Raw genomic sequence first — 243,793 nt, forward strand, 5'->3', positions numbered from 1 at the left:
TAGAGAGTCAAGCAAACTCAAAACTAAAATAGTGATGAAAACATTATGAAGCAAACCTTGTATGTTAAGTTCACTGCTATTTTCCCAATTAGCACTGTCCCCAGCACACAGTAGTCATTCACTGCTTAACTGTTGATTAAGTTGAATATCAATCTTTCCAGCAGAGAAGAGATGGTGTAATCAGCTCATTGTGGAGCAAGTCCAAAAGTCTTCCAGAAGCCTGGGTTTGGCTCTGATCCTGTCACTTCCTGGAGGGAGTCACTCAGCCTCTTTGGACCTCAATTTTCTCATCTGTGAATTGGGGAAAAAAGTTCAGCCAGATTTACAGAGTTATGGTGAAGCTCAAATGAGGTCATACTTTGTAAACTATAAACCGTTTGCAAATGAAAGGTATGATTATCTTTTCTAGCTGTGGGTTCCATTCTACCTCTCTCAGCTTTTCAGCCTGAGAAGCCTTCAGGGCAAAAGTGGATGATGAAGTCTCTCCTTCATCCTTTTTTTGTTTACGTGTTTCCATTCTAACCATTTCTTTTAGCTTCTACTTTGGAGATTAAACCACAAGAAGCCTGAGAACCAAACTGATTCTTTTTTCCAAAACCTATTGCTTCTGCATTCAGATCATCAGGTGCTCAAGATGACTAGGTGCACGATGGCTGGCATCCATCTCTGAGCATCAGTGGTATGCAGATGGCAGCCTCATTCATATATATTACCCCTTCTGAGGAGCCTCACTCACTCACCCCAGGGGAAAAGACAGGGAGGCAGAGCAGCAGGAAAAATAAGTAACGATCAGTTTCAATATGGTTTCCAGGCTCCTCCATCCTGCCTAAGAGGCCACCAGGTTGGCCAGAAGCAAGTGGGTGTCCTGGGAACCGAGGCATGAAACACCTTGAACTTTCCCATTACCCGAATGCGCTCAACACTCTTAGAACATTGCTGCATTGTTCTGCGCCCTTAGGTTTCCGGTTGGCAGGCCAACCCCAGGCGTTGCCAGCAAGCCCATAGCTATGATGATTCGTCTCACCTCCAGCCATTCATCTCCCTGAGTACACCAGGACATCATCTCACAGTGTTACTACCCAAGAGAACAGGGGCGGGGCGTGGGGGAAGGGGATTACATCATCACTATTATTGTTATTCACTTATCAGATGATTATTAATTACACTTCAATTAAAGGCTTGCAGTCTTTACAAGCATGAGCTCATCAGACGCACAATGCCCAAAGGAGGTCAAGAACCAGGAGACTGGCTGATGTGTTCAGGAATGAGCTGACTTAAGTTGCAGGAATCCTGGCATTTGGTTTTCTTCCTCTCTCTCTCCAGCCTAGCAGGTGAGGGTCTCTCAATCCCTCCACGGATGTCTCCTGGAGTTTGTCAAAGTGACAAGGATAGAATTAGCCCTTCTCAATACTTCCATGGAGTTAAAAGGAAAGAAAGCAGAAGAAGCCAGTTCATGACCAGGCGCTGAGCTGCAGCCAGCTCACCCCCAAGATAAATAAGCCCAGGGAGTTAACTTCTTGGGAATCCAAGGAGCAACAGCTGGTGTGGTGGATTTTAAATGTGCAGTGCTCTGTGGAAGGTTCCGGGAAGGTTCTGGCCGGGGAGGTGGTGGGGCAAGGCTTTAGATATCAGGAAGTCATTTTGTCACTGGAGGCCAAAGAACAGGGCCGTGGTGCACAGAAACAGAAAATGGTGAGCGGCAACCAAAGGGCTCAGAAAAGTGCTGCGGCCACAGACAGAAGCGAAGCCCAGGGCAGGAGCCACAGGTGAACCCCTTTGAGGGATGCAGGTCCCAACCCTGTGATAGCATCTCTGTGACCTCTCATCATACCAAAGCCCTAGAAGACTGTTAAAACCCAGCTCAACCCTGGCTCCCCCAGGAAAGGTGTCCCTTTAAAATAAGTAGCAAATAGAACAACTGCATATGGCTTTTTTATTTTTTCTTTTCTTTTCTTTCTTTCTTTCTTCCTTCCTTCCTTCCTTCCTTCCTTCCTTCCTTCCTTCCTCCCTCCCTCCCTCCCTCTCTCTCTCTCTTTCTTTCTTTCTTTCCTTGTTTCTTGGGGAGTGGTATGGAAATAGGATGGAATCTGCTAAGAGGCAGAGGGAGGCACCAGGTCCCTCACTGAGCCAGACACCCTATCCCACAGTAGCCACCTCCAACCTGGCTACAAAGTTAATAAAACCTGAAGGGGATGGAAAAAGAAGCAGAAACCTGAGGCCGTCAGTCCCTTATCTTGAAAGAAAATCAGTGCTTTAGTTAGCCAGAGAGGTTTGCCAATTAAAAGGCTCTTAAAAGAAGTGAATAAATAAAATCCCAGTTAGTTCTCCTGTGCTGGGTGGGGAGGGAGGGTCCTGGGGCTTTGTTCTATAAAGGGCTTGGGCTTTACAGGATAGGGAGTTTGGGCCTCTGTCCCCCACCCTCCTTCTACTATCTTTACCCAATGAGGCTTGTAGTGATCTAATCTGAAAGAGATAAAGCCCAATTTCCTAAGCTCTGGAGCTGATAAACACCAAGCCAAAGACAAGCTCTGTTCACAAGGCAATAATTAAAGCTCTCAGGAACCCAACCAGTACTGTGGTCAAAAGGACAAGGACAAACTCATATTTCTCAATGCCATTCTGGGCAGCTGGAAGCACCTCTTGTTGGAATTTAATCCAGAGGAATTAGCATTATCATCATCCACGTCTTTATGGATTCAACTAGACCGTAACAGCACATGACCAGCCTGGCTACCACCTAACTCTGCTGACCACAAGCACCAAGCATGCCATTAATGTAGCCTTCTGTCGAGATTCAGCAAAATAAGCTCTGTCGTATTTCTTACTGATCGAGGGTCTAAATTCTAGGGATTATATGATTGCCTGTGAAGTGGGGTGCCCTTTTATTTGTAAAACACGGAGAGCCAGATATTACCTGACAGTGCTGGAGTTTCTTAGTTCTGTGAGCAAGTTCTCTCCCTTGAAGCGTTTGGAAATAGTAATGTGCGTGTACCAGGAGATGTGGGGTCGAAGCAAAGGGAAAGAATATGTACGGCCATGCTTTCTATACCCAACAGGGTTTTTTTCCAGAGTTGTAACCTGGTGAAAGACAGGGAGAGGATGGGGTCAATCCTGCCCAGAGTGAATCATTCTTTAGGTCCCCTTGAGAACACCAAGAAATGTCAACAAGAAATGGACAGGTCTCCATTTGGATCAGAGATAATCCTGGCTGGAACAGGAAACAGGGTTGTGGATCTGCTGGTTCTCTTCTTCTCTGAAGGACAGACTGTGAACGTCTTACCAGGATCAAGAGGAAGACAGGGTCCTGGCTGAGGCATCAATGGTTCTCCTATTTAGGGAAGAAGAAGAAAAAAATCACTGGAAACTGTCTTTTGGAATGAAATTTAACTTAGGCTACGACTATAGAAATCAGAGAAATATGGTATTTTACAAGTTTATTTCAAATATTTTTATTTTAAATGTTTATCAAAAAGGACAATGAGACAACTTTGATGAGCCTAAGTATCTGGAATTAAATGTCATGCTTTGCTTCATATCAATCTCTGCGTCCAAGTTAGTTATTTTAGTTGTCATTGGTTATGTTTTGGTTTTAAGAAAGTTTATGTGTTTCAAAGTCACTAGAAAATTCTAATTCACATAAGTAGAAGCAAATGGAAAGTATTTTTTTAAAGTTCTCCTTTCAGTCATATTATGCATGCCCTCCAAAATAAACGAATCTGAAAACTTGGGCAAGAAATGGAAGATATTTTTAGTTTCAAAATTTAATCACAGTAGTTAAAAAAAAAAATGGCTTGCCTTCTTCACTACGACATGAAGGTCAGCAGCAAACATCCCAGCCTTACAGTAAGCACTAAAATATCTCTGATAACATATGATGCTACCTACAGCACAATAGTGATGCATGTGCCAAGACCACACATAAAATGTGAAAGAGTTGGAACTAGATTTGGAGGAGCAAAAAAGGTGACATAATCAGGTCTTCATTTTAGAGATATCACAGTGGCTTCCATGTGGTAATGGTGTTGAGAAGGGATGATGGAGAGAGTAAGAGGAAGACAGACTAACTCAGGAGATGCTGTGACAATCCAGGTGAGAGATGATGGTGGCCAAAATAAGCCACAGCACTGTGACAGGAACAATGGTGCAGACTGAAGAGTCGACAGGACTTGGTTATGAATTAGATGGGGGCTGAGGGATTAAGGGGCAGAGGAGAAAGAGTTATGTCAAATTCTGTGACACGGGCAGTGAAATGGATGGGGTTTCCATTACCAGGGCAGGAACTTCAGGAGGAAGAGGTTGGGATGGGAGTGGAGGAAACAGATGCTGAGTTCAGACAGGTTGAGTCTGAGGTTCATGTTAATAACTACCCACTGCATCCTTGCAAAGAAGTTCAAGTCAATCAAGTCCTTGCAAAAATTGTGCTAATCGGAGTCCGGCACACAAAAACAAATCTATCTTTCAAGAAGCTTGTAACATACATAAACAATCTGGTTATACAAGCAGAGGTGGCAATGCTTTCGGGAAGGTACGTATCTTTGGGAAAATAAGGGACGGTATCTTACAAGGGTTCATAGGACTTAAAAGATAAGTACAATGGGTTTGGGAAGGCTGGGAAGGGAGAGAGACAGTGAAGACAGGGTCAACGACATGAGCCAGACAGGGAGAAGGGGAATAGACTAATTCCACTTGTTTGGCTTGAGGTAAAAATTAGTGAGCGAGAGATAAGGCTGGAGGGGCACACTGTGGCAGTTGGGGACAACCGTGCCCATGGTGCTTTACTGCAGAACCTCGTCTCTGTGCATTGGAAGCCAATGAAAGGCCTTGACAGGGAAAAGCATGAGGTCCGGGGAACCAAACCCGAGGCACAGCCTGCCTCCTTCACTTCTGAGGACGAGAGCTCGGGCTGCAGGGGCTGCTGGGAAAGTCAGGTCATCTATCTCCCCAGGTAAATGTCACTGTTGGTACAGAGGGAAATACCAGTGGCAACCGAAAACCACTGGTAGTGAGGCCCCATGGGTGAAGTCATTCTCTCTGAGTCACTAATGCTGCTCTTTAACTTATTTTGGAATCTTTGCTTTGTGGTGTGGGGGTGGGTTAATTGGCAGAAATTACAGAAGTAGCTATTACTCCATCTTGACTTGGGGAGCCTGGGCAGAGATTTTGAAAACTCTCATTTTACTTTTGGGTTTGTGCCTCATTCATATACTTTTTTAAAGCACCATCCGATGTCATGAGGTGAAGTGCACATCTTATGTTAATTTTCCCAAGGAATGCCTGCGGAGTGGTTTTTATCACCAGGATATAAAAATTGAACTTTTCCCCCAGTATAAAGCAGGCTGTGGTTTGATAAATACCGTGAATGTAGAGCACAGAAAAAAGAAAAAACTTATTCTGTGCAGGCAACTATGAAAGTCATCTCGATTCTAACCACTGCCAATGGAAAAACCACGAGAAACAAGTCTGAAAAGGCCAAGATTTTCCAAATCAAGAAGTTTCTCCAGGCTTCTCGTTTTGTTTATTTTCTGTCTGACTACATCAGACTATGACCTACCTGGTATATATATCTATGATCCGTTTTATACACAAATACAGAAACACACACTGTATGTTGGGAAGTTAGTAAGAAAATTCACTTGTAAAGTCCTATTTTGAACTGTTGATTTAAATGTGTTTTGAATTTCTCAGATGATGAAAGGCCTTGTCCTATTCACAGTATCTCGTAATGTATTTGGAAGCTTGCATGGACTAGTAAACCCAAATTAGTAGTCATCCAAACATGAATACACTAGAGAAGCATCCTGAGAAGAAAACGGAGGAGGGTTATCATCAGACAAACCCAGTTAGAAATGACCACTGTTGGGACGGTTGGTGTGGAGAAGGAGACAGGCTGGCTGGACTCTTTCAAGTGAAGCCAAGTTGGATGGAGAAATAGGCAGGATTTTTTCCCTATAATAAATGGAAAGGCGGGGAGGTAAATATGAAGATCCCAAAATAATTAGGACTATTCAGAAGATCAATAAATGCATGTCTCCAATAAGTTACAAATCATGAACTGATGTTCTCATGGGACCTGGAGGAATCAAAAGCTTCATTTCTAAATGTTCTAAAGCTCCAAAGTGCTAGAAACAGAGATCAATGTTTATGCCCAGAGACTTTTGACTCAACTAAAAAATTTAGGTACGCTAACTAGCTTAGGTCTCATAGACAGCCAAGGTTAGATTAGGCAGTGGTAATTAGCTGGCATTGTTAAGGGCTAAAAGTAGCATGTTGTACCTAAGTTTTTTTTTTTTTTTTTTTAATTTATATCCTGCTGTAAGGTGCATTCTTCCTTTTATACAAGTTAGCAATGAATGGCTCCATGGTGACAGCTACCTGAACTGCAGGGGTAGTCCTTGGGAAATAAATAATATCTGAATGATTATTTTTAAAACCAAAATTCACAAAATTGGCCACAACTATCACCTAGCTATTTGGAACTTTCTGACTGGATTAAACCATTTGATCCCACATGTCAGGGCATGAAAACTTCCACTTTATTTATACATAATTATGAGAAATCGGTCATCAAAGGTCTCTTTTAGCCAATCTGTTTCTTTTGCAGTCTCACATTACCAAAAATTTTTGGAGTGTATCTCCAAATCTTCTTTCTTTAAAAAAATTTGCTAATTATATAAGCAGTAAATTCTCATTAAAAATTTGAATCATCAGTTAAATCAGAGATTATTTGATTTAATAATCTCCCAATGTCAACTTTAGGCCCCTTACACATTTTGATGTATATTGTTTTAAATCTTTTTCTAATGTATTTGAGTAATAAGTGTGTGTGTGTGTGTGTGTGTGTGTGTGTGTGTATCTTTCTTTTATGCTTTTTATATAGTTATACTGTATAAAAAGTATTTTTTCTATAATTTGATTCTTTTAACTTATTAAATGTCTTGGAAGGCCAGGTTGTGGCTCAGTGGCAGAGCACTTGCCTCCCAAGCATAAGGCCCTGGGTTCAATCCTCAACACCACATAAAAATAAATAAATAAATAATAAAGATATATTTTAAAAAAACAAACATGTTTGGAGTTTTTTCCTTATCTGTGTTTAGAGATTAACTTTTTTTTTTTTTCCGGTGGGGGGGAGATATTTTTCTTCAATTTTTGAGCCTTTTAATTAGAAATAATTGTAGATTCACAAGAAATAAGGACCACCAATCAATCAATCAATAAATTAATAAATAAATAAAATAGAGAAGATATGGTCCATGAACCCTTTGCCTATCCTTTCCTAGTGGTCACTTTGTATATAACTACAGTGCATCAGAAATGGAAAACTGACATTGGTACACCCTCGGAGAATACTGACATTTCAGCAGTTTTACACAGACTCATTTGCGTGTGTGTGTTTATGGTAGTTCTATGTAATTGTATTATGTGTATAGCTTTGTATAAGCTGACTTCATTTTTAAGACTTTGTATTCTTGTTCAAGCACACTCCTGGCAATGTCTCTTTTTGTGAATTCTTGAAAATTGTATTTTCAAAGTAGCTTTTTAAAGAAATGGTCTTAGAAATTTCTCTTATTGAAAAGTATTGGTTAAAGTGATTGTCAAGATTAAAAATGTAGAATTTTAATCGCATGTTGTTGTCCTTTTAGATACTCTCTTGCTCTATTTTTTATTAGGTACGTCTAGATACATATCTAATGGGTAGATGGTGAAACGGTTAGATAGATGTGATCGGTCTTCTAGACTAAAATGCCCTTGAGAGCAAGAACTACAGTCTTAAAGTCTTTGGAAACTTCAGAGTGTCTGTGTACGCCTGCTGCATACTTGCTGTGTGCCCCATAAGTGCCTTTTGGTTGGTGAGGATTTGTGTTGTCTGGCACCCGAGTGATCCCACCTTACTACAGGAGCTAATGGCAGTGGCTTCAGAGGAGCATCCGAGTGAGCTAAGTTGCACCGCTTTGCTGGGAAGTCTGCTCCTGGGAAACCTTGGAACAAACAAGATTTTCTTTATACTGCTCTCAGTGTCAAAATGTTCTTGAAAACCCCGTAAAAACACAGACACTACAGCGATAAGGGTCGTAGAAGCAGCTTAGAGAATGGGTATGTGGATATTTACACTCTTAGCTCCAAATTTTATCCAAGAGAGTGGCAATTTCCTTTGTGACTTTTGGCAACTGTGTCATGCATGTTAATGAATCCAAGGATCAGAAAATACCTGCTGCTTGGTAGTTGTCCTGAGGCTCCCTGGGGTGCCAGGACAAGGTTCAACTAGGGCTACATTTCTCTTAGTTTCATTTTTTAGGACATTATTATTGTATTACATGTTTTAATTTCACAGAAGTTCCATCATCTAGTAAATAAACCAGAATATTAGACATTCACTGGATTGTAATTTTAGGGAACATTGCAATGATTATCTTCACCAAGAAAGAGATAAGAACAAGTTAGCATAGAAAGGTTGTCTTTCTTTACCAGTTCTGTAACTTTGAACAAGCAATTCAGCCTCTCTGAGCCTCAGTTTCCTTATATGTAATAATGAATAACAATAGTCACTTGCTTGCTTTGGGAATGAAATATACTTAGAACAATATCTGACACAGGGTAAGAAATTCAATAAGTATTAGTCAGTCATTATTAGTAATAATTGATGACATTAATTTTCAGCCTGTGAATATATTATGACTTGGAAACTTCCTATACCAAGAATTGCAAACAACACAACAACAACAACAAATCTTTGACAAAAATTTGTCAAAAACAAATTGTGTTTGACCCACACAGTATTTTCAAACACATGTATTTGGCTCCTCTGTTTAGGCCTGGTATTTATTCTTTATTTAGCAACTAGTCTCTATGGTTACTTCCTGCTGTCAATCATTTGCTTTACTTGCCTGATCCATGAAGTCACTTGAGTTTGTGACTACTGATCTAAACTTCTGATTTTATGTCTTAAGAATTCAAAAGATGAGAAAGGAAGACAACAGAAGAAAAATGGCCAACTTTCTGTGGTTGACATTAAGAAACGGAACTGGAGAAAATGATAAAAATCTGCTTCACTGATCCATGCCCAGGACTTAGAGAATTTCTGTGTGTTCTTCTTATTAGGCACTTAACCATAGATTGACTTTTATTATCTACTCACTCATGTTGACTTGTTTTATCTTTGTAAGAAACCTGCAATCTTATTGAGGACAGAAACCTATAACATAGTTGCTGAAAAGAAAAAAAAAATCACAGAATGCCTAGCTCAGATCCTTCCTTTATAATATTTCCATAATAATATTTATATCTGTAATAAATATGCCACTCAGGAATGAGATGTGGGTCATGGGGCCTCCATATGTGTGGGGGAAGGGATTATATGGGGTAGTTTTGCTCCTTCCTCTCACTTTCACTATGAACCTAAACTGCTGTTTAGAATAAAAAGGCTAGAATTTGTTTTTTAAAACAAATTGCTGGGGCTGGGGATGTGGCTCAAGTGGTAGCATGCTCGCCTGGTGTGCGTGAGGCACTGGGTTCGATTCTCAGCACCACATAAAAATAAAATAAAGATATTGTGTCCACCTAAAACTAAAAAATAAATATTTAAAAAAAAATTGCTGCACAGCATATACTGAGCACTTGCTATATGCCAGCTGTTCTATCCTGAGTGCTTTGCTACATTTATTCCACTTAATCTTCACAATAATGAAGTGAGGCAAGTAATATTACTTGTCAAATGAGGAAATGGAAACTTACAGAGGTTATAAAACTTGCCCAAGGTCACATAGGTAGCAGAGAACAAAGCCAAGATTGAAACTCTGGTCCCCATAGACCATACTTCTCTCCACTTGTAGATACTTTATACCAAATAAATAAATCAAGAAAAAAAAATTTATTAACTAAATGCTGAATAGTTGGACATAGTGAAGTCTTGAAGCTCACTTACAATTAGTTACTTAACAATAACAACATGCTTACTATTGTGGATGTTGGAATTTGAGTTGTATCTAGTCTGCTGAAAAGATAGCATGTATCCCAAGGATAGATAAACAACACAATGTCATGGAAACAAACAATTACAGAACACTGTAGTAGGGTTTTAACTACCATTTGGAAAAAAAAATGCTATGGAAACACAAGATAAATTTGTTGTGAAATAATTCACCACATACAGTCAACATTTCTATAATTCCTGCCAAGTGCCAAGCATTGTGCTGAGCAAATAAGAGGTATTTATTCAACTCACAACCGCCTTATGAAGTAGTCTTCATTATCCATATTTACAAAAAATAAACTGAGCCATGAAATTTCCTTCTGTTCTTTTTCACTATCAGAAAACAAAGCTTCAGAACTGCCTCTATTTGTGTGTATGTGAGTGAGATGCTGGCGATTGAGCCCAGGACCTTCAGCAGGCTAGGCAAGCACTCTACCACTGAGCCACATCCCGACTGTAACACCTGCTTCTTTAAGGGACCTCCAGCCAATTGTAGGAACCAGCAGGGTTCTTGGTTGTCATTGTCTGACTTGGTTCTCACTTTTATTTTTTTCTCAGCTGGGGTTTATAATTCCTATTGTTCTTTATGCACACACCAGTTCTTAAACTTGCTGATCTTGTTTAACATTTTCCTTATGTTCACCTTATTGCCTTATATCTAATGTAAGTTTCTTGCAAGCATGGTCCTTAGAGTTTCTTTTTTTTTTTTTTTCCTAATCTCTATCACATCAAACAGGAGAGTTTTGTCAGTTAGTTGGTTATTTGATTTATCATTCCCATGACGAAGATTCTAGATCAAAATCAAACCATGATTGATAACATTACAGCATACATACCCCTCCCCAAGCCAATTATACATAACTATAGATAGCTATACATATAAAACTGGCAAAATGCAGGAGGGGTCTGTGACTATTATTTATCAAAGGGCTATTGCTGATGGAGGGTATTTTGGCAACATGGAACCAAAACCTTAATTATAAGCTTGCCTTTGGGCCCAACAGTTTCATTTTCAGGAATCTACTCTAAAGAAATAATTGCAGTTGTGTATAGAGATTTACATATCTTTAATAACAAAAAGGAAAAAAAAAAGTAAATCACTAAACAGTTGGACAATGCAAGATGCTGTCAACTAATTATGGTACATCCATGCAAAGGAAGGCTATGTTAGCAACTTAGAAAAATATGTAATGACATGGAAAAAATATTCTCCATCTATTTTAATCTTTTTATAACAATGTTTCAAACATATACAAAGTAGTGAGACTAATATAACCCATCCATGATTACCTACTCATGACCAATCTTACTTCATCTGTTATCAGATTTATTTCCCTACTCCTCCCTTCCTCATCCAACTGAAGAAAATCCCAGCACTCTCATCATAGCATTCATAAATATTTCAGCATATATCTCCAGGTAATAAAGATCTATTAAAATATAAAACCACAACACCATTAACACACCCCTAAAATTGGCAATAATGTCTGAAGACCTCTATCTAGACAGTATTTAAATGTCTTTGATGGTCTCATAATGTTTTGTCTTTTTTTTTTTTTTTTTTATTCTAGTTAAGATCTTAGTCCATTTTATGTTGCTGTTATGGTTTGGATATGAGGGGTCCCTGTAAATCTCCTGTGTTAATGCAGGAATGCTCAGAGGTGAACTGATTGGATTATGAGAGCTGTAGCCCAGTTGGTTCATCCTAGTGTGAATGGACTAACTGGATGGTTAAGCTCATTGTCTTAATCATCCAGTTAGTCCATTGTGATCCCCTGAAATCCAAACGTGGAAGTCCTAACCCTCCCAGGACCTCAGAATGTGACTGTATTTGGAGACTGGGCCTTTAAAGAGGTCATCAGTTAAAACAAGGCCATCCGCGTAGGCCTATCCAGCATGACCGGTGACAGGCCCAGACCAAAGGCCATGTGAAGACACAAAGACGGCCATCTGCTAGCCAATGAGAGGCCACAGAAGAAACCATCTCTGCCAACACCTTGCTCAAGGACCTCCAGCCTCCAAATTGAGAGAAAATAAACTGTTGTTTAGCCACCCAGCCTACGGTCCATTGTCATGGTCACCCTTACAAACTAATACATAGGTGGTATTGTGCTCTTTCATTGGAAGCCACATAATCCATTCTCGAGAATAATATTCTTGAGTGGGGTAAAACATTACAAATAGCAATTTATTTATATATAAAATATAAATGGCAACCATCTTGAACCACAGTATGTAGCTGGCACTGTTCTAAGCACACAACACACACTATATTACTTCGTCCCTGCGCCAGCCTCATAGGTAGGCAATATTGCCATTTGTAGGTAATAAGACTAATTCAGAGATTTAGGCAACAACCCCAGGACCCACAGCTAGTGAGGGGCAGAGCCGAGACTCAAAGGCAGCTAATTGGGCAGCAAGCCTAGGACATTTCCATATTGTGAATACAACAATCATGGAGTGCTTAGGAACCAGCCCAAAGTGGATAAGAAAGCAGATAAGGGAGGGAGAACTCTCCCAGGGAGGAAGCAAGGCACATTTCTCTACATCCTACGTGAGGTCCCAGTTCTGGTCCTCATGCTTTGCTCTTCAGTCACTGGCAGCTATCTGGTGGTGACAGGTTCCTCTCAGGTCCCCAGGGACGCACCATGGCATTATCTTTCACTGACCTGCCTCTTCCCTCCTCCCTTACACCCACTAATAAGCCTACACTTCGTGTTCACATTCATGGCTATTTCCTTCTATTTTCATTTACTTTGGATCAGGTTTCTTTTTAATTCAGGGTTAAGAAGCACTAAAAAGGTTAAAAGTACAGGCTTTGGAATAAACTGACCTGGACTGCAGTCCCTGTTCATGGGTGACTTTTGGGTGGGGACCGTATTTTCTCTGGGCCTTGGTTTCCTCATCTTTACAATGGAGTTAATTATAGCACCTGCCTCACAGGCTGGCTGTAAATGAACTAATGCATATAAAATACATCTCACGGGGTCTAGAATTTAATAAGGCAGCTTTGGAATGTTAGCCCCGAAAGATAAAAGGATGATAGAGAAAAGTGATGCGTGACAGCATGTCCCAGTATTCCCAGGGTATGCAGAGAATGAAATTCATCATGGAAAAAGCGGGTCAAATGACTGCAGCTGCCTTGGTCACTAGCAGTACTTGAACACCAAGTTCCAGGCACTCATGCTTTCCCCACACTGGCCCCAGATCACATTTACTGCTTTTTCCAGTGACTTTTTAAGCTATCTTATCACTCAATCAGCTCCGGACAAATGGCATTGACTTTGGAAATTAGTTAACTAAATAGCAGTGGATCTATGAAAGAAAGCCTAGGACGAGTTTCTTCCTGAAATTTCTGGCCACTAGCTCTGAGCAGCAATGGGAAATTTCAGCTCTGGTAAGCATGTTAAACTTGATCTTATTAAGTCAGTCTGTGTCGGGACTATCTCCCCCTCTTCCCCATTGAGAAAGATGCATTGAATTTGGGTCAAGCCAGCTGCGTTGTTGTGACCTTTGTTGCTGGCAACCACTGTGATGCAGCCAGAGATGATCTAACATCTTGTCTCTATTACTGTGGCCCAGACCACACCAGGGCTGCCAGCTTGGTCCTGCCCTGCTTGCTCTCCAGCTTGTTGGCCTGGTCATATTGGAGTAATGTCAACATGCTTTTGTCTTCTGTCTTCTTTATGGTGGGCTTCAGAACTGGAGAAGAAGTCACGACACTGACCAAGTGATTTACACTCTGACAAGGGACGCTGTGCCATGTGCACCTCGGCCCTGGAATGCCTGGGGTTTGGGACTCTGGGGCAGCCTCCAGATGGCCTTCCTGTGGGTGTGCACACTTTCAGTGTGACCTTCTGGGTTTTCAAGGCCTCCACTCTGCTGCGGTAGGGTGGGCAGTGGAGGCCAGTGCAGAGAGAGCTGTAGTTTCCTTTTTTATTTTCTCTGCCTTTTCTTTTGAGACGATTCTGAAATTAAATGTTAAAATAAGCAATTCCAGAAAAGAGAATTATGTCGTTTTATCTGATGCCCCTCAAATGCCATCACATCCAAGCATTACTGCTAATCTTTGCTGTTCATAGCTTGGGGTGTTCAAATAAGATTTAGGAGGGCACTAGGTGATTTTCCTCCATGGGTCTCCCCCGCCCCTGCCTTTATTTGTTCCTGTGCCATCAAAGAATAACTTCCAAAGTCAATGCCATTTGTCCAGAGCTGATTGAGAAAAGAGAGCAATTCATGTATATTTTTGGTTGGTAGCTTTGAAGGTTGCCTTCCAAGTGAAATGTTAACAAAAGAGTAGCTGACAGCCCCAACAAAACAGTATTTTATCCTATTAAAATAGTTTGCAAGAAATTTATGTTAGGTTATGTGTTATATTTCACCACAAATGTCCTACACAGCTTTTTTTTTTTTTTTTTTTTTTTTTTGGATGAAGTGATGAACAGAGCATTGAAGGTTGACATTTGATTTATTTCTGTCAACGGCAATATTTTCGATGTACAGTCTTCTATCCAAGAATCCCAAGCACATAGTGTTGGCTGCCCATCAAAATAAAATAAATCCCTAATCTCCCCCATTTGGAAGCTAAGCAAAGAAAGTAAAACAAATCAGTAAAGAAAGAGAGAAATAAAAGAAAATGTTCTTGTTAGTTCAGTGAAACCTAGAGTGAAGAAACTTAAAATAATAAAAATAAATAAAATAAAAATAAATGTAGCTCCCAACTGTTAGCCCTCAGTATGAAAAGTCAGGCTTTCTTTCTTTCTTTCTTTCTTTCTTTCTTTCTTTCTTTCTTTCTTTCTTTTTAAATAAACTTAAAAAGTGATGAACAGAGCATTGAAGGTTGACATTTTCTGGAAGTATGGACTGTAATCTAAGTTTTACCCTTTTTTATTCAATAATGCCAATGTTGCTGTGATTAGTCCTTTAATTAGGATTTCACTTTTTTCAATAAACAGATTCGTATATTGCACCTGCTATGGTTTGAATGCTTTTGCCTCTTCCAAAATTCATGTTGAAACTTCATCCCCCTGGATTGAGAAAATCCAGGCTTTTGGAAAATCTTGAATGGAATGAAGTGTCCTTACAAAAGGGCTTCCTGAAGCAGGGAGTGCACCCCTGTTTGCCCTTCCACCTTCTGCCCTATGAGGACCCACATTCCTCTTCTCCAGAGAGCACAGCAGTCAAGATGCCATTCTAGAAACAGGCAAAAGACCCTCACCAGACAAGCAACCTTGACTTTGAAAGCTTTTCAGACTCTTTAACCATGGGTAATAAATTTCTTTTTTTATACATTAACCAGTAATAGCACAAGGAGACTAAGACAGTACCTAATTGTACTCATAGGCCAAGAGTTCCTCTGTTGTCCTTGGTTAAATCTCTGGTGTTGTTTGAACACTCTTCATACAGGAAAGGAGAAGGGACGCAGTAGATATATATATAACTTATATAACTTATAAGTATAACTTATAACTATATATAGTCCACCTGGTACTTATAAGTATAACTTCAGGAAATCTTCACTACCATCTATAAGCAGAGTATTTTTATTTCTTATTAGATATGAAAAGATTCAGAAAAATAAAATAATACCTTACCCAAGATAATATAACCAGTAAGATGGTAGGAATTGGATTTTGACTCCAAGATTCTTTGGTTTCAAAGTTCATGCTTATCTTTAAAAAATTATATTGTAGCCCACACTCCTAACTTTCATATTCTCTCAGAGATGAGAACACTTGGACACAATAAACTCTTTTATCTGAAGTTCAAGTAAATATTTGGCCCCCTGATGAATTCATCTTTTCCATAGAGAATCCAAAAACAAGTTCAAACCCTTGCAGAAAATAAGTTTGAATTCTTTGCCACATGCTGGGTAGGGGCTAGGTCCTGATAACTATCTAGATTCTTACTTAGAATAAACTGGACTCAGGGCAAACAAACCATAGCAAATGGTAGTGTTTGGTTTAGAAATTTTTATTTCTCCATCAGTATTATAAGTGATACCTTTTCCAAATATTTTTAAAATTGACACATGAAAATTATACTTTTGGGGGGGTACCATTTGATGTTTCAGGACATGTATACACTGTACAGTGATCAAATCGGAGTAAATATATTTCCTCAAACATGTATCCTTTATGTCAAAAACATAAAGACAGAGCAAGATGGCAACTAAAATTCTTCAGTTATTGTGTGCCTCTAGACCCACCAATTTGAACAGCTATTCACACATACACACAGATCAAACTACTTTCATAGGAGCTAAGGAAGCCAGGTGTTGGCCACAGAGCTTGATTTTAGGATAATAGTGAGAAAAGTTACATTTAAGAAAACAAGAAAGGTATTAGGGACTGAATGTTGATGTTTTCCCAAAATTCATATGTTGAAACCCCAAGCCCCAGGGTGATGGTATTAGAAGGTGGGAATCAAGGTAGAGACCCCATAAATGAGGTCAGTGCCCCAATAAAAGAGATCCTAGAGAACTCTCTGGTTCTTCCTTCCACCATGTGAAGACATGACAAGTTGACAATCTGCAACCCAGAAAAGAGGTCCCTCACCAGAAGCCAACCATGCTCACACCCTAATCTTGGACTCTCAGCCTCCAGAACTATGAGAAATGAATTTCTACTTCTTGTAAGTTACCTCATCTATAGTGCTTTTCTAAGACAGAACTGATTAAGATGGAAGGCAATCTACTCAGTCCACAGACTTACATGTTATCCTCATCCAAAAATACCCTCACAGAAATACCCAAAAGAATATTTGATCAAATATGTGGGCACTCTGGGGCCCAGGCAAGTGAATATGTAAAAGTAACCATTACAGGAGACAATTCAAGGCCTGGGAGCTCCTTTTCTACCCATGCTCCATGAAGGTGGATTCAAAGGACCTGAGATACTATCTTGTTTTTCTTTTCCTATATTGATCAGAGTACCTAACTGAAAGCAACAGAAACCAAACCTGGTTAGTTCATGCATCTGTTGGAAGGACATCTGCTCACTAACAAGGATGTGAGGATGTCAAAACAGAACAAAAATAACAAAGAGTCTGGGCAGTAGAAGTAGCTTGCAGAACTCAATCACCAATGACTTAGGATCTCCACCATTGGACACTGAAGCCACACCACTGTCAATGTTAAACCAGTGCCACGGCTGTGAATCAAATCTCATAACTGTTCTCTCTTTGCACCATTCATTCAAGGGTCAAAGTCCCTGGTGAGTGTTATTTGCCTAAATAGGTCAGGAGCCTTCATCCTAACATCAGAAGAATGGGAGAGGAAATATAGTCTTTCTGTGATGGATTCTTTAGTGGGAGTTAGGACCCTGACTCCCACCTGGACCACCACAGTGGGAGATTCCTTACACCTGGAAAGTGGATTCAGATGCTGGAAGACCAAACAGTAACGACTGTGCACTGCAGTTCTACTAGAACTGATCTGCTGTTCAAATGACTGATCGCTACTTAGAATAAACTGGACTCAGGGCAAACAAGCCAATTGGTAAAGTTGGCGTAGGGAATTCTAATTGGAAGCAACATCTGAGAAAGGGTAGTTTGCTTGCTTTTAGGAGGACTTAGGGTTTGAATCCCAAGCAGAAATTTAGGAAAGAGTCCCTTAATCAATTAGCCTCCTGAAAAGTACTTACTGGGCATTGGTTATGCTTCTAGGGTGGTTGGTAGGTACTAAAGAACAATCCTTGCAAAATAAATAGACCTTCAGCTTTCACCCTTTCTGCCTGCAGACTGTTTGCATTTAACAGGAGAGAGAAAGGAGGGTCCTCTCAGAAGCTGGCCCTGTCTGGAGTGTGTTTCCCATTATTTGTTGGGTTTTCTGGGCTTGCTTTCTCCTTAGGTCCATAGGTCCCAGTCCCTGGAACAAACTTGCACACAGAGGCTTTTTGGATTGAGCCAATAACCATACTCAGTGACATTTCTCTGTGGGAAAGAGTCCTCGCCTGTAGAGAAACCAGATTCCCTCAAAAATCTAAAGAAAGCTATAGCCCCTGCCCCTGAAAATTCATGTCTTCTATCAAAAGATAAATTTTTAACAAATTTAGTTAAATGATCTAATTGACTTTTACTTGCAACTTATAGAACAGGCAGCCTCTCTTCTGAAAATAGAGAGGTGCTACTCCAGGCATGCAGGAAGAGCTAGCTGGGTTTTGTGAGGTAGCCTGAGCAGAAACCAGGAAACCACACAATGTGAAAGTGGCCTGGTTAGCATCAGGTCACTTCCATTATTTTCCTTGGAAGGGTTAAAGCCCAGAGAACTTCCTTATCGCATAAGCTAAAACTGACCAGCTTGGGAATTTAGCTGTTATCTCTCTCCTGATTCTGCAGATCACAGAAACAACTTAGTTTGGGTTTGGTGAAGTGGAACTTCAGCCTGAGTGACTCCGTTTCGGTTTAGTCTGTTGAGGCCTAGATTCTATTTAACACTCCCACAAGTACCAATATTTGTAAAAAAAAAAAAAAACAAAACACTTGAGAAACAGTATAAGCTCCTTGAAGCTCAAAGGAATAAGAAACTCTGGTTAAGAATCTGTTCTAAGAAAATAGAAAACATCCTCCATGAATATTTCTTTCTTTACATTTAAGATCAGAGCATAATATGCAAAAGAAAGGCCATCTTTCTCTAAGGGACCTCTGGGCTCAACTGCCTTGTATCAGACAACTTGAAAGTGAATTCAGATTCTGAGAAGCCAAAAAGTAGCAATTGTGCACTGCAGTTCTAGGAGAACTGATCTGCTGTTCAAATGGTTGGTCAGTGCTCAGAATGAAGTGGACTCAAGGCAAACAAGTCACCTGGTAAACTTCCAGTCATGAGGACGGGAAATGGGCCCCAAGGTTTTGGCTGAACCTGATACCAAGTCCCCCTGAGGACCAAAAGGATCAATATCTCCGCACTCATGATTCACATCTGGTTGGAAAGCCTGGCATAGATCTCTTTTCTGTAACATCAAGTGGAATTATCTGGCAATTAAAGAGGCAGTCTTTCAAGGTGACCGGGGATAGACTTTGGAGCAAATGAGTTCTGAATTCTACTTCAGTTATGAGGAGAATCCTGGGTGCAACTTACTTAGTCTTTTTAAGCCGATTTTGTAGCCATAAAAGAGAAGAGTGAGGGCTGGGATTGTTGCTCAGTGGTTAGAGCACTTGTTTACAGTGGTAGAGCACAGTGCTCTGCCACTGATCCACAACCGGGCCCATGTGTGAGGCACTGCGTTCAATTCTCAGCACCACATATAAATAAATTAATTAAATAAAAGTCTATCAACAACTAAAAATTTTTTTTAATTAAAAATAAAATTTTTTTAAAAATAGTGACTACTTCCCTGGAGTGATTTGGAGACTTAATTTGATAATATGGAGCAAGCAGATAACGTCTTACATCTAACATCACTAATAAAAGTTTTGCAAAATTATCATTATTATACATACTTATTAAGTATTCCAACATAAGAACCATTAATAAGCTATTTGCAAGAAAATAAATATGTAACATTGTTGAACATTATCTTGGGTTGGGCACTAGACTAAAAATTTTCCATAACTCACCTCATTTGAATTTTCCAACAACTCCATAAGGGGTTGTTAAAATATTTGATTTATGTTTAAGTACTGTTAAAATATTTAATTTAAAAATGAGGACACTTCCACCTAATTTACATATCTAGAGTAACATAACACCCGTTCTACCCACATGCACCCTGTTTGCCTAACATAACATTTGACCTAGCCACCACCCATCATCTTCCTGTTACAAGCTGTTGCCCAGAATGCAATTCAAGGCCAAGAGGACCCAGACCAGGGAAGTTGTTTAACATGGTCATATGAACTTCACCTTTACGTACATCTATAATGCACTAATTTTAAAAAACTGTAAATAAATAAATAAAGACTGGTAGAATGAAGGAAATGAACAGGAGGAGAGAGGAGGGGAGGGAAAAGGGAAGTACTTGGTAGTGAATTGGAGCAAATTCAATTCCAAGCTTGTCTATCATAATGAACCCCCAAATTATATATAACTCTAATGCACTAATAAAAAGGTTTTTTTTTTAAACTTGCATATAGAAGCCAAAGATGACATCATGTTTACAGTGTTTACCTTATAGAACTCATTTCTTAAAATTATTTAAAGAATGGAAATTGGATTGTACACATCTCTATTATTGCCTCATCTCTGAATTAAAGTCTCTGATTTAAAGTACTTTTATTTACTTTTTAAAAATTAATATTCATCTATAAATGTGATTTGAATTGTATAAAATATGTGCTTTGAATAAATGTTAAAGAAATTTGGGTTTTTTAAAAAAAAAAAAAGTCACATGAAGGTTCAGGAAGAAGCATATGGTTTCTGCATCTCTACTGGTAGGAAGGCTGCTGTCTCCTACTATACATAGGTCTAAGTGGATTTCCCCAAAAGATGTGGAAGCCCTAACCCCCTGTGAAAGTGACCTCATTTAGAATGGGGTCTTTGCAAATGAGCAAGTTATAATGAAGTTATTGGGGTGAACCCCTAAAGCAATATCACCAGTGTTCAAAAAAAAAAAAAAAGAAATCTTTTTATAGATTTATTTTATTCATTTATTTCATGTGGTGCTGAGGTTTGAACCCAGACTCACAGGTGCTAGGCAAGTGCTCTACCACTGAGCCACAACCCAGCCCTTAAAAAAACATGGGAGTTGGGTATGCATGGGAGAAGACCTTGTGAGGAAGACACGGGGAGAATGTCCTCTACCAACCAAGAACTCCTAGGGCTTCCAGAAGCTAGGAGAGAGTCACAGAACCGTCTCCCGCACAGCTTTCAAAAGGAACCAACCTGACCAACACCATAATTGCAGACTTCTAGCCTCCAGAACAGTGAGGCAATACATTTCTGTTTATAAGCCACCAAGTTTGTGATAGTTTGCTCCAGAGCCCTAGAAGACCTATACAACCCCTAGCCATCTTTCCAAACCAGGGGCTTCCCCATATTGCTACTGTTCTCACTTGGGAGGCCCTGTGCCCCTGGTTTGGGGGAAGGTGAAAGAATGGTTTTCAGGGCCCCAGATTGTCTTAGCTGTTGGACATTCCTCATCCCATTTAGTCCTCAGTCTATGTAAGGAGGCTGACATTCCTTTCCATTTCAGAGATAAGAAAATGGAGACAGAAATATTAAATAAATGTCCAGATATTAATAAATGCCCAAGTCAAGTGATGGAAGTGGGATTCAAAGCCATGTATATCTCCAAAGTCACTTTTCTTACCACTGTTTGATTTCAATCCCTTTCCCTTCCATAGCAGAGAACTCAGCCTTTCAAACAGCTCTCTCCCTTGACCTTTCTCACCTTCTTTATGCTTCCCAAGGAGACCCTTACAGCTGCAAAAAGAACCCCAGAAGCTGGAATTCTCTCGCTAATATCCCTGATTCCTAGATTTACAGGCTTCCCTATCTTACAGATATACTGAGGGAAATCTCAGCTAATTCCATTAATTTGTAGAGAGTGTCAGTAAGAAATTGAAAAAAAAGAAATATTTACAGGATGTCTTTCAAGTTGCAATTTTATTACTTGCAAGGGTACATGAAATATAAAGTAGGCCAACAAAGTGCTGTTTAGGGGTGATGCCTTGGGAAGGATCTGCTTTAATGAATAAGTAAGTAAGCTTTTGAAATTAGCTTCCCATTGTTTATGCTAAATCCCCATTGGAGCTTGAAAGTAGTGGCTTTCTTATTCCTGAAAAGAATTTCCCTCTATTGTCTCCCTGACCCTGCTGGGGGATGGTGGTTACTGAGAACTTCAGTTCAGGGAAAGTTGATGCAGGACCCACCAGTCAGAGTCAAGATCAAAGCCGAGGTAGAGGTTATCAGGCCCTTCCCCTGGGGGGTCCCAGGTGGAAGAGGGTCAGATGGACACAGTAGCTTTGGATCTCCAGAGTCTTAATCATAGGCCCTCTGTTATGGTTTAGATGGGAGGTGTCACCCCGAAGCCCACTGTGAGGCAATGCCAGAAGGTTTGGAAGAGAAATGATTGGGTTATAGCCTTAACCCAATCAGTGAATTAATCCCTGATGGAAATAACTGAGTGGTGGCTGGAGGCAGGTGGGGTGTGGCTGGAGGAAGTGGTTTATTGGGGGCGTGGCTATGGGGTTATATATTTTGTATCTGGAGAGTGGAGTCTCTTTCTGCTTCCTGATCATCAGGTGAGCTGGTTCCCTCTGCCACACTCTTCTGCCGTAATGTCCCGCCTCCCCTGGAGCCCTGAGGAATGGTGCCTGTTGTCTATGGTTTAAGACCTCTGAAACCGTGAGCCCCCAGATAAACTTTTCCCACACTGTAGTTGTTCTGGTCGGGTCTTTTAGTCAAGGCAGCAAAAAAGCTGACTAAAACACCCTCCTTACTTTAATGAGAACTTAGCTCCTGACCTAGGAGAGACTTTCAAGACCCAAATATATTATCCTTGAGTAACTGTAGGGCTTGGGCCTTGGTTCCCATGCTGAAGGCTCTGGAAAATAAGCCCAAGGACACGTCTCCTGTCTGCAACAGGTTCCCTATTTGCCTTGCCTGGTCATTTAAAGTCCAAGCCCTCCGCCAGAGTGAAGGAACACAAAAGGAACTCCACCTGATTGGCACCTAAACCACCTGCCGCCTGCCCAGGGTCACCTGAGGCCAATATAATAAGCCCCAGAAAATTCCCTATTGACATTCCTGTCCCATCCTAATACAATGGTCCCCAGGAATTGGCCTCCTGTCCCACCCTAAATGAAGCTATATAACCCAGACCCTTGGCCATTTTCTGTCCCCAAAATAAGCCACACCAGAGTTCCACCAATTGATTCTGCTACATACTGAATAAAGAAAATCAGTCATGGGTGCGTTGTTTGTCCTAACAACAAACTGTACATCTCTTGACCCTGGACAAACTCAGTCTTGTTGATTTGTGCTGCAGTTTTTCTCCTTGCCCACAGATCCTTCCCATTGTCCATTTTTCTCCACCCTGCTCCATGCCCCAGTTCTTAAAACTGTGTCTTTGGACTCTCTGACCTTCTAGCTTCCATTTGGGCTTATCAACATTTGGGGTATTTTTAAGGTCCTTACTTAGCATCCGGATGGCTTTCTGAGAAAGGCTCACCACTCCCTCATACCAACCCCACCCTTAGACACCCACATTAGGACCCGCCTCAGCTCTAATCCCTGCGCCTGCCCCATAAAAGTCCCAAACCCCAAGCCTGTATTGCCTCTCGGTCTATGGAGAGATGTGCCTTTATTTTGTCCGCTCTGACAAATAAACTCTCCTGTGTGTCTCTGCCTGGTCTCTGTCTTTCGTTTCTCACTCGTTCATCTCCTGTTCCTTGCTTTCCTTTCAGTATTTATTATCGCAGATTCTTCAAAGCTTGGCCAAGATTTGGAAATTCCTCCATCCAAGACTAGAGTTGCTAACTGAAAGGCCCATCCTGACGCCACATTCTTTCTTTCTTTTTTTTTTTTTTAAATTAGTGCAATATAATTATACATAAAAGTAAGATTCATTGTGATAGTCATATATGCACAGAACATAATTTGGTCAGTTTCATTCCTCAGTACCTCCAGGTTCCCACTCCTCTTTCTTCCTCCTGGTCCCCATCTTCTACTTTATGAGTCTCTCTTCTATTTTTATAATATTGCTTTGTTTTCCTTTCTTCTCTTTAGCTTTCACATATAAGAGAAAACATACAAGCCTTGACTTTCTAAGCCTCATTTATTTTACTATAATAAGTAAAATAAATTATTTAAGTAAATCAATTATTTACTAATAAGACATTCTCCAGTTTCATTCATTTTCCTGACATAGATTCATTCTTCTTTATAGCTGAGGAAAACACCATTAATGTATATATACATTTTCTTTATCCATTCATCTGTGCTGTGTTGGACACCTAGGCTGGTTCCATAGTTTGGCTATTGTGAATCGCATTGCTTTAAATATGGGTATGCATCTATCGCTATAGTGTGATAACTTTAATTCTTTTGGATAAATACCAAGGAGTGGTATAGCTGAGTCATATGGTCAATCCATACTGATTCCCATAGGGATTGTACTATTTACAACCCTACCAACAGTCTGACAGCTATGTCCTTTGCTATAGTCAGATTCCTATAGTCATTGCCTCCCTTTGCTACTCTAGGCTTGGTCCTGGTAAGCCCTTCCTGTTACTGAGATCCTGGTTTTTTCCCATTTCCTGCGATAGCTCTGCCTTCACTTTTGCAAATAGCTGCTCCATTAACTCTTGTGAGGTGGTCCATCTCTTTTCTGCTGAGATCCTGCCTGGACACACTGTTATATCTTTAATACTTAGCACTTTGGCCAATAGTAGGTGCTCAATAAATACTCATGGGAAACAAATGGGTTGACCCATGGAGAATAGAATTTGCTTTAGCGTTAAAATAATTCAGTTCTTCTCTCTCTCTCTCTCTCTCTCTCTCTCTCTCTCTCTCTCTTCCTATCTCCCTTCTTTTCTCAAAATCTTGACTCTTCAGTGTTTTGTTTATGATCTTGTGTTCTCAAATTGTTTGTCCCCAGAAAAAGAGGGGACAATGGCTTAACCATAGTTACCTATTCCCTACTCAAAAAAAAAAAAAAAAACCACCTAGAATTTGAAACTTGGGAGATCTGCAAACCAGATTTCTAAGCCATTGTTTTAATTCTGATTAAAACAGTAGAAAATACGACACAGGTGGTTGTTGAGATGGGGATGGCTGTGTACGGGAGTCAGGGACTGGTGAATCAGTAGTACACCCCAACCGGCATGAGTGGTCACAGCAGAGTACGTGATGGGCTTGTGGAGGGGCATTCTGGTGTGACACACACTGCATCAGAGAGTTCCTCATTCAGCAAGTATTTATGGCTGAATCTTAAGGGTCCCTCAAGGCCCATGGGCTCTAAGGCTTGATCCCCGGCCTGTGGCACTATTAGGAGGTTGGGGAGCCTTTCGCAAGTGGGGCCTAAAAGTTAGAAAGAAAGTGAGGTCACTGGCGGTGAGCCCTTGGAGAGGATATTGGGACGCCAGGCCCCTCCTGTCCCTCTTTGTTTCCTGGCCACCATGATGTGAAGAGCTCTTCTGCCCTGTGCTCCCATTTCGTCGTACTGTGCTGCTGCTGGCCCCAAGCAACAGGGTCAAGTGACCACAGGCTGAAACTGTGAACCACAGTGAAGCTTTCCTTCTTTTAAGTTGTCTATGTCAGGTATTTGTTACAGGGACAGAAATCTGACTGACACAGCAGGTTAACACGCTGACACATTGGGATGAAAGGCTGTCTCGTTTTCGGGGCCCATAGTGAAAGAATAGAGGAGAGAGAGTCAGCTGCCCTGGGCCCTTCTTTAGGGAGGGCCACACATGCCCGATTGGGGCACCTGGACAATGGAAGCTGATTGTACATTAGCACATATGAAGTTTGTTGTCAGGGATTGAACTAATCAGCAGGCAGGAGTACGCTCAGCTGGAGCTTCCGGCCCTTGTGGGATAGATATTTGAGAGATAGCAGACCACTGGCTCAATTGTTGATAGAAACTTTTATTTTTATTATTTTTTTAATCCTAACTTTTTTTTTTTTTAATACCAATGCTTATGTAGATATTCTTGTGTTACAACAGAGTCATTTTATGTGGCAGACAATCCCCTTGGGTATTTGGGGGTTTTGTTCCATTTGATATGTGCATCTGTTGAACATCAGGAACATTCCAGACCTTCCTGACCAACATTCCTGGAGATAGAGGAGGGGAGGAGAGGCATACTTTGGCCTGTGACATTTGTGACAGGGTCCATGTTGAGGACAGCAGTCAGCTGGGAGCTCTTCTGGCCCTGCGGCTGCTCACCAGCTGAGTGACCTTTGCCTCTTCCCGTCTCAGTTTCCACAGGACTCCAGCCGGGAACCTGTACACCACAGCTCTGCCGAGAGGATTAATCCCCAACAGCGTGTGCCCAGTACCTAGAATAGTCCCTGGCTCTCGGAAGGCCCTTGGTAAGCGGTGGCCATAAGGACTGCTGGCTGCAAGGCCTCCCTGCATTGAGTGACCACAAAGAATGTGGTGCTGTCCACCATGAAATGAATCACTTTTGTTTTCCCCATCCCGACAAAAGAAGTCCCCTGGCTCTTTCTGGGTGTGGAGCAGCCAAAGCAGAATGAGTACTAAGAGCCCCCTTTGTCTCCACAGAGGCCTCGTTTGTTGGACACAATGCTGCTCTGGCTGTCCTGGAAGCCAGTGCCGCTGTGACAAATCTGTTTGGGTTGGAGTAGCACCAGGTCACCCCTGTGATATGTCCAAGCTCCCCGGCTGCCCAAATGGGCGCGCGCAGCTGTGAATTCATTCAGACTGGCCCGGCGCGTGGGGCTCTTGTAACATCGGCCTTTGAATTCAGAGAGTCAGCAATTTCGTTTTGATGACCTTGCTCCTGTGTGGGTGGAGGCTTCCCTGGGGCCCTGGCCTGCCGGCGGGTAGGATAACCTCTGGTGACACTCCCTAAGTTCCAGGAGAAAGCGTTATTGGTGTCAGAAGGGAGAAGATCCAGCAGCGCTTTCTTCAGTCACTGCTTTTGTTTTGGAAGTGATTAAAAAAATAAGAGAAGATTTTTAACAGAATTTAATAGAGGAATTCATTGCAAATAGGTCCTGATTCTGCTAGATGAACCACGGATTGGAAAATCTGGGCAGAACCTCATACCCAGGAGCAGCCAGGTGCCCCAGGTACTGGGCTTGTCTGCAAGATCACTGGCTCAATTATTGTCACCCCAACATCCATTCTGCTTGGGCAGTGGCTTGTCCCCCTGACCTGAGTATATGACCCATAGAAATGGAATCTTGCAACTCCAGAACTTCACTGCAAAGTACACTTACAAGCTTTTTATTTGTGGTACAATACATACACATAAAACTCGTCATCTTAACCACTTTCAAATATGTAGTTTTATAGTGTTTACTGCATGCACGTTGTTGTGCAAATAATCTCCAGCACTCTTCCCATCTCCCTAAACGGAAACTCTGAATCCATTAAAGGTAACTTCCCATGCCCCTTTCCCCAAAATCCCTAGCCCCCCACTCCTGTTTTCTGTTTCTATGAATTTGACTACTCTAGGTATCTCATGTAGGTGGAATCATTTCATATGACTTTTTGTGACCAGCTTATTTCATTTAGCATAATATCTTCTAGGTTTATCCATGTGGTATGGATGAACTGTCACTAACTGCAGTTTCCTTAGGGATCCTTTGACTGTGAGAGAGTCTTTTAGGATTCAAGGCTTTCTAAAGACCAAAACTTTTATGAATTTCCATCACCCATATCCGATGTCCACCTTCACAGGCTGCCCGTCTGCCAATCAATGATTTTAATCACTGTATAGAGAGATCTGTGTCTTGCCTCGCCCTTTGTACTAAGGTCAGGGGAAGACCAGACTTTGCCTCCTGGAGTCAGGGAAGCCCGAAAACAACACAGCTCTTACTAGTAGTGGGATCCTGAGCAAGTTACTTCGCCATCATGAATATGTTACTCCCAGGGTGAAATGGAGATAAAATGAACTCTCCCTGGGTTGGGTAGAGATTGAATAAACAAAATCTAAAGCTGAGAATTGAACCCAGGGCCTTGTGCATGCAAAGCAAGCACTCTACCAGCTGAGTTATATCCCCAGTCCCTATGTGAACTTCTTTAACTTCATGTCTGATTATTCTTAGGACAACTTTCTAAAAGTTTACTTCCTGTTATTAACGGATGCACATACTTTCAAACTCATCAAACAGACTTATCAAACGTGGTAACTGGTAAGTTCCCAAGAAATGGATGTTAAATCTTAATACAAAACAAATTAAAGATAAAATCCCCCCCCCACTTTCCAGCATAGCACCCAGACACACCAGTGGCTCTTCCATTCTTTTTTGAGTCAGGGACCTCTTTGGGATCACACGCATGCATATACAATATATGCTTGGAATTTGGGGGAATTCACAAATCTTGTGATGTCCATTCTGAAAGCACAAGATCAGGGACCTGGGATCAAGATGACAGAAGAGAAACCACGCCTAGCAAATGCAGATCATGTTTTGCATAGCGTTCATGAGTAAGGGCAGAGTCAGCGCAGGGCTTAAAAGACACTGCCAGCCAGGCTGCAGGAGTTGAGTGGATCATGCACATTTGGAAATTTCCTAAGAACTCCATATTTGTAATTTGTTATCCTATGCATGGTCCTCCAGTCTCAAGACTTCTGCCTCACTCACCACCCTCGGAAAGCACTTGTCCTCACGGTAGCGACCCTAAGTAAGTCCTCACTCATGTTTGCCTCCTGATTTGGTGATTCAATTGCCAATACAAACTTCATGCATTCTCCCTCAGTTATGTTTTCTGGAAAGCCTGTCTGTTGCTGAGTGCCTCTCCCAGGACCCCACCCATCCACCCCTATTCCCACCACCAGCAATCTATCCAATGAAATCGTGAGTGAAAATTCCCCTGGGAGACATCAGAACTTCTAGATAACCCACTGTCCCATACAGTCGAGTCTGATTGGATACCACTCCATGATGTGTCTATGGAAACTTGGCATGGTGTGGACAAACGTGGCTTTGCATATTAAGGGAAAATCTTTTTTAAGGGCTTAGATGGCTTAGTCCTAAAATCCAACCACCACCATGTGCCTCATAGAGTTATCTGTTTAAAATGCAGGGCCAGGGAAAATGACACCATTTCCTGCCTCCACAGTATCCTGGACCGTTTAGTCCAGGGCCTGGACATCTTGTAAGCAACTGTGCAAGTGTTAGTTGTCATTTCAGGCCCTTTCCCTGGCTCCATGCCACCTACAGTTACAGATACATTGCTGCACTCTCCCCTCTCTGGCCTGGTAGGAGTATTTCACTATATTCCAGTATTCTTGACACTGATGCCTCAAGTGTAGCGTGGAAGGTTTATACGGTAACAAGAAGCCTCTTGTGTGAGTAGATGAGGGGAACATCCAGCAGTCTAATCTCCTAATCTCCTAGAAACTGGCAGGGAACCTCACTCCCCAATTACAGTGCCTTTGATTTAAGTCAAATAGCGAATCTTTTAAATCTGATACCCTAGAATGGTTTGCGTAACCATACTATTATAAACTACTTGAAAATGGTAGTAATCCGAAAAATCCAGAGGGTGATAAGAAGCAAGTCTACCCACACAGCCAGAACAAATAACATAACTGGCCCCAAATAGGTGAAGTCTTCCAAACCCCGGGCCATGGAAGCAATAGCATCAATCTAAACAATTTCTACTCCTTCCATCGATAATCTCAATTCCAGCAAAGCCCAAACTTCTTGGTAGCAGGGAAAATAAATCGGGGTGTATTTTTTTGTTTGTTTGTTTGATTTTGTTTTTTAAATAGCACTTTTCTCCTAATGACAAAAATGTATTTGTGCTTCCCCGAGAAAGCTTGGAAAATAAAAACAGACCTTAAGTAATCTAAAGGTTATAAATACTCTACTACAACTACTTCAAATAGTTCAATGTGTATCTTCCCTTTAAAAAATGTTTACATAGATGTGCATATACATAAGGGCTTGGGTTTACTGTTCTTATTTCACTTAGCAACATATTATAAATATTTTCCATACCAACATATATATGCTGCCTAATATGTTATCTGATGGCTACATAGAGTTCTGCCATTTGAATCTATTGTAATCTCTGGTCAGGCATTAAGGGTATCATAATGTTTTCCTCACATAAGTACGTCCTGGATGAACATCTTTTATGCGATTTTTTTTTTCTTGTTTGTGTGTGTGGTGGTACTGAGAACTGAACCCAGGGCCTTGTGCATGCAAGGCAAGCACTCCACCAACTGAGCTATATCCCCAGTCCCTGTGTGAACTTCTTTAACTTCATGTCTGATTATTCTTAGGACAACTTTCTAAAAGTTTACTTTCTGTTATTAACATATGCACATACTTTCAATCTTAGGCAGTAGATTAAGTGGAATCCAAGGCGCATCCTTTGATTCCACTTATTGAGAAGTAGTTTCACCACCAAAGAATAACATGAATATAAATGCCAAAACAAAACCATCAATAATCCCTCCTGCAGACCCAGAAACATCAAATGTGGAAGTTGTTCACTAATGGAAACTTTAAGGCCACCCTAAGATGAGCTATTTCTTGGAACATCAAATAGAATGGGCAGTCAATTGATGTCAATAGAGAAATACATGATATGTTACTAAAAACCAACTATACTACAGAGCTACAGTAACAGAAACAGCATGGGTGTTGGCACCAAAACAGACACGAAGACCAATGGGACAGAATAGAAGACAGAGACAAACCCACATAAACCCAGCTGTCTCCTACTAGGCAAAGGCGCCAAAAACATACATTGGAGAAAAGATAGCCTCTTCAACAAATACTGAAAACAGTGCTGGGGAAACTGGAAATCCATATGTGGCAAAATGAAATAAATTTCCTACACTTTCAAAAACAAATTCCACAGAGGAAAGTTATGAGATTAGAAAAGATACAGTATGTTATGCAAAAGCAATGTACTATTTACAGTAACATATACTACTCAAATATAGTAGCTATAGATTAACATGTCAAAGATAAAATTGTGGGTGATGTGAGTCACATCTGTTTTTTCTTTTTGTGTTATGCCTGAATACATTTAAAGAGTGAAATGGTTTTACAAGGCTTATTATGAAAAATAGCACAAGTCCTGCCCACCCTTTCTCATTTTCTTGCTGTAGGCCAACATTTTCAAACCTTTTTAAAAGTATATTTATTTATTTATTTATTTATTTATTTATTTATTTTAGTTATAGGTGGACACAATATTTTATGTGGTGCTGAGGATTGAACCCAGTGCCTCATGCTAGGTGAGCGCTCTGGCTCTGAGCCACAACCTCAGCCCACTTTCATATCTTTTTAACTTATTCTCATGGCATTTACCTCTATAATCCTCAATAGTTAATATACATACTTTTTAACCTAATATTTTCAGGTTTTTAATTAAAACACAACTTGGAATGGAACCACCATTTGACCCAGCTATTCCACTCCTTGGTCTATACCTAAAGTACTTAAAATTAGTGTACTCTAGTAATGAAGCCACATCAATGTTTATAGTAGCTCAATTCACAATAGCTAATATGTGGAACCAACCTAGATGCCCTTCAATAGATGAATGGATAAAGAAATGTGGCATACACAATGGAATATTACTCAGCACTAAAAGAGAATAAAATTATGGCATTTGCAGGTAAATGGATGGAGCTGGAGAATATCATGCTAAGTGAAGTAAGCCAATCCCAAAAAACCAAAGGCTGAATGTTCTCTTTGATAAGTGGATGCTGATCCATAATGGTGGGGGAAAATGGGAAAAATGGAGGAACTCTGAGTGGGCAAAGGGGAGAAAGGAGTGGGGAGGGGGCATAGGGGCAGGAAACATGGTGGAATGAGATGGACATCATTACCCTAATTACATGGTGCAACACTACATCATGTACAACCAGAGAAATGAAAAATTTGTGCTGCAGTTGTGTACAATGAATCAAAATGCATTCTGTTGTCATATATACCTAATTAAAATAAATAAATAAAAATTTTTAAAAAAACACATTACTGAGGTTACTTCTTCATGTTTTTTGATGAAATTACACTTGGACTTTCTACTATGGAAGATGAAATTTATCCCTCTATCCATTACCATTAACACACGTTTCCTTTGTGTATGTGTGTGTGTGTGTGTGTGTGTGCGTGTGTGTGTGTGTGTTGCTTGGGTTCAAACCCAGGGACTTGTGCGTGCAAGGCAAGCAATCTACCAACTGAGTGGTATCCCCAGCACCACACACATATCTTTTGGAATAGTTATCTGTCAGTCTAGCTGTGTGTGTATTTGTGTGCATAGTGCATAAACTTGGTTAGCTCAATAGCCAATGACTATTATAACAATATTCTCCAACTACCTTATGTACAATTTTGCTTTTCCTTGAGTCAGTAGTAATTCTTTGCTTAGTTTAGATGTACTTGACATTTAGTCAAGAATTATTCACAGCCATTCAATGGTCTAAATCAAGATACTCAGACACAACAATATTTGATCATTTTCATCTTGAAGCTCTCCCTTCTGGAAATGCTAACAGCTCCTATCTGACCTGGTTGCCCTCATACCTGGTACACAGTTGCTTCTTCTTCATCCTTCCTAAAATTCACATCTCCCTCTTTCTTGTCTAATCTCCAAACAGAAGATTTTTGTTCAGTGCTTGGCAACTAACATTTTGAGAATGTTTTATGCTGCCCTCTCATTTCTTTAATACATACCTGAATATAGAGTAGTCTAGAAATAATGAGACCTCAGAATTTTGATGGCATTGATCCATTACCATGTAGACTTAAGAACTGTTGTTGAGAAATGCAAAGCCATTCAGATTCAATCCTTTATATGTAGTTTGTTTTTCCTGTCTGGAAGTCTATAAGATCTTCTTTTGGTTTTAAGTGTCTGAAAACTCATGATAATGTAACTTAATGTGGAGTCATTTCCACCCATGGTTCTGGGTGCCTAAGTTGTGTGAAATTTTCTTGAATTAATGATGACTTCATTTTGCTTTTCTAATCTTAAATATTTTCTATTTCTCCTCTGCTCCTGCCTGTTTGTTTTACTTTCTGAAATAACTCCTCAACTTTATCTTCCAACCCTTCCGGTGAACACTATTTCAGCAATAGTGCTTTTAATTTCCAAGAGTTTTTTTTATTCCCTTGATTTTTTATAGCATCCTGTTCTTGTTCCATAGGTACTTTCTTTCTTTTTTTTATTATTTCCATTTTTTAATTTGTTTGTTTGTTTTTGTGTTCTTTCCTACATGGTCTCTGCTTCTACAAATTGTTTTTTTGCTGTGTTTTTATTTCCATCTTTAATTTTGAGGTTTAACTCAATTGGCTAGTGGTTTTTTGGTTGCCTACTCATATTTAAGAGTAAAAAATTAAAACCTGATTGTAACCGGATGTGGTAGCACAAAATGACTGTAATCCCAGCTGAGGCTGAGGCAGGAGGACCACAAGTTCAAAGAGAGCCTCGTCAAAAAGCGAAGTGCTAAGCAACTCAGTGAGACTCTGTCTCTAAATAAATACAAAAGGTAGAACTGGGGATGTGACTCAGTGGTCAAGTGCCCCTGAGTACAATCACTGGTACCCCCCCAAAAAAAACCCCACCTGATTGTAAGTTCAAAGCATGTTTGTGGGGCTCACTGGATGTGGGCTTCATTGAAAGCTGATCTGGCTGAGCCATCCCTTTAGGGAAACTCTGATTAGTATATTGTTACATTCTTCTGCCTGAACTGGTCAGATTCCACAAAGAGGGGTCTTCTGAAATCCTCTCTGAGGATTGTAGATCTAAAGCTTAGTGAGGGAAGAGAGCTGGGAGTCAATTCCCCATTTCTTGGTGTCCACAATGTCAACAGTGCCTCCTGCCCCAAGATCCCCTACATTTTTTTTATTCTCTAGAGAAAACTACTCTCTGCTGGTAAAAATAAGGAGTCCCTGGGCTACACAGAGCAGCAGAAGCTAGCTCAAGATCTACATACGTCTTCAGGAGACTTGGAATGAGTGTTCCTGTTTGTAGTCTTGCCTTCAACCCATTTCCAACACACTTGTGTCCTGGATGCCTGGGTCTTGGGTGTCTTCTGGGGTCTGTGGGCTGCTTGCCTGTTCTCCCTCTGGGGCCAAGGATTATGCCCCCTCTGCTCCATCAATTCAGTCAACACACATCCATCTGCTTACCGTTTCCCAAGATTGGTGGCTATCATCTTTTTTTTCCTGTTGGACCTAGTCATGTAAAAAGAACTGTCATATTATTGGGGAGGGAGAAACACCTCACAGCAGGAAACTGGACTGTGGGCAACTTGATGATGCAGAGTGATTGCATCTGCCCCAGCCAATAGTCATAGATTGCTTCTGTCTAGAGAGTGGTACACATAATTCCCCTACATCAACTCCTTTGATTTTTTACGGTGTTACCAACCTCATTTTTCAAATGAACAAAATCACCAGAAGACAAATTCACATATCTGATGACAAATGACACATGAAGATTTGAACTCTCCTCTTTCTGCCACTGAATGTATGTCCCTGGGCCATATTTGCAACCTGGCACTCAGGCCATATTCTAATATCATACTTAAAGCTGATCTGCCATGTTTTCCCACGGCTCTCCCCACCTTTCCCCTGCTCATGCTCAGAGCCAGGCCCTTCACTTTTCTTTTCCTTGTAGGACTGTTTGCTTTCTGTCTTTGGTATGTTTAACTTCTGATTCTCCAGTTGGTCAAGATCCATATCTCTGACAGGACAATCAAGGTGTGGTCTTTGCTGTCATATGCACATAATGTAACTCAATCCAGATAATATCTTATTAGCTTGCTCTGAGAAAATTTTAGCAGATTAGAGAGAGAGAACCTCGATTTTATCTGCCAAATACAATGGATTAAGAACTAAGGTCAAGAAATGTCTTTTGTAGATTGCTTCTAACATAGAAAATGAGTTTTGTCTCTGAGTAATTAATTTCTGCTCCATTCTGGGATGACCCAGAAATTGGTACTCTGGTTTTATCCATTTTTTTTCTTCAATTCTTTCTTGATGTTTTATATTTTGCTATTTGGGATTTCTCTTTGCTGTGAACATCTCTTCCAAAAATTAATGCTTTCATATTAATATTCTGAAGTGGGTATGGGAGATATGGTCTAGTGTAAGATCCGTGAACCAAGGCTCCATATAACCACTAAATCATCATGACGTCCCTGGACACCACTGGGTGCCATACTAAACTAGGGTGGCAAAAACAGAGAAGGTAAATGTGGGAAGAAAGATGAAGAGATATCAAAAAAGAGAGAAAAGGAAGGAAGGAAGGAAGGAAGGAAGGAAGGAAGGAAGGAAGGAAGGAAGGAAGAGGAGACAAATGGGTGTACCCAACTGTTGCACAGGGGAGCTGCTTCTGTTTATCTCGTGTCCAAGAGTTGCTTGGGGTTGGAGATTGTTTAAAGACAGGATGGGGGAGTCCCCAAGCAAGTATCTTTCTAAGCAAAGCAATAACTATACTGTGCGAAGGTTTGGGCCAAGTTCCTGGCTGTTTTCTAAGATATCTTTAAGCACTGCAGGAATGTAACACACCAGGTATAAGCTAGTTTCTTCAAGAGTCCAGAAATTTGCAATACAAAAGCAACTGGAATTGCTTTTTGAATGCCACGCATTTCAAGTCCCCAACATAATGACTTATTAATAAAGCGCTCTGCTGCGCCTAAGTGAACGTTATTAATAAATCTTATTTAATCAGTCAACATAATCTGATTAACAGAAATAAAAGAGGCATCTAAGATCCTCAATAATTTGCTGAACTTGCACTGCACTGAAAGATGTCTGTGTTGCAAACCAGAGTAAATAATTTTTTCGAATTTGTGTGAGAGGCACAACACGTACCCGACACTTTCCTGGGGCACCGCTGGCTTCCCGATTCATCTGTGCGCATCAGCAACCTTGCAGGGTCCCCGTGGGATCTGATCAACTCCTGCTGACAAGTAGCTGCAGTTTCTTTCCCTTCCACAAAGTCACAAAACAGCAGCCTCCTCTGGGCCTCCTGAGGCTGGTGGAGAGGAGGGAGCATCAGGGAAGCTGGAAGCAGCCTGTCTGAGCCAAAGGACAGCAACCCAGGGTCACCACCCTGGGCCACCACCGGGACCACGCCTAGTAGCCACTGAGTCAGAGCAGGTCAGGGTGCTTGTTCCTGCCTCCCCGTGTAACCGGGGTTCACTTGATGCTGTGACTCCATGTTTCTCTTTTTCCCAATCTTCTTTCCCTAAACTTCTCTCCTTCCTGATCTCTCCCCCTAATCTCATTTTCTCTTAATCACCTCTCTAAAAGTCCCCTGTCCCTGCGGATGTGTAGAATCACAGCCTTTGGGACAGGATTCCCTTGTGTTTTCTCCTTTTCTAGCAAAGAAATATACCTTCTTTTTCCTTTTTCTCAAAACCTTGTCTCTGTTATTGGATTGGCATTGAGGATGAGGAGTGAGCTTTCGGTTACACCCAGAGCTTTGGGTCTTCTCATCACCTCTCCGGCAGTTTTCTCAACACCAAATTTGGGCGATCATGGTGGGAAAATAAAAAGAATCAAGTAACAAGTCCCCACCAACATTTTTTTTGGGGGGGGGGGGGCGGCGGGCAGTACCAGGGATTGAACTCAAGGGCACTGGACCACTGAGCCACATCCCCAGCCCTATTTTGTATTTTATTTAGAGACAGGGTCTCACCAAGTTGCTCAGTGCCTCGCTTTTTTGCTGAGGCTGGTTTTCAACTCAGGATCCTCCTGTCTCAGCCTCCCCAGCCACTAGGATTCCAGGCGTGTGCAACTGCGCCTGACCTCACTAACATCATTTTTAAATTTCCCAAATTCATGACCTTGACCCTCCTTTCTGATTTGATTCTATTGTACTCCTTTGTTCTTCCCTGGGTAGCACCCTGAGGATCCCTTACAGTTCTCTGTGCCCCTTTGCTTCCAGTAGGTCCTCTTCCCCAGCTCAGGGTTGGAAGAGATCAGTAGGGAGGGGGCTATGTGCCACTTCCTTCTCCAGTTTCTCTCCTTTATTTTTTTCCTTCCGAAATGAGTCCAAATTTCACCTGTTGGGTTCATTCTCTGACAAACTGATCTATGAGAACATTTGTCACTTAACTCTCATAATATTTCCTTCAGCAAGTCAGTTATTGAGCATGCAATGAACCTGGGTTGTTCATGATCCAGCCTCAGGGTTGAGACAGATACAGAAAGCGTGGGTCCTGCCCTCAGGGGGCTTCCAATCCCACAGGGAAGTCTACTGATTCAGATGGAGATATTATAGCACAGTTGGTGCTAAACTAGTTACATGACAAAGTTGTAGAAATGTTACAAAAGTGGTAGCAGAAATAAGATGATCATCAGGAATGACCACGGGTACCCAGGGCAATGCAGTTTCATGGGGGACTCAGCTAGTTCCACTTTTATTTACTCAAGTGCCTTGAAGCATTCAGTTGCAATATTTTTATTTGGTTTAGAAGCTCTTGGTCCTACCCCTACCACCAGTCACTTCTGTGCATCGCTTGGCTTTACCCTGAGATCTAAGCAGCCCCTGGGAGATAGCAGTAACATTCCTAAACATCGCCACCCTGTGGCCACATGAGGATGTAACAGGAAGTAGCCACAGGTGCCGCCATCTAAAGAGGGAGGTCACGCCTTGCTACTGTCATGGCCACTCTCCAACTCCACATCCCACTCCCAGACAATTCCAGGAACCATAAGTGTGAGTAGCTGTGTCTCAAAAGCAAGTCCACAAGCAGAAAATATTAGGCACTAGGCCACCTATCAGTTGGAATACTCTGTATCTCCAGATGTGATATTTCTCAGGAGGACAGGATTGGGGTGGGCTAAAAAAAAAAAAAAAAAAAAACCCAGTCACCTCTTCAGAAAGCTCTGGTCTTGAGGAAGGTTGTGGAGAGTATGTTCTCAGAGATTCTGTGTCTTTTCAAAGTCAAAGTTGCTGTCTTGTGTGTAAGGCTGCTTGGAACAGTAACCCATGTATCCAGGTGACTTCATAAAGCCCCTTGGGCCTGGTGGCCCAACTATTAGGCATTGGCTGTCCTGGTCATATCTTCTTCAGGAATAGTGGCAAACACTTTCTGGCCAGTAGTGCTAGCAGGGGAAGAGGGGAAATGGGCCCGAATCAGCACACCTCTTAATGAAGTGGGTAGATATCCCTGGGAGTAAGTCCCTAGAATTGAGCTTGGGCAGCCGTGCATGAAGAGAAACATGGACTCCAAGCTCAACTGGAGTGCAGACACCTGATAGTTAAGGAGACTCACCTGTGCTCCCCATCAGCACTCTCCTGGCCTGGCTGAGGTGGCTTGGTCACTCCCAACCATCGTACGTCTGTGATGGTGTAGGGCTGCTCTGCTTTGGACCATCTCTCCCACTCACACAAATGGCAAAAGAAATTGGTCAGCCGTCCACGTGTTTGTGTTCATCACACAAAGGGAAGAGCACAGGGCTCGGTCATACTGCATATGTATTGGCTTAATTGCCAAGGAACAAGAAAAAAAAAAAAAGTCATGCCAACCTCTTCACTAGTGATAATAACAGAAATATATGTTTTCCTCATTCTTTTTACACTACGTATGTACTGTGAAACAAAGGTATTATTATTATTTTTTTTTTTTTTGTCTAAGAGATTGAGACTCAATTTAAATGAATAGAATAGAGAGACTGGAGAGAAGTTTTGAAATTTGAAAATATGATTTCTGTCTTTCAAGCCTTGGTTAAAAATAATTAGGAAAGGTAAAATAAAAATGGATTACCTTCTCTTATCTAACAGAGAATAGTGATATTACATGATTGGAACTTCAACATTCATTTGACTAAATAGAGCATTTGTTGAGTACCCATAGAATGCATGGTGCAGGCTAAAATGGTGGGAGCTCATGACCTAGTGTCTCCAGGACATAGCAGTTGTATGATCAATCAAGTCTTGTGTGCTTTGCAATCCTGCTTTGCTGTAGCACTTCAGCTGCAAAGGAAAAAAAAAATCTAGGCATGGTAATCAAGAGAGTAATGTGTCAGAAGGGAGGTTTTGGAAAGATTCTCCAAAGACCCAAAATATTTGTATAAGCAAAGACCACAGTGGGGGAGGGACACTCCCTACAGAAGGAGTGGCTTGAGCACACCTTTCCTGAAGCAGCAAAGTGTATTTGAGGAAAAGCATGTGGTGTGGATTAGCTATAAGGAAATCTGGGAGGTAAAGTTAAACAAAGGTTTGGAGTAATGTTCTAAAAACACTTGGTATCCAGTATACCAGTCAGGGTTCAGTTGGAACTTACAGGACCCAAGCTGGTGGGTCAGGAGAAAGAATTTGATAAGGGGATTAGTTAAAAGGTGCTAGAAGAGCTGAAAAGCTAATAAGGGAATGGTGAAGTCATCTGTGGATTACACCATCAGGAAGTTGCTGCCACTCTCAGGGCCCAGAGTCTGAGTCTGGGGCTCCCCCAGGGGTGTTGGGTCTCTTGTGGATGCTGCATAGTAAAAGCTAGTACCATAAGGAAGAGCACAGGCACTAAGTGCTGCGGCTTAGTGGGGCAGAGGGTAAACCCTTGCTTTCCCCTCCCGCCCGCCAGTTACTCACCAGGGCACTCGCCAAACCCAGCATGAGGTAGCTGGCAAGGAACCTTGGAAATGTACTTGGCAATGGAAAGGCAGGACAGATGTGGGGGTGACCAGGCTAGTACTGCACAGTCAGGTTGCAGCACTGTAAGCAATGAAGGGCTACGGAGGGATTTCGAAGGAGAATGTAATGAGCATTAGAAGATAATGCTAAGACTCCTTAATGGGCTACACCAGTCAGTTTTGTGAGCCTATAGGTTATAGGCTAAATAATGGCTGCTGAAAGATGTCCACAGCCTGATTCCTGGAACCTGTATATAATGAAAGGACCTCAGGAATGTGGTTAAAGATCTTGAGTTGCAGAGACTGCCCTGGGTTAACCAGGTGGGCCCAGTGAAATCAGAGGGCTCCTTATATGAGGGACAAAGGAGGAATTAGAGTCAGCGAGAAGGTGATGAGATGACAGAAGAGGCTGGAGTGCTGAGCTTTGCAGATGGAGGGTGGGGCCACAAGCCAGGGAACATAGGCAGCCTCTAGAAGCTGGAAAGGGTAAGAAAATAGATTCTTCTCTAGCACTGGAGAAGGAACCAGCCTTGACAGTAACTTGACCATAGTCTACTGAAACTAAGACTTCTCCAAAACTATAAAAGAATAAAACCGTGTTAAGTCACTAAGTTTGTGTCGATTTATTACAAGAGCAATAGGAACCTAACACACCACATTAGAGTTAAATGGACCAAATGCGTAAATTATAAGGGCTATTTCTATGTACCATGTCTAAGACCCACAAGCCAGAAGTAATATTTTTCCCCAGTTTAAATCCTCTGAAAACGCAGGTTATCCCACTAGCTCCCAGATACACAGTGTTGCAGGAGATGCACAGGCAAGGAACGTTTTACTTGATTCTCACCCCTGGGGCCCACCTGATCCGCAAGCTGCACACACAGCTCCTTGCAGTAGGCAGCCTCTGACATGGCTGTGGCATTCTCGCCCCCATGAGTGTGGGCTGCACCTAGGGACTTGCCTCCAGTGGATGGAACGGGACAGATGGACCATTGCTCTATGATTACGTCATAAAGACTAAGGCTCCTTCTTGCTTACTGTGTTACTCAGCTTACTTTAACCTGCAATAATCGCTAAACCTGCAATAATCAATTTATTAAAAAAAAAAAGGGTTATTTTGGGCCACAGTTTCAGAGGGTCCAGCCCATGGTTGGGTAGACCCTTTGCTTCTTGGCCTATGGTAAGTTAGCACATTATGGTGGGACGTGTGGCAGACCAGGAATCAAGAGAGAGAAAGAGGAACAGACCACAGTCAGTGACCTAAAGACCCCCCACGAGCGTCTCTGTAAGTTTCCACCCCCTCCCCCCCAGTAATGCCACCCTGGGAGCCCAACTTTTTCAGGAACATTCAAGATTCAACCTATAGCCTTCTATCCTTCCTTCTCCCTCCCCTTCCTCCCTCCACCCCTTCTCTCTCTCTCTCTCTCTCTCTCTCTCTCTCTCTCTCTCTCTCTCTCTCTCCCCCCCCCCTCCAGCTACCAGACGTGTCCAGGAGACCTCCCAGCCTGTGAGAACTCGTGCCCTGAATATTAGACCAGGAAGGGTCTGAGTTTGTTTGCCTTGGGCTGCTGTGTTTGTGCAGGCTGTTTTCCTGAGGTCACCCAAAGCGCCTCTGAAGGAGCGCCCCCACAGCCTCCCTGTCCCGGCTCCAGCTCCTGGTGAGAACACTTCAATCTGTGTGAAGGCCTGCACAGGCCCCGGCCACGACTGTTTACCTTCAGGAAATAAATACCGAAGACTGAAAATCAAAGCCAGCAGGAATTCAGACGGTGAAGTTCTGGGTGGTAGGGAGGGTTCTGTGGTGATTTCACAAGCAGGAGTCAGAGAGGAATCTCCCTAATACTAAACAGGTCTGAGGATGGAACATTCTTTTTTTTTTTTTTTAATAATTGATTTTATTTTTTAACAACATGACAGCAGAATGCTTTACAATTCTTATTTCACATATAGAGCACCATGTTTCATATCTGTATATAAAGTATGTTCACACCAATTTGTGTCTTCATACATGTACTTTGGTTAATGATCTCCATCACATTCCACCGTCTTTGCTAACCCCCTGCCCCCTCCCTTCCCGTCCCAACCCTCTGCCCTATCTGGAGGAACACTCTCTTTTCTTGCTGCTGGATTGATGCTCTCATTTCTTGGTTTCTAAGCTGCTATTCTTCCCTGATGTTGTTCTTTCTTGCTTCCATTTATTGAGTGCTTACTGAATGCTTTGGGCTGAATGCTTTATATGCTTCTCTCATTTAATTATCACAATTCAGTGAGGCCTGCACCATTACTGTACCTATTTTACAAATGAGAACACTGATACTTACAAGGTCAAATATTTTGCTCAAGATCACAGAGCAACTAAGTACAGACCCAGCTGTATGGAGTCCAGCTTACGTTCATTTGTCATGAAAGCCAACCCAGTAACCACTGCACTTCAATATCTCCCTTGGAAAGGACAGCTGATTTGATTTCATTTAGCAAGAGCATTTTGTATAAATCCGTATCCTTTTATTTTTAAAAGTAATTTCTATGACCCAGAGTTTCTCAGCCTCAGCACAGTTGGCTGGGACTGGATCATTTTTGTGGGGAACTGTTCTATGTATTATAGAATGGTTAGCAGGACTCCTGGCACACACACCCTAAACTGACACTCAAAAATGTCTCCAACATTGCATATAATCCCTGGGGAAGAGACAAAATCAGCCCCAGGTGAGAACCACTGGGCAAGTCACACGTTACCTCCCCGGCAATTTCCAAAGGGGCAGTGGATTTCCCATCAGGTCCTTCTAGAACATAATTCCAGCCTACCCTTATGTTAGGATATATAGGCAACGGAGTCCTTTCAAACCATCCCTGGTTTGGAGCTCAGCCTGGCGCAGTGGCACACGCCTATAATCCCAGCGGCTTGGGAGGCTGAGGCAGGAGGATCTTGAGTTCAAAGCCAGCCTCAGGAAAAAGTGAGGCACTAAGCAACTCAGTGAGACCCTGTCTCTAAATAAAATACAAAATAAGGTTGGGGATGTGGCTCAGTGGTCGAGTGCCCCTGAGTTCAATTCCTGGTTACTTGCCTCCCCAAGAAGAAAAAAAGAGAAAGGATCCCAAATATAACTTGAGGTGAAAACAGTCTCCAATTCTGGGAGGCATGACAGCCAAGGAACAATCCAAGAGCAGTGCTCAGCGGGTGGCCAGGTGGCCTGCAGAGGATGTGGCCACAGGGAGTAGAGCCCCCTACCATCCCTCTCCCTCCCTGGGGCCAGGTCCACAGGATCATGTGAGCTTGACTGATGAGTGTTGACTGCTCAGTGGTGTCCAGACTCTGCGCTCTGGGAAGTGTGTTGTGTTGTTTGTGGTTGTCATGATCACAAGTCCTAGGATTCTTTTCTTTTTTTTTTTTTTAAATTATGATAAGGACACATAACATGAGCTCTAACCTCTTAAATTTTAAGTGTGCACTACAGTATTGGTAATTATGATATAATATTGCAGATATCGGGAACTAACTCATTTCACACAACTGAAATTTTGTACATGTTGATCAGCAACTCTCCATTTTCCTCTCGCCCCCAGCCCCCCGCAGCCATCAATCTCTCCTTTGCTCCTGTAGGTTTGACCATTTTCGATAGTTCATGGTCTTTGCTTGAATATCACTCTGTCAATGAGCCCTTTCTTGAGAGTTCTATGGGAATTATGACACCTCACATTTCTAAACTTTTTCTTCTACATAGCATTAATCAACTTTCATGCATTATTTTTATTATTTTATTGAATGTCTCCCCTTTGAAAGGTAAGTCTCTTAAAGGTGGTGATTTTTGACTGGCTTTGTTTACTATTCTCTCTCAGTTTTTTCCTGGCACATAGTAGTTGCCCAGTAATTATTTGTTGAATGAATGAGGGCTCACCCTATTTCTCCGTGGCAGTGCCCACATTCTTCCTTGGAAAGAAGTCAGTTTTCTCAGAAGCCCCTCATTGTCACTCCAGCCAGGGAGGCCAGTGGTCCTTGGGTTAGCATCCTCTGGCCTTTGAGCCTTGTAATAGTGCCAGGCGTCCATCATTTGCTCCCACCCTCCACAAAAATGCCAGGCGAGGCTTGATCACTGACACCCTGCCCCCTCCCAAATATGGGCATAAACTCCACGTTAAGAGGTAGAATCAGAGAACATAGCCCACTGCAGACCACCTGCCTGTCTATGGGCCCCTGAGCTGTCAGTCTTCTCCATCCTCCCTGAACCTGTCCTCTGGCACTGCTAAGAAGGAGGGGGCCATCCATCAATACCCTGGGGCTGGCTCTCACCCTGGAGCCAGATCCTGTCTGCCTGCAGCAGAAGCGCAGGGCTACCTAGGCCAGCGACTGCAGGCAGAGCCTACGCGGTCAACCCCTATAACCCTTGTCACTGTGATATCAACGTCTTCCTGTTGACCAGCTCTGCCTCTCAATTTCCTGTGCATCCAGAATCCAGGAAGAAAGAGAAGAAACAGAGAAGAAGAAAGACGAAGGATGACAGTAAGGAAACTGGATCTTCCCTCTCTTTAGGGACTCAATCAATTGTGCCTCTAAGGAAAACTAAAGAAGAATACTTGAACTGATGAGTGGATCAAAAAAAAAAAAAAGTGTGACGTATTCATATAAAGGAATATTACTAGGCAATATGGAATGAGGTCCTGCTCCACCATACAACAGGGATAACTCTGAAAACACTCAGTGAAAGGCGCCAGTCACGGAAGACCATCTGTGTATGATTCCCTTGATTTGAAAGGTCCCAAAGACAGAAAGTAGGTTTGTGAAGCTGGAGAGGTGGCTGCTATGGATACAGGGTTCTTTCGGGGTAATGGAAACATCCTACAGTGGACTGTGGGAATGTCTGTGCAAGAAAGTCCAAGAGGGAAGTGGAGCCCGGGGCCCAGGGCAAGCCCTCTGTGAAGACACTGAAAAACAGATGTGAACTCTTCAAATGGGTGGCCTGTGTGGTATGTGAATTCTATCTCCATTAAGATATTCTACCTCTATCTAATTCTATCTCCATTAAGCCTTTTTTTAAAAAAAAAATTAATCCCGGGAATTGAACTGAGGGATGCTTAACCACTGAGCCACATCCCCAGCCCATTTTTGTATTTTATTTAGAGACAGGGTCTCACTGAGTTGCTTAGGGCCTTGCTTTTGCCAAGGTTGGCTTTGAACTCAAGATCCTCCTGCTTCAGCCTCCCAAGCTGCTGGGATCACAGGCGTGTGCCACCAGCAGGGCCTAAAGCCATTATTTTGTTAAAGGAGATGAGGCCCACTCTAGGGGGACGGCTAAGGGGCAGAGTCGATGTGAAGCTAATGCAGCTGGACTTTCAGGGAACCCTCACTTGCATGGGCTCCTTCCCAATAATCAAGCCATAGCTAATTTGGTATTCATAATTCTTTAGTTGTTTTTTTTTTTTTCCTTAAAATAGTAGTCCTTGGGGCTGGGGTTGTGGCTCAGTGGTAGAATGCTCGCCCTGGGTTCGTTCCTCAGCACCACATAAAAATAAATAAATAAAGGTATTGTGTCCAACTACAAGTAAAAAATTAATATTAAGAAAAGCAGTCCTAAATTGTATGATCTTTATAATCCTCAAAACCCCATCTGCCTAGATGGACATACATTACCTACATCCATGATTTAATTTTTTTTTTAATAATTAAATTCCTCCCTTTGTGCAGTGCTATGGACCCAGAGAAAACAGAGCCCTTGCATCTCTTGAGATCTCCTCTCGCGGTCACCGCTAGTGAGACCACCATGTGACTTCACAGGGAATCTGACCTCAGGCTCAGGCAGGAATAATTCATGAGTCCCTCTGAGCTTGAGAAGGAGAAACAAGGACACCCCCACCCCTCCATGTGGCAGGTGGCCTTAGGACATGGGTCCTCCAGGAGCTAGTCCAAGAGTAAACTGCTCAGGAGCATCTCAAGGAGTGAGAGCAAGACTCACTTATTTGTTTAATCTGTGACTTGACTTTAAGCCTTGTGCAATGACAGTTCCCTTTAATCCATATGTCCCACTGTCCAACGTAGAATTGAAAACTTGGGACTTTGAGAGAAAAAAAAAAAAAAAAGTTCCAAGTCTCCAGTTCACAGATGGTGGGAAATAATGGTGTCTCCTTCCCGGGCATCTGGGATGCTGGGACCTCAGGTTTTAAGGACCAAGACTCTGAGAACTGGGCCTGACAGAGTTCCAAGCAGAGGCCTTAGGGGAAATGAGCCTGGGCTTCCCTCCTGGCCCTCAGGGGCAGGTATGTGGCAGGAGGTGGGAGAGAGCACCAAGTCGGGTCTTCAGGGCTGGGGTACAGTTTGTTCCCAAACCTGGAGACACTCTGAGGAGGAAGCAGAGCACAGGACACCTGGGGTTTCCCTAGAGGGGGTGCCCCCAGGGCCAGTCAAGAGAGCTTATGAAGTTACTGGGACAGAATACTCTGGTCTTGCCTATATCCTTCAGCGACCCAGGTCAGACTCCCCCGTCTCACCGTTTCTGAAGCAGAAGCTCATCAATATTCAGCACTCAGCTCTTTAAGCAAATCCTTTAATGCCTTTGGGATTTCCCCCAGAAACTATATATGATCTTAAATATTTAAATGCAAAAGCCGGCTCTAGATTTAAATAGCCAAGTTTTAGGAAAGAAGTTCACTTTACACATGCAGCCTGGAGCCTGTGCTTGTGCTGCAAGTCCGCCCCTCCACGCACCCTCCTCACCCCAGCGTGCCTCTCCCTGCTCCCTGGGGAGAATCTAGTCATCGCTGGGGACACACTGCTATAAATACCATTTATGCAGTGTCCATCAGGAGAGACAAGAGCTAACACCACTCAGCCCTTTCCTTTTCTATATAAGTGGGAAGATTTTACCCACAGAGAGCCCTGGAGATGCACAGCTAATTGCCGGTTTTATAAAGGAGACACAAAGGCTCAGAGAGGTTGAGTAACTTGCTCAAGGCCACCCAGCTATTATCTGGTAGGGCAGGGATTCCAACAGGTCTGTAAACGGCTTTCGCATCCCCCACCCCTTTCCACCATACCATCCCGTTTTAGTTCAGTTCATTTTGTCAATGAGCAAAGGATAAGAAGGCTATTTCTGACATTTTTACTTGGGGTGGGGGGCTCATTTAACTTTGTAAACATTCTAGGAAGCCATTGATGGAAAATTCGACTCCCAGGTTTTTATCTAGGCTGGTTTTTCTCCCTGAATGTCACTTCTCCACCAGGATGTCTCAGAAAGCACCTAATTTCACACTTGCAAGTCAGTGTCCCAATCCTCCTCAATCTGCTGCTCCCCGCCTACCCGAGCTCACTTAATCCTGACTCCAGTTGGCAGCTGCCCAGCTGAATGTTGACTCCTCTTTCTCTCACTCCCTGTGTCCCACCCAGCTGCACTTCCAAAACACACCCGGAATCCAGCCACCTCCCAACATCCACTGCCACCTGAATTATTGCTCGGTGTCCTATCTGGGCTCCCTGTTACCGTCTGGCGGTGCTGCGTCCATCGTCTCCGTTCAGCAAAGAATTGAAGAACAGGACACAGAGATAACAAGCAAGAAGTGGGATTATTGCAAAAGCCTCAGAGACAGACTTCTCTGGAGAGAAGGAGCCCAGAGCTGGGAATCCGATGGAGGGTTTTGCTTGTTGTTTTTATGGTCTCTGAATTTCCTCCTCCCCGTTCTGAGCATCCTCACTATCATTGGTTGGGGCCCCCTCTGTCCGCACAGATGGATCCCCCATGTAGGAGCAGGAGTCCAGAAGCATCTGTGTGATTGGGTCCTCTGCTGGTGTCCATGAGCCCTCTCATCAACCAGGAAGTCGACCTCATCAGAAGACCCTGCCCATCTCCCTTGTCCGGGCCCTGCCCCGCCCTCCTCACTCGCTCTCCTGCCCTGGCTGCCCAGGCCCTTCGACCTCTCCCTCAGGCCCACACTTGTTCTCCTGCAGTCTTTCAGGCAGCCAGAGGGCCCTGTCAAGGTGTAAGTTTCACACAAGTAAGAGCCTTGCCAGCCACTGCCCCAAGGCCCCGTGCCGTGGCCCCTGGCTCCCACCTCGAGTCCTCTCCTTTCCATCTCTGCTCCCGTCACACTGGCCTCCTTGTTGTTCCTCCCTTGGGCCTTCACCTGGACTGCTCTGCCCCAGCTCTCCCCGGGCCAGCCGCCCTGACTCTTTAGCTCTTCACCCAAAAGTCACCTAAGAGAGGTCTCTCCTGGGTGCCCGATCAGTCCGTTCCAACTACAGTGGCACAATGCCATAAACTGGGTGGCTTTCAAACAACAGAAATGTGTTATTATAGTACCAGAGTCGGGGAAGACCAAGTTCAAGGCCCCCGCAGACCAGTTATCTGCTGAGAACTGCTTTCTGATTCTCTGATGGCGCCTTCTAGCCGTGTCCTCTTCGGTAGAAGCAGGAAGGCCCCTTTCTCTGGGGCCTCCTTAATAAGGGCACTGGCCCCTATTTGTGATGGCTCAGATATGGTTTGTCCCCCAAAGATTCATGTTGCTGGAGGCTTGCTCCCCAATGCAATGGCATTGGCAGGTGATAAGACCTTTAAGAGGTGGGGCCTAGTGGGAGGTGACTGGGTCTGGACCACCCTTGGAAGGGATCAGTGTTGGTCTTGAAGAATGGCTGGGGTCTGACAGGAGCAGGGCCCTCCCTTACTCTTGTTTCCTCTCATTCATTTTCTCTCTCTCTCTCTCTCCCTCTCTCTCTCATGCTCCAGCCACATGATGCTATCTGCCATGAGGCCTTCATCAGAAACAAATGTGGGTACCACACACTTTGACTTCTGGGACTATAAGCTAAATAATCCTCTTTTTTTGATAAAGCACCCAGACTCAGGGATTTTGTTATACAACCCGAATCAGGCTAAGACACCAGTTTCGAAGGCTCTGCCTCTTGATCTAATCACACCCGAGGTCCCACATCCTAATGTTGTCACACTAGTGATCAGGTTTTCAACACACGAGTTTGGTGGGGACAAACAGCTCATAGCACTGTGCTTTTAAATGTCATGTCCACACTTCCTTCTTCCCTTCCTGCATGGCTTCGTGTCCCCTTATTACCATGTTTATTTTATTGTCTGTCTGTCTCCTCCACTAGCATATACACTAAAAGAGGGCTCCTGCCCTTTTTCATCTGCTCAACAAAATATCCCTAGAGGTTGGAGGAGTACCTGGTGCACACTAGGCCCTCAATAAATATGCATTGCATGAATGAACAAATGAACTCTCTCCTCCTCCTTATCAAATTTTTTGGTTCATACGTGAAAGAAACACCCATGATCCACACAGAAAATAGTTCAGCCAATGTGCAGTGGCTCCAAATTCAGTGTCAACATAAATACACTTAAAAAATATTTTATGACATCCCTATAAAAATATTATTATTCAAGACAGCAAATTCTTCTTTAGAGTACTCAACAGACATGAATTTTTTTTTACTGGCAAACTGATGGATGAGCGCACAAGGAAATAGGCAAGTTGTCATTCAAACTTGAGCTCTGTTTTGCACCTGAGCCTGTCACAGTGAAGACACTTCATACAGCCACTAGAGTTGAATAACAGTGAAAAAGAATCAGCCTAAAACTGGGAATGGTACAATCTTTCTGGAAAAGCCTTCTGCAGGAAAATCATGTCAGAACTAGCTGCACAAATCCTATTTGTAAAGAGAAAAGTGTGATAGTGAATTGGTGAGGGGAGCCCCAGGAGGAAAACTGTTGGCTGTCAAACTCTGCTCTACGAAAAAGGGGGGTGCAGGAGAATAAAGGAAGTATGTATGTTGTAACAACAACCCAGCTTTTGCAAAGTCTTATCATGGAAGGAGGAAAAGAGGGCCCATGGTAAGCAAGAAGATGCTTGAATGAATGCTGTTCTTAACTGACTAGCAGTCTTTACAGAGCCACTAATAAGGACAATGAGACCTCATCAGCCAGAGGACCTGGAGAGCAAAACTGAGATCAAATGATGATTTCCTAACATCTCCAACCCATTTCGTTTTGAGCCAGTCACTGAGAACTCTGGGCAAATTTTGATTGTTGATTTTGAGTATCTGAATACCTTGGACTTCCCTGAAATACCCAATAGACATTATTTACTTGGGCTTCGGTGAGGCATGTTATTGAAAAGCACGTGACATTCTTATCGTAATGCCAATTTGAACGTCTTGGCCAAGAACATCTTTAAAAATGGGTTAAATCCTAATAAAAGCATCGTATAGCAAGGATAATGGTCAATGTGAAAAAAAAAAAGAAAAGGATTCCAAAGGTTATTTTGGAAATTAAACAACTTTGAAAGTCTTTGTTCCTGATAAGACAAAAGAATGAAATGAACTGATGGAAAACTTGGGGAGCCATCGTCGAAGGCTCTCAGAACAACAGGAAAGAGTAAGAGGAAAATACCCAAGATCTCAAAAAAGAAGGAGAAAGGGGATCTAACGACAACAGATTAAGTCTAAAAGGGTAAAGGAAGCTAAAACAAATATTCCCTGGGACAGAAAAACCCAGGGAGACCGAAGGCTAAGCAAGACCCAAGGGTAAGCAAGACCCAAGGCTGCCGTGGCCTGGATGTGTGGGGAGAGAGCAAAGCAACACAAGATTCTTAGAAGAGGACCCTGTGCAAGTCCACACCCTGGACCCCACTTGGCACTTCTGAGCAACACAGACTAACTCAGAAAGAACAAAATGTGGGGAAAGAATCAGTTGTTTATTTTCATTCTTCCTTATTACATCAAGGATTTTGAAGATGTTGAATAGTAGAATTGCAGTTCGCATGGTCTCTCCTGGCTCTGGGACTTTGCACACAGTGTGTGTGTGTGTGTGTGTGTGTGTGTGTGTGTGTGTTGGGGACAAAACTCAGGGCTTTATACATGCTGGGCAAGTGCTTTACCACTGAGCTACACACCCCAGCCCTGGTATTATAGTGTCTATGTTTAAAGACGTAAGGTTTCCCTGCCGGAAGACACTTAGGAGGCAGATGCCCTCTCTCATGGGGTCAGCTGTACCTCAACACATATACCAGTAACCTTTCCTTTTAAAATCTTTAATTCTTATATCCTAAAGTATCACCTCTATTACCTACAGGAGAATTCTTTCAGCACAAAAACTAGAAGCCACATCCCTTACTCTCTAGAACAATGAAGACTTTTCTTTTTTCAAAAGAGAGAGAGAGAGAGAGAAAATCTGACGGAAGAACCCAAAATATTCTTAGGTGAGAACTAAAATATCTTATGAAAGCAAGTTCTGGAAATGTGGACCCTGTAGTTAATCTGAAAATCTAAACATTTCAAAGAAAGAACAAGTTAGTAAACTAGTTAACGTAGCTTCTCAAGAAATGTGAACCATCAGTTACAAAATTTGTGCAAATGTTGACCCTTTATGGACCTATTTTCACCCCTACAGTTTGACCACTTACACAGGCAGTTATTTTAAGCAAGTTTTGGTGAATTTCTACTTTTCTTTGAAGGAGTTGAAGGAAAAGAAGTGACATGAAGCCTTAAAGAGTTTCGCACCTCCTGCCAATCGGGTTCCCCCCTGTGTGTTCTCCCCTGCACTGGGTGACTGTCCTAATACCATGGCATAAGTGACAAAGGAATTGCCCATGTAGAAGGGACCAGGAGAGAGTCCTGCCAGACACCGGTGGTCAGGATGCTGGGCTGAGGCAGGGCTCAGCAGTCACAGACAGACCTGTTAGACCTGACCTTAGAGGGCGCCCCTCTGGCCACCTCCTGTACCCCTCTCCCCATGAAGTGGGAAATCTGTAGGACACAGAAATGAGCCACCAGAGCCACCTGCTAGATTATGTTGCAAGTAGCCAGGACCCGGCTATTTTCTGCTTAAGCAACCCAGAGTCGGATTCCTAGGGCCTGTGGCTCCTCTCCCTAGAGTTTATCCTCCTGAAGATGCACCTGGCCACCCGCACGCAGACCCCTAGGCCCAAGTGGTGGCCAAGGTCAGCTGGAGGTACAGGATGGCATGTGCATAGCTGAGTGGCGCTCCACGGAGTAAGACACAGATCCAGGGTTTTTTGTAAGGAGCCAGGAGTGTGAGGGAGGTCCCTCCCCAGGCCACGTCCTGGCAGGAGTCCAACCCAGCTCCTTGTCACTCTGAAGGAAGCAAAGCACCATGGCACCTCAGCCAGGCCTGGAGTCGGCCCCCCTCACATCAAACAATCTCACAGAACCCCAGCCTCAGTCAAGGCCAGGATGGAACAAGAGGAAAGCAAGGCCACTCTGTCATCCCAAGCCACCATAATGACCCATCCCCCTTTCCTGGTAATGCGAGTGACCGCTGTGTCTTTCCCCATCACGATGTGAGACCTGCTTTGTCAAAACACCCAGTGCTTCTGAACAGCACCCATTCATTCCTGAGCACGGTCACGCTCCTTGAACCCTATCCAGACCACCCAGTTTCACCCAAACCCTCTGACAGCTCCTACCTAACTCCCTCTGACTGAGAGGGTCCACAGTCCCCACGGGTGTGGCCTCTCTCACCACAGTGAGTCAATCCACTCACCTTTGTCCCACCATAGGTGTGTTCCCGGTGGTCTTTGCCAGGTGGGCACCGACAGGTATATTTGTCAAGGTGGAGGATAGAACACAGAGTGCTTAATAGTGCCAAAGTTTGCTTTACGATGTTTAAACACTTAACCATATGACGTACTCCACTTGGACTCTCACCGGCCCCAGCCGATGCAACAGCAGGCCTGTCTCTGAGGTGGGGCTTCGCATGACCATGTGCCTCATTGTGACCGTGTGCCTGGAGAGCAGAGCCATATCCTGGGGGGAGCCCATGGACAACGGGGCATTTGGAGAGGTGGTCAGAACGGGACAAAACTGGAACAGGAGCCAAGGTTGAGAAGTTGGGAATAGTGCTCCAGTGTCCAGAAAAATCTTCCACAAGGTCAAATACAATAAGGCTATAACCATGATCCTTTGATAGGTGCCAGTTTGGAGATGACCAGAGAGGACAACGGATTCTACAGATGGCCATGGCCACTGATGCTAACGTGGGCCAGGTGTTCCAGGGGCTGCCAGAGAGGAAGCTCTTTGGCATCTGGATGGAGGAGCTGACAGCTGGGTTTCTAGATCAGATGATCACAGAGGCAAAGCCCGCTAAGCTAGTGGTTCTCAACCTGGAGAAATTCCCCCACCCACACCCTCACGCCCCAAGGGATGTGATTTGGAGATGTCTGGAGACATTTGTGCTGGTTACAACTTAAGTCGGAAGGTGCTATGGCCTCAAGTGGGTAGAAGCCAAGGTTTCTGTTCAGGATCCTACAGAGCCCAGGGCAGCTCCCTGTACCACAAAATGCTCAGCCCCCAAATGTTATTCACGCTGAGGTTGTGATGCCCTGGCCTAGGCAAGGGACAGCACAGCTTGGGCCCAAGCTGCACACAGTGAAACGTGGAACACATATGCTATCTTGAGGTTCTTCACCGGACGGTCATCAGAAGTAAAGGGAAGCTACCTCCACTCTGGAGAGGGGACACCTATTTTAAGTGATGTTGCAGTCATTTTCATTAAGGTTATTGTAGATGGACTTGAATAGATCCTTCAGCTGGCTGCCATGGAAACCACGACGGAGGGAAGGCAGTCGAGTAGCCTGGGTCACATGGATTTAAAGAAAAACTTTTGAAAGTACCTCGCTAAAGAATTTCTGGAATGAGAGGAAGGATAAATGATTCAAGGTGCGTGGGAATTCCATCTGAGAAGCACATTGCTAATCAGAAATCATGACTGAAGGCCAAGGGCGACCAAATGAACCCTTGTTCCTTCCTGTTTTGCTTGGGTAGCTCAAAGGCCTGCTTGGAACCAGCATCTCGCAGCTCAGGCCTCCAGTCCTCCTAAACTAAGTTACTGCACAGAGATAAGAGGACTTGTGTATTTATCTTAGCTAAACATGATCTCGTTACAGGCTCCTCTCCCTGTTCTTTCCTGTGCTATCCGGAGCTTCTGTTTATGCAAAAATATAATCAGCAAAGATTCACAAAGATTTCCTTGTCTACTGAAGTGGAACGAAGATCACAGTCTTCACCCCCAAACTCAACTGGGCCCCCATGTTCTTGCTCAGATAATTAACTCTCCAATTAAACTCTGATCTGGGAAACAGGGCCACAGAGCCCTGTGAAACACTGGAGCCAGAAACAAATGGACATGGTTTCACAGAGAACACCCTGTTCCAGGACAGTCAAATATAGAAGCTTTCAAAGCCAAAAAATTCACCGAACCTCCAGGGTGATTTATTTTACAATTTAGACAAGCTTTAGGATAAAGATTTTTAAACTCACTTATTTTTAGGTAACCCTCCCTCCTTTCAAAATTCTCCCTAGCTAGTGACCATAACAGGAAGCCCAAACTCTCTCCGCAGTACCAATAACGGTGAATAAAATGGAGAGAGTGTTTTTCAAACACAGTCTCCAAGACAGGTTCAGGTATGCAATCGATATTCTTTATTAAAAATAGCAACTAATCTTCATAGCAATAACCAGGACAGGCATCTTTGTTGAAAGTGAGAGTTCAGATTCCCAGACTTGAGAAATCAATGCAGGGCAAGACGGAGCCACATGGATGTAGAAGAAATTCTGGAACCAGTTCGCAACATCATTAAGTTTGGGCTCTTCAAGAATAACATCTCGGGGCTGGGGCTGGGGTTCAGAGGTAGCACACTTGCATGTGTGAGGTATTGGGTTTGATTCTCAGCACTGCATATAAATAAATAAAATAAAGGTCTATCAACAACTAAAAATATATTCTAAAAAATCACATCTCATCAGCAACTTTACCGAAAGCAAAAGGTGAAGTGAGATTATCTCTGGGAATAAATGTGATCAAGACAGCACAGTTTCTATGCTCACAGTGTAATGTTCCAGCAGGCATTACACATGCTTCTATAAGTGGGATCTGTATTTGAAAGAAGTTTGGAATCCATGGGTGGGTATAGCAAGAGTTGGTAACACTAACATCCACCAACGTGAGCTCTAATCCATTGACTGCATGAATGTTAATCTAAAGCTCAGCCCTTTCTACCCTACGCTTCAGGGTTCTTCTCAACAAATAGAAATAGGAAAACACAACCTGTCTACCATCATGAGGATGTTTCAAAAAACTCCAGAGTCATAAATGTTTGGTTCTGGAAACAGAGGTCATCAGGCCCCTCTCCTCACTTTACAGACGAGACAGTGAGACCCCCAAAGTGACTGACTGCCCAAGGGACAGCTAGATAGAAGGCAAAGCAATCATGCTGGAATAAATAGTTTTCTCCTGTACCCTGTCAGCATGGCAAGCTAGTCACGCCTAGCATAAAAGGTTGTTACATAAGTGGGTCAAAGATGCCCCCTGTGGATCAGTCTCACAAGTGGTTTGGCTTGGTTTTGCTTTTCTTTCCTTTGCATTCTGAGACCCACTAGCCAAAAGCCCACTGGCACCAAACTCAATTTTTACACATCCAGTTATTTTTAAAATGCCCCAACAAGTAGACTTGTAGTCACCCAGAGCCCCGGGTTTCACATACTGCTCGAAACCTCACCCTGCATCTGTTGGCCTTTGATAAGATACAGTCTTGAGGCAATGAGGCCCTAAGTTACTACCATCCCCGGGGTTCTCCAACCCAGAAGACTCCCAGCTGGGCAGCTCCACAACCTCACCAAGAACCTAAGCCCCATCTTGGATCCTCTCCCCCTCTGGGAGTTCCTTATCCTCCTGCCCTTCTGGATGCTGGCCTCCCTGCCAGCACCGGATATTCTCGTGTTGTGAAGGACTAACTTCTCTCTTCACACTCCTGCCCAAGTATTAAGCTTGTGTGTGTGTGTGTGTGTGTGTGTGTGTGTGTGTGTGTGCCTCTCCTAGTCATCTCGGTTCTTTATCAGCCCGGAACCTTCCAAACTCTTAAAAAAGATACAAATGTACCTCAAAGAAAGAAACTTGAACTACGATGGGGATCCCAGCATGGGCAGATGTGGGGAGCAAATGTCACAGAGATGTTTATTGCCATCATGAAAACAAAGCAGGAAGTCGAAAGGGACCCCAAATGTCAATTTCCTGACTCCCTCTGGTTCTTGTTAATAGCATGCAGCTTGGTGACATTAGTACATCACAGTCTTGGCCATGGTGGATAAATCCCTGATAACTTAACCTGATCAATTTTTACACTTCTTATTCACAGACATCAAAAAAGAGATTAAGGAGAAAGTCATACAACATAATGGCACGCGTGGCCACAAAACACAAGCTCCGTCCCCTTGACATACAGCTGGAACACCATAATGAAACCCTGAGACTCCAGGATGAATTGGATTCACGTTACACAAGGCTGTGTCCCAAAGGCAAAACTGCTTTAGAAAACAAGGCAAGGAATATCAGTTTAAAACTGAGTGCTTCTTATTTTTAAAACTCAAAAAAACAGAATTATAGCCCTCCAAGTCTAAATGTGTGCACTTTTACAAACAGTGAAATCACATAAAACTTTTCAGCTTCCTTAACTACCTTCGACAAGGAAGAATAAAAATTGCCAGGTGATTAATTAGAACTCTTCTTATTAGCATTTGCCATGAGAGTGGGAAAGAGGCCACTTTACATTTTTAAAATTCTGGTTTGATGAAATAAAAAATGAAGTATTTCAAGTATGTTTTCCTAGTTTGGGCTACTAAATGGTTTCCCTAAAAGAAAAAAAAAATCTAATCTCTAAACTTAATTTCACTTGATTCAGAGTTACCACATTTTGAGAAAAATTAACACTTTTATCCTATATCTTTTTGCACAAACTAATGACAACTGGCATGGATTGATTAAATCTATGCTGGGCACTACACACATGTATATGTGTGTGTGTTTGTGTGTGTGTGTATGTATGTTATATATATATGTGTGTGTGTGTATGTGTGTGTGTGTATTTTAGTTGTTGACGGACACAGTATCTTTATTTTTTTATGATGCAGAGGATCGAACCCAGTGCTTCACATGTGCGGGGCAAGAACTGTACCACTGAACTACAACCTCAGGCCTACACACATCTTCACAACAAACTCAGCAAGGTAGGTGCGATCATTATTCCCATTTTTCAGATGTGGAAACTGAGGCTTAGGATACTCAAGTAATTTGTTTAAGATCAGGCATTTCCAAAGTAATCCAACCTGACTGTAGACTGGACCTATACAGGAGATAATAGCTACTAGTACTTATAGCCCTTGTGGTTCCTCTGAAGTAAGAGGCTCGGGAGGCTGAGGCAGGAGGATCACAAGTTCAAAGCCAGCCTAAGCAACTTTGTGGGGCAAGCAAGTTAGTCAGATCTTGTCTCAAAATAAAAAAAAAATAAAATAAAATAAAATAAAAACGGCTGAGGATGTGGCTCAGTGGTTAAGCATCCCTGGATTGAATCCCCGGTATCAGAAAAAAAAAAAAAAAAAGAGGTATGGTGAATGTAAAATACACATTTTGTTTTGATGACTTGTAGGAAGAATGTAAAGTAACCCGCTGAGATTTTAAAAGCATTCATTACATGTTAAAATAATGACATAATCGGACAAAAATTGAAAATATGGTACTGAAATTCATTTCACGCGGTTTTTCTTTCTCCCCGCCTGGCGCCCTGGGCCACCTGCGCTTGTGGCTGGCCTTACACCTCGAGTGGACCATGCTCTAGAGCTTTCCTCTCCGAAGGGACGAGCCTGCTCCTGGTGTCTGGGAGAAAGCGGGGTCACCCGTCTGCCGGGAAATCGAGGCATGAAGCCAGCTGAGACCCGGAGTCCAACGTGAGCCCTGAGCCACGGAGTCCAGGGTGACCCGCCGCCCGAGGGTCAGTGTCTGATGAGAGGCCAGGCGGCCGGTGCCGGGGCTCACACGGGAGGGAGGGAGGGCCCGGCGGGGGGTGCCAGCTTGTCCGGCTTTTGTCCGGGGTCACCGGTTGGTCTTACAGGATCCACACTCCAGTGACTTACGGGTCATCACTGAGTGTCCCTGATCAAGGAAATGGCTGCAGTGCTTCCGAGGAGCAGGTTCCCTGAAGGCACGAGGTCCCCTTGGGAAACCGCAGGAGCCGCTCCCAGACCCTAATGGGGCCCAGGGCGGCTGGACCTTCCTATGGTCCTCTGAGAGCTCCCTCGGCAGGAACTGTGTCCTGAAACCCGAGCTGCTCCACAGGTGCCGCCGCCCAGCAGCACAGGACTCGGCCATGGAAACCACAGAGGTTCTAGCGCTTTCTACGGAGCCCGCGTCCACCCCAGCCCCGTCCACCCCAGCCCCGTCCAGCGCTGAGCGGCGGACGTTGGTGGCTTGTTTGCTTAGTTCCCGGAGCACAGGGCGGCTCCTCGCTGGCGCAGGGTTCACCTGTGAGATGGCTGTTTGAAGAGCCTTTATAATGTCCCGGACACTGGTGCCCAGCCCTTGGCTCAACCTTTCAACATTCTCCCGCTCTGATTTTTTTCTCTCTATGAATTTCTCCTCCTTCTGTTTCTCTCCCTCTCTCTCATCCTCCAATTCTTTCTCCCTCGCAGACCTCAGAAGGAAGCGGTTGTGGCCCTGAAGACCTCACTGAGGTGGTGGTAGGACAGGGTGGTAGCCCTCCACCCTACAGCCCCCCCTTAATGAGGATTAAGTGTTCCTCCCTCCTGTCCCAGCACTGGGCAGCTGGCCCAGCCATTTAAGATCAGCTAATGGCACTCAGGAGCGCTAGGTTGGGGAGAACAGAGGCCCCCTGCTTATTATTTACAGGACAGTGTGTGCTCTCAGGAACCTCTCTCTAAATATAAACACGACCATTACCTGGCACAGTTTCTCATCAATGAACCTTATCTTTTGTGATTCATGGTGTTTGATGTTCCTAGTGGACAGCATTCCACGTGGGCGGGTGGAGGGGGTGCTGGAGGCTCAGCTTCTAATCCCTGTTATACTGTGGACTTGCTGTGTGGCTTTGGACATGTCATCGAACCTCTCTGGGCTATTTCATCAATGAAGTGAAAGGTCAGGTCGGATGTTATCTAGAAGCCCTCAACTGTTCTACAATTCTAGGATCCCTGTACTTCCAGATCATTTCTAATAATTACTGGTCACTTCAAGAAACATTTATTTCTGGTGACTCTGACTCCATGGAGTTCACCTGCTGGCAATCTGGGGTTGACCCATGATAAGCAAACTGATTAGGTCCTGTTACAAGGTGACTAGCATAACTCCATCGCAGACTCCAGCACAATGCCCAAGTTGTATTATAGCTCCCCAGGAGTTAAACATTAAAAAAAAAAAAAACAACTTGAAGGTGATAAACCAATTCATCGATTGATGGTTTGTCAGAGGCAGTGTGAATAAGGAAGGCCTACATTAATTTGTATGAAAATCTCATGGATTTTTAAAAATTGTTTGTTTTCTGGATTCTTGGCTGGAGGGAAGCACTCCTTTCACCCCACAGGATACTTCTGAAATTCTGTGGTGTCTTCTAAATATGTCTCCCTGTTCCCATTTCTCTGTTCCATTGTACACAGGGCAGCCAGGTGACTATCACTACTGCCATTCTTAGCGTCTCTTCCTGCTCACCAGCCTCCCAGCTCCCTGAGGCCAACTGGATAAACACAACCCACTCAGACCAGCAGCTCAAGGCCACCCACATCATGGCTCTGTGGTCCTGGCAGTCCTTCCCGGGGCTGCTCTTTTAACACCTACGCACAGATCCAGCGCCCAGGCAGGTCCTCACCCCAGCCCCCCAGCACCACACAGTCACTTGTCTCCTAAAGGTATCCTTTACCCACTCCACCTAAGCAACCCAATCTGCTCTATAGAATTGACGTCAAGGCAATTTTACACCAATTCCATGATAAGCTTTCTCTCTGCTTCAAAACCCCATAGGCCAGTCCTGTCCAGTAGAAACAAACACAAGTCCCTTTTATAATTTAAATGTTTTAGTTGTCCTATTAACAAAGAGAAGGAAATAGATGAAGTCAAATTTGGTCATATATTTTATTGAACCAAGTATATCTAAATTATTATTATTATTTTAACATATAAAACCACTTTTAAATTATCAAATTATTTTCCTTTTTTTTTGGGGGGGGTTGCAAATCTTCAAATTCCATTGTGCATGTTACACCTACAGCACATCTCAAGATGCTAAATTCTCCTGGGGGAAAATCTGATCTGTATTTAGATCTCAAAGAATTTACCATTGAAAAAGCAGCTTCACATGCCCAACTGGGCCCAAACATACTCAAAAGCCTGGCAATCACTGAACCAAGGGTCAGCTTTTAAGTTGAAACTTACATCAGTTAAAATGAAATGATGTTGGAGTTCTGGGTTCATCAGAAGACACTGGTCATACAGCCAATGGTTGGTAGGTGCATGTGGCCAGGGAACCATACTGGTCAGTGCAGTCACAGCCCTGGGTACCTCCTGAGAGGCACCTACCCTACCCCACTTGGGTTTGTATGAGAAGGTTGCATGTGTGTGATTCAGCCAAAGCACAATTCCCAGGGCAGGATCTCTTCTTTCTCCCTCATTTCCCTATTCCCAGTGCCCAGCACAGGGTCTAACACACACTAGGCTCTAAGTAAACACTTTGTAGACAAATGGGAGAAAAAGACAATGGATATGTGATCTCATTCTTCCTGTCAAATTATTAATCATTTGTGCATATCTGCTTGGACCTCCTCATCTCGGGTTCCTGATACCTGGATTTAACTAACTACAGATGACAAATACGTGTATACACATTTTTCTTGTCTTTATTTCCTAAGTAATACAGTGTAAGAACTATTTACATATCATTTACATTGCATTAGGAATTCTTTTTATTTATTGTTCTTTTTAATTATACATGACAGTAAAACACATTTTGATATAATTATACAGCATGGAATATATAATTTTTTATTTTTTTAATTTGGTCTAGTTATTATACTTGACAGTAGAATGCATTTTGACACATCATCCATAAATGGAGTATAACTTCTCATTCACCTGGTTGTACATGATGTAGAGTTACACAGGTCACATAATCATATATGCACATAGGGTAAAAATGTCTGATTCATTCTACTATCATTCTTACCCCCTTGCCCCCTCCCCTCCCTTCACTTTCCTTTGTCTAGTCCAAAATACCTCTATTCTCCCCGCTACTTATTGTGAACTGCCACCCTCATATCAGAGAAAATACTTGGCCTTTGTTTCTTTGGGATTGGCTTATTTCGCTCAGCATTATATTCTCCAATTCCATCCATTTACTGGCAAATGCCATAATTTCATTCTTCTGTAAGGCTGAGTAATATGGGATATATCTTATTCTAGTTAGGACCTCATTCTTGTGGATATACATGATGATGGGATTCATTGTGATGTTTTCATATATGTACCATAGGAAAATTACATCAGATTCATTCCACTGTCTTTCCTTAGGTTTTGCATTAGATATTATAAGTAATTTAGAGATGATTAAAAGCATGAAGATACTACACCCTCTTATATAAAAGACTTGAGCATCAAGGATTTTGGTATTTAACCAAGGTTTCTGGAACCAATCCCTTATAGATACTGGGAGATAACTAATCTATTCTTCTTAGCATTTTCTATTATGCCAACACACAGCCTTGCCCAACACAAGGTCAACAAGCATTTCTTCCTCATTTAGATGACTTAAGGGTGATATGACCACGTAGGTTTCACTCATGTTAGCTTATGCTCAAGTATGCAAGGAACACATGCATATCATACATAAAAATAACTTCTAGGGTCTTACTTTTTAAAATTCTCCTCGGTGTGACAGTCAACTGATTTAACCATGGAATGTGTGAGATCACACTAAAGTGACCATGGGGATGGCTGTCCTTTTTAAACAGAGATCTCAGTAGGAGATTCTAATAGGTTCACTCTTTTCTTCCCTCCCTCATTTCCTCATACATTCTTTATTTGCTGTGTTGAACACTGGACTTCTAAAGAAATATGGGTACTCTCTATAAAACCTTAAACAGATGGAAAGAGAGAGATAAGGGTGAAAAGAGACTGAGAAGGAAGAGGACAATGGTACAGCTGGTACAAGGACCAGCTGCTAGCAAAACCCACCCAAGGTACATGTCCACACAGCCAGGGTGGGGCCAGCTGTCCCAGGGAACATACCAATTTCCAGGGTGTCTAGATCCTTGTCTGGGGATCAGTACCTTGAGAGATCAGTCTTGTTTTTATGACAGCGATATTACTATAAAAAATAAGCCTGATTCTCATCAAATGCAGATTAAGCATTCCTAATCTGAAAATCCAAAATGCTCCAAAATCCAAAACTTTTTGAGCATTCACTTGATACCATAAATGGAAATTCCACCCTGGAACTGTACTTCATGCACAGAATTATTTTAAAACATTGCATAAAATTACCTTCGGTTTATATGTATATGGTGAATGTAAAATGTAAATAAACTTCACATTTAGACTTGGGCCCTATCCTAAAAATATTTTTATTATGTATATGCAAATATTCCAAAGTCCAAAATTTGAAGCACTTCTTGTCCGTCCCAAGCATCCTGGATAATGGACACTCAGCCTGCACTTCCATGAAAATGGGATTAGAGACCTAAAGTTTATAATCCTTACTATAGTTTTCACTGTCAGAGTCAGTCCAAGAAAAGGATACCAGAGCTCTCCCTCAGCCCCCTCCAAGATGAAGTTTTTAGGTTTTGACTCCACAAGTCTTTGCTATGGTCCCAGTGGGTAGGTTTGCTTTGCACTGAGTGTGTTCCTTGCCACTTATCCTAATGAGGTCTTTGCAACAGATCCAGGGATGCCAACTGAAATCTTCCTACAGCACATCCTACAGCACATCCCATCCAACTGTGCCCCAACTTTATGATGCTACCTTCCCAATAGCACCTGGTATCTGAATAGAAGAGAGAAGGAGGCTTGGAGGCACCAGCAACCTCTTGACTTGGATCTGTCTGGGCATAGTAGTACACGCCTCTCATCCCAGTGACTTGGGAAGCTGAGGCGGGAGGATCACAAGTTCAAAGCTAGCCTCAACCTTTTAGCATGGCCCAGAGCAACTTAATGAGACCTGTCTCTAAATAAAGTATTTTTTTAAAAAAAGGACTGGGGATGTGACTCAGTTGTTAAGCACCCCTGAGTTCAATCTCCGGTACCAAAAAAAAAAAGAAAGAAAGAAAGAAAAAAGAAAAAAAAGTCTGTCTCTTTATTTCTTGCCTTTTTGTTATTGCTAAATGCATTGGGGGACTATTTTAAAACTTGCATTGAAGTTGGGCATGGTGGATGCCTGTGATCCCAACTCCTCATGGGGCTGAGGCAGGAGGATTGCAAGTTCGAGGCCAGCCTGGACAACTTAGTAAGACCCTGTCTCAAAATAATAAAATAAAAAAGGGGTGAGATGTAGCTAAGTGGTAGAATGCTCCTGTGTTCAATTCCCAGTACAGAAAAAAAAAACTATGACATATTTGTTTTTAAAAATTAAAAATATAAGAATAAACAAGGTAGCAATTATAAATGGAACCTCACTTTTAAGTCTAAAATGTTCCACCAGAGTTGGAATTTCCTGTCAAGTTTCCTGATTGAATATTTTTCCTTATAGTTGCATGATTTTCAATTGATTTTATATTTAGTAGTGGTTCCCAGCAATCCTCAGACAATAGACAATTTACCGGGAAGTTGCATGGCTACATGAATCCTCACAGCCAGGGACTGTAGCAGTGGAACAGCTCTGATCCAGAAGGTAACGCGATCACCAGACGAAGGCAGACAAGACGGACTTTTCAGGGGGCAAGGTCAATGACTGGGTTGGTCAGGGCTCCTGAGAGCGCAAGTGACAGACCCCTGCTCCAACACATAGGTAAAATGCTGTGTGTTGCCTTGTGTGTCCAGGGTGGCTAAAGGGGGGATGGGTCAGCAGTGGGTCCACACACAGAAACAAGGTGGTCAGGAATCACACGACCTCCTTTCCAACTTGGTTTTTCTCTGGAGGAAAGAAAAAACTTTTTTTTTTTTTTTTTTTTTTTAATTTTAGTTTTTACCCCACCCCAGCCCCTCAGGTTTTTTAGTAGGTTTCCTTTAACAGTTGGCGGGGAAATAGCTGTTGGCTGTTCCAGACCACATGCTCTGGCACAGAAATCCTAGTGGGAAAAGAGTCTCTCCTAGCATGTACACAAATCAACCCCCAGAAGGATCCTCATTGACCTGATCTTGTCACATACCCTCCTCTGCCATAATAATTTTTTTATGGGAACAGGGTACTATGATTGGCTAGAATAGATCACCTATGCAGACTTGTGAGGGCGTGTGGTTGTTCAACAGAAAGAGAGCCGCTGCAGCCAAGGACTGGCTGAGAGCAGTGGCAAGGGCGTCCCAAGGACTTACTAAGAAAATGTACTTACTAGACCTCTGTTCTGTGCGAGGCAGCAAACAATCATCCAAATGCCTGCTCTGCAGTGTACATTCTATTAACACAATCTTCATCAAGATTAAAAAGCATAGCAAGATGTGGTGCTGCACGCAGTAATCCCAGCAATTTGGGAGGTTGAGGCAGAAGGATGCAAGTTCAAGGCTAACCTCAGAAACTTAGTGAGGCCCTAAGCAATTTAGTGAGATCCTGTGTCAAAATAAAAAGGGCAAGGGATGACATGGGGGCTTGATGGCACGTGCCCATAATCCCAGCAACTCCCGAGGCTGAGGCAGGAGGATCTCCAGTTCAAGGCCAGCCTCAGTAACTTAGTGAGGCTCTAAGCAACTTAGGGAGACCCTGTCTCAAAATAAAAAATAAGAAGGGCTGGGGATATAGCTCAGTGGTACAGCATCCCTGGGTTCAATCCCTGGTACTTCAAAAAGAAAAAAAGAAGTACTTCCACATCTGGTTTTATGTCAACACCAGATTAGGAACAGGGTACTCTCAGGAGAGCCTCTTCATCCCTAGACAATGGATTTTAAAACTTTACTAATTTTCAAAACAAGGCACACTCCACCAGCAACAGCTGCATTCTTACCAAATCCCCAAAGGCTGCAACACCTCTGTATTTGTTCCCTATTGCTGCTGTAACAAATTACCAGCCCAGATGGTTCTCCTATGGTTCTAGGGACCAGAAGTCTAAAGTCAATGTGTTGCGGGGCTGCCCTCCTTCTGAGGCTCTAAGGGAGAATCCATTACCTTGCTTCCCCTATTAGAGTATGCAAATAAACACATACTACATCTGCTTCTTCTTCTTCTAAAGAAAAACATAAATCCAAGCAACAAGCATCAGTTCAGTCAGAACCAGTACATAACAACATATTAGTAGGGGATTCTATAAGGATGAGATGGAGGGTCAGGGTAAGAGTGATCTTGATGCCACAAGGAGCAGGGAACTTCCATAGCGAAATGAGCAATAGGAAATCCATGTCTCCACCCGTGAAGTATTTTAGGAAAAAAAAAAAAAAAGCCCACCTGAATCTGATCACTTTTCTAAATCTACTTACCAGGTTACAAGACATCCAAAGACTCTTTAAATAAAACCTCAAGGATATCACCAACCAAATCCAGGATTTGGGAAATTGTATAGGACAGATGACTCACTTTTATTAACTAGTGTCATGAAAAAAAAAATAGAGAGAGAGGAGGAACAAGTGACTTAGAGGAAAAGAGACTTAAAAGACATATCCCCAGCTGGGTACAGTGGCACACACCTGTAATCCCAGCAGCTCAAAAGTCTGAGGCAGGAGGAACGAGAGTTCAAAGCCAGCCTCAACAAAAGTGAGATGCTGAGCAACTCAGTGAGACCCTGTATCTAAATAAATACAAAAAAGGGCTGAGAATATAGCTCTGTGGTCAAGTGCCCCTGAGTTTAATCCCTGGTACAAAAAAAAAAAAAAAAAAAAAAAAACGACATATCCCCAAGGCTACATGTGGTCCTTGTTTGGATCCTCATTTGGACAAAAGATATTTTTTTGAGACAATCAGAAAAAGGCAAATGCAAACTGTTACTAAGATATTAAGGAATGTTTTGTTAATTTTGTTGGTATTTTGGTTATTTTTGAAGTCTTTGTATTTTAGAGAAATACACAAATGAAATACACAAATGATATCTGAGATTTACTTTTAAATAGCCTAGGATAAAAAGTGGAAATGCATGAAACAAGAATCACAGGAGGTTGATGACTATTAAACACAATGCTGGGTACACAGCAGCTCAGTGTATGATTTTCTTTACTTTTGTGTACATTTACAATTTTCCATAACAAAAACATTTAATGCATTCTTTTTGTATGGAAATGTGCTGTGGCAGAGTTTGCTACCAATTCCACATTTTCCCTTTCCTCCTCACTAAAATTACTCACTACTATCCCCTGTAGTATAGAGTCCAACCAAAGATTATCTGTCCCAGTTTCCTTTGCATTTATGTGAGGCCATAAAACAAAGATCTGGCCAAAGAGATGCAGATGTATGCGGGACAAAAGTGAGGAATTTCAGAGAAAACTCCCTAAAGGGACCTGACCTAAAGGTATGCTTTTAGCTCTTCCCCACACCCACCACCACTTTCTTCTTTAATTCTTCAGTGTGTATGTGAAGGCTGGCGCCTTAGCAGCTACCTTAGACCATATAGTGATATTGAAGATGAAAGACATTCTAAGACAGTGGAACACACAAAAATGAAAGGATTCCGGTCCCTGATCTCTGGGGACCTCCAATACCAGCCCTGGAGAGTGTACTTAATGACCTTATTTTATTAAAAAAAAAAAAAAAAAAAAAGTCATCCTGTATGCTTAGGCCACTGTAGGGCAAACATCCCCAAAGGCAAAACCCCATGATCCAGCTGTGCTGTGAAGAAAAATAGAGAGAGAGAGAGAGAGAGAGAGAGACTATTACAAAAGAATAGGGAAAAGGGTCAAAATTTTGATTGGGACATGGGATGAAGGTGACCTGTGAAAACTTCTCTGAGATCCTGACATTTAGCTGAGATCTTAAAGATGAATAAGTGTTTGCCAATGGTACTCGTTCAACAAATACCAAAAAAGGGGTGTTACCGTGAAAATCAATGCCTGAGTAACCCTGACATCTAACAGGGGTCAGAGGAGGTTGTGCTCTTCCCAAGCTTCAGAACATGTTGGTGGGATGAATAAGGTCCCTGGGTGATTAGTGGTTGCATGGGCTGTGAGTGGCAGAAGCCAGGAGTGGGTGGGGCCTGCAAGGTGGCAGTTGGTAGTGTTAATGAACTGCCTCTAACATCCCTTTTTCTCGAGGTCTGGGATCCAGGAGTTCAGAAGAAATCTAACTCAATGGGAGCTCAAAGCTTGCCACTGAAATCCACTCCGACCCCTTTGCCTCCAGCACTGTCACCTGGAGACTGCTCAGGTCACCTCTCACCTGACCCCAGATTAAACCTAAGAATCTGGAGGGACAGAAAACTGAAAACAAGAGTGGGGCCCATCCTCAGAGAGCGAGGACTGAGCCCAGCCAAAGTGCAGGGTCTGGGATCTGGGGACAGAGGTCACCTGTTCTGAATGTGGGAATGCTTACCTAGTCCCCAAGATTGGAGATTGAGTCCCAGCTGGCCTGTTGCTTGAACATGAACTTGCATCGTTCATTGTACCTCCCTGACACACATATTTTTTTCTTTTTTCATTTGTATAGTAATGTTGAAAATCATGAAGTGGAGAAAATTGTATTCCATGAATGTAATGATCACGTTAAAATGAAACCCCATGTTATGTATAACCATATGAATGCACTAATGAAAACATTAAAAAGAGAGAGAAAGAAAATCATGGCAACATCCCTTTAACCTTTTGGGATTAAGCCATGAGTTTTCAGTGGTGCTGATAACTTCTGGAAGACACATAGGTTCAGTTTATAATCAGAAAGAAGTCTTTTGAAGAGCTGATTCTGAACACCGGTCCAGGAGGTGGTGCAAAATTATTATTATTTTCCCCACCTCTTGTCATGCCAGGAAAGGAAAATTTGATTTTTTTTCTCTCTGTGGCCTCCTAACTTTCCTCCCCTCTTCTCCCCTCCCCACCACAATCTCACTTTAAGTTCCAGCTCCTCTTTCCCCAGGACCACAGCAAAATCCAGAAGAGGTAGGGTTGGATTCTGCCTCTATGGGCGAAGGGCAGTGCAGGGGGCTTGCCCAGAATCTCTCTTGAGCTCCAGATGAGAGACATGAATATATTTCAGATTCTGTAACACAGGGTGTCAATAAGAAAAAAGAAAAGAAAATCTCTTGCTCACCTTGACAGTTTTGGGAACATGAATTTGGTATATTATAGTAACCAGCTATTATCTCTTTTCTGTTTACTATCAATTCTGTTTACTATCAAAACCAGCTATTATCTCTTTTCTGTTTATTATCAAAGCAAAGGGGCAAGGGAGTAAGATAGACCATAAGGAGGAAAGAAAATTCTATCCAACAGTAAACGTAAAGTACCATAAAGCGCAGTGAACAACATGAAGGCAAACCTCAGCCAGTTCCATTCTGGGCCCACTTTTAAGGACTTTTGTCTACCTTGGCATCACTCCCCATAATCCAGGATAATCACTCTCTTTTAAGGTCAGCTAATTAACATCCTGAATTCCAATCTCAGTTTCAGACTAGAATTTAGAAGTGGAGATGGAGTTGATGGGAATAAGTCACTGCATCAACTAATTCTCAAATTACTTAATAGCCAACTCCCTACCCATTTTGATACTTAAAATTCTTTTTCTCTTTTCTTAACCATTTTTTGACACTATTATACCTAACTCCAACAGAAAAGCAGAGCCTTCTATTTACTTAACTGACTTATTTAATCAACATGATTGGTTAGCTAAAAATAAACCTCTCAAACTATATTCATATAGCTCTTGCATCCTAAGTTAACAAACACACACACACACACACACACACACACACACACACACAGAGAGAGAGAGAGAGAGAGAGAGAGAGAGAGAGAGAGAGAGAGATGGGGGGAGCCTGAAATTCTGCATGCTGGTCGCTCAGGACCCCAAAAGCCTCAGGATTCTAGGAGAGGTACCTAAAAGCCTTGGGATTCTAGGAGAGGTACCTATAGAGACACCTCTGGCTAGAGCCATAATGGTATCTCCATATTTACTCATATCACCCTTGAATCTGCAGTGAAATGAAACTTCTTTATTTCTTTATAAATCATCAGCTGGTCCTCACAACTTAGTTGATTCCAGAAACTTAATTTAATGTAATAATTGAAATTAATTCCCCTAGATAAATACTTGTTCTCTTTAAGCAAGATTTTTTTTTTCATTCAACATCTACCTCTCAGCTCCTCTCCAAGACCCTGTCTACAGGACTTTGTCTGCAAAGGTGGGTGGGGTTACCACGACCTCACAGAGATGGGGAAGTGAGAAGTGGGAGGAGCCCTGGGTTGCATCCTCCACTTCTTTGTTGGTCTGCTCTGTGCTGTGGTTGAGAGCAGCCTGGGGGGCCTTGGTCAGTGCCTGTGATCAGGGCTCTCAGAAGCCTCTGCTGCTCATGCCTGATCCAAGGTTCTGCCCATTCACCTTGGTATTAGTTTCCTGTGGTCGCTATAATTTTTTTTTTTTTTTGCAACAAAGGCAGTTTGGTCTTAAAACAATACAACTTTATTCTTTTACAGTTCTGGAAATCAGAAGTCCAAAATGAGTCGGGGGTGGGGGGTGGGAAATCAAAGTGTCAGTACATCTTTATTCCTTCTTGAGGTTCCAGGATAAAAAGCATTTCCTTGTGGTTTTTGGCTTCTGGAGGCAATATCATTCCTTCCCTTCCAACAACTTCATGGTGGGCTGAGGGCTGAGGCTTATCACGAGGCCACCCCTCTGGCTCCCTCTCTTCTGCCTCCGTCTTCCTGACTAGTAACATTTAAGGCCTCTTGTGATCACACCAGGCCCACCCAGATAACTCAGGATAGTCTCCCATTTGAAGTCAGCTGAGTAGAAACCTTAATTCTCCTTTACTGTGCAATAAAACGTCCACAGGCTCCAGGGATTAGGCTGTGGACATCTTGGGGAGGCCTTAATCTTGCCTACCACAGCCTCTAAATCTCCTCTACATGTCTGGTGGGACAAGGTCCAGACGCAGCAGACCATGTGGAGGCATGGAGGTCAGGCCCTGGGCCTCCACCAGCACGTGCCACCACCACCACCAACCTACACTCTGGCCACCAGGCTGGGTCCGGCGCCCTGCAGCTCCTACTTTGTTTCATTCAGAGAGTGGGGCTCCCTAACTGGTGTTTTTAAAGCTTCTTCCACCCCAAACCCCAGACTTAGTCTGAAGCGAACAGGAAAGAAGAGCCCAGCTGAAGAAACTCTATTGACTCCAGTTCCCCAGGCATGGTTCTTGATTTGCTAATTTAGGAATTTCTTCCCCTCACCTCCCTCTTTTCCCCATCTCCCAACCTGTGGTCTGGTAAAAGAATAAATCAAGAATATATTTTTAACAACCAGAATTCATCAATTTTTGTTGTTGTTGTTGTTGTAATGACTCTGGGTCTGTCACCTGACGCTCTCCAAGCCACCAGGGTTACAAGATTTAATTTATAGACTGTGGAAACACACCTCAAACAATTCTACAGAGTTCTCCAATCTAACACAGAAACACAGGTGAATGAGAGGAAGGAGAACAAGGGCTGAGCTACAGTCGAATCTTAAATGTGGTTAAAGCCATTTCCAGCAGCATACTGAGCAGAAAAGAGAGACTTCTCTACTCTTGGCACACTACGTGGCTTTCACAGTGGGCGGCAGCCATCGGTGGGTAGGGAGGTGGTGCCCTTAGTCACGGACTAAGAACCTTTCATGATACAGAATTAGAAGCTGGTAGGCCCCTTGTCACCACTCTAGTTGACAATTACAAATCATCTAAAGCCCCCAGCATAACCCATGGCCAAATCATTCCATTTCTGAATGCCTTTGACTAAATGTATTGTGTACTTGAATTTACTTTTTTTTCCCTCTTATTTTTTATTGGTGCATAATAATTATACAGAATAGTGAGTTTCACTGTGGCAATATACGTACATGCACATAACTTAATGTGATCAATTTCACTCCCATAACCTCCCCACCCCCGCCCCACCTCCCTTCCTCCCACCCAAATCCCCTTCCTCTACCCCAAAGGACTTGAATTTAAAAGCAAGGGAGCTTTTCTTTGAGACATCCTAAGGACATAAGACTTGGTCTATTATTCAAAATCCAATTCAAAATCCCATCTTCCAGGAGCCAAGTAATCTTATGTAAAAGAGCTTTGCACAGAGCTGGGCACATTTAATTACGGGAAGATGAGGCTTTCTACTTAAATTCACAATAAAGAAGAGACCCCAGAGTGCTGAGAGCCAGAAGTAGTAGACAGAAGGGGAAGAATGTAAGGATGGGTACCCAGGCTTCCTTGAGAGGAACCTTTTGTGGCAGGTTACCCTCAAACTATAGGAGAATCTGGGTAGTCGCTACTCAATTTTTTTTTAATTAATTAATTAATTAATTTATTTATTTATTTATTTATGGGTACTGGGAATTGAACTCAGAGATAATCAACCACTGAGCCACATCCCCAGCCCTATTTTGCATTTTATTTAGAGACAGGGTCTCACTGAGTTGCTTAGTGCCTCACAATTGCTAAGGCTGGCTTTGAACTCTCAATCCTCCTGCCTCCGCCTCCCAATCCACTGGGATAACAGGTGTGCACCACTGCGCCCAGCTTCAATTTTGTTTTTAGGGAAGAAAACAAATAAGATTTCTGTGGGGGCTCAGTTGGCAGAGTTCTTGTCTCACATGCACAAGGCCCTGTGTTCAGTCCTTAGCACCACACACACACAAAAACAAAAACAAAAAAAAAAAAAAAGAAAGAAAGAAAAAAGAAAAAGAAAGGATCTCTAAGCTTCAACAGCACTGCAGGGTCATTTCTTCAGCCTGGGTTTCCTGGGTTCTTCTTGTCCAGGTAGGTCTCAGGGCAAGGGATGAAGGAACCCTACAATTTGACCCCTTATAAGATTGTTCTGTTTCCTTTCTAGTACAATAGAATGTGTTACAATGGATATATTTCCTTAACCTTCCTTCTTCTTCCTCTCAGCTCCATGTGCTTCTGTGTTAGACAGGTTGGCGTACTCTACAGACTTGCTCCTGGGGTGTACAATGTGGAATACTGTTGAAAGCTTGCCAAGCTTCATGCTGGGAGGATACGCCCATGACAAAATGGCAAGTGAAAAAAAAAAAAGCATAGACATAGACTTATCATTTTAATTTTGTTTCAAGCATGAAGATAGATACAATAGATATAAACTATATGTACATATATAATGTTAGAAGGAAATACACAAAAATATTAAGCTGTTAAGTAGCTCATACATGAGTTTTTAAACTTTTTTCCACATTCCACACACGTTTTTGCATTTTTTAATTTTTCTACATCAATATATGTTCTTTTTATTATCTTATAAATAAGGTATAATTGAAGCAACATGTCATGTAAGCCTCTTGCTAGCGAGACCAACAGATAAACCCTATCTCCTGCTCCTTTGGCATATGATCCTATCTTCTAATGAATTAAAGCCAAATGATGCAGAAAAGAGGAGGGGGAGGGATAAGAATTTGTGGGTGGACTTCAGGACACTGGTAACCAAGGGTGAGTGTGGCTGTGGATGAGCAGATACTGCGAGGCTGCGTGGGGGTGGGCCGCCATTTTACTGCACTACCCTCCCTCTTCCCTCTCAGGGAGATAGAGAGTGCTCCTCCAAGGCTATTTGCTGGACAGAGCAGGTATCTTTACCAAGGCTGGATGACACTGGAGATTTGACCCCAGGACCAGGAGGCTGAGGCCCGGGCAGGACTAGTCGGGTCTCTAAGTGTCAGGTGTGAAGCGTGGGGCATGCAGTCACAGTCTGTTTGCCAACACAGGCAGTTCTGTTTGGCAGGTGGGTGTGGAGAACAGAATGTCCACTGCCACTGAGGACACACCAAGCTGGGCTGGCCAGGTACTCCCACAGCACAGCACCCTGTCTCATGTCAGGCTTTCTAGAAGGTTCCCCACCCTGACTCCAAGCATTACGGTCTAAGGAAAAGAGCACACTCAAGTTAGATTACTAAACTTGAACCAGTCACCTTCCACCTGCGTGACCTTGGCTACCACCTGCCTTCCCAAACCTGTGTTCCTATCTGTAACAGTGGGAATCAGACAATCACAACCTCATTGAGTTCCATGAATTTTAAATGAGAACTTGTGTACTACAGATGCTTTGCCGTTGTACAGTAGTAAACAAAGGCTGGTGATTGTCATGAAGAGATGGGGACCTATCCTTTTTCTCCCCTTTTCCCATCCGAGGCAGGGCCTGATTAGACAAGAGTCACAGTGGTAAGCCCCCCGGACAAGGAAGCCCCTGCCTGCCTTTGCCATCTCACCTGTCCCCGCCCCCCTCCAACGTGTGCTGTGTGGAAGAGGCCAACAGGGAAGTCTCAGCTCAAAGAGACATGACAGGTGACAGACACCAAGTTGACTGTGGTGTGAAACAAACCAGCCTGGAGCCCAGAACTGGGGGGGGGGGGGGCTCAAATGCCTATCCCACCTGGAGGGTAGGAGAGGGCAGCAGGGAGGGGGGCCCAGGAAGAGGACTTTTGAAGAATCTCTTCCCTCTTGAGTCCCAGTCTCCCTAAAGAGGACCAACAGAGGGTGTGTCTGCCTTTATGCCAATTCAGGAGGACAGAGCTTCAGGGAGACCACTTGGATTAGTGTGGATCCATTGCAGCTTGGAGACATGGACCGGGCAGGCTGGTGGATGTCTCCAGATGAGAAATCTAAAGGGTGAGGAGGTCCTGGCTGGAAGCTGACAGGCCCCAGGAGAAGGCTCATGTGAGGAAAGGCCTGCCCTCCCAGAGCAGGCAGGGGCAAAACCTGAGTGGACGTGCTCAGGGGCGGGGAGATGGCAAGAGAAGACTGGGTGTGGGCTTGAGCTGCTGTGCTCCTGGGGAGGGTGGAGAGAGCTGCTTGCTCCACTCCAGGAAGCAGAGGAAAGAGTCTCTAGGCATGCACAGATGGTGGAAGGGAGATTAAAACAAAAAGAAGAAGAAAAAGAAAAAGAAAAAAAACAAGAGCACCAAGAGAACAAGTCAGCTCTGGCACCGGCCATCCCAGAGAGAATAAAACTGGTTTATGACAATGAGAGATGCACGAGAACTTTCCCGCTTCCTCTTCCTCTTCCTCTTCCTCACCACAATTCCAGTGAGGGTTTTCTGATTTCTTTTGTTTTCTTTTTTTTTTTTTTTTTTGAAGTGCTGGGGATCAAACCCAGGGCCTCCTGCGGGCTAGGCAAGCATTCCAGCCCTGAGCTACACTCCCAGCCCCTTTCATTTACTATTTTGACACAGGGCCTTGCTAAGTTGCCCAGGCTGGCCTTCAACTGGCTGTCCTCCTGCCTCAGTCTCCCAACTAATGGGATGACCGCGTGCTGCCGCCACACCCAGCTGCACAGTCTGATTTCTAAATGTGAAAATGACAACATAACTTTACATTTCCTCGGTGGCGAATTCTTAGAATTTCATGTTGCTTTGATGCCCGTGTTGAATACAGGTCGAACTTCCTCATACCAGAAGCAGGGTTCAGTTTCCCTTCCCAGCTTCACTTCTCCTCCTCCGTTACTCAGTATGGTCGATCCAGATAATCTGCCTTATGCAACTGCCTCCTGGTGACCCTGGGACAGCTAGATACAACCTCCTTGACTTGCCCCCTGCTCCCACACCCCACATGAACTGTGCAGATAGGCCACAGTGAGCCCCCTCTTCAGTGCCTGCTGGCTCTAAACCTGCCCCCTAGAACTCTCCAGGGGAAACTTGCTTGGCTATTGCCCTGGTTCCAATAAAGGCTTCAGCCCACAGGTGCTCTCTCTTTCGCTCTCTTATTCCCATTTGCTGGGTGAGTGTGTTTGTCCTAGATGGCGCCCTCTCTTCCTGATGGCCCTGCAGGGCATGCTGCCCTATTCTCTCTGGAATCTGTAAGAAATAGCCTGTTATTTCATGGGTCTTGTTGTGGAGCCTCCTCTGGGTCTCGCCTGACTAGCACACTCCACTCTAACTTCCCGGTCAGAGCTCTCCCAGAGAGTGGCCATCTTGGTAGGAATCAACTGGGCAAGATCAGATAAGTGCCACAAGGGTGTCTGTCAGTATAAACTCATTCTCTGGGAGAGGGACATCTAATCATGAGCCAGTCTCTTGGACATCCTGCTGTCCTCCAGGATATAGAAGGTGCCCATGAAAAGCACACTGTGAACTTGCATGATCACCTCCCGGGAGATCTCGTCAGGGTAGGGGGAGAGCTCCGAGCTGCCTTCCTGAGGGACACCTCAAACCAGAGGAGGGGAAAATCCAGCATCCAGAGTGACTAGAAAAATCCTGGGACTCTTCATCCAGATGCAAGGGCAGTGAGAGAAAAGAGCAAGCAATGAAACCTTGGGAATTCGCTGATCCACTGCATTGAAGTCCTCCTGGCACAAGTGCCATGCACCGCGGCAAGCTCTTCTCCCCAAACTTGACTTTCATCAGATCATTGAAACTCTACACTTACAATGTGATATTCCCATGAGACTGATGAGGAAACCACGGCAAGTGAGAAAAATTAAATAATTTGTCCAGAAGTCACATAGGTAGAAAGCAGCCACAGTTAAGTTCAAAGCCAGATCTATCCTTTGAGCCTGGGCTGGAGCTTTCCAATCTGGGCTGGCTTCGATCCCCCCCGGGGTCCCAAAGAAGCTCTCCTCTTACATAAGTTTCCTGGGGAATCATAATGGGTGCTGAAATCCCTGGTCAGATGGTGGTCTTCTCTGGGGCAAGGGCTAGATCTCATTCATTTCTGGGGGACAAGATGGAACTTCAGAACATTCAGCTGCTCTAGCTCTGCGTGTCTGCTCTTCCCTGAAGAGAGCCCTGGCTCTGCATGCTCTCACTTGTTCCTGACCCCGCTGGTCCTCTGGGTCTTCGTGATGGACAACTGGGAGCACAAGAGGCCTAAAGGCTGGCCCTGAGGAGCAGCCCGTGGGGAAGCTTGAGATCAGGCTGGGACAACTGAGAAGAGAGAAGAGGATGTTTTAAGAGGTGGGCCAGAATCCTACTTAGGGGTGTTTGAGCATCACACGTGAGAATTGGCTTGAAATGATGTTAGTGGCAGCTGGTCGGTGCCTTTTGTTGTCATTTGTTCTCTTTCCTTCCAGCTGTGCTCTGAAGCTGAGCCATGTCTTGGCTTCCCAATCCCACTACATCTATATTCCCAGAACGTAGTGTCTGACACATCATAGGTGCTTGATAAATGTTTGATGAAATGAATTTGAAGTAAATTGCAAGATACCTTGTAACCCCCAGGCCCACTGCCTGCTTGGTACTGGCGGAGAGGCTTGAGAAACGGTCCCAGAAATAAAGCAGGACCCCAATTGAGGACCTAAGACTTAGGTGGTGTGTGGCTCAAGGTTGGGGTGGGGCTCACTGACAAGAACCTGGGTCAGTGCTTAAAGTCTCAGAGCTTGGGCCAAGTGTGTGTGAGGTACCCGTGCCCCCGGCCCAGGGTTCACTTCACTCCTGGGGCGTCAGTCAGAGGCCAGGGTGGGAGGTTTGACCTCCCATAATGCTGGCTTTGTCTGTCACATCTGTGTGTTGGAGTGTGTCCCTTCCAGGTCTTTTTGATTAACTTCTGTTTACTTTTGTCCTACTTGGAGTTGACCTTTGACAATACCCACTCTTTGAAATGGTCTGTCCAAGGAATGTCAAGAAGTCCGCATATTGTTTCAGGTATTTTATAAAAGGGGTCTTCTTTTCTCCATGTGCAGCCCAGCTGGGTGGAGGCATTTTACTAGAGAAGCCAACCTTGAACTATCCAGATGACACATAATCAATTCAAGACCAGTGCTCATTTCTCTCCCTACTTCCTCGGGGGAATTTTTCAAACACTGTGGCACAGAAGCAGGTCTTCAAAGGGGTTAATGCTTCTTCTGCCAGAACTTCAGTTCAAAGTTTTATCACAGCCAGCCTTGAAAAGAAGGCCCAGAAGAGATAACCCCTCAATTTACGTTGGCCAGTTGTACCGTCAAGAACACATGTGTGTGTTAGCGGGAGTCTCCAAACAGGGACCAGAACTTGTGCCCTCGGGTACCTTCAGTGCTACAGGTCTGCAGCATAACCTTGAAGGTAACTCCTAAAAGTCCTCAGTCTACACAGATGTCACAAACTGCAAAACAGACTCACCTTTCACATTGCCAGCACCAAGGAGTAAATGCCTTAAAGTAGAAAAGCCAAGCAAGACCAACGGGAGGAGAATGAGCCCTCAGGTTCTCCCAGCCACTTGGAACATTTTCTTCTCTCTTGCCTATTTTCAAGAATTCCCGGACTGTGACCTTTTAATTACACAGGCAATGGGGTTCTTTGCAAACACAAATAGCAGAGAAAGATTATTGCAAACAGACTCTTTGCTGACTTTTGTCAAAATCGTTTTAAATGTTTGATGCAGATGATGAGAAATAGAACTTTGCTTTTCTGCTTGCTGTAATTTCAGTAGGAAGTGTGTGGGTCTATTTTCCCATTTAACATGATTCTTCATAGCACAACATGGTTCCTCTTGAGGCAGAAATCAATCAGTTCCTCAATACCATCTGAGGAAGATATTGACAAATTATGGCAGCCATCCCATTCCTGGGAGAGCTACAGGTCAACTTAAGAGGAATCATTACGGGGTGGGGATGTGGCTCAAGCGGTAGTGCGCTCGCCTGGCATGCGTGCAGCCCAGGTTCGATCCTCAGCACCACATACAAACAAAGATGTTGTGTCTGCCAAAAACTAAAATGTAAATAAAATATTGAAAAAAGAGGAATCATTATTCCCTGAGAATCATATCCAGGGTTTTTTCTTTGTTATATAAGTCAGACACAAGTTATTTAGAGCCAGAAAGCATCAAGGGCCCAAGACACAGGTCCCTGAACAATAAATAGCTCTTGTGTATTAGTTTTTCGTCAGTGTGACAAAATACCTGAGATAATCAACTTAAAAGGAGGAAAAGTTCATTTTGGCTCCAGGTTGCAGTTCCATGGTCACTTGGCCCTACTGACTTTGGGCCTGTGACAGCACAGTCACTTCATGCCAGGAGTACATAGTGAAGGAAGCTACTTACGTCATAGCAGCCAGGAATCAAAGAAAAGAAAGAGGAAGAGGCCATGGTCCCAACACCCCTTTCAAGAGCACATTCCCAGTGACCTAACGTCATCCAGCTAGGCCCATCCAACAACTCCCAATTGTGCTATTCGCTGGTGTCCAAGCCTTTATACGTGGGCCTTTGCAGGAGACTTCCAAACCATAGCATCTTGGGTTGACCAATAGTTCTCTAGGGACAAATAGACCGATTTAGGCATGCAATCGGGCAATGTGACACATTCTTCAAGATGACACTCAGCAGGAAAGCCAGGGAAGTCTGGGGGAGGACTTGGGCTCTGCTCAATGACAGAAACGTGCACAGGCTCAGGCTAGTAACGGCACAGCATGCATCCGGGGACCATGAATGTGCGTTAGAGAACCTAGCAGCTCTTGGCCATGTTTGATGCTGAACAAGGAATGTGCCTGTCCTCTTTCACATGCCCACGGAAGCTTGGACAGGACCTGGAGCAGGGAGGATGAACCACACAAGACTCATCTCCAACAGCAACATGGTGTGGCAGAGGTGAGCGACTGCAGGAATAGTCTCTGGCCGGGCTCCTTCCTGCTCAGCTGGCAGAAGCAGGACCGTCCCTCGGGATTTGTAAGGCATTTGTATAGAAGCTCATCCCGGGTCCATTCATTTCCGCCCCTCTCAGCAGCTAGACCTTTAAAGACATCATACGTAAGCATACGGATGGCTTTTAGCAGTATTGATTGACGGGTTACTTGTGCCTTTGACTTTTCAGCCTCTCATGTCAGCCCCACTGTTTTGAGAGAGGCTGATGGAAGTCTCTCTGGGGCAGCCATAGACACAGTGCGCACTGCTGCAAAAGTGGAGCTACTCCCCTGACTGGGTGACAAAGGACCCAATATCCCTGGGAACCGACTCGTTAGAATAATATCTGAACCCCTGCTCAACCTCATGACCACCGACTCTGCCTGAGATGGTAAGACACTGGGATTGCCTAACTCTGGACTCTGCCGGGGGGGTCCTCCCTATCCACTCCCTGGTTCTTAGGAGGACCATGAGTGCCACAGCTGCTCAGATGATCTGAGCCCTGTGCTCCAGATGCTTTAGCTTGGTTAGGCAATGTTCCCCCAAAAAATAGGAGAAAGGGAAGGAAGCAGGGAAGAGAGGAGGTGAGTTACTAAGCTGCCTTTACTACTAAGTACAAATGCACCTCTTTGGGTTTTCATTCCAAACACATGTATTTAGGATTCGTTAACCACCAAGTATTGTGCAAAAGGCTGCAGAGTTGGTTCCTGTCCTCACAGAGAAACCTCATGAATAATTGTAAAGTTGGCCCATGGGAGTGTGGAAAAGGGAAGCATTTATCATCGACTCTTGCATCCCAGGTCACAGGTCCTCCCAGAGAGCATTAACCACACACCACCACACACATTCCCAGCTTGTGCCTGCCTGAGTCTCCAGCAGTCAACAATAGGGGTTTCCCGAGGGGCAGCTGGGAGGTGACCAGTGTGCACATGGACAAGGCACGGTCCTACCTGTGTGGAGTCAGCTGGAGCCCCTGTGCCACTGCAGCAGGGGATAGGAGACAGGTGAGGCCAGGAGGATGTGAAACATGCCCACAGGAAGAGTTGGGAGGCCAGGGTGGCAGCAGCTGCCTGCCACTCCTCATGGGAACATTGAGACCTATATGTCTTGTGGCAGCCTGCACAATGTGAAAGATCCAGACTCTTCCAGAGAGACCTAAATGACAACAAGCACATACTAATCTGTGGGATCGCACTGTCCTCCATGGTCTTCTAAGAACATTCTGTGCTCTGATGCATAAGGTACATCCTCCACCACTTTGGAAGCTAGTCAGAATCCCAACCCCCCTCCTCCTGGGGAGGCAGTCAACGCCAAGGAGGACATGATGTCAGGCAGCCAGCATTCAAGTCCCAGGTCTGCCACCTACTGGCGTTGTGACATACTGCATGATCCCTGACTTCTTGGGCCTCAGTGTCTTCACCTGTAAAATGGGCAAGTGTGATGAACCATGACAGCAGGGATTTAATGTTCAGCCTGTTGTCTGGCACCCAATAAACTCATAATAAAGAAAAGCTATTGTGAGGACCAGGGTGCCAAGCTCTGCCTGCCTCCAGGAGCATCGATGTCTCCCAGTGGGAGGGAGGGAATCAGAATGGTCTGCTACTCAGAGACCGTTCTAAACCTTTAAAGTCCTCATCGACTGCTTCCATGTAACATCCGCTCGTGAGCTAATAGAAAGCTTGGCAACAGCAAAATGGCCTGGAACACTAGTAAAATATGGTAGTAAAATCGGCATCACTTTTTTCCTTCCCTGCCGCAGGCCTAAGTGCCCCGATGGGAGTGAACTCTGGCAGAAGGGGAATGACTCCATTCTAAAGAGGGTGGGAATTCTTTGCCCCACTGATCCCATTTATTGAGACTGTCTCACCCCAAGAAGGATGCTTGTCCACTACTTCATCAGCTTATGAAATGGCCCCAAGGGCGTGCCTTTCATCAGCAGATACACCCTACCCCCACACGGGAAAGGGTCCCCCGTTACTTTGCCTTAAAAAAAAAATAGACACAATACTTTTTATTTATTTGTTTATTTCTATGCAGTGCTGAGGATTGAACCCAGTGCCTCACAGGTGCTAGGCAAGGGCTCAACCACTGAGCCATACCCCAGCCCTGCTCTGCTTTTTGAGTACTTAAGATTCATAACTTTTTTTCTTTGCTTTCAGTTACTTAACCCATTCTGTGCCATCATCCCAGATGTAGAACATCAACAAAAACTTAAATATACTAAATACTACATAATTATAATAAGAAAACAATTGTATATATATATTAAATATATATATATATATATATATATATATATATATATAGAGAGAGAGAGAGAGAGAGAGAGAGAGAGAGAGACACATTAGATAGTGATTTCCAACCTATTTTAATGCCCCTGTGTCAATTTCATGGAAATATTTGCAAAATGGAAAACTTGGGTCTTATATCATTACTTTGTCAGTCCGCAAATATTTATGGAGCCTTGAGATTGTACCAGGCCTTGGCCTTAAGGATGCAGAGCTGAGGCTCTAGGGGAAAGTTGCTTTGAAGGGACAGGCATCCCAAAGCAGTACACAGAGGTTCAGGCATTTGCTCAGCAAACACTTTCTGAATACTTCTTAAGCTCAAGTACTGGGTCAACGTCAAAGCCTTAGCACCTGCTTCCCCAGGCTTGCTGTCTATGGGGGATACTGACAGATAGATAATCACCACTCAAGGCTGAGAGTGGGAGCATAAGGAAGGCCAATGTGTCCTTTCTAGCAATGCCTTCCAGAGATTGACTCCAAGTTTCACTGCAGCCTAGCTGTCCGCTCCCCATCCCCCTGCACACCTCAGTCTCTGGGTATCAGATTACTCCTCTCGCATAAATGAGGTGATGGTTTATGCTTAATGCTTACATTGTGTATGTTTATATTTTGTGTTTTTTATAGAAAAAAATCAATATTTTTATTCATATTTAGCAAATAAACATAGGGTTTGGGATGGGGATTATTTTTTATTTTATTTTTTTACACTACTGGAGATAGAACCCAGGGCCTTGCATATGCTAGGCAAGCACTCTACCACTGAGCTATATCTCTAGCCCTAAATGTAGGTTTTTGAAAAGCAATGAGAAGCATTCCTCTTTCATGCCCAGGTAAAAGCCACAAATCTGGATTATGGAAAGAGAATTTCTTCTCACTCTCTGAGAGGCTGTTTAGAAAGTTCCTGTGTCTGGCCCCAGAGATGCCCCTCTCAGATGTTGACCATGAGAGAGTCCAGCCCCTTGGATGGAGACTCTCTACCCTATCCCCCAACGGCTAAGTCAGGTAAGTAATCCTCACACAGCAGAAAACAGGGAGAGGGAGATAAGGTTCACCCTCCCAAATTACCAAAAAATGGATAGCTCCTTTCCTTTGCAATTGAAAAATGTTATTAATACATCACATACATACAGGAAATTGCATATATCATAAGGTAGAGCTAGAATAATTCTCTCAAAGGAATACCTCTACCCCTTAATAACTACCCAGATCAGCAGCTGTGTCCTCCTAATGTGTCTTAAAGTCTAAATTATTTCATTTTAAAGTGTCAAGATTTGCCAATCCTAGTCCAAGCTTTACCCAGTCAGATCTTTACTAGGGCCCCTTCTCCAACACAAGGCCAAGGTGAGGCCAGCATGCTCCTTCTGTGGTCTTGGAGTCTCAGCTACTTGTGCCCAGCAAGCACAAAGTCAGACCTAATACACGCAGCTCCACAGATATAGTAGGAATCCTCAGACGGAAAAGAAGCCATTTCCCCCAAGGAATCATGGGCTGTAGAGATACACCTTCGCTTGCCACAAAGACAGTCTTTGAATCATTATACAGAGCAGCAGTTACTGCTTATAGCTACAGCTTCTCTGCTCAACAGCTCATTCCAGGAGATTCCCCTTAAAAAGGAACAGTTACCATCAAAAGCATATTCAAGCTCTACCCCTTGCATGGCTGAAAACTCTTGAGAGTGAGCGCACTGAATCTGTCTTTTCCCCAACTTTTACCCCTCCCCAAAAGGTTTTGTAGGACTATAATTAGATTCCCCTTATCCTCAGAGGCCACTGAAAGAAGAATGCTTCTCCCTATCACATGGCCTAGGAGGGGGATATTGCCACCAGACGGGACAACAGAAAAGTCACTTCACTGGGACACTGGACAACCTATGATATTCATATCTTCTCCCTTTCAAGATCAACTAAAGGGGCTGGGGTGGTGGCTCAGTGGTCCAGCACCTGCCCAGCATGTGCAAGGCACTGGGTTTGATTCTCAGCACTTCATATAAATAAATAAAATAAAGGTCCATTGACAACTAAAAACCATTTTTAAAAAAAGATCAACTACAGTCCATTCTTGCTTGGCCTTTTGCAGTGCCCCCCCCCCCCCGCCTCAGGAGACCTCATTTGGCATTTGGCATCTACTTTCTCATAGGCCTTATTTTTGCACTCTCCCTGACACCTCACGATCATCGAAGGCTCAGACAAAATCATTTACCCGCAGATGTCCTCAGCATCAACTTGTTACCAAACCATGGGTAAGGAGATGAATGCATTATAGACCACCAGACTTTTGTCTCCCCATTTCACAAAGTTGTCACCAGGAACTAGGTCTCCTAGTCCCCCTACCTAAGAAGGGGTCACGTGACCATTTCTTTTTTTTTTTTTAAAGAGAGAAGAGAGAGAGAGAGAGAGAGAGAGAGAGAGAGAGAATTTTTTAATATTTATTTTTCAGTTTTCGGCAGACACAACATCTTCATTGCACTTTATGTGGTACTGAGGACCAAACCCAGCGCCCTGCTTGAGCCACATCCCCAACTCACGTGACCATTTCTTAACTCTGGAAGAGAAAGAAAAAGCTGAGTGTCATATCTGAGCCTAAAAGTTACAAAGGGTGGCTTCAGGGCTGGGAGTGAGCTCAGTGGTAGAGCTCTTGCCCAGTTTGTCTGAGGCCCTGATTTCAAACCCCAGCACCACAAAAATTAAAATAAAGTAAAATGCTAAGGCTTCCTTACCCTTTCTTCCCTCCTCCGATGACTGGACACAGAGAACTCCATGGCCTTCAGGCCTGGAAAAGACACAAAACCGAAAGAGTTAGAATCTCTGAATCACCATGTGGAGGGGAAAAAAAAAAAATCGCCCATGAACCAGGAATGTTTGCATTGGCCTATTTTGCGAATAAGAAATGGAATTTCTGGGCTGGGGTTGTGGCTCAGCGGAAGCGCGCGTGCCTAGCATGAATAAGGCATTGGGTTTGATTCTCAGCACCACAAACAAATAAATGAAAATAAAAGTTCATCAACAACTAAAAAATTAAAAAAAAATTTAAAAGATATGGAATTTCACTGTGCTAAGCTAGTAAAACACAGAGGTTATTTGCAATAGCCAACCAGCATTTCTCTAGCTTATATCATGAACAAGACGTGGACTCTATTATTGAGATGTTGATTTACAGAAATATTCAGACTTTCTTTTTAGAAATCTCTTTTTTAGCAACAGGATGGAAAATAGACTGGATGGACACCGCTTCAGAAGGACACACACACACACACACACACACACTTTTCAGGTGCAGCATTTATTCCTCCTTTTTCTTAGAACACTAAATTGCCTCGATTCATTCATTTGGTTTAAATGTGACCAATCCACCTGTAGTTCTACGGATGCGCCGGGACAATCAGAACCAATAAGTGCTAGACTGGAACTTTTTCTAGAAGATTGAGAAAAAAGGGCCACTGTCTTTCCCGGTTGGGTTCCTGATGGGATGGACTAGGACTAGAGCTCATGGCAGCCATCTTGCTTTATCTGGAAAGAAATTGCTCAAAGTCAAATGAATAGGAGATGAAGAGGAAAGAGAGTCCAGACAGAGCCTGGAATCCATTTCTTTCCCCCTTTCTAGAGAGTTCCCTCCAGGGGAAAGAAGGCAAATGATCTAGGCTAATACCTTTTTATATATGCCAATAACTGACCTCCTGATAAATAGTTTAGAAAGTTTCAAGAAGTCCTCATCCATAGAATGCTTTTTTCAAGATGTCCCTGGTTTGGGATTGCTTAGGGTAAACAAATCTGAAATCTGTGGATATAGGAGGCATGGCTCCCTTGAGAATGTCACACAAATCAAGTAAGAAAGTATTTTATAATACAAACACGTCTTGCTGCATATGATAAGCACAAGTTTTAGAGATTTGCTCTTATGATTTTTTCTTTTTTTTAAAGAGAGGAGAGAGAGAGAGAGAGAGAGAGAGAGAGAGAATTTTTTAATATTTATGGCTAAGGCCCAATAGCTTGTCTTATGCAGAAGGAACCCCAGGAGATGTCTCACACTTTTCTCTGTATTTAGTTTCTATTGCTCTGTAATAAATTCCCTTAAAATTTACTAGTTTAAACAACAGATTTTTTTCAGTCTCATTTTCTCTGTGGGTCAGGAATTTGGACAGGGCTCAGCAGGTCAGGCGGCCTTTGCTCCATAGTGTCTGAGGCCTCCCCTGACAGAACTCAAAAACTAGAAATGACTTGGTGGCTGGGAATAGAAGTCCTGGTCACTCACGTGACTGGAGACTGATGTTTCCTGGGAGCTCACTCCATGCTAAGGATGGGGTTACTTTGCACAGGGACTCTCTACAACTTTCCCCATGGCCAGGTCCCAGCGGTGAACATCCCAAGAAGAACAGACAGAAGCCAAATCACCTTTTAGGACCTAAACTCAGGGCGTTACTACTATGATGCTCCCATGACAACCCAGATGCAATGAAAGGGAACACGCACTCCACCTCTCAGGAGTTGGAGTAACAAAGTCACATAAGAGCATAGGTTGTATTCGCTTCCTGCTCTTTGTGGGAGATCTTGTGACCATCTTAGGACATGCAACCTGCCTCATGCTGTTTGCCTACGCCAATGAACTGCTTATCTTTTGAAGCTACTAGTTAAGATCATTGATAAAAGTAACATCTCTGATTTGACAGAGTATATCAGAGCCAAAAGATAACGAACAAGAAAACACCATGATAAAAATGTTTGTGCTCTATATTTGGCTGCGTATGAAGTCAAAATTGTACTTAAACTTCAACTGCAGGAGCCAATCTTCTTTTAATAGAAATCTGTTTGCCCTGTTTTATAATAAAAAATGTAGGAATAATATAGTGTACATATTATTTACCAATTGATTAGGTGGTATTTTTGGATGTTTATCAAAATATACACAGACTACATGACAAGATTTTTTTAAATGTCTTTAAAAAAAATTGAGGAAATCAGAACAAAGAGAAAACAGTCACATAAAAATGAAACCAAGGGTGGGGTTATCACCATAGTTCATGTGGGGATATAGCCAACCTGTAAGGGAAATGGGATTATTTCAACAACTAACAACTGTTGAAATAATTCAAGTGAGGAAGAAAAGATAAATAAGTAGGTCAATTCCATCTGATTTGTTGACTGACTAAATGCGAAAAATAAGGGACAGAATGAGGTACAATAGAAGTGCCGTAGAACTTCCAAGCTTCTGGCCTTGGTGATTGTGGCAGACAGATGTATGATCCATTGAGATAGGGATAACTTAACAAAGAGGAAGTCTGGGGGTGTTATGGATGTGAGGTGTCCCCCAAAGCTCACATGTAAGACAATGCAAGAAGGTTCAGAGGAGAAATGATTGGGTTATGAGAGCCTTAGCCCAATCAGTGAATCAATCCCCTGATGGGATTAACTGTGTTGGGAACGGTGGGGTGTGGCTGGAGGAGGTGGGCATTGGGGACGTGGTTTGTGGGTATATATTTTGTATCTGGCAAATAGAGTCTCTCTCTGCTTCCTGTTCATCATGTGAACTGCTTCCCTCTGCCACTCTCTTCCGCCATGTTGTTCATCCTCACCTTGAGTCCTGAGGAATGGAACCAGCTGCCTATGGACTGAAACCTCTGAAACCATGATTCCCCCAAATAAACTTCCTCCTCTAAAATTGTCCTTAGTGGGTCTTTTAGTCACAGCAGTGGAAAAGCTAACTAAGACAGGGGGGCCAGTTGGGGCCACTGAGTTCTTCCTAGACTTTTTGAGTATGAGACGCCCAGAGAGCATGGTGTAGAGATGAAAAGTGTCAACTGGTTTTCTAAGACAGGAAATGAGGAGAAGCCCTGAACTAAAAATATGTATTCAGCCAGCAGCAAGCATTTTTTAATCATCTAATAAGGAAAAAACATTGTGCTAAGTGATGGTCACACAACAGGACTTCTACCTCATGGAGTCACAGGCAGAGAAGTGACTGTTGAAGCCATGGATGTGCATGAGGTCACCCAGGAATGTTGTCTTGGGCAAGTTAGACGCCCCTCTACTTACAGGGCAAGCTGTGGCAAGGGTCCCAGAGGAGACTGAGAAGGAGTGACCAGAGAGGTAAGGTAAGCCAGGAGGGATGTCCACTCAGGAGAGAGTAGGTGGACTGTTGGCAAAAGTTCTCAGTAAAGTATTTTGTAAATATAAGTGCTAATTATCATCTCTGTCCCTCATCTCTCAAATCCTTTCTAAAATCACTTTAAGAATCTTTGCCTTCCTTTCCTAAGTTTCTTGAAGACATTTTTCACCTTTATACCACCTAGTAGTTTGTACCATGTTAAGTCAGTGTTTATGAAAGTATCATGTCTGATTATAAATGTGTGTGGACGTGTGTGTGTGTGTGTCTGTCTGTCTGTTTGTCTGTCTCCATGTCTAGTTTCCCTAACCAGATCAACTACTCAAGGATAAAGACTGGACCACAGCTTGAGTTCTTTGCCATCAGACCCCCTTGTATATTAAAGTCACTCAATCAATATTGGTTAAACTGAATTTTCTCCCCTGTTCCAGCAGCTAAGCACTTACGAATTCTCTGTGAGCCTGAAGGGAAATGATCCATTTTCCTCCTTCTAATCCCTGTTGTTCCTTTGCACTATGTAGTCTTGTGGTGTTTTTAGGACAATGATAGAATCGAGGTTTCCAAGGTTAATAAACAGGGAGCACTAAACCTCCCCAAGCCCAGAATAAACCAGCTCTGGTGAGAGCTGAAAGAGAGCTACAGCACACAAACTCAGGACCATCACCTGGTGATGACTTAAGTCTACTCTGGCCCCATCATCATACAAGTGAGGAACAGAGATCTAGAGAAATTTCTGAAAATCGCCCAAGTACACAGCTAGTTAATGGCAGAGCTGGAAATCAAATCCAAAACTCAGACTCCCAGACCTTGGATCCTTGCACACCCCAAAGTTTCCTCAGTTTGATAATCTATAAGCCTAGAATACTATGAGCCTAGAATACGTCACCCTAAGCTATTCTGCCTTCCACATGATACTTCAGAGGGTCTGCAAATAGCCCAGCTGGCAGGTGTGCACAAATGGATGAATAAATCATTGCTGAGCTCCAGTGCACCACATTCTGTCTACTATCTCCATAATGATTCCATAATGTGCCGATGTTTCTAATCAACATTCATTTATGGCATAATATTTGGGAAAATACTCCAGACTCAGGTCATACACTTGTTTTTTACAGGACCTATAAACTGCCATTTTCCTTCAAGGACTCTCCCTTTAGAAGGGCCGGATCAGAGGCAATGTCATTAACAAATGCAAACAAACAAAAACAACTTTCACGTGATCATTTGTTTCTGTTTCCATCCCATCTGAAGTCCTAATGCTTCTGTGACATTATAATCTTCTCCAGTAGCAACTAAACGTGATGTCACAAACAAAGGATTATCACTCTAGCCAAGGAATAAACAGTAGGAGGAAAGAGAAGATCCTGTTTCCATGTCAGCGTTTCTGGAAATTTTGTTTGTAGGGAAGAAACAAAATAGAAAATCCATTCTATTCTCACATTTAATAAGAATAAGAAACAGGATGCTTAACATCTCTTAAGTTTCATTCTAAGAGCCAGACGCTTTCCTGAGTACATTTTCACATCTGTGATCCCAATTAATATTTGTAGTAATCCCTCAAAGGAGGAATTATTCACAATTCACCAAAATGGAAAAGTCAATTTAGAAAGGTTAAAGAAATGGTCCACAGGTTTTTTATAGATAGTGAGTATTAGAACCAAAATTTAGTAAAAGTGAGTTATGGGATAAAATAAGATATTTAAATAAGAAAGAAGATAAGGGAAAATTCCTTAGACTCTTAAAGAAAGCCTTATATTCTTAAAGAAATCACAAATGGCAGATAATAAAAGTCATCATCCCTCCTACAAATGAAGATACTGAGACTTTGAGAAATTAAGTGACTTCCTCAAATTCCCAGAACCAGTAAGTAGCAGAAGAATTAACCATTCCTGTGCATCCTCCAGCAGTGTCCTGTAAGGTAACATCAGTTATTATTAAGCATATAAGATGTACAAGGGACTGTTCTAATCACATAATTTATCATATTGAATCCTTGCAATGAAAATTCTGATAATCTTATCAGGTAGTTATCATAACCCATATCTTACAGATGAAGAAATTAGAGTAAAGAGAAATGAAAAATTAGAATACACCAGAGTCTAAATGCAAACCCAGTGTGCCTACTACTGTTTATACACTTTGGCTATATCATATTATGTACTAAAAATAGAATAAATTTCCTTCATTGTCAAAAAAATTTTTTTCTACCCACTTACCATTGAGTTTCAAATTTCTACCATTTGAAAATTTCAATTTTCAAATTACCATTTCAAAATTATAGAAGAAAATGCCCATTTCCCACTACCAACCATTTTCCCTTCCTGTGTCTTAGTCCCCTTTTTTCCTCTCCCGATTTCTGGACATGGGGATTGCCAAGCTTCAGCTGTGTTGGTATAAGATCTACACCCTACCAAACAGATTGGAGGAGTGAAGTAGAAGATTCTTACCTAAATCCCTAAATGTCTGTATGGAATAAGACACACGTACCAGCTTGGAACACTTACTTCATGGTAATATCTGAGAAAAAAAGAAAAGAAAAGAAAACTATATCCTCTTCAAACCACCAAATTATTGAGCAATAATAAATACCTATTATTGTAAGTCATGGGTTATATTGCTATGCAGTGATAGGGGCATCCCTCACCAGACTTTTCATGGTTCTTAAAACAGGAAGTGATCTGCTAATTCAAGCAGAAAATTATTTCTTCAGAGGATATTTGTGTTAGTCAGCTTTGTGTCACTCTGACCTATATAACCTGACAAGAACAATTTAGAGGAGGAAAAGTTTATTTTGTCTTACAGTTTAAGATTTAACCCAAGGTCAGCCAACCCCATTGCCCTGGGCTCAAGGTAAGGCAGAACAACATGGCAGAAGGGTGTGGTGAAGGAAGCTGCTCAGAACATGGCGGCCAGGAAGTAGGGAGAGGGAAGGGGCTCAAGGAAAATTTATCCTTCCAGAGCACTCCTCCAGGTGACCCACATCCTCCAGTCAAGCTCCACCTGCCTACAGTTACCACCCTATCCATTCAAACCAGGATGGCTGGATTAGGTTACAGCTCTCACAGTTCAATCACTTCCTCTCCAAACATTCCTGCATTAACACAGGAGATTTGGGGGATGCCTTCTATCTAAACCATAAAATTCCACCTCTGAACCCCAAAACCCACGTCTATCTCACACTGCAAAATATACTTAGTCCATCTCTGAGAGGCCCCATAATCTTAACAGTTCCAGCACTGCTCAAAAGTTCAAGTACAAAGTCTCCTCTAAGAATCAAGGCAAACTCTTGGCTGTGAGCCCCTTTAAAAATCAAAGCAAATTATACATATCCAATATACAGTGGTACAGAATAAACATTTCCATTCCAAAAGGGAGGAATAGGTGCATAGAAAGAAGAGATGAGGTCAAAGCAAGACCAAAACCCAGGTAGGCAAACAGGTCCTGTAACTCCACACACTCCACACGGCATCTAGGACACATGGTGGTGAGATGTGCTCTCTAAAGGGTTTGGGCTGACCTGCCCCTTTGCTCTTGCAATTTGCAGCACACCTGGGCTCTCTTTTAGCCTAGCTCTCCCTTCAGCCAGAAGGTTTTTTTTTTTTATTTTGTTGTTGTTTTGTTTGGGTTTTGGTTTGGGCAGACAGTCAATGTCACTGACGTTTCTTAATTTCTGAGGTCTCCATTCCAACTTTAGCTTCACCTGCACAGCTTCCCTCATCACTCTTGGGACAGCCCACATAAATGCCAGCCCTGCTACACTTTGGTCTCCCAGGCCTTCCTTTGAAATCTTGGTGGAAGCTTCCATGACCCTTAATTCCAGCATTTTGTGCTGGTGTCAACCAGCACCATGTGGTTGACATCAAAGTCTGCTGCCAGCTCACGCAGTAGCTGAGTTCCCTGGGAGTATAGCTGTGCAGCCTCTTCTACATCCTGGAGCCTAAAATGGATGTGGTCTTAGAAATTTCTGAGATTCTCTTGAACCATCTCTCCTATTGTCTCTCTGCAAAGTACTTAGCATCTCTTTTTGTGGCCATAATCTCTAACTACAATACCTTCCTTGGCTCCAATTTTACATGCACATTTCTGGCCAAACTGCAAGTTTTTAAAATAATTTAGCTCTGCTTTCTGCTCCCTATTCTCACAGTAAGCCTGATTAAGACCTGCCAGCAAAATCCACACCACTGACTGAATGTGTGCTAATTTGAAATTTCCTCCACCCGATGAATGAATCCATCACTTTTAAATTCAGTGTCACACAAAGTCATAGGACATGGGAAAAACACAGCCAGTTCTTTGCCAGGTTGTAACATGAATAGCTTCTAGTCCAATTCCCAATAAAGTCCTCATTTCCATCTCAAATTCTCACAAACACAGTCTTTATTGTCTGCATTCTGGCCTTCTGAGTTCTTACGAGAATTGCCATTAAGGTCCACTTACAACATTCTAAAGCTTTTCCAGACTACATCTCCAAACTTTCCCAAACTCCTTCCACAAACCAGTTCCAAAGTCCTCTGAACCACATGGTCAGTTTCGTCACAGCAAAGACCCCACTTTTGGTATCCATTTCTATGTTAGTCAGCTTTGTCTTGTTGTGACCAAAATTCCCAACAAGAACAGTTTGGGGGAAAGAAAGCTTATTTTGGTTCATGGCTTCAGATATTTAGTTCATGGTTGGCCAACTCCATTGTTCTGGTTCAAGGTGACACAGAACATCATGGCGGAAGGGTATAGCAGGAAGAGGTGGGTCACCAGGGGTGTGTTCTGGAAGGGCTCTCTTCCCTGTGGCTCCTTCCCCTTCATCTCTCTTTGTTTCTTGGCCACCCACAAATGAAGCAGCTCTTCTCCCCATTGCCCTTCTGCCATGATGTTCTGCCTCACCTTAGGCTCAGAGCAATGGAGCTGGCCTGCCATGGCCTGAGTCTCTGAAACAATGAGCCAAAATAAACTTAGCCTCTTCTAAGTTGTTCCTGTTGGGTATTTTGGTTACAGTCACGGAAAGCTGACTAGCACAATATTGCAAGCACTTAGAATTAAGGGGAAGCCTAGAAAATCAGCCCAGGAAAACAGGGAGGGGGAAAGGAAGCTAGGCTGTTGGACTCATAGCTCAAAATGACACCACAGGAACCACTTGGAGAGATCATCCCTCTGGGCACCACAGGACAGAAGACACTGACCGGACACCAGAGCCAGTGCTGGGAACTAAACACCACTGGGGTCACCATGGCCACCATGACCCCTGGGATCCATTGTTGCTGATGCCAGAACAAATTCCCCACCTTCTGGCTTCTTTGCATCTCCTATTCCAGATTCACAGCCCAGGCGGAGGATCTGATTGACCATAACCGGATTATATACCCCAGACTTGCATTCTCAGGAAGGAGGCATATCTCTGGCTTTTTAAAAGCAATTCCAGCCCCACTGTGACTCGGAAAGAGCTTTGGATGTTGGGTAGCCAAAATAAAAACTGAAAAACTGCAAGTTGTCCTCCCAGAACAAAAAAATGCTTCTAGATCAATCTGGTTCTATGAAAACGCTCAGGTTCCCAAAGTGCTCTAAGATGGACATCACTCTCACCAAGCTCATTATAATCAAACTCCTGGTTTGTCTTTGTTGGGATTCTTTAAGTTACAAGTGACAGAAACTTAATTAAAAGTATTATGGCATAAAACAAGGAGTGGGGCCTTAGCTTAAACAAGCCCCAGCTCACTGGGCTCATCCTCTCTCATTCCTCCCCCGCCCTCCCCCCCATATCACCATGGCTCTCCCTGTCATGGTGACAAAATCCCTGCTTACATCTTCAGGCATGGGTTCTCTCCTCTCAGTGCATGCAGAGAAAGAGACCCTCCCTCTCTCTCCAACTGTGCACACAAGTCCTGGGATGGCATCTCACCTGGCTTTTATGCGTCGCTTGCTAAATTAATCACCAAGGACGGTCGGTTTCCACACCTGAAGTCAACTCCACACAAACCGAATGACAGTGAATGCAAGATGGCAATGTCCTCAAGGAAAATTAGGATGCTACTGTCAGAGGGAGAAGGGAAAGGAAGTTGGGTAGGTTAAAACAAGAGCTGTCGGGCTGGGCACGATGGTGCACGCCTGTAATCCCAGCAGCTCAGGAGGCTGAGACAAGAGGATTGTGAGTTCAAAGTCAGCCTCAGCAAAAGTGAGGTGCTAAACAACTCAGTGAGACCCTGTCTCTAAATAAAACAAAAAATAGGGCTGAGCATGTGACTCTGTGGTTGAGTGCCCCTGAGTTCAATCCCTAAGACCCACCCCCCCCAATCCCCCCATAAAAAAATGAACAAGAGCTGTCAATTCCAAGAGTCAAATCATAGGCTGCAACAGAGGCTTTTAAAAAGGTTATCATACAAAACAAATCAAGTATAGAAACCCCAAGATATCAGATTTTTCTCCCACTTCCTGGAAGCTTAGTGTTATATCCAGAATATAAAACTGAATGTTTGTCTAAAAAGATAAAAACACAGATATAGTAAAATAGGGTATCTTGTCTTTGAACGCCATTGACATTTAGGGCTACATATTCTTCATTTGGGAGGAGCTAGCTATCTTGTGTGCTGTGGGATCTTGTGTGCTGTAGTAGCCTTGGTCTCTACCCACTGGATGCCAGTACCACTCATACCTCCAACCCCCGCTGTGAAACCAAAAAGTCTTCAGACATTGCCAAACATTTCTTGGGGGAACAGTCACCTACCAGTTGAAAATCGCCACAGAAGAAGGCATGAGAACAGAGGTGGGGGAGAAGCTTCCAAACACTAACTAGGAAGGGAAACCCAACCCAGCTGGTCCAGCACGGTCCTCTGCAGCGCTGGACCCTGCACAGTTGGAGTCGTGGGCAGAAGAATCTGGTTTCTGGACAGTAGGTGGCAGAGCCAGAGATCTTCTGGTCCTGCTCAAAACCTAGCAGGGACCTGGCCTCCGTGGCACCAGAGTCTCTGCTGCAATTCAAGTTTAACAGAAGCAGGAGCCCTACTGCTTACCGAGTGCCCTCTGCACATGAGGCACCCGATGCTGACATTCAGGTTCACCATCATCACACCAATGCTCCAATTCAGGGGTTACCTTCATTTTACAACAGCGGAAACCGGAGCTCTCAGGAATGGAGTAACTGCCCCCCGGAATCACCGTACAACGGCCAGAGCTGGGACTGAAATCAGTGACAACCAGCCGCCAGGGCCCTCACCTTTTCCAGCACCCACAGAGGCCTCCCTGCATTTCTGCTTCTGATGAAATCCCCACCCAGGCTCCCATGACCTGCGATTTTTTTGTTCTGGGTTCTCTTTTCTGTGAGATCTTATTTAATATTTTCTTTCATTCCTCCTCCTGTATCTGTGGATGTCTGATGTGAGAGATTAATCCCTTTATCTCAACAGGCCAAAAACAACAAAGGAAACTAAAAACAGTAATTGCAAGAATTGCTCACCCTCAGATGAATGAGTGTCCTGTACTATTTCTCTTGGAGATCTGGTCGTATCAGAGTTTTGTTTCATGCACTGATTTACAATTGAGGGATTTAAATTTATCATTTTAGAGGAATCAGAGTACAACAAAGGATCACATATGCCTGAGACTCAGAGGACCTGGGTTTTCATTTTGGCCCTGCTACAGGTTTGCTGTGTGTCCTTGGGGAAATAATGTAACCAGTCTGAGTCTCATGTTTTCAACTATAAAATTGGGAGCCCCGTCTTATTAACCTACAAGGACTCTTCTAGCAATATGATGAAAGTATCAAGTCTAAGAATTAATTCCATGACCATTTAAAAAGACTCTGAAATATGTAGACTGGGTCTCAAATAAGTGGCAAGTGCTCCTTGCAGGGAGGTGACTGGAATAACAGCTGCACCTGACTTTAGCTGTGTTCCATGAGGACAGGGAAGCGGGCGGGGCTGCGTCACCCGAGTCTTGATAGAAATGGTAATTAAAAATGCATGCCCAGGCTGAAGGAGGACACCTAGTGAATTAGTGATCGCCCTCGATGTCATCTACCTTGCAGGGCTGACAGGGATCTAGACGGGAGGCAGAAGGTGGGGCACAAGCAGGGCCCGGCCAGGAAACAATGAGAACAGGGAGCCCAGCTCAGGAGCCCCTCCCCAGCTGACTTCAGGACATAACCACGCCACAGCAGCTCCCAGTGTACAAGTAGGGGCAGGTGCTGTGGCCTTCTGTCCCAGAGCCTGCTGGGTCCTGCAGAAGACAGCGACATCACCAAGGCCTGCCGGGAGGCCTGCAGCAGGAGGGGCACCCTGCAGAGATGACAGCATGGCCTGTCACTCCCACCAGAACCAGTGACCTCTGAAGGCAGACGTGGGTGGAGTGCGTGGATGGCTGCTGTCCAGTTGTGTTTTCGTCAAAGTGAGTCTCTAATGGCTCCTCACACCTTAGGAACTAGAAACCCAGCCAGGCACACGCCTGTAATCCCCGCGGCTCGGGAGGCTGAGGCAGGAGGATCGCAAGTTCAAAGCCAGCCTCAGCAAAAAGCGAGGCGCTGAGCAACGCAGTGAGACCCTGTCTCTAAATAAAACACAAAAGAGGGCTGGGGATGTGGCTCCGTGGTTGAGTGCCCCTGAGTTCAATCCCTGCCACACACACACACACACACACACACACACACACCCTGCACCATCTCCCCCACATACACATAAAAAAGAGAGAGAGAAGTGGAAACCCAACTGAGTTGCGAGTCACTTGCCTGAGCTTCGTGGTGAAGGTGGCTGGAGGGCTACCCGCCTGGGGGTATTCAGGGCAACTAGTCTCTTGCTCTTCCTGCCCCTACCATGTGCCATGTTGCCCCGGCCCCCGCCCGGCATCCCGCCACCCCTGTCCGCATGCTGCATGTGGAAATATGGCTCAGGGAACTCTGGAAACCACCAAGATCCCCCCCTCTGCTCCTCAAGTCCTGGACAAATAGAAAAGTCAAGCTGGGTAAGGACAGACTTCCACCCTGGTCAGATTGACAAGAGTCACCGTGGAGAGAGGAGGGAGTGGAGGGGACCATTTGGCATGAGGAGAGCCATGTCAGATGGCTCCCGCGGGCAAGATGTTAGAGGGGGATCCTGCCAGCTGGTGGGCCGAGGGCTTCATGGAGTGTGGGGTCATCCGTAAGAGGAGGGAGTAGAAACTTCGGGGGTGGAGGAGTTTGTGCAGTCGGAGTGTGTTGACTGGGAAGGAGGACGACAGCATTCCAAGATGCTGAGAAGGTGTTCCCCGTGCCTGGTCACTTTCAGGTTATTGGGAAATGCAACAGCACTATGGGCTGTCACTGGGAAAGTTCGCAAAAACTTTAAGGTCAGTCGCCGTCACTCCTCAGCATCTTCTAAGGTTTTATGTGCTTGGAAAGTTTCTCTGACCCTTCCAGGCAGAATAGGCATCCCTCACACACTCCACTCATCTTTTCTTTATTACATCCAGAGGGTCTTCATCTGATTTGCTTTACTATGTACCCCAAGTGCCAGGAACAGTCCCTGGCACATGGAGGAGATTGGCAATGTTCCACTCCCCCCTCCCTCACCCCTTCTCCCTCCTATTTCCACACCCATTATCCATCGACTTCCAATATTTTTATTTGGGATTTAAGCAAAAGTCTTCATGAGCGAATGAAAGAATGAATAAATGAATGATTTGATCACCCGTCTTCCTATTAAACAGTAGCCCTTTCTAAAAATTATTTCCATATCCTATACCAATGCCTGACACACGGTAGGTGCTAAATAAGCGTTTTGGGTTTTTGTTTTTTTAAATGAGGCAAAAGTATCCAACACCAAAGATCAAAAAAAAAAAAAAAGGTTCCAACATCGACTGCAGGCAGTGTTTGCTCTCTGGCTGCCCCAGAAATCCTTTGCTCCCACCCAACACCCCCACCCGACCCCCTCATCCCTCGCCTAAAATCTAGATGAATTTCTGAGTTGTTCTCTCAACAAGCAATACATTCACATCTTTCCCCTCCAAAAACATGTGTGCAAATCATTTGCTTTGGCTAAAGATCAAGCCAGGCAAATGTCTAGCCCCCTCCAAGGGCAGAAAAATAAACACAGGATGGAGTAAGGACAGGGCCTAAAGCAGGAGAAAATGTCTACCTCCTTGAGTTCATTTGAGGAGCTTATTTTGTAAGAAATGTGTATTTGTAGAATCATAAATGAGAACTTGCAGACCTCCCAGGCTCCCTACTAATCCCCTCCAGAGGACATGGCTCGCAGGACAGCACCTCCACCACCAAATCTGCATAATAGACATAATTACTATTATTAGGGTGAGTGACAGCAACACTGTCATTAAAAATGTTGCATAATCTTACTTTCTTGTTTTTGCCTATGGTAAATTAAGATCATTTCCATGTCCTCTTGAAAGGATTCAGCTGTCCGGCTTCTCTTTCTCTTCCCATCTCCCTCCCTCCCCTCTGTCCCACTCCCCCCTCCCTCACCCCTTCTCCCTCCTATTTCCACACCCATTATCCATCGACTTCCAATATTTTTATTTGGGATTTAAGCAAAAGTCTCCCCCTTGCCCTTTTAATTTTGGGTTGTGACATCTAAGACATGGTCACTACCCTTTATTTAGGAGATCTGGGAGCCATTATTCATCACCATCCACCCCGGAGGGCTTGCCCAACTCTCTAGCCTTGTCTTGGAATGACTGCCTTCTGTGGGCTTCCGGTAGGAAACCCACTGGTCACTTTGCACAGAACTCTTGATGTGGCTCCTTGACACTTGGGAACTGAGGTTTTTTTTTTTTTTTTTCCTACAGAAAATGTGGTATTTATCTATTTTATTTTATTGACTTTATTTTTTTAAATACACGACAGTGGAATTCATTACAATTCTTATTACAGAACTGAGCTTTAAGAGACCACGTTTCAAGTCCATCCAGTGGAGAAGCCTGGGGCAAAGGCTAACGGTTTTGCTCTGAAAAGCCGGGAATCTGAGTGGGAAAGAGCAAGCCCAAGTATTAATAAAAACTACAGGCAACTATAAAATCACCATTTGTGTTCACTGCTTAGTGCTACAATTTCTACAAACCACTACCTTAGTAGCTTAAAGTAACAGATTTATTCCACTATAGTTATGGAGGCTTAAAGTCTCAAATCAAGGTGCTGGTCCCCTCAGAAGCAGAGAGGGCAGGATCCTTCCCTGCCTCTCAGCTTCCAGAGGCCTTTTGGCAATCCCTGCTCTCCTTTGGCTTTTCAAAGTGTCTCTCCAATCTCCGCCTGCGTCCTCTCACGGCCTCCCTCCTGGTGTGTTTCCGCGTGTCCTTGCCTCTTTTTAGGGCTCATTCTAATCTATATGATCTCATCTTGACTCATCACACCTGCAAAGACCCTACCCCCGAATCTGAAGTTCCACCTGGACATGATTTTGGGAAGGTCACTATTCAACCCAGCCCAGGATTTAAGAAACATAGGAAGAGAAATAGATTTTGAAAATTTTTCCTCTGGATTTCTTCATGTTCCCTTGTATAGCTTTCAAACATCACCTGGGAGAGAAGCAATGAATGAATATAGTTGGGTTTGGGTGTACTTTTCTTGTTTAATCCAAAAGTTTCCAAAAAGCTAATTTAAATTTAGAGGCTTCAAAGTTTTTTTGTTTTTTGTTTTTTGTTGTTTTTTTTCCAAGCAATCCTCAATGTTATTTTCAGCCCAGTGTACACATCTCAACAGAAGAGGATCTTTTCCTTCTGGGTGTCCCACCTCCCATACCAGGGACTGCCTGAGAAAAGGAGGGTTTACCATGAGGACAGCAGAAAGTCCAGGGCTGGTTGGGTTGGTGGCCCACTCCTGTAATGCCAGGGACTTGAGAGGCTGAGTCAGGAGGACCCCAAGTTTGAGGCTAGCCTCAGCAACTTAGTGAAAGCCTGTCTCAAAATAAAAATAAAAACATGGGCAGAGGATATAACTCAGTGGTAGAGAGCCCCCAGGCTCAATGACCAGTACTGCATAACAAACAAACAAACAAACAAACAAACAACAAAATAAAACAGTCCAGGGGCTGAAGTGTGTAGGAAAATCCCTGAGGCCTTTCAAAGTCTCACTTTAAAGTGACATGAGGCTCCTCTGTATAAATTTCATATAGACTTGTCTTAAACGGGAGTCCAGTCATGGTAACGAAAACTAAGGTCTCTTTCCTTTCTTAACAGAAATTTGCTATTTCCTGTGTCCACACAACCATGGCAAGTCAGTTCTCCAGATGTTCCAGGTCCCGGGACCCATGTTTAAATGACAAAAACATAAAAATGAACCGAATGAATTTATTTTAAAAAGTAGCACACTGGTTCTCAGTCAGAAGAAGTTTTGCCCCGTGTTGGGCCAACGTCTGCAGACACTTTTCGTTGTCATGACTGGGCGTGTGCTGCAGGCACCTGGAGAGCAGGCATGCCACTCACCCTAAGTGCCCAGGACGGTCCTTCTCAGCTCAGACTACTCTGTCCAGCTCCAAACTCCGTCCAGTTCCAAGGCCAACGAGCACAGGTCCAGCGCTTAGAAAATCTCCCTAAAGCCACACGTTGATCATGTTTCTCTCCTGCTCAAATGGCTGCACATTATCTTTGAGAATTTGAGCTCTTTGGCCTTTCAGACCTTCTAGAACTTTCTCCAAGCTTCCCTTTCCAGCCTTCTCTTTTACCATTGCCCAACACCAGCCTGCCTACCCGCACCCTGGGCCTGCCCACACACCGCTCAAGGCCTTCACAGCAATCCCAACTTTAAAAGGTCCATTCCAGCCTCAGCTCTCCACCACAAACCTTCCCTGTCCTCCAAGGACTGGCCGAGCCCTGCCTCCTCAAAGCTCTCAGGACCCACCCTCTGGCTCCACCACACGTCCCTCTCCACCACAGAACACTCCAGGACGCTCTTCTCCTCCTGTCCCACCAAGGTACCAGCTCTTTTCCACCTCTGTCCCCCTGGTTCCTCGAGGGACCAGCTGCACCTTATTCTTAGGTTTCAGCTTAAATGTCATCACTTCAGAAAAGGCCCTCCTGATGTCCTGTTCACTCCCTAAGTTCTCTGTGACCACTGTTTGGTTCCTCAGTACTACTTGTCACCATAGAGTATCCTGTCTACTCGTACGCCTAGCTTACTTCTCTCCTGCATTTTTTCTCACACTAGACTATTCACACTGAGGACAGGAACTTTTCAGCTTGTTCTTCCATATGCCCCAGCCCCTTCACAATCCCGTGAGTCGGATTCAAGAAAAGGTTTCGATACTTATTTGTTAAATGAATGAATGAGCACTCTGACTCATACACGGGGGTTTTGTTCCTGAACTCCTGGGGTATCTCTCTCAATCTCAAGAGCAGAGCTGCTTTGCCCTGGAGGAACAGCATCATGCATTAGATAAATAAGTGTCTGCCACACTTCAGTATCTACAGTTTCCTTGTATTTTATTTATTTATTTATTTGGTGGGGGGTACTGGGGATAGAACATAGGTGCCGCAGACTGGCTGGGCACAATTCAGTTTGTTTGGGGCCCCTTTGGCTGTGGCTCTCAACACATAGGGGCACTCGATCACGGAGCCACATCCCCAGCCCTATTTTGTATTTTATTTAGAGACAGGGTCTCACTGAGTTGCTTAGCACCTCACTGTTGCTGAGATTGGCTTTGAACTCGCCATCCTCCTGCCTCAGTCTCCGGAGCCGCTGGGATTACGGGCCTGCACCACCACGCCTGGCTTTTCCTTGTATTTTAGATTTAGACTCCACAGTAAGCTTGTTTCACAGATAATTCTAAATAGTTGATGGAGGAAGCAGGAAGCAGTATTCTGATTGGTTAGTAAACTAAAATGTAGGTGCTATATGCTGATGGGGATTTCCCAATTGCTACACTTCTACTATTAGATAGCACTGCTGTACCTCATTTATTATCACTGGGCCTTTATGTTCTTTCTGGGGACAAGTTTCCATTGGTCTGTTTATCAAACTCTACCTAGTTCCTTGCTCTGCAAAGATCTGGCCAACAGCCTCTCCACTGCCGTTGGGCTTTGCTCTCTGGGGCAGATGTGAACGAGAATTGTGACTGCACTTGCACCACATTTTCCCATAATTTCCTCCAGTCACCTGTGGTAGAGAGGCTATCTGTCTCCTGCTATTCTCTTTTATTCTTTGGTTTTAGAATTTTCAGTTGGGAGAGACACTTACTTAAAGACCATTTCTCCCAGATGCCTTTGCCCTTAGTCATGGCTGCGAGACAGAGTTCTGGATGGTGGGAGGCCAACAGAAGCTATCTGTGCAGTTTCCTAACGGCACACTTAAAAGATGAGTGCCTTCCCTTTTCCTCTCCTGGCTCAATGTAGACATGGCAGTGCCCGACATGCAGATGAGGGCAATGTCCAGTGATGGCAGAACAGTGAGACTGAAGGTGACTAGATCCACAACATCACCGCTGCCACGCAGCTCTGATGAGGGGTCGAGACAGTTCCATGCTTTTCTATCTTTTCCACTAAGAAAATCAGCAGCACCATTTTGCCAAATTGAGGTAAGGGAGGAGTATGTGCATATTGCTCAATAAAACCAGGAGAAATTCTAGATGTTGAGCCCATGTGTCCACCATGTTCCTCAGCCAACTCTGCTATCCAGGCTTCTCTTCATTGACCTTCATTGGCCTTCCAACTTTTTTTTTTCAGTACCAAGGAGTGAACCCGGGGATGCTCAACTGCTGAGCCACATCCCCAGCCCTTTTGATGTTTTTTTGTTTTGTTTTGTTTTTTAATTTTGATACAGGATTTTGCTAAGTTGCTTAGGACCTATTAAGTTAATGAGGCTGGCTTCAAACTTGCAATCCTCCTGCCTCAGCCTCTCAAGCCTCTGGGATTACAGGTGTGCACCACCATGCCTGGCTGGCCTTCCAACTTTGATCTTGTCCATGGCACTGCTGAGTCTGCACAAAATCATCTGAATAACAGATACCTTGAGAGGCCCTGAACAGGCGTGTCTTCTTCCAGCAGTGCTTTCTACATTCCCACACGGAATTTGCCCCTTTCCCTTTTCTCAGTTTTCCCTCAGGTTTCGTTTACTGCACCAAGACAGAAGCAGTTCCCTTGGTCCAGCCTTAGAAATGCCCCAGAACATGTGCTCTGAACTTGCTACTGTAGATTGTTTTCAGGTTATTAGAGACCCCTCAAATATTAACACTCTTTATTGAAAGCAGGACTATAGATGATCAGGACTGGGAATGTCACTCAGTGTAGAGCGCTTACGTAGCATGCACTGGGTCCTGGGTTTGATCCCCAACAATGCAAAACAAAATAAAATAAAGTTGCATATGATTTCAATGAGGCTAGTGAGGACCAACTAGTCCAGCCTGATGCTGGAGAAGGAAAAGGAGGAGAGGAAGAGGAGGGAGAAAACATATGATTACAGTGTCCCTAAGCAATCTAAATGGAAGCAGCCAGGTAAGCAGGAAGTCAACTTATCCATGCCACAGGTGTTCGGCACCTGCTCAGGTACTATCCTAGACACTGAGAGTGTATCAGTGAATGGACAGATTAGGACCCAGAGATTCCACTTGACTTGGAGGGAGACAGACAAGGAAGAAGAAAAGAAGGAACAGAGGAAGGAAAGAGAGTAGAGGAAAAAAGAGAGAATAGGAAGAAGAAAAAATAAGCCACTTCAGATTTTGACAAGAGTACTCTAAAGAAAATACAGTGGGTCAGAGACTCTGACTGAGCTGATCAGAGGCTTAAAGATGCCAGGCCATTCGTGGGGATGATGGCCCGGGGAAGGAGGCAACAGAAGCCAGTGCTCTCAGGTAGGAAAACTAGGTGTACTCAGGCGCAAGTAGAAGACGCTTTGCTACAGCCACGTGAATGAGGGGGAAAAGCATAAGATGGTTCCGCTCATATTCCTTCCAGCCCCTCAAAAGTCCACTCCAAGTGTTGGAAAGATCAGGAAAACAGAAAATGGGAGGCCCACATTTAACCAGTGTTCTTTGCAATAAGAAGAGAGGAAATGAAGGCATCTCTGGAAATCTGGCTTCAGGTTCTGAATGCCCCTGACATGTCATTGTCCCTCAGAGAGTACCCTGCCTGCAGAGTTTCTGCGTATTAAGTGTGATCATGACAATAAGTGCTGACGATCAACAGCAGGACAAAGCCTCACTGTTGGATGTTCAGTGTCTAAAACGCATACCTTCTAGCCCATGTGGATTCTAAAGCTTCCTTTCACTAAACCCGAATGCTTGATGGAATGATCCATCCTAAAAGCAGGGCTGAGCCTCTTAAACCAGAAGATTCTTGCCTTGAACCCCCAGCCCCATTTTTTTCCCCTGCATTTGTGACCAAAAGCCCAGACAGCCTCAACTCAACTTTGAGTGATTCAAGACAAGGGATCCAGTCTGGCCTCTGGGATGGCTGAGATGGGCTCATGGGACTCTATGTGCTTGGACTTCAGATTGACCTTTGAAAGGAACATTACTATCTCAGAGACTGCTGTCAGGCAATTGGGATGTAGATTCTAAAATCTACCTTTCTTCTTCTCCTCCTCCTTCTTCTTCTTCTTCTTCTTCTTCTTCTTCTTCTTCTTCTTCTTCCTCCTCCTCCTCCTCCTCCTCCTCCTCCTTTTCCTGCCCCTTCTCCTCCTCCTCCTTCTTCTTCTTCAGTCATATGATACCTTATGCCTGTTTCTGTGGCATTCCTCCTGTTCTCCTTAATTTCTCAGAAGCTGTTGCTGGCACGTCCTCAGCCAATTACTTATTCATTCATCAATGGGGGTACCATCATGTACTGGCCATGGTCCCTCCCTTGAAGAAGCTCAAGTCTAGTGGGGAACACAGATACTGAGCAAGGAATTTCTGGTATAAGTGCTATGGAGGACAGAGTTAGGTCCCTTTGGAAACAGCTATCTAATGTCCAGCTTTGGCCCAGGAGCTCTTGAGAAATTAATAATTCTATCCTTTGAAGATTGTTATAGTGAGCCCTGAAGAAATCATAGAAGCAACTGGTTTTTTGCTGCCTGCCTGCATTACGCTGTCTCCCTGAGCCTGGCTTCACCTCATCTTTCTTACTCAGAATCAAAATGGACTTTTGAGCAATGTTAACCCAGAACATGGCAGGATGGTGGAGAGAGCCCAGCATTTGGCCTGAGATGATCTGGGCTCAAATCCCATCTTTGCTTCTGAGAACTCTCTACACACTCTTAGGATAATAACCCCCATCCCCTCTCACAGGGTTATTGTGAGGATCAATGGGATCATTTACATGAAAATGCTTCGCAAACTATAGTGCATTATTCTCATGTCAGCTGCGGTTCCACAAGTCTTAGCATATTCTGGACTTCAGCTTTTCCTGACACGAATATACAGATCCCCGCTATTCTTTTGTGACACCCTTCATTGCATGCCCCTCCTTCCATCTTTTGTTGGCGTTCATATGAAACCCCAGAGATGATGGCTTTCCCTCTCTGCCCCCCTTGAAGGCCTCTCCCTTTCTTCCTTGTGAAATTCTGAAATGGTACAAATAGGGCGTCATTTAAAGCTTCATCACCTTCCTGGTATCTTTCAGAGTCATCCTCAAACCCAAATCTCACATGCCTCTTTTCCACTTGAACAACCTAGAGAACCAGAAAGTACCTCTTAATCCAGATAAAGATTCTCTCTCTCTCTTTCAGACTAGGGTCAAGCCAAGATCATTCTGCCCCCTTTGGTGGTGGCTCTGGAGGCACTACATGGAAGCCATGGGTCAGAATTCCCTGCAGTGTCTGATACAGTATTTCAAGCCTTAGCAGCTATTGGTCCTCATACTCCCAAGTTTTCAGAGCACCCCGAGACCTACCTCAAAATAGGCCTAGTCAACCCAAGAAAGCCTTGGATGCTTGGCTTTGTTGGCTGCCATGTGCCCCTTCGCGGCTTCACCAGGGACCTTGACCTCAGCCTCCCAGGCAGTTTGCAGCAGAATGCCAGATGCAGCAAGCTCCAAGCCGATTTGCACCTGCCCAGAGAGGCAGGTCATTTCTCCCAGGACAGGAAGCAACACAAGCATAGCTCTTCTTGACCCAGGCAGGCCACCATTAACCCAGTGAAGTTACCTCCCACTCTATTCTGAACTACACAGAGGTCTTTGCATTGGGGTGCCTGGAGTTAGAGCCAGAGTGTCACGATCCTCCACATTCGCAAGTTCCAATGGTTGCCAGGTGACATCAAGGACCAGGGTTGAAGAGAAGCCTTGAGGCCAGCCAGCAAGCAGAGGCTGTGGGTTAATTGGGTGTTTAAGTACAAACAGGTGCAAAGTCGAGCATACCAAAGGGAAATGAGCATCACCTTTTCCCACATCATTTCGAGAAGGTTGCTGGGTCATTGCTTTCCAGATACAAATCCTTCATTGGAAGCACCTTGCTTCCGGTGACAGGAACAGGGAAGCAAGTAGGATGGATGACAAAACGCCAGGTTGTTGAGGTGAGGTGAGGGGCCAGCACAGCCCCTCCCACTCTGGGCAGATAAGCTGGGGACCCAGCAGGGTGCTCATCCCAGAGTTCACAGCTTTCTTTCCTGGCCAAGGCAGCATGATAAACACAGAGGAACATCCCCCAGAACATTAAAAAGGATGCCACCCTTGCGCAACAACCCAAAGTCCAGCAGGACAGGGGCAGCACCGCAGCTCTCAGCCTCCGACCTTTGCTTTACCAAGCTACAGTCTCTTCCTTTGGAGTGACGAATGAGGAATCCTGGAGGGTGTGCGTGCATTTTCACACAGAGATCCAGGAGCCATTTGGTTACTGCACAGGACCAAGTCTTTTCTTTCTTTCCTTTTCTTTAGCCTTCTAAATTCAATCTACCCGTCTTCCATAGTCATTTCCAAATGTCACCGAATCCCCCCCCCCCCTTGTCAGACAGAAAGTACTATTGTTTGCCTGGAACACGGGTTCGTTGATATGCTGGGATAGGACACATCTTACAGACAGCAAATCAAGAAGCATTCTGAAAAAACAAGCACTGGCAAAAGAAAAAAAAAAATGTAACTTTATATTGTCCAAAACACTCATGGGGGAAAATACCATCATTTTTCATGGCTGCAGTGGACTTTTTAATTCTGAGTACTTGTTTAAAATGTGTGTGTCCCTTTAGGTTCTGACAATGAAAGCCTAAGATTTTTGTTGTGCTTTTTGGTCATGATTTTAGAACTGATTAAGGGTTTTCTTGGAGTTATTTAAGACAGTGTGCTTTTCTCCTTTTTTTTTTTTTTTTTTTTTTGGTTTTGGTTTTATGGAAATGTTGACCCATCAGGATTTACTTAAATCCTCCTTGGTTATGGGCCTCCCAAGACAAAGCCATATCCATGGCAACCACAGGCTGCCAGCACAAGAGAGAGACACATCCAGACACAGAGTATAATAGCTCTGTTTACTGATGACTAAGATCTTGAAAGCTCTACTGTACATTCCCACTCGCGGCTCAGGCCTAGCTCCAAGCTGTCCTCGTCCTCCAGGCCCAGCATCCATAATCAGACCCCAGAAGGAGACAGAAGCCCTTTTTCCCAGCCCTGGGGGCAAAGGATGGGCCGCCTCTCCCAAGTTCTGGATGGTCCTGCGGGAAATAGTAGGCCAAAGTGAGAGGGAAGCTGGAAGAGGGCAAGTCATGGGGACACCTCTGGTGACTTCTTGGCCCTGGGGGTTTCCTTACCTAGCTGCAGCTGGGAGCAGCTGCCCTCTAAGGCCATCCCTGCTCCAGAGATAGGCCCTTGGGCCTTAGAGGCCCAGACAGCAAGAGCAGGCCCAGGAGGGTTCACGGGCAAGTGTTTGGCAATTTACTCGGATCCTCTTCTTACTCCAGTGCATCTCATTCATCAGCCTTTTCCATGTGGCAATAAAAACTTGGGAAACATACCAACTCCAGAAAAGCACTGTGCACACCCAACACCTCCCAACTTTCTGACACACAGCCACAAAACAAGCTCACACACATTTCTCACCTCAAATAGCTCACTGTGATATGTTAGACTTGTATTTGACCAAATTTATGGGCAGTGATTGATTTGGAAATAGTACTGTCGATTCCATTTTACTGCATATATCAGAACAATTTCCTACTAACTAATATGATTTTTTAAAAAATATTTTTAAAATATTTTTTTAGATGTTGATGGACCTTTATTTTATTTATTTGTATGTAGTGCTGAGAATCAAACCCAGTGCTTCACACATGCTAGACAGAACAATTTCCTACTAACTAATATGATTTTTTAAAAAATATTTTTAAAATATTTTTTTAGATGTTGATGGACCTTTATTTTATTTATTTGTATGTAGTGCTGAGAATCAAACCCAGTGCTTCACACATGCTAGACAGGCGCCCTTCTACGGAGCTACAACCCCAGCCTCTAATATGATGTTTTGACTTTTAGTTTTAGAAATATCCAGGGACAAACTCTTCAGTTGCATACATCTGAGACAATTGTTCAATTGATCCAAATTTATTTTTTTGAAATGAATCTGCACAGCTCAGGAGTCTAAATGGTGGGAAAGGCCCTAGTGTGCTCTCAGTCACCCGCAGGCATCAGGATGTTTCAGAGATGTCAGCCTCCTGTTGGGCTTCATTTGTTGCTTTCACCTTTATAGGTGGATGATTGGGTTGACTCTTGAGTGGCAGGGCTGGCTGTGAATGAAGGGACAAAGCTCCAGCCAGTTATCAAACCCCTTCCCCCAATCCAGGGGGAGGTGGACGGTCCATCTTCTCAATCTGAAACAAAACCTGGGTGTGCTGGGCCTTGCCATTTTAGCTGTAGGTGATATTATTTACTTAATCAACATTGTTAACCATTCACCAAATGCTCTTCTCTAGAATTTGAAGGTCTGCTAGTGCACAATCTAGATCCCATTAGATCTTTCTCAACTAAATCAACGTTCCCCTTATCAGAGTGCTACCTTCTCTTATTGTTCTTTTGCAAGCACAAATCAAGATGGTTTAAAGAAAAAAAATCTTGTAAGGTGGAGTTTTGGTCTGCTCCCCTTTAGCTGAGTATGGAAGACCCTGGAGAGATTTATGAAAAAGAAATTTCTATATTAAGAATCACAATCATTTGAGTTCTTATTTAAGGGTTAGCAGAAACAACTGGTACTTTCACATGGTAGAAAGAGACTAATTTCAGATAAGATAGATAAAATAATAAAAAGGGAAAATGAACTTTATCCATATTAGACTCAGCTAAAATTAAAAACATAATGAAAAACTTGGATATTTAGAGAGAGCTTTGTACCTTTTAAACATGATCTTTGCATTGGGGATGTAGCTCAATGTTAGAGTGCTTGCCTAGTGTGCATGAAGCCTTGGGTTCAATCCCTAGTACTAATAAATAAATAAATGCATGTGATTTTCTAGGGACAAGATATAAATACAGGTCTGGGGCTGTAGCTCAGTGGTAGACCGCTTGCCTAGCACATGTAAGGCCTTGGGTTCAATCCTCAGCACCACATAAAAATAAATAAATAAAATAAAAGTATTTTGTCCATCTACAGCTAAAAAATGTTTTTTAAAAAAGGTATAAATACAAATGCAGATAATTATTTTGCTCCCAAGTAAGTCAGATCCCAGGAGTTTGTAACTGTCTAGTCTCCAATTCAATTCTTCTTTTCTTTAGGTTATGTCCATCCTAAGGCAAACAAACCTACAGAAAAAGTCACATCTCTTCTTTCAGGAATATTATTAAAATTTAAGTCTTTTGTGAGCCTATAATTCATTCAAAATGGAAAAAGAAAAAGTGAAGGGAGAACAATAAACATGAGGAGACTAATGGGCTATGTAGACTCAGTCTACCAACTACAGTTTGTCAGCAAGCCTAGGAGCACATGACACATAGGTGAAGTTACATGAGGACATTTATTGACGAATGAGGACAACTGGCTCTGGAATAGGTGGATAGAGAGCACACGGAGGGAGGGCCCAGAAGAGGCACTAGGAATCTATGATTCCATCCGCAGTTAGTGGAAGCAGCAGCTTATTTCCGTGGTTGCTTCGTTTTAAGGGCCCAGGTATATAGACGCACATCTCTGGCACCACAGCTGGATTGCAGTGTAGCCACCTGGCCCTCTGATCCTCTCCTCCCCACAGATAGGCCTACTTGTTTCTCCCAAGGCTAAGTTGGGGGAATCAAATTCAACAAGCCTTGGGGATGTTCTGAGAGATCAATTGTGCTGCCAATACAAGATTCTTTTTTGAAGTTCATGTCTTGAACTCATTCTCCAGCTTCTGTATGGGCCATAAGCCACTGGCCAGTAAACCGAGCTCAATACCAAACAGAATGTGTGGCACTGAGGTGCGTCACTGTTCCTCCCCTGATTCGGCCCACCCTGGACACTCCAACTAAACCCATCCTTCTCCAGCAAGATGCCCGGCCAATGCCAAGTTGAAATGCTTTAAAAGCCAGCAGGTCTGATCTGAGATCCTCGGCTACCCCCACTCGTCTCTTTTGGAGCACAAAAGCCAGTCCCTCTTTGTAAGCGGTTGCCCAGCACACGGCTCTGAATGGAGGAGCCCTTCGCAAATCCTTTTCTCGCGGCCTTGTAACATGAGCTCACGCTCCTTTTCTGGCAAGGACACTGTGGAAAATTCCCTGAACATAGAGAGCTGGCTCCATTGCCTAGCAATTCTACGAAGTTACCTCTGTGCTGGTCAAAAATGAAACACCCAAACCATCCTCCAGCACTAGGATCTAAAACAAAGAGTTCTCCTGGCACTGACAACAAGAAATAGGTCCCAGGTTACAGCATGGGGCTTTGCTAAGGATTTAGAATAAACCTGGCTCTGAGCCTAAGTCACAGTGACTGCTGTAACTGGGAGCCTGCTGGGACCTTAGCAGGCCCCAGATATTGCCAACGTGTCACCATTATCATCATCTGTAATTATGAGCAAACAACGACTGATTTCATAAAGACATGAATTTGGGGAGGGTGCTGGGGGGGATCAGGTTGCCCTGGGAGCAGCTTCTGCTTTGGCACCTACCCAACTTGGGATGACTGTCGACATGTGACACCTTAGGAGAAGTTGTGTATTTTCTTCAAATCCCAGTTCCTTCACTTAAAAAAGAAATCATAAATTATTTTTGAAAATAGAAAACAAAATGCCTACCAGATGAGGTCAATATGAGAATGATTAAATAAGTAATTATATGGCTGCTTCACAGAAGACATGCTGATATTCTTTTTTTTTTTTTTTTTTTTTGAGGAGGGTAGTACTGGGGATTGAACCCAGGTTTACTTAACCACTGAGCCACATCCCCAACCCTTTTTTAAAAAAAATATTTATTTTTTAGGTGTAGATGGACACAACACAATGCCTTTACTTTTATGTTGTGCTGAGGATCGAACCTGGCTCCCGCTTGTGCTAGGCGAGTGCTCTACGGCTGAGCCACAATCTCAGCCCTTCTTGATGTTTTATTTAGAGACAGAGTCTCACTGAGTTGCTTAGTGCCTCATTGTTGCTGAGGCTGACTTTGAACCCACAATCCTCCTGCCTCAGCCTCCCGAGCTGCGGGATTACAGGTGGGCACCACTGTGCCCGGCTGGCATGCTGATATTCTTGCCTTCTCTGACGGTCCTCCTCTTCCAGTCCCCTTTTCTTTTCTCAAGCAGTAATTTTCAAACTCTTTTAACTGTGAGAGCTTTTAAAAAGTTCAAATGAATATGTATTCAGAAGACAGACACTGAAAGTAGATTACAAACCAAAGTGTCTACAAACGAAGCACCTAGTTTTGTCCCTTCTTCCTTGCCTTGATGGTGGCTTCCAGAACTTAAACACCATAGAGACAGACTTCCTCATTCACTGGGAGCCCCTGGGGGTGCAGGTATATATGCCTGCACCCACCTTCCACGGCCCGGCAACTCCCCACCTTCCTAGACCTGGGAAACTGAAATCTTCCCAGAGAGAGCTCTGGTGTGTTTAGGGTTTAAATAGAAGCCCCTTGGACCAGCATTCTCCCTATTCTGGTATTTTCTCTGATAAATTCACTTTCTAAAGGGATGGCTGGGCTAGCAGCCCAAGAGCTCTTCCCCATCCCGAGACTCGATTGTTCTTGTTGAACAGTTGGATCAATTGAGCAATTTGCCTCTCAGATATTCAATTGAAAAAATTGTTCCCAGATACTCGAACTAAAACACGATTATGATCATAATTACATACTTATTCTCAAAAGCTGGAAAATTAAATTAAGTATAAGAAGGAGAAATTATATTACTTGTTTTCAACCTTCTGTAAATAGCCATTGTTGATGTTTTGATCTATTTCTTCCCTGCTTTTATGTATATGGGCACTACTTATATAAGCATATCAATAGGTAATACAAAGTTGGACTCAAATATACATATAGTTGGGATTCTGCTTTCTCCATGTCATTAAATAATAGTGCCTATAAATAATACTAGCTATAAAACATTCTATCATACAGAAGTAAAGTTTATTCATCCTCCTATTGCAGTTTCTTTTAATCATTTTGAGCATTTTTTAACTAAAATGATGTTGTATAGAAAACATCTGTGTACATAAATCTATCTTTGTCCTGCTTTGATGCTTGATGTATCAAAGATATAGATTCTAGCTGGGTGTGGTGGCACACATCTGTAATCCCTGCAACTCAGGAGGCTAAGGCTGGAGGCTTGTAAGTTTGAGGCCAGCCTCAGAAAATTAACAGACCCTGTCTCAAAATTAAAAAATATCTGTGAATATAGTTTGGTGGTAAGAGTGCGCCTGGGTTCAATCCCCAGTATTGGTGGGAGAAAAAAAAAAAAAAAAGATATAGATTCTAGAATCAAGAAGCACATTTATGGCTCTTGTTATGTATTATATGCTAAATAGTTTTCCATGAAACTTGTATCAGTTCATCTTCCCAAAAGAGTAAACAAAAACCTATTACACAAGAATTTATCATTCACCAAGAGGGTGCAAGAATCGATATGCCAATATCAAACACTCACTTTACAAAATTATCACTGAGTCTTTAGTGAGTCAGAATCTTTGACAGATTCCTCACAGAAAATTGTAAGATCAAAAGGGACTGTAAAATTTGCAGGCTTTATTGACCAAGACGTATAAAAACAAAATAGCTGAACAAGCAGCCTAGAGCCCCTATTGGCTCATAGGGCACTTTTGCACAAATTAAAAAAGGTCACATCTTCATCATGACACTTTCTGCCATCCACCTAAAAACAATCGTAATAAAGATCAAATCTACCATAAGTGTGACAGGAATGGGGGCCTTTTGAGCCCTACAGTACTCCAAGATGTCTGCCACTGCAGGTCTAGAGGTCATGATACAAAAAGTTGCCTCTGTCCCTGCAGACCAGATGCAGACGGAACCTTTCAACACCTGCCAGGTGTCCCTCTCCACCACCCACTGCTCAGTTAGAAAACCCCTGAGCCTTCTATTTGCCTGGAAATCGTGACCACCCCTGTAGGTGTCTGCTTTCACAGGTGTTCCAGCCTGTATTTCCTGTCCTCTTAGTTGCTCCATTTAGATATCCCAGCCAGTGCCTCAGATTTGTCAGTGGAGACCAATCTCATTCTCTCTGCCCCACTTCTCTGCTCTCTGGGGATGCTTATCATCTTGGGGTTGTCGACAAATCAACCCTTCCCTTCACGCCCCACCACCGTGCTGTTGCCAAATTCTGATTATTCCTCCTTCACCTCCCTTAGCACGTCACTCTCTCCACCTCCCTTGAATGCATTAACCCCAGTCAGGACATTAACGAGCATGGGTGATGGAAAATTACTCCTGATAACTGTCAGGTTCTGGACTTAGTGAACACATTTGATGCTTACAAAATCTCCTGCTTTGCTCTACACTCCAAGCTCCCTTTATTAAAACTTAAAATGGAAAATAGCACTTGCCGCAGAGGTATCCAGAAGCAAGAAATGAATGCTGGGCTCACTGTCTTTGCCAAAGAGACTTGCTGAGCTTGTGCACAGTGAGAGTCAGCGTAGAAACTTAAGCACAATGAGCGTCAGGGTAGAAGGTGACGGAACTGGACTGGTTGCAGGAGACTAGCCAATGTAGGTAAAATCTATTGAGGGGGATCCTTGATGAAAAGATGAGTTCCCCAGGTCTGTTGTCAACTGCTGCCAGATCCAGACAAAACCCTGATGCGCTCCCAGGTGCTGCACACACCAACATTCCAGTTTGGCTACTTTGCTGTTGAACCATCTAGTGGAAATCCTATTGCAGGTGCCATCCCTCCAACTAATCCACGGTTCAGATGAAATAAAAAACCCCAAATCCCCAGCATCAGACACAGACACACCCCAAAGATCCACTATTCCCATTAGGATTAATTAATTAATTAATCTATTCATGTATTTGGTGAGGGTACTTCCCCTTAGGATGTCTGGAAAAAAGAGGCGAATGCCAGGATGTTTGAAATGACCCTTGAGCTACTGCCCTGAACACTTACCCACCTATTGGTTAACAGCTTGTGGCCATAACTGACCCTCTTTCCTCCATCTCCATGGAGAAGAAATGATGACTGGAAGTAAAGACTTTGGCTTTGCTCAGAGAATTTGGGTTTTTTGTTTGTTTGTTTGTTTTTTAGGGAAGTCATCTGTGTGCTTTCTGGAAGGAGATATGCATCTTTCTTTAGGTCAGGGCTGATGATAACAGAAGATGGGGTGGCCAAAATGATGTTGTTATACTGTGTGCATGTACGATTGGGTAACAACAGAATCCCATCATTAGGTGCAACTATTATACACCAATTAAAAAATATGGAGAGAGAAGAAAAAACAAAAAAAGATGTAGCTGGCCACACTCAATGGTCTTAGGGTAAGAGGCAGCCAGGCTAGAGAGACCAACATATAATTTAGGGGGGGTTTGGACCCCATGGAATCAGTCAACTTGGAGGTTGAGTTCAATCACTTGAATTATTAATTATGCCTACATAATGAAGCACCAATAAAAACTCTGGACAGCAAAGTTCAGGTGAGCTTTCCTGATTGGCAACACTTTGTGCATATTGTCACTCATCAATACCAGGAGGGTTGCATGCTGTGACTCCAGAAGGAGAGAGAACAGAAATTTTGCATTTGAAACCTTCTCGGCCTCTGCCCTAAGTGCTCCCTTTGACTGATTTCAGTATGTATCTTTTCCTGTAATAAACCATAACTATGAGTTCTACAGCTCTCAGGGAATTCTGTGAGTTCCTCAAGCACATCATTAACCCTGAGGGTGGTTTTGAGAAACCTCTTACAATTGTGGTTGGTGTCAGAAGTGAAGACAATTTGGGGACTGTGCCCTCAAACTTTGCAGTTTGACTAACTCTGGGCAAACGGGCTGAGAGCAGAGTGTAATGTGATCTAGGTTAGTCCACAAGGAAGGCTTTCTTTTACTACCCAGTTGCCAAATTCTGAAAATGAGGTTATGGAATCCTTCTCAAGAGACCTGCTAAAACAGTCTCTTCTTCCTTCAAAAGTGTGGTTTGTGTTGCCCACAGCAGAGGACCAGCCAGGAACTCTAAAGAGCAAGGAGTTCAGGGCTGGAATTGGGGCTGGAACCCTCCCCGCACTTAAATCTCCAGAGGTTTCCTATCACATTTATAAAGAAATTTAAACTTCATACTCTATTTATGTGTTTTGGGGTGTGCAGTTTCCCCACTATAATGTGAATTTAGATCAATGCCAGGATATAACAGATACCCTATTAATGTTTGCTAAATAAACCAATAGCCCAAACCTAAAGAATCTAAAAATGCATATTTGCCAGTATGATTTTACCTCTGGCTTCATTTTTCAAATTAATTTTATTGAGTTGCAATTCATATACCATATAATTCAGTCATTTACAATTAGAGATTTTTAGTGCCACATTGTAAATATATCAAATCACTACTATGCATAGGAAATCACCACTATTTAATTGTTCTGGCTTTCTTTTAACTCCAGCTCCTCTTTCTTCTCTAAAGGAGTTGCCAATCATAACACCCAGTAGGCATCAATTGTAGGGAGGGCCCAGGGCCCGGCAAGGACTCATTCCTTTCTAGCACCTCCCAACAGAAAGCTAAGAGGAAGATCTTCTTTCAGGTGGGGAAGCCACAAGGAATGAGTCCCAAGCCACCAGTGGCCAAATCCTTGCAGCACAGAAGCAGTTAGACTATAAAAACTGAGGATAAATCGGACCCCCAGGTGGAAGGAGACACTGGTTCTGTTTGTCCCCGAGACCTGCCACACCACTTCCCACAGTTCGGTTATATAAACCGATGATTCTCTCTCAGGTTTGAACTGAAGTCCTTGTCCTGCTTACACACTCCCTCAACACATGTTTATTAAATCTCCTGTGTGCAGGGCACTGACCTTGGAATGTACCATCTCACTGGGCTGTGGTAAGTGTGGCAAATGCCAGGAGAGGGAACGTGCAGACCTGAGCATCTCACTCACCATCCAGGCCAGGGGGAACTTTAGGGGAGAAATGACTTAGAAGACCTAACCTTAGAAAGCAATAAGTATCAGAAGAGATTCCCTGAAATGCTACGGTAAATCAAAAGAGATCACCATCAGAAGTGAGGGAAACTGCGTGAAGGACGTGGCATTTGAATCGTGTCTTAAAGGACAGATAAGATGCAGATATTTAGAGAAAGGATTTTGGGTAGAGGAAAAACTGAGCAAAGGCCAGATATAAGAAGCAGTGTGAAATTAACCAGAACTTAACGTGCGTGAGGGAAAGAGGCAGGAATTAAGCTGCAAAGGGACCTTGGGAGCACTCAGCAAGTCAAAAGCCTGAAGGTTTACAGCAGGGAGCAGCATGCTCAGCTCTGTGCTGTAACAGGCAGTGGAATGTGAGCTAGAAAAGATGGGTGAGATGGGGTCAGGAGAAGCCAGTGAGGTTTCTATTGGGAAAGCCCAGGGAACAATACAGCACAGCTGATTCAGAGGAAACAGATATGTCAGTGCCACTGAAGAGGTACCAATAAGATGTAATGCTAACGCTTGTAATACAAGCGGGCTCAGGAAGCTGAGACGGGATCATGAGTTCAAAACCAGCCTCAGCAACTTAGCAAGGGCCTAGGCAACTCAGTAAGACCCTGTCTCTAAATAAAATACCAAAAAGGGGTAAGGATGTGGTTCAGGGGTTAAGTGCCTCTGAGTTCAATCCCCAGTACCAAAAAAAATAATGCTATATGATTTGATGAGGTGACTATAGAATTTGATATAAAGAGGCTGATTCATAGTGGAATAGGGAGGGAGAGCATGGGAGGAATAGACAAACTCTAGATTGGGCAGAGGGATTGGAGGAGAAGGGAGGAGGCATGGGGTAATTAATGATGGTGGAATGTGATGATCATTATTATCCAAAGTACAGGTATGAAGACATGAATTGGTGCGAATAAACTATGTACACAACCAGAGACATGAAGAATTGTGCTCTATATATGTAATAAGAATTGTAATGCATTCTGCTATCATGTATAAATAAAAAAAAAATCAGTGGCGGGCTAGGGTTGTGGCTCAGTGGCTTGCCTCATGCATGTGAGGTACTGGGTTCGATCCTCAGCACCACATAAAAATAAACAAACAAAATAAAGGAAAAAAAAAAAAAAGAGGTGGAGGAGGAAGAGGATGGTGGTGGCAGCAACCAGCATTCCTTGACCTTAAACTGGACCGAGCACTTTATATGCATTGTCTCAATCTTCACAACCCTATAAGACAGATTCTATTATTATTATTATTTTATTTATTATTATTTTTATTCTATTATTATCATTTTATTATTATTATTTATTATTATTATTTTAGTTGTAGATGAACACAGTACCTTTATTTTATTTGTATTTTATTTTTATGTGGTGCCAGGGATCAAACCCAGTGCCTCACGGATGCTAGGCAAGCACTCTACCACTGAGCCACAGCCCTGGCCCCCAGGTTCTATTATTTGACCCATTTTAAAGCTGAAGAAACTGAGGAACAGAAATAAAATAATTTGTACCAAAAGAACCTTGATGACACTTTAGAAAATAAGGACTGGGGCAGAGGAAACTTGGGAAAGGAGGAAGAGGTCACTTCTGTACAAATTTAAGATGGCCACTTTCAAGGACCTGAGCCCCCACTGCAGTTTGAATGTGTCCCTGACAAACGGGAATGGTCTTACCTACATTTCTTAATGAGAATACAAGATTCAAGTTGCCAGGCTTTCTTAAATCAGGATAGATTATCTTGACCACCCCCTCCCACCATGCCTGTCATTCTGCGACAAAAGGAAATTAGATTCATCTGATAAGCTTTTGTTTTTCACAAAATAATGTGGGATGATTACCCTGTATCCTGTGGTCTTCTAGGTGTTTGCAAATTGATTTTTTGATTATTTGTTCCAGTGATTTTCCAGGTATTCAGTGTTTTTCCAAGTTAGATTTACAGTGTGGGTGAGCAAAAATTCAGACCTGCCTTCCTTTTTTGTGTGAATATGAATCTTTGATGTTATTTAGGATATTTTCATGCAGAATCAGACATACTCTAAGGGAATATACATCCAGACCTATGTGATGTAAGTCCACTTTTGAGGGACATAAAGCAATCTTCCTGCAGAATCCCTCAGAGTTTATAACATAGGCAAAACCAGAAATGTATTGAGAAATATGGTTAATTCAAAAACCCCAAATAAATTCAGTTCATTGCTCTCTAGAAATGTTTGTATGATGAATTTTTTAAAATCTTCAACAGAAAGATTACTATGTTCATATAGCTACTCTGTGAACACTGACCAAAAGCATTTATCTTGCTTTTCTATCATTTACTTTCTCTACACTCGGGGCATCCTTCCGGAAGCCAAGACTTGGAGGGAGTGGCGATTGACTAGCCCAGGAATTCCATTTTGTGAATACATTCTGCTATGCTTTAGATATAGTTATTTGAGTGTATTCCCCCAAGGTTCCTGGACTGAAATTTGATCCCCATTGTGAGGTATTGAGAGGGTAGAAATTTAATCCCACCACGGTGTTTAGAGGTAGGGCCTTCTGGGGGTGATGAGGGTTAGGTAAAGTCATCAGAGTGGAGACCCTAGGTCTGAAGACTGGTGGCTTTAGAAGAAGAGGGAAACCAGAGAGACATCTCTGTCCTCCCTATCCCCACGCCATGCCTTGCGTTGCCTTTGGACTCTGCCAACAAGGAGTCCATTAGGGCCTCACCTCCCAGATGTGGCTGCCCCATCTGGGACTTTCAGCCTCCAAAACTGTGAGTTAAATAAACCTATTTTCTTTATTTCATTCTAGTAACAACAATAAAAACAGACTAATACACGATCTAAAGTCCAATACTAGAGAATTGGAGCAAGAAAATCCCAGACTAGACCTCTGTGGCCCTAACCACAGAGTCCTTTCAGTTCAAATAGTCTTAATTTAAAGACTGGTTTTGAGGATGTTTAAAGAAAATTATGGCAAAAAGCCATACAAATGCTAACTATAACTTAAGTAACCATTTCCCTGCAAAGTTAAACACTGTTGCAAACACCTAAAAGACCACAGGGTACTGGGGAATCACCCAGTATGAAAAGTTAAGAACTTGTTCTTAGATGTATTAACTATGCTCTGAGTCCCTGAAATACCACAGACCTAGAGAGAGCATTTGTCAAATCTGTGAGACAAAAAAAAAAAAAAAAAAAAGCATTTTATGAAAATGGATGATTAATAAGATGAGGAGATCTGACAGCTTTCATATAAATGGAACTCACCTGCTATCTGAAAGCAAATTTTAAAACAAAAAGACAGGTAGCTCTTGCCCTTGGCTGCCCTGGCTGCCCTTGCCTCTTTATAGCCAGAAGCCCCCCAAGGACTGCATTATTTTTTGTTGTTTTCCTAACCCCTAAACCCTAAAAAAAAAAAAAAAAATCCTAAATATTTAGCCCCTTTATTAAAGCATTGTGTTTTAAGCATGTACCATCAGTCACCTACAGGACCCCTGCCTGATTCAGGGATAATAATATTATCTAACAATAAAATAAAGACCAAATTGAGAAAGTGTGTAAAGTACTTAACCTTGTTCATAATAAGTGCTCAATAAATATTACCTATTATGATTAATAGGATTTTTATTTTCTAATCAGTTCTGCTTCTTTCAATAAATGCAAATTTATCTGCTGACTGATCAGTTTCTCCTCTAAGCTCTTTAATAGGAATTTTAAGTTAGCATATATTTTACCTACTATTTTTCTCATGAAAGATGACATTTGTTTTGTGTTCCTTAAACTCCCAAAGGAGTTTAAAAAGAGAACACATTGCCTGGCATTTTCACAGTCATTTCTCTGTGTTAATGGCATCCTGGGAACAAATCAGGGAAGCTTCAGAGAATTCAACATGAGTGGAAGAGAAACGTGGCCTCTAAATGCCTTGGAGTTTTTCCTGTTGGCAGAGGTTTGGAAAGGCAAGATGAACTACCGCAGCAGAGGATGCACTTATTTAGGTAATGCTTGGAAACTGTCTTGTCACATGGTAATACTAAGATTTCTAATTGTAGTTGAGCGTATCATGAATGTTGAAAGATTCAAAAAACAAAAAACAACAACAAAAAAAACCAAAACCAGAAAGTGTCAAATATGTTAGGTAGTGAAAAGAAAGTGGTATTTTTTGCCATCATCTGGCTCCTCAATATTTCTAATAACCTAATTTTCTTTTTCCGCTTTTTTCTATCCTATACAACTGGCTCAGTGAGTTGTCTGAATCCCAGGCCCAATTGCACACTGAATTGCATTGCCCTTAATATCTTTTCTGGATATATTGCCTCCCACAAAGGAATGGCTTAGGCAACTTAGGAGCCCTATAAGTTCTAAAATTGCATATTTTCTTTTTCTTTCAAAGAAAGAGTCGTTTACTTCATATTCACAGTGCAAGGAGAAATTATGGCAGGAATATACATTTTACAACGCAACCTGCCTGATTTCCTGCACCTTGGCTCCAATCCCTTATTTCAAAAGTGAACTTTGCTTTAGTGAGCTCTTTGCTTTCAGCTGCCACCGGCTTATGAGCCCAGTTCTGGTGGTTTTGACCTGACCCTCTTAAGCCCCATTCTGCCCAGTAGGGGCTATAGCTTTTACTAAAAACACATTCTTCGTAATTACAGTACGTATAAATTAGCTTTTACTTTTTAAAAGGTTGGCGTTCCCACACCGGGAGTCGAACCCGGGCCGCCTGGGTGAAAACCAGGAATCCTAACCGCTAGACCATGTGGGAGACGACGAGAGTGCTCCTGAGCTCAGGCAAATTGAGTCTCTTCACTGGGCTTCCGGCAGCCCCGCCCTGCTCCGCCCCGCCCTCTTGTAAATGCCCTCTGCGCCTGCGCGCGCTCTGCAGCTTTTTAACCCTCTCTGGCCCACACTCAAGTTCCTTCCTAAGGATCCTTCGAATCTTTTTTATCTGTGTACCCTCGCGCCTTTTGTCATCTCATTCTGTCTCCTGGTCCTAGATACCATGTCGTCAGCGACGTGGACATTGGGTTGGATGAGCCGTGGTTCGTAATTCCTCTCTAGAACTCGTACAGAACACGCACTGAGCTGTGTTCCAAGGTTAGAGGCTCTTGAAGACGCGAGCACCGTGGGGGTCGTGAAACCGCCGCCCCGGGTCCACCCTGACCGGCTGGGCCCCCAGAGCGCTCCAAGCCTCCAGCCTCCAGGGCCCTGACCCTGTGTCTGGGCCTCTCCTCTTTCTCTGGTCCAGGCTGGCCACAGGCACCATCCTGTCCCCAGAAAGTTGATCTTTTCCCTTGAAGAAACAGAAACAGGAATGAGGACTGCCTGGAAGCCTGGAACATTCCAGGTCCTGTTGACTCAGTGGCTGAAGGCGAGATCTGTGTCACTGAGAGCAGGCTGTGGCGGTCTTACTGCGAGCCTTCAGGATGGGTGGAAATGCCTTGTGGTTTCCAAACCCCTGCTCGATTTGAAGCAGCATTTCATGGGGAGCAGTTTATACTTTAGCATAACTTTATGTTTGGATTAGGGCAGTACAGAGAGTCATTTATTCGGAATGGCCAGTGTGGGAGAGTATGCCTCTGGCGTCCTTGTGGCTTGAGCTACACACAGTTGTTTTTATTAGCAGCGGACTTTTTGGAGCCCATGTAAAAGCTAAGATCACGCTTGCTCCCCACCTGCTTCGGGGGCTGAGAGGTCCCTGAGCTCTGTATGGTTTCAACTGTGACACTTCTCATGAAGAGGGAAGGCTTGGGACAGGCCAGAAGAAGAAACTTCTGCTTTGCACTCATTTCCACCCAACAAGCTCCCCGGCCAGGAAGGAACACAGTCCAACATAATTTAAAGTTAAGGTAGCTGTGAAGAAAAACTAGAAGCATTGACTGCAAACCTACTATGCATATGAGACACCTCCAAAAGAGGTGGGTCTTAACCACAGGTGGCTTTTCCTGTTCTGTCTTTGAACATTTTCATTGTTTGTCTTTTAATCAATGAGATAGTTCCTTTTTTTTTTTTTTTTTTTTTTTTTGGTGGACATCTACTTTGGAACACCCAAGAATCCACTCCAAAACTAATTTCAAGTACAGAATACCTAGCATCCATACTTTTCTTTCGGATGCCCAGAGATTCACTGTACTGAAACTTTTCTGTTTTGTATTTCCATATGATGATAATTTTTACTAAAGTATCTTCCCAGTTTTAAAGATAAAATTTTTCAGTGTTTCCTGTACATTAGGAGAGCACCATTCATAGGCTATGACCAAAATGCAAGATTAACTTTTGTCTCAATATCCCTAAGCTGAAATATGTTCCATTTTTCTTTTAAACACTTAATGAATACAGTAATAGAAAGCCTTATGATCACTTGAAGTAATATAATACAGTCAAAGATAGTATGCTGTTGTGATGCTATCTTTGGCCTGGGGTTGTGGCTCAGTGGTAGAGCACTTGCCTAGCATGCATGAGGCACTGGGTTTAATCCTCAGCACCACATTAAAATTTTTAAAAATAAATAAAGATATTGTGCCCACCTAAAAGTGTAAAAAAAATTTAAAAAATATAATATGCTGTTCAATAACTCAGTCTTCATTCAAAATAGTTCTTCTCCCACCCGACCCTATCCCCAGCTTATGCAAGATTTCAGGTTAGAAGCAATGGTTTGCTGGGTCTGGGTTACATTGGCTCACAGGAGCCAACTGTGAGCTTCCTAACTCTGTTCAGTGACATTGACCTGATGGCCTGAGCTGAGAGTATTTACACCATGGAAATTGGCAAATGACAGGAGGCCAGGGCTTCTTTACTTGGCAAGCTGGAAAGATTGATAAAAAATAGTGGTGTGTCAGTTAAATTTTTATCACACAAGATATGATCCACTTATTACTTTGGCCTTCCTCCCTTGAAGGCCCCAGGGCTCTCCAAGATTGAAGTGTAGGGAGGGGAGGAGAAAGAAAGGACAGAAGTTCCTACTCAACTGCTGCTATCCAGAGTCACCTTCCTGCTCTCTGAGCACTTATTTTAGGCTCTTCTCAACCTACTCAAGGGGCCCACGCAGGGCTCATCATGTGGGCTTCCCTGCGTGGGACCTTGGTCAGTATCTCACAGTGAACCAGCCGTGTTTGATCTCAGACTAGAGGTACCAACATCACTAGTGAGTTTGTTAATTCAGATTCCCAACCCTGCTACCGGAAGACCTTCAGAAGGGAGGCTTGGGTATCTGAATCTTAACAAGTCCCTTCCCATAAATGATTCTGATACCACTAGATTTCCAGAAATACAGAACTACAAAGACTTCAATCTCTAAAAGCCCATTATCCCCAAACCCTCAGATCTCTGATTGGTTTCCATTATTCCCCTTCCTTGCTCAAAAGCCTGAAAAATATGGCTTCTGGCTGTCTGCTGTGTAGAATCTAAATCCCCTGGCCAGACCTTCCCAGCCTTAGCACAGCTTGCTGACATTATCCTCTGGTGCCCCTCTTCAGAAATGCCACATTTCAGCTTGTCTACCTGTTGTGCCTCACCTGTCCTTTGCTCTGCCTGGTTCTTTTCCCCTCATCTGACCCCAGTGCCAAGGCTAGCTCAGCCTCACGAAGCCACCTCACTTCCTTCCAGTCACAAGGCATTCTGTTTCTTCTGAATTCTAAATCACAAGCCTTTAAAAACTGGTAATGGGAGTTTATGCCTTGCCACCCTTATTAGTTATTTAATAGGAAGGCCTATGAATAAAAATTAGATTCCATAATCCCCCTGGGAACCTAGTCCTGCACTCAATCATTCTCGCCAAATAGTCCTTCCTTTTATCTAACTTAAATACTTCCTGTTGTACTTCTATGTGAAAGCTGCCACCTTTTCACCAGCAGCATGAACAAAATGTTCCTGGGAGGAGGGGAGAAAAAAACGGCGAATTTTTGAAGCTTAGCCAGACCAGTAAGTGAGCTGCATTTCTTTAGACACACACACACACACACACACACACACACACACACACAGCCTTCTTGTGTTGACACAAGGAACAGTTATTCCTGTTCCCATGCATCTAAGGCTGATTCTCTCTGGGCAGCTCTCCCATTTTTTCCACCATTCGATACTGGTGGTGGGGGGGAGCCTCAAACATATTGTACTTGCCAGACATCTACATTAGCCAGAGTCATGTGGGTGTGACTGAGGCCTGTGTTTGCCAGTTGTTTAGGATTAAGGGTGGTTTGCACTGCAGTGAGCCCAAGAGTCATCATTTGTCAGGACCTCCAAAATAAGGACCCATTAAAATGCCACTCTCCCCAGGAGAGCTCTGCTCAGCACAGAGGCTCAGTCTATGGCACCAAGTTAACCTCAAAACTCTTTTAAGTAGCAGCACCTGCTCTGCTGATCAGGCAGGGTGAGTTAATCTTCATGGCCTAACCCTAGGATCAGTTTCTAAAATTGGGTCTGATCTCAAGAAGTCCCTGGGATGATAGAGCTTCCTCAGGAACTTGTTTAGATCATGTAACTCTGCTCCTCACCTCTATCCCAAACCTATCAGCTCCTATTTGTCCTGCGACTGAGGGCAAACATCCTTGAACCCCTCACATTGGGTCAGGACCTCATTCTGTGCATCCTCGCTGTGCATCAGGCTGGACCTATTTCCCTGCTTCCTCCATGTGGAAGACTGTATGCTCCTTGATCATAGAGTCCCAATCTCAGTCTGTTATACCCCCAGCTTATGTATAGTACAGTGCTTTAACACACCTAACTACTTAATAAATCAATGTCAAAATGACTTCATTTCTTTGAAGACTTTCCTATAAAGTTCAATTTTTTTTTCCTCAAATCAGCACATAACAAGAGGAAACTATTCCTCAGCTAGGTAAATATCTTTCTTGACATATGGGCAAGAAAGTGTTTGAGTAATTGATCATTTGATTCATTCCCTTCTTTTTTTTAAACCAAGGATTGAACCCAGGGGCACTTAACCACTGAGCTACATCCCCATTGCTTTTTATTTTGAGACAGGATCTCACTAAATTGCTTAAGGTCGGCTAAGTTGCTGAGGTTGGCTTTGAACCTGTGATCCTCCTGCCTTGGGCTCCCAATTTGCGGGGATCACAGGCGTGGGCCACTGCCCCAGGCTCATTTACTTAGTCATTAATCAATCTCAGAGGAATAGTCTTGGTTTCTACCTAGCACCTATAAGACAGAGCAACTAACTGAGAGTCTCAGAGGGCCGTGATTTTAAGATTTGAGTAATACAACATAAAACAAGAAACCACAACTCTGTCTCCTAATGTCCCTCACACACACTTTGTCCCATACCTTCTCTTCACCAGTCTGATAGCACAAGACATTGCCAGACCATGAGGGTACACATCCCCATTGATTTGTTCCCACCAGGGCTCAGGCCTGGTATAGATGTGCTTTTCTTGTTTTTTTTTCTTGTTTTTTTTTTTTTTTTTTTTTCTGCAACCACATTCAGGAATGGTGAGTCTTTGCATTGGCATCTTGAAATTTGCCCACTGGGGTAGTTTCTTTTCCCAATTTGCTCAAGTATTAGAATCATGGTGCTCCAAGATCTTCAGTTAATTTGTTTTGTCCCTAGATGCTAGGAAGAAATTAATTTGGAAGAAATCAATTTATGAGAGGTTAAAACTATTTGTTTCCTTTCAGGACTTCCCACCAGTACTTCTAAGTCAAATAAGTTTTCTAAACTCATTTTCTTTTTTCCCTGTGAGAAAATCAATCTCAATTATCATCAATGAATCCATGGGTAGGGATTGTGTCAAGTTCAGTATTCATCATGGCATCCATATTATATTCACCCAGTATATGTCTGACAGTGCTTGACATAAAAATAATAGCTCTCACATACAGGGTTCACTGTGCCAGAAAATTCTGAATATTTTAATATAATAATTTAATTCTCACAGTGTTCCAGTAATATAGGTACAAATATTATTCTCATTTTACAGATAAAAATGTTGAAACACAGTATCCACCAAATTACATTGTGTGCATGTACAAATATGTAGCAATCAATCCCATCAATATGTACAACTCTAATGTACCAATAAAAAATGTGGGGAAAAAGGTGAAACACGGATGGTTATATAACTTGTTCAAAGTCTGACACTTAAAAGTCATCAATGCAGGATTCAAATGTAGGCATTTTGTTCTGGAAACTGAACTCTTAATATATCTTCATATATCTTAATAAATCTGTCTCTACTACTATGAATATATTGCATAAAATAGGGAACTGTCATTAATAATGCCTTCAGCAACAATGACAGCATATATTCTGAAGGCTGATGACATCTTCTAGAGAGAATGAGAACGATGTTATGGGATTTTCTTAATTCAGTGAAAATACACATTTTGTGATCTAAGACTTCCTAGATGCTAATTGGCTCAGAGAAGTCATCTGCTCTGTCCCTTTTATTCATTTACTCATTTTCAAAAATATTACCTTCTTTATGACTAGTTAAAAATAATATTATCCTCTATCAACCCAGCCTAGCAAAACAAATCTCATTCTTCCCACCCCTATCCCAGTCTGTACTCAGAGAGAACTTAGCTAATGTTCACTGATTGCTGGATTGATTGATTCATGCAGTCAACAAACCAGGTCCAAAAGATGTATGATGCCTTAAACATTCTGTCCTTCCAAAGCTACAATCTTCTTGACAACTGCACCAGTCCCTCAGGAAGCCTTCTTAGCTTTACCATGAAAATGTATCCAGAATTTGATCAGTTCTCCCCATGCTATGACCAAGCCACCATTATCTCTTATGTGGATTACCAAGAGTCTAACTCAGCATCTCCCCTATTCTCAGCACCATAAGCAGAGGGACCTTGTAAAACAAAGCAGAGTGTGTCTTCTCTCATCAAAACCCTCCAGTGGTTTCCCATCTTGCTCAGAATAAAAGTCCAAGTCTGCACTATGACAACCCCCACCTCCTGTTCACTATCCTCCCTGCTGCACATGCACTTTGCTCTAGCTGTACTACTCTCCTTGCAAGTGTGGGGAGGAAAGAGCTTTCTAGACTGAAGGACCATCTTTACCCTTTGCTTCCTCACCTTCCTCAGGTCCTTAAGAAATCATCTCAGTGAGATGTTTCCCATCCACTCTAGCTAGAATTTCAGTAAACTGCCTTTGCCGGCTTTCTGTTTTCTCTTTAAAACTGACATTTGACATACTATGTGTCTTACATATCTATCTTGCCTGCTGTCTTTTCTAGCAGTGTGCAAACAGTGTTTGCTGTTTTGCTCACTGCTCTATCCTGTCTTGAATGAAACTTGATATTCAATAAATATTGGTTGAACAAATGAGGGAACAAAGATGGCTACACAGGTGACTGCTTTCAAGATCTGCAAGTGGAATCAACAATAACCATTGAGAGGATGGAGAGGTGAAGGATCACTTCTGGTAAGGGTCATCATAGAAATATCAAAAAGGAGGTAGGATTTGAGCTGGTCTTTGGCAATGAGGAACTTTTGGGTAGGTGTAGCGATGGAGAGAGCGTAATACATGGAAGTGTAACATCAGCACACCCCAGGAAGAGGTCACTGTGAGACATGCTGGTGGGAGGTAGAGTGGAGGTTCCCAGAGAAGGTGATGTGGAAGCCTTAGGCTGGGGAAACTTTGCAGGAAACTCATGGAGCTTAGGTTTTGTGGATCAAGATTCCACACTGAGTCTTTCTTCCTCCTTTATCTGTACATCCCATAACCAGAGTATTCCAAAACCACAGAGTATCAAATATCTGATGTGTTGACAGGGCATAAGAAAAGTAAATACCAGCATTTCTCATCAGTTACACAGTAATATTGACTGACACTTGCTATTCACAGAACCTGTGTTATCAGCAAACTTATTGTTTCCCAAGAACATAAAGGCAACTTTGATCAAGTATTTGGAGGCCAGGACTTCAAGCAATGCACATAATGAAGTTGTAAAAAGAAAACTCAAGAATGCATTGGAATTCCTCCTACAGTCAGTATGACTTCCCGCATACTATATACTACTGTTAAGTTCATACCACTAAGACTTCTCAAACTAGGAAGCAAGCTAAGTAGATAAGACTCTGAACCTTTAAGCTAATGTGATTTGGGAGGAGAACCATTCATTAGAACATGCTATTAACTTCCAAGACGCTGATAGACAATTCCTTACCACTGGAAACTGTTGAACAATAATGTCTGTCTTTGGAGCCGTTCTCTGGATAATAGCATTGTAGAGGAGATATGGATGTACTAATAAGTACAGAGCAAGTCAACTACTGATTACTGGTCCCCAAAGAGTTGAATATCTTCTTAGCAATCCTTTAAAATCATAAGTTCCCATACCACATCAGAATAGTGTTCTCTCCCATTGCCTGTTCTTTTGGAGTCTGTGTTCTTTCCATTGTACTTAAGAAACAAAGAACAGCATTTTCTAGTGACCCTCAAAAAGCAGACACCCATCTGCATTGCTGTTCATCCATTTTTTTCCCACTCTTTCCCCGGGTAAAATGCTAAGCAAGGGATTCACAGCCCTTGTTAAAGCAGAGGCAGAAATGCAAGAGTGAAGCTGTGCAGCAGATGGATTGGAACCAGCAGCTGTAATATTCCTGTGGAGATCTATGAAGAACAGCCAAATAGGAAAGCAAAGCCTATTCTTTTTTTTACTCCCCTCTCCCCACCGGGGTACTAGGAATTGAACCCAGTGGTGCTTTATCATGAGCTACATCCACAGCACTTTGTATTGTTGTTGTTGTCTCCCTACATTTTTTATTGGTGCATTATAGTTGGATATACTGATGGGGTTTGTTGACTCATGGCACATAATATGCAAGATAACAGTGTGATTTGGCCAATATCACTCCCCAGTACTTTTCCCCTCTCCTCACCTTTCACCCCTTAGTCTCTTTCCTCTATTGATCTCCTTTTTCCTTCCTAGCCTCCACAGATGAGAGAAAACATAAAAATAGGAAACACTTCACGAATTTGCACGTCATCCTTGCATAGGAGCCATCTAATCGTCTCTGTGTCGTTTCAATTTTAGCGTGTGTGATGCTGATGTGAGAACCCAGAGCCCTTTTTTATTTTCTCAGTTTGAGACAAGTTCTGGCTAAATTGCCCCAACTGGCTTCAACCTTGCAATCCTCCCTCCTCACCCTCCAGTCACTGGGATTAGAGGTGTGTGCCACCACACCTGACAGCAAAACTATTCTTTCAGAGCTAGTTATGGAGGGAGTCAGCTGCCTTCACTTGCATTTGAGAAAGACTCAAAGGTAGCAGAGGAGTGAGAATGCCTTAGTGTAGGAAGCAGGGAAGGTTTCAGGTTTGTCCCATGGACAAGCTGTTGGACTAGGAAACTGGAGGTGGGCTACTTAGAAGGGGGCATCCTACAGCATTGGTTTGGGATGTATGCTTGGCTTTCTCTGGTTGGTCCTAAGTTGGAAGTTGGGGCAAACTTAGGGAAACTCAGTTATTAATCAACTGCTGGACATTTGGGGCTATTACAGACATTGCTGTTAGCTTCCTGGATTGTTACTAGAGCCAATATTCAGACTGCTGTGAGTAGGACTTTGAGCACGCTGGCTTCCCAGAATGTTGGTTAGAGGTAAAGGGCTTGGTTTCCTGGGCAGGTTGCTGCAGTGTGGGTCACAGTTCTATTTTGGTGCATGGTTTGGCCATTGTCCACATGAATACTCAGGTTTTCATTCCCAAGAGGTCAGCAGACTCCCTGTATTCAAAGCTCTTTGCCCATTCAAAGCTCTTCTTCAGGACGACACACACTTTTAGCTTCTCCTCATTCCTTGCTTCCACTCGCCAGGCAGGGCCTCACTTAAGGTCCAGCAACGCTGAAGCCTTCCTTCATTTTTCCCCTCATGGTTACAACCCTCCTACCTTGTTTATCTATTTGAGCAAGACCTCTCCTTTACATTTAAAGCCACTTCAAAATCACCTCCATACTGTTACAGATGGCAGGACACCCCAAATGTTCCAGTTCCCCTTCTCTTTCTACAGTGTTTACATACCATGTATTTATTTACAAGGGCATTCTGTATCATATGATATTAATATAAATGACAGTGACAATGCCCATTCCAAGACTGGCGAGGGTAGTGACATATATGGAGAGATGTTTGGTAAATGGTTCTGAATGACTGATGACGAAGAGATGCCCCCACAAAACAGAGCAATTCCAGCCGACCAGTCAGAAGAGTCACAGGTGACCTAGTGTCTGTTCATTTCTTTTGCTATAAAAATGGCAAAGTCTGGGTTCAATTCCCAGGAACACAAACACACACCAAAAAAGTGTCAAAGTCTCTCTCTCTCTCTCTATATATATATATATATACACACACACACACACACACACACACACATACATACACACACATATGTATTACATGTAATATATGTTACATATACACAGAAAATATAAATATGTAGAAAATTTGCATCTGCACAAAACAGGTAGACACTTTTGTCATTATTCTCTAAATAACACATTATATTCTATTACAATATATTTTCTAATATAACATATCACCTAATATGATATACATTATGTTATATAACATAATTATGTATGATATATAATTTTTATAATATATATAATGATTTTGTTATATATTAGGTGTTATAAGTAATTTAGAGATTAAACTTTACCAGAGGATGTACATAGTTTATATATAAATACTCTGCTGTTTCATATGAGGGACTTGAGCATCAGATTGGGGTATCCATGGAAGATACCCTCAGATACTAAGGGGTGTGTGTGTGTGTGTGTGTGTGTGTGTGTATAGAATATACATATAAATTTTATCCAGGTACTAATTTAATAAAATTATCACTTATGATAACTATTATCTAAAATCCCCATGGCAATTGCAAGAATGCAAAAAGCCTTTCACATTCACATTCAGAATTACAAAATAATCTGGGTAAGTATAATAAAGGCGAAAACAACAGAATCCCATAATGACATAATAAATGTATCATGAAACCTAGATCCAGATTATCTTCTGGAATACCCTAGATCTGACGATATATCATGAAAGCCTGATGTGGCCCAAGCCATTGGCAATACCCCAGGATCATCATTATAATCAAGATCCATTCAATTAAAATAAATGTGTTTTTTTAAAATTAAAAGCTGTCCATTATAAAACCTTCAAATACTTACATGGTTAAAGTCAGTTATTGCTATTTTAAAATGACAACAAGACACAGTAGGGTTCTGTTGAGATTTTTGTCCAGTTTATCTGGGCCTGAATTCTGGATGCAAAAAGAATGGTCAGTAGGGCCATTATTGACAAAATCTTAAGAGTGTAACACTACTCTGTTAATTTGACAAGTTCTGGGATTTGTTCTTTGTCCTCTTTCTCTCCTCTGAGATCCTTTCTTGAATACAGAAACCCATCACCACTCTGGAACTCAGCCAAGGGCCAGAGGAAATACAAATAATAAACACCACTGCTCATTTGCAACAGGATTTATAGCCTATAAATCAGCTCATATACTGAAGTCAGTGGGCCTCAAATTGCATGAGAGATATAATCAAACATCTGTCATATTTTCCCTTTAAAAATATATCAGTCACTATCAGGGTGGGGTATAGACTCAGGAATCTGTACACAGTCTACGAGAGCCCATAAAATTGCATGCAATCTAATAAAGCTGCCACTGGGTCTATATCTTCCTGGGGTTATAACAGCATGCTTCTTCCTGCCTCTTCCACGATACCTTGTAAAATAGGCCAGGTAATCACCTGTGGTGCCAAGTAATAATGCAGGATTTCCAAGTCAGCCGTTCATGGCTATTCCTTTCCCTGACCCAAGAAAGATATTAAGTTAATGCTGGAGACCTTTCAGGAACTGCTTACCTGCTTCCCAGGTCATGAATCATTCTTCCTCCTACCTTCCTAACCTCTAGTCAAACAGGCTTTTTAAAATCCTTGTTGGTTATTAATGTCTTCAGTGATGCTGGGGTGGGGACTCTAGTCCATGCTAATAGGAGGCACTAGAGGAAGAGTGGGAAGCTATGGGATTCCTGTTTTTGAGGGTGTGACTTATGACCACAGCATCTCATCCTAGCAGCAGATGAGAATCTGTACACAGTCTACTGAGGGCTCCACCACCAGCAGTTGCTTACAGTTATTCCAACAGTTCTAAAACCAGCCTCATCACTGCCTCCCCTCACTCTCCCTGCTCAGAGAGACCCACACTAACTAGCCAGAATGCCCTCCTGAGAGGTCTGAGTTCCAGTTCCACAGTCTCACCTTTATGATCCTAAAGAACCAGCACCAGCCAAGCAGGACCTTGCCTAACCCAGAGGTCTGGATCTCAGCCCTACAGGGCTATGCTCCCAGCTGCTAAGTGTCAAAACTCCTAGCTTCATGCTTTTTTAAAATTTTTTATCCCAGGCCTAGGGGTGATTAATGTTTCCTATCATTCTTACTTATGTGACATCTGAGTGTCCCCCTTTGTCTTTTCTTTTTCCTAATACCTGGTTAACAGTTCTTTATAAGTTCTCTGTTAAAATTCTTGTGATTTCTGTCTCATAACTGTGTTCAGTACAAGTCTAATTAATAAAGAAATTCTTTCTATCTGGTTTCATATCAACAATTCTTTAAGAACACAGGGGCTGGTTGATGTATTCCAGGAAGACTTTAATTGTGTCTATTAATTTATGCTACAAGAACTGGTCCTCAATTTACTAAGCTCAGAAATTGACCATGTCAGCAAATTGAAAGCAAATTTGTCCTTCAGATCATTGCCATAAGGAAGGAGACATATGTGAACCTGCATGACCGCAAGTTATAATAATACTAAAAGATAATATAGTTATAATAATACTAAAAGTTATATAATACTAAAAGATACAAGATCCCTGTGTCCGAGACAAAGGATTTATTCTAGCCAGCATATCAGCATTATTTATACTGGTTCCTTGAGCTCTGATTTGCACTCAACATGGTGAAGAGGGATAGGTGATATCTGTGAGCTGAGTTAGAGCAGAGTACCCCAGATCTTAGGGAACCTGGATCTTTTATAACGGGCAGTAAACATGCCAGCCCTAATCTCCACAACAGCCACTTACTCTCTTTTCCTAAGATATTTGCTATATGAACATCCTTGAAAAGAGTTCAGAACAAAGGAAACATAGGAGACCCTGTCTGCCAACATTCATTTGAGCTTACATGTGAACCTAGAGCAAGGATAATTCAATTGCTTGTGTTTATACACCAGGGATCTCTATAGAAACTACCTATAGTAGTTTTAGTGCCATTGCATCTCTCTGAATCTAGAGATTTCTAAATCACAGGAAATTAATCCATTTTCTCATTAATATTCTGAAAATGAACACACTTAATAGAGACAGAATAGTTTAGTTATTGGCCAGAGCAAGACTTGGCTAACAATATTTGTGTGTGTATGTATGTATGTGTGTGTGTATATATATATATCAGTTTTTATAATCTTAACAAAAGATATTGCCCTAGATATTTGGTAGACCAAGATGAATGACCTCCTAGAGCAATGTAAATGTGAGATCAGAGTTGATGCCTGAGATATATAGCAAGCACTCAAAAATCAGTAGTTACATTGTAAAGGACATGGCAAATAACAGAAATGAATTTGAGTATAATTGTATAAAACAAGGAATTTACAGGCTGGGGTTGTGGTTCAGTGGTAGAGTGTTCAGCTAGTGCGTTGAGGCCCTGGGTTCGATCCTCAGCACCACATAAAAATAAATAAAAACAAAGGTATTGTGTTCAACTACAACTAAAAAAATTAAGGAATTTACTATAAAAATGACGTACTATCTCCTAGAACACAAATAGAAATGTAAACAATTTTGGAATAGCTATCACTATGTTTGGATATGGTTAAGTGTGTCTCCCAGTGCTTCTTGTGTTGAAAGCTTGGTTCCTACTGTGGCAATGTTAAGAGGTAGTAGAACCTTTAGGAAACTGGGGCCTGGTGAGAAGTTATTAAAGTGTCTTGTTGGGGGCACAACCCACCAAAAAGATTAAGTCAGTTCTCAAGGAACCCTGAGTTGATTATTGTGAAAGAGCTGTTACAAAGAATCACACCTAGCCACTCCCCAGCAGCTCTGGCTTCCAGTCTCACCAGGTGATCTCATTCACGTTCTCACTATGATGGCATCTGCTACAATGTCCTCACCAGAGCTTAGCCAATGCTGATACCATGCTCTTGAACCCCCAAACTGAACCACATCCCCCTTAGGAAGTTTATTTATGTTGTTCAACTTCAGGTATTTCATTATAATAACACAAAACGAATACACCAACCCTGCCCTTGCTGCTCTGTTCGTAAAATATGGCATCATTTCCCACTGCTCTTTCTACAATATGACGGGCACAGTGCTTGAGACCTGGAAAACTACAGGAAACATACACAGATACAGTTATTTTTTTCTTTATTTTAAACATTATAAGGCACAGAGCCTGCAGTCTAATAGAGAGAGAGAAATCAAAATATCACAATTAAATGTAATCTGAAATGGTGGTAACTGATGAGAAGGGCAGGTGAGGGGCAGAGTAAGTATAAAGAGGGTCTGACCCATTTAGGAAGGTCAAGACAGACTTTCCCAAGGAAGTGATGATTGACCAGAGATGCAAGCTTAAACAATAAGACAATAGGGAAAAGGAAATAGCTTTCCAGGCATGAAAAAGAGCAAACACCTCCTGGCAGGGAAAGTATAGTGAGGAACCATAGCTGGAGCTCAGAAAGATTAGATGACCTGCCCAAGGTCACAATAAAACCAAGGTCAAAGAACAGGGATTTTAATCTAAGTCTGCCACAACTCCTGGGCTACTTTCATTATACTATCAGCAAACATGATCTTTCCACTCAAACCTTCCATCAGAGATCTATCAATTAACACTCACTCCAGAGGAAAATCAAATCACACAGTAGAACATGAGGAAAAAAAAAAAAAAAAAAGGCAAAGGCTTGAGCCATGGAAACTAAAGCCCTTACAATGGAATTCAGCTTGCTGTTTCTTTGTTGAGTGTGGCCAGGAATTTTGGGAATGGTCCATGCCAGTGGTTTTCAGTGTGGTCCCTGGACCACCATCATCAGCATCTCTTGGGAACTTCTCAGACAAGCAAATTCTCAGGCCCTGCTCAAAACCCATGAATCAGAAACTTGGGAAGTGGGACCCAGTAATCCAGTGGGGGCTATGGATTTTATTTAGAGACAGGGTCTCACTGAGTTGTTTAGTGCCTCGCCATTGCTGAGGCTGGATTTGAACTCGCCATCCTCCTGTCTCACCTCCCCAGCCACTGGGATTCCAGGCGTGCGCCCAGCACAACCTGTGTTTTAACAAGCAAGAGCCCTTCAAAGACTTCTGCCATACACAGTGGCCTACATCAGGGCTTCCCAAACCTATCTGATCATCCTAAGCACCTGGGGGAACTTGTTAAAAATTCCTGAGCTACACTCTCATATCTACAAAAACCAGATATAGTTTCCTGGGAACCTATATTCAGATTATCAGACTGGTTTTGTAACCACTGGTGTACATTGAAGTAATAGTATTTCTGACATAGTAAGCAAATAACTTTCAAAAGCCATTTGTCCTTGTTGGGTAATAAAAAGTAATAAGTATTTCAGGTTCTACAAGTCAGACTGAGCATATAATTTGATAGCTATCTTCTTAGCCCTCAGATTTTAAAACAATATCTTTCAGAAATTTCCTATTTCGACCCTTACTAATAAATGTCTCCTTGTCTAACAGGCTTATATTATCATGACTACCACGAACTGTATGATATCTAATAAGCACTGACCAAATATGTAAGTCTTGTTATTTTAGCTCCAACCTAAAAATCTGTTCTTGAAAACATCCCCAAGATTTAAAACATCAAAAAGAAAAGTGTTCAGTCTTGTAATACAAACACTCAGTTTAGAATTATTTTTTTCCTATTTCTAGAATAAAACAGATTTTCTGGAAAGAAATAGTTTTTCTATCATAGTAACTTAGCATTGATTTAAATAAACATACAAATAAGTAAGAGAGATATAATTTATTTTTATTTTTTGAGATTGAGTCTCACTGTGTTGCTAAGGCTGACCTCCAACTCTTGGAATCAAGTAATCCTCCTGCTTCTGTCTCCCAATTACAAGGTACATGCCAAACCCAACCAGCCAACATTATGTTTAAAAAACAAAACAAAAACTTCCAGAGCTAAAAGAAATGTTATTATCCTAGATTTATTTCCAAGCAACACATTTTCAAGAATTTTTCTGTATTAGAATTTTCCTGGATTTGTGCAGTTCATATGCAAATAGTATAGCCTGGAAATTTTACATTTCAGAATGTAAAATTATAGGAAATTTTACATTTCAGAAGTTCTTAAGAAAAATAACAATATAAGACTCACTTCCACCATGATATAAGAGGATCACAGACCCAAGGAAAAAAGAGAAAACATGAGTGGTCACTTAACATTTTTTTTTAAATAATTCTTTTTAAATATTTATTTTTTAGTTGTAGGTGGACATAATATCTTTATTTTATTTCTATGTGGTGCTGAGGATTGAACCCAATGCCTCACGCATGCTACGTGAGCACTCTACCTCTGAGCCACAACTCCATCCCTTAACTTTTTAAAAATAGGCCTAATTATTGGTTCAAATGTCTTCTGACAGTTTGGTGGTTAGGGCCAGCAATCATGATTATGTAAAATCTCAATTTGTGCTGATACCACTCCAATAAAACAAGCAAGCATTTTCTATAGTTTAAGAACATTGAAAAGAACATAGGAAAAAGAAAAGTTACCATTGATTAAGTTACTCTGCCCCTGATGATATAAAAAATTGCTTAACTGAAAAATTACACAGTAATGGTTTATTTCCTAGGTTAGGGATATAGCTTAGTTGGTAGAGGACTTGCCTCGCATGCACAAAGCCCTGGGTTCTAATCCCCAGATATCTCTCTCTCTCTCTCTCTCTCTCTCTCTCACACACACACACACACACACACACAAACATACACACACACAATCTAATAGTTTATTTCCTATGGTAGGGTATCAACATCTTCAAAGAAAAACAAAACAACAGAAATCCTTCTGTACAGCACAAAACCCAGAAGGCAGTACTAAGAAGATAACCCATTTGACCTGTAGAAATAAGAGGATTAGAGAAAAAAAATTGCTTTAGGCCCTCTTCTATAAATAGGGAATTTAAAAAATGGTAACAGATTCCTATCTCATGCCATATGCAAAACAGATTAAAGACTGAAATTCAATATTACAAAAGTGTTAGGAGGAAAGAATATAATGTATTTGGGGATGACACCAAGATTCAAAGCCATCAAAGAAGCAAACAGAACCAACCTTACCATTTGTTAAAATACTAGCAAGAGATTAAAATATTTCACAAAAGATTGAAATCTATAACCAAGCGAACAAATTAAAAAGACAAGCCACCCAAAGGAAAAAAAGGATTAAAACAGACAATTCACAGAATATAATGACTAATAATAGTGATAATGTGAAAAAAATATATGGCCTTACTCATACCAAGGAAATGAAGAAAGAAAAAAAAAAAACCCTCTTTCACCTGACAGAGTATCTCATATCATCCTGAAGCACAGAATGGCCAACCCCTAATAAACTGAGGAAATACTTAAATGCTACACATGACATACTTCATGCAGCAGCAAAGCTAGTCAGATCTGTAATGCATTGGTAAGAGCATGTGCAAAAAGAAATTCTCAGGCACTTGTCAAAGAATAAGTTTCAAAAAGTCAAAAGTATAAACTATGGACAGGTCAAAAGATTTATTTAACTTATTACCAAAGAACCCTCCCAGATAACAAAAAATGACACCATAAAAGGCCACTGGAATGAGATTATGAAGTGAGATGCTAAAGTGGTTAACACCCTACCAGGTTAAAACACTGTAATCTCTTTTCTACCTGAGAAGAATAATAGATAATTATTTGCAGATTATCAATATTGTATAAGCTAACAAGTAGCTTTAGAGTCTGGGCCTGGATTGACAGTAAATCATAGCCAAAAAGTGTCAGTTAATCATGGGATGGATTTTTTGGACACAGCTCTAATATATGGTTTCTCAACCATTTTGGTTTCAGGATCCCTTCATGCTCTTAAAGATTATTGAGGATATCTAATCCTAGACCTTTTGTTTATGTAGGATAATATCCTACCAGGGTAAAAAGCATTAGAAATTAAAATTTAAAAATTAAACATATAAATTCACTTAAAAACACAATAAATCCATTTACATATTAACATAACATTTAAAAGAAAATTCTGCTTTCCGATACAAGAAATACTTTTGGTATCATATCAGGGTTTTTCAAATCATTGGGATTTCTAAATAACAACTTTTTAATGACAACAAAATCACAGATGTGACAGACACTATAGCAAGGATCATCAATAGCTAATGTGTTAGTCAGCTTTTTGTTGCTGTAACCAAAATACCTAACAAAAACAACGTAAAGGAGGAAAAATTTTGGCTCCTGGTTTCAATGGTCAGCAGGCTCCTTTGCTCTAGGCCTGAAATGAGGCAGAACGTAATGGCAGAAAGGCATAGTGGAAAGCCGCTGTACTCATGGTAGCTAGGAAGGAGAGAGGAGAGGAGAGGAGGCAGGGGGGTCCCAAGGGCACACTCCCACTGACTTACTTCCTCCAGGTATGCCCCACCTGCCTGCTTTCCACCACCTCCCAGTAGGCCACACAAATTATTGATCCATCAAATGGATTAATCTACTGATAAGGTTGGAGCCCTCATGGTCCAATTATTTCCTAAAAGCCCCATGGTCCAATTATTTCCTAAAAATTATTTCCTAAAAGCTCATGGTCCAATTATTTCCTAAAAGCCCTAACATTGCTGCACTGGGGACCATGACTTGGGGGGGGGACATTACAGAGCTAAACCATGTTAAGGTCTGTAAACAAGTCAGATTGGCACCTGTTATTTTGCCAGAGAAATGTTAAAGTCTGTAAACAAGTCTGGATGGCGCCTGGCCAAATGCCAGAGGGAGTGGTTTGTAAAGTAACAAAAGCGAGCCATTAAGTGTGGAGAATCCTTATTGGTTGACTGCTGTATCTATTTTATGCTAATTAGATAAGCTGTGTAAAATGTATAAATATCGCTCAGATCCTACAATAAAGGGCTCCTATTCCTGCTGCATCAACGTACACAAGTTATTCGTCACCCCCCGGTTATTTTGCCCAGCCAGCCGAGCTGCGGCAGATGGTGGCCCGTTACGGGGAGCCCCGGGACACTTGGGGGTAAGTGACGAAAAAAGCTGCCCGTCCATAGATAGAACGGGAGCAATCTGCTCGTCCCTAGGCAGATAGGGCGAGAGGAAAAATGGCCATTTCAAGAAAATGGAGAAGATTGATGCAGTATGTTTGTGTCTTGTTTTGTCTTGAAATGTTGTATTGTCTTTGTGATGAAAATATGGAAGGGGTGAGAAGTAAATTGATAAGAGAAAAAGGCACCCCAGTGGAACCAAGAATAGTTAGGGCATGTGTTGATAAAAGCCCAGAAACTCTAGTCAGAAAGAAAAAGAAAGTTCAGAAGAAGAAGTATTATCAGGAAAAAAGTTGCATCAAAAGGCTATTACTGAATACTTTTCGATACCGGAGGGTGCGTGAATCCACAAGGCGGCTGCCACCTGCCCAAGCCGATCATGGCGCAGCAAGAATTTTCCAAGCGGCAGTTGCAAAAAAAAAAAAAAAAAAAAAAAAAAGGGCTCTTCCCTGCCCCCCCTACCCAGGGGAGCTGATCGCCACTGTGAGCCCAAATCTAGACCTGACCCGGAGGCACAGTCTTGCAAGCTTTTGCTCCCTGTGCCCAGTGGCAATTTGAATCCGGATGCTCCCCGTCTGGGGCTGCCCGTGATGCTACAGCTGGCAGAAGACGCTACTGGCGTCCCTGAAGTTTGATCATTTCCAAGGCCAGTAACTACAATGGGTCTCCCCCACCTGGAGGCTGATGAGTAATGAGTACTATTAAGGCTTATTTCAAATGTAAAAAACCTTGAGATAATATACTAAATTGTTCAGAAGGTTGTTTTCTTAGTGAAATGCTACAGGATTTTCTTTAGCCATCCGGAGTTCCTGCCTTCATCCCAGTGACAGTAAAAACAAAGGTGAAAGAATTTACAGTGTTGCTTGAGAACCGGAGGAAACTTCGGCTGAGAACTGAAAGAAACTTCGGCTGAGAAACGGACGAGACTTCAGAGCTGTTGCTGTTTCTGCTGCTACAACTTAAGCTAGCTGCCTGCAAAACTTACCTGGACTGTGATTTATCTGGACTGTGAGTTAATCTATTGAGACACTGCTTTACCTGGACTGAGACAACAAACTGTAATCTATAACAAATTGTAACTCAATATCTTTGCTAATGGTGTCATTGCTGGTATAATTTTTCCAAGGGCTTCTTGCATGGAGCCATCAATTAGCTTGGAATTGTAACATTTTGTATCCTCCCTTTCTGTTTCTAGCAGGTTATTTATGGTGTTTCTGTAAAAAACACTATGGTCCTTATTTAAATTAAACAAAAGGGGGAAATGTTAAGGTCTGTAAACAAGTCAGATTGGCACCTGTTATTTTGCCAGAGAAATGTTAAAGTCTGTAAACAAGTCTGGATGGCGCCTGGCCAAATGCCAGAGGGAGTGGTTTGTAAAGTAACAAAAGCGAGCCATTAAGTGTGGAGAATCCTTATTGGTTGACTGCTGTATCTATTTTATGCTAATTAGATAAGCTGTGTAAAATGTATAAATATCGCTCAGATCCTACAATAAAGGGCTTCCATTCCTGCTGCATCAATCTACACAAGTAGTTCGTCGCCCCCCAGCAAAACCATAGTGGCTAGTTAAAGCACTGAGTGTATCTGTCTGTCTCTCTCTCTCTCAAACTCACAAATCCTTAATCTACCACTTTAGAAAATTCTAGAAATAATGTAAAAATCAATGACACTTTCCATTAGCTAGTGTTCTGATGACATCATAGTTTACACAGCCTTTGGAAAACTGTTGTGCAGTAATAAAATAATGAGATTGAAAAAGGCAACTAATGCCTTAGAATTATGAAAAGTTTTAATTTCACAGAACCCATAAAGTCTTGGATATATACCCACAGGTCCCTAAATTACACTTGGACTACTATTATTCTGTGTGACACTGAAAGGACATGCAGTAACTCATTTTCTATATTTCAAGTTTTGGTGCGTTTTCAAAATATATCTTTAATGAGAGTATAATTTGATATAGCCTTTAAAAGCCACTTAACTTTCGATCCTAAGGCTCTCCTACAGAAATACACATACAGTGTTTCACTGTGCATTCAGCAGGGATCACTGTAGGATAATGAACACTGAAGAAAAACCAGAAACTGATTTCTCCATAGGGGAATGATTTAGAAGGTAAAGGCAGAGTTCAAAGACAGCTTCAGGAACAGTGAGGCGCTAAGCAACTTAGTGAGATTCTGTCTCCAAACAAAATACAATAGGGCTGGGGATGTGGCTCAGTGGTTGAGTGCCCATGAGTCCAATCCCTGGTACCCTCTTCCCCAAAAGTAAAAGCATATACATACAAGTAATGCATATATGCTGTTATGGTTTAGATACGAGGCATCCCCCAAACTTATGTGAGACAATGCAAGGAAGTTTAGAGGTGAAGTGATTGGGTTATGAGAGTTTTAGCTTCATCAGTGTGTTAATCTGCTGAAAAGGATTAACTGGATGGTAATTATAGGCAGATAGAGTGTGGCTGGAGGGGGTGGGTGCCTTTGGAATATTTATTTTGTCCTTGCTGAGCAGAGCTTTCTGATGCCATGTCCCCAGCTGCTTTCCTCTGCCACACTTTTCTGCCATGATGTCCTACCTCACCTTGGTCCCCAAAGAATAGAGTCAGCTATCTGTGGACTAAGATCTCTGAAACCATGAGTCCAAAATAAACTTTTCCTCCTCCAATTGTTCATGTCAGGACTCTTGGTCACAGAAGTGAAAAAGGTAACTAAAATATGCACACACATACACATTTATGTACACATGCATATTCATGAAATATTGTCAAGTGAAAAAAATGTAAAGCAGCATCTGATGATTTGTCTGGTTAAAAACAAGTTTATACACACATATTTAGACACTTATAAATAGAGTTTAAAAGTTACACTGTCAGTATCTCTGAGGAATATGATGGAAAGGGAATAAGAGGGGGCAAGACAATTTTCACTTTTTCTTATATACAAGTGGATTATTTGAGTTTTCAGAAAGAGCGTATTATTTTTGTCATAAAAAAACCACCTAAACTAAAAACAAATGTTATGGTTTGGATCGGAGGTGTTTCTTCAAAGTTTGTATGACAATGCAAGAATATCCACAGTGAAATGATTATGAGAGCTACAACATAATTAGTCCCTCCTAGTCGGATACACTAACTGGGGAGTAACTGTGGGCAGGCAGGGCATGGCTGGAGGAGGCTGGTTACTGGGGACATGCCCTGGAATGGTGGCTCTTCCCTGTAGCCCCTTCCCCTTTGTCTCTATCTGCCATGTCCTTCCACCATGATATTCTGCCTCACTTGGGTCCAAAGCAACGGAGTCTGCAACCACAGACTTCATCTCTGAAACCCTAAGCCAAAATAAACCTTCTCTTCTCTAAGTTGATCTTGTCAGGTATTTTGGTCACAGTGACACAAATTTACACAACAAAGAATTAAGAGACACAATAACTAGATGCAATATGTTATGTTACATTGAATCACCAAAAGGACATTCATAAAAAACTGATGAAATGCGAATATAGTCTGTTGAGTTTTAAAAACTGCACCGAGATTTCATCTCACTCTAGTCAGAATTGTAGTTCAATGGTAGAGTGCTTGCCTTACACATGTGAGGCACTGGGTTTGATCCTTAGCACCACATAAAAATAAATAAAATAAAGGTATTGTGTCCATGTCCAATAAAAAAATTATAAAAAAGAATACAAATAATACTAAATGTTAGCAAGAATGTGGGAAGAAAGGTTCATTCATACAATGCTGATGGGATTACAAATTGATGCAACCGTTCTGGAAAGCAGTATGGAGGTTCCTCAAAAAACTTGGAATGGAACTACCATTTGACCCAGTTATCCCACTCCTCAGCATATACCCAAAGGACTTAAAATCAGCATTCTATAGTGACATAGCCACATCAATGTTTATAGCAGCTCAATTCATAAAGCTAAGTTGTGGAACCAACCTAGATGTCCTTCAATAGATGAATGGACAAAGAAAATGTGATACATACACACTATGGAATATTACTCAGCCATTAAAAATGAATGAAATTACAAATGAAGAGATTCAGTCTGAATTAAAAGAATCCACTATCTTTCTCCTTTTGTTCCAAGTCCCTTGCATTGACATATTTTAAAAGAAATAAAGATCAGGGGTTGTAGTACATTCCCAGTACATTCGCCAGCCTGGGCGATTTAATGGAGGAACTACAAGCATGATTAGAATACCTACAGTTTTGAGAAACTTCTGTGAATTTCTCAAAATCATTCTCAAAATATTGTCCCCCAGAGAAGTCTATCAGGATCAACTGGAAACTTGTTAGAAATTCAAATTCTTGGGCCATATCCTAAAGACTCTCCTGAATTGCTGGCTCTGGGGCAGGAACTTGCAATCTAGGCTTGAGCAAGCCCTCTCAGAGATTCAGATGCACACGAAAGTTTACTGACCCCCATAAAACTGATTGGACTGACAAGAAATTGTTAAGGTCTGTAAACAAGTCAGATTGGCACCTGTTATTTTGCCAGAGAAATGTTAGAGTCTGTAAACAAGTCTGCATGGCGCCTGGCAAAATGCCAGAGGGAGTGGTTTGTGAAGTAACAAAAGCGAGCCATTAAGTGTGGAGATTCCTTATTGGTTGACTGCTGTATCTATTTTATGCTAATTAGATAAGCTGTGTAAAATGTATAAATATCGCTCAGATCCTACAATAAACGGCTTCCATTCCTGCTGCATCAATGTACACAAGTTATTTGTCACCCCCCGGATATTTTGCTGCAGCCGGACTGCGGCAAGAAATAAGAGGGGAGAGGTTCAACCCAAGCTGGCCCTGAAGACAACAATTAACAAAGTTAAAGCAGTCCAGGGACACTCAAAGCTTAGTAGATTAATTGATGAAAGCTGGAGATCTATAGTTGAGTCAAGCCCTAACCCACCCCACCGGATGGAAATGGGACATGGCTCTGCCAAGAAGAGCGCCATCTTCAGAATAAAGCCCTTTATATGTTGGCAAAGACGTAGGAATGAAGGTGAAACAAGAGCTCGATCTTCTGCCAACTCCCCATCTGATATCTTCAAAAAGTCTGCCAGTTAACAAGCCCCCTTTCTCAGTCAAGGTTAATATCTTCAGGAGAAATCCTGGGAAAACGCATGTCAACTACCAATGTTAATTAAGTGAATCTTTGCTAAGAGGGGACAACAGATAGCAGTAAAGTTAATTAATAAGTTGAGCAAACAACACTTGACAATCAACAGGGAAAATAAATAATTCAAGGAATAGAAAATAATTTGAAAATTCTGACTGATATCCTGAGATGTAAGGATTCTACATCCATGAAAAAAGAGGAACAAGAAAGCAATCTTGAATATTTAAAACATATTCCTAAACTTAAAACAGAATAGAAAAACTGAATAATAATGTAATAGCTATGTCTAAAAAGTTAATTAGTGAGCTAGAAGACAACATCTGAAGAAATATCCCAGAACAGAGCAAAAAGAGCAGACCAAAAAAAGAAACAAACAAACAAACAACTGGAGTGACAAAAGATCAAGAGGTCTCACGTATATATGCAGAAAAATAAAGTAGATAAAAACAAGAAAATGAAAAAGTCATTTTTCAAATGGCCCTGAGTTCAAGAATGATATAATTCTTGAGGTGAAATGACTGAGAGTGGGGTAAGCAGAATGAATGCCAAATGTCCCACTTACTAGACACATGTTGATGAAATAGGATTCTAGGCATGAAAAAGAACATACTAAAAGTTTTTCATGACAGAAAAATAAGTTAATTATCAATAAATAAAGAAGAAAGATAATCAGACTGGTATATGATCTTAATCAGCAATACTGGACACTAACAAACAATGGTGTTAGACCTTCAACATTCTGAAAGGAAATGATTATAAGCTTGAATCTCTAAACTAAAAAAATTTTCAAATTCAGGATTCAAAATCTAATTGCTTGAAGATATGTTGCAGAAAGCCAGAAAATTAATCCTGGGTTGTAAGAAAAAGCAAGTAGGAAACTGTAAAACTCAGTTGTCCAATAAATATTTAAACAGAATGTTAACACACACACCCAAACCCCTCAAGATAATAGATTGATCTGAAATTAAAATCCCTCATGATTTCACTAGAAGAAAATGTCTGGGAGATGGATAGAAGTCATAGCAACTGGTAAACTCTAAACATTAGCAAAAAGGATGATCACTAAAGGAATAGCAAAAGGTTATTTCCAAAGCACAAAAAGGAAACTGAGAAAAAACCAGCACCCAGTCAAGCCAATTATATGCTGAAATAAAAACAAGGAGCAGTTATTACAGCACAAGGCACCACAAGCACCAAAGTGCCTTTCCGCCTGTACAAAGCTGTGCAAGAACTCCTGCTTGGGACGAGCACAAGTACTAGAAGATTTTGGAAATGGTGGAGCTGCAGACCAATATGAAGAACTATGACCCCCCAGAAGGACAAATGCTCCTGAGTTACCAGATGGCTGACGTCCACTCCCTATCCCAAATTCTCCACCTGTGTTCTGGGGCCCAGAAGCAAGTGATGAAATCTAGGCTGCAGACACCCCGACATGGATGATAACAAGGCTGTGGTCAAGAAGTACCATGCCTTTCTGGCCTCAGAGACTCTGATCAAGCAGATCCCATGAATCCTGGACCCAGAAGGCTGGCCAAGTCCAAAACATTGAGGCCATGACAGTGCATGAGGTGAAGTCCACCATCAAGTTCCAGATGAAGAAGTGCTCTGTCTGGTCATGGCTGTTGGTCATGTAAAGATGACAGAGAGTGAACTTTTCACTTGTGTATGATATCCACGCAACTTCGTAGTGTCACTGCTCAAGAAGAGTTGGCAGAACATCCAGGCTTTGCACGTCTGGAGCACTCACAGGGAAAGCCCCAGAACCCGTACTGCGGTACATCCTAGTCAATCCTACTGCTACCAAATAAGCAAACGACCAAACAAAAAACAAATACAATCTATACAAAATAGAAAATAATAGGAATGATTTCTAAAATTATGGAAATAATCCAAGAATTTCAAGTATTTCAATTAATATAAATGGATTGAATTCCTCAGAGCTCTGACATTAAACTCTCCAAAAGCTGTTTTGATTACATTAAAAAACATACTAAGAACAAAGGAGAGTATTTCATAGTTATAAAGGCACAGCTCACCAACAGTCATGTAATACTTTTATATTTCAGAAATCAATTGGTTAAATGAGTGTTAAGATAGGAATATACAAAGTTTAAAAAACTAATAAACTAAATCCAAGATACCTTTCATCCAAAATCAGACGAAGTATCCTCTACTCTCTAAAACACAAGATATTTACAAATATTGATCATCTATTCCATAGAGTCATACAGACTATATTCTATCCACTTGGAAATTTTAAGCGTATTTTAAAATAATTCCTAGGTTACATATAAAGGAAACTGAATCTGAAATTACTCCTTAGAAACAAACAACAGTCTACACAGCCAGTGTCAGCTGTAGTCAAGGCAGTAAGACTCAGGAGCATTTTCAGTCTTAAATGTATTTATTAGAAAACATGAAATGTTGAGAATAAAATTGTCTATAGAATATACCTTAAAGCAGCGCTTGTCAATCTCTCTAGAGAGAGAGTGGTTTGTGTAAGTAGTCCAGGAGCCTGTGAATTCATTTGTCAACTCTAAGCCTATGGAATTTGCAAGCTAATCAGGAATAAAACTATAGACTGCATCACAATTTAGAATATCAACTTGGTTTGTAACATTAGTAGGTCATCCTGATGAGATGAATTGGGTTGGGAATCACATCACTTGAATATATAAAAATGAAACTTGAGCCAGAGGCAGTGGCATAGGTCTATAATCTCAGTGGCTTGGCAGGCTGAGTCAGGAGGATTGCAAGTTCAAAGCTAGCCTCAGCAACTTGGCAAGCCCCTAAACAACTTGGTGAGCTCCATCTCGATACAAAAAATAAAACTGCTGTGGTGGTAGCTCAGTGGTAAATTGACCCTGGGTTAAATCCCCAATCCCCCAAAGAAAGCAAAACTGAGTTCTTGAAGTCAGGCAAGGCCTTACTCACTTTTATACCTTTAATGCCGGCATGGTGGGAGCACATAAGTAAGTAGTAAACAGTTTAAGAACTGAATTAATATACCAGGCAGATAATTTTCCAAAATATATGGGTTTCATTCATTGGAGGAGCAGGAGGAGACAGATTAAAAAGTCTGCAGAGTGGTTACAAGACTGGGAAACAATGACTAAACATGAATCTTAATCTCAGGTCTGTAATGTCGCTAGTGTTACATGCCAGGCATTCCAGGATTCTGTGGAGAACCTCACGAATATAAAGGAGCCTGCCTAAGAGCTGGGGTCAGCATTCTTAGTTTTGTTTTGTTTTCCTGGCAGCAAGACTCATGAACTTCAATAAATTAATATTCAACTATAATAACAGACAAGTTTTCAAAATCTAGCCTCTTTTAGCTATATGTCAAAAGGGTAGAATCCAGCTATAGCTAGCTCAAAGCTAGAACATATGATCAAATTCCCTATTATGAAAGACAAAAAGATCTCAGCTTTCACTTAGTTAAAAAAACTTAAAGGCTTCAATTACTACCTTCATTGGAAAATTTTTAATTAAACCTTAAAACTGAGATGATTATCATATTACCTCATAAACCAATCTTTCTGCTACAAAAAAAAAACCAGTTTGAACCTCATCAATTATTATACTTTATATATTTTTGGGGGGAGGGAAAGGAAGAGTCTGAATTTGAACTACTTTTTAAAAAATACTTCAATTAAATCTAAATATACTAAGAAGACATAGCTATACTGATATTTCAAACATCTAATATCTGAGCTATATAATATCTGAAGCTAGTACAAATGAGGATACTTTAAATTTTAAGACCTTCTGATTATATTAATTGGATAGGGTTTATTTTTTTAAATCCCCCTTGTTACAGTTACAGAATAACTCTTCATCTTCTGCATTAAAAACAAAATGTATTTCTTTGCCTAATTTTGCTTAGCTGAATTAAGCATTTTAAAAATTTTCTTCTTTGCTCTTAAACCAGTATCTTCAGTTCTTAACTGGACTAATAATAGTCTTCCTTACAAGACATCAATACATAAAAATAAATACACATTAAAATTCTCCCAGCAAGTACTATATATAATCCAAACACACTCCTTCAAAAATTAACCACGTTATTTATTTGCACAGAATCAAAGGAAAGACTTGAAATTCCAACATAATATTCTATGAGGCTTACAGTTTACTAATACAGTTTTGGGGGAAAAAAAATGGTTTTGGGTTTTCCTCCATTAACTTGAGGATGGTATTATTTTACACATTTTATATGCTTCAGTTATATGTGCTGAAACATTACACACCTATACATCTTTAGTTTTCATTAAGTCCAAAAAAGTCTTTTTTGATGATATATCGAACACACTGAAGAATCACGTTTCTTTCATGTCGAATGTCCGGAGCTAGAAGCTAAAAAAACAATTAAAAAAAGAAGAAGATGAAGTGATAAAAAACATACTTGGGAAATACAATTTAAAATATTAAGGTGCCTTCCTCATATAAAAAATAAAGAATAACAGGTATGATTATATTTACTGATTATTTTACTAAAAACAATGCAAAAATATTGCTTTTCCTTTTAGCTTATAAATAGAATACCTGTTTGTTTTTTTAAATAGCACAGTTTCACATTTGGAATCCTTTCTAGGGATATCTACCAAAGGACAAGAAAACAGATACAAAAGTCTCCCAATTATTTTATCTAAAAATCAAGTCAAGAGGATTCCCTTAATAGGACACAGTGATCCCTGTCTTTGAGCCCAGCTACTTGGCAGAAGGATTGTGTGAGCCCAGGAGTTCAGAGTCAACTCAGACAACATAGTGAGGCCCTGACTCTTGATATCTGTAATGGTATAGAAACTGTTAAGTACAATAATACTGAAAGTAGTGGCAGAAAAAACAATAACTTTCTATTTTTGTGCTCATTATAAATAAAAAAACTTTCTATTTTTGTGCTCATTATAAATAAAAAAAAGTTAAGGGATTTATTTTCTATTTATTTTCTGATGGCATTAATATCTTCAGAAACATCACCCAGGGACCTTCAATGAAAAGATGATTTAACTTACCACTTATATGGCAAATATTTTAAAAGTGTGATTTATTATATAGAGAATAAAGAGTATATTGATGATTCATTTTAATAAGCAACTGTATCCACATCTAATACCTCATGTATAGTCAAAGAACACATGAGCTACACTTTTCACAGAACAACAATAGTTTCAAAACTACACTAGAAAAAAATGTGGAATACTTTTATTATTCGTCTTAGCCAGGAAGATAGCTGATCTTTGTACAGCTTCACATTCACTGCTTAGAATCAAGACACATCACATACTCTCTAAATCTGAAATAATTTTTGAGCCAATAATGCCAAAAGGAAAGCCAACAATGCACAAAATAAACGAAAGTATAGAAAAAAGAAAAAGTAAATACAGTTCCCAAAGACAGGAAATGGGGATTTTCAGAAAACCTTAGGTCTTTTCTTCCCATTACTTTGTGTTTTTCAAGAAGTATTCACATTAAATAAATAAAACCTTTTCTTCTCTTTCAGCCTGCCACTGTATATGGCTGTGCTTTCAATGAGAACTTTAGCCTTAATACATGTTTCTTCATCAACCAGTCAAATCTACATTCTTTGATTTTAAGCAGTTTTGAAAACTATAATTATTTCACATTTACTAACACCAGCTATATGCCAAATGCAGCTTTAGAATTAAGATACACAGGCAAGTCTTCAACAACCATATGCCTCTGGTATCCTGAAAACATACACACATGAGCAACAAAACCATAGTGGTCCTACCTTAATGACATGAGGACACAAATGTTACAGTGCAAAGAAAAATCACTTACCATTTCCAGGAGATATGGATGGTGTGTTCTTGGCTGAAATAATTTTTCATAGTTGGGACAACGTTTTTTCCTCTTAGGGTTTGTCTTTTTAAAACCTTTCTTTTGGTTCTCATACTTGGCTCCTGAGAAATTTCTAACAGTTGCTTTAACAACTTGTCTTGGACTCTTGGGAGGACTGCTATGAGCAACCTGGTTTTCTGCCACAGCTTCTGTTTCAGTCTTGACAGGAGTTGCTAAGTGTGAGGAAAAACAAATACAAAAATTATTTAAAAAAAAAAAAACAGGTAAAACTTTCAAAATTAATGAAAACAGCCATAATATTGTCTACTTAGTAACTTAAAATTATGAGAGGTTTTGCAAGGCATTTACAATGTATTCCAGAACTTTTTTGGGGGGAGCTATAATTGCCAAGAATTGAGGAGACTACTACAAACAGCCACAGAAAGTGATCCCTATGAAGGAAGTAAGCCAGATGGAAATTTGAATAAAATATCTATAGAAATAAAATCTATAACAACAGCACAAAGGAAAGGGAAGAAAATGCTAAGTATATTATTATATAATTCTTAAATTACATGTAAAGTGAATGATTAAAAAAGTACATGTGGTAAGTTAAAACTGCTAAAAAAATAAAACAAATAGGAATAGCTTTTAAACCAATAGTTTCACTGACCTAAAAATATAAAATTGATCCAAAACAAGACTGGGAAAAAATGGAACAAAAACCAGATGAGACAAATAGAAACAAACCATATCAGCAAATACATTATATGTATATAGTTTAAACACCTCACTTAGAAAGCAGAGATGGTCAGACTAGAACTGAATTGAAATGCAAGAATTTCTTTCCTTACACAGTTAAAACTGAAATTAAGCCTCAGTTTCCAAAGAACCACACAAAGCAAGGACTGCATATGACAATCACTAGAAAGCTGGAGTGGCTGTATCAACATCAGACAAAAAAGAGACTTTAGAACAAGGAATATCATCAGCAATGAAGAACAGTCTTCATACATAAAGAACATAAAACAAAAACGCCCAATAAGATTTTCAAAATACATGCAGCAAAACTCAGGGAACCAAAAGGAGAAATAGACAAATCAATTATTAAGGCCAGAGATGAGAGCACTCTGATCTATGTAATTGAAGAACAATTAGAAAATAAGTAGGAATACAGAAGACCTGAACACCCCTTTCCACTTTGTCAACTCAAATTGACAAAGAATACTCAACCTCAACACATATTCATGTGAAATCAAATGAGCATTCACCTTGTATTGGGCCATAAAGACAAGTCTCAGTAAATTTAAAAAAGTGAAAGCAGACAAGAGTTACATTTTCTGACCATAACAAAATTAAAATGAGATCATTAATGGGGAACTAGCTAGAAAACCTTAAATATTTAGCAACTAAACATACTTCTAAATAATTGTGACATTAAGTATACACTTGGTCTTTCTCTAGTTTTCTGTCATACAACTCTTAAAATTCTTGGAATCTCCAAAGTGATAACTGTAGTTTTGTATGCTAGTAAGTTCAGTGTTGGCTGGTAGTCTCTAGGTAGCTTCATGATGAGGTGCCACTCACTGGAAGGAACAATAAGGTTAGAATTTTGCCCATCTCCCAACTTCCAGGAAAGAAAAAGAGGCCGAAGGTTAAACTGATCACCAGTGGTCAATGATTTGATTAACCATGCCTGTACAGCTCAGACTCAATAAAAACCCAAAATGACAGAGTTTGGAGAGATTCTAGATAACCAAACACTTGGAAGTTCCTGAAGATTGTTAAGTATGGAGAGGGCATGGAAGCTCTGCAACTCTTCCCCTATATCTTATCCTATAGATATGTCCATTGATATTCTTTATAATATCTTTTATAATAAAATAAATCAGTAAATTTAAATATTTCCTTGAGTTCTGTGAGCTGCTTACCAACTTAATCAAATGCAAAAAATGGGTATGTGGGAATGCTGATTTATAGCCAGTCAGCCAGAAGCAGAGGTAAAATAACTCAGGACTTGCAACTTGCATCTGGTGGGGTTGAGGAGATGCCTCAAAGATTGAGCCCTGGACCTCTGAGATCTGACACCACTTCCAGAGAGTGTCAGAACTAAATTAGAGGAAACCCAATCCACTATTGGAGACATTCAAACAAATGAGAAACTAAGATAAATCAAAAACCAGAAATAAATCAAAATGATAGGGAATACAAATCATATCTCAATAACAACCTTGAATATTAACGGCCTAAACTCATCAATCAAAAGACATAGACCGGCAGATTGGATTAAAAAGCAAGACCCAACAATATGCTGTCTTCAAGAGACTCACCTCATGGGCAAAGACATCCACAGGCTGAAGGTGAAAGGATGGGAAAAAACTTATTACTCATATGTATTGCGTAAACAAGCAGGGGTTTCCATTCTCATTTCAGATAAAGTAGACTCCAAACCAAAGTTAGTCAGAAGACAGAAAAGACATTTCATACTTCTTAAGGGAAGTATATATAAGCAGTACTTAACAATTATAAATATTTATGCCACAAACAATGGAATATCTATGTACATCAAACAAACCCTTCTCAATTTCAAGAGTCAAATAGACCACAATACAATAAACTGGGTGACTTTAACATACCTCTCTCACTATTGGACAGATCTTCCAAACAAAAACTAAATAAAGAAACTATAGAACTAAATAATACAATCAATAATTTAGACACATATAGAATATTTCATCCATCAATGAGCTCCTTTTCTAAAATAGACCATATCTCATGCCACAAAACAACTCTTAGTAAATACAAAAAAGAGATAATACCCTCCATTCTATCAGACCACAATGGAATGAAATTAGAATAAATTAGAAATCAACAATAAAATAAAAATAGAAGCTACTCTAGCAAATAAAGACTAAATAATACACAATTGAATGATGAATGGATAGTAAAAGAAATCAAGGATGAAACAATAAAATTCTTTGAGGTAAATGAGAACACTGATAAAACATATCAAAATCTCTGGGACACTATGAAGGCAGTACTAAAAGGAAAGTTTACTGCACTTAGTGCATTCATTTAAAGAATAAAAAGTCAACAAATAAATAACTTAACACTATATCTCAAAGCCCTAGAAAAAGAAGAACAAATCAATCCCAAAAGCAGAAGAGAGGAAATAATTAAAATCAGAGATGAAACTGAAACAAAAGAAAAAATTGAAAAATTTGACAAAATGAAAAGTTGGTTCTTTAAAACAGATAAACCCCTGGCCATGCTAATGAAGAGAAAAAGAGAGAAAACTCAAATTACTAAAATACAAGAAGAAGAAGGAAATATCACAATAGATACATCTGAAATACAGAAGATAATTAGAAACTATTTTGAAAATTTATACTGTAATAAAATGGAAAACATCAAAGACATCGACAAATTTCTAGAGACGTATGACCTACCTAAACTGAATGAGGTCACACATGATTTAAACAGATCAATTTCAAGTAATGAAATAGAAAACAGCATCAAAACCTACCAACCAAAAAAAGCCCAGGACCAGATGGATTCTTAGCCAAGTTCTACAAGACTTTCAAAGAAGAATTAACATGAATACTCCTCAAAGTATTCCATGAAGTAGAAAAGAAGGAAACTCTTCCAAACATTCTATGAGGCTAATATCACCCTGCTACCAAAACCAGACAAAGACACATCAAGGAAAGAAAACTTCAGACCAATATCCCTAATGAACTCAAATGCAAAAATTCTCAATAAAATTCTGGCAAATCGCATACAAAAACATATTAAAAAGATAGCGCACCACAATCAAGTGGAATTCATCCCAGGGATACAAGGTTGGTTCAACATCCGGAAATCAATAAATGTAATTCATCATAATAATAGACTTAAAAACAAGAATCATATGATCATCTCAATACATGCAGAAAAAAGTACCTGACAAAATACAGCACACCTTCATGTTCAAAACACTAGAAAAACTAGGGATAGTAGGAACATTCCTGAACATTCTTTTTTTTTTTTTAATTGGTTATTCAAAACATTACAAATATTACAGAATTACATCGGTTACACATCCACATTTTTACATAATACCATAATAGTAACTGTTGTATTCTGCTACCTTTCCTATCCTCTACTATCCCCCTCCCCTCCCCTCCCATCTTCTCTCTCTACCCCATCTACTGTAATTCATTTCTCTCCTTATTTTTTTTCCCATTCCCCTCACAACCTCTTATATGTAATTTTGTATAACAATGAGGGTCTCCTTCCATTTCCATGGAATTTCCCTTTTCTCTCCCTTTCCCTCCCACCTCATGACACTGTTAAATGTTAATCTTTTCCTCCTGCTCTTCCTTCCTGTTCTGTTCTTAGTTGCTCTCATTATATCAAAGAAGACATTTGGCTTTTGTTTTTTTAGGGATTGGCTAGCTTCACTTAGCATAATCTGCTCTAATGCCATCCATTTCCCTGCAAATTCCATGATTTTGTCATTTCTTAGTGCTGCGTAGTACTCCATTGTGTATAAATGCCACATTTTTTTTATCCATTCATCTATTGAGGGGCATCGGGGTTGGTTCCACAGTCTAGCTATTGTGAATTGTGCTGCTATGAACATCGATGTGGCAGTATCCCTGTAGTACGCTCTTTATTCCTGAACATTCTAAAGGGCCATATATGTTAAACCCAAGGCCAGCATCATTCTAAATGGAGAAAAATTGAAAGCATTCCCACTAAAAACTGGAAGACAAGGATGTCCTCTTTCACCACTTCTATTCCACATCATCCTTGAAAATCTAGTCATAGCAATTAGACAAAAAAAGAAATTAAAGGGATACAAAGAGGTAAAGAAGAACTCAAAATATCACTATCTGCTGATGACATGATTCTATATCTAGAAGATCCATAAAATTCCACCAGAAAACTTCTAGAATAAATGAACTCAGCAATGTAGCAGCATATAAAATCAACACCCATAAATCAAACACATTCCTATATATCAGCGATGAATCCACTAAAAGAGAAGTTAGGAAAACAACTCCATTCACAGTGGCCTCAAAAAAAAAAAAAAAAAATCTAATAAAAGAGGTGAAAGACCTCTATAATGAAAACTACACAACACTAGAAAGAAATTGAAGAAAACCTCAGAAGATGAAAAGATCCCCCAAGCTCCTGGATAGGCAGAATTAATATTGTCAAAATGCCCATACTACCAAAAGCGTTATACAGATTTAATGAAATTCCTATTAAAATCCCAATGACATTCTTCATAGAAATAGAAAAAGCAATCAAGATACTTATTTGGAAAAATAAGATCCAGAATAGCTAAAGCAATCCTTAGCAAGAAAAGTGAAGCAGAAGGCATCACAATACCAGACCTTAAACTATACTACCAAGCTATAGTAATGGCATGGTATTGGCACCAAAATAGACTTTTAAACCAATGGTGCAGAATAGAGGACACACAGACAAACCCACAGAAATACAGCTATCTTACACTAGACAAGGGTGCCAAAAACATTCACTGGAGAAAAGATAGCCTATTCAACAAATGGTGCTGGCAAAACTGGAAATCCTTATGTAGTAAAATGAAATTAAACCTCTAACTCTCACCCTGCACAAAAATCAACTCAAAGTGGATCAAAGACTTAGGCACTAGAACAGAGACCCTGTGCCTAACAGAAGAAACAACAGGCCCAAATCCTCACTATGTTGGCTTAGGATCTGACTTCCTTAACAAAACTCCTAAAGTGCAAGAAGTAAAATCAAGAATCAATAAATGGGACGGATTCAAATTAAAAAGCTTCTTCTCAGCAAAGGAAACAAATAACATGAGGAGGCAGCCTACAGATTGGGAGAAAATCTTACCACATGCACCTCTGATAAAGCATTGATCTCTAGGATATATAAAACTCCAAAAACTTAACACCAAAAAAACAAAAACCCAATCAATAATGGGCTAAGGAAATGAACTGACACTTCACAGAATAAGAAATACAATTGATAAATGAATATATTAAAAAAGTGTTCAACATTTCTAGTGATTAGAGAAATGTAAATCAAAACTATTCTAAGATTTCATCTTACTCCTGTCAGAATGTCAATCATCAAGAATACAGCAACAATAAACGTGGGGAGGATGTAGTGAAAAAGATACACTCATACATTGCTGGTGAGACTGAAAATTGGTGCAACCAATCTGGAAAGCAGTATGGAGATTCCTTAGAAAACTGGGAATGGAACCACTATTTGACCCAGCTATCCCACTCCTTGGTTTATACCCAAAGGACTTAAAATCAGCACACTATAGTGACGCAGCCACAACAATGTTTATAGCAACTCAATTCACAATAGCTAGACTATGGAACCAACCTAGGTGTCCCTCAATAGATGAATGAAAAAGAATATATACTCAGTGGAATATTACTCAGATTGAAGGAAGAGTGAAATTATGGCATTTGTCAGTAAATGGTTGGAGGTGGAGAATATCATGCTAAGCGAAATAAACCAATCCCACAAAACCAAAGGCCAAATGTTTTCTCTAATATGTGGATGCTAGTTCACAATAAAGACAGGGGTGTGTGTGTGGCACTAGGGAAGAATAGCATTACCTTAGATTAGTTAGAAGGAAGTGATGGGGGGCATATGGGTATAGAAAAGACAGTAGAATGAAACAGACATTACTGTATGTATATTTGTGACTATATGACCAATATAATTCTGCAACATGTACACTCAGAAAAATGAAATTATATCCCATGTACGCATGATATATCAAAGTGCATAAATGTATTCTACTGTCACGTATACTAATTAAAAAATTTAAAAAGTAACAAAAACATTTGCAAAACAAAACAAATTAGCAAATCAAATCCCTCAATGTATTAAAATGGCAATACACCATAAGCAAATACATTTTATCAAAGAAATGCAAGTTCATTTGATATTTGAAAAATCACTCACTATATTTCACCATATTTTGAGAATAATGAAGATAAAGCATATAAACAGCTAAAAATTCACAATTTTTTTAGATAGGGATCTCCACCCTTCCTCCCAAATGGTTATTCTTTTTTTAAAATATTTTTTTAGTGTTGATGGATCTTTACTTTATTCATTTATTTATATGCGGTGCTGAGAATTGAACCTAGTTCTTCATATATGTAAGGCAAGCACTGTACCACTGAGCCACAACCCCAGCCCCTCCAAATGGTTATTCTGAGTATTTATTTACCATGAATCAAAGTGATGTGATATGAAGAGATCTATCCTAGAAGTTGAGAAACTGAGTTCATTGTTTAGATAAGAGTTGGGGAGTCTAATCATATTTCTTAAAACCCTCCAAACTCAAATATTACATAGGACTGAATGCAACAATTACATCAAAGAAAGTATAGGGTAAATGTTGAAAGTACAGACTCTGGTGCCAGACTGTTAGGTTCAAGTCTTGTTCAAATACTTACTAGCTTCGTAACCTTAGAGTAAACTACTTACCTCTACCTAAATTTCCTCATTTATACAATGGAGATAAATGATGGCACCTACTTCATGAGCTTGTTGCAATAAGTCAGTAAAGCACATAAAACAGTGCCTGGCACCCTGTATGCACTATATGAAAATCTGCTGCGACACCTGTGATAATGTTTCTGCAAAGTAATGAGGAAAATAAGATAAATACAACTATAAAAGAATAGAGCTAAGAATCCTTAAAGTAGTTTGTAGGCTGAAAAATGTAGAAATAATAATTAAAAGGCAAGAAGAAAATCCAGTGCACCACTTCCCATCATTTCCTTTTCTCTTCAAGTGTTAATCACTTGACCTAAGAACGAAAATGTCAAATGAATCAGGGCTTGTATTGTCAACGATCTGCTAAGGAATGAGGAACTGGGACATTCGTATTTTTCTCTTTCTTGAGATATGCATTTCCTAGCTAAGTAGTGCTCTTCAATTCAAATAAAAGTTAAACATAGCATTTAGCTCTTTCAAACTGAAGTCACTATTTGCTCTGTGGTCTTCGGAATTAGTTTTGAGCTTGGAGGTGTCCTCATCAATAACTGAACCAGTTTAGAGAAACAGTTTTTAGGGTGTTGCAAACTCCAGGAGGATAGCAAACCAACCCATTTGGAAATAATACTCATGGAAATTTCTTTTCTTATTTATGTAACAATGATTCTGGTAGCCCCAGATCTGCACATACCTCCTCTTCCTTTGTTCAGTCTTGCTTAGGGACCCTTTCCTGCTTACCCCCTCATACACCCCAGAATTAAAACTGAAAGCTAGAGATTTGCTACTGACTGAATGGCTTAATAAAACAATTTGAACTACATAAAATAATTCTTAAGACTTAGAAATACACCACAGAGGCTTTTTCCTTAAAGCAGAACATTTAAAATAATTAGTCAAAATCAATTCATACAAAATCAAATATATATTTTATTAGGTAATATCCTCTGTTATCTACAAAAGGAAAGGTCATGTGTTACTATTCAGGAAGATAGCCACATGGAGAAGGATATGAAGGAAGCAATATAGTTGGTTTCTTTAAGATTTTTTAAGTCCTTATACTTAAATTTTATACCAGCTCCACCACATATTAGTGTAGCAAATATATCCTAAGTTTGAGGTATAAAATGAAGGTGTGAGAGCACACAGATCCCTTCCAGCTTCCTTTCTTTCTTCCAATTTTAAAATGGTGACAGTCTCAAAATGAAGACATAAATATAAAAGTATCAGATGTTTCATCTTAAGATTGAGAAAAGAAAGCATCAGCTCACCCTGTTTTTATGGGATTCAGTAATTTGGTAATAGCTTGCTTTCTTATCGCCTGTTATAAATACAACTGAGAGGTGAGAAATATAATATGTGTTTAAAGAACAACTCCACCTTCATATCAGTATATTAGAAACAAGAGTAAGAAATCAATATTATGTTTCTTAAAATTAAAAATAAGAAGAGGCAACCATCTGTTAAGGAATACTCTGATAAAGCCAAAGTAGTTTATATTTCAAAATTTGAGTAGCTTTTAACAAGCTACCAGAATAAGCTATAGCCCATTAAAAAGAGAAGAAAAAATTCCCATGTTACAGAGATATAAACATCATGTTTCTTACTAAAGCCCAACTCTTTCTTAGTCAACATTCTCCAAACACACACACACACTGATTGTCTTTAGTCAACAAAAATGTTGCGATCTATATCCCTTGACATTCAACTCTTCATTCTGTAACAACACTTTCAGACCCTGTGTTCCTATCCTCAGTATAGCTACTACTTTGATTACACACCTTCTCCTGAGATACATACACAAGAATTCTCTCACAGTTGGTAGAGTCTAAATAAAATTAACATGCAGATACAGGTTTCCACAATTGCAGGACAAAGACTTATTCACTCAACATATTCTAGGTTATTGATATAAACATTGGATTAAAATTTACCATACTATATTACATCAATAACCTACTCACAGCTCTTGTATGTGGCCCTAAAACAGATGCTACAGGAGATTAAATAGGTTTATCATAATAAAATACAAAATAAGGGCCCACATACTATCATTTGCGACATTACCTTTAAAAGTAAGTCACGTATCCTGAACATCACTGACCTCTCAGAAGACTCTTGAAGGAATTCAATTTCTTCCAACCTTTAAATAACACAGGCTAATATGCAACCACAAGTACAGAGTTCCTGTGTTTCCAAATAAGATAATTTATGTAAATGTGCTTGTAAAGAGTAATATCCTCTACACATCTAAATTTTTCCATCACCCTCTTTATCATCAAGGGCCTCTCTCCATCTACCAAAGGTGCTATGAACATGTTGTGACAAGGGTTCTTGATAGCAGAGAAAAATTCACTTTTTTTTTTTTTGCTATTTCTTTTATTTTATTATTTCATTTTCTCTTTTCTTTCCTTTTCTTTCATTATATTGTAATCACTTTAGCTTTTTTCTTCCAGTAGCAATCCATTTCCCTATTACTACAACTTTATCCCATGTTAACTTCACTTCTGAATCAAAGGAAAAAGGAACTTGAAGATCAAATAAAGAATATGAATCTTGGATGCTATTAATGCACAGTGTGCACCAAAGGCAAAGGGCAACAAAATAAAACCCACTTTGCTGTAGCAACAGAGGCCATGACTTACCGTCTGGCTCACTCTCTGACCCTGAGAGACTGCCATAGCTGCTCATTAGTGAACACAAAGCTGGTGTGACTTCCTTAGGTACAACTGTATGCTGTGTTTTCTCCTCCTTATCAGACTCTGAAACAAAAGGGGAAAGAACAAAGATTCAAACAGTGTATCCCCAAATATCCACCACTATAAAAAAAAGAAAGCTGACTGTCTTCCAGTCTTTCATGCTAGTAAAAACAAAGGAATTTCTGCTGGGCACGGTGGCACATGCCTGATCCCAGCAGCTCGGGAGGCTGAAGTAGAAGGATGGCACGTTCAAAGCTAGCCTCAGCAAGTTAGAAGGCCTTAAGCAACTCAGCAAGACAAAAAACAGTAGTATTTCCTTCAAAGAGTTAAAGAAAGCCCACCCTCCTTTAATCCTTATGCAACATTCTACGACTTTCACTATAGTTACAGGTGATTAAATCAAAACTCAAATGGGCTGGGGATGTGACACGGTGGTTAAGTGCCCCCTGGGTCCAATCCTGGGTACCAAAATGAAAAAAAAAAAAAAAAAAAAATTTCTGATCATTTCTTTAATCTTCCCAAAACATAAATTGCAGGAGACCTGAAAGTATTCTTAGTTTAAATCTTGACCAAAGAAGTTATGTGCTACAGGGAAGGAGAAGAATGAATGGAAGCTGTAAACAACTCAGTTAACTTACTGTGCTTCACAGGTGATGGAATCTAGGCCTGCCCTAAATTAACTTAATCACACAGGTTTTACTATTAATTTACAGGTAGTGGGAAGGCCAAAATTGATTTAACTTTATTGGATAAGGATCATTAACTCTGAAAATTCAATTTAGAAATAAAAAAATATATAAAAATATCCACCCCCTTTTGTTGTTTTCAAGACTAGTTTTTAGGACCCAAATAATATTTAAACCATTCTAGGCTTAGTGAAAGAGTTTTACTGAAATGAACCTACTCCAAAAATTTTATTATTTAGAACTTCTAAGAATTTATGTCAATAGGCCAACCATGAGAATTTAGCAAACATTAAAGAGCCTGCCAAAGGTAAAGTGTTTGATCAGAGCCCAGCAATCCTAGCTGTAGCCCCAGGACACCACCCATTACATTTATTTTTGGCAGCTCTAAAAAACACATCAACAACCAATAAAAATAAAGCCTGACTGAAGACAATAAGTAGCTTGTCCATTTAATGAACCAGCTCAACCTACAACCAATATGAAATGTCTCAAGAGGAACACTTAATGTTCACTGAGACAGTCCCAGGGAAACTAAAATATGCCACTAGGAAGTGGCATATTTCATGTGAATGTTGACCAAGCACCTTCTGCTAAAGATATATCCTCCTATGCCACCCACAATGCCAGCACCAATCCCCTAATACTGTTCCATATTTTAAGCTAGATTATTACCTTTTCTCTTGGATGAATAAAGGAAAAGGAAAATATGCAATTTATATGAGCAGAAATCTACCACAATATTAGTACAAAGACTATTCATCCACTGTCTGAATAACCAAAGACAAAATAGCAGTATTTCCTTCAAAGACATAAAGAAAGCCCACCCTTCTTTAATCCTTATGCAACATCCTACGACTTTCACTATAGTTACAGCTGATTAAACCAAAACTCAAAAGAATTCAAGAAAATTACTTTCAAGTAACTTACTATAAAATGGTTGGGTCAATGTAAAATCTAGGCTACCTACCCAATTCTCAAACTAATGAACTATAATGTCTCCTATAGATTATCATTATTATTAAAATGAAGCCCCTGTATCAAAATGTATTAATGGCCAACAATAATGTTAATGACTTTTTGTCACAGTTCCATTGCTTCCCACGCCCCCCAACCCCCCTCCCCGCCGTTTTATGGCAAAACTCTAAACAGCTACTTGATAAAATTCACCACAGAAATTTGGGTCTAAAATTTCCTTCAGTCCACTACTCCAATCTGTTTCTGAGGACCACCACACCAGAGAAACTTTTTCTTCTTCTGAGTTCATCTGGGTCCTCTGTGTTTCCAAATCTAAAGGCAATTTCTTGGTTCTCCTCTTATTTAACTTACCAACAGTATGTAATCATGTTCTGTTTTTTAAAACCTCATGGCTTCCAGAACCCTTTCACTTAGCTGTCTTTTCCCAGTCTCCCTTCTGAATTCTCCTCACTTACCAACTTCCAAAATTATGAAGTGACCCTGGATCTAATTCTGAGAGACCTTTCTCTTTGTGCCTCCCCTTCCCTATATGATTGGATGTTCCCTAAAATCTTAACATTATCTATATGCTTGTGAATCACAAATTTGTACCTTCAATCTTCAGTTTTCCCTTAACTCCAGAATAATACTAACTGCTCATCAAACATCTTTACTTAGATGTCAATTATCTCAACTGTGTCCAAAATTAAACACTTGATTTCCACTTGGCACATGCCCTACAGTATCTCCCCCTTGATAAATATCAACTGTTTCTTCTTAGGGTTAAGCCCAAAATGTAGCAATTATCCATGAATCTTCTTTCTTTCTCATACCTTATCTATCCAATTAACAACTGCCAACTGCTGGGAGCCATCAGCCAAGTAGGTATGACAAATTCCTTGCCAGCTTACTCCCATGCTGTCTAGTGGAAGGACTTCTGAAAGGTGACCTTGCTCAAGGACCAGGGCAGGATCCGTGTTTAGGGTGTTCCCCCTTTAGAATAGGGCAGTTTAGCATAATAGGAGAGTAGGGTGTTTCCCCTTTAGAGTAATAGGAGATTAGGGTGTTCCTCTTTTGGAATAGGGCGTATCCTGTTGCTGAGTTCCTCTTGAGTGCTCAGGGTCAGACAGTATATTTTGGGAGACAGAAGCCCATGCGGAGTGGATTTGGGAGAGAGTGGATCAGGGCAGAGTGTGGATTTGGGAAGAGAACGTGGATTCCCCCAGAGCGTGTTTGTAGACGGCCGGTGTGAGTTCGGGAATAAAGAATTGCTGTTTGAATCTACAAGCTGTGTGGAGACTCGTGATTTGTGCCCAGCCGAGAGACTGCGGCAGCCAACAGTTATTTCAAAAACAAATCCAGCATCATACTTGTTTCTCACTACTTCCATTACAACCCAAGGCAACATTGCTTGCATGAAGAATTCTAACAGCCTCCTAGATCTTGACAGGACTCTGTCCAATTCTCTTTATAAAAAGTCTATTCTCTACCAAAAACATAGATCATATGACCTCTCTGCTCAACCTGGGAATAAAATCCCAAGACCTCCCTGGGCCTACACAGCTGGCCTGACTAGACTGGACCTTGCACTTGTCTTGTAACAAACCCACTTTCTTCCTGGCTTACACCATTGCCACCTGGCTGCTACCTCAGCATGCAAGGCAGCTCTCCCTGGGGTATGTGCACTTGCTGCTCCCTCTGCTGGGACTGCTGTAAGTATGCAGCAGTGGGATAGATGTCTTTTTCATGTCACCTCCAGAGTGCCTTCACTGATCACCCCACAGAAAACAGTAGAACTCCTCCAAACACCATTTTCCCATCCTTTACTCAGCTTCATGATGCTTATATCCACCCAACATATTGTGAGTTTGTTTAGTGACTCTCCTTATTATGGTTTTAATGTGAGGTGCCCCCCAAAAGCTCATGTGTGAGACAATGCAAGAAGGTCTGGAGGAGAAATGATTGGGTCATGACAGCCTTAACCAAATCGGTGAAATAATCATCTGATGGGATTAATTGAGAAGTGAGTGGAGGTAGGTAGGGTGTGGCTGGAAGAGGTGGGTCCCCGGGGACATGCCTTTTGGGTATATATTTTGTATCTGGCTAGTGGAGTCCCTCTCAGCTACTAATCATCATGTGAGTTGCTTCCTTTTGCCACACTCTTCTGCCACGATGTCCTGCCTCACCTCCAGCCCCAAGGAATGGAGCCAGCTATCTGTGAACTAAGACCTCTGAAACCATGAGCCTCCAAATAAACTTTTCCTCTTCTAAAAGTGTTCTTGTCAGGTCTTTTAGTCAGAGCAATGAAAAAGCTGACTAAAACACTACCCAAACCAGAAGGCAGCTACAAGACAGAAGGGGTCTTGCTGTATTCTCAGAGCCAAGAATAATATGTAAGTATTCAATAAATATCTGAAGAACAAACTATTGCATGAATTAGACAAGGTTAATTAGCACAGAATTAGAGTGCTAGCAAGAGGTTGGGCCAGGATAGAAAACTAGATTTGCATGGATCTAAAGTGTATAACATGATTCCATTTTTATTTTTAAAAAATCATATAAATGGGCACAGGAGGTGGTTGGGGTGAGGATCAGTGGTAGCGCTTGCCTCCCACGTGTGAGGCACTGGGTTCGATCCTCAGTACCACATAAAAGTAAATCAACAAAATAAAGATGCTGTGTCCATGTACAACTAAAAAATATTTTTTTAAAAAATGGGCACAGGAAAAACATTGGAAGGATACACAAAAACATGTGAGCAGTAGTCCAATTTTTAAGATAAGAGAACAGTTTTTAAAAATATTTTATGCTTTTAATATTCCCACACCTTCTCTATTACTTTGTAGTGGGAAAAAAATAAAGAATGAAAAATAAAGAGAAACAGTGTTCTTCATAATTCAGTTCATAAACTCAGGCAAGGCTTTAATTGGCCTATGGAGTCTTTTGCCCTCCTCCCTTTGGTTTTAAACTTTCTATTTTGAAACAATTTTGGAGCTACCCAAGTATTACAAAGCACAGGAGTTTCCATATACCTCTCACTCAACTTCCCTAATGTTATCATCTCCTATAACAAAAGACACTTATCATAGCCAACAAATGAACACCAGTGCCATCTTACTACCTAAGCTAAAGACTGTACTGTCATTTCCTCAGTTTTTCCATTAATGTCCTTTTCTAGTGCTAGGATCCAATCTACCATTCCATACTGGACTTGGCTATCATGACTCCTTAGTCTTCTCCAAATATGTGATAGTGTCTTAATCTTTTCTTGTCTACCAGGAACATTTTTGAAGACTGTTGGATCAGATAACAGCAGAATGTCCCTCAATTTGGGTGTGTCTGACATTTCTGATGATTAGATTGAGGTTACTGATTATGGGGAAGAATAATACAGAGGAGATGAAACCATCTCATCACAACATAGCCCATGATATCAATATGACTTACCACTGGTGATGTTCACCTTGATAACTTGGTGCTCTGCCTGATATCTCTTATAAAGTTACTATTTTTCTCTTTCATTATTTACTCCCTGAAATGAGTTCATAAGTTTAGCCCACATTCAAGGGGAGGAGAATTAATCTCCAACTCAAGTAAGGAGGAGCAAAAAATTTTTGACATGTCAAAACCACAATAATAATAAATGTTTGGGAAAAGATATTTAAAGGCTATGCAAATACTGTTTTGCCTTAAAATTTGGCCACTAATTCTACCATTCCCCAGTGGATCCTGCCTAAAATAAGGCCATTGAGAATTCTTTATAGTAGTATCCTTCTGTCATGCCAACATTGTTATATTTTTTGAAAACTTTCTGGTACTATGAGATGCTCTAGTCTCACCTTTTATTTTCTCTGTCCCAACCCAGAACCAGCCTTTTCTCTAAGAGGTCATGATTTCATTAGAGAATGGTCTTTGGAATCCACAACGTAAATGCAGGTATAATTGTTCCTAAGAAGATCACAAAGCTCACTGAATTTGATGACCTCCCCAAAGGAAAGAGTTAGGAGTTTCTACATATGAACTACTCTTCCCCTCTCTATTATATATTTAACCCCAACAACAAGTAATAACATTTTAATTTTCCTTTTGGTATTTTAAGACACCTTAAACAATGACTTCTCATCTTACACATCCCCCCAAAAAGCTATTCCCAAAGTTGCTGGGATCTACCTAACAGTTGTAATAGGTATTTTAGCACCTATACTGGAAGACTATGCTGAATGCACTGTACTGGCTGACAAAATTGTTCCGGAAAAACTTCACTCACTTTTTTTTTTTTTTTTAATTGGTTCTTTTTAGGAGAATGATTTTCTGACATTTGATGGTAAATGGATAGATCTGGAGACTATTGTGCTAAGTGAAATAAGCCAATCCCCCAAAAAGCAAAGGTCTAAGATTTTCACTCACTTTTTTTTAAAGCAGCTAAAACATCTCTCTGAACTAAAAACACCAGTACAAAGATAGTAGAAATATGAATGAAACTGAATTTTAGAATTATTATAAAATATCAACTCAATTTCTCTGTTAAGAAAAGTTAGTGACACCTTTCTGAGGTAAATAACAAGGTACTACAATTTAATTGTTGGCATTTTGATTTTCTTGAAGAATAATATAAATATTTTAATATAAATTATTCATTATATTAATTAAATTTTAATACAATTCTAAATTCACAGCCTACACATATGGTTTTTATAGTCGAGACTCATATTCCCTCATTTCTGACCCTTAAAATATGTATGTTCCCATCCTTGGCTGTCAATATAAGGAAAGTTTCAACATTTAAACCAAAATAAAATTATGGAAGACCTCTCTCATGTAACTGCTTCTGGAAATCCAATTGAATTCTTCCTACCAATGAGGATGAGAGGTATTTATTTAACCACTGTTTCTGATGTCTAAGTTCTGACGACTTAAGTCCTCAGAAGCAAGATAAATAGAAGCAAGATATAATTATCTTTTAGTTGACATTTTAACATACTGGCAAATTTGAAATAATGCTTTAAAAACCACAACCAAAACCAAAACTAACAAGAGCTGGGGATGTAGATCAGTGGTGAAGCTCTGGCCTACATGTGTGAAGTCCTGGGTTACATCTCCAGCATGGCAAAAACAAAACAAAACAAAGAACAAACAGAGGCTGGAGGTATAGCTCAGTGTTAAGAGAACTTGCCTAGTATGCATAAGGCCCTAGGTTCAATCCCCAGCACTGAAGATACCAAACAACCATAAAACAGAATTAACTTCATCTATCAAAACTAAAAGGAAAAACATAAACAAAAACAAAAGCAACCGACACTTAAATATCATAGTCCTTCAAATGTTTATCTAAAAAAACCCACACATAAAAGAATTTCATAATTTTCAAATTAGTGACATAAAATTTTGATACAGATAGTATTTTGTCATGAAGGTCACACTTTGCAAATCTAAAGTGGGTGTGCTCTCTCTAAAAAGTCTTCAAAAACAAAAACAAAAAAATTAGTATCCAAGAGTAAACTGAGCACTGGCTCAAAATAGCTGCCTTTTCCTTGCTCTCTGCAAGGGTAAGAAGGTGCCTTCTGTAAACTCCCACATCTCAACTATCTTAGACTAATACAAAAAATTTTACACAAATTTGGACTTCACATTTACAGGGCATGTAAGATACTAGTGGAATCAAACTCTTAAGTTCAAATTCTGGCTCTGCCACTAACTAGCAGTATGACTAAGGCAAAGTTCTATTCCTAATTTCTACAAGGAGTCACAATAGCACCTATGTATAAGGTTGTTATGAGGAAGAGTTAACATACACAAAGCATATGGAGCACAGTGAGTACCTTATTCACTAAGTATTAGTTGGTGGTTAAGATAATTTATGGTTATTACTATTTCTACTAAATTTTAGTATTACTATTCTTTTTTTTTTTTGACTATTTGTACAGATATTTTATTTCATGTTTCCTCAAGAATAAAGGACATTTCATGGTTCAAGAAAAGAGTCAGCCTTTTAGCTTAGGCTCATTAAAAGGTAAAAATAGTATAAAATTATAGATTTTTATAACTTTGTAGTAAATATATCCTGCTGGGAGCCATTAGCCAAGTAGGTATGACAATTTCCTTGCCAGCGTACCCCATGTTGCTTAGTGGAAGGACTCGTGGAAATAGGACATTTTGCAGTAACATTGCATGTAAGGTGACCTTGCTCAAGGACCAGGGTGGATCCGGGTTTAGGGCGGTTCCAGGTTTAAGATTATTCCTGCTGGGAATAGGGCGTATCCTGCTGCCTGAGTTCCCCTTGAGTCTCTCCCGGGATTCAGAGAGTATTTGGGAGGCAGAGGAGGTGGATTTGGGCAGAGAACGTGGATTTCCCCAGACCGTGTCTGTAGAGGGCCGGTGTGAGATCGGGAATAAAGAATTGCTGTTTGAATCTACAAAGCTGTGAGTGGCTCGTAATTTTGTGCCCAGCCAGACTGCGGCAATATCCTGCTTGGATGAGATAGTATTACTATTCTTATTATTCTCAGCCCAACATTCCCTTTTGCTAAGATCCTTTATCATCCTAACACTGTCAATAAACTGGTTATTCCCACATTTCCCGCCATCTATAAATTCAATAATTTGTCATGTGATTATCATGAAAGCAACTGTCATATGAGCTGAACAGAGATTGGAATCAAACCTATAACGAAACATCATTCCACTCATTAATCATCTTTTGGAACTCCTCTTCAGTAGGAAGCATATGCAATTGAATACAAGCCTCACAATGTTACTGGGGGGGAAGGTCATACAGATTTTTTACATATACATTTTCATTTTTCTGAAGGGAAAAACAGAAGCTAAGGAGCTAAGGGATATCTGTGTGATAGCAATATTTGGGGATGTTCAATTTTTGCCTTTAAAGCAAGAGTCAACTTGTCCTATTAGTTATACAAGGAATTTAAGGATAAACTATAAACATGTGAAAATATATTCTATACTTTGAAGAAGAATACTATTATGCAAATACAATGAATCAATGTCATTTGCCCATAGGGACCATGATTGTGCTCAGTAGTATAAATAAATACTGGCTTCCATAGAATTACTGATTTATAAGCAAGAGGGAAAAAAAAAAGGCTAAATTGCATCTATGGAAACTCAAAACAATCTTAAAAAAAAAAAAAAAAAAAAAAAACTCCCAAGATTACAGCATACTTTGGAAATTACCCAACAAATCTTTCTCCCATAGCCTGCCTGCCCCATGAATTCCGGCCCAAGACTCAGAAAATATGTTCTGAAATGAGGCTTTTCCACAAGAGACTTCTCTTAAAAACAAACAAAAAGAAAGCATCTTTCTACATTTTTATGTATGTGTTATCCAGTTTTCCACAAAAGGGGCTATGAGTAACCAACTTCAACATCATTGTCTGTATGTTTATAAACACATTATTTTCCTATTAACTTACCAGAATCGCTATTTATCAAAACGCCAAGAGGATCTGCCTTTGCCTCAGGTGGACCTTCAGGCTTTGAATCAGGGAGGAGATTTTCTGATCCAGGGACATCACTCTGTTTGGCACCATCATTTTTCCATTTGTGTTGTCTACCAGGACTTCTGATCTTCGCCATCTGTGAATTTTTGGACATTCCCTTCATCTTGCTGGAATAAGAAAAATGCAATTCTTGGTATAAAAGACACTGACCTTTCAAGGAAAAGTTGAAAAAGACTACTGAATGCAAAAAAGAAAAAAAAAAAACCCAGATGTTAAACTGATCATTTGTTGCCTAGTACATTAAATAGACCAAAATAAACAAAAGTCAGTGGTTCCCAAAGACAGAGAGGTCTTAGTAGAACTTTAAAAGGATGACACTCTACAATACACCATATTTTATTCATCCTCAGCCACACATTACTACCAATATTTTTGCCCCCTGAAATTGAGCTGGGCTGTGCAATCACTGACAAATCACAATTCTACAGCCATCTTAAATAAAGTGCTCTTCAATCACACAACTACCTCTTTTACAAAGAAAACAAGTACTTAGGAAGCATTTTCTAATTTAAGTCAATTTAAGAACAACAACAACAAGAAAAATTCATTAATAATAAATTCTCTATAAACAATAATCAAAGTGTCTTCTGGTAGAACTGAATTTCCTCAAGGACATGCATGCTATTCCAATTTGCCATTGTTTGGGCAAAACTCCTTTTTTTTTCTTTTCTTTTTTTCATTAATAATCAGGTGGCAGAATTAGAAATTGGGTCCAAATTTCAATTTTTTTCTGTATTCCTTGGATATATTAATATCCCTGAGCCTGTTTACTCCTTCACTTATAGAATGGAAATCAGAGACATAGAGAGAATTAAGATAATATAAAGTACTTCACTCAGAGCAAGGTAACATCTTGAGCCCTTAATAACTTATAGTTATTACTATAACACTTTCTGAATAATTTGTTGAACCAATATATTCAGTTTACATCTGCCATACAAGGGCTCAAAATCCTTTCAGGGTCACTATAACTCTTATAGAATCTCATTCTAAAACTTCATATACATATACTCCAAATTTTGCAGAAAGCCAAAATTTATCATGAACCAATTTCCAAGACCCATCCACAAGTATCTAAGAACTCAACAGCTTCACTGCAGGCAAAACAGGCACAGTTTGGCTGGTTTGCCTCTGGTATACTCTGTCTCTGGCCCCACAACACATTGAAAAGATGCCATTTTCCTTGGGCTCCCACTCAGATACCTTCCCTGCATCTAGTTCCTATTGCATCTGACCATAGCTGCTTTTTGAATATTTATTTTTAAAGTATTCACTAATATGTAATGAGTTAGGATGATCCTTAACTGATAAGATCAATAAGATTTTATTTAAAAACTAGTATATCTGGTATCTGTACTCTACCCCTCATTTGAGAATGTAGTTCTACCACTTCACTTTTGACAATCCTTTGAAAGGAAAAGTTCATTTAATCAATACTTTAAAACAGTTACAAAAGGTATAAGTAAAAATACAGATGTCTATAAAATGGACTCAGGAATAATTTTAACTAAAAAGCTAATATAGATGAAAATGGAGCATTAAAAAAAGCTCAATCAAAAAAAGCAAGGAAGTAACAATATGACAAATTAAAAAATAAAACAAGAGAAACAAATAGAATGATGGTGATGAAAAACTACATTAGCAATTACACTTTATATATACGTACACGTATATATATTTATATATATACATAAACGTATATATACATACATATGTATAAACTGTTTCAGTTTGATTTTTTTTTTTTTTGCGGGGGGTGCCAGGGATCAAATTCAAGACCTCACACATGCTATGTAAGCGCTCTTAACACTGAGATACACCCCACACCTTCAGAATGGATTATTTAAAAGAAAAAAAAAGAGTTAAAAAAATCCAAATTATATATTATGTAAGAGATACACTTTAAACATGACATAAAACATTTAAAAAGCAACAGGCTTTTGAAAACACTATCCTCTCTCCACTGCATTATATTGCCATCTTTATCATAAGTCAGGTGATTGTTTATCAACGGATCTGTTTATGTCCTTATTCTCTCTGCCTATATTTGGCAGGTAAATGGATGGAGTTACAGAAGATAATACTAAGTTAGCCAATCTCAAAAAGACAAATGTACAATGTTTTCTTTGACATAAGGAGGCTGATTCATAGTGGGATAGGGAGTGGGAGCATGGAGGAAAAAACGAACTCTAGGTAGAGCAGAGAGGTTGGAGGGGGAGGAAGGGGGCATGGGGTTATAAATGATGGTGGAATGTGATGATCATTATTATCCAAAGTACATGTATGGAGACACTAATTGGTGTGAATATACTTTGTATACAACCAGAGATATGAAAAATTGTGCTCTATATGTGTAATTAGAATTGTAATGCATTCCACTGTCATATATAAATAATAAAAGAACAGATGTTATATTTTACCATATATTTTTCCTTATGCATTAATCTAATATGATTTTACTCGTTCATTATGTTCATATGTTAAATAACATTTTATTTTCAGTTATCTGACGCCTAGAATAAATCTCATTTGGTCACAATGTATGCCCTTTTTTCATTTGGCTAGATTTGATTTGCTAAGCCTCTGTTTAGGACTTTTGTATATTTACTCAATATATATGCTTCTTATTTTCCATTATTATAATGTCCTCAAGATTATATATATTGGACTCTTGTTCTTTTTTGTTTTTGTTTTTTGTGGGGCTAGGAATCAAACCCATAGCACTCTGTCACTGAACTATACCCTCACCCCAATATTGGACTCTTAAAATGAAATGCTGAGTTTTATAAAACTGGTAATTGTCCTGTAAATGCATGAAAGAATTTGAGTGAAGCCATCAAGACCTAAAAATTTATTTTGTAGAAAGGTTCTTAATTATGGATTCAGTTTTCCTAACAGGCAACTACCAGAAAAAGTCTGATGTTTAACCTCTTGTGTCAGTTTTAGTAGTTTATATTTTAAATGTATTGCTAAATTTCCAAGCATTTAGGGTTTTTCTAGTTGTCTTCCAATTTTTGGTGGAATTTCACTTAGGTTGTGTGATTTCAGTCCTTCGAAATGTATTGATATTTATTTTAAGATTTTTTTTGTAAATTGTACATTCTTTAGTTATTTGATACAGTAATATTCTACATTAAGTTGATTGTATTCAATCTTCTCTATAGAATATTTTCTAATAGCCACAGACACAAGTGTATTAAAAATCTTCAAGTTGGAATTTATCTCCTTTAAAGCACTCAATATTTTGTCCTTTAAAGTTATAAAGTTATGTTATTAGATACATACAGCTTTTAATTTGTTAATTTTAAACTGTTAATTTATTGTAGTGGTCTTCCTTTTTTTTGTTATTGTTTTTTTGGTATTTTTTCAGTGTGTATGTGTAGTACAAGGGATTGAACCCAGGAGTGCTCCACCACTGAGCAATATCCCCAGTCCTTTTTGTATTTTATTTTGAGACAGGATCTAGAGAAGTTGCCTAGGATGGCCTCAAACTTGGAATCTTCTTGCCTTAGCCTTCTGAGTAGATGCTGTTACAGATAGCAATCACCCTGCACAGCTACGCTGACCTTTTTAAGGTTATAAAATATTCTTGTTTATGTCTAATAATGTCACGCTTTAACATCTGTTTAGTCTGATACTAATAATGTTATACCAGATTACTTTTGGTTGGTGTTTACATAGCAAAACAATTAAAACTCTATCAACTGAAACTCCTAATGGGAAATTTTTTAAAAGGGACCTCAATCCCTATACAATAGTTAATTCTAGACATAAATAGGAAAGGTAAAGCAACAAATCTTCCTATAAAAACAGAGGAATAGCTTCAAGAACTCCTTCAGATAGAAAGTTTTCTTAAGCAGAACAAAAAATAGTATTCACCATAAAAATAAAACACAGATAAATTAGACTGGGTGAAAATTAAAAACTTTCATTTATCAAATGACAGCATTAGGAACTTCCATTCTGGCCAAAAGAAAGGAACACTGACCATATTTTTCCTGCCATCTGAATCAACAACAAAAAACTAGGCAAAATGCAGAAACAAGGGTTTCTATGACACAGGCTATCAAGCAACAGGAATACTGATTGCTGAGAGATGGGAAATGAATGAGCAGTGAGCCCTACAATTGCCAAGCTTACTGCCTGAGTGTTTCCAGACTGCCAGGAGGACTGCACCCAGCTGGAACCTGGTGGACTCCCTAAGTTGAGGAGTTGGAACTGGGACTCCAGGGAAAAAGATTCCTGCAGTTTTCAGAAATTCACAGAGGGCAAAAAGTTGTAGGAGACAGAAAATTCAATTATTTAGCAGAGAACTTATCAGCCCATACATGCAAGGAAACTATACGAGGGCCAGCAAAGAACCACCCAAAAGATTAGAGGTAATGGTGCCTACACCTTTACATGAGAGTCAGAACACAGTACTGTTTTCACCTACCAACATAGGATAGTATCCCAGAAAATACATGCCACAGTAATGAGGAAGAGTTAGTTCCAAACTAAATACTGCTATCGTCACACCCAACAATTCTCGAAAGCAAAATGCAAAAAGATCAGATTGTTGTTAAGTTACTTAGCTGTATACCCTTCCTTCCCCTGCCAAATTTTTAAGAACATTTAAAGGAATGTAAAAATATTTAGCACCCAATGAAGTGGAATTTTCTTATATCCTGTCAAAAGTAATCAGACATGCATTCAAGCAGGAAAAACATGACCCATAATGAGGAGAAAAAATACAAACTGATCCAGAACTGACACAAACATTAGAATTAGCAAAGTTCAATTATGATAATTGTAGTCCTCATGTTCAAAAAGTAATGTCTGAGATAAAAATGTAAAATATATCGAGACAAAAAAAAAATGAGATTAATGCAAGATTAGTCACTGCACAAGAAAGAATAATAAACATAAAGGTATAGCATCAGAAACTAGTATGAGGCAAGTAGAAAAAAAAAGAATTATATAAAATGAAGAGAATTAGTGACTTAAGGGACAATTTCAAGTAGCCTAATATACATGTAACTGAAGTCACTGAAAGGGAGAGGGAGGTGAAGAAAAAAAAAATTGAAGAAATAATGGCCAAAATATTTTCAGTTTTGATTTAAAACAAAACCCATAAACTCATAATTCAAGAAGCTCAACAAACCTTAAGCACAAGAAACATGAAGAAAACCAAGGCACATCATAATCAAATTGCTCAAAACCTGATGGAGTCAGAGAAAACAGGCACTTGTATAAAGAAACAGTAAAATGATAAGAGGAGGTTTTTTTCATTGGAAAAACTGAGCAACACCTTGAGAGCATTATAAATTTTTTTAAGAAATATTAAAGGAAGTTCTACAAGCAAAAGGAAATAAGCATCAGATGGATCTACATAAAAGAATGAAGAACATCAAAATAGTAATACATCGGTATCCTAACTAGCAGCCAACCAAACCCCAGCTATGGCTGAACCTTTTCAGCAGATGTGCCTGGCTTCCATCTGACCCAGATATCTGAGTAATTATTAACTGTTATATATTTTAAAAAATAGAATAAAAACATTAAGAGAGTAAAAAGGCAAGCCAAAGATTAAGAGATAAATATATATACAATACACGTCATTCAAATGCATATCTAAGGAAATCCTCCAAATAAGAAAAGCAATCCAAATCAAAAACTAGTCAAAGACTTGAACTTGACTTCATAAGAGAATATTACAACAGGTAATAAGCATATGACAAGATGCTCAACACCATTAGTCAGGAGGGAGCTGGCACAACATGGGAGAAAGGTGCAACATTACCAAGTATTGATTAATGTAACAGAAAAATTACATGCCATTAGCAGAAGGACAAATTCATTCAACCACTTTGGCAAATTGTTTGGCTCTAGCCAATAAAGCTAAACATACAACTACCCTATGACTTAGCATATGTAATAATGAGTATTAATGTCACAAAATACTGTAAAATATGTGCAAAAGAAAGTTTACAGCAGCTTTATTCACAACAGGCCAACCTAAAAACAACCCAAATGACCAACAGAAGAATATTAAAATTATATACATAATCTCAAAACTAAGTTCTATAGAACAATAACAATGAAACAATTTTCCACTACATATGATATGGATAGAACTCACAAAATAATTTTGTGCCCTAGAAATCACATAACTAAGAATACTAGTGATATGATTTCATTTATATAAAGTTCTGGGAACAGGCAAAGTAAATTTATGATGATGGAAATCAGAAAAGGGGTTATCACTGGGGAGCAGGGAAGGCTTAAAAGCTTTGTGAGGTGAAGATGTTCTGTATGTTAATCTGTGTGGAGGTTACACAGATGTGCTGGAGTCTGTGTGCATGCATGTTTATGTACGTAAAACTTCATCAAACTTTGCATTTAAGATTTATATATTGTAATTATACTACAATGTCAATAAAAAGTAAACAAAATGAAAAAGTTGAAAAAAAATTCAATGAAAGTGAAAGGGAGCGTTGTGGATAGATTATCTCATACACTGCCATTGGGAGAGCAGACTGGGCCAACTTTTATAACAGATATTTGGCAGCATCTATCAATATTATAAATACACATACCCTTTAAGTCAGCAAATCCATTTCTAGGAATCCATCCTTAGAAATACTTGGGTAAATTTTTTATGTACAAAGGCAATAATGGCCACTTTTTACTAGTTAAAGGCTCACAAGAACTTAACTAGTTAAAACAACAAAAAGGCCAGGACATCTGTAAACTTCCTACACATCTTTAAAGAATGAGGTTTGTGATCAGGATGGTGGCTCATGCCTGTAATCCCAGCTACTTGGGAGGCTGAGGCAGGAGGGTTACAAGTTCAAGACTTAGTCTAGACCCTGAACAAAAAGGGCTCAGGGTATGGCTAGTGGCAGAGTGTTTGCCTATTATGATCAGGGCCCTGGGTTTAATCTGCAGTATTACATTAAAATAATAATGATAATAATAAAGAGGTTTGTTGTATATTAATATTGGACGATCTCCAAGTAAAATTTTCAATGTCTAAAAAACAAAATGCATTAGTGTCAAAAATGGAAGGGAAAAAAAAAAGACCATATCCTTCATTTATGTCCTATACAAACGGAGGCTCTCTGGAAAAATAAACTGGGTTGCCTCTGAGAAAAAAAGATTAGCTGAGAGACAAATATTAAAAGGACTTGTTTACTATATCTTCACTATATTTTTTATAAACAGTAAAAAAAAAAAAAAAGTTACTAAAGCAAAGATTTCAGAATTGGGAATGGAGAGATTTTAAGAGTTTGGTTTTTGCTCCTTTGTATAACATACATATTCTCAGTGAAAATGAGCACTGAGAATATCAACAATATTAAGGAACTTACCCATACTGTGTCGTTGTCAATACTTCTCCTCTCTTTTCCTTTTCAAGTTTTAACTTTTTCTTCTTTTCAATGTTAGCCAGAGTTGGGTAATTTCTAGAAAATAAAAGAAGTTAATCATGAAAGCGTTTTTTGAGTATAACTTTAAGCAACCAAGTAACTACTGAATTTAGAAGTTTTTAATGACTAAAAGAAATCAATAAAATTCTTCAATTACTTCTAGAATTTTTTAAAGAGGGAAGAATGTAAACTATAACAATGTTACTCAGGCACAGACCAGCTGCTGACCCACCAACTTTGCTACCAGTCTACAACTAGGTAAGAAGCTTATGCTAGAATTTTTTTTAAAAGTATATAACGTGTTCAAACTGATCTAATATGTCTACTTAGCATGTACCTACAATTACTTAAGAAAAAATTTAAGTCTATTCAGTTACTTATACAAATATATGCTAGATACACTTGAAGTTTTTAAAATAAGTGATTGTTCTCAAAAAACTGTCTCTCAGGAAGAACAGGAAAAGCTCAAGAACAGCTGTAACATAAGACAAAATATAATAAGTACCCAAAAGACTATAAAGATTTGGTGGGTGGGGGCTGGGGAAATAGCTCTGTTGGTAGATGCACAAGGCCCTGGGTTCAATCTCCAGCACCCCCCGCCGAACACACACACACACATACACACACACACACACACACAAAGATTTGGTGGGGGGAAGGAAAGATTATATCAAAATGCAGAAATCCAGGAAGAAAGGAATTTGAAGGAAATTGGTCTTAAATGCTGTTAAGAAATAGCAACCATAAGGGAGCTTCAGAGTGTTCTAAGTAGAACAAACAATATAAACAAATCAAGATCTCAGAAAGTCCAAAAGATACCCAGGGAATAACTTTCTATGAAACTTAAAATAGTTACAGGCAGTCAGACTGGAAAGGGAGGTTCCGGCCAAGTCAGCAGGTGATGAAAAGCTACAGAAAGTTATGAACTGGGAGAGATATGTTTGAGGCTGTGATTAAGATACAATCTGACAGCAATATGCAAGATGAATTGCTTTCTTTGTTTCTTGGCACAGTTATGTGGAGATACAGGCCTCAAACTCTGATGCTGAAGAAGATAGAGCACTGAAATATAAAAAACACAAAAGAACGGAAACACAGACTGCTCTCACCACACAGCCTGGCCACTGATAAGGGTAAATTTTGAGAAACTTTAACAAATTGTGTTCTGCCATTGTTTCTAGGACATTTCATCTTTTTCTTCTTAACATCTGCATGACTAACTTGAGTAGTACAGACAATAAAATATAAGGCCTAGAGGTTAGCCATACTGGAAGATGGGAACGGAAATGACACTGGTAGGTGGTGAAGTAATCAGAAAAAAAGGTGATGAATTTCAATAAGGGCAGTACAAAGCAATATATCCAGCCAAGAAAAATAACCTCCATAAATAAAAGATGATGAATGTCCAAGATATAAATAAACCTAAGAGGAAAAGATCAAGGTCACAGGAGATAAAAATCTGATAGCAAGTCAGCAATATATGACTATACTTATAGAAAACACACATAATCTAAGGTTATTTGAAGTGGACTCTGGCTCTTGTTCAAATACGAACTCTTCTTCCCAAAATACTCAAAAATGGTCAGTATTCTCAAAGCACTATGTCAGTTCAGCTGAAAAGGATCATTAAGGAAAAATAAAACTTGGAAGAGATTCAGAAGAGACTCCAAGTTGATTAAGAGGGTGAAAAAATAAAACCTCTGAAGAAAGATGAAAGAAACTATTTACAGCCTGTAAAAGATGAGAAGTGACAATAAAATAGTCTTACAGGGAGGATGGCAGCCAGCTGTTCTCAATCTGAAGACAGATTATGCAGAAGCAGAAATGATGAGAAAAACAGTGATGATTTTCACAGGTCCCACAGTTGTTAGATAGGGAACTCAGAGATCCTCAACCCTGCCACAATTCTCAAGTTCTCTTATTTATCCTTATGGTGTTTCCTCGCTATTTTTGTTCTGAGTGTTGCAGATGGTTAACATGGTGGGCCACAGAGCCCACAATACAATCTGTATTGCAATGCATCTTGTACAGGTAAGCAGATGCTAAGTATGTGCTTATCAATGGAAAAGAATTTAAACATTTGTTGCAGAAAGTGGATTCAAAAGATATAAGAATTACTTAAATGAGACATTAAAGATTCTATGGAAACTTGACAGTAGAAGGCTTTCAAAACAGCTAACTTTCTTGCTCTGGCAGATTAAAGTATCATATTCCTAAAGGTAAAGAATCTTTTAAATATTCCTTCCAAAGTTATAAGATTCTATTTTTCATGCTGAAAAGAATCAAATCCTCTTCCAAAATTTGTACCATTCTTATTTATATGGAACCCAGAAACTAAAAATTAGGGAATATAAAGATACTAGAAAACAAAATTATCACAAAGGAAGGAAACCAGAAACTCAAGATCCAGCCACATACACCAACAACAACCAGGAAGCCCTACTCCACCAAAATAAAACAGAAAAAAATAAGGAAAAGTAAAGGATATGATACAGTTCAGATTCTTGACGATACAAAATAACAAAGAAACTACTATATCCCAAGAACTGGTCTTGACATCAAATGCTCCTCTTCTTTTTCCCTCTTTCACTTCTTACATCCTCTTTGACATCCCCCTTGCCTATACCTTAAGTCTCTGATGACAATCCTTACGTACTATAGAACTCATAAATGGGCAAAACTGTATCAATCATTATTTCAGCTCTTATCATTCAAGTCACATTATGCTCTCCAAGTTTTTCCTTATTCTCAAATTACTACCCACTCATTGACTTTTCTTCTAGGCTTATTCTCTGTAAAACACAATCCCTCTTTACTCTCACTGAAACACACTGCTTCAACGTAAGATATGATTGTGTTTCTATTTCAAAGACTTTCTGAACTTCAAAAAGATGTAACTTTATTAAAGAGCAAACCGCCTCTGTTGGAATTTTGCATAAACTAGGGACACAAAAGGATCTTCTGGGCCACAGTGAGTACTAAAATAAAATTACAACTACTCCACCTAGTGGACTCCCTATCTGCTGTGAAATATATGACACTGCTTCCAAAAAAGAAAGATTTTAGAAACAAACTTTAGAAATAAATCTCTACCATTCAGTATCACCTAATGCCAAATCATACATCTGTACCTCACAGATCAGGAATTAAGAAAGAATTATCTTTTCCCCAAAAGACATATATTGTTTTGTAAGCTATTAGAGGGAAGATTTGTGGTTTTTAAATTTGTGGGCCACTGAGTTTGGCTAATATGAAAAAAATAATGATTGATAAAGACAAAGATGTGTGTTCTTTAAAGACAAAGGAGCAATAAACAAAGCAAATTACAGAGTTTCTTCCAACTTTAAAATTTCTACTCTGGGAAATATTCTGCAAGTTTTTCTAATATAGCAACCACACGAAGACTTTATCTTTCCTGCATGTCAAAGAGTACAGTGTGTTCCTCAGAAAAAATGTAGCTTTCACAAGAAAGATAAAATTCTAAGAAACAGAAGTATTCTGACATACCAATGTAGAATTCACTCTTTTTAGGAGTTCAAGTAACATTTTTTTTAGAAGTTGAAAATAACATAAACATAGAAAGTATGTTTTCATAATAGATTTTTTTTTTTAATTAGGTGGGTGTGGTGGTGCATTCTGTCCAGTAATTCCAGCAACTGAGGAAGGCTGAGGCAGGAGGATCACCAGTTTTGAGGACAGCCTGAAACTTAGCAAGAAACTTAGTGAGATCTCGTCTCAAAATAAAAACTGAACATTTTTAACTGGGAATGTAGCTCAGTGGTAAGGTACCCCAGGGTTAAATTCCTGGTACCAGAAACAAAAACCAAACAAATAAAACTGCTGGTGGGGAGAGCATTAGTGTATTTTTGAGAAATCTATCAGGCATACCAAAAGGAGAGAAATATTTTCCATATTTTCTATTAATGAATGTTTCAGAATATACTATGAGCAAGAATTTGGGAAATAAGATATGGAAGAACATTAGATGAATTTGCTAAGTGTAAAAAGATAATATCAGAGCAATTTTTTTGTTGTTGTTTTGTTTTGGTACTGGGGATTGAACCCAAGGACATTAACCACTCAATCTTTTTTTTTTTTTTTTTTGTATTTTATTTAGAGGCAGGGTTTCACTGAGTTGCTTAGGGCCTCACTAAGTTGCTGAGGCTGCCTTTGAATTCACAATCCTCCAGCTTCCGCCTCCTGAGCCTCTGGGATTACAGATGTGTAATCTGTAATCTACTGTACTGGGCCAGAGCACTTACGGACACAGCTACATCATAGGAACAAATACACCTCATCCAAAATTGTCACCCTCACCCAATTTCCTCATTCTGTTTAAACATCTCTAAAATTCACAAATCTATAACTCTACTTTTCACTCAATACACTGCCCATTCCTTTTACAAGGCAATTCTGATTTGGTCACAGTGTACCCTTAGCCCACATTCTAGAAACTAGAGCTAAATATCTCCTCAACCTCCACCTGTCCTTCATAAAAAGAATCATCAATAAGCATGGTAAACATCCCTTTATTCAGAATTTACTTCCAAATTTCACTAACAGTTTTGAAATTCAAAAAGCTTCAAACTGTGCCACCAATTACAAGGCAAACATTGCAAACTGTATGTTCTCCTCTGTTCCTTAACCATTTTGTTTGGGGACATCCCATCAACTCCACTGCCACTGAAGGTGGCAAAGCATCCTACTTCTAGCCAATGAGATCTATATGGATATCTCCTGGTTAGAGCTAAAAACACATCTACTGCTTTCCCAATGAAAAGGGGGAAAGTGGGCTGTGTCCTTTTGCCTCTTTCTTTATGCCTAGAATATGGGCTTAATATTTGGATATGTGGAAACTTTCTGGTGGGCAAGATGAAAAAAAGACCTTATTGAAGAAAAATGAGAGCTGATGCCCAATGCTGCTGTCAAGCAACAACAGCAGCCCAGCCTTTTCTGCTGTGTGTGTGTGTGTGTATGTGTGTGTGTGTTTGTTTAGACCTCTTTGTCCTAAGCCACTGTTGTAAAGTTCCATTTCCTGGAGCATGATCCTAACTGATTCAAGCACCACTGCACCCTAGCCACCCACTTTAATCTGAATACTTTTCATGCTCAAAAGGCATTTCTTGGTCTAAAATGCCTCCCACTAAAAGTTTTGGCAGTTTCTTTTAAAGGTAAACATGTATTTAACATTATGACGAGCCAATCCCATTCTCAGGTATTTATCCAAGTCAAATATAAAACATATACTCAAAACAAAAATTATATATGAATTTTATAAAGGCTTTATAAAGGTCAAATACTGGAATCAACCTTCAATTAGGAAAAGGATAAATAAACTGATACAACCAACCACACAATGAAAGAAAAAAACATGCTGCAATAAAAAGTGAATCTTGCTACATACAAGAACATGGATAAACCTTGAATCAGACTCAAGAAGCCACATACTGCATGATTATACATACATGGCACTCTGCAAAGGCATGAATATATGAACAGAACACAGTTTTGCCGGGAGCAGTGGGGCACACTTATAATTCCAGTAACTCGGGAGGCTGAAGCAGGAGGATTACAAGTTCAAGACCAGCCTCAACAATTTTGTGAGACCCTGTCTCAAAGTAAAAAAAAAAGAGGCTACGGGTATGGCTCAGTGGTTAAGTGCCCCCAGATTCAATCAACAGTTTTGAGGGGAAAAAAAAAAAAAAAAAAGAACAGATAAGTGGTTGCCAGGAGAGGCCAACCACAAAGGACATGATGGAATTTGGAGGTGATGAAACACCATTATATATATTTGTGGTGCTGTTTATGTAACTTTATACATTTGTCATAACTACCCATTAAAAAGGGTGAATTCTACACTATGCTATATTATACCTTAAAACAAATTAGGGCAGCATTTCACCTCTTACAGGAAACCCTGCAAAACAAACTGATGTGCCTGTGAAAGACCAGACATTATTGTCCCTACATGGCTAAAATTAATGCTTCGATTGCCATGGTCTTATGGGCACCTCTTTTTTATTTTTCCTACATCTCCACTTGGAGTTATGAGTCTTAAAGGCAAGAGTCAACTCCTGTTTGTTTTTGGTGACCTTAGTCATAAATAGCAAAACCTTTGCTCTTTCAAATACTGAATATTTACCTCAAATTTCAAGCTAAACTACTGTCAAGAAGTTACTCATAGATTTCATAATTTCCACTAATCCATATTCAAAGGTTGCTGAGATTTCCTGCTAACATTAGAAAATCAAACTAGTCTTTAACCAGGGACTGTCATATAAATACATACTTCCTAAGTTAGTTTTCACCTTCAAATAATAATATTGTCAAGTTTCTCCAGCCAGTGGAAGTATTTTTCTTTAAGCACTTATTTCTTAAAACCACAAGGGGGCACAGTTTACATTCAGGCTGGGACAAGCTACTTTAGAAAGCAGTGCATTCAGAGATAACTTGGTTTGTCTCAGTGGTCTGTCCTATGTGGTGAGAATTTGAGGCTCAAAAATCCAACATTTTAAGTGCTACTGGTGACATTACAGACTTGCAACCATAACTATTAATCAGATCAACACATTTCTGCCCAACTTCTCTAAAAACAATGAGTATTGTTCAAAATTTCAGCAAGCTTTCTCTAATCACTTACTTGTATGCAACAAAATAGAATCACAACCAAAATAAAAATAATTTAAAACCCACTTACATTATTAATATTTACAAGCATTCCTTATATCTCTGTTACCCTGGGATATTTAAAAGCCATGTGAAAGATATTCTTACCTAATGCTTACCATTTAATCAAGAGTAAAAAACAAATGCAAAAAGTTTGCCAACAGGCAATAAGGGACATCTATGCTAAATAGGCATAGAAGGGGACTCCATATTGAAAGAAAAGCAAGACATTCCTCTAAAGAGATGAGGGGAAAAATATCCCCCAACATGGCAGGACTTCTGCTGGGCTAAGAGCAGTGACTAGGAAAAAAAAAAAAAAAAACACAACCCAATCAATAAATGGGCCAAGGAGCTGAACAGACACTTCTCAGAAGATATATAATTGATCAACAAATATATGAAAAAAAAAATGTTCAACATCTCTAGTAATTAGAGAAATGTAAATCAAAACTACTCTAAGATTTCATCTCACTCTAGTCAGAATGGTAGTTATTAAGAATACAAGTAACAATAAGTGTTGGCAAGGAAGTAGGGGGAAAAGGCACACTTATACATTGCTAGTAGGACTGCAAATTGGTACAACCAATCTGGAAAGCAGTATGGAGATTCCTTAGAAAACTTGGAATGGAACCACCATTTGACCCAGCTATCCCACTCCTCAGTTTATACCCAAAGGACTTAAAAATAGCATACTACAGTGACACAGGCACATCAATGTTTATAGCAGCACAATTCACAATAGCTAAATTGTGGAACCAACCTCGATGTTCTTCAACAGATGAATGGATAAAGAAACTATGATATATATATCATAGTTTATATATATATATATCTCCCCAATGGAATATTACTCAGCATTAAAAGGGAATAAAATCATGGCATTTGCAGGTTAATGGACGGAGTTGGAGAATATCATGCTAAGTGAAGCAAGCCAATCTGAAAAAACCAAAGGCCAAATGTTTTCTCTGATAATTGGATGCTGATCCATAATGGGGGTGGGGGAGAGCAGAGGAAGAATGGAGGAACTCTGGATAGAGCAAAGGGAAGGGAGGAGAAGGGAGGGGGCCCATGGGTAGGAAAGATGGTAGAATGAGATGGACATCATTACCCTAGGTACATGTAAGAAGACACAAATGGTGTGACTCTATGTATAAGCAGAGAAATGAAAATGTGTGCTCCATTAGTGTACTATGAACTGAAATGCATTCTGCTGTCATGTATAACAAATTAGAACAAATAAATTAAAAAAAAAAAAAGATTTTCTAGAAGCATTAGCAAAACTAAGAGGTCAAGGGCTGGGGATGTAGCTCAGCTGGAAGAATAGTTTCCTAGCATGACCAAGGCCCAGGGTTTGATCCCCAGCATGGGAAAAAGAAGGAAAAGAAAACTGAGAGGTTAAAAAGTCTAAAAACCTGTATGAAATATGATAAATAGCAAGTTTGGCTGAGACCCTAAATTTCCCTAAGTAATAATGTGACAATAATCAAAAAAGATAAACTAGCTCACATTAGAATCCTGAGTGCCAGTTTTAAGGAGCTTTGATTTGTTATTTTCACCTTGCTAAGATAAAATCAGTTTAACAGAAATTTTAAGTTTATATTACACAGTCTCCTGTATAAGTAAGAAACATACATATAGTGAACATTTAATTTTCGACCACAAAAGAACTAATACAAAAAAAATAAAATAAAACTTCTCATTGTCAAGTAAGTTCCTTAAGTCAGATAACACTGCTGGGCATTCACTTGCAGAGTATATTTCAATTGTGTGGTTCTCTGCAACAAGACATAGAACGTCTTTACATTGAACCAGGGTCAAGACTGCCAGGTGAGTGAGATAAAGAACAATGGATGATGTTATTTAAGGGCACTGAGGTACTGACCCGAGTGGCTGAAGTGCGCTATGTTGGGTAAGGCAGTGAAGAGAGAAAGGGAGTGCAAGAAAGAAGGTAAAATACAAGTTAAGGGATGGGAAGACTCAACTAGTCCAAACCCACACAGAGGGTAACAGTAATAGGTGGGTGGATGTGTGGGAAGGGACGATCAAAAAGGAGTACGTATGGGGGCTGGGGATGGGGCTCAGTGGCAGAGCGCTTGCCTTACACATGTGAGGCACTGGGTTCGATCCTCAGCACCACATAAAAATACATGAATAAAATAAAGACATGCTGTTCATCTACAATTACCAAAAAAATTTTTAAAAAAAGAAATAGAAAAAAAAAAAAAAAAGGAGTACGTCTAACTTGAAAATTCAGTGGCCATGAAGGTAAGTGGCTGAAACTGCATGGACATGAAGAACACTGGAAATCTGAAGGTTAAAAGGTAGTGAATGAGTTCAAACTATACACACTACCTTTGCAGCATCTATCATGCCAAGAGGAGGTGGCAAAGAAAACTTCTCTTGTTAAGAATTACTGGGGGTGGATGTTAGAATTGAAGAAAGAATTACGAACAGATGGCAGAAAGCTCACAGAAGGGCCATGGAATAATCATCTGGAATCCCCATCAACATAGGTCCAACATATGTCACAAAATCTACTGTCACTTTTTGTTCTTGTTTTATGTGAGCTTTCATTAGCAATCTCAATTGCTAATCCAATCTTTCTATTGAAATTCTCTCCTCCACTGTTCCATGATAGGAAGTCCTATTTCTTATGCCTGTCTGGCTCCCACTCCACAGATATATTTGATCTCTATTAGACCTTTAAATGTTGGAAAGGATCAAGATTCTCTGTTAGGCTACCCTCTCTTTTCATTTCTCCCTGCCTCCCTCTCACCCCTCGGGATCTATTCCACATTCCCAGCTCCATAATTCAAAAAAAATCTCTGACCCAGGCCTGCCAAGTATCAATGCTTACTCAACATCTTCAAGCAGCTAAAATAACAATGAAATCAAAGTATACAAAATCAACCCTGACTCCTTCCAGGGTTCTCTATCTCAGCTACCATCTTTCATTGAAGCGCTCAGACCAGAAACTTGGAAGTCCCCTCAAAACCTCTCTCCTTCTCAACCTCATAACCATTTAATCACTAAATACTGTCTATTTTCACCTCCCAAATGTTCGGCATACACCAGTTCTCTCCATCCCTGCATCAGACACCTTTTTAAAGCTCTATAATTTCTTAACTATACTTTCAGCTCCTTGAACATGCCAATCACTGGCCACTACTCCCTGTCTACTCCTTATCTTTTTATAGTCCTGAGTTCAGATCAACCTTCTTTAGTCATGAAAAACCCTAACTTTCCAGACTACATGAGGTCCTCTTCCTCTTCCATGCTGAAAGGGAAGAAAAGTGGAGGACTGTGGGAGAGGGCAATAGCTACATAGTAGAAGAATCATTGAAGTTGTTTGCCATTAATTTAATAGTGGTTCCATGTTTCCCATTTATGTAAAAATTTAATTTATACAACCACTAGAACTAAAAGAACCAAAGCTGGCAAATCTAAAGTTCATTTCTGACCTTCCTTATTGCCTTAAGTAAACTTAAAACATGACTCAATAAGAATTTAGTAACTTCATTTACTTTATAATCATTGCTGACTAGTAACCATTTCATTTCCCTCAAAAGAATTAAACTTTTATAAAAGGGAAAGCACCACTTATATGTATTGTCCTCCAATTGATTAAAGTCAGAGATAAGTATCAAGGGGAAAAACAAAAAATCTTAAGTGTCTTAATAGGCCACTTCCACCCAACTAGAGGATACAATCTTCAACACCATCATTGTCAGCTGGTTTCCCTCAGAATTATCTCTAAAGTCTTAAAAGGCAATAACTAACTTTCTCACAGAATCTAATGCTTACAATTGACCTTGGTCAAAACCCACAAAATCTTTGTTCTTTCAAATACAGAACATTTACCTCAAATTTCAAGTTAAACTACTGTCAAGAAGTTACTCAAGGATCTCGTATTTTCAAAGGTTGCTGAGATTTCTTGCTAACATTGGAAAATCAAACTAGAAACCAGCTGATAACATCTGGCACATCACTACCTGCAAAAAATGGATTTAAACTGAAAATTTCTAAGTTGAACAAAGGACAAATGCAACCTGCTAGTCCAAAGAGTATTAAGTATCTTTCTTGAACTTTAAAAATAACTTCTCTCCTTTTCATCTTAGGCTCTCATTTTTTAATTCCAGGAAAATAGCATTTGACTTTAAAAGTACACTGATCACTAAAATAGTTGAGCCTTAGTCTTCTGCTTCAGGATGAAGTATCTGAAAAGATAGTAAAACAGAGCCCTAGTGGGATTTTTCATAAATATATTCTAGCTAGAAATCAACTAAATTTTCTTACCTTATAAATCTAAAACCACAAGCCATAATGAAAGGCTCAAATTTCTTAAACTTTAATTACAGAAATGAATTCCTGGTCTTTTTATAGATAGCAAATGTGTCTTATTCATTGCTATATCCCCTTTGCCTAGCACATAGCAACCATTCAACAATTCTCTATTGAATAATCAAAAGAATAAATTTAGCAAAGTATTATACACTTTAAAAATAAAAGCACACACCCATTAATGCCTCAGTCACTGAATATCTAATAGTGGCTTATAGTAGCTCCCTCTCAAAGAATATAGTCCAATTATGAAATATTTGTTATCTAAATAGAATTCTTATTAAGTCTCCCCAAGAAAACTACATTCAGTAATAATCTCATATAATACTAGCTTATAGTCCCGCTCCCTAGCGCTAACATTACAAAGGAATTCAATGAATTTAACTACACTTATAAAAAATACATGCCTATCTTAAAATCAAGTAATAATATTTTTTAAAATAATTTTAAAAAATATTTTCTTTTTAGTTGTAGACAGACACACAATACCTTTATTTTATTTTTTTATGTGGTGCTAAGGATTGAACCCAGTGCCTCACACATGCAAGACAAGCGCTGTACTGCTGAGCCACAATCCCAACCCCAAGTAGCAATATTCTTAAAGTTACTATGTACCAACTCTGAAGGACTAGTCATTTTCAGCTGAATATTTGCAATGTTAAAAAAAAAAATAAATTTCCTTTTACAAGTTATTAAGATCAGACTGGCCATTATTTTGAAGTACCCAGCCTTGCCACAGTATAAGAAGTTTATTTCTCTAGTTCTGAACTCTTTATATACTCACTTTCTTCTTTCTTCCCTCCATCTTGCAATCTCCTCTGGAGTGTCTAACTTGATCTTCTTCATACCAGGAGCATGCATCTAGGGGCAAAAAGCCTGCTGAACACCAGGAAGCATATTGTGTGCTTTTGATTGACTGGAAAACTTTGTATCAAACATTAAATTTATAAGCAGAAATTATTTTAAAACTAAGTTAAGCAGGTTTTAACCATCCTTATTATGACTTTTCCTTTAAGGAAAAAGGAATAATTTCTCATATATTTAAATTAATGTTATTGATGGGGAACAAAAGGAGTAACATAACTGTAGTTATAAAGCCAATTTTTCTTTTTTTCATATATAAACACACACTCCAAATTTCTATCAAAAATATAAATAAAAGGCCATTTTGCTACATAAATTTCTGAACAACCAAGGAAAGCCAACTTTCTTTCTTTTTTTTTTTTTTTTTAACTTTTTAAAACATTTTAGATAAAATTTTTCAAACAACACTTAAGATCCATAGCATCTTTACAGGATGGGGAGCTAATATAACCTATTTTCTCAATTGATTTTAAATATCCAAGTAAATAATTTACCAACCAATATTGAGGATGGCATCTGAAGAAATGAGTAGACACAAAAATTTTAAGAGCTGGGATTGTGGCTCAGTGGTAGAGCACTTGCCTAGTAGGAGGCACTGGGTCTGATTCTCAGCCCCACATAAAAATAAATGAATAAAATAAAGGTCCATCAACAACCAGAAAATTTTTTTAAAAATTAAGTAGCAAGTTATAAAACCAGTACAGAATTTAGAGTCAAAAAACTCAAGTGCAAGATTCTTAGGAATATTATATTTTTAAGTACTCCATAAATATTACTTCTTATTAGACCAAGTGAATAAAAAGCCATGAAAGAACAAGAAGAGCACGTAGCCAAAAAAAGAAAAAGTTTAAAAAAACACAAAGACTTACATGTTTCCAGTGAAACTGGACAATCTTCTCATGTGCAGTAAAAGAGCAATCTACTTCAGGACACTGTAACAGTTGTTTAAAAAGACTATTTAATGTTTTCACACTAAGTTTACCCTTTTACATATACAGAGATATATTCTGGTCTTGTTATATAATTATCCATCTATACAGCCATATTACTTTGTTCTTATATCAACAGCAAAACAGAGATCACTCCAAAGCACAGCTGTATTTAAAAAGAAAAGATGGTAAGGTACGGTGGCACATGCCTGTAATCCCAGAAAATCAGGAAGCTGAGGCAGGAGGATCACAAGTTGGAGGCCAGTCTGGGCAACTTAGCAAGACCTCGTCTCAAAATTAAAAATAGCTCAGTAGTACAGCAACTCCTGGGCTAAATCCCTAGTAGTTTAAAGTAGAGTACCCCTGGGTTAAATCGAAAGGAAGGAAGGAAGGAAGAAAAGAAGAAAGGAGAGAGAGGAAGAGAGAAAGAAAAGAGAAAGAAAGAAATAACATTTTCAAAGTATATAGCACAGTATATTTCATTTACTTCATTTAGGTAAAAAGCTTGACATCAGCAATGCTATAAAATGTGCTAAAGTTGAAGAATATTTCTATAAATGAAGAGAGAACTTTTTCAAACTAAGAACTTTTTTTTTTTTAACTTTTAAAAACATTCTAGATAAAATTTTTCAAAAAATACTTAAGATCCACAGCATCTTTACAAGGTGGTGAGCTAAGGCAAATTATAGTGTGGTTAAATAGTCAAGGGATCCTTAACCTTGACCTTGAGCCTTAACCTCTTTAAGGAAAAAGAATTTACAAAGATGCACAGGACAATGAGAGGGAAGGACCTAACTTTTAATAAGCAGTGGAGGTGCTCATGTTCAAAGAGCTGCCACCTCTCCCTTCTATGCTGGTATCTTACTATCCCTGAAGCAGAGGGCATCCCTCTCTCAAACCACAAACTCCAATGCCACTGTCTCTATTCATCAAGTCATCAAAGAACATTTCTATAACAACTACGAACTTTTAAGAAACACACACTCCGAATTTTCTGTCAAAAAAATATTTAAAATATATATTTCATTTTGCTACATAAATTTCAGAACAACCAAGGAAACCCACTTTTGTATGTTCAGACATGTGTTTGTCATGCTTTTCTTGATCTTTAAAACCACGATCACAGGTATCACAAAATAAGTGAAAAACTTGTTCCTTTCTTTTCTGTAAACAAAAAAAGAAGAGGGATTAGGCTTTTGGGGGGAAATCTCAAGTCAATAACACAAATGTAACTATCTGCCTTGTAACACATACTTGTGTGATATAACTAAATGTAAATCTAACTAGATTTAATCTAATGTAAACTATGAGTCAATTTTGAATTGGCAATCTAATTAAGACTCAGTACAAAAGATGTCAAAGGATCTAAAAATAAATATTTAAGGCAAACTTACATTTCATCTTTTAGGTAAAGCACTATTTCATGAATTTTTTTAAAAATCACAGAAGGGGGACAAAGAATCATTTTGGTAAGGATTAGTTGTTTCTGAGTCACAATTTGCTATTTTCATGCTTAAACATAATAAAAAGCTTATTATAATGATAGAATATATAGAAAATAGAACTCCAATTCTTTAATGCTAGGATTATGTTAATAAATATATGCACTTGCACAATATTTTGTAAACATAAGCCACAAAATTTTCATGTCAAGTGAAGGACACTAAATTCATGTTGTAGACGGATCCAACTTATTCTAAACTAATAGTATTGTTTACAGATTTTAAATTTAAAAGATCTGATCTGTAAACTATAGAATAAAGGAAGTTATCTTAATACAGCATTATGCTTCTGAAGTATAAGCATATAATTATAGTGTGGTTAAACTGTTGCTCATTTTTAAAAATAAGACATTTTCATAAAATGATAGATGCCCACTTTTGAAAACACTGAAATATTAAAATGAATAAACAATAAATAACATTTATAGCACAAAAATCCTGAGTTTCAGATATTACTTTATGCATACAGGATAACTAAATATAAACAGTTTTAAGTTATAAATATTAAATTAACCCAATTTTAATGCAAGAAAAAGAAACAGAAGCTACTACTTTTTTACTATAGACACCCATTCCTAAAAGGCATTTCTCTGTTAAAAAAAGATTATGAAAAAACAAAAGGTCTGTGTCTTTATAGTGTGTTTTTAAATACGTGCTTATAAGAAAAAATTTGGACTTCTAATCTCCCAAAATTCCATCCCTCATTTCTCAATCTGCTAGTAAGTTTTTAAATTATCAAATTCTATAACATTTACAGTATTTGTAATTTTAGTTCTCAATTATTTTTACTCCTAATATTGTATTGAAAAAGATTCAGTGTTTTCTTGTTCTATAATTTCTTCACTCATTTTTCAAAATAATTTTGCTTTAAGTCTTTACTTACAGCTAAGATCCTTAAAAATCCTATTGCAGCAAAGCTCTACTATGTCAATAATGAATGCAAAACATTGAAATAGATATGATAGAAACAAAAGATAAAATAATAGTAACAGAAGAATCAAAGCATCATAGTCAAGAAATCTTAGAAATACCTTTTTTTTCTGTTTTTTGCCAGGAGAGAAGTTAACATTAGTGAATTTTGCATCATATTTTGGTGGAAAATAAGAATGATTAACTGAAAAACAAAAACAGATCCATTAATGTTTGCAACTGCTCAATTATTTACAATTTAATTTACTCTTTAATTTACATCACAGATACTTGAGTAAAAACACTGGTAAACTACCCATTATAAGAAGAATAGCAGTTCTAACAAATTAGCAAAGACTATGATTAGTTAATGATTTTTTCAAATGAAGAAATACTGGTGAGATTACATGTCCATACATGTGTTAGGTACCTAGTACAGGAATGAACACTCTAAACCTGATGAAATTCTTTGAGTTATTTTAAATATTAGAAATGTAACCAGTGAGGGGTAGGGTTGTGTGAGGCACTGGGTCAATCCTCAGCACCACATAAAAAATAAATAAATAAAGGTTAAAAAATGCTTTAAAAAAAGAAAGAAAGAAAGAAAGAAATGTAACTAGTGAAATCCCTAGTCCTAATCCTTCAGCATCTGCTGAGAGCCATTGCCAAGTAGGTATGACACATGGCATGACCCAGGGCATTTGCAGTGACATTGCGTGAAAGGTGACCTTGCTCAAGGATCAGGGCGGATCCAGGTTTAGGGTGTATCCTGCTGGGCTTAGGGAGTATTCCAGCTCCTTGGGTTTAGGGAGGTTCCAGGTTTAAGGTTATTCCTGCTGGGAATAGGGCGTATCCTGCTGCCTCAGGTGCACCCGATCCTTGAGTTCCCGATCCTTGAGTTGCTGTTCCTTGGGATTCAGAAGAGTATTCAGAGCCCAGAACGTGGAATTTGGCGGAGAACGTGGATTTCCCCAGAACGTGTTTGTGGAGGGCTGGTGTGAGATCGGGAATAAAGAATTGCTGTTTGAATATACAAAGCTGTGAGTGGCTCATGATTTTGTGTCCAGCCAAACTGTGGCATTTGGTGGCCCGTACGCCAGACTGCGGCAAGCATCAATTTCACACCAGGAAAACAAAAAGTTGTGAAGTATGTCTCCTTTCAAATCCCACCCTTTCTACTCCCTTCCATTCTCATGATATGATTTAGAAACCCTGATCTTCTGCCTATGTTACTGTGCCAGCTTTCTAGATTGTCTTCCAGTGCCTAACCCCTCTCTTCTAACAGACCTTGCATTTTGATATCACAAAAATATTTCTCCAATCATGTCAATCAGGGTCAAAAATATGCAAATAAGGGGGGATATAGCTCAGTGGTATAGCACTTGCCTACCATGCAGAAGGCCTTCCGTTCTATTCTCAACACTACCCAAGATCCAAAAAAATCTGCAAATGGCTTCCTAAAGTGAGATTCCAGTTTATTTTCTCATCCCACCCTTTCCCCATAATTTCCACATACTCTGCTTCAGTCACACCAGAACACTACAATCTCTAAAACTCATGTTATACTGATACCTCTTTAACTCCACCTAAGAAGTAGCTCTTCCCAAATTCTACAGATCTCCTGAGGCTTCTAAAAACTTTTCCCAATTTTCTCTGCACTCTAAAAACTACCTTTTATATGCCTCTATCATCCAACATATTGTGCTGTGATTTATACACATCAAATCTGACCTAGCAAATTCATATTCCTACATCCAGTACACAGTAAACACTAATTGTTTGAATTCAACTTAATGTATACTGGGTTTTATAATGAATTGGATAATGATTTTAAGTGAACAATCTTTGTTTTACAAGCTCAATTCCTAGTTTTCTAAATCTGATTCATCCACTCTGCCCTATTTCAGTTAATAACCACTCCATCCTTCCAGTCATTTGGCAAAATTTCTCTCATACACCACATTCTATCTTTCAGCAAATCATTTTGATCCTTCCTTTAAAATATATCTGGAGTCTGATTAGTTCTCATCTGATTATTTCTCACCCCCAGATCTCTACCTGATCCAAGTCCCCAATATCACTGGAACAACTGCAGTAACTTTCTAACCATCTCCCTTTCAGTCAATTCCCATCAACAGCCAGTAGGGTTCCTCTTAAAATACAAATCAGATCAGGACACTCTCCTGCACTACCCATCTCATAACAATAAAAGCCAAAGTCTCATCATTTACAAGGACCTACCAAGTCTGCCCTCAAGTTCTACCCTCATCCACAAGGACCTATGAAATTTGCCCTCCTTCCCAATCTTCTACAATTGTACCCCAGGCTCAGTCTTCTCTAGCCACAGTAGTTTTCAATCAGATGTACAGCTTCTGCCTGAAAGCCTTCACCATTACTTTTCCTTCTGCCTCCATTCCTCCTCAGAAGTACGCATAGTTCTGATCTCTCACCTCCCAGAAATCTGCTCCAATGAATACCAATAAAATTTAAAATTACACCATTATTCTTCTTTATCTCTCTCAATAGCACTCATTACCTTCTAATTCACAATTCTGTTTATTGTCTATCTTACTACACTAGGGAGATATTAAGCTCCATAAAGACAGGATTTTTTATTTCTTCACTGCTATATTCTCAGCTCCTCGTATATAGGTGGAATTCAAGAAACAACAGCTAATGAAAGAGCAGGCAGGGGAATCATTCCATTAGAACATACTTTGAGACATCAATTACCAGACTCCAAGAGTACAGGGCAGAGTGATAATGGGGAAAAAAGGAATGGGGTTGGGAGGAAGAGAAAGCGGGATAAAGGGTGGTACCACAAGGAACCACAGCCTACCTGGAGGATTGCAGGAGTTTTGCTGATGAGGGAAAGCACCAGGAGACTGTCCCCAGGACCAAGATGTCGAAGCCTGGAACTTCCAAGCAGGCTGGCCGCTGAGCTGAGGCTGAGAATCAAGGGGGGACTGGGAGTCGAAGGGGGGCTGCGTCCCGGGCAGAATCTGGGCATCAAAGGGGGGTGGCGCCCCGGAGAGAGGCTGGACCTTCATCCCGGGCTGCGCCTCAAATGAGTGCTCTGATCTGGCCGCGGGCTGCAACGAAGGAGGCGGCATTGGTGGCAGCATTGCCCAGAACACCCAGTTGTCCCGCGGAGGGGCGGCGTTGCTCATGGGCCCCAACCTGGGAGTCGGTTCAGGGGCTGGAAACCACCCCGGAGGGCTCATAAAATTACTAGCTGGCTCTGCCATGCTACCTTCTTCTAAGCTGGGAGCCCAGCATGCGTCTGTGTAACAGGCCTTACACATCACTTCCGTTACTGCGAATTTCACGGCTCAGCCAATCACAGGCTGTTACGTCATTGGTCGGCGCCGGAAGACTTCCAGCAGCCGCGGAGCGTCCGGGGCTGCGTTTGGGGTAGATTTGAACCACACTGATAGGGGTTGACGGGTGGTCAGTGTCCGCCGTCGCGGATGGCCAGAGACCTGATAGGGCCGGCGCTGCCGCCTGGTTTCAAGGCCCGCGGGACAGCAGAGGACGAGGAGCGGGACCCGAGCCCGGGTAAGCGGCGGCAAGTCCCCTGCCCGCCAGGCCCATCGCTCCCTCTCTGGTCCGGCCCTGCTGTCTGAGAAAAAGTCTGGGGCACACGAAGGCGGAGGAGTGGGGAGTGGGTGCGGGCCGCCGCGAGCTTACTCTCCTTCCCAAGTCCTACCAGTGGGGAGAAGCCTCCTCAGAAACCGAGCTTTGATCCGAACGACGATACAGTCCCACTGGGTGCTCCATGTCCGCGACGCTGTGCTAATTGATGAGTACACGTTCAGTCGTTCAATTCTTCCTCGCTACTGTGTAAGGAAAGAACTTACTATGTTACAAGTGGGGACACCGACAAGTGAGGCCAAGATGCCCAGATCACTCAGCTCGTCAGTAGTGGAGCCCACATTAGAACGAAGCTGCTCCCCTAGCTTCTGGTTCCCAGTAGTGCTTTCTAACGTTCAAGACCTTGGCAGAAGATCCGATACCCTCTAGCCCCAGACCTGCCTGCTTAGCCTCTCATTTTGTCATTCCATCGACGCACACAGCTCAGTGCTCACACTAGTCCGAGTTTCAGCACACTTCCTCAACTCTGTGCTTTCTTCGGGCCTCAGGTTGAACTTACTAGACCTCCCTGACAATCTCCTATCTGTCCTTCAAGGCCCAATTTAAGTGTTACTTCAGCGAAATCTTTCCCAACTCTCCCAAGCATTTATCCTCAGGGATTTTCCTTGTTGAAGGTTGAAGAAAAAATGTAGGTAAATTCCACTGGATGAATGTTCTGCAATTTACTTATCCATTTTAATATTGATGGACTTTGAGTGGTTTCCATTTTTTGCCTGAACAAAAAGTTGTGCATTGTAATACATGTCTTATGGAAGATTCTTCCAGCTTCAAAGTACCAAACTTCTTATCATGTGTGAGAATTCTAGTTATCTTGTGTTCTCCATAATACTTAATTTTCTGTCTTTTTAATCTGATGTTTTTTAGCTAGAATCTCGTGGTTGTTTTAATTGACAATCTTTTCTTGGGAGTGGGGGTTGTTGGTTGACCGTTTGGACATGTGTACAAGTCATTTACTCATTTTTCCATTGAGATTTATAGAGTTCTTTATATAGTCTAGATATGTCACTTTTCGGATATATGCATTAGAGTGGATAGAAATAGCCTCTCTGATTCTATAGTTTTATTTTAACTCTCTTATCGGTATGTTTTGATGAACAGAAATTTTTAGCATTCTGATTTGTAATTTTTTTTATATTCTGTTCAAGAAATCTTTGCCTACTCTAAGGTTATAAAGCTATTCTGTGTGTTCTTCTAAAAGCATTGTTGTTTCAGCTCCCATGTTTACTTTAACAATCCATTTGTAGTTGATATTTTCTTGTAGTATAAGGTAGGGATGAAGGTTTTTTCCTCCTCTGGGTCTCCAGTTGGCCTGGCCCATATTGAACTAACTATTCCTTCTCTGCTGTATTACAATGTCATCACCTTCCTTAGGGTGACCAATATATGTGAATCTAAGTTGTTATATTCTAGCAAAATATATGTAATCTGAGGTATATCATATTAACCATTTTTAAGTACTCAGTGGCATTAGGTACATTTACATTGTTGTGTAACCGTCACCATCATTCATCTCTAGAACTTTTTTATTTTGCAGTATTGAAACTGTATCATTAAACAAAATTCCCCATTCCTCCCTCCCCCAATCCTTGGTAATCATCATTCTACTTTCTTTTTTGCTTTTATGAAATTGACTGTTATAAGTATCTCATAAGTGGAACCAAACAGTGGTATTTGTTACTATTGTTATTGTTGTTTTGTAACTGTCTTTATTTCACTTACCAAAACATCTTCATGTTTCATCCATTTACCACACAACAGAATTTCCTTCAAGTGGAGATTCTTGAACCCAGTATGATATCTGCTCTGTGTTCCTCACGCTCAGGCTAAGAAAAAAATCACTGATGAGGGAGACCAGTTCAGAGGAGGAAGGAGATCATAGATCTGTGATGGAATGAGTAAACATCATTCAAATATATATTCTGGAAATTGACTGCTTGGAAATGTCCCCTGAAATCATGTCATGTTAAAAACAGTGAGGTGCAAACGTTTTCTTAAAACCAATTCACATGCTTCAGATGTTCCTCTGCAAACCTAAGTGAAGCTTTGGCCATTTTGACACTAACTTTAGTTCTTGATCTATAGTGACTTACCTCCATTAATTGAAGCTGCATTTATAGTCACACTCTGGACCGTATCCTTCCTCCAGAAACTTAAATTCAGATCTCATTCTCAGCAGAAACACCTTATTAACCCATCATCCTCACTCAGTTACTCCTATCCCATTTGTCTTTTATCTTTGTTTTTACCTCATTGAGCTGTCCAGTCTCTCTATGTGTCTAGATTCTCTCTTCAATTATTTTTGTCCCTGATCCACCTAGACTCTAGGGCCCATCCACTTTTGCTGGTGCTTTCCATTTCCTTATTTTATCAAGTATTCTGTTAAACCCATCCAGCAGGAAAGAAACCTAGCCCTGGATCACTACAAAGGTTTATCTCAGTAAGTCTATGTCTAGGCTGCCAAATGCTGCTAAGAGAAATCTCAGACTTCCATAGAATAATGATACTAAAAATTATAGTCTCTTCCCTAACTGTTTCCTTAATTCTGCCCAGGAATCCTCACAGGTTTCACTTAGGTTTCTTCCCCGCATTAGCATCCCTGGCACGCACTCACAAGTATATGTGTGTGTGTGTGTGTGTGTGTATGTGTATGTTTCTGATGATTGAACCCAAGGCCTTGCACATGCTGAGCAAGAATTCTACCACTGAGCCACATTCCCAGCCTGTAACTGTGGCTTTTTAATACCTTCTTTTTCTTTCTTAAACCTTGTATCTCTCTTTGTACTTCAAAGTGGATGCCATCATAATAGAACTTCCCAGAAGTTGGTTACAATAACTAAAAATGTTCTTGAATCTATTTTTGTCTTCCTTTCATAACAGTGGAAGAGGTGTCTTGTGCCCTTCCAAAACAAATTCTACATTTTACTCTGGATTCCTTCTTTTTTCTCACCCTTAACATTTAACCACATGTTCAAATCTTTCCCATCTTTTAAGAAAATTCTACTTCATACCTCTCACTAGCTGCTCTTCTCTTACTGTCTCTGGATCCTCCATTTTATCCTAACCCCACTGCATCCTGGCTCCTGTTCTTGCCAGGCCACTGAGACTGCCCTCACCAATTTCTCTGTGGAAATAAATATCATTTTATTGCTAAATTCAAGGCTTCTTTTCATTCCTGATCTTGATTGACTTCACAGTAGCATGTAACCCCACTGATCCTTCCTTCTCTCCTCTCTTGGTCTCAGCCATCCCAAACACCTTTCTGTTCTCTGTGAGCTGGGCTTCTTTGCTTTTACTCGTTAGCAGATACATTTCCTTCTGATCCTTTTTTTTCAATCCTCACCCGCTTTACCCAGCTAACTCTCTTATATTTTAGGCTCCAGTCAACCATCACTTTTTCTAGGAAACATTCTCTGGACATTTCTACCTATGGCCTTGTGAAAGACTAGGTTGGGTGCTCCTTCCATAGCTTAATCGTGTTATGGGGTAAGCGTTTTTCATGTAAAGGACCAGATAATAAATATTTTAGGCTTTGCAGATTAACATATATATAACAAGAGAAAACAATTTTTTTTTCAGTACTGAGGATTGAATGCAGGGGTACTTTCCCACTAAGCTATATTCCCAACCCTTTATGTGTTTTATTTTGCTAAGTTGCCAGGCTGGTCTCAGACTTGGAATCTTCTTGTGTCGATCTCCCAAGTACGTGCGATTATAGGCATGTGCCACTGTACGCAGCTCAAATGTCTGCAAATTTTTGTTGCAATTCAAAACATAACATGATGGAGTACATGTTTTGTTGTTGTTGTTGTTGTTGTTTTACAAGTCTACTAATGAGAAGAATGGCATTACCTTGGGGGGGGGGGTATAACATTTCATTTAATTGGGATTCAGGGTTGATGTCCCCAAACATCAAAATCAATTGCAAAACAAAGCAATTGCAGATATTCATCTGTTAATGTTAATGCTGACTGTAATGAGATTTTATATATTATACTGAGTCCGTTTTTGTATGCATAATTCTGTGTGATGGATGTTGCAAGGAAAATATAATGAAACTTAAACATGACCCCTGTTCTCATGGAACTTGTAATGATGTAAAATTACCATTGCAGAGGGAGAGCTTCTTTTTTTGGTGGTACTGGGGATTGAACCCAGGGCCTTGCACATACAAGGCAAGCCCTCTACCAACTGAGCTATATCCCCAGCCTGAAGAGGAGCTTCTTAATCATAAGAGTCACAGATTTAGGAAAGATATGAAAAAGTTCATTACATGTGCCTAAAATCATTTTTGAGATAAATTATATAGTTCAGAAGACAGAAACTTATAAAAAAAATAAAGCCAGGAATGTCCTTAATTTTATTAGGAAGTCAATAATGTAGATTCATTTGCACTTTCAATATTCTTTTTCTTTATTTTACCATCTCTTAGAATTCTGTTATTTCTGTATATAATACTTATTTCTCTTGATTCAGCTCAAATAGAAATTAATGATTTGGTGCATGTTTGTAATCCCAGAAACTCGGGGAGAGGCTAAGGCAGGAGGATCACATGTTTGAGGCCAGCTTCAGCAACTTAGCAAGACTCTGTCTCAAAATATAAAATAAAAAGGGCTGGGGATGTAGTTCCATGGTAGAGCAGCCCTGGGTTCAATCTCTATTGCCAACAGAATAAAATAGATATTGATGATTTTATGTATTGAATGTCACTTATTTGCATCATCATTTTAAAAGATAAGGACATGTGTTCTTGGATGAGTTTTATCTTTATCTGCTTATTCTGGGTGTGTGTGTGTTTGTTTGTTTGTTTGTTTGTTTTGAGACAGGTCTCCCTAAATTGCTTAGGGCCTTGCTAAATTGCTGAGGCTGGCTTCAAACTTGCAATCTTCATGCCTCAGCCTCCCAAGTCACTAGGATTATTCTTCTTTTTAAATTTATATCCTACTTTTAAAACTCGAGGCAAATTTATCTGTTAGTTATAATACCAAGGACAGCACATATTTAGACCATATTAAGCTCTTTAATCACTTGAATTATATAAAAGAATAATAAAATTTCTTTTTGATACAAACCAATCTAAAACTCTCCAGTAGTGTCCACTTGATAGTTACATTGATAGCACCCACATATAAGAAAAGGAAGAAATGAAAGAGAAAAAATCCCTCTTTAATATTTAAAACCAAGAACAGGATGAAAAGAACTAATCACTATGAGAGCAAAACAAAGTTCCCCAATCTCCTAGCAGGACAGATTATTCATTGAGGTCAGAGGTCAGATATAATCACATTTATAGTTGGGGGACATTTGCATACTAAGGCATTAAGTATTCTTCAATAAATCGTAAACAGAAGAAATAGGTATGAATGTGATTCTTAAGTTTTAATGTTTTCCTCTTTTTGCTGCTTTACTGTAAGGCAATGCAATAGTGGAAGTTTAACATTTTCTAAAACTCTTTCCTTTAAAGATACAAATACTGAAAGTACATGAAATTTTTTAATACTTAATTTTGAATTTTTAAGTCGACTTATTGAGTATAAGCACTTGTTCTATATGTCTTCAAAGTTTTTGCTTTAACCTCTAAAAAAAGGTTTTTTTCATTTCAAATCATAAGTGTTCTGGGTGAGAGGAATCACTCATCTGCCTGTGACCTTTTAGGAAAACTGTTTTGTTGAAGTGCTGTACCTATACTTAACCTAAATTTGAGTGGACTATGCTTTACTGTATATAAATGATGAATTCAGTTTCTGAAGTTAAACTTTTTATTTGCAATTTAAAAAAAAAAATCACTTGTTCTATAGTAATACTCCAGAACAGACAGGGAAAAAAATTTTGGAAGTACGTCAGTGATCCCAAAACTAGCCTTAATTTCCCCCCTGAGGTTTACACTAGTGTGCTCAAGTACTGCCTGTGAAAAACAAACCTTGACTCTTCCCACTAAATCTCTTCTCTTAGTCTAGAAGTCTCCCAACATGAGAGAATACCATTTCCATCCAGTTATAAGACTCATACTCTTGTTTGATTTTTTTCCCCTTCACTTCTCACATCTACATGATTAGCAAATCTTCTTTGTTCTTCCTCCAAAGTATGTTGCAGATAAAACCATTTCTTAACTTTCTAATATATATTTCCTACTCTTAATATCTCATCTATTGTCTAAAAGCAGTTTTTAAAAAAAAAAAATTCAGTTAATTCAGGTCTCTTCTGACTGAAAACCTCCTTATAACTGCCTGTTGTAATTAAAATCCAAACTCCTTTTCATAGCTTATACTCACATTTATTAAGCACTTATTACTCCAGATACTTTGCATGTATTAACTGATGTTGTCTTCACAACTATCCTGGGAAGTTGAAAATATTGCTAACCTCATTTTTACAAAGCAAGACTGTAACACAGGAAGGTTAAGTAACTTCTCCAAGTCACACAGCTAATAAGTGACTGGGCTATAATTCAGGGTCAATGAATCTGACTCCAAAGCACAGAATCTTGCCCCCTTATGCCATCCAGCTTCATCTTGTCATTTTACTTACTTTGCTTTAGCCATGCTGGCCTTTTTGTTCCTTGAGTGTATAAAGCCTGTTCTCTCCATAGGATCCCCCCCCCACCCCCACAGACTCTTTTATCTAAAATGCTGATTTATTGATTTACATATACTAGGGATTGAACCCAAGGGTGTTTTACCACTGAGCTGCATACCCAGTTCTTTTATTTATTTATTTTTATTTTGAGACAGAGTATCACTTAGTTGCTGAAGCTGGCCTCAAACTTGCATTCCTCCTGCCTTAGCCTCCTGAGTCATTGGAATTATAGGCATACACACTCTATGTGGCTAGAATCTTATTCTTTTAGATCATTGCATGGCCAGTCAGCTCATCATTTAATTTCATCTAAAAGCCTTCTCAGGAAGGTGTTCCTGGCTACTTAGAAACCTCTCACATGGCAGGTGTGGTGGCAAATACCTGTAATCTCAGCTACTCAGGAGGCTAAGGCAGGAGGATCAAAATTCAAGGCTAGTCTGGGCAAGTTGGCAAGAACCTATCTCAAAAATAAAATTTTAAAAAATTTCTCTCCCACATATTTTCCTATTTTGTAGCAGCACTTCAACTATCTGGATTGATCTTCTTTCTTTTTATGTTTGCTTCTTTGGAAGTATTTGTTCAATAAATATTTGTTGGATGGGTGGTTGGATGTTGACTCTGTTGAATATTGGTCAGTTTAGTAGTCAAGGAAGCATAAGACTCATCCTCTTGTTTGAATAGGCTCTGAAATCACACTGGTGTGTCATATCCCAGCTCCACTGTTTAGTTGTGTGAAGTTGGGCAAGTTACGTATAATCTTTCTGTGCCTCAGTTCTTCATTTGTAAAATAGAAATAAGAATAATACCTCTGTAGTAAAATTGTTGTCAGAATTAAATAAGTTAATGAATGTAGACCTCAGTACCCAGAACATAAGAACTCAAGACATGTTATTTGTCATTTAATGACTGTCATACTCAGAATGCTGTTTGGAAATTTATATTTTCAGACCTTCTTTCAGGCCAATTGAATCTGAGAAAAGGGCTCAGGGTTTTTTTTGTTGTTGTTGTTTTTGTTTGTTTGTTTGGTTGGTTTTGGTTTTGGGGGTTTTTTTGGGGGGGGTAGTAATGTTTTGACTAGTCTGATAAACATCCAGTTTGGGGAATTAATACAGTATACTTTTGGCATCACCACTGAGGATTAGCATGGACAGTTGTGTCTATGTAATATCATGCATTGACACCAGGCAGTAATTTTTAATTTTGCTGAGCAAAGTGCTCTAGCAAGTTGTCCTCAAAGACCCTCACCCTCTTCCCAGCATCTATACCACAGTGTAGCCTCATTCTTTTTTCTTTCTCTACGATCAAGCAGTAAAAATGACAGTGACTAATTTTGTTTGTGCTTAAAAAAATCAGATTGAAAAGAAAACTGAGAAATATTGTGATGCCAGTAAAGATATTTTTTAAAGTTGTAGCTGTTAGAAATCAGAATGAATCATTTTTTATTTTCAATACATATGGTATGGAATGGCAAGTTTGTTGGTTGGTTAGCTCCATGACATAAATGTTGCTTACCATATGCTGTTGATAAAAAAACATAATCAGAAGCCATATTGGTAGGTATTCCAACCAATGCAAAAATTGCCAGTTATCAGAGAAATATGTTATTTGTTATAAGTTTGGGAATTAAAGATTTTGTGACTTTCATAAAAGAAGTGATATAAGATCTGATTTCAGCCTTCCTGGAGTTTTTGTCTTTCTGACAAACACAGGAGAGATTTAGATTCAAGTCCATAATAAATGGTAGACAGCCAGTGTTGTGAATTTCAGAAAAGAAAGTGAAAAATATCAGCTAGGAGGCCTCAGTTAAATAGTCAAGGCTAGTTATGATACACACAACAAATCTTCTTTAGTTGCAGGACCAGCTCTGCCCCCTAATTACAAAAGCAGTAGTTCAGATTCATCAGACAGTGATGAGGACAGTAGTTCTTTGTCTGAAGAAGGAAATCAAGAATCCGAAGAAGATGACACTGGTCCAACTGCAAGGTAAGTCACTTAAGTTTTACAAACCAAGTTGCAGACCTAGCATAAGTTGACTGGAACTGATAGCTAGTAAAGGGATATTTATATAGTGCAGGAAGAAATGATTTTATATGGCATTCCATCATAAACTAAACCTTTTACAAAGAAGTTTATTCCAGTAGTGTATAGGCTGTGGAGATATTTAAAATTTCAATAAAATTCTTATAAAAGAATTTTTTCTTAAAGTATATTGAAGTGACTAAATATACTAAATAAACCACAGAATTTCTTTTATTTAAAATTGTATATGCAATAGATATTTGTTTAAATAAATCAATGATTTTCTTCTAATCTACCTTCATTCACCCTGGATTCATGTAAATAAGAAGTTGTATCTTTGTTATTGGGTAACAAGGTATTTTGATGCATTTAAAAAATTATGAGACAGGCCTGGGATTGTGGCTCAGTGGTGGAGCACTTGCCTAGCATGTGTGAGGCACTGAGTTAGATTCTCAGCACCACATAAAAAATAAATAAAGGCATTGTGTCCATCTATAACTAATAAAAATATTTTTTAAAAAAATTATGAGACAAAAAGACCCTTAAGTGAGACTAAAAGCCAAACTCATATGCTTTTCATTAAGAAACATTTAGTGAAATCTTCTTCCATTTAGTGGAATCTTTAATACTATAGAAAATATAGAATACTGATAAAGTACCTCTTTAAAATATGACCAATCTCTATTTTAAGCCAAAAAATAAATTCCAGGAAAAGATTAATTAAGAACTACTATATTGTCCATTTTTTATTATTTGGCAAGATTAATTTATTGATTTAGTGTTTACACAATTAGTTAAACTTAATACTTCTTTAAAAATTAAAATTTTTCTTTATGAGAAATTTTTGACATATGCATTAAGATCTACTACTATATTTTCAGAAAACAGAGGAGAAATCAGAACGACGATGATGATGATGGGTTTTTTGGACCAGCCCTTCCTCCTGGATTTAAAAAGCAGGATGATTCTCCTCCCAGGTAATAATGTGTAATATTTCAGGCTAGTCTCTTTTAGTATTTCACTGTCTGTTAATTGATTAAAGAGTTTTCTGAAATTATTTTTAACATATATTTTCATTACATTTGAAATGGGTCATTAATAGGAAAAAATAATTATTTCTGATAATAAACAAATATTCACATGTTTTTGTCACTTATATGAATTATTAAAAAAATGTCCACATCTCTTATTTGATAGTCACAAAAGTGTTTGGTGATAGACTGGATGGAATATTATCCCTTTTCCTATTAAACAAATACAGTGGCACCCATAATAAGTGGTAGACCATGGGCTTGGATCCTGATGTTCTGACTTGTTATTCAGTTATTTTCTTAAATATTTATTGATAGAAAAACAAACCCCTATATGTCAAATTAGACAATTTTTCTGAACATCAAATTTGTCTTATGTAAAATAGAACAATGACATACACCTTTCGAGGTGTTACAATGGTTGAGATTTCCTACTCACATGCATACAACATGTTTTTGTCTGTGTGTGTGTCTTACATGGTGACTAGCCCAGAGTAAGTATATAGTAAACATTGATTCCTGTTGTCTTCTCAGAACTGCAAAATTTAAAGTATTGAACATAAAATTATATACTAAATTGTATATAATTCATACCATAGATACCAGTTTGCAAGGCCAAGCAGAAAAGATAACCAGAGTTTATAATCACCATGTAACAAGTCCTCCTTCCATATAACTCTGTTTCTTTTAGATATGACAAGGATAGGCAAATACCACCTTTTTTTTTTTTAGTCCCAAAGCTAAGAATGACTTTCACATTTTTTAAAATGGATATATTTTTTAATATCTTTATTTTGTTTATTTATCTTTATGTGGTGTTGAGGATGGAACCCAGTGCCTCACATGTGCGAGGCAAGAGCTCTGCCACTGAGCCACAATCCCAGCCCCAGACTGTCACATTTTTTAATTACAAAAAAAGTCTCCTGTGGCCCTCCAACTTTAGAATTTACTGCCTAGCCAGGCATGGTGGCACATGCCTGTAATCCCAGTAGCTTGGGAGGCTAAGGCAGGAGGATTACAATTTCAAAGCCATCCTCAGCAATTTAGTGAGGTCCTAAGCAACTTAGCAAGACCCTGTCCCCAAAAAAACATAAAAACAGCTGGGGATATGGCTCAGTGGTTAAGTACTCTGAGTTCAATCCCTGATACCAAAAAAATAAAAAATAAAATAAATAAATAAAATTTACTGCTTAGCCCTTCAGAGAAAATTTGCTGCCTCCTGAGATAAAGCATTTTTTAAAAACAAAAGCACATTATACATAGATCATCTCTAATCTGAAAACCTGAAATTCAGAATGCTCCAAAATCTGAAACTTTTTGAGCACTGACATTACACCACAAGTCTGATGGTTCAGTGTATACTTTGTTTCATACACAAATCATTTAAAATATTGATATTGATGTAACTATCAGGCTATGTATGAGTTGGACTTGAAACATAAATGAATTTCATTTTTAGACTTGGGTCCCATCCCCAAGATATATCTATATCTATATATGCAGATATTCCCAAATCTGAAAAAAATAAAGCCACATCATAAACAAAACAACATAAAATATTTCAAAATCTGAAATTTGAAACACTTCTGGTCCAAAGCATTTTGGCTAAGGACTCAACCTATACTTAGATCTATAGCAGTTTCTTTCTTGAGAATTACATTTGGCAATAATAAAATCTATGTGTAAATAAATAGCTAGTAGCATAAATTAGAGTAAAAAAAACTCATACACAACCATAGCATGCCATGGTTATATTTACTGTATTCTAGGATTTTATAGACTACTACTTTTATTTCAACAAACCGCCTGTGGCCAGAAAATTGAACTATAATTGCAGGCATAGCTCTACTAAAAATTATACTCAGAAAAACCCATACTGTACTTCCTTCTAGCTTATAAATAATAACTAATTGGATCCAGCAGTGCCAAACTTCCACGTCTTTCATCTGCAAAATTGTTATGCTTAAAAAGGTTTCATGAACCAAGACAGGAGGTTATTAAATGGTCAAATTCAGAACCCAGACTTTCTGGCTCTCGATACTGTTTCTTCCCTGCCAAGAAGTCTGTCTGTGAGACTCTAATAGAGCACAGTGCAACCTGGGGGATTTAGCTTAGGACTTCTGTGCCATCTGTGTCAGTTACACTGGCACAGCAACAACTATGGAAAAAACATTGGTACAAAAGCAAGGGTGAAGAAACTGGTAAGTATTAACAGGAGAAAAGATGTATATTTTCCATACATAAAATCAGGCTCTGGTGGGAGGGGAGGGGAGGGGAAGGGGGGATAGGAAGGGTAGCAGAATAGAATAGACATTATGATTGCTGTATTTATATGGGTGACTCTATGATCAGTGTGATTCTGCAATCTGTACAATCAGAAAAATGAGAAATTATACCCCATTGATTCAAATGTATGAATTGCCAAGATCATTATAATGTCATGTGTAGCTAATAAAAAAATAAAAATAAATGCTAATATAGGAGAAAGAGAATGATGGCTTTTCCCTCTCAAGAATAATCCAAGTAATAATAATCATAAATATTAGTATTTATGGTGAAAAAAAGAGAAAATAAAGAGGAAAAAAATATAGGAGAAAGAGAATGATGGTTTTCCCTCTCAAGAATAAATCCAAGTAATAATAATCATAAATATTAGTATTTATGGTGCCAAATAGAGAAAATAAAGAGGGAAAAAAACACAGAAAAAAAATCAGTCTCAGAATTCAAGAAATTCTCTTTTTTAACTAATGTCAAAATGTTCCCTCAGAATGTGACATTGGGGCAGCTCAAAAGAAAATGACCTTTGGCATCATATAGGCCAGGGCTTAAACTCCAGCTCAACTACTTACTGGATGTGTTGACCTTAGGTGTTAATTTTGCCCTAAGTGAAATGACTAGAAAGCAGAGTGGCTTATACTGATGAGAGTTGTTTTAAGGAAACAGGTACACTGGTTGAAATGTGCTTACAGCACTTATTCCTTCTACAGATCACAATGAACTACTTGTATTCTACATTTACACATTTTTACTGAATTATTAGGATATTGTATAGATTTTTATATTGCCTTGGCTTTTTTTTTTTTTTTTCCGGATACTGGGAATTGAACCGAAGGGTGCTTTTTCAGTGAGCTATAGCCCCAGTCCTTTCTTAATTTTCAGATAGTTGCTAATTTATCAAGGACCCTGCCAAGTTGCTGGGGTCCTCACTAAATTGCTGAGACCCGCATCAAACCTATGATCCTCCTGCCTCAGCCTCAGCTGAGATCACAGGCATCATGCACAGCTTATTGCCTTGGCATGCATACCATGAGTTACTGACATCTGTTGTATACACATGCTATATTTGTCTTTAGGAAAACTCAGTTTCTACTTTAATAGTTCTGGGTATAATTATAATATCCTTATGGTATTTTCCCATGGAAAGTGAATATCACAACTGAAAGAAAACCAAGGCACTAAATAAAAAATACCTTCATAAGTTTCAATACATCTAAGGCCTTTTTAATAAAAATTATCATTTTTATTTAGTATAGTTTTTTTAGGAGATAGGCACACACTAGTGTCACAAAGATTGAGAATTATTGGTTTATTATCTCATTGACTAACAAATAGAAATTTTAAAATGCCAAAAATAAGTTTTTTAAGACACCTAGTAGAAAAATATTAGGTAACACTGGTGAAAATAATATGGTGAATAAATTTTTTATTTTCAATGTTTGTTAGTATCTGGTTTTATTATTTTTGTGAGCTTTTATTCTGAAAACTACTTTAAAGTTAAGGAGAATGATAAATGTGTATTTTATTTTTCAGGCCTATAATAGGTCCTGCATTGCCACCTGGTTTCATTAAATCTGCACAGAAAAGTGACAAAGGCAGAGATGATCCAGGACAAATATCATCACATTTCAACTCTGAGGTTTGAAAAGTTTCCATTTAAAGGAAAAGATGTAACAAAGTCAGAACTTTAGGGGTAACTATGATCATTTGACTCAGATGTAATATAAGACTCAGTTATATTCAGATTAATTTAAAATTGTAACATATGTACGTATAACCAAAAGCTGTTCACAAACCTGAAATTCTGTTAAGAAAAAGAGCAAGACTGACAGAGTGTTATCTATTTATGCTACTTACTTTGAAGGGGGATTTTAAAGTATTAGAAAAATAGAACATGATGAAAGTTTAAGGAATCATTGTGATTTGACCTGAAGGAAAGAAAACAGGAGGATTTTAATAATAGTCTTTATCTTAAAATTAACTCTCTCCTTTTCAGTTCTGGTACATGTATAACAAAGACACTGGTAGTTAAGTAATTTCTTATGAAAAGAAGTCAAATGATTTTGGAGTAAAGTATGAAGGCTGTTTATCTCCTTCAAAATATCTGAAATTTATACAGCACTCTCAATGTTAGTGTATTTTACCCATACGTGGGTATCTTATCTTTATCTTCTCCACAACTGCATAAAATGAACTTTATCCATTACCTTACAGATGTCAAAGACCAAAGAAATTGGGTAATTTACCTAAGTTTACATGATTTTTGCTTATCGAAGCCATGTCTTAAACCCAGTTCATATGACTTTAAATCACATCTTCAGCCTCTTATGCTTCAGTACCTTCTTACAAATGAATTCAGGTCATCAAGAGACTCCAGTTCATCTCCACTGAGAATTCACCACTAAGGTTACTCAAAGTAAATACAGCCCAATGGTTAAGATCATGAACTTCAAGGTTACTTATTATTTCTACAAGTGTTTCTACAGCACTTGTCATGTGTCAGGCATATAGTTACAAAAATGAATATGTCAACAAATTATGTTGTTCCTGCCTCCAGAAGACATCCAGAATCCAACCACATCTTTATCCACCATGGTCCAAGTGACCACACATTTTTTCTATTTGATTGGTTAGTGGGGAAAATGAAAGCAATATAAATGATCTCCTGATCCCACTAGTTTAAAACCTAAGAGGCAGAAACTGTCTGTCAGAGCTGAAGGAAAAGCATGTTGTTGTTACTCATTTTAATAAATCTCCTAGAAGAGAGACTGGAGTTGTAGCTCAGTGATAAATTGCTTGCCTCACATGAGTGAGGCCCTGAGTTTGATCCTCAGCACCACATAAAAATAAATAAACAAAATAAAGGTTAGATTCTTAAAAAAAAAAAAAAAAAATCTCCTGGAGGAAAAAGACAACCTGTAAGCCCTAGCATGAACAGCATCTAACATAGACTCATACATGGAGGCCATTTGTCAAGATGACTTAATAAGAATAGGTTGAATTCAATTACCATAATACTATTTTATCTTTGAAATGAGTAAGGTACTTTTAGAACTGAATTAATTCATTTGGGTCAGAATTTTGTAAATTATTGCATACTATTTCTTTTTCATGAAGACTGATATAGCTCCCAAGAATTCCCTGCTTACATACATCTTATTCCAAGGAACTTTTTATATACGGTGAATAAAATTATCTCCACATGTGTCATCTCTGACCTAGTAGTAATAAGAATCAGAATACTTCGTTGAAAAGAAGTCCAAGGCCACATCTATATCTATCAGGTAGAGCTTCAATAGTTTAATGAGATCTACTGTGGACTGAGGAGGAGAGATGGAACAGTACACGTGTCATGGATTTATCATCTCTGTACAGTGTATTTGAGGAAGGCAAGGAAAAGGTCCTTATTGTTTAGTAATAGGCCAGCAATGCATTGCTTGCTTTTTTGTTTTATTATCTTTGGGCAATTCATTTCAGTCAAATTTAAGTAATTTAAAATTATTTCCAGTAACTTGTAGCTCTGCTATTGCATTAAAGGTAACGTTTTATTTCCAAAGGAAACAGATAGCAGTGAGGATGAGAATATTGTTGGACCAATGCCTGCAAAAGGACCAGTTAACTATAGTGTAACAACAGAGTTTGAAAAAAGGGCCCAGAGAATGAAAGAAAAACTAACCAAAGGAGAAGATGTAAGTTTTAAAGGTACATTATAAACTAAATAGAGGGCTGGGGATATAGCTCAGTTGGTAGAGTGATTGTCTCGAATGCACAAGGCCCTGGGTTCAATCCCCAGCACCACACAAATAAATAAACAAACTAACTATCTAAATAGATTAAAAATCTAAATATTTGAAATAAACATTAATATGTGTGTGTGTGGGTGTGTATATATACACGTGCCCACACTATATAATCCAGAAACAGTAAAGGAAAAGACTGGCACATTTTTTCTACTAAAAATATTCTGTGTGGGGCTGGGGTTGTGGCTCAGTGGTAGAGTGCTTGCCTTGAATGTATGAGGCCCTGGGTTCAATTCTCAGCACCACATATAAATAAAAATAAATAAATAAAGGTCCATCAACAACTCAAATGAATAAAATAAATAAAATTTTTAAAAATATATTCTGTATGGCAAGAGATAGTCAACAGAATAACAAATTGGATGAAAATATTTGTTATATGCATGGCAAATGTATATGACAAAAACGTTGAACCTTTCTATTAAAGTCTATTCAGTAAATTTAAAACTTCAGTTGAGAAAAAACATTTGTTTATACAGTATTTTTATACACACACACACTCACACACTTCTCATGCTTCTTTTTCCTTAACTTTTTATTTCTCATAAAGGATTCATCTAAACCAATAACAAGAGAGTCATGGATGACTGAACTTCCTCCAGAAATGAAAGACTTTGGTTTAGGGCCAAGGACCTTTAAGAGAAGAGCTGATGACAAATCCGGAGATCGATCAATCTGGACAGATACTCCAGCTGATAGGGAAAGGAAAGCTAAGGTAAGAGGTTTTGTTTGTGTGTTTCTGTTCATAGTGGCTCAATTTTGAAAAGCTATAAGGCAAAATTATTTAAACGTACTACTTTTTGAAATTATGATTCCAAAGGGAAAATATTTCTTCCCTGAGGAGAAGTTATGAAGAAGGAAAGTCATACTGTATATTATTTTCTGATAAACTGCCTCATTTAAATCCCAAGAAAACCCTGAGACATAGGTTTGTTGACTTCATGCTATAGAATAGGGAGAAACTAACTCTGTGACACCAGGTTATCACAGAGCTAGAAAGTGATGAGCAAAAAGTCCATTTTAGATGTTTTTAACTCCACATTCCCTGGTATTTATACAGCACACTATCTACATGAAAATATATCTTTTAAACTCTATTGAAAAAGCAACACTTGTATATTTTTAGCAAATTACATAATACCTCAAGAATCTCTCTCAAAATAACATCTCCAGTGCACAAGCTTCATGTGACTGTCAAGATAAGCAAGAAACACCTTCATTTATATATAAATAAATAACCAAGACAAATTATAAAACATCTGTACACAAGACACATTATTATTTTCCCAGGTTCTCTTCTTAAGGCTTTTTGTTTATTTTTAAATAGTCCATTATGTGTTAGTCATTGAACCATTGTCCCCAACACTACACTACTCCTTGAAGTTACTTCATCTAAAGGCTTTCCCTATGTAAGTCTTAAATGCTTGAGTAATTGTCACTTTATGATTATAGCTTCATCAGTTTTTATATTAACAGTTCCATATTTAGTTCATCCTGCTTATTCTGTTTGTCCTATTCTCCAAAAAGACAATTAATTCCCTTGCTTACATGAATCTTTTATTTTTGTCTATATTTATTTATAGGTTTGGGTCCTATTTCTTATATGTAAGTGGATGACTGACCTACAACTAGCTATGAGGAATCCTCCTCAGAGGAAAATATCACAGAAAAATGACACCAATGGAAACCAGGCAGTACAGTTGAATTGAAATGATTTTAATTCCTATGACTGAGTTTTTTAGACCTGGTTGTTCCTTTCTGTGCTGAAATATTTTGTTCAGTGTTTACAGTGGACATATATGGAATTATGAATACCCCTTAAAATTTAGTATATAGTATCACTGTATACTATATCTTAACTATATCAGATCCCAAAACTGTTTATTTTCTGGTATCTTTGCTTCTACGTAAAGTTCATGAATAATTTTTGTCACAAAACTTGACCATATTTCCTTCTTGATAGATTCTCTCCAATCACTTCATATTGCTTTTTATATTTGATTTCACAATGTACATACATCTCCATAACTCTAATGCTCTTGTGTTTTACTTAGCCAACATGGCCTAAAAGAAATAAGATTGCTCTTTAGAAAGAAAGGAAAAAGTTGTGCATAAGTTAATTGACATCTATTATATCTTCAGGTTCCAGTCTTGAGATCTAACAGTTCCTTAATATTCATCTCCATTTTAACATAACATCATTTCTCTCAACACTTATAAGTAAGAACCTCTGCTTTCTGAAGAAAATTTTATGAGAAAATAAGAAACGTGCTATTCCTATGTTCCTAATGTACTTTATTTTAAATGTTGTTTTAATTCATTATTAATTAGGAAAAATTATAATGAGGGCCTCCTTGATTTTTCTAAGCAAATAACAAAAAAATATACTTTGAGAACAATGGTTTTCACTTATTTTTATGTGTGCCTTCCTTATTCATGATTGGGAGTATATTCTATAGAAAATCAGTGACATTTTTTCTTAGTTTGTTGAAAGTCTACCTAAATACCCCATTTATGCATGTATGCTATGATGAATGGAATTTTTGTTTTGTTCCAAATTTCAGTTGTCTGCTCTTGTTATATTTTGTATATTGACCTTGTGTTATACAACTTTGCTGTATTTACTTGTTAATTCCAAGAGGTTTTCTGGTAGATTTGTTGGGGATGGGGGGTTGTGTATACTCTCTGTAAATAAAGATAGTTTTTTTATTAATATGTATACTTTTTTATTTTTACTATTTTTGAAAACAAAATGGAGTATTTGTTTTTAAGCCTATTTATATTCCATCATTATTAGTCAAAACTTATCCTGAGTTTGATAAATACTTGAGTTCTTGCAGTTAATTGTTTAGATATGGTTTTGCATTTGTTGCTTTTGAGGTTTTTTTGGCTTTGTTTGTTTGTTTTCTTATTTTCAGGAAAATCATAGAACACTAACAGATCCCTTATTATGTATATAAATACTGCTGAATGAAAGGAATTCAAGAAGGCTGGCTGAGTTCAGTTTCTTGTTACTTAATCTAAATAAAAAGAATATATTTCTTTGACATTATATCTTAATGATATATGTCTCAATGGTGTGTTATCTGTTTGCATTCCTCAGGAAACACAAGAAGCAAGAAAGTCATCTAGTAAGAAGGATGAGGAATATGTATTGTCAGGAAGAGATAAGAGGTTGGCTGAGCAGGTATCCTCATACAATGTAAGTAATAAAATTAAATATATAATCTTTTATCTTTCAATTCTCTTCTCATTTTTTTTTTGTTTCTTTTATATGATTGCCTCTTTGCCTCATTTTCTACACATCAATCCTGAAAAATACTTGACTGCTATATATGTATATTTATACAAAATCTTTCTATGCATTCTATGAAATATTTTTAATTTTTATTTTACCTAAGGTATGTATCAGAAAATTAATTACTAGAGTTAGGTAGCACTTGATCAACAAGCAAGAGTTCTACTAAGTCATAGACATTCTCAGTTCATAAATCTAAATTATAAGCATACTTGGAGTACTTTATGGAAAAACTTAAATATCAGAGAAAAATGTTTCCAAAGTAAAATTCAATGTACATTTCTCTGCTAAGATCTTATTCACTTGGCATACATCATTTTTTGTTGATCTCTTTTCTCTTAAAAACTTGAGAGTATTCTATATCAAATAATAAATATAAATTACAGAAACCATTGTTCTCTGAAAGGTCTACAAGTATTTAGAAAAATTATCTTCTGTTCCCTGCATTTTAGTGTGAAGCTCTATCAAAATTGATTTATTGGACATATATTGACCAGTATCACAAACAATGAAGCATAAATGAAATATTTTTGGAAATAGACCAAAACTTAACCCATTATGAAACATTTATTAAAACTGATAATGCAAAAGTCAAGTCTCCACCAAACTGAAAGAACAACTATCATTCAGAACATGTTCTCTGACCACAAGGAATTTAAGTTAAAATTCATAATAATTTAAATACCACATAACTGGAAATTAGAAAAATTCAAAATTCAAATTTTGCAACAAAGTGGAAATGATAATGAAAAGTTAGAAAATTTCTAGACCTGAATAACAGAAATGCAACATATCAAAATGTGTAGGATGCAATATGAAGTGGTGCTTAGAGCCAAATTTATAGCATAATGGTTATGTTAGAAAAGAACACTTTCTCCAAAGTGACATTTCTTATTATAAAATTACACTCCCACTTACCCTAAGACACCCCAGTTTCACTCTTGGGTTCCCCTCCACACAAAGAGTAGAAGATGCTATATTTATACTGACCTAAAAAAGACTTTTGCAAGAATATTCATAGAAGCTTATTTATAGTAGCTGAATACTCCAAATAACCCAGGTATCCATTAATAAGAGAAAGAAAAACCAAACCGTAGTATAAATGAAACCCTACTCAGCAATGAAAAGTAACAAATTATAAATAAGTGCAGCCATGTGGATGAATCAAACTCATTGTGCTTAGTGAAAGAAGCCTGGAGCAAGTATATACTATTTATATGAAAATTTATAATATGCTAAATCAATTTATGGTGGAAGAAAATCACATTAGTAGTATTGGAGTAGGGTTGTGAGATTTGTCTAGGAAGCAGCATACAGAGCTTTCTGGAGTGATGGGAGAATTCTAGATCTTGATTGGATTATAAAGTTTAGTGGATATGTGCTTAATATTTGGATACTTCATTGCACAAATATGTAAATTTATCTTTAAAGAAAGTTTTTAGGGGAGTATGTAATGAGGTCTGTAGGTTACCTAAAAATGCATCCAAGAAATTAGGGTTTTAATCTTATGCTAAAATTTTGGTTACTTATTATGAAATTTACTCTTCAAAATATTAATGTAATCTCTTAACACTAAATCATTCTTTAACCCCAAATCTCAGCATTTGGTAAATTGAGGACTCTTTAAAATATTACCACGAAGACAGTAAAAATCAATCAATTAGAAATTAAGAATAAGCTTTTAAAAGCTGTTTAAACCATTCCATTCAAAATAAATCACTTTAAATACTATAAATTATTAGAAAACAAAACATTTTTGTTTAATGATTAAATGTGATGATTCAGCAGATTGGTCATTTAGCAAATTGATTTCTATATGAATTGGCTTTCAACTCATTATTTTCATTGAAACAACTACTTCTGGGTGTTTTTATAAACTTTTTTATAGTTTAGCACTAGTTTGGTCCTATGTATCACGTGTACAGATTATACTAAACCAGACCACCAGTAGCACTCTTGCAACTATAATATGAAGATTCATTTCTTTTATCTTCATAAATTTGAGCACTTGGATTATTTACATTGATTATAATACTCCACTAGTTCAATGTATTCCCATATCAATGTTTAACTAACTAATATAGGAAATCAGTACATTGAAACCTGCTGTCTTTGTTTCTTTATTTTTATTTGCTTTTTGTTAACTTTTATACAAAAGTTTTTCTCATTAATATAAATCATTTTTCTCAGTAATAGCTTTAGATAAAGTAATAGGGCCTTTCCCATTCTGTTCTTTCTCACATCAGCATGCATTTGCTTCAGACTTTGCATTTACTTTGAACTTTGTTTCCTCCAGTTCTTTTCCAAGTCTTCAGACCTTCCCCTTCCAACTGTAATTATTAACCTGTTGCCCCCCCTCATTTTATTACCATATAAAGGAGTTATTTTCTCATTAGCAGAGAAAGACATGGATTCAAGAACAGGAAGGAAAAACATCAAGTTTTTATAGTCAGCTTTTTGACACTTAGATGAACATCATTATACTTACATTACACATATGGTTTCATATCCTAAAATTAACTGTTTTCCACTTCTCCTTTGGGTTGGCATCCTCTCTTACATTGATACCAGGAATGATCTACACCAGAGAGTCTATATCCAGTGAATCACCTGTCTCAGAATATGGGTGGTAAAGCACACATTTCTGCCCCCAGTTAGCAGTTTTGATTCACTGAATCTAAACTCAGGGGAATCCGTATATCTTTTCAGCCAGTCAGGGATGGAAACCATAGTCTTCAAATATTTTTGTTAGGTGTCCCCTAAAAGAAATTTGAAAAACGTGTATTTTTACTTGACATCTGAAATATTTAATTATAAGTTTTAATAGTTACCAAAGATGTAGTTTATAGCATATTATCTTACTATTAAATTTTTCAAATAGAATCTTAAATGCCATAGCAATTCCATATCTAGTATAATCCATTAAAAGATATCTGTGAACAAGCTCTTCCTTAACAATTTTATTTCTCCTTTTTTTTAAGTTCAGTTTCACTTCTCTTCTGCTACAGAATTCCACATCCTAGTAGAATTTACTTCTGCACTTGAAACTCATATTTTACAACTATTTTGGTAAATCATGTTTCTCTGCAACAAAAATATGCATATAAATTGAAATTGAAAAGATTTTAAATTTCCTGTGTCTAACTTTAAATGTTAACATTAAATGTGTTAACATTAATGTTAATTTCTAAATTAAGTTGTAATTTCAGTTGATAAAACCATGTAAATGACTAGGCATAGAAACACACCTATAATCACAGCTACTTGGAAGGCTGAGGCACAAAGAGTGCAAGTTTGAGGCCAGCCTGAACAATTTAGCAGGACCCTGTCTCAAAATAAAAGATAGAAAAGGACTGGAGGTATAACTCAATGGAAGAGCACTTGCCTAGCATGTGCAAGGGCCTGGGTTTAATTCTCACTACTGTTTAAAAGAAAAAAAAAAAGTCTAAATACATTATTCATTTTGATAAATCGTAAACATAAAAAGTAAAATGTAGCCATGATACACACCCGTAATCCCAGCAACTCAGGAGGCTGAGGCAGGAGGATCACAAATTTGAGGCCAGCCTCAGCAATTTAGCAAGGCCCTAAGCAATTTAGCAAGACCCTGTCTCAAAATAAAAAATTAAAAGGGCTGGGAATGTAGCTCAATGATAAAGCACCTTGAATTCAATCTCTTGTACCAAAAAAAAAAAAAAAAAAAGTAAAATTTAATTGTAATTTAATTTCTTTAATGAAAGACTGTTTTTCCTGTTAGATCCTGGTCTTTGGATGAGTGTTACTTATTACTAGAATAAGGTTTTAGTCTCAATTGTGTTCTTTTGTTTGTTTGATTAATAGTTAAGTGCCGCAGTCTGGCTGGGCACAATTCAGGAGCCACTTGTCAAAAGAAACGAACTTTATTTTTAGAACCACACACGCCAAACAAAACAGCTCCTCAGGAAAAACCTTCAGAGCCCAACTTCCACCACCGGCTTCCCACAAGCCTGTCCCCCTCCCCTACTCCTCCTGTTCTTGGGGGCGATTGGCTGGGTCGTGTGGGTGGAGCCAAAAAAATCCCCCAATGAGCAGCTCCGTGGTCTGAAAGGGCAGGGAAACAGCCCAATGAGCATCACCACAGAGGAGCCAATCAGTTGGCAGCTAGAAGTTGCTGGGGCCGCTGTGAGCCAATCATCAGCTGGCAGCTGGAAGTTTGCTGGGGCCCCTTCGGCTGTGGCTCTCAACAGTTAAGAAATCAAGTTTATAGAAAGAAGAAAATGGAAATAGAACACATTTTGTTACAATGATATATTCAATTCTTGTATCAACTTATGTGTTCTTAAACCTCATATTGACCTATTAATAAAATTACTAATGATCTCTCAACTAACAGCTCATTAAGACTTTTTTTTCATATTGGTTCCATAAATTTGTCCTTTCATTTTTTCTTTATATATCTATACATTAGGGATAATAACATTCAGTTTTTAGAGATAGTAGAGATTATAGTAGAGTAAATGCAGTAAATCCAACACAGCATTTATTGATTGATCCTCATACCTGACACTATATTAAATCCTTTATATTCATCAGATCATTTAACTCCTACCTCACCCAAATATTTACAAATTATTACCTTGACTGCTGCCATCTTACAGTTGAGAATATGAGGCTTCATTTACTTGCTAAAGGTTACCATTGCTGAAAACAGCAGTACTGTCCTTGCAATTCTAATTTTTCTAATTTGAAATTTAGTTCTTAACTGTTTCTCCATGCTGTATGTATTGATTGCCTTTTTTTTTTCTTAGCAAAATTTAATGATTTTCTTTTAGCCTCCTTTGGTTTTGTTGAAAATAAAGAATTAGAAAGCATTTGATATGTATTATCTTCACAGATGTGATCTTGGATTTGGAAAAACCTGTCTGAGTTTGTAAAAAACCCTCCTTAATGTGTGCTGTTGCTGTCTATTTTGTTTCATGATCATATTCAATCAATAATTTACACAAGCTAGGTTTTGATCACTGCTCTCCTGTTTCCTCAGGAGTCAAAAAGATCAGAATCTCTTATGGACATTCATCATAAAAAATTAAAAAATAAGGCTGCTGATGATAAAAATAAGCCCCAAGAGAGAATACCATTTGACCGTGATAAGGATCTCAAGGTTAATCGGTTTGATGAAGCTCAGAAAAAAGCCCTAATAAAGAAATCTAGAGAACTAAACACCAGATTTTCACATGGCAAAGGCAATATGTTTTTATAAGTAAGTATTTTTCACAAAAATGTATTTTCATACTGAAGAATTTGAACTTTTCTGAATACTCTGTTTTCTATAATAATTATGTGCCAAGATCTATTTCCTTTTATAATAAAGTAGATTATAAGCCTACATTATTTTATACATAAATTGTGATTTTTGAAAAGTCAGCTTTGTGGGATAAAAAGTGTGGTCTACTAAAAAATAGCCTTGCCCTCATAATAACCTAACCAGGCATTACTATCAAAAATACTAAAATAAAAGTTCCATTTATGAGAAATGGCAAAGGAAAGTCTGTTTTGAAGCTTGAGTATTCAATGCTTTATTAAAGAATGAAAAAAGGGAGATTTGCTGGTAGTTTTTATGTAAAACAAGATCATAGTTAGAAAATATTCATTGCTTTGGAAGGGCCTCTGTAAGTTTAATTCAGACCATTTTACCATTCAGCCCAACCTGAGAAAGGTTTGAAATGGTAATTAAGAAGTTGAAAAAGACCTAAGATTGCTTCTTAAAATCTTTATGATATTTTACTTATATCAATAGTCAAACGTAATTTTAATATAAAGTTAGAAATGTTTTCCAACTTACCAAATTCTCTTATTCTTACCTCAGGGGGATTTCCCTGTGCAATGAAGAAAAGTTGAAGAATACTCTTTTATCTGTCTCTTCATCTTTAGACCTTGGTCTTGGGCTTCTTAAGATTAGAGATTACTTTAACCTCAAAAAAATCATACAAGTTTACCTTCTTTTGTGTCCTTGAGGTCATGTGGAATCATAAAATCAGTGTTTCTTATGTAGAATATAATACTCTGTGTGCCTTTGGCTTCCAAGGAAGCCTGGGCTTTTTTTCACAATTAATTATTTTCCCTACTCCCCGCAACCTGCTTTTACCACTCCTCAATTTTTGTGATGTGATACAAGTTCCCTCTAAGATCTGCTCAGGACTGTTCGTTGAAAATTTACCACAGCCTGGACCTTTTTGACAAATATATTTGCCCTGTCCTGGAGTGAATGTGTCAGGTACTTGGCAGTAAGTTCATGAATTTGGAATTGGTTGGTTTTCCCCTCCAAATGCAGCTAGTGAATACACAGTTACTAGAAAATAGAAAGGGTATGGATTTTGTCCCTTTTGTTACCAGTTTGCTTGTTCTGGCACTCAGGGTTTTTATCCATTGTTTGGAGTTTTTGGCTTGTTTGTTTTTAAGCCAGAAAGTGAGTACTCTAGGTTATCTTGTGTACTAAGGAAAATATATTTTGATTTTTAAGTTTTTATAACAAATATTTCTGACGGAAACAATCTGAGGGTGGTAATGTTGACAACTGTTTATCAGTGTGAAGTCTGTAAAACTCTTCTCCATGATCTCACCAAAGAGTGTCTTGGAACTTTGCTTTGGGATGATCTTATTTTTCCCATTAATATATTTAACAGTTTGTGGTAAATTTATTGGAACTGGATCTTTTATATCAATCATGTATAACTTTTATTTAAAAACCAAACTCATAATCACAGTACAAAAATGAAAAATCTATGATCATAACCCATTATATTGGGAAGATAAGTTTGTAATGCTTTATACACTGCCTCTTAAGACAATAAACAGAAAGTTCTAAATAGTTAAATGGAGCCTAAATGCAAATCCTAGTTCTGCTACTCCTGTGTGATGAAGCGCAGGGGTTTTTGGTTGTTGTTTTTTTTTTTTTTTTTTTTTTTTTTTTTTGGCAGGGGTATCAGGCATTGAACTCAGGCACTTCACCAGGAGCCACATCCCCAGCCCTATTTTGTATTTTTACAAAAGGGTCTCACTGAATTGCTCAGCACCTTGCTTTTGCTGAGGCTGGCTTTGAACTCATGATCCTCCAGTCTCAGCCTCCCCAGCCACTGGGATTACAGGCGTGCACCACTGCACCCAGCTGAAGCACAGGTTTTAAAGATAAGGATTCTGATTCCCAGTTCATGTAAGCTTTATGAAAATCGAGTCAACTGTTAATAGCAAGCAGTACGTGGGCTAGGGTTATAGATCAGTTGGTAGAACATTTGCCTAGCAAGTATGAGGCACCGGGTTCCATCCTCAGCACTGCATAAAAATAAAATAAAGGTATTATATTCATCTATATAAAAATATTTTTAAAAAGTAGCAGTACATGATATTTTTTATAATATCAATGTAAACAGTGTCTTACTAAAGGGACATTACATTAAAAAGTTAAATTTTTCTCCTAAGTAAATTGAAAAGGCTTCTCATTGTAAGCAGAATTGGACAGAGCTACCTTTTGACTAAAAGCATTCTTTTCAGTGGCTAGTCTTTTCTGAACACAAAACTTCATACAAGAGTGTCTATTTCATTCATTTAATTCTATTTTTTTTTCGATGGGGGTGGGGGTCTTCTCTTTCTACATCCTCACATATTTTTGTGAAATTTGGTATTTCTTAAAGTAAAAATGTCATCTTTGGATACTCAACTGAGAGGGATAGGAATGTTTCTGTGTTATGATGTTTGCTTTCTCCCCTAAACTTCAGAGTGTCTGTGACCTTCTGTTTCAAGGGACAGAACCTCTCCTTTCTAAATACTTGCAGTAGATACTACCACACTGGCACCCCGGAGCTAATGTTCTTTCCTGTCACCCTGAGGATAATTTTAACAAAACGTAAAGCCACTTCCAAAGATTTTGTTTTATTTTGGTTTGGTTTGGTTGTTTGTTTATTAGTTCTAATCAGTTATATATGACAATAGAAAGCTCTTCTATTCATTGAACACAAATGGAGCAGAATTTGTTTTGTTTTTTGCCCCAATACAACATTGACCATTAAAGAACAAAGTAGTTATGTGCACAGAATGGAAAGATGTACTTCATTTCATCCCCTCCCCTCTTCCTAAGCTGCAAACTGCCTGTTTAAATCAAATCTTCTATCCAACTGCTGACATTTTCAAATTAGTTTTAAATTCCCTACATTTCTTGGTCAAGTTTTATAGGCCTCTTACCCCTTTTGAAGAAAAAGAAAAGAGCAACACTAACATTTAGGTTCAATGTGTCTAAAATTATGTGATTTTATCCAGCTCTCTAAGTTGTCATCTCAGATAGATGTAGATGCTTCAAATAGTGACCACATTCCTGGTAAGTAACTGGTGGGGTTATTGGGTTTCACAGGTGGGACAAAAGGGATGGGGAAACAAAAAGTGAGAGATGATGCCTATACCCATTACACTTTTTGTATAGGGCAAAACACAGTAAATTAGGTGCTGCTCTGAAAGCAAAGTCTTACTAATAATTTTTAATTTTATTTAGATGTAGCAACACTGGACATTTAATGATTCTTTGAATTAATGATTTTTTAGAAATGAAGTTGAGATTTACATAGTACTAAGGCTTGCATGCTCCATAATTAATTAACAGTGGTTGCATACATTCTTAATTCCAAAACATTATCCTAAATGTAGGATCATGAGGAATAGCTTTTTAAACTAGTTACAAGAGGTTCTTACCACTTTTGTTTTCACTTTTCCCATGATAATGTAATTATTATTTTAAAAAGGTCTCCATTGAGATACCTAAGAGGAAGAATAAACATGGAGGGAAGTGGCCAGAGATAGTGCCCATGTAACAACAGCTAAGTATTCTATTTCAGAATATTAGTTTATTTTATTTTGGCTTTTGATGCCATCATGAGATTTAAGTCTGCAGGCACACAAACTAATGCTGTTGTAGAAGAGGTATATTTTTTTGCAGCCTATTGTTTAATAGGGACTGAGGAGGTAGCTCAGTACTAAAGCACATGCTTAGCACATGTGAAGCCTTGGGCTTAATCCCCAATGCCAAAAAAAAAAAAAAAAATATATATATATATATATATATATATATAAACTATAGGATGTATAGGATTAAAAAGCTGTTCACTGCCCCTTTTATTCTTTTCATTTTAAGCATGACAATTAAAAGACTGTTTTTAGAAAAAAAAGAATTCCTGAAGTGTAATTTTTTATGTATAAATAAAGTTTTATCTAAATCTGAGAAGTTGTCTTTATTTTGTTTTAATACTGTTAGCTTTTCTGAAGCAGGCAATATTGGTAAAAAGAATATTCTATAAAGTCTTATTCTGGCCAACCAGAATATTATAAGCAGTTAGGAACGTAAGAAAGATAAATGAAATCCTCTTAATAGCACCATGATACAAGAGGTACTTGTACTGGGTGGTAACAATTCCATTGTTCATCATGTCACAGGATATGTAACAGAGGGTGAGTTTTTTCAGGATTGATTGCCTTTTAGTGGTTTGTTTTGTTTTGTTTGATCTCTCTACTTCCCAATTCGGAAGTGACCAAAAAAGATCTTTTGCAATATGAAAAATGATGGGAATATGATCATGTAATGTCAAAGAAAGGAAGGCTTTAGAGGAAGTGTTCGGTCGCACCGGGCCGGAGGAGCAGGGCCAGGGGAGCAGGGCCGGGGGAGCAGGGCCGGAGAAGCAGGGCCGGAGGAGCAGGGCTGGAGGAGCGCGGCTAGGCAGAGGGAATGCTGTGTCCGCGGAAGTCCCAGAAGTGGCCTGGCGGAGGAGCAGAAGGAAATGGAAGATAAAGTACTAGTCCAGAGAAAGCTGAAGAAGCCAAATTAAAAGCAAGGTATCCTCACCTGGGTCAAAAGCCTGGAGGTTCTGATTTTTTAAGGAAACGATTGCAGAAAGGGCAAAAATATTTTGATTCTGGGGATTACAACATGGCAAAAGCAAAGAACAAGCAATTTCCTACTGCAGCCCCAGATAAGACAGAGGTCCCTGGTGACCATATTCCCACTCCTCAAGACCTTCCTCAATGGAAACCATCCCTTGTTGCTAGCAAGCTGGCTGGCTGATTAAAAGAGCTGACCTGCATTAATTTTCTAATTCCCATTATTTCTCCTCATATATTACTTATCCACTTTTTATTCCTTTCATTCACTAAGTCATTTAAAGGAAACTGACGGCTTTGCAGGTAGTGATAGTGTGTGATGCTATTGTAAGGGAATATACATGTGTAGAGGTTTTGATTAGTTTTAACAGTGCACTGATGACACTGATGAAAAGGACATTTTAGAGTAACATAAGTAATCTACTTGAAAATATTTGTATAAATTACCTAAATCCTAATATAGGTTCCAACAAGTAATAAGCAAATTTACAATTTTAATGTTTTGCCTTCCTCGCTTATCTTAATTATAGCTATGTATGTTACTCTTATTTAATGTAACCTCTGTATTGATTTCTTCTGGATTTTCCTTCTGGATTTTGTCAAACAGAAGTTTAAGATCACAAGTTTGAAGAAAGATCACAAATTCAAATGAAAATAGGAGGGGCTTTGAAAGATTTTTATAACTGTGCTTGAACTTGAATGTCCTTAAGCCTGTTTCAGCTTTAACAATAGAATTTTCTTGGGCAATATTTGCCCATCCTGGTGTAATTTACGTGACTTCAGTGCTTAACAGCTGCACTGAATACTAGCTGAAGCTAGTATTCTTATTTAGTTCTGTAGTGTTAAATATCTTTCATTGTTGAAGATGTGAATGATGTATGCATGTGCATCGACTATTGAATTCCCTTTTGTGCCATTTTTGTAAATACAGTAATTTTGCATAACCTTTTAAAAAAAAAGGCTTTAGGGGGCTGGGGCTGGGGCTTTGTGTTAGAGTGTTTGCCTAGCATGTAGGAGGCATGGAGTTCAATTCTCAGTGCCACATATAAATAAATAAAATAAAGGTCCATCAACATCTAAAAAAATTTTTTTTAAAGAAAGAAAGGCTTTAACTTCTTGGATCATTTCCATATATTAGGGATTTCTTGAAGAATTTTTTTTTTTTCCATTCACTAAACATTTATTAAATGCCCCCATGTGTGCTTGATGCCAAGAACACACTAGTGATCTAGGCAAGTATAGTGCTTCTGGAGAGTAGATCCTTGCTGGTCACTACAGGATATTCACTGATAAGCAAAGCAGATTCCCTTCCCCATGGTTTTATATTCTAGTGGGAGAACAGAAAAAAAGATCTAAATAAAGGAGATCAAGTAATTGCACATTGTGATAGGTGTTAGAAATGAAACAGAGTTGACAGGGTGGTGAGAGACTAGAATAGGTAATTGAAGATGAGAATCTCATTTAGGTAGAGTGATGACAAAAGATTCTGAAGAGGCCAGGTGTCATGGTGCACACCTGTAATCACAGTACTAGGGAGGCTGAGGCAGAAGGATTACAAATTTGAGAACAGTCTCAGCAACCTACCAAAACTTTGTTTCATAAAGAAGGCAATAACGTAAAAAGGGCTGGGGGTGGAGGTAGCTCAGTGATAATGCACTCCTGGCTTCAATCCCAGGTACCACAAAAAGAGAAAAAGAACAGCCTCTGAAGAGAAGGTATTTAGGCTGAATCCAAAAAAAAAAAGAAAAAGAAGCTAGCAGTGTGAAAAGAAACCACATTTGCAAAAACTCACAACATTCATTTTGTGGTGTTTGAAGAACTGTAGTGTGGATAGTGTATCGTAAGAAGCATGGTGGCTCAGGGTTGGGCTTTGTCATTAACACTGAAAAACCCACTTAAGGGTATCTAACCCAGCCCTGGAAGGTGAATAGGAGCCTCCCAGTGGAAGGTTGGGGTTTTTTTTAGATGTACATGAAAATAGAGTGTATTTTGTGTATTTCGTACATACATGGAGTATTATTTTGCATTCTTGTGATTGTACATGATGTAGAGTTTCACTGGTGGTGTATTCATATATGAAATTAGGAAAGTTATGTCCAGTTCACACTCTACTGTCTTTTGTGTTTCCATCCTCTCCCTTTCCTTCATTCCCCCTTTTTTTTTTTTTTAGTTATACATAACAGTAGTGTGTATTTTGACAGAATATATGTACGTAGAGTATAACTTATTCTATTTAGGTTCCCACTCTTGTGGTCATACATGATGTGGAGTTATCTTGGTCATATATATACAATTACAAGGCTAGGAAAGTTATGGCCAATTAATTCTAATTCTTTCATATTCCCCTCCCCGCTCCATTCCCTTTGTTTCCCTTTCTCTAATCCAGTGGATTTCTATTATTCTCCTCCCCAACCTCCCTTGTTTGGGGTTAGCATCCACAAATCAGAGAGACTATTTGGCCTTTGGTTTTTTTGGAATTGGCCTATTACACTTAGCATGGTATTGTCCAGTTCCTTCCATTCACTGGCAAATGCCATAATTTAATTCTTAATGGCTGAGTAATATTGGAATAGACTTCTTAACTTCTAAGTTATAAATATTTTATAGGCTGGATGGTTCTGATAGATCTACCCTACTGGCTCTCTAGAATTACCCAGATATTTGATTTATATCTTATAACCACCTAGCCTAAATATTTTCTATATGTAACTCCAATGATAACTGTCCTAAGTTATCAGAATATTCATAAAATAAACTGAATATTTAACCTACAGTTTATCCAAAAAAAATGTAGTTATTTTAAGAATAGCTGTTTTTTTTTCAGAAGTTATAAATTATTCATTTCCTCCTAGGCCTAATCATTGACAGTTGTGTAAATTCTTTAGACCTACATAGCACCAAATGAATTTAGCAGATAATGGTTGAGTAATCAATCTTTAGACTTCCAGGGCATAACCAAATCTTTCCCTTCAAGGGACTGGAAAATACAGGTAATGAGTCCTTCTGATTGTAATCTGTGAAGCACTCTATCAGAATCACCTAGGGATCTTGTTAACTGCAGAGTCCCAGGCCCACTCATATTGAATGAGATTCTTTAGGGTTAGAGTCAGAGAACCTCCATTTTAACCATTATTCCAGGTGATTCTTTATAAATTCCAGTTTAAGCCAATGCATTTATATATGTTCCTACAAACAATCCTCTCTTGTTTTTGTATATTTCACTTTCCTAGTTTATATTTTCCTAAGTACATAATCATATTATAGTTATTTTTTATAGCTATTACATAGCTACAACCACTAATACCAACAAAGCTTGCCTTGGAAGAGTGAATTGTCACCTCTGTTGCATGAACTAGTTCCTAAAAGCCTTCATTCTTCAAACATCTACCAAGCATTAGAGTGATCAACGTTTCTGTCAAAAATTCACTTCCATTAAAATTTACCTTATCTTGGGCACCTTTTAAAATAGAGAAGTCCCCTAAAAAATAGTTAGGTTAAAAGGTCCTGATACCTGGCTGATTTGGGGACTAACTGAATATCCAGGAATTGCAAAACACTGAAAGACAGAGTGGGCAAAATGGAAGATAAACTCCAAAGGGTGGTCTCTTCCATTTGACTATTTGGGGGGTATGGGGAATAATTTGCTAATGTTACTAGCACACTTTGAGATCTTTTTTTTTTAAGCATTCTTATTTTTTTTAATCTTTATTTATTTATCTTTATCTGGCACTGAGGATCGAACCCAGTGCCTCACACAAGCTAGGCAAGTGCTCTACCACTGAGCCACAACCCCAGCTCCTACACTTTGAGGTCTTTAATAACATGCATTTTGGCAACTAAGGTATTATTTTAATTAAAGAGCTTCAAAAACAAATAAATTTACTTTTATTTTTTATTTTCTAAATTTTTTGTTGTTGTTGTAGTAGAAGGACACAATACCTTTATTTTTTGTTTAATTCTTTTTATGTGGTGCTGAGGATTGAATCTAGCACCTCACACGAGCTAGGCGAGCCATCTACTGCTGAGCTACAACCCCAACCCCACAAGTTTACTTTTAGATGCCAGTTTCTGCATTTGCTGACAGGAAAGATAACAGTAAGTAAAAAGATGTTAAAAAGTTGCAAAGGTACATCACATTTTGAGAACTGAAACATTTTCAAAGACCTATTCTAGAATATTGAAACATTATGTAGCTCATTTTCAAAAAGTCTTTTGCCCCTACCCTGTGCTTTGTCTCTGAACCTATGGTGAAAAGCAGTAGTGACACAGGGACACTGTAGTATAGTCAGTTACATCCCTGCTTCTATCACTTCTGAGCCTGCTTATACTCACCAGAGTATATCACTTTGTTTGCAGTTAACAACCCTGTCCATCATAAGAGAGTTCTTATGGCAAATGATATTTAAGAGTCTAAACTTAGAGACAATAGCCTGGTCAAACCTGGACCCTGTAACTAGCTGTGTAATTTCTTTGTCTTTTTAATGAGGGATATAATATTCACCTCACACAATGTTACGAGGATTTCGTGAGAAGATATATTTAAACAACTAGCCCAAAATCCAACAACAAAAAAAATTTAAATTGTGGTTGTTATTGTAGTTCCCTAGACAACAGATCCACTCAGACCCACTGGAGTTGGACTGACTTATTTCTTAAGACCTTAGAAATTACTGTGTCAGGACTCTTGACAACAAATGATAGAAACCCAATTCAAATTTCTGAAAGATTTTTATTCTCTTGATAGGTTTAAGGTTGGGCCCAGGCAGCTATTTTTAGTAAATTCTATATGTAATTCTAGTGTATCCCAAAGTGTGAGATCCAAACGAGGTTGGTTCAAAATTGACAAATTATGACTTTTTGAATCAAAGGTATCAGTTGTGGCCACTGAGCCTTGATTCAAAAGATAGAAACTTATCTTTAAAAAAAAAAAAAGAAAGATTTTATTCACTTATCTCAATGAACCCATAGAGTAGCCCTGGCTTTAGCTGCAACTAGATCAGAATGCTCAGAATGTGTCATCAGGATTCCATTTCTGTCCCACAGTCTGCATTCCTTTATGTAGACTTCTTCCTTAGGTGGACTTCCTAGATGGCAACAAACATGGGCAGAAGCACCTCTCAAGTGCCATCTTACCTGCTTGGCAACCCGATGAAAAACTCCTCTTTCCTAATGATTCTAGCCAAAGTCCAAGAATGGATAATTAATCAGCTTTAGATATTTGTTCAGCCCTAAATCATGTAATTAGAAGGTACAGCAACTAATATCCCAGGCTTGTTCGTATACCCACTCATGGGGCCAAAGGGTAGGTTAAACTCTGTCTAAACCACATAAACTAAGAACTTGGCAGAGTAGTTGCCTAAATGAAAGTGGAAGTGCTACCATTGAAAACAGGCTAACACATCCTACAAAGACACAAACATCTGATGCTTTCTATGGCCCACATTTCATATTTGATTCCCTCCAGTTTTCTAAAGAGAATACCAGCATTTCATTTACCAAAAATGAATGTCATCCATATAGCTGTCAGTTTACCTCAGGTTTGCCAATCTTTGTGCCTGGCCATTGTGAATCCCCTTTTCATTAAGTATCTGCTAATCCAGTTCTCATAAATCTTTGTGAGGAGAGGGAGTAAGGAGGAAGCATGCACACACCCACATGCTTTAGAGGTGACATAGCCAGAGTGGGTTTTGCCCAAGAAGATGGTATTGTTTCCCAAAAGCCTTCTCATCCTATCCTTACTCACTTCTACCAAATTTTGATATCAAGAAGTACATTTACTACAAACAAGGTTCATGAAAAATAAGGCCATCACAGTTTATTCACCACATTCTGCTGTAATTTATAAATGACAATACAATTCAAAATGATTTATTTAGCCTTTTCATCTACAAATAAGAAAGAAAAATGAAAAAACAATAAAGGATTGCCAGTTTCAACCCAATCAATAGTAAGGAAACCTGCCTGACTTTGGCAATTAATCATGTCTCTTGGATAGAAGTCCAATGACTAGGAGGCCCTGGAGAGAAGCTAATCAAAGTAGGAGTCAGATCCAAGCCCAAGTTGGGGGCCTAGTGTTAGCAACTCCCAGCTAATTATCATTTTGGTCAAGGGGACTAGTGAGTCACTAGATTCCTCAGTGCTCTGTAGATTTCTAGTCTCTGCACATTAGTGTTTCCCTGAAGGAAACAGGTATTGTTTAACTGTTTTAGGTTTTTCATTGCTGTGAAAATTTCATTACGGTGACTAAAATACCTGAGAAGAACAACATAGAGGAGGAAAAGTTTATTTTGGCTTATAGTTTCAGAGGCTCAGTCCATAGTCGGCCAACTCCATAGCTCTGGGCACAAGGTGAGGCAGAAGAACATCATGGCAGAAAGGCATACAAAGGAAAACAGCTCAGGACATGTCACCAAAGAGGCAGAGCATTCTAGGTCTGCTCAACAGGGACAAAATATAACCCCCAAACTCATGACCCCGGTAACCCACCTCCTCCACCCACACCATACCTGTCTGCCTTTTTCACAATAACCCATACAGAGGATTAGGTTACACCTCTCAAAATCCAATCATCTCACCTCTGAAAATTCTTGCATCATCTCATGCATTAGCTTTGACACCTCATATCTAAACCATAACAGTTACCAAAGGCAGGGAATAATTCTGGGCAGGCAAAATTTTAAAGAGGAAAAGGGAAAAAAAAAACTGTAGTCAGTATACAACGTAACATGGAGTAGTTAGAAATGGCTTTTTAAAAGTATTGTCAAGTAGAGGTAGTTCTTTAATAAATAGTTGCTTAACAATAGTAATTAAATATATTGTCATAGTGCCTCTTATTTATGACAGATAATTTATAGATATATCTTGCCAAAGATGATAATGTGGGGATTTTTCTTACGTAGGTAATTATTCATAAATGGACTTTGTTTATACTGCCTAGCAAGCAATTGAGCTTCAGTGTGGGTAGTAATGGCATTAATTTAGGCATTAATAATGCAAATTATACTTATTAAAAGTATGAGCTTTGAGTTCTCAGTTATAATGCAGAGAACAGTTCAGGAGTCATTTAGACAAGCTCAGTATGTAGGTACAGCCAAAAATGCTAGTACCATATTAGATAAAAAAGTGAGAAATAAGTGTAGCTATGAGATATCCACCTGAAAATCTGTTTCCTGTTCTACCTGAAAATTTGTTCTCTTACTTTGTGACACAGTTCTCTAGATTTGGTAAAGTTGATAAATTTACTGGAAAATTTGTTAGCAAGGGATGGAAAGCCAGTTCAGATATGGGGATTTTTGTCAGAGAAATGCTGGACCATTTGAAGGCTGGAAGGAAGAAGTAGATCCCAGATTACCCAGGAAGGGTGAAAATGAAAATGCTCCTGGCTTCAGGAGCCACGGGAATCAGTCTTGAGCCCTTAGGACTCATTTTGTCCTAAATCTGTACCCCTCTGTGTCTGCATGCAACCAGTCTCAATCTCTGTAGGCTGACCTTTTCCACGTGGTAGAGAACATGACCCTTAACAACTCTGAGCTTCAGGCTCTTTTTTTCCATTTCAGTATGAAAATCCCCAATAAGGATAACCTGGCCCTCTGCAACTCCCCTTCCATCCCTGGTGCCTTGTGCCCTTAACTCGTGCTGGAAGTCCATTCTCTGGTTTGAGACTGTGGATCTTGTCAGCAGTGCCATCTTCTCCCAGGGCCCAGTGGGCTCAAGTGAAGCAGAGGCTTGTGTGTACAAGTATGCCGGGAAATTTTGGCTGCTGATGGTTGAGGTTATTCAGCTCACCTCTACCACTATTTGCTTTCCAATTCCACCTTCCCAGAGGGCTTTGCACTGCATCTCAGTTTTCCACTGTGCCTCAGCAGCAACTCCAGAGACTGACCCTAAGGGTGCTTCAAATTTGAGTGTAAAAGACCCAGATAGCTGCTATGGGAGAGATGAATACATTCTCCTGGGGTTCATCAACTGTCCTCCTACCTGGTCAGAAAAAAGATTTCATGTCCCAAGGGTGAGCAGGAGACAGGAACAGAAAGCTTGCCTTCCTGGGAGCCGATGGTAGAGCTTCTCAGAGTGAACCCTGATACCTGGATCCTGAGATGTGGGGCTCAGAATCTGTACCTTCTAAGGGTCTACACTGGGAGGGACAGGGGACTCTGAACCTTGGCAGCAAACTAAGTACATTTCCCTCCATCCCCAGGCCAGAGTATACAAATGCTATAGCTGTGTACTGAAGTTTAAAAACCTCCTCTCCTAAAACTAAGAAGTTCCAGGGAGGACTCGGGCTTGGCTTGGGTCAGCTGTCCAGCCCTGGATCAATGGATCGTGCCTGCAATGGAGGGGGCACCCTTGTTCTATTTTGTGTTTGGGGTCCATCAGGCTGGATTGAAAGGAGGGTATCAATTCAAAACAAAGCAACAGTTCCTTTAGTCAGCATGGCGGTGGGGGGCAGTTCTAGAGAATGAGTGGTGTTGAATGATCAGCCCCACAGAGGGCCTTTTTTCAACTCACCCCTTAAACATGTTCTGCAAAACTGTCTTCTCTTTTTCAGCTCATTCTCCTGTGACTTTGCTTTTTCTGCAGATACTTTATGACTCTCAAAGCTGAATCTCTGGGCATCCATCTTTCTTTACCTCCAAATCCCCTTCTTGCTGGTCTTTTCCACTTGTGTGCTCCACAGGCACTTCAAACACAACATGATCAAAAGATAATTCAATATTTGCTTTAAATCAAAATATGCCTATAGAAGCAAAGAATATCTCTGGGGAAAAGCCCCACAAGAAACCAATAAGTGTAGCTGCTATATTCCAACCTCTCTTCTCTATTATCTCTTCCCATGAATGGGAATTACAGACAATAAAGTCACCTAATCCAGAGCTCAGGAGTCATTCTTGAACTTGGTTATGAATATAAAGTTATGGAAAAAACCTTTTTAAAGTGCAAACTTGATTATGTCACTCCCTTACTTAAATTATTCCTCAGATTAAAGTATGTGACTACTTCACAAAGTCCTCCATGCTGAGGGGAAAGTGTTTCTACCTCCCTACTTACAACCCACCCATCCCCTGGTTGTGCCACCTGCCTCACACCTCTTCTGCTCTTTGCAGAAGGTGCCTACCAAATGCCAGTCAAGGATAGTATATAGTATTTAATCAATATTGAGAGTTTCTCCTTGGGTTTTCCCACCAGCACTAAGTCTTTGAACTTGCCTCTGACTGCGAATCTGTTTTGAAGATAGCATGCATATGAACCCAGGTAAAGATGGGTGTTACTACATTTTATTCTCTGGTTTATTTCAACGACAGAATCACCTTATTAATAAAGTATTACATCTTTTAGCCTTGAGAAACAGAATTATTGAACATTCACCTCAAAAATATCCTGTAGTTCAATGACTCATTCAGCCTCCCCTGCCAATGGGTCACTGCTCAATTATTGTCTCAATGGCTATTGGAACTATTACAACCCCCCACACACACTTCCCATACCCATACCCAGATTGTGAATTCTCTGAAGGCAGTATTTTTTCTTTTTTTATTAGTATCATTTCTAGAATCTAACTGAAATATAATAGATACTCAGTAAAGTTTATGAAAGGGAAGGAGACGGAGAAAGATTTATAAATCCATAAATGGACAATTTTTATTGGTTCTTTTTAGATATACATGACAATAGAATTCATTTTGACATAATTATAAAAGCATGGAATATAATTTGTTGTAATTCAGTCCCCAGTACTTCCCCTTAGAAGATCATTTTTAATTCCTAAATAATAGCAGTAAAAACATTCATTCTTTTCTGAGTTACCACTGGTAATCTTAGCAAGACCACAAGGAGGCACTAGAATCCTACATGGGCTCCCTCTACCAAGAAAAGCCAGATCCAGCTAGAGTTTTGACCTGGGCTGGTAGCTTGTAACAGATGCCTGACTGAACTGAGTGAGCCAAGAAAGATGGTTTGAAATGAGGACTGAGGGATAAATTAATGCAAGCAGGCCGAAGAGCTGCATGGTAAAAAAGACAAATGATCATTTTCAAGGGATTATAATACAAAAAAAAAAAATTGGAATTCCCCCTCCACCTCTGGATGACATCCCACCCCTGCCCTGGGGAGCCATACATACAAACGACCACCTATTGTTCTCCCTCCCTAGGTATCTTTCTCCTCTAATTTAGCAAAATACTCAGGCTCATCATTTTGGGTTACAAGTCCACCAGGCACAATTTTCCCACTGAGTCCTCTCTTTTTCATTCCAGAACAGATTATAACTGTCACAAATATTATTGCCTTTTCTCCCCTTTTCCTCCCAAGAGGTCACTGAAATTTTCATCCCAGACCTTTAAACTCTAGATTTCTGTGTAGGCAGGCAAGAAAGAAAGGAAAAAAAAGCCTTTTAAATTTCATATATATCTAACTACTGCAAGGTACTGGGAATGTAACCATGGAAACCAGAGCATGAGTGTAACCATGGAGACCCATTTAAACCAGCTGGGCCATTATCATCTAGAATCTGGTAGGCACTAGCTGCTAGAAGAACAGTTAGCCTTAGTTAATGTGGTCAAGTGATGTCAATCGCTTAGTGTTTTACAGACCTTGAAGTATTGTTTGAGTACTGCCAATACTTTAAAATGTGAGGAAGAAATCCTTTTCATAGGATTGTCTGTTAGACCAAATTCTAAAGGCTCCCCTAAATCATTCTCCCTGCTCCCTAACCACACCTCAAGAGTCATCCCTTATTCATTCGTTCCTTCAGCAAACACACACTAATCACCTTGCTGTGCGGGGCACTCCACTGACCCCACTCTGTCTATGTATCAGATAATAAAAATTATCTGCCCCACCAGCATTAACACTGAGGTTCATGTATCAAAAGGCTGCTTTACCAAAATATGCCAGAATTTGGGTTTGTACTTCCATAAGTGAGATATTAATGAGCCTTTTTCCATTTTGAAGGAAATTCACTCTTCCCATGTCTTCGCAGTACTTTGCAAAGTCAGATCCTTCTTTCCACATCATCCCATCCACAGCCACAGCTTCAGAGGCCGTGGGAGAGTGTGAATCATGAGCTCATGAGCTGCTGTTGGTGTTTTGAGTACCATTGTGCTAAAAGGTGGAGCATGGGGTCAAATCACCTGTTACCCTAGCCAAGTTACTGGACCTCTTTGTACTTCCAAGTTTCCTTTTCTATAAAAGGGAAATAAAAATCCATTTCTTTGGGCTGTTCAGTGATAACTTCCCACAATTTTGAGCATTTAGTCCACAAGGAAATGTTATCTTCTGCCCTTGCCTGTGTACCCCAGTATTACTCAGCAATATTTCTTCATGTTATTAGTACCTTCCCTTATTTTACTCAATAGCTGGTCCAAATGTTTACACCTCCAACTGTGCTTCTAAAACCCTTTGGTTCAGAGACAGTGATGGTAGGGATGGTGACAGGCACACTTGTTATAAGATGTTTAGCATACACCAGGCACTGTCCTAAGCATCTCCCATGTTTTAACTCATTTAATTCTTACAACAATCCATTGAATATCATTATCATCTCTGTTTTACAGATGAGGAATCAGAAGCCCATAGTGTACAGGCACACCTCCTAATCATAAGCTATAAAATGGCAGAAAAAGCAATCCCAACAACCTCCAGAATCTGCCCTCTTAACCACTGCACACAGGTCAGCCTCTTCCAAGTGATGATGTTTCCTACCTCAATGAGAACAGAGTCCAATAGCAGGAACTCTTCAGCTGTCTCCAGTTCAATCCCTATAACTGCCTCTACTAGCCAACAGCTTCACCCTGTCCCAGAAGTCTTTCTCCATGTTTCAGAGAAAAGTCTTTCTCTAGTCACTGCCACCTGACTTCAAGGTCTTTGCTCCTTCTCTTTTCCCATCTCTTCCTGATCCTCAGTCTTTCCTCTCACTTGGCACCTCCCTCTCAACATATAAAAAGGTCCAAATTGGTTCTATCTCCTACCCTCGTCCCCCTACCCCCATGTTGGTGATTGAACCCAGGGCTTCCAACATGCTAGACAAGTGCTAGACTCTCTCTGCTTGCCATCCTAACTCCTTTCCCAAGACAAATTCCTGGAAAGAATTCTTATTGGCCTGGGGGCTGTGGTGTTGGGATATCTGCCTCACATGTTTGAGGCCCTGGATTTGATTCCCAGTACTGCAAAAGAGAAAAAATAAATTAGGTGCTTTTCTTTACCTGCTCCTTTCCCCTGGGCTCTGAACCCTCTTCAGTCTGACTACTGCAACTGTTCTCCTGGAGGGGGGCAGGGTCCCCCAAATGGCTAAAATTAATGACATTCTTAAAACCCCACCTTGTTCCTCTCAGCAACAATTAACTTGCTGATCACTTGTTCCCCTTTAAAGTCTTCACTTCTTTGTCATGACCTTCTCCTGTTCTTCCATGCTCTGCCATTTCCTCCTATCTCCTCCTCTGGCTCCTCCATCACTGCCAATTCCTTATATTTGAGTGTCCTGGCTGTCCTTAACCTGCTTTTCTTCTATGTGGGGATGATCAGCACCATGTCAGTAGCTTTAATTAGACCTTGGTTCCAAGGAGGTCTACAGCCCTAGATGGAAATGACAACTGGCCATCTGGATGATCCATGGGCTGCTCATCCTCAACTCCTCTCCACTGTCCATGCAGAGCCCAGCTCATAAAAGCTGAGGTCATGCTCTAGTTCTCCCCTCTCATCCCCATCACCACAGGCATCTTAAAGAGCTCCTCTCCATTCCTGATTCCCTGTCCTGCCTGAGCCCAGGTCCTCATCTTTACTCTCTTAAAATACATACCTCCTTGCCAGTCCCGCTCCTCCTTCAAACTTCTACCTTAATGGCATCAGCAAGGTCTTTCTAAACTGCAATCAACCCATTGCATAAAATTCCCCGAAGAACCTCAATACCGATGCAAGGAAAGGAATTCCTTGGCATAACAAGAGAAGCCCTTTCTGGTGTGACTCCTGCTTCTTTCTCTAGCCTCATCCACTGCCCATTCACCTCCCTAACCACTGTCTTTCTAAAAGGTCCAGTGGCTACAATGCTGGGCTGGATGTAATGGTCCCAAGTATTACTCTCCTCCTTCCCCGAGTGGCACTTTCCATTCCTCATTTCTGGAACTGCTTCCCCAGGAAACTCCATGTGTGTTCTCTTCTTCCTTTTGTCCTCCACCCATTCCCTTCCACCCCCTTATAGGCATTGCCTGCCTGGTGCTTTCTACATACTCTCATCCAAAAATTATCATTTGGTCTCTTTCCCTTTCTAGACTTAACTTTTCTTAAGGACAAATACTATTCATTATTATGCTTGTATTTCCTGTCTCTCTATTGCCCACTGCCGCAGTCTGGCTGGGCACAATTCAGGAGCCACTTGTCAAAAGAAACGAACTTTATTTTTAGAACCACACATGCCAAACAAAACAGCTCCTCAGGAAAAACCCTCAGAGCCCAACTGCCACCACCGGCTTTCCACAAGCCTCTCTCCAACCACAAGCCTCTCTCCAACCACAAGCCTCTCCACCTCCCACAATCCTCCTGCTCTTGAGGCCAATTGGCTGGGTCGCGTGGGCGGAGCCAAAAAAGTCCCCCAATGAGCAGCTCCGTGGCCTGAAAAGGCAGGGAAACAGCCCAATGAGCATCACCGCAGAGGAGCCAATCAGCTAGATGTTGCTGGGACCGCTGTGAGCCAATCATCAGCTGGCAGTCTGAAAGTTTGCTGGGGTCTCTTCGGCTGTGGCTCTCAACATCTCCCCCTCTCTGTTTAAACAACAAGCATGTGGCTTAGGGACCGTGCCTGCCTTAGGTTGTCCAATAGCACATATGGTCCTTACCCATTATCGGATGAGCTGACCTCAAGGCGTCAGTCTCCTGTCTTAGGTTGGTACCATTGCAATTGGATCTTACCCGTCACTGACTACCCGTCCAGTATACAGCCACACCTGTGGAGAGGTCTTTGTACCAGCAGCGGGGTGAGGTTCTTTGCCTCACCTCTGTTGGCCCCCAAATTTTAGCTGAATGATCATGACAAGAAGAAGGGAGGAAGATACAACAAGCCAATTGACGGCTCCTTTTGGAAAAATTGTACCACCAATGACACCATCAGCATAAATACCCCAACACTACCACAAGTCGCTGCACCAACAGATAGTTCACAATGCATACAAGTGAGTTCACAATGCATACAAGTGATACATAGTCCAGGCAAGTTCTGCAAGCAGTTCAGTGATGACTATTGCAGAAGCTGTAGATTGGTTTTATCTTTGTCTTCACCAGCACTGGGATGAAGATAGGAATTCTGGCAATAATGGCTAAAGAAAAAATTATGTAACATTCCAGAAGGCACTAAAAGAAAACATTTTTCTTAACAATTTACATTATCTTTAAGAGAATTATTAAATATAATGAAAAGGAAAGGTGAAAGTAAACAAACAGATCTGTTAACCTCCTTTTTTGTTCACATATTAAAACAATCCTCAACAGCCCACTAAAATATCTTATCAACAGTACTCATCTACTAAATATTAGATATTAATATGTTTTCAAGGGGATGGAAGGTGTCACCTGACACCTTCCATCCTCACCGCCACTATCAACATCAGAAAGCACATATGAAATGCCGATGATAACAGAACAAAGAGACCTAACCATGTAGTAGCTCAGAGCCAGGGGAGGGTATTAGTCAGCACACATCCCACATGGATGACACACACCCACTGACACACAGATCCTGCTAATGAACACCCCAGGTGAGAGCTGCACCAGGTGACTTCTAATGTCTCTTCAAACTCTGACATTTTGTGAATGGTGACATTAAACCAAGACATCCCATCTGATCAATTGCCACAGGAGGGCCTGTGATGTGGAAACTATTGCACTAAATGTCATAATGAATGGAAGGAATTAACTCCAGTATTTAGATCAAAGACAAATACAGTTAAAGGCCATTTAGATGAGAAACTGGGGAGGCAGAGAGTAGCCATTCAATGAACTCAACTATATTTTGTGATGTGACCCAGCACTTTGCCAAAGTCTTATGTCAGGAGCTGGAACATTACAACAAAAACTGTGTGGTCTCCTGGCCCAGTGAGGCAGACAGACAGACAACCCTCACACAAAAAGGTCAGAGAACAAGTGTGGCAGGAGAGATAGAGCAGAAGAGAGTATAGTTAAGAAATTTTTCAGTTATGATGCTTGGCCTGGCTCTGGAGAAGCTAATGGACTTTTTCAAGCATAGAAGGGAGAGCTTCTCACCAAGGCAACAGAGTAAACAGAAGCACAGGGTTTGAAGCCAAAGCACCTTGGAAACCATTGATTTTCTTCAGGTCACAACAGCAACAGCTGAGCTACAGCTCAGCACTCCACATAAGAATATGGAATCCTGCACCTGACAGGCCTTGTGTGCAGAGTCTGGGAATGATTGGCAGCCTCGGGTGGCTGGGGCACAGGGTGCGGGCTGGGAAAGCTAACTCACATCAGTACTCAGATGTGAGGAAGGAAAAATAGCTGTTTTAGTCAGCTTTTTGTTCCTGTGACCAAAATACCCAACAAGAACAATTTGGAGGAGAGAAAGATTATTTGGGGCTCCTGGTTTTAGAGGTCTCAGTCCATAGCCAGCCAAGTCCATTGCTCTGGTAGGATGGTGGAAAGATGCACAGTTCATGGCAGCAAAGAAGACAGGGGGCAGAGCACAGGGAAGATGCATCTTTCCAGGGCACACCCCTAGTGACCCACCTCCTCGAGCCACCCAATGACCCACCTAGTTAGTCCATTCAAACTAGAATGGATTGATTAGGTTACAGCTCTCATAGTCCAATCACTTATTTACTTATTTCACCTCTGAATATTCCTGCACTAACAGGAACTTTTGGGGGACACCTCATATCCAAACCATAAGAATAACTTTTTTATGGAGGGGGGGGGGAGAGGCTATATCTCTATATTGCCCAAGCTATCTCTGAACCCCAAGTCTCAAGCAATCCTCCTACCCTAGCCTCCTGAGCAGCTGGAACTATAGGTGAGTACCATTGTGCCTGACTAATAATTTTTGAATTTAGTCTTATCAGTGATATAGTCTTCCTCATCTATCTCTACCCACACTTTTGTCAGGAAAGGAAGTAACTATCTCATACAATAGCTTCACTATCTGCATAGGTAACCTACATCCACTCCCTCTCTCAGGCAGCCCACTCTGCTCTCTGTTTCTCTTCCTAAGCTAATGTTGGGGATTATCATTTTTGTAACTCATGATGGCCAGGAAGAATTGGGGGCTTCATGAACCTGGGGCAATATCTCCTTTCTCTAGGTTGCTCCCTTAAATCATTTGAGAGTGAAAGTGCCTGTATTCCCTGGTCTAACTCAGTTTGATCCAGTCTAGTAGCAGTCCCTGGTCTATGAGCCCTCACTGGGTCCCCAAACCTTGTGAAGTCTGTGACTTCAGATCACTTGGGGTAGATGTATCTTCATGGCATGTGCCCTCACTTTTGTTCAAAGGAGGCTGGAGAAACAAGGATTTGGGACTTTCTGATTCTATAGTAGAGATAGGCAGAGCTCAAATAGAGAAGGTTCAAAGATTGGACAGTCAGTGTGACCAGAATGCACTTCATGTCCCCCCATACAGCTTATTATCCTACTACAGTCATGTCTCCGGATCTGAGGAGCATTGATTCCAGGACCCCCAGTGAATACCAAACCTGTGGATGCTCTAAAATGGCATAGTATTTGTATATGACATAAGCACACACTCCTGAATACTTTAAATCATTTCTAGATTTCTTATTGTACCTAACACAATATGAATGCTCTGTAATTGGTTGTTACATTGTACTGTTTAGGAAATAATGACAAGTAAAAGTGTACATGTTCAATACAGATGTACTTTTTTTTCCTGAATATTTTCTGTCCGAGTTAGGTTAAATTCATGGGTACAGAACCAGTATATCTAAAGGACTGACTGTACATAATGGTCCTTAGCTGCGCTAACTCAGGGGTAGGATTACCAAGTTTGAAAAATAAAAATACAAAATGTCTTGTTACATTTGAATTTCAGATAAACAGTGATTTTTTTCTTTAGTATGTCTCATGTGATAATTGGAACATACTTATATTAAAAAGTTATTTGTGGTACACCTAAAATTTAAACATAACTGGGCTTTCCTGTTTCTTATCTAGCATCCCTCCTTAAAGACATCTTTTATAACTATACTACACTAATATACACTGTCCCAGGGCTTGGTTTCTGGATATGCTACAGATGCTCATGTGCAAAATTCACATTCAAGACAACAGTCTGGCTGCCGAATCCTGATTTTGAGTTACCCAAATTGAAACCTACTCCAGCCTCACCACTCCTGATTTCCTCCCATACAAGATTTTCATCTCTACCAATCAGACATATGCCTAGAGCCAACCAAGGTAAAGGTTATATTCTTGGAAAAGCAAAGGAGAGAACCACATTAAAATTTAAAAACTGATTACCCCGTTGCAATAGAAAGAAATAGAGTAAGCAGTGCAGAAAGATTTCATGAATTTTTTATACTGGACTCTCAAATTCTGGGACCTCAAGTTTACTATGACTCACACTTAACAGGGTTTTAATAGGAGGTGAAACTATAAAGTAATGAAACTGATTTTCATGTGTGTTGTATGGTAATGAGCCTCGATGAGTCAACAATTACTGTTTCTCTCACCTCCCACATCCCAGGGTGGGTTCATTACCCAATTGCAATCTGTTCCTTTGATGCAAAACGGTGAATTATTTTCAAAGCCACCCCATTTCAATATATTATACACAAAAATGATAGGAGTATTTCCTAAGGTTACTTAAAATCATAAATAACACAAACAAGGCATACAACTTTTCTAAATTCTTCTCAGGCAACAGACACAAAGACTTGTTTACACAGGTCTTGCATGGGGAATAATTAGACCTTCCCAAATCAATGTCAGCTTTCTCTGGGCTGCTAGACAAACCACAGTGGGATATTTCCAAGCCACAGAAAATAAATGGTGTCTTTTAGAGTTGGCTCATCTGTTGGAATATATTTTGTTAGCCAGCCTCAGGTCTTTGGAAAGAGAATCAATTTACATATTTCTTTAAATTAAACCTTTTTTCAATTCCTCAGACATGACTTGTCCTTCCTGTTTTGGAGTCTTTGGCACTGTTACTTTGAGAACGTTTTTCCTTGCTTCATTTGTTAACTCTTTTAGATGTCTGCTCAAAATCGTTTTTACAGGAAAAAGCTAAATCTCCAAACCTCCCCAACCCATCCTCTATGACTGGATTAGGACTAGGGATCCCTTTTTTTATGCCTTTGGGGTTCATTCTACCATTCTTTCTTAGTTTTATAAGAATATAGTTATATGGTTTTGGGGTTAATGTCTCTTTCCCTGTTAATCTGTTGTTGCTGCTGTTGTTTTGCTACTAGAGATTACACCCAGGAGCACTATACCACCTAGTTACATCTCCAGACCTTTATATATTTTGAGACAGAATCTCCCAAAATTTCTTAGACTTGGACTTGAACTTGCAATTCTCCTGCCTCTGAGTCACTAGTAATGTAGCCATGCACCTGTAATCTTTGGTAATGGACATTTTGGCTGAGTTCATGCCAGCCAGAGACCACATTTCCCAGACTCCCTGGCAGCTAGATGGGGGTCATGTGACTAGAGTCTGGTTAATGGTGTGCAGTCCATCTCTGAGTGTTGTTTTTAGAAGAAAAGGAGTATATTCTCCTCTAGTCTCTTTCTCTCCAGCAGTTTGGAAGGTAAAGGTGAAGGTGAACTGAGGAAAGGATGGGAAAGGAAAAGGAAAAAGGAGTCTGGGTGTCCAGCCACCAGATTAACCCTCCATTCATTATACTGATGGTTAACCTCAGAAAGGATTATGCTACTATGATGTTTAAGCTCTTGTATTGAGTCTGATTAAGCAGCCTATACAAAGGCTTATGTATAGGATTAGAACCCAGGGCCTCTTTATCCCAGATTCCAAGCTCTGAACTGCCACAGCATGTGCCTTTTCCATACTTCTTTATGGCCTACAATTTCCATGATATATTACAGATAACACAGACCACTTGGTGAAAGTGGAGCTCTCCTCTGGTTCTATTCCAGATCCCAGAATGAATAAAATAGGGCACCCTCCAAGAGATTTTTTTCTCTCTACTTTTTCCTAGTCAATTTTCATATATGCATTTACATCTGGGAGCCTTCATAAGTTTCTCATGAGCACCTGCTGAAATAAAATTACAACTAAGTAATTTTGTTCCTAGAATATCAGCAGCCCCACATGGCTCCCACCAACCTCCTATGCCATCACATTAAAAAAAAAAAAAAAAAAAAACTGACCATAATCAAGAGTCATGATCTCTCTTAGAGGTCAATATTGATTAATGCTATTTTATCCCTTGGCAGTTAACATGTACCTTTCAGAGATGATGGAATCAAATCTAAAGCGCAGCCCCTTGGTCTGAAGAAGAAAGCAGTTGATTTTGGGAGGTATCATTTTTTACTTAAATCTTTGGGGTCTAGAGGTGTAGTTCAATGGTAGTGCATGTGCTTAGCATACACAAAGCCCTGGGTTCTATCCCTGGCAACACAAATTATTTTCTGTATCATACATAATATCACATGAATGCATAGCATGTGCTTTTGTTATTTTGGTGCAATGCTTTTTTTTTTTTTGTACTCCACTTGTTTTCCTACTCCCTTTCCTCCTTTTCTTTCTCCCTCCAGTACCAGACATTGCCCATCAACACACACACACACACACACACACACACACACACACACACACATGAGAGAGATCACCAGTCTAGTGTTCATTCTCTTGTGATTTGTCTCTGTGCTCACAAAATAATGTGTGCAGATTTAGTGGTGTTTTGTTTTTGGTTTTGTTTTTAGGGGGTTGAGTAATTTTTTGCTTTATAAAGGCAAGAACACAGCCAGTCATGATGGCACACACCCTATAATCCCAGAGACTCGGGAGGCTAAGGTTGGAGGATCAAGGCTAACGTAGGAGGATCTTAAGTTCAAGGCCAGCTTCAGCAATGTAGCAAGACCCTGTCTCAGAAGAAAACATAAAAAGACTGGGAATGTAGCTCAGTGGTGAAGTACCACTGGGTTCAATCACCAGCACAAAAAAAAAAAAGAGAGAGAGAGAGAGAACATATTATATATGGTTTCTACATATTTTTCTTCTCACTTAATGATACCTCATGAAAAGCTTTCCAAGTCAGCTGGTTTAACTTTAATTCATTCTTTTCAATGGCTGAATAATAATTCAAGATGTTTGACATGCCATACATTATTTAGCCATGGGTTTTGTTCACTGCTTCTGTCACCATGAGTACTGTTGCCCTAGCATTCGAGTATATGTGCTTACATGAGCTAGTGGTTTTATCTCTGGGGAACAGAATCCCTGAAATGAGTTTTCTGGGTCAAAAGTCTATTGAATTTTTAATTGTAATAAATATTATCTTTAATTATAATTGCTTACTTCCCTGATATTTTTTTAATTGATTACCTTTATTTATTTTATTTATTTATATGTGATGC

General features: G+C 40.1%; 2 protein-coding genes, 2 non-coding genes and 2 pseudogenes across 4 annotated transcripts; 3 read left to right on the top strand and 3 right to left on the bottom strand.

Annotated features, from left to right (window-relative positions):
• The first annotated feature begins 95,196 nt into the window (after positions 1-95,196).
• On the top strand, positions 95,197-144,695 carry LOC143411424 (large ribosomal subunit protein uL1 pseudogene; annotated as a pseudogene).
• Positions 119,209-119,280, bottom strand: Trnae-uuc (transfer RNA glutamic acid (anticodon UUC)). The gene has a single exon. It is a non-coding gene; the product is annotated as a tRNA-Glu (tRNA).
• LOC143411899 (U6 spliceosomal RNA) lies at positions 127,441-127,546 on the bottom strand. The gene has a single exon (XR_013092911.1). It is a non-coding gene; the product is annotated as a U6 spliceosomal RNA (small nuclear RNA).
• A 2,262-nt stretch (positions 144,696-146,957) lies between the features above and the next one.
• Positions 146,958-193,980, bottom strand: Nufip1 (nuclear FMR1 interacting protein 1). Its single transcript, XM_076872395.1, has 10 exons — positions 193,540-193,980; positions 190,823-190,905; positions 189,355-189,453; positions 188,230-188,292; positions 187,281-187,357; positions 175,433-175,525; positions 167,994-168,187; positions 158,870-158,986; positions 148,716-148,948; positions 146,958-147,266 (listed from the first exon to the last, which is right to left on the bottom strand). The coding sequence occupies exons 1-10, from the start codon at positions 193,946-193,948 to the stop codon at positions 147,171-147,173; spliced, it is 1,464 nt and encodes a 487-aa protein (XP_076728510.1). The 5' UTR covers positions 193,949-193,980; the 3' UTR covers positions 146,958-147,170.
• Positions 193,981-194,075: 95 nt separating this feature from the next.
• On the top strand, positions 194,076-220,550 carry Gpalpp1 (GPALPP motifs containing 1). The gene is made up of 9 exons (XM_076872514.1): positions 194,076-194,258; positions 202,778-202,910; positions 203,828-203,923; positions 207,788-207,893; positions 209,812-209,943; positions 210,605-210,769; positions 213,158-213,256; positions 218,373-218,591; positions 219,198-220,550. Exons 1-8 carry the CDS (start codon positions 194,171-194,173, stop codon positions 218,589-218,591), a joined length of 1,038 nt encoding a protein of 345 aa, XP_076728629.1. The 5' UTR covers positions 194,076-194,170; the 3' UTR covers positions 219,198-220,550.
• Positions 220,551-223,146: 2,596 nt separating this feature from the next.
• Positions 223,147-223,430, top strand: LOC143411681 (cAMP-regulated phosphoprotein 19 pseudogene; annotated as a pseudogene).
• Positions 223,431-243,793: the final 20,363 nt, after the last annotated feature.

Source organism: Callospermophilus lateralis, chromosome 12 (assembly GCF_048772815.1).
Source record: "Callospermophilus lateralis isolate mCalLat2 chromosome 12, mCalLat2.hap1, whole genome shotgun sequence".
NCBI lineage: Eukaryota > Metazoa > Chordata > Mammalia > Rodentia > Sciuridae > Callospermophilus > Callospermophilus lateralis.

Excerpts from the sequence above, each read along its gene's own strand:
- Gpalpp1 (XM_076872514.1), top strand. The coding sequence starts at position 194,171 with ATGGCCAGAGACCTGATAGGGCCGGCGCTGCCGCCTGGTTTCAAGGCC. Across the intron at positions 202,911-203,827 it reads GACACTGGTCCAACTGCAAG|AAAACAGAGGAGAAATCAGA; the intron begins GTAAGTCACTTA and ends CTATATTTTCAG. Across the intron at positions 210,770-213,157 it reads ATAGGGAAAGGAAAGCTAAG|GAAACACAAGAAGCAAGAAA; the intron begins GTAAGAGGTTTT and ends TGCATTCCTCAG.
- Nufip1 (XM_076872395.1), bottom strand. The coding sequence starts at position 193,948 with ATGGCAGAGCCAGCTAGTAATTTTATGAGCCCTCCGGGGTGGTTTCCA. Across the intron at positions 175,526-187,280 it reads TGGAGGGAAGAAAGAAGAAA|AAATTACCCAACTCTGGCTA; the intron begins GTGAGTATATAA and ends TTTATTTTCTAG. Across the intron at positions 158,987-167,993 it reads TTTGATAAATAGCGATTCTG|AGTCTGATAAGGAGGAGAAA; the intron begins GTAAGTTAATAG and ends CTTTTGTTTCAG.